Consider the following 232258-nt stretch of genomic DNA (forward strand, 5'->3'; position numbering starts at 1 on the left):
TTCTATCCTTACTTCTTGCCATTCTCAACCTTCGTAGTGTGTGGAAGATAGCCAGTTCTTCGTAAGCTCCTCAAGAGGCAGCCACCTGGTCCACCCTCCTCTGCTGTTTAGTCCACCAAACTAGACTTACTCTTAAGTGCACAGAAAAGATGTTGGGAAGTGGGTGACCAACCAGCCCACCCCTTTCTACAGAAGTGAAACACAAATTGCTTCATTGGGTTCTCTTGTTCCTTCTGTTTGGCAAGTTTGCCTCCTAGTTTACTGATAAGTCACAGAGGCAGGTGCATTTTGTTAACTCCAGCAAGAGTAGAAGCGGGGTGAGACCCTCTCTCTCTAAGCCTAAGGCAAGTAGAAGCAAAGACAGAAGATCCTGCAGGATAACCCTCAGCGCGTCCAAGTTTGGGGCAAAAGCTTAGGCTGAAGTTTGTTCTATTATTGTTATTTGAATCACTGAAAATCAAAGCCCAGGAAGGGGTAATTTTGAACTATATCCAGTGAGTATACCCCCTTCAGAGAAGGCTAGGACTCCACCTGCTTTCAAAGATGCTTATTCAGACTAGGAGCAACCACCAAGCTCTCATGTTCTCCGTATCAATTGTGGTCAACAGGTACATATACAAAAATTCTATCCTGTGCCAGAGTGTGATGATGGTTGGGGAAGTATGTGGTCTTGCTGTGGTCACTGGGTCAAGGGCTCTCACTGGGTATACTGCACTTGTGCAGCTAGAAAAGAGGATGGTATCCAGTCTAATGGTTTCAGGTATGGCCAAACATTAGTGTGGGAGGGCTTCGTCAGAGATGATTTACTGAATGGGTTCTGATGACTAAAGTTGACTTGTGTCCAATGGAAAACAAATGAAGGGGTCAGTTGAATTGGGAAGAGGGGTACTTTTCTAATTCCACTGACTAGATAATCTCAGAAGTATTCTGCCAATGGGTTTTTTTATTCATATAAGACCTTTGCATTTTCTCCCCTTTGGTAGGAACTTTCCCACTTGTGGTAATATTTTCAAATTAAATGCTCATCAAAAACTGTTTAAGAATGAAGTCAAGTCATTCTTATCCCCTTTCTCAGTGAAGACAATGATATCTTCAGTATCACTCTACTGTGTAAATTCAAGTGTACTCCACTTTAGATTCTAAGTTTTGTTGTGGTTCTGAATCTGGTAACGTGATCTTTCCATTCTAGCTATTCTGTGGGTTTAATCAAACAGTTTTGTGCAGGGATGAAATCAGGTTCAAAATTAGTCAACTTCTGACCCAGTAATGCAACAAAAGTAAAGAATCACATAAAATGTTGCTTTCTTTTAACACTAAAGGAGGAACTTTAGTAGAATAAAGAGTAACAATATTACTTGTAAAGTTTCTCTCTTTGTGTGTCAGAATAGTATTTCAGCCTAGAACGTTCTTGAGATCTCTTTCTGCCTGGACTCCTACTAGAATTTTAAAGAAACACTACAAATCTTTACAATGAGAGTCTCATTATTTGGTAAGCTGGATAAAGCCCAAGTAAATATATAATGAGGAATAATCATGTTAAGAGGGACTAAAAGTTCAAACAGTCCCTTTTCAGCTCTAACTCCTATCTATGACTCTTTAATTTTAGTTAGAAACAAAGCCCCAGCACTTTATATTTCTAAATGTATCATATGAAAAAAAAGAATTGCATTATGAAAAAAATACAAATAATACTATCAGAATTTGAGTGAATAATTGGAACTGCCTCTCCCCTCCCCAGTAAATTAGGATAAAATAGTCAGTTAGGGCCATATCCTACATTTCTGGCTTGCTCAAAACTCTCATTAAAGCCATTTGAAGCTTTGGGTGCACAAGGAAATCAGGAAAAAGACCAAAAATTGGTTCCCGCTACTGCAAGCCCTAATATTTTTGGCCCCAATAGTGTAGTCCTTTTGCATGCAAAACTCCCATTGATATTGAGGGTCTTTTAGAAACTGCAAGATCAGACTTTTTCTTTGTATGGGTTTAGCTTGATATTATATTGATTATGAAGAATATTGGCAGAAAGTGTTTTGAGCTAATTACCTAACTCCAGTATCTCTCTTTCTCAAATGAAATAATGGGATTATATTAGTCTGTAAATTTTGCCATCCTAACTCCTGACACAAAATATGGAACTGATCAATAATTGTGGCCTAATATTTCTGTTTATAAGCTACAGAATGACAGACTATCTGAATCAAAACTTAAACATGTAATAGTGACCACTTCAAGGTTTATGAAAGTTCACAAGTTTGAAGACATTCTTAGTTTGATAAAGATGTTTCTGCCTCATGAGTTCCTAAGTCACTTCACTGGAGAATTTGATTCTGACCATCTCCAAAGCTATTAAAAACAGACAGTTTAGTTTAGGATGCCTATAGGATTTTAAAAACAAGACCCTATAGATTCTGTGCAGGCTAGTGAGAAACATAACTTAGACACCATATCGTTGGTAATATATTTGGTTACTCACAAGACACTGATCTCTGTGGTTTCTAACAACCAGCTAAACATCTCCATTTAGATGGATGCTACTTCATTCTAGAACAGCAAACTACTGTTGGTATAAATAATTATCTGGATGAAGAAAATATGATGGATTTTAATTGGCGACAACACAGGGCCTTCCCAGGTTCTCCCTAACACTAATGAATCAGTTCAGGAAGAAAGAATCAAAATCTCCTCTAAACACTGAATTTTCAGCTATGGCTCCTTGTATAACACAGTAGTGCTGGGAAAAAAGTCACATTTGACAGAAGAATTCTCAACTCCAATACTTGAAGCAGCACTTAATAGACTTAAAGGACAAATGCTCCAATCCTGGCAGCTGCTCCATGCCCACCTGGCACCTCATTGAAGTCAGCTTGTGTACTGGAGGCCCAGTGTTTTAAAAAAGGAGTTCCAAGGTGTATGCACAGGAAATTCCAGGCAATTATGTGACTTTGGTTGTGTAATTTTGCCTAAATGAGCAATTATATATTCAAGGGGCAGCTCCTCAGCTGGTATAAGTTGTCATAGCATCATAGGGCTATGACAGTTTAGAGCTGTTGAGGGTTTGCCCCCAAATGTCTAGGTAAGCCTCTCAGTCTTTTACAGGTTCAGTCCTCATGTGTACAAATAAAGGCTTGCTAGTTTGCATATAATGTTACACATGAATTATAGGCCTTTTAAAAATAACTTTTAATGGACTGAACCATTTTATTTATTTTTGAAGTAAATAAAGAAAAACACAGGAGATACTATGTAATCTGGAGTAAAGTGTCTAGGAATACAAACCAGATGAGAGCGCTTAGGTTCAACCTCTGACTAGAGTGTATCTTTTTCAGTGTTTCTGAAGCATGCTGTAAGGAATCAACATGGGGGATACTGATCTCTGTCTATTCCCCATTTGTCATGTCTCTGCCTCAGTGGTTACATTTCCCTGTTCCTTAACCTCTCCCTGATGACTTACTTTGAGCCCCAAGGAGATGATACACCACAACGTTTATGCTCTGTTGTTTGAACAAGTTTCCAAAAGTATTTTAACTTGACCTTTAAACCATCTAAAATAAAGACCCAGAGTATGTGTTGACAATTGTGATTCACAGAATTAAATGAAGGTTTCAGTGTGAGGCTTAAATCCTTAGGACTATTGTAAAAAACAAAAATTATCACTGAACCAGAAGAATTCCATTAGGAATATAGAGACAAGGTGGGTGAGGTAATATCTTTCATTGGACCGACTGCTGTGAAAGAGACAGGCTTTTGAGCTTCCACAGAGCCAGTGGCGTTGGAACAATTTTTTAGAGTGGGGGTGTTTAAAGCCACTGAACAAAATTGTAAACCCAGTATATGATGGAACCCACTTCAAGCCAGGGCGAGTTGCTGCACCCCCAGCACTCCTAGTTCCAGCACCCCTGCACAGAGCTCCTCTTCTTAGGAATAAATTCATTTGGTCACTAGGTGTCAGCCTTTTCCATACCTGTGGGAAACAGGCTGGGCAAGCAGAAATCTGATTCTCTTTAATTCATATGAGTGCCCTGAGCCATGTGCCTTTGTTTGTTTGTTTGTTTTTGCATCAGATGGTTACATAAATGACTGTGGAGCTGTCTGCACTGAATTTGCACTGCGTAATGTAAAATTTGCAAAACTCAGCTTGGAATCTCTATTACTTAAAACAAAACTTAGGGACTGCATTTTCCTGTCACGGTGGGGAATTAGAAGTGAAAAGTTGAGACTGATCAGAAGTTACATTTCTGAAACAATGAAATAGGGAGTAACAGCCAGAAAAATCAGAGGATATTACCAGTGTGCGATTATTGTCAACCTTCTGAATTTTATTATGACTTACAGTATTTGGTGTTTTTCCTAAAGCCTCAGCTCCTGGAGACATGCCATCATGCGAGAATCTTCGCTTTTGCTTTTTTTAAAAAGTAATTTTCTAGCCCTCTGGGTTGTGGAGAAAAGCTTAGAAATGTGACCCCTGAAGGGTAGAAAACTAGAAGGTAATAAAAAGAACCCAATATTTATTTTTAAAATCTCCTGGCTTTGTGGTCTGAGTCATTATTTTTGAACATTTGTGGTCAGCAATAGTGTAGTAACCAAAAGCAAATGAATAATTTTAAAATAAAGCAGACCTAGAGAACTATTGTCTAAAATTGTTCATATATTTAGTTTTTGAAAATTTTCTTTAAAGAGATCCTATTGCTTATGTTCTTAACACTATCTGTATGTATATCCCACTAAAAACAAAGTTTCATCATCCAGTTACTTTGTGCATTGTGACAGGTTTCAGAGTAGCAGCCGTGTTAGTCTGTATCCGCAAAAATAACAGGAGTACTTGTGGCACCTTAGAGACTAACAAATTTATTAGAGCATAAGCTTTCGTGGGCTACAACCCACTTCTTCGGATGCATAAGCTTATGCTCTAATAAATTTGTTAGTCTCTAAGGTGCCACAAGTACTCCTGTTATTTTTGTGCATTGTGTTCCTAAAGGTGACTGTAGAAGAAAGACTCACCAACTGGCACCCCCCTCTTGTGGCTGGGTGTGGCATTGCAGGAGCCTTCTCAGTAACCTCTGCCAAATGCCTGTCAGGCTGACTGACAGTCCACTTCTTGTGACTTGGGCCTCCAGCCTGGTCACGTTCTGTCCCACCCTTCTGGAATAGGAGTGTCCCAAATGAATAATGGACTGTACACACTAATCATCAATAGGATGTCTTCTGCCTCTCAAGGGCTTCCTCTTTCCATTCCATGCTTCTGTCAGACTGTTGACTGCAGGGCTTCTCCCAGGCATCTCAATCAAATTCAAAAGCAATTGGTGCCCCCTCATGCCTGGGCTTGGGCATTTAATCCATCCTGGAGCCTCCCCAGTTCTCCCTTCCTCTGCAGAACACCGATTACACTGGTCTACAATTTTTGAGAAGTCGTCTGCTTCAGAGATAAAATGTGCTATTTATTATGTATTTTGATGTGCTGAATTCAAATATGACAATTAAAACAACTGATTGGCTACTGTTTCTAAGATATTTAAGTTTTTATATTTTATGTCTGTGTATATTGTGTAGATAGTAGAGTTTTAATCATAAATTGTAAACCTAGGTCTTTTCATGTGTTTATGGTTGCTTTACATGATAATATTTCACCTGTCCTGTTTATGTAACACTTTAAAAATCAGCAAAAGGGTTATATAAATAAAAATTATGAAACAAAAGGCAAAAAACTATTATGTACATAGTTTAGTCCTATTCAGTGTCTACTCGGCGTTTCTTGGCTTGTCTCTTGTATTCATTAAATGGAGCATCTCTTGTCACTGTCCAGCAATAGTCTGCAAGCATTGATGGGCTCCATTTGCCCTGATAGCGTTTCTCCATTGTTGCAATGTCCTGGTGAAATCGCTCGCCGTGCTCGTCGCTCACTGCTCCGCAGTTCGGTGGAAAAAAATCTAGATGAGAGTGCAAAAAATGTATCTTTAGTGACATGTTGCAACCAAGGCTTTTGTATGCCTTGAGGAAGTTTTCCACCAACAACCTGTAGTTGTCTGCCTTGTTGTTTCCGAGAAAATTTATTGCCACTAACTGGAAGGCTTTCCATGCCGTCTTTTCCTTGCCACGCAGTGCATGGTCAAATGCATCATCTCGAAGAAGTTCACAAATCTGAGGACCAACAAAGACACCTTCCTTTATCTTAGCTTCACTTAACCTTGGAAATTTTCCACGGAGGTACTTGAAAGCTGCTTGTGTTTTGTAAATGGCCTTGACAAAGTTCTTCATCAGACCCAGCTTGATGTGTATGGGTGGTAAAAAAAATCTTCCTTGATTCAACAAGTGGTGGATGCTGAACACTTTTCCTCCCAGGCTCCAATGACTGTCGGAGTGGCCAATCTTTCTTGATGTAGTGGGAATCTCTTGCACGACTATCCCATTCGCAGAGAAAACAGCATTACTTTGTGTATCCACTCTGCAGACCAAGCAAGAGAGCAACAACCTTCAAATCGCCACAAAGCTGCCACTGATGTTGGTCATAGTTTATGCACCTCAAAAGTTGTTTCATGTTGTCATAGGTTTCCTTCATATGGACTGCATGACCAACTGGAATTGATGGCAAAACATTGCCATTATGCAGTAAAACAGCTTGAAGACTCGTCTTCGATGAATCAATGAACAGTCTCCACTCATCTGGATCGTGAACAATGTTGAGGGCTGCCATCACACCATCGATGTTGTTGCAGGCTACAAGATCACCTTCCATGAAGAAGAATGGGACAAGATCCTTTTGACGGTCACGGAACATGGAAACTCTAACATCACCTGCCAGGAGATTCCTCTGCTGTAGTCTGGAGCCCAACAGCTCTGCCTTACTCTTGGGTAGTTCCAAATCCCTGACAAGGTCATTCAGTTCACCTTGTGTTATGAGGTGTGGTTCAGAGGAGGAGGATGGGAGAAAATGTGGGTCCTGTGACATTGATGGTTCAGGACCAGAAGTTTCATCCTCTTCCTCTTCCTCGTCTGTAGTGAGAATGATTCTGGTGCATCAGGAACCGGCAGTCCTTCTCAGTGGGGTACTGGGCGTATAGCTGATGGAATGTTTGGATAATGCACAGTCCACTTTTTCTTCTTTGACACACCTTTCCCAAGTGGAGGCACCATGCAGAAGTAACAATTGCTGGTATGATCTGTTGGCTCTCTCCAAATCATTGGCACTGCAAAAGGCATAGATTTCCTTTTCCTGTTCAACCACTGGCGAAGATTTGTTGCACAAGTGTTGCAGCATATGTGTGGGGCCCACCTCTTGTCCTGATCTCCAATTTTGCAGCCAATATAAAGGTGATAGGCTTTCTTAACCATAGTGGTTATACTGCGCTTTTGTGATGCAAAAGTCACTTCACCACAAACATAGCAGAAGTTATCTGCACTGTTCACACAAGTAGGAGGCATCTCTGCTCACTTTGGCTAAACAGAAATGTGTCCCTTTGCAAAATCAAACACTGACAAATAAGAGAGCACGACACTGTATGATTTCTATAGGGCAATTTGTTCAGCAGAGTGATGTAAGCTTCGTTATGATTGCATCATCCATGACTTCTAGGAATAACATGATGCAATTCATATCATGTATGATGCAATACCAGCTTCAGATTGCATCATTCATTGTTTTGCCTAAAAAGCAAGTACTGTCCAAACCCAGTCATAGATTTATTCATAGATCCAGTCAAAGATGTATTTTAGTCATTTCTGGTTTAAATTGAGATCCCTTCCCTTTATAACTCACTTATCCTCTGCCATTCCCAAGTCAAGGGTCGTATATACTGACCCAATAGCATATCTTGAAAACTAGAGCCAATCAACAATTTTAAGCATCATTTTCGTTCTCAGTGACCCAGAATTAGTAAAGTTTGACTACATTTATTTCAGAAGCATTTTGGCTGTAGAGCAGTGTTATCAGTCATCTCCCTGGAGTCTTACCCCTATTTCATAGCCCACCCCGAGAGCTAACTCCACTCCTGCAGCTTCTCTGTGGTTTCTCCCTCTCAGAAGAGAGAGCACCAGACCCCTTCTCTCCTGGGTCTCCACCTGCCTGCATCTCTCTTCACTGTTCTGAACTCATTCCTTCATGAAAAAAACACAGCTATTCCACAGCTGGATCTGATAGCATATGTAGTCTACACACCCACCAGGTGTAACCTGATGAATTAATTAAGCCCGTTGACTCTTTTTAACCCTTTCTCTGCCAGTGTGGGGTGTATACCCCATCACAGTGACATGTATGCTATCTAATGAGAGGTAAGCACCTAGGCCTAGCTCCTCAAAATAGTATTTAGATGCCTAATTTCCATTCATTTCAATGAGAGGTGGGTACCTACATACCTTTGAGGAGCTGGGCCCTAATCCCTTGTTAACAGAAGATCTTGGAGGTTCTACAACCTCATTGTTTGACTTGTGTTCTTTTAAAAAAATCCTATTATATTATTGTAGTTATCCACTATGTGCTATCCTTTTAAAGCTCAACAGAATTGTACTGCGCAATCTTGGCTTTTGCTGTGTATCTCAGATGGTGCTGAACAATGCTAATAGCTATTTTTAAAAGTGCTTTGAGGTATTATTTTTCCTAATTTCTATTTAAGTATTTTTTTCCAAGCAGTATTTGTGTAAAGCATTATTGGCATTCAGTGGCTTGCTGGGTTAATACAAACCATTTATTCAAGTAATGTAAAAGGAATCTTATCGTGTCCCTGCCAGAATCCTGCAGGGTTGGAGTGGGTGGACAATGCCATAGAGCTGCTCATTTCCCTGACTTTGCCCCCTCCCACAGCACACAGCCCAGTGATCACAGACACCTCTCTGTCATCCATTGGAGTCATGTGCAGTTCTGAGGGCTCTGGTTTTCCCCCTCTCCACTTACTGAACTATATAATCCAGACTAGTAGTCACTGCTAAATACAGAAAAGTGCACGTTAGCCACACCTTTCCCTGAAATGTTGTTGATGCTGAGGAAGTCTGCCTGGGAAATAAAGGAAAACAGATTACTATAATATAATGTTAACTTAGTTTCTTTTTGTGTTTCTTCACTTTTTTTTTTAAATCCCATTCATTCTCCTTCCATCTCAGACTCATTTGATGCTTCCCTCCCCACCCCCTTCCCCTATTAAATAGAACACTGGACTGGGATTCAGGAGACCTGGGTTCCCAAGCATTGCCACTGCCCTGCTAGGTGACACTGGGAAAGTGACTTTGCCTCTGTTTCCTCTCTGCAAAATGGGGATAATGATACCGACTTCCTTTGTAAAACACTTTGAGATCTGCTTATGAAAAGCACTAGAAGAGCTAGGTATTATTCTCTCACAAATTCCTGGATAGTAACATCTTTCTTCTTCATTCTTTGCCTCTTTCATCCTTCATAGTCATCCTCATTCTATTTCCACCCTCTTGTTTCTCTCCCCACCACTCCATGATCCCTTTGTTCTGTTCTCATGCTGCCTTGCCATGTTCTATAATCCCTCTTTTCCGTTCTCTCAGTTGGACTCCCTCTTGGCCCAATTCTCGTTCTCCCTCTACTGGTGCAAAACTACATTCTTCCTCTTTGCCTTATATGGCCAACTATAGCTGCCAGAGGATGGGTGTCATATTTCTCTTCTTCCCCACTAGAGAGATGCTGTTGCAACTGTTCAGAGTGGTGGTGATGATGACGGCAAGGAGAAACGAGAAGATGCCATCCTGCACCTAGTGCTGGAGGCTGAACTGGCAGCTCACAGAAGAAAGTTGCTCAGCTTCGGACAACCAGATGATGGGAGACTAGGTGCATCCAGCCAAATACAGCTCAGTCACTGGACCCCTCAACATTCCAAGACCTGTGACTATGGGGTTTGAGAGCTCAAAAAGGCCATTTACAAGGGCAGGAGCCTTTCATGAAAAAGGTCAAGTTTAGCAGTTACTTAGCAGTGCTAAAAGTCATGGACAGCAGCAGTTTTCCTCCTAGGCCAGCTAAGCCTCACCTAAAACCAGCAGGGAACCATTCATGACTGACCAGAGCAGTCTCAATTCCAATAGAAGACCTGAACTCAGACTACATAATATGGTGATTGGTGCTGTTTAAATATCACCAAAGAAAGATGGATAAATAATTGCTTCACTTATTGCACCACTTATATTAAGCCACCAAGATGAATAAGGTGGTGGGATTCAAGGGTCCCAGAATACTAAGGAGCACCTAAAAACAGGCTGAACTCAGCCAAATGAGGGAGATGTGGAACTGGAAGCCTGTGGTCAGCTCTGAGTTGAAAAGCCTAGAGAGATCAGCCCAGAACTGCTCTTATCCATAGTGCACAAGCTTATCACAGCAATTAAAGGAAGCAACTACTCAGGAGACATGAGGAAGTTTGAATTAATTGGACAATACATTACCCAAGAGAGTTCAATGAGAGTTTCTTATGGTGCCTAACGTAAAGGACAGAGGAACAAATTAACATTTTTTTCAGAAGAAGTGACTGAGGTAATCACATGAACATTTTTACTGAAGATGATCATACTCCAGAGCAGTACTCCAGATATTTGCTATCCAGTCTGTGATGTGCTTTAACTCTCTGTCCAGTAGAACGTAAGGAAGTTGTGAACCTCCTAACAGTTGAAAATAGCCATGAGCTAATTGACACCCTTGTTGGATGAGATCATAGACTCTACAGCACCAACGAGGAAACTAGAATGAATCTTAGATCTTTGGTTTCCAAGGTCGTAAGGGTTGGTTGGTTGGTGGTATGTCATCCCCTTGCAGAATGCTGAGGTAGGCCAGCTCCTGGTGGTGGTGTTCCATTCATTACTCAGTATTCAAAACTCCAACATCTGAAAACCAGGAAATGCACAACCCAAGCAACCTTAACTCTGCCCTCTTTCAGCATGCCCCAATGCACCCCATTAATGCACACACCTTTACTCTGCCAACCCCACAGGCGCTGACATCTATACGTTCTTCACCTACCTTTACAATCCATTCACCTCACCCAAAGGATTCCATCAAATACTATGGGGGGAGGGGGAAGTTGCCCACACCATCTTCCCTCTGTTCCCCTGGAGCTAACAGTAACCCATGGGAATTATTTGCATAGTCAGTCAATGTGTTAGGTGTTCCTATACTCAATGGTGAAGTCAGTGGTTGGGCCTGCTTAGGAAAAATGTGTTTGCAAGCTCATGTGTGGCTAAGTCTGAGGTGCGTGACAGAACTAATATGAGATCTATATTTTGCACCCCAAGATGTGTGTGAGCAAAGGGAAGATGCATGTGTACCTTTATAGCCAATATACATCATTATTTCAATGCAGAATTGTTTGTTATATATTTAGCAAGGCACAGAGGTTTTATCATCTGCACGTTCTCCAGGTAAAATGAGTGGTATGGGTCAGGTGTAGCTGGTCCTGAACGGTGGAGGTAGAGTTGGCTGTGTGTGGTAGGTGTGTTTGCAAAATCTGTGGATTACTTTGGGGTGTGTGACAGAGTTGTGATTATTATTAGGGCTATAAATTAATCGCAGTTAACTCATGCAATTTAACTAAAAAAAATTAAACTGCAATTTAAAAAGTTAATCACACTGTTAAACAATAGAATACCAATTGAAATTTATTAAATATTTTTGGATGTTTTCTACATTTTCAAATATATTGATTTCAATTACAACACAGAATACAAAGTGTACAGTGGTCACTTTATATTTTTTTATTACAAATATTTGCACTGTAAAAAACAATAGTATTTTTTAATTCACCTAATACAAGTACAAGCAATCTCTTTATCATGAAAGTTGAACTTACAAATGTAGGATTATGTAAAAAAAACAAAAAAAACCTACATTCATAAATAAAACAATGTAAAATGTTAGAGCCTACAAGTCCACTCAACCCTACTTCAGCCAATCGCTCAGACAAACAAGTTTGGTTACAATTTACAGGAGATAATGCTGCCTACTTCTTGTTTACAATGTCACCTGAAAGTGAGAAAAGGCATTCACATGGCACCTTTGTAGCCGGCATTGCAAGGTATTTGTGTGTCATATGCTAAGCATGCATATGCCTCTTCATTCTTCGGCCACCATTCTAGAGGACATGCTTCCATGCTGCTGATGCTCGTTTTAAAAAAAAAAAAAAAAAAAGTGTTAACATTCGTGACTGAACTGTATGTCTCCTGCTCTATTTTACCTGCATTCTGCCATATATTTCATGTCATAGCAGTCTTGGATGATGACCCAGCACACGTTCGTTTTAAGACCACTTTCACAGCAAAGAAGGTACCAATGTGACATTTCTAAAAATGGCTACAGCACTCGACCCAAAGTTTAAGAATCTGAAGTGCCATCCAAAATCTGAGCAGGATGAGGTAGGGAGCATGCTTTCAGAAGACTTAAAAGAGCAACACTCAGATGTGGAAACTACAGAACCCGAACCACCAAAAAGGAAAATCAAACTTATGCTGGTGACATCTGACTCAGATGATGAAAATGAACATGCGTCGATCCGCTCTGCTTTGGATCGTTATCGAGCAGAACCCGTCATCAGCATGGACGCATGTCCCCTGGAATGGAGGTTGAAGCATGAAGTGACATATGAATCTTTAGTGCCTCTGGCACGTAAATATCTTGCAGCGCCGGCTACAAGAGTGCCATGTGAACGCCTGTTCTCACTTTCAGGTGACATTGTAAACAAGACATGAGCAGCATTATCTCCTGCAAATTGTAACCAAACTTGTTTGTCTTAGTGATTGGCTGAAGTAGGACTGAGTGGACTTGCAGGCTCTAAAATTTTACATTTTTATTTTTAATGCAGTTTAAATACATAATTCTATATTTGTAAGTTCAACTTTCATAATAAAAAGAGATTGCTTGTACTTGTATTAGGTGAATTAAAAAATACTATTTCTTTTGTTTGTTTTTTTCAATGTAAATACTTGTAATCAAAAAATATAAAGTGAGCACTGTACACTTTGTATTGTGTTGTAATTGAAATCAATATATTTGAAAATGTAGAAAATATCCAAAAATATTTAAATAAATGGTATATTAACAGTGCAATTAATTGCACAATTAATTTTTTTAATCTCATGATTAATCACAATTTTTTTAATCGCTTGACAGCCCTAATTATTATGAGAGATCAGCACCCTCTTTTGTGTGAGGAAAGGGAAGAGGTGCATGTGTACCTTTAGGACAGACTCAGATTTTAAGAAAAACAATGAGGAGTCCGGTGGCACTTTAAAGACTAACAGATTTATTTGGGCATCTGTTTCCATGCATCTGAAGAAGTGGGTTTTTTACCCACGAAAGCTTATGCCCAAATAAATCCGTTAGTCTTTAAGGTGCCACCAGACTCTTTGTGGTTTTTGTGGATACAGACTAACACGGCTACCCCTCTCATACTCAGATTTTAAGGCCAGGAGGACCATCATGATCATCTAGTGACCTCCTGCACAGTGCAGGACAGAGAACCACACCCACCCACTCCTGTAATAGACTCATAACATCTGGCTGAGTTACGGAAGTCCTCAAATCATGATTTAAAGACTTCAAGTTACAGAGAATCCACCGTTTACACTAGTTTAAACCTACAAGTGACCCATGCTGCAGAGGAAGGCGAATTCCCCTCCAGGATCTATGCCAATCTGACCCAGGGAAATTTCCTTCCCAATGTATCATTTCTTTGCAGAATTGTATGGGTTATGGCCGTAGCAGAGTATAGGGCTTTACTACAAATGCTACTGTCACAGTGAGGTGGAACATGAGAGGATTCTAATGCTTTAATGATGGTTAAGTGAAAGCGCAGGGTGATATGGTATCCTGTGAGCAAGTATAAGGGAGTTGTAAAAGGTGAAGTGGTTCTTAAATTCCCCATGTGGTATTATTTCTGGGGAGCTGGCTGTGTGAGCATCTACCAGGATCTGGAACCGCCTGCATTTTGTAGTGTCAAGTGCCAGTGTGAATATGCCCTAAGTGCATATTGAAGCACTGCTCACAGAGGATAGAGGGAAGGTGGCATGAGCAGCTTTTTTTTTTTTTTAAATCACCCTTTAATAGTGTTTGATGGAATCTTGTGGGTGAAGTGAATAGAATGTAAAAAGAGGTGAGGAACTTGTACATTTCAGCACCTGGGGGGTTAGCAGAGCAAGTGTGTGTGTTAATGGAACGTATTAGGGCAGTGTTGAAAGAGGGCAGAGTTAAGGATGCAAGGATTGTGCATTTCATGGTTTTCAGAAGTTTGAGTTTTGCTCAGCTTAGTGTTCTCCCCACTACTGTATCAGCCCTGGTCCCCCAAACAGTGATGCATCTCTCATAAGTCTTCACTCCCTGGTACACAAATGTTTCTTCCCCACCCCACTTCTATAACTCGATTCACATGCAGGACCCAGAGTGAAGGACTACTGTGTTACAATAGAATGCTGTTCCTGGTCATGGTTCAGAATGGTTGGAGTGTGGAGTTTCTGGCAGGGCCAGCAAGAGAAATCAGACTGGGTTTCTGTTCCAAAATACTGACAGTTGTATTTTGACAGAAGGATCTCCGACCCTTGTCAAATAGGTATAAGCCATCTCTGAGAAACAGTGAAGTGTCACTGTTTGTGTACTGTATTGTATAGAAACATTACATTTTCTGGTCAGCCACAAACCCTCCAATTTCCTGATTAACAATCTAACACTTAAATTAGCTTCCATATTGTGGCTGTAGCAATTATTCAGACATTCAGCTAATCAGGGAAAATTGCCACAGCTCTTGGACACACATCTCTGATGCCATCCAAAGCTGCTCTCATACATTGTGTGAGGTGTACACCAAGAATAAAGCCCATACCATTACTGCCCAAGTGAATCGCTATATCATCCAGTAGATAACAGGCTCTTAAGTCACCGGTTAGATGCTGATGAGTGGGCAAACATGATGCCAATGCAGCCAACCTCTCTCCACCTGAATCAGCCCATAGTCAGCAATCCCCATGTCAGGGTGTACTGTAACTGTACTCCATGCTCTACTGCAAATTTCTGCAAGCTTGTGATCCAGGAATTGCCCAGAATCCACACGTGTGGCAAGCAGGCATTAATTTTCCCTCAGAGGTCAAGGTACCTGCGCTGTCTGATCCAAACCTCTGCACTATATTTCTTTAGAAACACCACATCTACACACCCCAAGATCAGGAAGTAGCCACTTGTCTGCCTTCTCTCTGGGCTAGTAACATATACAGATTTTCTGAAACAATTAATCCAAGATTTGCCTACCACTGGTCCTCATGTTTTGTCTCTTCCACAGCCACAACCTCCTCTCCCGGTCTCCCCACTGACTGACCCACCCACCCAAAGTCCTGTCTCTAGCTCCCCCCTAAACAATATAACAAATTTTGGTTAGATCAGCTGTTGACTATTCTGCTGTGTTCCCAGTAAATAGCTTTATAAAATAAAAACACATTGTATTAAAACAGACAACTTACTACAAGCATTATGAGTTATTAAATCTTTATTGCACAGATGTACAAAAGTCTGGGCTAGAAGTGTCAGGGGGAGTGGGGTTTCACAAGGGCAATGGCATCAGCACATTGTCCTGAGCTACCCAGACAAGCATGAAGTGGCTGCATGGAACTCCTCTCATGGTTTTATTCTTTATTGGTTCATGCACACTGTAATCCTTCCACACTGCACGTCTACACAAGCAAAGAAGTGAACATGTTCTTAAATACTACTTACTCACAGTTTGGGTTCCCTAAAGACTCAGTGGGTGTCATGTACTACCTTGGGTAAAAATAGAGGCCATTTTGACCCACGTCACAGCCATAGTTTGATCTCTACTTCTGTGCAAAAAACACACACCCAGAAACTTTTTTAAAAGTTGCTATTTGGTGGGGGGAGAGGGAAAAGCTTATATCCAGTGGTGGATTAATGCACAGGTGTAAGCATGTGAACTCACCCGGCAGCGCCTCCTGCTGGTCATCTCAGGGAATTAGCTCTCCAGCCTCCGGAGTGCCCTCTGCAGGCCGGTGTCCCACTGCCGCTTGGCCCCCCATGTCCCTCCCAGGACTCAGGTGCCCCGTTATCTGGGATGCTGCCCCCTGGCAGTACACCCCTCAGTCTCAGGGTCTCCCCTTCCTGGGGAACCTCCACCCACTATCCCCACCTCGCCTCAGTCGTAGGCTACTGCCAGTCACCAACTAGCCCCCACTCCCTGGGGCAGACTGCAGTATAAGCCACTCATCACAGGCAAGGGGGTTTTGGACCTGCTGCCTTTCTCTACAACCCAGTACCTCTATGGGGCCTTAGACAAGACCCTGCAGCCTGGGGAGCTCCCCAGCCCCTCTGGTCTTTCCCCAGCCCTGCCTTACTCTAGGTACCCTGAGCTTCCCAGCAGCCAGGCCCCTCTCTCTGAAAGCAGAGAGAGACTGTGTCAGCACCTGGCTTCACGGGCCTTTATAGGGCCATCTGGACCCTGATTGGGGCGTGGCCCCCAGCTCAGGCTGCTTACCCCAATCAGCCCAGCTTTTCCCCTGCCACAGCCCTCTCCCAGGGCTGTTGTTAACCCTTTCAGGCCAGGAGCGGGTGACTACTCTGCTACAACGGGCCCCCTGGGCTCATGCCCAGGGGCCCCAGCAAGAGCACTGGAACCTGGATAGAAGTGGGGGGAGGGAGGCTGCTACTGGTGCTGGAACTGTGGCCCTGCCACCTGTTCGTCCTCTTCCCCCTGAGGCTCCATGCCCTGGCCAGCCCGAAAGCCAGGGCCGGGCCATGATAAGAGCCGTCCAGGGAGCCGAGGCTGCTTTGAGGAGCCCCAGAACCTCCGCCTGCTCTGGGCAGGGACCAGGGTGCCTGAGAGCATCCCCTAGCCTGCATCCCCACTTCCCGGGGCAAACCACTGCTCCGGTCTGGCCTCCTGTCCCCTCTCCAGGGCCTGCAGTCACGCTCTGTGGGGAGAGGAGGCCCTGCCCCAGCTGAGAGGCTGTGGGGAGCCCCAGGAAGATCACAAGCAGCGAGGAGCCAAGCAGGAAAGACTCCTCCGGAGTAGCTCCCGCTGCTGCTGGCCTGGCCTCAGCAGCTGCCCCGGCCTCAGCAGCTGCCCCACTCCACCCAGGCTCACTCAATGCCTGCACCTGGCTCCCGCTGCCAGGCTGTTCCCACTGGGTCCCTCCTGTACCCGATAACCTGCCTGAGGCAGCAACCATGTGCAGCACTGCTCCTCCTGTTGCCTTTGGCCCAAGGCCTGTAGTTTGGGGGGGAAATGCCTCCCCCACCCCATCCAAATTATGCCCAGGCCGTCGCTCCATGCCTGCCCACAGCTACTATACCCATGTTAAAAAGTGGGGGGCCATGTGCCCCTTGACTCCCCCGTTATGGTACCCCTAGGCACCCAGGCTGTGGGCACCCAAATGTTATTTGTGCTCAGACCACCAATAAATCTTAATCAGCCATTGCTTATATCTCTGCAACATCTAGCTCAAATGATTCCTTTGAAATTTGGGTCACTAACCTTATCCCACACAACCTCTTCAGACATACAAAATTACAACTAAGCATGTCAGTTTTGGAAGACTTACAAAGGTCAACTTTTAAACAGAAATCTTGGCTGAACCTTAACTATACAAACCAGATGCAAAAATTATCATGTCAAGTCTTATGATCACCCCTCTAGAGCTCCCCTTGATCCTCAGTAAACCCAAAGCCCATTACCCTGTGATTCCATTATCCAAGCAGATGTCGGCATGCACCCTGAAATCCACAAGAATAATAATAACTAGAAGACTTACCAGCAATACAGAACCCACCCCAAACAACTCAGTCATGAAAAACATAACCATATATTTATCTATGAATAGCTGGAACTTGTACCTGCCCCAGAGGCACATCAAACAGCCAGATGCACAAATAACCTTGTCTCCAGTTGGCAACCTTGTCAATGCATGCAGGATATTTAAAAACACACACAACTACCACCAGCACCACACACTTTGGCATGAAGATGCTCCAAAAAACACAACCACTACTAGAGAGGTAAGGAAGATACTCCTGAATGGGCAGCTACAGCACAGAGGGTTGCACTGTCAGGCAGACATTGTCCTCCGGGTGGTAACCTGAGTTTTAGGGCTACCCTAAAAGTCAATGCAGCCACCCAGAATATATTTAAGGATTCCCTATTCAGAGGGGAAAACTTGAAAGGTCTATGGATTATTGCACAAGGGTCAGCTCTGAAGCCCCTACTTGGGCACTAGCGCCAGGAGCTAATGGAGTTTAGAAAGTTTAGAGTCTCTATGGAAGACAGCAACTGGGGCAAGAAACCTTTAACACTGGGCAAGGATCAAGGAATTGTGTAAAGAATATAGCTCTATATTAAACACAACAGGGTAAATTAAAATGAGAGATTAGTATTAATGCAACATTAAGTGATATTTCAACCTTGGGACAAATGCTAAAGCTGGGTCTGGAACACAAAGGTTAGCCATTTCACACACAGCACTTTGTTTTTTCTTAAATGTAAATGTTTAATATATTAATGCTGTTAAATGTCCGATACATACAGGATGCATAACATCTCCAATTTAACATTGCGGGGACAACCTTAATATATGAGATATCCCAACTTTTGAGCACTTGATAGTTCAGACTTCACTTTGCATTAGCACTTTCTTTGATCTATAATTTTGCATATTTAAGTTTTAACTATGGCAAAGAAAATTAAGTAGCAATGGGAAATTATGATCTTAACTGATCACTTTTGTATAACTTCCTGTAGCTCGAATATCAATTGACAATATTGGCATATGGCCAGTGAAGATTCAGGATTAATCTATTCATTTACACATCTATACCCACTTCTTAAAAGCACTGCATACCAATTGAATTTTTTGTTGCAAAGCATAAGGATTGCGCAATCAAACCAATAAAGCCTCGTGAACACCCTTCTTAGTCTGAAGCAATTATCTTAATTGTACAAATGCACAAAAGAGGAAGAGGCACCTTTGAGTTACAGCTTCACTTAAAGTCCACAGTAGGTATAGTACTAATTGACTAATGTTAACAACAAAGTGAAGTCCATCTTATCTCACAAGAGCCAGATGCTTCAGAAGTGGAAAGTGAGTACATATTTGTTCAGAAGTCATTTTGATTTCAGTATTTTGTCAGAGACTAGCTTTTTCAAGGAAGTATACAGGAATAAAATGTTACCCTCAACACTTCATGGCACAAATTAAATTGTTTTAATCTGGGGCTACCTGATAAATGCCTTTCCTGTTAAGGCAGAGTCAATACACTTGCCGTGCAAAACATTGTTGCATATGAAAAAGCCTAACAAAACAGGAAACCCAATGCAATCATTTATCTTATGAATGTAAAAACACGTGCACATTCTTAACATAAGTAAATATAATGGCCATACATGCCAATGCTGGTTTTCTCCACGTGCAAGAGAACTTGATCAGCATATTGAAGACATTCCATTGCGGAGCAGTTTGTTACTGATTTATTTATTTGTTGATAACTCACTTGTGCTTTTGATAAGTCTATACTATGTTGCCAGGAGACTTGTGCTTCTGATGAGATAAAATTACGAATGGGAATTCCTTTATAGCCTTGTCACTCTTTAGTTAGTAAATAAAATAGGAACCACTGCTATTAAATACTAGCTACTGAAAACAGAAAAAGACAAGCAGAGCATATTTTAAATAAGGCAATTTACAGCCCTCTCTGCCCCCTCCAAGTGTAAGTGGATAGAAGATCACCTTTATAAGTTAGAATGACCGGATTTTGTGGAACGTGGCTGTTTTGGCTCCAAGGTATTTGCAGCATTATAATATCAAGACCAGGATACAGCTGCCTTGTGACTAAGACGATGTTCACTGAATAAGTGCTATCCAATCACTATACGTCACCAGACATCTGTTTCCTGTTTTCATTCTTTCCCTGTTATCATTTTATCCAAGTTACCCCTTCACCTGAAGGCCATTTAGAAATCTGCTACAATTGAAGTATGTGTGTCTATATCAGACAGTGAGTTAAAAAATAAAAATAAAATAAATCACTTACCAGGAACATCTTGTTCATCTTATTACAAAAAGCTAAAGTTAAAATAAAGTCACTTTTAAAATACACAATGATACATAAACACTGGTCTTCACTAAAATGACTAACTTCCTTCTTTGCTTCCAGTTAAGTAGCTTTCCTGTTGAGTACCACCACCTCCACAAAGTACAATTGTGAATTGATTCATAAAAACAGAAACATTATGGCACAAATAAGGGAAGGCAATAAATATTCTCTCCCCGTTGTGCCTTCCCTCCCCAAAAATGGAGCAACTAGTATTGTAGTAACAATAAAAAAGGTGTCACTTGTCATTTAAGTTTCCAAACCAACAATCATCAGGATGCAGAACAGGATACCTCTCAAATGAGAAATTTATTTACTTCACATTCAAGTTAACACCAGAAGCTATGTTTTTTGGAACAAGGGATTACTTTTAAGATCATGCCAAAAAAGTTGTGCACCTTATAAAAATGCTCACTTTAACGGCATTGAGACCCAATTCCTGCTATTCATGTTCCAGTTTTACATCAGTGTATTGGAATATTCCAGCTTCTTTTAACAATTGCCCCCACCCCCAGTTTGCAATCAGTTATTTCTTAGCATCTAGTGCACATTGAGCAGGGACAATGGAAACCTGCAGGTTAGTTTGGTAATGTCAACTTGATTCCACCAGAGATTTTGTCAAAATCAGTGAGATTTCACTGGGAGTGGGGGGAAGATGTGAAAAAGGTTTCTCTCATTTAGTTTGTGACTTGACCTGATCCTATTAATTGAGCAGCCCAAAAAGCTGGATTGATAAACACCAAGTTTCATCCAGCTCTCCACTCTGAAAAAAAAGGGGATGGGGGGGGGGGGGGGAGAAGAGGAAGGTGAGAAAAGAACCTTTTTAAAGCATACAGCAGGGGCTTGGAACCTACGGGATTGGTCTGGGGGAGCAAAGGAGGGTTTTGGCAATCAGAAGCTTGTCCTAGGATAAGGGATGGTTTGATAGCTAAAGGAGACTATACTGAGGATTCCCACAGGCACCTGAAAATTAGATTGGGAAAGAGGGATGTTGTTCATATATCTCTTGGCATAGGTGCTGGAACTAGGGGTGCTGCCACACCCCCTGGCTTGAAGTTGTTTCCATCATATACAGAGTTTACAGTTTGGTTCAATGGCTCTCAGCACCCCCACTATAAAAATTGTTCCAGCACCCCTGTCTCTTGGTCTTCCGGACTTTCTTTCTGGCATGTTTCCTTTTAGTCTCTGCAGAGATATCCAACAGTCTTTGTCGTCCCAATTCAGGACAAGAGAGAGTGATAAAATATGGGTTTCCCCATCGGATGAAAATTCCATTTCTTAACTAGCTAATTAGCGTCAGTTTTAATTATAATTTTCAGCTACCCCATGTTGGGGGGATGTAAAAATCACCAAGTGAAATAGTGAATCTTCAGAACAAAGTAGGAAGACAAATATTTCATGCTATCTGTTCAACACTTGAATTTCTTCAACTTCCGATACCATCTCTCGCTCTTCTATTTTAGGTCCTTATGGCCCTCATCACCCTAGTATCCAAGTGTCTCAGAATCATTACGGGTGTTTATTCTAACACTACCCTTGGGAAATGGGGAAGAATTATTCCCATTTTAGATATGGGGAATTGCGGCACAGGGCAGATTAACTGGTTTGCCCAGAGTTGTATATTATGTTTGTGGCTGAGCTAGAAATGGAGCCCTACTTCAGTGTCCCATCTGCTATACCATCCTTCCTATCCTTAAACTCCTAATTGTAATACATATGCAGCTGATCTACAGTCAATGGCTATAATAGCAACATTTGCTGATATTGGTTTTTGTATATATTTTTACTTGTGCCTGGATTTTCTATTTATAGTATTTGTTTAATTCAGAAAATCCTGATTAGACACAAATGTGTGTCTAAATTGGTTTTACATATCTGATTAAATCAATAGTCAATAGCTCATGTTCTAATCCCATATCTGCCACTGACCAATTAAGTCACCACTATGGCCTTGGGAAAGTTAGTTAATCTCTCAGTGCTTCAGAAACACTAGCTGTACAATGGGAATAATACTGATCTTTCTCACAAAGGTGTTAAGGATTCAGTTTTGTATTACACACTGATTAAAACACTAAGAATTCTGAAATGTCTGTACAGCAAGATGCATTTCGCTTACCCCCCCCCCCCCTTTTTTTTTTTTAGAAGCCTTAAAATGTTAGTTGAAAGTCAAGGTTAAAAATTGGGCTTGAGGAATAAGTGAAAGCTAAAATTATTGGTACAACCTATTCCTTTGACTAGCATTCTCTAGAATAAGATCAGCATCAGAATATTTGTAATCAACGAAACAAATGGCAAATGACAGCAAGAGAAAAATGTGTATTTTATTCTTGAAAGACTATTCTCTTCACTACACGGTATTATGACTCTATATAGAAAAGAGATGTACCTGTAGCATTACACAGTCACAAATGTATATTAATGTTTTGACTAGTACAATAAGAATGTGTTTTAAAAAACAAACCTCACTTCTAATCCATTATTTCATATCCAGATGTTTCCTGTACATCTGCAGTTGTCTCAGAATTCATGAGCTGTAGTATCTTAGCAACCTCTCGTCTGTTGGTTTCAGGATTTTCTTTTCACTCATGTTTACCACCCAACCTGGAGCAAGACCAAAGAAAATCTGTCTAGGGTCCTTACGTGTGCTTAGCATTTGGAAAAGTTCATCTTTACTTATGTCTGGCAAAACATAACCATATTTCTTGGCGAGTTCAAGCCTGGCTTCTGGAATATTTGATGGATCGGCTAGATACCCACGATTCTTGGCATCTGTGTAGTAACGGACCAGATCTTCAGGTGGAAGCATTCGCTTTGGAATAGGCTGGCCACGCAGAAAGAAAGGTACTGGCTTGCACAAAATCTCTACAGGCAAGCATAGGAGAGAAAGAATTAGGTAATAGTACTTCATAATCAAGGTTCAAAAGCATTAGATGATGCCTCCTTTCCTCAAAAGACAAGTACACCATATGCCTGAAGTCTCTTGCTAGATTATTTACCTGCCACAAACTCATGCAGAGGAAAGGAGGAAAACTGGAGACAAATCTCTCCATATTTTCTTGTTCTGGGATACCAGACATCAATTAAGTTGTACAAATGCAATAAACCAAATGAATCAGTTAAAAATATTGTTTAAGAGGAAATACTGATTTATATTCCCGATTTATAACCATCTGCATCAACCACTGTTTTAAGAAAAAAATGTTTTAAATATGTACAGTAACGCCTCGCTTAACGTTGTAGTTATGTTCCTGAAAAATGTGACTTTAAGCGAAACGACGTTAAGCAAATCCAATTTCCCCATAAGAATTAATGTAAATGGGGGGGTTAGGTTCCAGGGAATTTTTTTTCACCATACAAAAAACTATATATTATATAGATATACACACAGTATACGTTTTAAACAAACAATTTAATACTGTTCACAGCTATGATGATTGTGAAGCTTGGTTGAGGTGGTGAAGTTAGAGGGTGGAAGAGGGAGGGATATTTCCCAGGGAATGCCTTGCTGCTATATGATGAACTAGCACTTGGCTGAGCCCTCAAGGGTTAGTTAACACATTGTTAATGTAGCCTCTCACACAAGGCAGCTCGAACACGGCTGCCAAACGACATTAGAAGGGAGCATTGCGCAACTTTAAATGAGCATGTTCCCTAATTGATCAGCAACATAACAAAACAACGTTAACCGGGACGACTTTAAGTGAGGAGTTACTGTATAGCATGCCTGCTTTGGAAAGAAAGATATGGTACAGTAATGTAAACTGTAAGATTACCATGTACTTAAAGGCCTTGCTTGTAGGTTAGGATTGTTATATCAGGGCTAGAGAGACATGGTGGATGATCAACAGAAGTTGGTCCAATAAAAGCTATTACCTCCCCACCTTGTCTTTCTAATATCCACAATTTAAAAAATACATTTCAAATCCGTATTTTGCTTTAAATTAGCTCTTTTGCCCCCCCGCCCCCCCAATGGATTGTTTTCCTAGAAGAGGAGTGCCAGGAATATAAGCCCACTTTTGCATTTTGTTATGAATGTAAAAAAAAAAAAAAAAAAAGTTCAAGCGCTTCAACTTTCACTGTCAATATTTTCCCTACATCTAATATGGACATAATGTTCATCAGATACAATTGTAAAAATAAACAAATAAACAAACCTGCAGAACTCAGCTAGTTTAACATGTTCCTCCCGACCCCCACCTAAAAAGCAACCTTGCACCCCAAATCTGCAAACTCCTTAAATGTAGTTTTTTCCCTAAACAGAATAATTTATATAGCATCATTGACTGGGTAGGGCTGATAAGCAAAGAGTAAATAATGGAAAAATGAGCAAGTACTGCTTTTGAGGGAGGATAATTGTCTAGCAGATCTCAGACTGCACTGATTTAACAGAGCTCCTACTGGATCTTCAAAAAGAACGAATGATTGACTCTTTCCAATGCTGTCTACATTTAGGATTTAGATTTAAAAAAAAACAACAACTCCATTCCATCAAAGAAAAGAAGTGGGGAGATGAGGCGGAATTCTTACCCAAACTCCGTGGATCATAGAAGCCTGTCGTAATAACACCACCATTTTTTTCAATTGCAGCAATGGCTAGCTCAGATGCCATCTGTACTTCAATATTTACTTTTGCTGAAAAGTTATCGGCACCCTGCAAGTTACAGCATGTGCTTAGTTTAGTTAAAGGTAAATAGAATATTTTGGTAGCTATATTTATCCATCTCTACTGAGTATCAAATATGAAATACAAAAACTAAGTTGGGTCACAATTCTACAATATTCCATTACATGATTTAACAATGTTAAATACTCTTCCAAGTGAAAAAATAACATCTTGCAAATCATAACACATTGTCCAGCTTTTCATGAATATATAGTGCCCTCTAGTGGATTTAGCATTAGCATTTGGAAACATAAAACTGCGGCTTAGAAAAGTAGTCATGCTTCCAGGAGAAAGGGAGGGAGGGGAAACCAAACAAAAAAAAAAAACAAAAAAACAAAAAAAAAAAAATGGAGGCTTTACACTACCAGTAGACTAATAATGTATTTCAGACATACCTTCTCCACTAGTTGGACACCATAATCCCTTTTGAGTGGCTGTATTGTCACACCTCTGGCATTGGTGAGCTGGGTTAAATCGATCGGTTGAGTGGGGTCCACTCTACCCAAGTCAATAAGGTATTGCAGCTTTTGAAGACTGAGGGGGTGATATTGGCGCCTGTGGCTGGAGAAAAGGCAAAGAAGAGCAAAGAAGTTTAGGATTTCAAAATATGAAGCTGAAATTCAGTTTAGTTAGCAGAGTGAAACAAGCTTCCAGGTTTAGTGGGTTAAGAGACAAATGAATGATACAATACTTTTTTCTGTTTTCCATCCTTTCCTAAATGTTCCAAGTAATTTTGTTTAAAAATAGGCCCATCCATAAGTACATTTTATTCCCATTTTATAAAATAGGAAACCAACACTATTACTGGCTATCACTGGGTTCAAGTCACATCAAAGTAACATCCCCAGCAGCTGGTCAGCTTAATTTGCACAGACGGTCTGGGTTCTAGAGGGAGAGGCTAAGTGTTATTCTGAAGAGGAAATCAGAAAGTTTGAATGCTCTTTGGCAAGTCAAGAAGATTTTAGACAACCACTTCTCCTATGAGTCTAACTCAGCAGCCTTGTTGACACATGAGAATCTGACTCCATGACATACAAGCATATGCAAAGAATCCTCAGTATTCTACTCCAATGTGAGCTCTTTCTCGGCTTATGTCTAGTTGACAATTTGTATTTAATTGCTTTTCTATTGTGCTTATTGTAAGCAAGCACCTCACAAATATTAATGATTTATCCCTCATATCACCCTGCAAGGTAAGGAAATATTGAGTAAATATCCACTCCCCCATATGGTTGGGCATTTGATTGGTCAAATAATATCAAAAATGGTCAAATATTTTAAAACACTAATTTACCATAACAACAGTAACAAAGGAGTAAGACTTTATGGTCTCCAATAAGCTTAGCCTTAGATAAATACATATGCCTAATTGCAAAAAAAAACCAAGTTACTTAACTCAGTTATTTTTATTCAGAAAAATGTGAAGCACATTGTAATGACATTCAAAAAAGTTGACACACCATGACACAATCAAAAAGGTAGGCCAGCCACTACATCAGGGCATTCTTGCTGGAATATTTGACAAGTCAAATAATAGGTAGTCAGTTAATCAGACCACTGACATTATACAACTAATCAACTGACCAGCTTGCCAAGTCTACTCCCCCACACACTCGAGGGGAGCAGGAAGATTGCAGCCAAGAGCCATCAGCTTAAAAAAGGAATGGGGCTAAAAGGGAAAGAAAAGTATAAGCAGGCTGGCTGAATCACAGGTGAAAAATCAAGTTTTCAAATAGTTTATTCAAATACTTGTCTCTGTTATCCAGTGAGTTGTATAATTAGTCAGATAATGGAATGGATGTATTTAAATACCTGTGAAATTCATTAAATAATATATTCAAGATTTTGGCTATTTGATCAGTCATAGTAGAGAGTTATATTTCTAACAACCAAATGAAATAGAAAGCTCAGTATTAAATGAAGCAAAGTATTTAAAATATACAACTCTTTTATTCCTGTAACCTACAGGCAGTATAGTGGCACAAATATTTTTCACTATGGCTGGTAGGCTGTGACTTCCGCTAACCGGCATACATTTTTCAAACCCTGGAAGTATTTTCACTCGTTTTTATACAAGGGGACCGAGACAGAGATTAAGAATAGGAAAAATACTGTAAATATGGGATGGAAATTTTGTTTGATTACATATGCACAGTAAGTATATCACCCATAAACACATACAAACACTTAACTGTGTTTGGTCTTTGTTATCATGTAAGAATAAACTGGAAAGACATTTTCCAATAGTTTGGGCTTGGATTAAGGCAAATATCAACATTTACACAAGATTACAAAATACCTTTTGGTTAGAGAATATTCACAGATAACAGGTTTCAGAGTAGCAGCCGTGTTAGTCTGTATCCGCAAAAATAACAGGGTTGTAGCCCACGAAAGCTTATGCTCTAATAAATTTGTTAGTCTCTAAGGTGCCACAAGTACTCCTGTTATTCACAGATAACATACATTTACCTTAACCACAAGCTACAAAGAGACCATTTACCTGTATTTTGGCAAAAATTATATTTCTAAGTACAGGATATGTTTCTTGGAACAGTTGTAGAGTTACAAGAACAGGCTCTTTTACCACATTGCTAATTTACTTTGCTATTGTTTTACTGTACAACACAAGTTACTGTGAAACTTCTGTCACTGTAGAAGATTGGATCATTTTTCATAAAAAAGGCAGTTTACTAGATACATTTAACATTAATGAGAAACTCCTAGTTTTTAGACGTTCTTCAGCATTCCCTGTTTTGGATTGCTGATTCAGGAAGTCCCTGTCTAACCACCTGTGGAAAGTGCTGCTCATCTACTTTCATGGTAAGGTAAGTTAAGGGGAGGGAGATGACTATTTGGAAATAAAGATTAAGAAAGCAACTTGCTTAAAAAAAGAAGTTTTCATAATGCTAATCAAATGTCACTACTAACCACATATTAAATTCACTTAATTATTAGGCATATACACAGAAAACCTTTAGTAATGAAAACAAATCTGCTACCTATACTTCATTCCACAGAATAGAAACATACACATGAATATTCACCGAAGTCAGTATTAATACCATTAAAAAAAAATTTAAAAAAATAAAAAATCAAACTACATATTTAGTAAGACTTTATACACAAGCATAGATTAGAAACAGCTCAAGGGTGAAGGAATTAAACACATGCAATATATCACATGGCCCTTAATGGCGAAAACAGTGGTATATGTTTGCCACTGTTACGAATATTAGTGCCATAAATTTGCATTACCCTTTACAGAATTAAAAGAAAGTCACGGACCCAAACAGCGTGCACACTAAATTACACAAGAAATGAAGACAGACAAGGAGAAACATGGGTTTCATGTTGCACATGAAACCTGTAAATTCTGATTTATTTTTAATTGGAGCAATAAAGTAAGGCAAAAAATAGCAGTGATGTGTAGCTCAATGACTGACAGAAGTGGATTATGAGAAAGTATCTGTAGAGTTTGAGGACAATTGCCCCACTGGAAGAGGAAAGGTGTTCCAAAAGCAAGGACAGTCATGGAAAAAGCACACAAATTCCAATGGGAGAAGGAAGCAAAGCAGGATGCATAGGCAGAGCATAGGGTGCAAGATGAAATGAAAAAAGTATGGAGTAGGATACTTCAGCTGAATCCAGTGAATTTTGCTGTTAAGGAAGTTAGCAAGACTATGGGCAGTCAGAAGGGTGCAGAAGTCGACAAGGACAACGGTTTTGAACATTGCTAAGGATGAGTAAAAAAGAATAGTGCAAGTGTGAATGGACAAAATCAGAAAGGCTAAGGCTACACTACAGACCTTACAGCAGCACATCTGAAGCTATGCCGCTGCAAGGTTTCCCATGAAGCTACTCTGTCAACAGGAGAGAGATTTCCTGTCAGCATAATTTAATATGGAGATATACCTATCTCATAGAACTGGAAGGGACCTTGAAAGGTCATTGAGTCCAGTCCCCTGCCTTCACAGCAGGACCAAGTGCTGTCCCTGACAGATTTTTGCCCCAGATCCCTAAATATCCCCTCAAGGATTGAACTCACAACCCTGGGTTTAGCAGGCCAATGCTCAAACCACTTGAGCTATCCCTTCCCCCCCAATTAAACCACCCCCTTATGAGCAGTGGTAGCTATGGGCATGGCTACACTTGTTGATATAGAGCGCTGAGAGTTAAACCCACCTTCGTAGAGCGCAGTAGGGAAAGCGCTGCAGTCTGTCCACACTGACAGCTTCAAGCACACTGGCGTGGCCACTTTTGCGGCACTTGCAGCAGCATTGGGAGCGGTGCATTATGGGCAGTTATCCCAGCATGCAAGTGACTGCAACGTGCTTTTCAAATGGGGGGAGGGGGGGTGGAGTGTGACCGGGAGTGTGTTGTGTGTATATGGGAGGGAGAGAGAGAGAATGGGTTTTTGGGGTGCTAAGAGTGTGTCAGCATGCTGTCTTGTAAGTTCAGATCCCCCTCCCCCCACCTCTCTCTCTCTCTCTCTCTCTCTCTCTGAAAGCAAAGCGTAAATGTTTGCTTTTTCTCAGAGCTGATAAGCAGCCGGCTTCTCCGAAATGGAGCTTTGAAAGGGCATTTCCGCATTCCTGCAGCCAATTTCACAACAATGGCAAGAGTGGCCACTTGATTTAAGGGGATTATGGGACATTTCTGGAGGCTGATCACAGTGCAGTAAGGCAACACCTCATTCACACTGGTGCCGCGGCGGGGCACAGCAAACGTTATTCCACTCGCCGAGGTGGAGTACCAGCAGCGCTGTAGCTGCGGTGTCAGAGCACTCTACGTGCCTTGCCAGTGTGGGCGAGGAGCGAGCTAGGGCGCCCGGGGCTGCTTTATTGCGCTGTAACTCGCAAGTGTAGCCAAGGCCTTTGTCAGCAGGAGAGTGTCTCTCGCTAACATAGCGCTGTCCACACTGGTGCTTTTGTTAACGAAACTTATGTTGGCTGGGGGGTGTTTTTTTCACACTACTGACCGACAGAAGTTTTATTGACAAAAGTGCTAGTGTAGACATAGCCCAAGACAAAGTGAGTTACACCAAGCCAAGGACATAAAAGGCAATAAAAAGTTTTATCAATTCATTAGGAGCAAGACAAACACAAAGGAACGAGTAGGTCCACTACTTAACAGGCAAGGAGAGCTAACAACAGAGGACATCAAGAAGGCTGAGGAGTTTAATGCCTATTTTGCTTCAGTCTTCATTGAAAAGGTCAATGGTGATCAGATACTCAACACAATATTAACAAGGGGGAAGGAGGACAAGCTAAAGTAGATAAAGAATAGGTTAAAGAATATTTAGGTAAATTAGATGTATTCAAGTCAGCAGGGCCTGATGAAATTCATCCTCAGTACTTAAGGAACTAACTGAAGGAACCTCAGAACCATTACCAATTATCTTTGAGAACTCATGAGGTCCCCGAGGGCTGGAAAAGGGCAAACATAGTACATATCTTTAAAAAAAGGAGAGGAATGAAAAAAGAGGAGCTGGGGAATTATAGATCAGTCAGCCTAACTTTGATACCTGGAAAGATACTGGAATCAATTATTAAACAACGTGTAGGTACCTATAGGATAACAGGGTTATAAATAATAGCCATCAGGGATCTTTTAAGAACAAACCATGCCAAACCAACCAAATTTTCTTCTTTGAGAGGGTTACTGGCATATCAGATAGGGAGGAAGCTACAGATGTGATTTATCTAGATTTCAGTAAAGCTTTTGATACAGTCTCACATGACATTCTTATAAGCAAATTAAGGAAATGTGGTGTAGATTAAGTTACAATAAGGTGGGTGCAAGTGGTTGCAAGACTGTACTCAAAGAGTAGTTATCAATAGTTCACTGTGAAACTGGGGGAAAGTGGGGGTGTTTATTTAGTGGGTCTCACAGGGTCTGTCCTGGGTCAAGTACTGTTCGATATTTTAACTAATGACTTGAACAATGGAGTGGAGAGTACGTTTATAAAATCTTCAGATGACACAAAGCTGGGAGGGGTTGCAAGCACTTTGGAGGACAGGACTAGAATTCAAAAGGACCTTGTTAAGTTGGAGAATTGGTCTGAAAGCAACAAAATGAAATTCAATAAAGACAAGTCCAAAGTTCTGTACTTCAGAACTAAAAAACAAATGCATGAACTGCAAAATGGGGAATAACCGGCTAGGTGGAAGTACTGCTGAAAAGGCTCTGGGGGCTAGAGCGAATCACAAGTTGAATATGAGCCAACAATGAGATGCAGTTGCGAAAAAACTTAATATCACTCTGGGGTGTATTAATAGGCGTGTACTATGTAAGACACGTGAGGTAATTGTTCCGTTCTACTTGGCTCTGGTGTGGCCTCACCTGCAGTAGTGCGTGTAGGTTTGGATGCCACACTTCAAGAAAGATGTGAACAAACTGGACAGAGCCCTTAGGAGAGCTATAAAAATGAAAAAAGATTTAGACAACCTGAACCTATGGGGAAAAGTTAAAAAAAAAAAAAAAAAAAAAAGCCAACACTTTGGCATGTTTAGTCTTGAGACTAGAAGAACGAGGGGGTACCAGATAACAGTTCTCAAATACGTTAAGGGCTGTTATAAAGAGGATGATGATCAATTGTCCTCCATGTCTTCTGATAGTACGACAAGAAGTAACGGGCTTAATCTGTAGCAAGGGAGATTTAGGTTAGCTACTCATAAAAGCTTTTCCAACTGTAAGGATAGTTAAGCACTAAAACAGGGTTCCTAGGGAAGTTGTAAAATCACCATCACTGGAGGTGATTTAAGAACAGACTGGACAAACACCTGTCAAGTATGATCTAGGTATACTTGATCTTGCCTCAGCACAGGGCTTGACTAGATGATCTCTCAAGGTCCCTGGAACCACTATACGCCTTTGAGTTTATCAAAAATGGAAAAAAGTTACCATGATTAGAGGTGTGGAAGTGAGTAAGTAGGATTGGTTGGCCAAGAGCTGAAGGAAGAGATGTTGAACCCAATGGGGTTGATCCAAAGCCCACAAGGGTCCCTGGGAGTCTTTCAATAGGCTTCAGATTAAGGCAAGTGAGTGCATGAGTGGAGATAATAAAGGTGGAGAGAGAGCAAGAGCTGAGCAGGAGGAGTGGTGGGGCAGATACAGATGAAAGAGAGAAACAGACAAAGCAGTCAAGTGTGGAAAAGAGGGTAGAAGGCTGTAACTAGGGAGTCATCAATATGGAGAGTAGAAAATGAAGGGAAGAGCGGTTCAGAAGGTGGCAGAGAAGTGAGGGAGACTAATGGATTGAAAGTTACAGAAAGTGACAAGGGGGAGGGTGGAGAAATTTGGGGGGAAAACAGATGACTAACTGAAAGGGGAGACTGTCTCACATGTTCGGGCTGCGTTCACAAAATTAGATTTCGACTGCCACTTCAGAAGAAAGATAAAAACAAATGACATTCCACTTGAAATAAATCTAGAAAGCAAACTTACCTGTGTCCTTCATTATACCCATATTTTGGAATAATCAAGTAAAATGGAGTCTGGCCACCCTCAAAGCCCAATCGGGGGCGATTTCCTCTTTGTCTTTGTCCTTTATGACCTCGACCACTTTTCTTACCTCCATGTCTTCCACGGCCACGTCTTCTTTCCTTGAAAGCAATAATTCCTAAATTCAGTTAATTACACTATGGATACATAAACTCTGGCAATGTACATTCTGAGGAAATATAAGACTGTTCTCCAATGAACTGGGTGAGACTGGTGAGAAAAGTTAAGCATTTCCACTCCTCTAACTAAAGGAGAGAATATTAAACAAAATGTGATTCTAGATAGTTACCTAATCAAATGGTTTGAAAGTCTACATGGATATGTGCAAAGCGAGAGTAAGAATATGTACACACTACAGCTTACATTGGTATAAGTTATGTCATCCAGGGGTATAAATAAGCCACACACACACTCCCCACAAGCAACGTAAGTTACACCAGCCAAAGTGCCAGTGTGGATAGCACTATGTAGGTGGGAGAGCTGAAGTAATTAAGTTGATGGAAGACCTCTCACCCATCAGCTTAGAGTGTCTGCACTAGCAGCGCTGTAAGTTCTGTAGTGTAGCCATATAGTACTATATTTTCCTCTCACCTCTAACATTTTGTTAGCAAGCAAGGATGGTTAAGTGGTTACAGCACTAGTCTAGGACTTGGGAGACCCAACTTCAATTCCTTGCTCCACCACAGACTTCCTGTGTGACCTTAGGAAAATCACTTAGCCTTTCTGTGTCTCAGTTTCCCTCTCTGTAAAATGAGGATAATAGTACTTCCCTACCTCTCAGAGGTATTATGAGGATAAATACATTCAAAAGATTGCAAAGCATTTTGAAATCAACAAATGAAAAGTGCTATATAAAAAGAGATTAGGTATTATTGTAGGTCTGAGAGTCAGATACTTTCTCCTGAATGATAAACTACTGAGATTTCCTGCCCACTTAGGGCATGTCTACACTACAATCTTAAATCGACCTATGTTAGGTCAACTTGAAGCCACCGCAGTAATTACTGCAATGGCTGATGTCCACCCTACCCTCCTCCTGTCGGTGGTGCATGTCCTCACCAAGACCATTTCCACCAACTGAAGAGGGACAGTGTGGGGGGATGAGAGCCGGGGCTCTCAGCTTTGCACAACTCCCCTCTGGGAAGGGAGGGGATAACCACCCAGGACTTCTCGCCTCCAGCAGGGTGATCTGCGCCCGGAGTCTGGTTGGCTACCATTCTCCCGGAGGAGAGTGGGGAGCCAGGACCCTGAGGGTGCAGCAGGGAACCCAGGCAACAGCCTGGCTTGGAGTGGAGACCCAGCAGCAGCCCAGCTGGGGGAGCTGGTTTTCTTGTCAATTTCATCCTGCCTTGTACACCTAACTCTGTAGTGTAGACCAAGCCTCAGTGAGGATTCTACTTGGAAGTTGAGCAGGAGAAGATTCCATCTCACAATAAAATAAGAGGTTAAAGAAAAGAAAATAATTTTGTATATATTTATTAGCATGAATGTGACTGGACGGAATCAGACTGGTTCAAGAGTTTGTAGTTTTCACTGCTGTTTGGGTGAAAGAACTTTTAGTGTGCAGCAGCAGGTTCTACAAAGACAGTTAGTGCACAGAAGGGTGGAGGGCTGTACACTTACCCCACAGTTTGCCATGAACTGGCTTGTTGTACAGACATGCCCTGATTGACTTTGTAGGATTATTTTAAAAGCAAGGTTTTTATATATAGTGTAAAAGAATAATTACCCTATACTTCACAGAATAATCTGATTAACTGCAAATCATAAGAAGGAATGTCACTCATTTTAAACCTTATTTTCCCTTGTGTCACTGACTTGCTGTTCACTGTTTATTAATATTGGAGTTATTTACACCAGAAATGCTATTTATAAAATAGAAGCTCATTTACCATAGGTATTGGTCATTCATTTCACATTCTCTTACTACCTTTCATTGTGTTCTCAGTTTGCATCTGTTACATGGGGAACCACGTAAAACCTCTTTATTTTAACATTTGGCTATTTTTATTTGGTGTCTGTTAGTTAATTCAGGCTATTTTAATGTATTAAATGTGAATAGTAGTCAGGATAGTAGCAATTTAAATAAGACACCATTAAATGATGCAGTTGGTATTTTCACATTAATTTTATTCAATAAGTTTAGCTGGCATAACATTAGGTACTGTAAAAATCAGCTACTCTGCATAGTTGGACTCCTGAACAGAACACTCTGCAGGGTTGGGGCTTTAGATCTGTTTCATATTCCTCGATCCCTAACCATTTGAGAATTGTGAATCTGACATTTTCAAAGACATGAACTACCAACATTTTACACTTCCTACTTTAGCTTCTTGTAAGTCATCCCCCCATACACACAATTAAGGAGCACTAATAGAAGAGGTGGGAAGACAAGAGGGAACAGTCAAGTTAATAGTGCAGCTCTTCTTATAAATTTTATTTTAAAGCGCTTGACTCAAACCCTCCAATTGGATCCAAACAAATGGATCCCTGGGCACAACCCCATAAAAGTCAAAGGGGTTCACCCACAAAGATCCAATTTCAGGATTGAGGCTTTTGTGCCCAGCCTCATTAGGAACGGTTTCAAAAGTCTGCACCAATGCAACTACATTGAGGTAGTTCACTCAATCCAAACCCTCTGATGTGGACATACTGCAGTCGAGGAAAATATCTACATTAAGAGTTTGCACTGGTGATGCAACAAAGAGCCCTGCAATTGGTGATGCAGTTTCAAGTGGGCAATTTTCTCAAACTGAGACAGATGGTTACATCTACATTACAGACGTCTGTTGGCATAACTATATTGGTCAGGGGTGTGAAGCTGTACCAGCAGAAGTCTTTAGCATTTTTAACATTTATCTGTTAGCATTCTACAGCCTGGAGTCAAGCCAATACAGGAGAATTTCAGCTTTCTCTGGGGCGAATACACAGTCTCATCGCTGGGGAGAGGACCCAAAAAAGCACGAACGCTAAAGGCCAAATTTCAGAGTAGCAGCCGTGTTAGTCTGTATCTGCAAAAATAACAGGAGTACTTGTGGCACCTTAGAGACTAACAAATTTATTAGAGCATAAGCTTTCGTGGGCTACAACCCACTTCTTCGGATGCATATATTCTATATGCATCCGAAGAAGTGGGTTGTAGCCCACGAAAGCTTATGCTCTAATAAATTTGTTAGTCTCTAAGGTGCCACAAGTACTCCTGTTTTTTTAAAGGCCAAAAGAAGTCATAATTTTCTAAACCAGCTTCGTGGTTTTTGAACGCCAAGGCCCCACAGCACCGAAAGGGCTTCGGGACCAGCCGGCAAACGCAAGAGACGGTCGGTCTCGGGGCTAAGGAGCCGGCCCGGGCTGGCGCGGATCCTGCAACAACCGGGGGTCAGCGCTGAGCAGCTGAGGCCGCCCAGCAGCCTGGGTACCTGGGGGGAGCGGGCCCAGCCTCGTTATCGGAGAGGCAAGGCCCGGGCCGAGCCCGCTCCGCGTCTCCTGCGCCCGACACTCACCGATTTCTTGGCGCCGGGGTTGGGTCTCAGGTTAACCAGGCTGACCCTGGGCAGGGCCCGGAGTAGCTCCAGCGCCTTGGGCCCGCCGCCACCGCCCCGCGACGCGGCTGCCATGGCCGCTCGCTGCCACTCCCGCACGCCCGCGGCCTGCAAGGGCAAAAGCGGCCGCCACCTGCCAGCAGCGTGCGACGCTAGACAGTGCGCGTCACTTTACGGCAGCCGGAACCCCCTCCCCCTCCCAACTGTCGCGACGCGGCTGTGTCGGGGAGGGAGGGGCGGAGGAGGACAGGCGGGCGGGGACGGAGCGGAAGCGGGATCGGTGAGACAACGTGGGTGGGGACCAGGGGAGGGGTGGCCGGTTTACACGCCGCGCAGTGTAGGGCGTGTCCATGGATTATGTGGTTTGTGACTGCGCCCGTTTCCTGGGATAATACAGATAAAACAGTGAACCCAACGGAGTTTACCCACTGCCTGGCATGCTGGCAGATATGGTTTCCTTGCACTCCCCCATCTGTCTGTACCCATCTGTTGTCTCTTGTCTTATACTTGGATTGTAAGCTCTTGGGGGGCAGGGGCTGTCTTCTTGATTTGTATTTGTGCAGCACCTAACAGAATGGGTTGCTGGTCCATGACGGGCTCCTAGGCACCACCGTGATACAAATAATAAGTAACAATAATGATAATTTGCTTCAATATACGAAACAGATGTCAACATAAACTCACCCCTGCACCAGAAGCTTATGCTGTGTACAGGATGGGCTTGTTTATACCACCAGCATAAACTACGGTGTAAATGTAAATGGGATATAGTTGTACTGGTATAACTCTCCGCATGTGGATGAGTTTATTATAAGAGTGCCTTGTTTTGGTTTAGTTTATGTCACTTTGGAAGGGGTTAAAGTGAAACCAAAAATAGCCATTCTCATTCCAGAATAAGTGTGTCCAAACAGGGAGTTATATCTGCATAACTAAGTTTATTCAACTATACCCAGTGCTTAATTTGTGCCAGGGCTTAGCGTCAACACCTCTAGGTTGGCAGCCCATAGCCCCGGCAGGGGCACTTCTGGCTCCCAGCCAGCAGCCACCATTCTCTGGCCATCCAGCTCTGAAGGAGCGCAGCCCCAGCAGCAGCACAGAAGTAAGGGTAGCAATACCATACTCTAATGGCACCTTTACTTCTGTGTTTCTGCTGGTGGCTGTGCTGCCTTCAGAACTGGGTGCCCAGCCAGCAGCTGCTGCTTTCTGGCCAACCAACTTGAGCTCCGGCACCTCTTTCATTATCAATTAAGCACTGATTATACTGGTATAACGGGTAAAACTTTCCATGGTAGACAAGCCCATGAATCACAATTACACAAAAAAGTGAGTGTTATACACACTAAAAAATGGTTATCACTACTTCCCTCCATTATGATTATATTATATATTTTTCATGTATGTGTATTATTCAGATATTATCTCTGGTGATCCCAGCTCTGAACAATAGTTGAAATATATGCAAACAAGTCTTTGCCCTAAATAACTTACAGTCTGAAAGGACTGATGCAATAGGGTACAAAACAAAGACAAGTGGTATAAGGTTTGTCAAGGCTGCTTCCCCACTCTGAACTTTAGGGTATAGATGTGGGGGCCTGCATGAAAACTTCTAAGCTTAACTACCAGCTTAGATCTGGTCCGCTGCCACCACTCTCAATGTGTTAATTCCCTTCCCTGGGTAGCCTTGAGAGACTCTTCACCAATTCCCTGGTGAATACAGATCCAAACCCCTTGGATCTTAAAACAAGGAGAAATTAACCATCCCCCTCCTTTCTCCCACCAACTCCTGGTGGATCAAGATCCAAACCCCTTGGATCTTAAAACAAGGAGAAATTAACCATCCCCCCTCCTTTTTCCCACCAACTCCTGGTGGATCAGGATCCAACCCCCTTGGATCTAAAACAAAGAAAAATCAATCAGGTTCTTAAAAAGAAGGCTTTTAATTAAAGAAAAAGGTAAAAATCATCTCTGTAAAATCAGGATGGAAAATAACTTTACAGGGTAATCAAACTTAAAGAGCCCAGAGGACTCTCCTCTAGCCTTAGGCATGGTCTACACTAGGAGTTTATGTCGAATTTAGCGCCGTTACATCGAATTAACCCTGCACCCATCCACACCACGAAGCTATTTAGTTCGACATAGAGCTCTCTTAAATTCGACTTCTGTACTCCTCGAAAACTAGAGGAGTAGCGCTAAATTCGAAATGGCAATATCGAATTAGGCTAGGTGTGGATGGAAATCGACGGTAATAGCTCCGGGAGCTATCCCACAGTGCACCACTCTGTTGACGCTCTGGACAGCAGTTCGAGCTCGGATGCTCTGACCAGCCACACAGGAAAAGCCCCGGGAAAATTTGAATTCCTTTTCCTGTCTGGGCAGTTTGAATCTCATTTTCTGTTTGGACAGCGTGGAGAGCTCCACAGCACTGGCAACGATGCAGAGCTCTCCAGCAGAGATGGCCGTGCAATCTAATAGAAAGAGGGCCCCAGCATGGACTGATCGGGAAGTCTTGGATCTCATCGCTGTGTGGGGCGATGAGTCCGTGCTTTCAGAGCTGCGCTCCAAAAGAAGGAATGCAAAGATCTACGAGAAGATCTCTAAAGCCATGGCAGAGAGAGGATACAGCCGGGATGCAACGCAGTGCCGCGTGAAAATCAAGGAGCTGAGACAAGGCTACCAAAAAACCAAAGAGGCAAACGGACGCTCCGGATCCCAGCCCCACACATCCCGTTTCTACGAGGCACTGCATTCCATCCTAGGTGCGGCCGCCACCACTACCCCACCACTGACCGTGGACTCTGAGGATGGGATATTGTCCACGGCCGGTTCCTCGTCGGAAATGTTAGCGGACGGGGAAGATGAGGAAGGAGATGAGGAGGACGAGGCAGTCGACAGCGCTTGCACTGCTGATTTCAACGACAGCCAGGAGCTCTTCATCACCCTTACCGAGATCCCCTACCAACCGTCCCCAGCCGTTACCCCGGACACCGAATCAGGGGAAGGATCAAGCAGTGAGTGCTTTAAACATCTAAACATTTAATTTTAACATAACTGGAATATTTATATTGTTAAGAATGGGCTTTTCATTCACTCATTTAAACATAGAAACTTTTATTTATAACAAAACAGGAATATTAACTATATCAGCAATTGGGTGTTCATGATTTCTTTGCCTTAGGCAACTATTTAGTCCCAACTATGTATAAAAAATCAAATAATGTCCGGATTTTCATGATTAGGCAACCACAGGACGCTCCACTCTGTAGTCCCTTCCAGTACAGTTACACGAAAAGACGGTCAATATGTCCGGGAATTGACAGAGAGTCCTCCTGGGAGAGCTCAGCATAGCTCTCCTGGAGGTACCGCACAAGCATGCGCATCAGGTTCCGTGGCAGGGCGATCTTGTTCGGTCCACCGTGGTAAGACACGTTCCCACGCCATGACTCTATTAAGTAATCCGGGATCATCGCACGGCAGAGCATGGCGGCATACGGCCCTGGCTTCTGCATGCTCTCCCGAAGCATCCGTCCCCTCTCGCTCTCCGAGATCCTCAACAGCGTTATGTCGCACATGACGCCCTGCTTTAAATTAGGGAGGGGAATGTTAGTATTGGGACTGCTTTACAGCCACGCGGTGGAGGCGGCAGAGGGGCAGCATACAGGGATCTTTCCCTGGGACAGCCACGAGGTGGTGGGACAGGGGCAGAGCTCATGCTTCCCTGATTGCTGCCAGCAGAGAGTGGCCTTGCTTTCAGTGCGAAAGGAGCCCAGTGCTACTATTAAATTTTTAAGCTGCCACAAGTCTACGGCTTACCATGTTTTCCTGCAACAAAAGTAGAGGTGTCCTGCCACGCTTCTCTGATCGCAACTGCAAGACCCCAGGCACTGAAGGCGAGGGCCGAAAATTCGACCTTGTCCTGAGTGCGCATGTGAAAGGTGCAGTGCATGGTGTTGTTCACAGAGAAAGACTATGTTCTTTGTTAGCAACTTCATTTATCTGTCTCAGGAATTCACTCCCTTTTTCCCATTCCCACAGACACATCTGCGACTGTCTCCCAACCCAGCCTGGCATCACACTCCCAGAGGCTAGCGCAGATTAGGAGGAGGAAGAAGAAGACGCGTGAGGACATGTTCTATGAACTTATGGACTGCTCACGAGAGCAGGCAGCCCAGACGACACAGTGGAGGGAGAACTTGTCACAAATGCACCGAGCAGTCATGGAACGGGAGGAGAGGTGGCGCCAGGAAGACCAGCAGGCTACTCAAACCCTGCTTGGACTAATGAGGGAGCAAACGGAGACGCTCCGGCGCCTAGTGGATGTTCTGCAAGACCGGAGGCAGGAGGACAGAGCCCTGCTGCTGTCTATCTCTAACCGCCCTCCCCCGCCACCAAGTCCCACACCCCCCTCACCAAAAGTCCAAAGAAGGAGGGGCGGCAAGGGCCGTTAAAACTTTCATTCAGCCCCTGCAGACTGCTGCAGCAATAGAAGGCTCTCGTTCCACAAAGTTTGAAAAGTCCTTTCCTACCCATCTCACACAAGCCACCGTCCAAGTTTCCTCCACCCCCTTTTCATGTGCGGTTCATAATAAAACATCTGTTTCTGTTAAGTACTGTTTCCGAGAGTGTCTTTTAGAGGGGATTCTGTCTGAAGGGGGGGAAGGGGTTTGTTACTTGGACAGGACAGTCACCTTTAGCAGGCTACAGAGGCGGGGGCAGGTCCAGCATCAGGACACATACACAGTGCAGTCACCAGTTACCCTGGTCAGTCTGGGAGGTGGTTTTCATGTTCTGGGGGGCGGGGGGGTTGATCTGTGACTTTGTGGCGGGGGAGGGCAGTTAGAGATCTTATGACGCGGCCCTTATCCTGGATCACAGAGCCACGCAGCACGGGGGTCTGTAACCCTCCGCCCCCTGCCAGAAAGTCACTTGGCCGACACATACACGCAGTCCCGCCCAGGACTGCTGGCAGGCTCCGTTGAAACAACCAATCCAGCACTGCGGAGCCTGTCATTCCCGGAGTTTAGAAGCATCATTTGCATCAAAACACTAACCCCGCCCCCCGCCACAGTCTGCGTCCCCGGTTTAAAACATTCCCGCGAAAACAGTAAGAAAGAGAACCTTGTTCATTAACAAAACGGAACAGATTTTATTTGTTGGGAAGGTGGTGAAGGGGGTATGTAACTTGGAAGGATAGTCAACAGTAACTGGGTAAAGAAACGGGGGCAGGTTCAGCATCTGTGTCCACAAACTAAACAGTCACTGGAGACCCTGCTCAGTCAGGAACCTGGCTTTCAAAGCCTCCCTGATGCACAGCGCGTCCCGCTGGGATCTTCTAATCGCCCGGCTGTCTGGCTGGGCGTAATCAGAAGCCAGGCTATTTGCCTCAACCTCCCACCCCGCCATAAAGGTCTCCCCCTTGCTCTCACACAGATTGTGGAGCACACAGCAAGCAGCTATCACAATGGGGATATTGGTTTCGCTGAGATCACAGCGAGTGAGTAAGCTTCTCCATCTCCCCTTGAGACGGCCAAAAGCACACTCCACCACCATTCTGCACTTGCTGAGCCGGTAGTTGAAGAGTTCTTTCCCTGAGTCCAGTGCGCCAGTGTAGGGCTTCATGAGCCAGGGCATTAGCGGGTATGCAGGGTCCCCGAGGATCACAGTAGGCATCTCCACATCCCCAAGACTTATTTTGTGGTCCGGGAAGTAAAGACCTTCCTGCAGCCGTCTAAACAGACCAGAGTTCCTGAAAACCCGAGCGTCATGAACCTTGCCAGGCCATCCAACGTTGATATTTGTAAAACGTCCCCTGTGGTCCACCAGTGCTTGCAGCACCATAGAAAAGTATCCCTTTCTGTTTATGTACTGGCTGGCCTGGTGGTCCGGTCCCAGGATAGGGATGTGAGTCCCATCTATAGCCCCACCGCAGTTTGGGAATCCCATCTCGGCAAAGCCATCTATGATGAGCTCCACGTTTCCCAGGGTCACTACCTTTGATAGCAGTACCTTGACGATTGCCTTGGCTACTTGCATGACAGCAACCCCCACGGTAGACTTGCCCACACCAAAGTGGTTCGCGACTGACCGGTAGCTGTCTGGCGTTGCAAGCTTCCAGAGGGCTATGGCCACTCGCTTCTGGACAGTCAGGGCTGCTCGCATCCGGGTGTCCTTTCGCTTCAGGGCAGGGGACAGCAAGTCACACAGTTCGAGGAAAGTCCCCTTCCGCATGCGAAAGTTTCGCAGCCACTGTGATTCATCCCAGACCTGCAGCACTATGCGGTCCCACCAGTCAGTGCTTCTTTCCAGGGCCCAGAATCGCCGTTCCACAGTATCCACAAGACCCAGTGACACCGAGATGTCCTGGGCGCTGGGTCTCCTGTTTTCTGAGAGGTCGGAGCTACTCTCCGACTTCATGCCCTCACGGTGGTGCCGTAGCCTCCTCTCCTGATTTATCTGCAGCTGCCTCTGGTAAAGGTGGATGAGAAGCTGCGAGGCGTTGAGAACTGCCACAACTGCAGCGATGGTCGCAGCGGGATCCATGCTCGCACTGCTGTGGCGTCCGCGCTGTCAGTAATCAGAAAAGTGCGAGAACTGATTTCCCGCCGGCGCTTTCAGGGAGGGAGGGAGGGCGTTAGTGACGGACGGATGACGACAATTACCCAAAAGCACCCTCTACCCTTTTTTTTTACCCAGAAGGCATTGGCGGCTCGACCCAGAATTCCAATGGGCAGCGGGGACTGCGGGAACTGTGGGATAGCTGCCCACAGTGCACCGCTTCCAATGTCGACGCTTGCCCCGTTAGTGTGGACTCACAAAGTCTCACAAAGTCGAATTACTGTCCTTAGTGTGGACACACACGTTCGACTTTGTAATATCGATTCCACATATTCGAATTAACTAAAATCGAAGTACTCTCGTAGTGTAGACATACCCTTAGGTTCAAAGTTACAGCAAACAGAGGTAAACACCCTAGTAAAAGGTACATTTACAAGTTGAGAAAACAAAGATAAAACTAACACGCCTTGCCTGGCTGTTTACTTACAAGTTTGAAATATGAGAGACTTGTTTAGAAAGATTTTGAGAGCCTGGATTGATGTCTGGTCCCTCTTAGTCCCAAGAGCGAACCCCCCAAAACAAAGAGCACAAACAAAAACCTTCCCCCCACCAAGATTTGAAAGTATCATGTCCCCTTATTGGTCCTTTGGGTCAGGTGTCCGCCAGGTTACCTGAGCTTCTTAACCCTTTACAGGTAAAAAGGATTTTGGAGTCTCTGGCCAGGAGGGATTTTATAGTATTGTACACAGGAGGGCTGTTACCCTTCCCTTTATAGTTATGACAAGGTTAAACAGAACAAACTGAAGAGTAAACAAACAAGAAAACAAGAAAAGGATGGTGCATGATGTCTCTATCAGTGGAACACTTCAGGGATGCAAAGCCCCAGGATATACAAAGTGTGAAAGGAATGTGAAATAAAGGACACAGCACTTTTAAATACATATGTAAGGACAATATATTTAAATAAACTTCACTGAGAAGATTAAGAGAGCCTAAATTCCCTTTTCCCCACTTCTGTGTACCATGCTACATATATAATTCTGATCTACTCTATATAGGTTCTTATACCACCATCATCACTGTAGCATATGAGTATTTTCCAGTAGTGCATCAAGCCATGTGATTAACATCTGTCACTTGTAGTTTGTTCTTTCTCATTGTGTCTCCTGTGGGAGAGAATTATGTGTGCAACTGATAGATTGAGGGTTGCCCCCCAACTCTCAGTTTCCGTCTCCCACCCCCATGGCTGGGAGAAGAAAAGGTAATCAAAATGAGCCTTGCACTTAGAGCGTAAGGGGATGGGCTGTGATGGTCCTTAGTTCTTGTGGGAATTTATTCCACAGTCTTGGATGAGTCCCCTGGCCTAGAAAGCTCTGTCTCCTGTACCGGCAAAACCCTTTACCCTTATGATAGAAAATTCCATTGTGCCTTGAGGAGCAATATTGTCTACCACAGTTCTCAACTTGGAGCTCAGACAATCTTGTAATCCAGGCCATTGAGCACCTTAAGATAAAGACCAAGGTCTTGAATTTAACTCAGTATTCTTTGGGATGCCAGTGTAGAGAGTGGAGAGATGTGCTTGCAATAGCCTGTGTTGCTGAGGAAATGCACTGTGGCATTTTGTGGTAACTGGAATTTCCTATGAACTGAAATCATCATGCCAACGTATACTGCATTGCTGTAGTTCAGATGGGAAGTGATGAAGGTATGTATAATTGAGGACAGAATATCATCTACCAGGTTGGAATGGAGTGTCTAAGTCAATTGGCTATATGATATAAAATGGAATGGTCTGCAAACTGCTTCTCAGATAGAAGCAGTTTGCATCTGAAGAAGTGAGGTTCTTACCCATGAAAGCTTATGCTCCCAATACTTCTGTTAGTCTTAAAGGTGCCACAGGACCCTCTGTTGCTTTTTACAAATGCAGTGGCAATTGAGAAACCAAAATGAGAAGTTTGAAGAAGAATGCCCTTTTCCCTTGTTCTACTATTCTTATGGAAATTTTGTGCATTATTATTACAATACTTTCCTTATGCTGTTGTGCTCCTTGATCATGTAATTTACTTTACCTAATGAAATTGTGCCTACTCTATAACCAGAGAATAGAATTACAGCCAGCATGATGGGTCAACTGGAAATTATTTTCTTCCAGAAGAGAAGCACTGTGTAGGATTAATTGAGGGAAGATAAGGTGGTTGTTACAGAGGCTACCACTGAGAAATTACATACTGGCTAATAGCTCTGCCTATTGCCAAGGTTACCCCAAACTTCCCATTACAAGACCCTGTTTTCACTTGCTTAGAACTTTGCAAAACTTAACTATTTGGGCTGAAATTTTCCATACTGGATATCTGCCTTAGGCAGGTCCACACTACCCCCCCACTTCAGACTAAGGTACGCAAATTCAGCTACGTTAATAACGTAGCTGAATTTGAAGTACCTTAGTCCGAACTTACCGCGGGTCCAGACGCTGCAGGCAGGCTCCCCTGTCGATGCCGCGTACTCCTCTCGCCGAGCTGGAGTACCGGCGTCGACGGCGAGCACTTCCGGGATCGATCCGGGATCGATTTATCGCGTCTAGACAAGACGCGATAAATCGATCCCAGAACATCGATTGCCTGCCGTCGGACCCGGAGGTAAGTGTAGACGTACCCTTAGACTGATTTTTGGGGGGGGGGGGAGGCGGGGGAGGAGGGGGTTTCAGCCAAAATGGATCATCTGTTTCTGAGAACTAATCTAGGAGAAAATATGTTTGTATTGCCCCTGTTAAAAATTCTGACCACCTTATCTTTGAAAAGCTCTAGCATCCCCATGTTTGGAGCGGGGGCTTGAAATTTGGCAGGGGGATGGCCTTTGTGTCAGGGATGCACCTTTTGCTGTCCCTGTGAAAATCTGCCCAAATTTGGCACAGTTACCTTTGAAAAATAACAATTCCTACTTTTTCAGTAGAGACTTAGGCCTGGTCTACACTAGGAGATTATGTCGAATTTAGCAGCGTTAAATCGAATTAACCCTGCACCCGTCCACACAACGAAGCTATTTAGTTCGACATAGAGGTCTCTTTAAATCGATTTCTGTACTCCTCCCCGACGAGGGGAGTAGCGCTAAATTCGACATGGCCATGTCGAATTTGGGTAGGTGTGGATGGAATTCGACGCTAATAGCTCTGGGAGCTATCCCACAGTGCACCACTCTGTTGACGCTCTGGACAGCAGTCCGAGCTCGGATGCTCTGACCAGCCACACAGGAAATGCCCCGGGAAAATTTGAATTCCTTTTCCTGTCTGGCCAGTTTGAATCTCACTTCCTGTTTGGACATCGTGGCGAGCTCAGCAGCACTGGCAACGATGCAGAGCTATCCAGCAGATGTGACCATGCAATCGCAGAATAGAAAGAGGGCCCCAGCATGGACTGATCGGGAAGTCTTGGATCTGATCGCTGTGTGGGGCGATGAGTCCGTGCTTTCAGAGCTGCGATCGAAAAAACGGAATGCGAAGATCTACGAGAAGATCTCCAAAGCCATGACGGAGAGAGGATACAGCCAGGATGCAACGCAGTGCCGCGTGAAAATCAAGGACCTGAGACAAGGCTACCAGAAGACCAAAGCGGCAAACGGACGCTAATAATAATAATTATTATTATTATTACGCTCTGGATCCCAGCCCCAGACATGCCGTTTCTACGAGGCACTGCATTGCATTCTAGGTGCGACCACCACCACTACCCCACCAGTGACCGTGGACTCTGACGATGGGGTATTGTCGACGGCCGCTTCCTCGGAGATGTTCGCGGATGGGGAAGATGAGGAAGGAGATGAGGAGGACGAGGCAGTCGACAGCGCTTACAACGCTGATTTCCCCGACAGTCAGGATCTCTTCATCACCCTCATGGAGATCCCCTACCAACCCTCCCAAGGCGTTAACCGTGACCCTGAATCAGGGGAAGGATCAGTCGGTAAGTGTTTTAAACATGTAAACATTTATTTGGAACAGAACAGGAATGGAATATTAACAATGGGTTTTTCATGATTACTTTGCCCTAGGCACTTAACTTTTTAGTCCTTGCCAGTGCAAGTACTGCAAAAGTATCTCACAATGTCCGGTTTCTCATGATTAGTTTGCCCTAGGCGCTCTACTTTTTAGTCCTTGCCAGTGCAGCTACTGGAAAATTAGGTCAATATGTCCGGGGATAGAACTGAAATCCTCCTGGGACATCTCCACAAAGCTCTCCTGGAGGTAATTTGAAAGCCTTTGCATCAGGTTCCTGGGGAGAGCGGCCTTATTGCGTCCTCCATGGTAGGAAACTTTTCCGTGCCAGGCTATCAGCAGGAACTCTGGGATCAGTGCCTCGCACAGCATGGCTGCATACGGCCCTGGTTTTTGCTGGCATTCACACAGCATGCGGTCTTTCTCAGTGTCCGAAATCCTCATCAGAGTGATATCACTCATGGTGACCTGCTTTAAATTAGGGGAATGTTAGTATTGGGACTGATTGCCTGTTCCTTTACATAAGTGTAACCGGCGGTTTACAGCCACGCGGTGGAGGCGGGACAGGGGCAGCATACAGGGATCTTTCCCAGGGACAGCCGCGAGGGGGGTGGGACAGGGGCAGAGTTCATGCTGGCCGGATTGCTGGCAGCAGGAACTGGCCAACGCTAGGGGCATTGCTTTGAACGTGAAAGGAGGGCACTGCTATAAATTGAGCTTTCAGCAGCCAAAAGTCTACGGCTTACCATGTCCGCCTGCTACCCGAATTCCGCTGTCCTGCCCCACTTCTGTGATCTGTACTCCAAGACCCCAGGCAGTGAATGGGAAGGCCGAAAATTCGACCTTGTCCTGAGTGCGCATGTGATAGGTGCTGTGCATGGTCTTGTTCACAGAGCAAGACTATGTTCATTGTTCACAAAAATGTATCTTTGTGAGGAATTCACTCCCTTTTTCCCATCCCACAGCTGCGAGTGTCTCCCGACCTACCCCGGCATCCCCCTCCCAGAGGCTGGTGCAGATTAGGCGCCGTAAGAGAAGGACACGGGACGAGATGTTCTCCGAACTTATGGGCTGCTCCCGAGCCGAGGCGGCACAGCAGACCCAGTGGAGGGAGAGCATGTCGCAATACCAGCGATCACACAGCGAACGGGAGGACAGGTGGCGGCAGGAAGACCAGCAGGCGACTCAAACGCTGCTTGGACTAATGAGGGAGCAAATGGACACGCTCCGGCGCCTTGTAGATGTTCTGCAGGACCGGAGGCAGGAGGACAGAGCCCCGCTGCAGTCTATCTCTAACCGCCCTCCCCCGCCACAAAGTCCCATCCCCCCCTCACCCAAAGTCCCAAGAAGGAGGGGCGGCAGGGGCCGTGAAAACAGTCACTCCACCCCTGCAGACTGCTCAAGTACCAGACGGCTCTCACTCCCAAAGTTTTGATAAGTCCTTTCCTTCACTCCAAAAGCACCTCACCCAAGCCCCCGTCCCAGTGTCATCCCCTAACTGTGTAGTTGTTAATAAAAAATACGTTTCTGTTAATTATTGTTTCCGTCAGGTTCTTTTAGAGGAGAGTGTGTCTGAAGGGTGGAAAGGGGGTTGGTAATTGGAGAGGACAGTCACCTTTACCAGGGTACAGACACGGGGGCAGGTTCAGCAGCAGGTCACACACACATTGCAGTCACTAGGCACCCTGGTCAGTCTGGGAGGTGGTTTTCATGTTCTGTGTGGGGGGGCTATGTGAGTTTGTGGCGGGGGAGGGCGGTTACAGATCTTATGCACCGGTCCTTAGCCTGGATGACAGAGCCACGCAGCAGGGGATCTGTAACCGTCCTCCCCCGCCACAAAGTCACATAGCCCCCACACACAGAGTCCCGAAAAGGAGGGGTGGCAGGCTCCGTTGGAACAACCAGTCCACCACTGCAGAACGCTCTAGGAGCAGGAGCCTGTCATTCCTCGAGTTTAGAAGCGTCCTTTCCATCACTACACCCGCTCCCCACCACAGTCTGCATCCCAGTTTCAACCCTTTACCACGAAACCCTTAATAAAGAAAACGGTCTTAATGAACAAAGTTCCATTTATTTTATTTTTTAAGGTGTGTTGGAAGGGGGGAAACGGGGTGAAGGGGGTATGTAACTGGAGAGGATAGTCAACATTAACTGGGTAAAGAAACGGTGGCAGGTTCAGCTTCTCTTTAAACAAAATTAATAGTCACAGGTTACCCTGCTCACTGTGGAACCTAGCTTTCAAAGCCTCCCGGATGCACAGCGCATCCCGCTGGGCTCTTCAAATCGCCCGGCTGTCTGGCTGGGCGTAATCAGCAGCCAGGCGATGTGCCTCAACCTCCCACCCCGCCACAAACGTCTCCCCCTTGCTCTCACAGAGATTGTGGAGCACACAGCAAGCTGCAATAACAATGGGGATATTGGTTTCGCTGAGATCAGAGCGAGTCAGTAAGCTTCTCCATCTCCCCTTGAGACGTCCAAAAGCACACTCCACCACCATTCTGCATTTGCTCAGCCGGTAGTTGAAGAGTTCTTTTTCACTGTCCAGGGCGCCTGTATAGGGCTTCATGAGTCAGGGCATTAGCGGGTAGGCTGGGTTCCCGAGGATCACTATAGGCATCTCCACATCCCCAACAGTTATTTTGTGGTCCGGGAAGTAAATACCTTCCTGCAGCCGTCTAAACAGACCAGAGTTCCTGAAAACACGAGCGTCATGAACCTTGCCCGGCCATCCAACATTGATGTTGGTAAAACGTCCCCTATGGTCCACCAGTGCTTGCAGCACCATTGAAAAGTAGCCCTTTCTGTTAATGTACTGGCTGGCCTGGTGCTCTGGTCCCAGGATAGGGATGTGAGTTCCATCTATAGCCCTACCGCAGTTTGGGAATCCCATCGCGGCGAAGCCATCTATGATGACCTGCACGTTTCCCAGGGTCACTACCTTTGAGAGCAGTAGCTCAACGATTGCGTTGGCTACTTGCATCACATCACAGCAACCCCCACGGCAGATTTGCCCACGCCAAAGTGATTCGCGACTGACCGGTAGCTGTCTGGCGTTTCAAGCTTCCAGAGGGCTATGGCCACTCGTTTCTGGACAGTCAGGGCTGCTCGCATCCGGGTGTCCTTGCGCTTCAGGGCAGGGTACAGCAACTCACAAAGTTCAAGGAAAGTTCCCTCACGCATGCGAAAGTTTCGCAGCCACTGGGATTCATCCCAGACCTGCAGCACTATGCGGTCCCACCAGTCAGTGCTTGTTTCCCGGGCCCAGAATCACCGTTCCACAGCATCAACATGACCCATTGCCACCATGATATCCACGGGGCGGGGTCCCGTGCTTTGCGAGAGGTCTGTGCCACTCTCAGACTTAATGTCCTCACCGCGCTGCTGTAGCCTCCTTGCCCGATTTCTCAGCATCTGCCTCTGAAAAAGGTGGATGATAAGGTGCGAGGTGTTGACAACGGCCATAATTGCAGCGATGGTTGTAGCGGGCTCCATGCTCGCAGTGTCCACGCTGTCACTCACCAGAAAAGTGCGCGAACTGATTGCCCGCCGGCGCTTTCAGGGAGGGAGGGCGGGAGTGACGGTTGAATGACGACAGTTACCCAAAACCACCCTCGACACATTTTTTTCCCCAGCAGGCATTGGGAGCTCGACCCACAATTCCAATGGGCAGCGGGGACTGCGGGAACTGTGGGATAGCTGCCCACAGTGCACTGCTTCCAATGTCGACGCTTGCCCTGTTAGTGTGGACTCACAAAGTCGAATTACTGTTCGTAGTGTGGATGCACACGTTCGACTTTGTAATATCGGTTCCACTAATTCGATTTAAGTAAAATCGAACTACTCTCGTAGTGTAGACATACCCTTAGACTGTAGCAGCTAACTTCCCTAAACATTCCGACCACACTGGGCATATTCCATCCTGGATCTGTGCAGGGCTTTCACTGCAATTGCAGCTGTGGGCTGCTCCCAGCCAGGATGGTGGGAGAAGGAAACTGAGAGTTGGGGTGCAAAGAGACTGGCTTTGGCTGGGCAAGAAGACTGGGACTGGTTGGACACGGAGATTGGGAACAAGTAGCTGGAAATGGGAATGGCTAGGCAAAGAGACTCGCTCTGGGAGCTGGGTAGAGAGTGGAACTGGCTGGGGAAAGAGGCTAGCGGAGCAGCGGAGGAGAGTGTAACTGGGACCCAGAGGCAGGAAGGATGATACTAGGACTTTCTGGGCAAGGAAATAAAGTCTGGAATGAGAAGCTACAGGAGTGAAGAATGGGACTGGTTAGGTGAGGAGAATGGAACTGAGATGAGGAACAGAGTGAGGATTAGGACAGGAACAAACTGGAGAGGATGGGGCAGAAGGGAGAGGTCAGGCTTGGGAAGAAATGGACAGAAAGGTCTGTGCCCACTACAGCACACTCCCCTCCAGAGCCTAAAAGGGATCCCAAGATTCCTGAGTCTAACCATTCCTCTGTTGTCAGCAAATATCTGTGAAACCTATTGGCAAAAGTGTCCCACCCCCTTCTAATGCTGGTTCACACAGAGGAAAACAGGCTGACATCAGCTACTCAGTTAGCTCAAGGTGTGGTCTATACTCAAAAGTTAAGTTGACCCAGCTACATCGCTCAGGGGTGTGAAAAATCCACATGGCTGACATAGCTAACTCAACCTAACCCCCAGTGTAGATAGTGCTAGGTCAATGGAAGAATTCTTCTGTCGACCTACCTACTGCCTCTGGAGGTTAGGTTAGGTTGGATGGATTAACTACGCTGACGGAAGAACCCCTCTCGTTACTGTAGCAAGTGTCTATGCTGAAGTGCTACAGCAGCTGTGCCTCTGTTGTGTTTCTAAAGTACACAAGCCACAAGTGGCATAAATCTATGTGGTGGATCTAAAGGTTTCAACCCGACTACTGATGACCCATATGGGTGTCAATATGATACCACATGATGCTTTTTTGGGGGGGAGGTGAGTGAAGGAGAATCAGTTTCCTTTTTAAAAATCTAGGAAATTACACACAACAAACTTTGCTAAAAGAACATTATGGTTGGAGAATCAAGCACTCCAAAGTTAGGAAATGCCACAATTAAGGCTGCCTGTGCAACATTAATTTGCCCCCAGCCCTGTGCATCTGCATTATGACACATTCTTTAATTACATGATCACATACTATTTTTTCCAAATGTATTGATCAGAAGAAAAAAGAACAAACTGTTTCACATTGATAGTAATGTTTGCCATATTTATACAGAGCTAGTACAAATGTTCAGAATGGTCTGGAATGCTCTAGTACAGTGGTTCTCAAACTGTGAGTCAGGACCCCAAAGAGGGTCGCAACCCCCTTTGAATGGAGTCGCCAGGGCTGGCTTAGACTTGCTGCAACCCGGGGCTGAAGCCCGAGCCCCACTGCCCAGGGCCGAAGCCAAAGCCCGAGGGCTTCAGCCTTGGGCAGCAGGGCTCAGGTTGCAGGCCCCCTGCCTGGGGCAGAAGTCCTTGAGCTTCAGCTGTGCCCCCTCCCCCCCCCCGCCCAAAGCAGTGAGGCTTGAGCTTTGGCCCTCCCACCTGGAGCGGTGGACTCGGGTGGGCTCAGGCTTCAGTCCCCCCTCCTGGGGTTATGAAGTAATTTTTGTTGTCAGAAGGGGGTCACGGTGCAGCGAAGTTTGAGAACCCCTGCTCTAGTAATTTCAGAATAAAGAGCCTGAATGGCATAACAGATATCAAGATGAATAGGGAGCATTAATTTTTTGAGTCTGTGCCAAAGGATTTCTTTAATTCAGCCAAGAAGGCTACAAGGGACATCTGAATATCATTACAGAGAACAAATAGATTGAATAATATCTTAATAAGATTGCGGCTTTTATTGATTTTTTTTGTTAAGTTCTCCATTTCCCATGCTGTTTACCGTTTAGTATCTACCCATTTAGAAATTCTATGGTTATTTTTTATAATTTAAAACAAGCTATAAATAATTCTAATAAAATAAGTTTACTGGGAGCTTTATCAAAACATTCAAAACACAAACATGTCTAGGTTTTAGAATAAGAGTGTGAGATATCAAATGGAACTGATATGCTTTTCAATTCTTTGCTCCCTATTTGGAATGCAGTTGCTACACTTTTTCCATTTTTAAAGGTCAAGGTGTGCGGAGCCACCCCAAGTCACAGGAAACCTATTGACTTAACAATTCTGCAGCATGTGCCATTTAACAGGAAAATACAGCAGCACTGAAGATATATAGGGAGTGTGTGTCTGTTTCTATTCCTTAATACATTGATTCCCAACCTGTCTTCATTAGGCTAAAAGGTATGTTCATACTACGTTAGCTTGCATATGGTAACTAACACCAGGTAAAATTCTAGTGAAAACCATGGCAGTTTGTAGTTTTCATGTTACTGGTCCAAGTAAACCTTAGGCTCCCTTTATCTCAACCTGTTAATGTGTGAAAATTACATACTGCCTTGTCTTCACTAGGATTTTACATCCTGTTAGTTACCGTTTGTTATTGAACAGGTGGAAAGAACACATCTTTTTTTAATAGTTCAGATGCCCTCCACACGGAAAAACGCAAAAGAAATTTGTGGGGGGGACACGCGTCTCTTCCCTGCCAGCCCAGGCAGCGCATCTGTTACAGCTAGGGTACCAGATGTCCCGATTTTATAGGGACAGTCAATATTTGGGGCTTTTTTTATATGGGCTCCTATTACCCCCCACCCCCGTCCCGTTTTTCACATTTGCTATCTGGTCACCCTAGTTCCAGCGTGCCTGAAGCAGCCTCAGAGATGCAAAACACTGTGGGTGGGAGGAGAGGGCAGGGCTGGGCATGCATGCCTGTGGTGGAGATGTTGATCACCATCAGGGAATTGAGCTGGCCAACAAGCAAGAGAGACTCTGTCCCTCTTGCTTGATACTGTGGCTCCAGGGGTGTGGAGGAGGGTAGGTCTTTTTGTTATGCAGGAGGAAGGCTCTGTCCCCGAGGCAGAAATGTAGCAGCCTGCCTGCCTAGTAAAATGTCTGTAACTTCTTGAGAATTGAAGAAACACAATTAAATATTAGTATCGTGTTAATGAAAATTATTTGTTTTTAAATTAAAGAAAATAGATTTTGTAGAAAAACCACATTTTGTTAATGTTGCTGTGGATGGTTAATTGATCTCATTCTCTGAGGCAGAAATGTAGCAGCCTATCTGCATAGTAATATTGTCAATGATCCTGTTGTTAAGTTAACTATTCCCATTCTCAGTCAATTTGCCCAAGAACATAAAACCTGTAAAAGTTTTAAGGCCTCTGCTTTGCCAGAGTGATGTAAAGCCTTATAAATGACAATAAGGGAATCAGCTAGGAAGATGTATGCGCTTTCTCACTTTTTTTCCTGTGCCAAAGTGGCACAATGGGGTTAGATTTTTACTTACCATTTAAAAAAAAAAAAAAAAAGATGTTGAGGGCAAATAAAGCATTTACCAAGCAGTCAATAAAATGTCAGGACAATCAGAACAAAGCACTTCCCAAAGTACCCAGCCAGGTCCAGGACAATGATTAGCAAAACTGTATGACTTTCATGCATGGGTGGAGGGGTTGCATAGGCTGGGGGAGGCTTTGCCTCCCCAAACAGTCAGGTGTGACCTCACCCTCTCCCGTGACCACTTGCTGTGTGCGGCTCCAGTCCTCTGGCTCCAGTCCCGCAATACTCCGCTGGGGCTGGGGCTGCTAACCGCCCGCCTTCCCGTGCTCCAGAGCTGGGCAGGCTGCAGCCTGTGGCCACCTTCCCCCCTGAGCTGGGGAGGCTGGGGCCGCCTGCCTTCCCGTGCTCTGGAGCTGGGGCCACATGTCACCTGCCCTCCTGGCGCTCCTTTGGGGTTGAGGGGCTCTAGCTATGGGACTAGGCCAGTGGCTGCGTGGGGGGGAGGGGCAGCTCTGGACTCCGGTGAAAGGCGGGGCTTGGCTCCGGCAGGGGGTGGGGTGGGGTGGAAGAGGTGGGGCCTCAGGTGGAAGGGGTGGGGCTGAGGACTAGCCTCCCCCAGCCAGCAGTTCAGGCGCTGCCCATGCTTTCATGTGTAAAAGTCTGAGCAATTTAAAATGACATTCTACTTTTTTTTTGCTGTTTGGTGTTCTGTAATGTAATTTAAATGAAAATCCAGGATTAGGACTGGAATGCAGGGTATTAGTTAGTGTTTGTAACTTAACTTTCATGTGTTTAGGAAATTCTGAATAGTTAATGCGTCTTTTTTCTGTATTGTAGTTTAAATAACTTACCAAAACAAGTGATTATATTGCATTATTTTGACAAATAAAATTTGCAGAATTTTTATTTTTTAGGCTCAGAATCTCTCCCCCCTCCCTCCTAGACAGAGGCCAGGGCTTGAGGGGGGCTCCAGTGACCCCGACGGGCACCCTCAGGCCCCTGAGGCAGTCACTTCCCACCTGTCACCAGAACAACTCCTTTGCGCACGCGTCTTGGCATGAACCTCATTATACCCCCCCTCCCGTCGTCAGGGAACTAAATGACAAGAGTAGAGTCCAATCGGAGATGGAGGATCCTCTGCGCCTCAGAGCCAATAGGGGTAGAGAGCAGTGATGGGCGTGTCTTGAAGGGAATACTGTTGCCTGCCCCGCGCCGTCTAACGTCCGCTGTTTAGCCACTCCATGCGCGTCCCCGCGCATGGGGGTTAGGGGGGAAGGGGTTGGTGACACAAGCCCGACCCCTCCGACTCCTACTCGCCGCGTTTTGCTCCCTGCTGCCGCCCCTCACGCCTCTCCCCTCCCCTTGGCCCGGTGCCTGCCCCTCCTCCCGGCCAGTGTGTCCCGTTGGCCGCCCCGGAGCCCAGTGTATGTGCGGCAACAACATGTCCGCGCCGCTCCCCGCCATCGTCCCGGCCGCCAGGAAAGCAACCGCTGCGGTGAGTCCGGGCCTGGCGGCCCGGGGGAGCAGGGGTTGAGCGGCTCTGTCCTGGGGGTGAGGCGCGCGCGGTGTACGCTCTGGCCTGCGGGCCGTGCCCCGCTGTAACCGCCCGGTCCCCTGTCCCTGCCCGCCTCGGGAAGCCCGGGCCGCGCCCCTGACTCGCTTCTGCCCCGGGAGAGCGGCGGAGATCCGCTGGCAAACTGCACCGTCCTGGCCGCGGCAGCTGGCAGGCGCGTGAAGAGGTGCGCTTGGTGTGATGTGTCCGCACGGCCCTGCTGCTGCCTCGTCCTGCTTGTCTTCTGCGGCGGGGTGCGGGGAAGTTCGACCCACGTGCAATGATATTAGGGGCTCTCTCCCTGCCGCCTTCTGTCTTACCTTGCGAGCTGTGCGAAGTTACACTGTTTTTTTTTTTTTTTTAATGTTTCATTTAGTGGAATTAACTTCAGATGTTGGATGAGATGAAGGTCGTTGATGTCATTTGACTGACAAGTGTCCCTAGTTGGCGTCTCTTAATAAATTGTATGTTTTGCAAGAAATTAAATATAACAAATTGCCAGACAATATCTGGAGTTACCCCTTTTAGTGAAAAGAAGGAGCAAGCAATCAAGATCTGTTGCAAACCTTACCTCCAAAATGAGAGAGAGATGACTAGAAGAAGCAAAATGATTTCTTTGGTCTAACTTGGTTATTATGGCAGTGACCTAATAAACTAAGTTGCAGGGAGATGCTTTTAGGGAAGGAAATATGGGATAAAAATGCAGTGAGGGATTTTATTAGGGCTTGGAGAAACTTTTACCCAAAATAATGCTTGCGCTTGGTATTGCAAAGATTTTATAGTATATAGTTTTGTAATAATTTACCAACGGTCATGGTGGCACTGCCCATTTAAAAATCAGGATTGGATGTTTTTCTAGACAAATATGCTCTAGGAATTATTTTGGGGAAGTTCTGTGGCCTGTGCTGTACAGGTGACCAGACTCATAATGGTCTCTTCTGGCCTTAGAATCTATGAATGTGTCACAGCTGTTTTTTTCCTTAAAGAAAAAACAAACAAGGGAATTAGGCATGAAACAACTACTTTAACTCTTGCATTTTTTTATTTTTTTAAAAAATTTTAGGTCATATTTCTTCATGGATTGGGAGATACTGGGTAGGTATAATTGTTTACTGATGTGTATCTAACTTATCTTACAGTTTGAAATTTCTGGGTTGTAAGACATGAGTGGTTGTAACTCAGTTGCTGTTTCTCACAAATTAATTACACTGGCACTAGTTGCAGAGTTTATGACAAATGCTGAAGAGGTGGTCATGCTAGTTTTTAAAAACTCCCACAAAAACTACAAGCCAAAATACCTTTCTGTCTCTTTATTTAAGTGGTTTTGATGTAATACAAAAACTAAATCAGTTAAACCCTATTAAAAAATATTACCTACATCTGGGAGTAATCATTGAGTTGAACTAGCTGTCGTGTCCCCATTCTTCCCTAAAAGTTTGTGTGGGGGAAGCAGGAAAGCCCATTTGTAATTATTCTAAATTCAACTTGATAGTCACTTGTAAGCCTCATTCATGCAAAAATTTAAGCATATGCTTAGTCACCCAGCTCTGAAGACATAGTTGAGAGCGGCGGTGGCTGGCGGGGCACACAGCTCTAAAGGCAGCGCCACTGCCAGTAGCAGCACAGAAGTAAGGGTAACAATACACATCTGAAAAACTTGCTATATATGCTGTGACCAACCGGCAAAAAAATGTGATTTATCTGTGATTTAAGTAGACCCCTATTTATAGTGAGTATGGTCGTATGGTTAATGTTTTATGGTAAATGTTATAGTTCGTGTTACCTGTTAATTGTCTGGTTCTGCCACTCCTTTTCTTGACACTAAATATTTAAGGAAGGATAGTAGGATTTGAAATGGGTCATTGAAAGAAACTGGGTGGTTTTATGGTCCTGGGGAAGAAAAAGATTGAGTTACTCTTCTAAAGACGACATACTTTTCAAACAAACCTGTTATTACCTTTTAGTTATCAAGTGAATATACGTTTAGTTAATTAGTACCCATTATGCCTCTGGCGTTTAGGGCAGCGACGAAGCTCCTCCACTCCTGTCTGTTTCTGGCAAGTCTTTCAATGGTCCCCCAGCTGTGCCCCAGGTTTTTCAGCTTCCACAGCTCTTCACCATGTTGTTTTCGAGTGGCCTCATTTTCGCTTGCCTTCAGGTGTCCATCTTAGTGCTATTCTGGTGATGGAATCAGTTTCCATCCAAAGCACATGGCCAATCCATCTCCAAGGCCTCCTGATAATGATGGTACTCATATTTTCTTGGCTGCATTGTATGAATAGGTTTTGGTTTGAGATTGTTCTGGGTCAAAAGATACGGAGGATTTTTCTGAGGCAGGTTGTATGGAATGAATACAGTTTGGACATGTCATACTTCGTCATTCCCCAGGATTAGAGCCCTGCGCGGATACAAATTTATATCTGCGGATGCAAGTCAGTATACGCGGAACCGCAGGACTCTCCTGGGAACTACTGTGGCGAAAGGAGCAGAACATGGGGCTGCCGCTCCCTGGAGCCAGCACTCCACGCTGGCAGCTCCTCCGGCGTGGCTATACCGCCCCCAGCCCTGTCTACTGGGGCAGGCACCCAGCTCACTGGCAGCTGTCCCTGGTCACACTCTTGTGTTCAAGGGGCATGCATGCCCCCAGACAGGAGACACAGACAGCTGTGTGGAAGGGACGGGGGTGGGGCTCTGGGCAGTACAACCACGCTAGAGGAGCTACCGATGCGGGGCGCTGGCTCCTGGGAATGGTGGCCCCATGTTCTGCTCCTTTTGCCACTGCGGTTCCTGGGAGAGCCCTGCGGTTCCACGGATCACGATTTATATCCATGAATATCTGCATTCGCGGATATAAATTTGTGTCTGTGCAGGGCTCTACCCAGCATTATGTACTATAAAGTAGTGTTGAAAGTATGCAGCTCTGATCAATCTTAAATTTGGTTTTGGTGTTGTATTTTGATGATTTCCAGACTGTATTAAAGCTACATTAGACTATGTTCAATACATCCTTGCTTGTTTCCAAAATGTCTCATAGGTTTCAGATTGGAGTTTTTCTGGGGACTTGCAGCTCTTTTATTTTTGTTATATGTTTGTCACAGGCAGTCAGAGTAGTCAGGTTCCTGTTTGTCATCATTGGAGCAAAAGAAATATATACAGCTGCTATAAAGATTTCAGTATACACTTGTATATTTATGCAATGTTTCTTTTTCAACTTGGCAGTTCTGATGCCCAGTTGGAAAGAATCTCAAAATCCTTGCTTAATTAGTTCTCCTCAGACACAGTTTCTTTTTGACTTGTTAGTACTGCTAGTTTCCAAAATAAGGGGTTCAATACAGTAAGGAGAAAGTAGTAACTAAATGTTAATTCAAGTTTAAGTAGACTTAGACTTTGGAGCCTATAGTATGGAATCTGATTAGGTGGAAGGAATAGAGGAGACTTGAGGCTTTTATATATGTGATCTTCCATCAAATGTTCAGTTCCTCAAGGGAACATGTGCACAGCCCTAATGGATTAGGGCTTTTGAGAGGGTTAAGACTTCAGAACATAAGAATGGCTATACTGGGTCAGACCAAAGGTCCATCAAGCCCAGTATCCTGTCTACCGACAGTGGCCAATGCCAGGAGCCCCAGAGGGAGTGAACCTAATAGGTAATGATCAAGTGATCTCTCTCCTGCCATTCATCTCCACCCTCTGACAAACAGAGGCTAGGGACACCATTCCTTACCCATCCTGGCTAATAGCCATTAATGGACTTAACCTCCATGAATTTATCTAGTTCTCTTTTAAACCCTGTTATAGTCCTAGCTTTCACAACCTCCTCAGGCAAGGAGTTCCACAGGTTGACTGTGCACTGTGTGAAGAACTTCCTTTTATTTGTTTTAAACCTGCTGCCCATTAATTTCATTTGGTGGCCCCTAGTTCTTATATTATGGGAACAAGTAATTAACTTTTCCTTACGCACTTCCTCTACACCACTCATGATTTTATATACCTCTATCATATCCCCCCTTAGTCTCCTTTTTTCCAATATGAATTTTTATTTAGATCATTTCAATAAAGCTTTTTCTTCCAGTTAGAAGTACCATTGTGTATTCTATAGGCCTGATACAAAGCCCGATGAAGTCAGTGGGAATCTATCAATTTACGTAGCCTTCTGATCAGGCCCTACATTAATAACTCATTTTTTTACTTGTTTTAAAAATAAAAGTAATCATGGTGTTTTTAATATTTTTCCTATCCCAGCCAATTTAACAAACTTGTACTCATCTGCTTAAAAGTTAAGATCTTTCAGGGAAAATTGATTGCTGATTTAAAAAAAAAAATCTTTTTAGTAGTCATAGATTTAATATATACATTATAGTATGAGCACCATATTTAATTAATTAATGGAGATATCCTATCTCCTAGAACTGGAAGGGACCTTGAAAGGTCATCGAGTCCAGCCCCCTGCCTTCACTAGCAGGATCAAGTACTGATTTTGCCCCAGATCCCTAAATGGCCCCCTCAAGGATTGAACTCACAACCCTGGGTTTAGCAGGCCAATGCTCAAACCACTGAGCTCTATGACAACTTTACAATTTCCCTCATGCATGAAAAAGCTGCTTCCAGCAATGACTGGTTTCTTTTATATATAACAGGGTCACTTATTCAGTATGTTAAGCATGCTCTGAAACATTGCTCCATTTAAAAAAAAAAAAAGTAATTAGGCATTTGAAAACAAATTGCCTTAAGAGTTGAGCAGAATTTGTTCATCTTTGTTATACAGACTTTTACGTACTGATTAGAAATCTCTTGTAACTGGATAATAACTTTGCAATGGTTGTAGTCAATTAAATTTCTCTCTAACTTCTGTGCCTAGTGTAGGTCATAGGAACCTTGAAAAAAAATCTTCGCATTGAAGCTGGATGGGATTTTTTTTTTTTTAATTGAAACTGACCTTTGAAATTTAAGTGTTAATAAACAGCACTCCTAGCTTTGGTTACTACCTCCAACAACAAAAATATACTTTCTGCTTCAAAAAACCTTTTCACCACCACCATGTTACTTGATTTTTACCTTGTAAATTACTGTGAATGTTAACAAATCAGAAAATAATAGTGGTGGAACATACATGTTTTGATGCATATGGGATGATGCATTTTAAGATGGTGACCTGTTTAGGCTAGGTTAGTTCAAAGGAAGCCTTAAGTGCTGCCTTTAGCACTTAGACTTAAGTGCTGAGGTGGTATGTACACCTCAAAGAATTAGTTACGGGTAAATAATACTACTTTTTGCCTCCTTTGCCACCAAGAATCCAGTCATGCAAAGCCATACTCAGACATGTTATTCTGACTTCACTAAGACTACTACTTGCATGAATAAGTCTTTGTAGACTCAGCTCTTAAATCTTGTGTTCAGTTTTGCAAGCAGCCAGGCCAGCGTTCTGCAGTTTCCTGACTGACCAAGTCACCAATGGAGAATGATTGATTGATTGATAAGAGGTTTTATCTGTCAAATTACAAAATAAACCACACTGCTTCATAGAGGGACTTTACTTTCTTCCCTTATCAAAACCTTTCCATTGTTTAATTATTTTTACTTTCACAGGTATTGAGCTTCTATCTGATTATATTTTCACCTCCCTTGGGGTTAGTTTTATTAAATTTAACATTGCAGGACTTGTGCTAATGAGCTCTGGGCTTACTAAATGAGCCCACAACATCCATGCCATCCTCTGGGTTTGTGATAGCTGGAGGAATAAGAAAGCTCTGAAACTCAGTGCTGTGTTCAGTATGCTGAACAACATGCAGCTCATCAAAAACTGAATTTTGTATTTTATATGCCAATTTTAAATGTAGAATTACTCTAATTTTTCACTGACCCTCATTGTGTTGAGGGGAAAGATATTTGGATTACTTGAATGCAAGGAAATTAATCTTTAATCTACTTGTTTTTGTTTTGAGTTACTGCAACCTTAGGTGTGTAGAATCATCCACTGTATGTAGACATATACATCTAGAGAGACAACAGTAGGTAGTTGGGAAATCTTGGGAAACAGTAGGAGTTTCAAATCTCCTAGCTACTTCAAGTTACTGTTCATGTGGCTTCCATATATGATGTGATTGTGTCCTTTGCACAGGAGTTCAGGAACTTCAATAGCAATGTCCAGCAGAGGTTGTGCATGCACCTTTCATAAAAGGCAGCGTATCCCTGCTCCCCCTCAGCTCCTTCTAACTGCCCTTTGGCAGAGAGTCAAAACAGAGTAGCATCCGCTTTAGCTAGTTACTGTGTTTCTTAGTGTATGGTAATTTAGTTTCCTTGTTTGTTACTAATTTAGCTAATTACATTAGTCAGACAATTTCATTTGTTAGTCTGTTCCTGATAGGAGGCTGGCAGATTAAATTGACTGAGGATAGTCAGTTTCATTTGTTAGCTAGTTTTTTTTAAAAAGCATTTTAGATAGGGTTCCAGTACAGACTTATGCCAGATCCCCATTTACCAGGATTTAAGTCAATGCGGGTCAGAGAATTGTTCTTCACAGGTATACATGACCTCTGCCTATTTTGCTTAGGAGAAGCTCATTTTCCATCAAAGTGCACTATTTATAGGACTTTTAAAAACACACTCATAAATCTAGGGAATATAGACTGAGGCTGTTCCTCATGGAGAAATCAATAAGGCCTCAGTCTGACTCTGAACTGCAGCAGCTTCAGGGATCCTTGGGTGCACTATCTGGGACCCAGCCTGTAAGCACCCCCCAAACTAGGGAGGTAACTGATCTCCATACCCCCTAGCAGGCACTGCTCTTTTAAGTGCTCTCGGGCTTGTCTGTTGGAGCAGTGAGTAATCCCTGCTGCTCATGGAGTTAAAGACCACTCTAAGATCTCCCACAAGGAAGCTGTCATCTTCCCTGGTACAACAAAAGAGGAGGAGAGAATTCCATGCATCAAAGGAGCTGCTGAATGTGGCAGGGAGAAAATCCTCTCACAGGAAGAGCATGGTACCAAAAGGATCTGCCTCTCCTTCAGCCCAAAATCTTAAGGGGTCACTGAAAACTTCTTTGATGTGGGCTTCCATGGTAATGTGGAAGATATCTAAACCTACCCCAGCATGGTCAGATGCTCCTGCACCAGGGCACCAGAACACCAGCAGCCTGCTTCCTCAGTCTTCAGACAGCATCAGCAAGCTCAGTCTTGGTGGCATTGAGAGCACTTCCTTCTGAGCAGGGGGATGGACTAGATGAGCTCCTGAGGTGCCTTCCAACCCTGATATTCTATGATTCTATAAGGGGCAGAGGGCAGTTACAGTACTGAGCAAGCCTTCCCCTCTTACAAGTGAGGCTCTGGGAACCTCTCCAGCACTCTTTTTAAGAAAAGCAGCAGACATCAGGATAACTCCTGCGCTTCAGTCTCCTTACTGCACTATTGTCCTTTTTCAGCTAAATCTAAATCACCATTAGAGCAACCCAGGATGCCAGTCATAAACATTTCACTGGGCTCCCCTATACAAAAACATGATGGGCAGTCTGCTTCACAAATGTCAGTACAGCTGTCAGTCTCTGTCATTCCTTCTGAGGATTCTTCATTCTCATCAGGATCATCTTCTCAGGTAACTAGCAGGGGTCAGTCACCAGACCTTTGGTCACTCTTGCCTACTCCATCTTGATTCAAAAGTCACACTAAAAAGGACTATGCTAAGGATGTCACTTTCAGGGCTTTATCTCAAGACCTAAGTTTTTTTTCCTTGGGGACAACCACCATCCGTATGGATTTCAGGCTTGGATGTATTGGCCCCTCTGGTTTCAGCATTCAGAACCGACCAACCATTTTTCTGCTTTCATCAGAGATTCCATTCGGACTCCTCAGATGGAACTGTCAGGGTGTAACAAAGTCATCCTGATATCAGAACCTCAACACAGCGTCTCTGGGGGAGAGGATGAAGAGGTGTAAGATGAACTTTCATCCAGTGCTTTCTCTCCTCCTTCCCCAGAAGAAACTTCCGCACCCTTAACGAGGGATGACTTTTAAAGCATATCAGGAACTTTTCAAAAGAATGGCAAACTTTCTACACATTCTACTCCTGGGGGGATTCTGCGGGACTGTGTGCCCACAGAAAAAAAGCCCCCCCTGCAGATTTCCTGCTTTTCCCTGCAGAAAACGGCAGGGAAGCCGCGCTGGGGGTGGGGTTGGACCTTGTGTGCAGTTTTGGGGAGGGATTGCCCCCCAAACAGAGGCGAGGCATGGGGGGGGCACACAGGGTTATGTGCCACTGCTCTCCCCCCTCCCCCATTTCTGCAAACACAGAGCTGCCCAGCTCAGAGGTCTTGGGCTCCCCGACTCTGCAGCTGAATGCAGCATCCTGGGTCCTAGTTCCAGTTGTGTTCTCCTTTTGTGTGTTGGGAGCCTTACTATTTTCTGTGGAACAGTAAGCGCCCGTGGTGGGGCTGGGGGATGGAGGAAATGAGGGAAGGGGGGGTGGAATAGGGCAGGGGGAGGGGAGGGGGATGAAGAAGAAAAGGGGATAGAGGAATCGCAGGGGGAAGCAGCGCCGCATTTCAGGCTCCCCCCCGGGCAGCAGCTGGGGTTCCCCTGTTAAGCAGGCCTATTGAACCTGCACCCTGACAGGCCCATCTCCCCTATACCTGGACGCTTCTGACCAGACCCCCACTCCAATGAGCCCCAACCAGCTGCACCTGGATCCCCACCCCATCAAGCCCCAGCACGCAGACCCCTTCACTGAGCCCCCAGTCACCCTCTAAGCCCCATCTCCCCACACCCAGACCCCCCCTGCTGAACCCAACCACCATCACCTGGATCCCCTGCAGAGTCCCATTGCTCCTGCACCCGGAACCCCCCAACGAGCCCCTGTGTATCCAGATCTCCCACTGAGCTGCCTGTATCCAGATTGCCCCATACAGAAACCTCTCACCCCACACCTGGACCCCCCAACCATAAGCTCCTCCACACTTGGATCCTGCTGGGTTGAGCTTGCCCAGCCACAACTGGTGTGCCTGGCACAGAAGGGCAGGGCCCTGAGGTGTTTCTGGGTTACTCCCAGACCTTGCACTGTGTCAGGGTCAGGTGCAGCCTCACAGCCGAGTCCCTGTACTGGAGGAGGTGGGGCCTTCAGAATGATCTCCCAGTGCAACCAGTGACCTGTGCTCCCCACTGCCATGCTGGAGTGACGTTTATTTATTGACAAATAAAATTTACAGAATTTTAAAACGTGCGCAGAATTTTTAATTTTTTTGGCGTAGAATTCCCTCAGGAATAATATTCCATTGGAAATGGTTCAAAACAAGGCAGATAAATTATTTGATATTTTGCAACCTGACACTCAAGACAGAATAGCCCTTCCTATTAATGAGGGAATTCTGTAACCTGCAAAGGAATTATGGACTACTCCACAATCTGTGTCAGCAACCTCAAAGAGCTGAACGAAAGTATCAAGTTTCCCCTAAAGAGTTTGAATATTTGTATTCACATCTGCCACCATCGTCACTGATATTGATTTATCAGAGCTGCGTACTTTCAATACTACTTCATAGTGCAGAATGCTGGGGAATGAGAAAGTTTGACATGTCCAAACTGTCTTCATTCCATACAACCTGCCTCAGAAATGTGCTTTAGTAGGATACCAATTGTGGAAAATTGCAGAACAACAACTTGCATATGTATGCTAATCATTACTTCTTGGTATCCGCTTCCAGAGCGGATACACAAGAGGAAGATGAGTCCTACAGTCTATTCAGATGAGCTCCTAGCTCCCACCCCCTTGATCACTGAATTGCTTGTTTAAAATCATGAGTGGAAGCCACGTGCATAGGAACTCAAAGAAAGAATTGTTACTTAACTAATAGAAACTGTGATTCTTCTAGATGTTCTGTGTATGTGAATCCCTTGATCCATCCTCCATTCCTGCAGCTCAGACACCTTGTGAAACTCTGGGTGGTGAGAAAGACCTTAGGGGGTGACCGGAGTCATGGTGCCCTTTATGTCCTTGGAAGAGGGGGTGCAAGGACATGAAGGGCACATACATGACTCCTGCTTTGATGCTGCTTTTGAAGTTTTGGAATTCTTCTGCAAGAGATTCAGCCACACCATGCGTGAGAGCCACAAGCACAAAACATCTTGAAGAACCACAATTGTTATAAGTGTGTTTTAGTGTTGTTTTTATGCAGCATAGATTTTTTTTTTTTTTTAGCAATATTCAAAAAAGTTTGAAAACAATTGAATTTGTGGCCTTGTCTATGTGTCTTTGAATAGATTGACACAGTAAATGTATCATTGACAGGCTTATAGCAAATGCTTTCTTAAAGAAACTACTGTTGGACAAGAAACTAATTTTCTTTAGATGGGTTTGCTACTTGTTATAAAGGAAGGACTTCTCTTTTAACATTGATAATGCATTTTGTTTTAGGTTCTTTTAGAAATGTCACCTGTAATGACATGACACTCCCTCTTATTTTAGCATTATTATGGCAACAGTGCTTAACTATTAAAGTTAACAGAATTAAACTAGCACATGAAAATGCTATTTAACATACTTTTCTCCAACAGACATGGCTGGGCAGAAGCATTTGCAGGTATCAGAAGTCCACACATAAAATATATTTGTCCACATGCGTAAGTATATAACTTCTTTTTTCATCTTTTTCACTCTTTTTATTTAGGAAGTTTTACAAATTTACAGTTCCTTGCCATGTAAATATCAAAAACAAAACAATCATTACAACAGTTGGCTTTTGTTTCAAGACATTATACAGGAATAATATATATTAATCAGATATTCCTGTTTAAGACAGTGTTACCATATTATAGAGTGAGCATCATGAAAATACCTATGTTGTTTCTGGTTTTTCACTATTTTCTAATGCAAGGCTACTATGTAGATTATATTTTGTAAGGCCATTAGACAAATGTGAGAAGATGAAGTCAGTGAGATTTATGGGTACTCGTCACTTCGGTTAACTACTGGCTATCTGCTTACTGAAAAAGTGCAGATATATGCTTATTTAAAAAAAAAAGTTTTAAGTATTGATATGAATTACTTAAGCACCCCAAGTTTTGATTCATATTTTGCTTTGTTGCAAATAACTTAATCTGAGTGAATAAATAGAAAATTGGAAAATTGCTCAAATTCAACAACTAACTTCAATTTGACTATTTGTGTAAGTCTCTGCTTTCTGCAAGCTTTCAAATTGCCAAGTTTTACTCAGCATGAATATTTATGAGAAGCTAATTTTAAGAATTGATATTTACTTATCTCTGAATTGTATGCACTCCTTTGTAATACAAAATGCACACTGTTGGTTATTCATGTAGTTAGTATAAAGGTTCTCAAACTTTGGTCTGTGGGCCACTGCTGTGTTCTGCAAAACCCTTTTTGGGGAGTCTGGAGAGATGGCAATCATACAAAGCTGACCCTCCTGCTTATTTCCAGCAGCTAACTTGCATTAAAAGACAACTAAAATACTTGATAACAAGCATCGGGTACTCCTGGGGGGATTTTGTGCCAAAAAATTCAAAATTCTGCACCAAAGAAGTCTGCAAAATTCTGCATATTTTATTGTCAAAATAATGCAATATAATCAAACCAGTTTCAATTGTTTTGGTAATTTACTTAAACTACAGTACAGAAAAAAAAGTCACAATAACTATTCAGCATTTCCTAAACACACACAAGTTAAGTTACAAACACTTGGTAACTAATATCCTGCATTCCAGTTCTAATCCTGGATTTTCATTTAAATTACATTACAGAACACCAAACAGCCAAAAAAAACCAAACAAAAAAAACATGGAATGTCATTTTAAATTGCTCAGACTTTCACACATGAGTCATACAGTTTTGTTAATCCAGGGGTGGGCAAACTACGGGCCCGCCAGCCGTTTTAATCCGGCCCTCAAACTCCCGCTGGGGAGCGGGTTCTGGGGCTTGCCCCGCTCCAGCCGGGGAGCAGGGTCGGGGTCTGCTCTGCATGTCTCCCAGAAGCAGTGGCATATCCCCCCTCCGGGTCCTACATGTAGGGGCAGCCTGGGGGCTCCGTATGCTGCCCTGCCCCAAGTGCCACCCCCGCAGCTCCCATTGCCCGGGAAGCACCAGGGGCGGTGCCTGTGGATGGGCAGTGCGCAGCAGAGCCACCTGGCCGTGCCTCTGCATAGGAGCTGGAGTGGGGACATGCCGCTGCTTCTGGGAGCCGCTTGAGGTAAGCGCCACCGGAGCCTGCACCTCTGAGCCACTCGCCCATGCCCCAACCCCCTGCCCCAGCCCTGATCCCCCTCCAAACCCCTCTGTCCCAGCCAGGAGCACCCTCCTGCACCCCAAACCCCTCATCCCCAGTCCCACCCCGAGCCCACACCTCCAGCCAGAGCCCTCTGCCCCAGCCTGGAGCCCTCTCCCGCACCCTGAACTCCTCATTTCTGGCCCCACCCCAGAGCCCACACCCCCAGCCAGACCCTTACCCCCTCCCACACTCCAACCCCAATTTTGTGAGCATTCATGGCCTGCCATACTATTTCCATACTCAGATGTGGTCCTTGGACCAAAAAGTTTGCTCACTCCTGTACTAATCATTGTCCTTGACGTGGCTGGGTACTTTAGGAAGTGCCTGGTTCTGATTGTCCTGACATTTTATTGACTGCTTGGTAAATGTTTTATTTGCCTTTAAAATCTTTTTTTTTAATAGGTAAGTAAAATAAATCCTGAGCTGTAATCTAACCCTATTGTGCCACTTTGGCACAGGAAAAAAGTGAGAAAGCACATAGATATTCCTATCTGAGGATTCCCTCACTGTCATTTATAATAAGGCTCCTTTACATCACTCTGGTAACGTAGGGGCCTTAAAACTTTCACAGGTTTTATGCTCATGGGGGAATTGACTGAGGATGGGAACAGTTAACTAACAATAGGAACATTAACAACGTTACTACACAGTCAGGCTGCTACATTTGTGCTTCAGAGAATGAGATCAATTAACTAACAGGCAGGCTGCTACATTTCTGCCTCTAGCCTGCCTCGTGTATAATAAAAAGCCATACCCTTCCACGCCAGTGAGCTACAGTGGCAAGCGAGAGACACTCTCTCTCTCTCTCTCTCTCTCTCTCTCTCTCTCTGTCCCTTGTTGGCACGCACGCCCAGCCCCCTCCCCCGCCCGACGGTGATCGACCACACAGGCACGCACGCCCAGCCTCTCTCCCCCATCTCTGAGACTGCTCCAGATGTGCTGCCTGGGCTGCCAGGGAACAGGCGCGTGTCCCCTGGCAGATTTTTTTTTTTTTTTTGCGTTTTTCTGTGGGAGGCACAGAAAAAAAAAATGCAGGTCATATGAATTTTGCGCAGAATTCGCTTAGGAGTAATAGGACTCTACCTAGTAAACAATAGGTAACTATTAAACTATAGCTGGCATCTCTTTAACACTTAAAATCAGGGTGAGTAAAAGACCAATCTTGGTCTATTTTAAGAGAAACTCAGATTGTCTGTCCATCCTATGACTTAACTGTTCTTTCTGGGAAGAAGAGCATCTTGCCTCATTAGGGCAAAAGTAGTAGAGAGGCATCCCATGTTGCAATAAGCAGCAGCAGTCTTGAGAGATCTGTAGCAGGGTTGGTGGGGCAAGGGTGAATACTGTTGTTGAGTTCAGCATCTGGTTTCTATATAATAAAGCCAACCCCTTGAACTACTCTGCAGACCCATCTGAATGATAGCCCAGCACTCTCTGGACTCTTTCCTGCTGGCCCTTTGCTCTTTTATTTTAAAATGTGATAGCTGTGTTTCCTGGTCCACATTCAGCACCTCTTGCAAACAGTTCATCTCCTACTTTCAGTGCGGTAGAGAGAGAAACCTGTGGATTGAAGTAAAGATGTTTCCGTTTCTCACCTGGCAAAGCAGAGTATAGCATGGAAGTGATCAGAGGCAGGGGGGCACCTAAGGGTACATCTGCACCTACAGTGGCAAACTTAGAACCCATAGTTCATCATGGTTTCACTGTCAGTGGTGTTGGAAATAGTGGAAGCTGTAGCATAGGCAAGATCTAAGTGTTTTTGCCACTGTCATAGACCACATGGTGGTCTCAGCCATGCTTCTTTGCCTTTCCCATTCTTTAGTGGCTAGCTATTTTTTTTTCCCCCCAGAGGAGGGGAAAGAATGGGAGGTACTTATCTCTTTATCTTCCCATGCTCTCAGAATTTTAGCAGGTGGTGGGGTGAGGTGCAGCACGGCACAGAAGAGCAAAATTGGATGAGGGGGAATCAATTTACCCAAAATTACAATAAAACATATGGCAGTTTTTATTATCAGATCATTGGGCTATCTATAATAGCCTCCTCTGTCTGACAGTTGCCACTACCACATTATTCAGAGGAATGTGGAAGAAACCACATAATGGACAATTAAGATGTAATCTGCACACTGGAAGTTTCTTCTTAAATTGTTAGCAGCTGGCTTATTTCCTGAGACATAGGTGTCTATGTCCTTTGCAAACACTTGTATAATCTGTCTGAAACAACTATTTTCTCATGCATATAAATGCCTAATTCAGCACTTGGCCTTGACACATTGTGACAATTAAGTCCACTGCTAAATTATGCAGTGCGTGGTTTTAAAAAAAAAAAATCTGACCAGTATCATCCTCATCAGTTTTAAATTTGATGCCTTTCAATTTCATCAGTGTCCCTGGTCGTTTTTGAGGTGGCCTCTACATATTGCCAATGGGATGCTCCTATTGTGGTTCCGAGCTTTGGAAACTTTATGGAAACCAGTACATCATAAGTACTTCGTGTGAAATTGAACTTTTGGACCCAAGTTTGTAAAAGCATGTGTCCCTAATTTCTTGCTTTATTTGGACAGTTTGAGATGTGAGGACATTATTTTCCATGCCCAGAGTGACTTTTGGGTTTCAGATCCAAGACTCTCTTCATTTCTAGGTTAGTGTTGTATTATAGTTAGTTTTTTCTTCTGGGCACTTTGCTGTTAGCCAAACAGGCTTCCAGGGGGTTGATAAAGAATGGGATTTAAACTTTGTGCATTGTGCTTCTCCATGTAAACGAAGGTGGATATATACACCAGCTCTCTTTTAGGCTGGGCAAGCCCACTCCTCATACTACTGTTTGGAAGTAGGACCTTCACACATAATTCCTGCACCAATTGGCAGCAGAGGCCCTGGGCCTTAGCTGATGAGTCCTGAGTATCCAATCCTTGGATCTGATCTATGATTGGCTATCTACCCTTGCACTGGAAGAGAGTATGCTGCCAGGCAAGTCAGATGGAGAATTCTGTACCAGATGGGAGTTGGTGGCTTGCTTACTCTTACAGACAACAAGATTTCATTGAGTCCAAGAATTGAGCTTTTTGGTGCTAGAATTTCATTAATAGTTATGCTGATTTTGGCTTCTAAGGAACTCTTTGGTCTATGTTTTTGTTCAATGGCTGGAGATTGCTAGGTGTCTAAAAAACCTGATACTAATCAAGCATCTATTGACCTATTGAGGCTGGAGAATTTCTTGGCACCAAAAAGGTTTGTATTCTTGGAACAGACTTTTGCAGCTGCTCCCTTGCTATTGCTGAAGTTTTCGCTTGGAGGAGGGCCATCAGTTTGTGTTCAAGTAAGTGAATCCACCTGCCATCTCAGCTTGTCTCTCAGGTGCTGCACTATTGCAGCCCAGACTTTTCAGGTATCCTAACTTCTTCCTGTGGGTCAGAGAACCAGTTCCTTGATGGAATCTTAATTTGTTATTAACAAGGCTGATGGACTCATGTTTGAGCCCTTAAAATGGGACTCTTCTTTTTACAAAAGACAGCATGACTACCTCTATGAGAAGAGAGTTGCACAAGTTTTAATAATTTATCCTATTTTCACCATATTCTTCAGAGATAGTCTTCTTACAAATTCATTTCAAATATATAGAAAAAATTGAGATTTCTGTGTGAATCAGACAATCTCATAGTTCTTTCCAAAACTTCATTATTTTCTGGAGGAAACAAGGCTCCACACCCCCCATGTACAGGGGGTTTTGAGTTTTTTTTTTTATATAGTTAGAACCGAAGACTTTAAGAAGTTAGCAAGACTTCTTGTAGCATAAAGAAAATGCCATTTCCACTTTAGGAGTTGCAAAGTGGAACAGGTTGTACAATGAGACCTGTTATGACTCAGCTAGGGTGAGAGTGCCTCAGGGTCTTAAAACTCAATCTGTTACGACAAAAGTATCAATGATGTGCCTTCATAATGTTTCCATCGTAAACTACTAGCAGGGCTACTATGTGGATTTCTGTACATCCATTTATACATCACTGCTCTCAAATTGGTATCTAGATCTGATGTTTGCTTTGGGAGACTGAATCTGTAGAGCCCTGCACGGATACAAAATTTGTATCCGCATCCAATCCGCAAAAATGATCCGTGGATATCCGCATTTGCAAGGCTCTATGAATATTTTTATTAGAACTCTTAAATTACTTTTCTGGGGGTTCTGCTGTTTGCTAGACTCCCATAAGTCTGAATGAGCAGAGGCCAATTGAAGAATAGTTACTTGTGCTAATACACCTCTACCCCGATATAACGCGACCCGATATAACACGAATTCGGATATAACACGGTAAAGCAGTGTTCCGGGGGGGCGGGGCTGCGCACTCCAGTGGATCAAAGCAAGTACAATATAACGCGGTTTCACCTATAACGCGGTAAGATTTTTTTGGCTCCCGAGGACAGCGTTATATCGAGGTAGAGGTGTAATTGTGGTTCTTTGACATTGTTGCCTCTGAATATCTGCTCTACGTGGCCATTCTTTTCATGAGAGCATATAGCCAATTTTTCTTCTCTGTACCATTCGTATGCTTCTATTGTCTGTGCTTTTCATAGTCTCTCAGGGTTTTCATTCTGTTCTTAAGGAAATCAACTAATTATTTTAATCTGTTCCCTCAAAACCTGTTGTAGTTCTGCTAAAAGACCAAAATTGGTCTAACTCATGTAAAAATGAGAGAGCTAACACTGGTCATGCTTTAAAAATGGGATGAAAATATAGGAAACATCTAGCTTTACAACTTAACCTGAAATCTTGCAGCGATGCAGAAATAGTTATCTGATGTGTGGTGTTATGTCAACAAACCTTTGTATTAAATTATACCAATATTAATTTTCAATTTCTAGGCCAGTTATGCCAGTTTCTCTGAACATGAATATGGCCATGCCATCTTGGTAAGTACTTTCTGAATTAGAAATGATCATATATAAAGTCATAAGTGTTTATATTGATTGGACTTAACTCAAGGATGAGCTTGAATTGCTAGTTTTAATCAACTGTAAATGCAGAACAAACGTTCTAACAAAGGTTTCTCGTTAATAGTGTCAAACTGTCTCATCAGAAGCAAAAAAGAAATACTAGCTCTGAGAAGAAAGAAAAGTCATCAGACAGGGAAAAAGCAACTTTTAAAATTGAAAACATCAAATGTATAATATACATAATAGTCTTCAATCTGCTTGAAAGTTTGTATTCTTTGTGTGCTTGTTTACTTATGTTCCACTTCTGGTGTGCATGTGCCTCATGTGCTGTAGCTGGGAATGCTTTAGTCAGCTATATCTTTTGGTCATACCTGTTCCTTTGATGACCTTGAGCCCTGCTCCCCGAGGGTAGAAAGGGGGTGGAACAACCAACTGACATTGATTTCCTTTCAGCTGCTCCTGGCTATGAGGTGGACCCAAATAGCAGTGTCCCCACTCCCTTTTTCAGTCACCTATTTTATTAGGATTGTGTAAATAGTTATTTAGACTAGGTATTTAGTGTAGTGTTTTTAGTAATTTTAGCTTTGTTTAGATTTATTTTCTTCCCTTTAAAGGGAGGGTCTGATATTTTGTCAGGACAGAAACCCCGGGCTTTACATTTTGAGTCCTGTGGGGCTGGTACGCCCATGTATGACACACATTTAAGTTGTCTTTACTTTTTAGGTTCCGGATATGTAAAAGAAAAACATAAGGATTGTAATACCCTCGCCAAGAGGGCAGCTACATCTAGGACAACAGGATGAAGTTATTCCTTTTTGAGAAAAATATGAGGCCGGTCTCTGAAGCAGGTGGAATATAGAATCCCCCAGTCTGGGACAATCCTCAGTGAAAAATGTCCTGGTAACTGCCTTAACCTCCAGGGGTCTGGCTGCTTTTGTGTCGGCAGCTGCGAGCAGTAACAGGTATCACTCTTCTCAGGAGTGCAAAGGAAGATCTCACAAAGAAAGAGGTTTGGCTCACTCCCTGCTGTCTCTGGGATGAAGGCATCTCTGAAAGCAGCTCCTCATACATCAGTTTGGCAGGAGGCAGCTGAGAAAGCCTCACCGGTGTCTGTTAGCACTGGAGCAGAGCTTTCTGCTGGCTGCTGTCAGTCTGCTGCTGGCACCATCTGCTTTGGGTGCTGGGTCAGCTCTTTCATCTGTCTTCAGCACCAGTCCATTCTGAGCATGTTTCTCCAGTGCAGGACAACTCTCTTGGCTGTCTGCAGCATGGGCTCGTTCTGAGCATGCTGCTCTGGCACTGATTCAGTTACAGGCCCTTGCAGTGCTGACTTCCTCAGGTGGCCTGAGAGAAGCAGCTGTCTGTGCCTGTTCATTCGGAGCCTGACTGCCCCTTAGTAAATGTTTTGTCAATTGGGATGCTTTCTAAGTCACCTGGGGGTTATTGTGGTGAGCCCCATCAGTGGGTATTTCTCCAAATCCCTCATGAGCAGCACCCCATCCTCTTCTTCTAAGAGGATGGGTATTCCTTTTCTGATAATGGGGATGTTTTACCCTCTTACCCTTTGGGAGTAACTTTTTATGACTCATATGTTTGAGAGTCAGGTCATACATAGGGTAAATATACAGGCATGTTAGTTCAAAAGCCTCTAGGTAGTACCCCCTGCCCTGGCCACATTCACTTCATCCATGTGGACCAACTGCTTCACTTCACTGGTGCCATATCCTAAATCAAAACTTTCCTCAGCTTCGATTTCCAGGGTTAGATATCTTTTACCCAAGGATCCACCCGTCATGCAAAAGCAATCACAGTGATCTTGTACATATTGTTGAACCAGACTCTTCTCCACATCAGACTCTAAGGGTATGTCTACACTACAGGATTAATCCGAATTTATATAATTCGAATTTAGGAAACCGATTTTATAAATTCGAATGTATTCGGCCACACTAGTCACCATTAATTCGGTGGTGTGCGTCCAAGCTACCGTAGTAGCATCGATTTCCAGAGCGTTGCATTGTGGGTAGCTTTTACATAGCTATCCCATAGTTCCCGCAGTCTCCACCCCCCTTGGAATTCTGGGTTGAGACCCCAGTGCATGATGGGGCAAAAAACATTGTCGCAGGTAGTTCTGGGTACAGCCTCCCCCTCCCTCCCTGAAAGCAACGGCAGACAACCATTTCGCGCCTTTTTTCCTGAGTGAACTCTGCAGACTCCATTCCGCAGCAAGCATGGATCCCGTTGTGCTCCAGAACGCAGTCTTGAACATTATAAACACCTCGCGCTTTCTCGTGGAGTTTATGCTTACACAGGACCAGAAAAAAGAGGCGAGGAGGAGGAGGCGGCGATTGCAGCGCAGCGACCACCGTGATGAGGACATGGACACGGACACAGAATTCTCTGAGACCGCGGGCCCCGGTGCTTTGGAGATTATGATGTTAATGGGCCAGGTTATAGGCTTGGAACGCCGATTCTGGGCCCGGGAAACAAGCACAGACTGGTGGGACTGCATAGTGTTGCAGGTGTGGGACGATTCCCAGTGGCTGAGAAACTTTCGCATGCGTAAGGGCACTTTCATGGAACTTTGTGACTTGCTTTCCCCTGCCCTGAAGCGCCAGAATACCAAGATGAGAGCAGCCCTCACAGTTGAGAAGCGAGTGGCAATAGCCCTGTGGAAGCTTGCAACGCCAGACAGCTACCGGTCAGTCGGGAATCAATTTGGAGTGGGCAAATCTACTGTGGGGGCTGCTGTGATGCAAGTAGCCAAAGCAATCACGGAGGTGCTGCTACGAAAGGTAGTGACTCTGGGAAATGTGCAGGTCATAGTGGATGGCTTTGCTGCAATGGGATTCCCTAACTGTGGTGGGGCAATAGATGGAACCCATATTCCTATCTTGGCACCGGAGCACCAGGGTACCCAGTACATAAACCGCAAGGGGTACTTCTCAATGGTGCTGCAAGCACTTGTGGATCACAAGGGACGTTTCACCAACATCCATGTGGGCTGGCCGGGAAGGGTTCATGACGCTCGCGTCTTCAGGAACACCAATCTGTTTAAACGGCTGCAGCAAGGGACTTACTTTCCGGACCAGAAAATAACCGTGGGGGATGTTGAAATGCCAATTGTTATTCTTGGGGACCCAGCCTACCCCTTAATGCCATGGCTCATGAAGCCATACACAGGAAGCCTGGACAGGAGTCAGGAGTTGTTCAACTACAGGCTGAGCAAGTGCAGAATGGTGGTAGAATGTGCATTTGGCCGTTTAAAAGGTCGCTGGCGATCCTTATTGACTCGCTCAGACCTCAGCCAAACCAATATCCCCATTGTTATTACTGCTTGCTGTGTGCTTCACAATCTCTGTGAGAGCAAGGGGGAGACCTTTATGGCAGGGTGGGAGGCTGAGGCAAATCGCCTGGCTGCTGATTACTCGCAGCCAGACACCAGGGCGATTAGAAGAGCACACGATGAAGCGCTGCGCATTAGGGAAGCTTTGAAAACCAGTTTCATGACTGGCCAGGCTACAGTGTGAAATTTATGTTTGTTTATCCTTCCTGAAAACCCGCCCCCTTTATTGACTCATTCTCTGTAAGGAACCCACCCTCCCCCTTCCCCCAGCTTGCTTTCAAAGGAAATAAAGTCACCATTGTTTAAAAATCATTTATTCTTTATTAATTGATTATAAAAAGAGGGAGAGAACCTGAGTGGGGTTTGGGAGGAGGATCAGCGGGAAGGAAAAGCCCAGTAAAAAAAGGTTAAAAAAATGGCAGCCTTTTGCTTGGGCTGTCCACTGGGGTGGAATGGGAGGGTGTACGGAGCCTCCCCCCCCCCCCGTGTTCTTACACGTCTGGGTGAGGAGGCTATGGAACATGGTGAGGAGGTAGGGGGGTTATACAGGGGCTGTAGCGGCACAGAACCTGAGTGGGGTTTGGGAGGAGGATGTGCGGGAAGGAAAAGCCCAGTAAAAAAAAGGTTAAAAAAATGGCAGCCTTTTGCTTGGGCTGTCCACTGGGGTGGAATGGGAGGGTGTACGGAGCCTCCCCCCCCGTGTTCTTACACGTCTGGGTGAGGAGGCTATGGAACATGGTGAGGAGGTAGGGGGGTTATACAGGGGCTGTAGCGGCACTCTGTTCTCCAGCAGCCGTTCCTGAAGCTCCACCAGACGCCGGAGCATGTCTGTTTGCTCACGCAGCAGCCCCAGCGTTGCTTCCCGACTCCTCTGATCTTCCTGCCGCCACCTCTCATCTCGAGCGTCTCTCCTCTCCTCACGTTGGTCCCTCATGTCCTCACGTTGGTCCCTCATGTCCTCACGTTGGTCCCTCATGTCCTCACGTTGGTCCCTCCTGTCCTCACGGTCACTGGCTTCTTTCCTATACTTGCAAACCGTCTCCTTCCACTCATTCAGATGAGCTCTTTCATTCCTGGTGGATTGCATGATTTCGGCAAACATCTCTTCTCTTGTCTTTTTTTTACGACGCCTTATCTGGGATAGCCTTCGGGAAGGAGGAGGGAGGCTTGAAACATTTGCACCTGCTGGAGGGAGTGAAAAAAGGAGAGAATTTTTTTAAAGGATACATTTTTCAGAACAATGCTTATACTCTTTCACGGTGTACACTATTCACATTACATAGCACATGTGATTTCTGTGCAAGGTCGCATTTTGCCTCTTAATATTGAGTGCCTGTGGCTTTGCTGCTAGAGATCACAGACGCAGGTCCGGGCAACAGAATTCACCTTGCATGCTGCCATGGTAAGCCACTGTCTTTAGGCTTCTGCGCCCTGCTTTCCCACATACCAAGCAAAGCCCGTTGTGCTGCAGTTTTCCTGTTAGCTTGTTTTCTGCTGCTGAAGGTTAACACCCCCCCCCATCCAATTCTCTGGGATGAGTGCTTTCTCCCTCCCCCCACCGCGTGGCTGGTATCAGGGAAGATCCCTGCAGGAACCAAACTAACAACACCCCCCCCCACCCGCCATGAATTCTCTGGGATGAGTGCTTTCTCCCTCCCCCCACCGCCTGGCTGGTATCAGGGAAGATCCCTGCAGGAACCAAACTAACAACACCCCCCCCCCCCCACCCGCCATGAATTCTCTGGGATGAGTGCTTTCTCCCTCCCCCCACCGCGTGGCTGGTATCAGGGAAGATCCCTGCAGGAACCAAACTAACACCCCCCCCACACCCGCCATGAATTCTCTGGGATGAGTGCTTTCTCCCTCCCCCCACCGCGTGGCTGGTATCAGGGAAGATCCCTGCTAGCAAAACGCGAAAAGCTCTGAACCAATCCTCCCCCCCCCCTTTGCACTTGGCTAAATGCAGGGAAGGATTTCTTTTCAGCCACAGGCAAACAGCCCAGTAGGAACAGCCACCTCTGTCCCCTTAATTAAATTCCCTTATTTCAACCAGGTTACCCTAAGCGATATCACTCTCCTGAGGATTACACAGCAAGATAAAGAACGGATGTTGCTTGAATGCCAGCAAACACCGGGACCATACGCTGCCAGGCTCTGTCAGGCAATGATACCAGATTACTTGCTACTAGCATGGCGTGGTCAAGTGTCCTACCATGGAGGACGGAATAAGGCTGCACTGCCCAGAAACCTTGTGGCAAGGCTTTTGGAATACCTCCAGGAGAGCTTCATGGAGATGTCCCTGGAGGATTTCCGCTCCATCCCCAGACATGTTAACAGACTTTTCCAGTAGTTGTACTGGCTGCGAATGCATCCCAAGTGCTCAGGGCAAATTAATCATTAAAAATGCTTGCTTTTAAACCATGTTTTATATTTTAAAAGGTAAACTCACCTGAGGTCCCTTCCATGGGGTCATGGTCTTGGGTGCTGGCTTGGGAGGCTTGGGAGGGTACTTCAGTCAGGGTGAGAAACAGATCCTGGCTGTTGGGGAGAACGGAGAGCTGGGTGCTCTCTGCCAGCTCGTCGTCCTCCTCCTCCTCTTCCCCTTCCACGGAATCATCAGGTGTACCTGATGAGATTATCCCCATCTCGGAATCCACAGTCAGAGGTGGGGTAGTGGTGGCGGCCCCCCCTAGAAATGCATTTAGCTCAGCGTAGAAGCGGCATGTCCGCGGCTCTGACCCAGAGCGACCGTTTGCCTCCTTTGCTTTTTGATAGGCTTGTCTGAGCTCCTTGACTTTCACGCGGCACTGATCTGTGTCCCTATTGTGGCCTCTCTCCATCATGCCCTTGGAAATTTTTTCATAAGTTTTGGCATTTCGTCTTTTCGAACGCAGTTCTGCTAGCACTGAATCCTCTCCCCATATAGAGATCAAATCCAGTACCTCCTGTACGGTCCATGCTGGTGCTCTTTTTCGATTATCAGCCTGCATGGTTACCTGTGCTGATGAGCTCTCTGTGGTCACCTGTGCTCTCCACGCTGTGCAAACAGGAAATGAAATTCAAATGTTCCCGGGGCTTTTCCTGTCCACCTGGCCAGTGCATGCGAGTTCAGATTGCTGGCCAGAGCGGTCACAATGGTGCACTGTGGGATAGCTCCTGGAGGCCAATAACCTCGAATTGCGGCCACACTAACCTTAATTCGGATTAACAATACCGATTTTGACGCTACTCCTCTCGTCGAGGAGGAGTACAGAAATCGAATTAAAGGGCCCTTTAATTCGAATTAAATGGCTTCGTTGTGTGGACGGGTCAAGCGTTAATTCGAATTAAGGCAGCTAAATCCGAATTAAAGTCGTAGTGTAGACCAGGCCCAAATGAACATGTACTTCTGCAACAAGTTTCTGAAACTATCCTAGAGCATATTCCATCCACGTCTTCACAGCGTGAACATATGGCTCCTCTTGAGGCATCGTCATTATATAAGTCATTTCAGGAATTGGTCCACAGAATGACAGAAACTTTGGCGATCCCAGCTCAGACTGTTCAACAAAATGGACATCTATTGGACATTTTGCATATCTCTCTACAGGATATACACTTGCCTTACCTTTAAATGAAGGCTTGTTAGAACCAATCTAGCTATTGTGGCAGACTAGCATCTATCGCCAACCTGTAAGATAGCTGAAAAAAGGTGTTAAGTCCCTTTGATAGGGTTTGAATATTTCTAAATGCATCTTGTTCAGGGTCTTTGGCACAGCTCAAGAGAAGTTGAAACATCAGTCTTTTAGAACTACTCCAAAGGAGAACAGGAAAAGAGTGGACCTCTTAGTAAAGAAGAGTTATTTGTTAGCTAGTCTTCAACTTCTCATAGTGAATTATCAGGTCCTTCTATCATGTTATGATTACCTTATGTAGAGCAAAGTTGCTGAAGATTTTGATAAACCTTTGTTAGACATCAGAGAGAAATTTAAATCTCTGTCTATGGAGGGTCAATTAATAGTTAAAACCCTCTTCACAAGCTTCCAGTCATGCTGCTAATGCAGCATCAAAGTCCATGGCAGCAGCAATTAGGCAGCGTGTCATGGCTGCAGCATTCTGGGTTTCCAAACAAGATTCAGATTACACTGGAAGACCCTCCTTTGAAGGGAATCATCTGTTCCGTTCTAAAACTGACAAGTTGTTACATTGAAGGACTGTCTCGTACCATGTCACACATTAGGCAGCTATGCTTCCCGTTACAAGAAGCAGTCTTGATATCATACTCAAGCGAAACAGACTGTCACTACTCTATCATCTTTATCCGAGAACATCAGATTTCTCTAAGAAGAAACCATATATACATAGGAGGAGACCTTCATCGACTTCAAATGCTGCGAAGGCTGGCTCAATAGTAATTTTGATGTGTATATCGAGAGCTGCCAACCAATCTTAGAGGATCTTTATACCTTCCCTACCCTCTTTGGGTACCGTTTACATTATTTTAGAGAACATGGAACAGTATCACCAGCGACAGGTGGAGTACTGGAAATAATTCCAAAGATTACTCTATTCAATTCCAAGACATTTCCACCCCCAACTCATCTTCCCCATCTCTTTTTAGGGACTCCACTCATGAGAGTCTTCTTCAACAACAGGGTCCGTTTCTTTTGGCTCTTTGTGATATAAAGGAGATTTCGACCCACAGTTGGGGGGAAAAGGGTTCTATTTGTGATATTTTTCTAGTCCCCCCCCAAATTGGGAGATTGGTGTCCAACATTGGATCTGAGATCTGCATTTCTTTGTTTGCCAGTTCAAATTCCTAATGGTAACACTGTCCTTCTCACTTCCTTCCCTAGATCTTCTAGATTGGTTTGCAGCTCCAGATCTACAAAATGCGTATTTCCATACAGCACATAGGAAATACCTGTGCTTTGTAGTGGGCAACACATTACCAGTACAAAATGCTGCCTTTTGGTTTGTTTATGGCCCCAAGAACTTTCACTAAATTGTCTGGCCATGGTAGCAGCACATTGCAGAAAGAGAAATATGTTTTTACCCATATCTTAGTGATTGTTTGGCGAGAGGATTGTTTTCAGACAGGTGATAAACAGCGTTCGGTATGTCATACATCTGTGCACAGTGGAGTTGAGTGTGAACGTGAAAGTCTCATTTAATCCAACACAAAAGGTAGACTTTATTGGGGCGCTAATCGATTCCATGACGGTTTACGCATACCTGCTGCAGACCAAGTTTGACACCATACTAGAGAGGATAAATCAAGTGGGGAAACAATCCATGTACCACAGCAAGGACATGTCTTCGGCTTTTAGGTCACACAGCTTCATGTATTCTGACTCCATTCAGCAGACTGCATCCTTATTGTCGTCAGGGGTGGTTATGGATAGCTTATTGCCTGGCTGTTCACAAAATAGATATAGGCGTATGCATCCCTCAAGAAGTTTTGAACTCCCTTATTGAAAGATCCACATCAGGTCTGCAAAGGAATTCTGTTCTCCCTAGCGCTTCCCACAAAGTCAACAGTGACCGATGCTTTGTTGTTCGGTTGAGGAGCCCATCTTGACAACTTGACAGTACAGGGTCAGTGGTGTCAGAGAGGGTTGGCTTCATATAAGTGTCCTACAGCTCAGACTGACACAGCTTCTCTGCATGTCCTTTCTATTTCATAACAAAGTTCAGAGTTGACAAAAAGAACATGGTGTTATTGTCAGTTCTTACATAAACAAGGAGGAACCAGATCAATGCTCTCATGCAGGAAAGCAATCCTTCTATGGAATCTGAAGGCAAAATATACAGCTATCTGCACCTTTATCTTCCAGTCCTACACAACACACCAACAGACATCTAAATAGGCATTTTTCTCAGAATCACTTATGGTTCATAAAGGATTCTGTCATCAATGGGGTGCTCCCCTTATGGATCTGTTTGCAACTGAACAGAACAAGAAATGTGAAGGCAGTACTGGTTCACGGTAATAAGAAATCTCTTGGTAACACCTTCAGTACCTCTGTCTCTTCTACCAGACTTAATTACCCAGAACAATGGGACAACTATTCATTCAGATGTGTCATCACTACACTTCATAAAATGGAAACTGTCGGGTAACAGAGTTGAATAATTGTTCTTAATTGCCATACAGCTTGTTCATCCTTCAGTTTAAAAGTTTTTGTGAAAGGTTTAAGGGGATTTCTTTTTATTAAAACAGTTCCCTCCATGTTGGAAATTTAATGTGTTATTTACCAGCTTGATGGGGACATCCATTTGAACCATTAGCCTTGTGCTCATTATTCCATTTGTCTGAAGACTGAATTCCTGTTTGCAATCACATTGACACTCAGGGTCTGAATTGCAAGCTGTCATGCCAGGACCGCAGTATATGACTTTTCACAGGGATAAAGTTACACGTTAGCCTCACCCTACATCTGTACTCAGAGTAATCCCTTAATTTTCATTTAAATAAATCCATTCATTTAAGTGTGTTTCTCCCTCCCCCCCCACCCCCCGCCTCATTCATCCAAGGGCAAGGCTGTGTTTCAGTTTTTGGATGTCCTCTATGCTTCCTCCTTTTATTTAACTCCAACAAGACCATTAAGGCACTCCCATAGTCTGTCTGTCTGTTGTCAAGAGCTCCAGGGGTCAGGCAGTCTCAACTCAGAGAACCTCTAATTGGGTGTGACACTGAATAAGTTACTTTATGGGGTGGTCCATTTAGAACTCAGGTCATGTTAGCTCATATTCTACCACAGACCACTTCTGGAGCCTCTTTTAGGGAGAATACCCATAGCTGATATATGTAGAGCTTCTATTTGGAGTATTATACATACATTCCCTAGTGATTACTCTTTCATTCAGGTACCTTGTTCAGATGCCCCATTTGAGAGGGCTATGTTGCGGTCTTTATTTTATTAGAGGAGAGCACTAGAGTTTATTTATTATATACTGTTTGGGAGTCACCAGAAGTAGAACACACACAAACAAGCAGTCAAACTAGAAAGGAAAGTTACTTACCTTTAGTAACAGGAGTTCTTTGAGATACGTTTACATGTGTTCCATGATCCACCTTCCTTTCCCCACTACTGCCGAGTCTAATAGACTGGGCTTGAGAGTGGCATGGGAAGTGAGGTTTGGTTGTTTGCCCCCTTTCTGTACTGGGGGGAGGAGACAGGGCTTGAGGTCATCAAAAGAGTAGATGCCGCCAATGGACCTTGCTGATTAAAATGTTCCAATCTCCAGCACATGGAGTGCATACACATCAGAAATGGAACACATGTAAACACCACAGCTCATACTCCAGTTACTAAAAGTAAGTAATTTTCCTTTAATTATTTGTTGTGAAAACAGGAACAAAAATTCCTGGAATTATTATTTACTACTAGTAATGGGTGGTATTGTTTTGTGGACAATTAACTATTTAAACTTTACAAAAAAGTGGTCTCTGATTTCTTTTAGAATGGAAGCGCCAATAGAAAATCGTGTTGAAATCCATATTTTTTTACTTTAAAGTGAGGATGTGAAATGTTATGTAAATCTTCCCTCTCTTGATTTTTTTTCTTCAATTTTTTTTTTTAGCTTTTCTATATTAGCTGAAAGAATTGTTTAATTCTCAGCATATGCCTGCTAATATTTGGACAAAAATATTACAAAGAATATATTGCCTGCCTCTTAAATATCAAAATACTGAACTGTTTTATTTTGACAAGGTAGAAGAGGGCAAAATTCTTAGAGATTATAGTTCGTTGAGAAGTTGAAGTTTTTTTTTAATTCCCACTAAAAGATTTCTCAATGTGTTTAGTATAGCTGACCGGTGCAGCTACTATATAGTGCAGCAACTGAAATAAAAATTATATAGTTGAGCATCTAATTCCTTGTGCCATAAACCATTAGATTAAATAAAAGAAATATGCTTAAACTCTTAAAGATCAGTCATTTCTGAGCTCTCATATGTGAGTACTTGCATAACTACTGTTTACAAGGTGTAAACTGATTGAGCCTATAGCTTAACACAAGGTTGAGCCTATTCTTAATAATGATCTGTAGGATAATAAAACATCAAAGTGTGGAAAAAGTGATCATTAATAGATCTTCTCATTACTGTTTGTATGGTTATGTCAGTGTACAAAGGTGTGTTAGTTCCCTAGTGAATAAATGTTATCTAATTGTGTTCTTTTTCTTTTAAGGTTTGATATTATTGGACTCTCTCCAGACGCACAGGAAGATGAAGCTGGGATCAAGCAGGCAGCAGAGCATGGTACATTTATGAGTATTTTTAATGTATCTTCCAATTTTTTTTAAATGAGTGTTTCCCAGATGATGTATAAAATATGTGTATGTATATGAAACGGCTCCTTCATTTTCAGCTGTTTTCTCATTAGCCAAGTTAGAAACTGACATTAAAATGACTATTTAAAATGGTAAAGTCTCTGATAGTATATTGTCTGTTTGTTAACTAAATGATTTTAAGTTTCTTACATTGTGTGGGTGAATTTAGTGGCTCATTGATCAGTCTTTGTATTCCCACATGTCAGATGCATTCCTATCACCCACTAAATTAGAAACCTTCTAGAAAATACAGCCCACTGAAGCCACACAAGCATGCTTATGACACCAAATGCTCAAAAGTCACCACCCATTCTGCACTGGGACTTTTGTGTGACCCTGACCCAACAGTTTCTATTTTGGTACCAGCACTTCTGGCCTTGCATGAACTGCTGGTGTCTATAGCACCAGAATTCTTGACCCTAGTCTCAGAACTTTTGGTCCAGAGTGTTTTGCTTGGGCAATACTCCATCAACTTCCCATCTGCCAGCTTTCCCTTGACACAGGGGAGATTAATACTGCCTTTTACCTCCTATACCGCCTCCTCTTCTGAACTCCCCTCGGAAATGCTACATATTAACTAATGGACTTCATTTGACTTGCAGTTAAAGTACTGATAGATCAGGAAGTGAAGAATGGAATTCCTTCTAACAGAATAATTTTGGGAGGCTTTTCTCAGGTAAGGTACTTGTCAGGAAGGGAGTTTGTTTCTTTGTTGGAGGGAAGTTGAAGTTATTTCCTTGGAACTGGGAAATCCTGTTAACGAGCAGATGATGCTAGTCATTTCTGAAAATAAGGCCTTTAGTTTCGACTTACTTCCAAAAGGCCACAAAAGTAATTCTTTTCCGACTCTAAAAATCGACTTAGTGAAAAATGAGTTTACATACTACAAAACTGCTATAAAGTAATATTAAAATAATTTAAGTTTAAGATGAATAGTAACTTCAGGGGTTAGTTCTAAAATTTCCATGTCATTTTGATTCTGTAAGGCATCTGCTTTTTGTATTCCAAAATGCAGAAATAATCTGAGTCTGAATTTTATGTAGTTAATAGAAGATCTGAACTTCAGAAGGAAGGAATTATTATTTTCTGAATGAGTTGTCAAAGGTCTGCGGTAGACGTTTTGTTGTCTTGTGATAAACTGGTTAATAAGAATATACAAAAACTAATGGGGGGGAGGGATAGCTCAGTGGTTTGAGCATTGGCCTGCTAAACCCAGGGTTGTGAGTTCAATCCTTGAGGGGGCCACTTGGGGATCTGGGGCAAAATCAGTACTTGGTCCTGCTAGTGAAGGCAGGGGGCTGGACTCGATGACCTTTCAAGGTCCCTTCCAGTTCTAGGAGATGGGATATCTCCATTAATTATTATTATTTATTATTATTAATGTGAACAAAGCTACTATTCTGCTTTTCCTTTTCATTTGCCTTCAGATGCTAACAGGTAGAGGAATGAAAGTGTTAACTACTGTCATGTACCTTATTGCATTATATGGTTTTAAAGTGGCTGTTGTCAGATAAATGACTAGGAAAGAGAGAACTGTCATTATGGGAAGTGAAATTTTCTTTTGGCTTGCGTATCATCAAGGGAATTAAACAAATTTGTTCTGTAGTCTCCTTTTAAAACAACAACAAAAATGATGTTACCACGAGTCTGGAAGAATACAAGATTTTAGATTTAGTTTGCAATTATCAGTTAGAACAGTGCTGTCATTTTACTTGTAAACTGAACAAATTTGATCTAGAATAATTGAAACACAATAAGGATGGAGTCACCTGATATTTTTAGAAGTACTTTTCAGATCCATCAGTTGAAATTGGAAAATATTGTTTGTAAATATAAGGGGCCACAAATCCTGAAGTAATGGTGATAACTGTTTAATTTAAATGTTTAACTTCACCATTGTAATAGTTTTTATATTTCTTGATTAGGGAGGTGCCTTGTCATTGTATACAGCTCTTACATCACATCAGAAATTAGCAGGAGTCCTAGCACTCAGTAGTTGGCTTCCACTACGAACCTCTTTTCCACAGGTATTTGTACTACTTTCTTAAACATAACTCAGTCTTCAGTGAGCTAATTGAAGCTGAACATTTGAACATATTTTTTCACTTTCATTACACTGCATCCACAGACTAACACCTCCCCCCCATCCCCCACTAGATAGAAATTGCGTACGTTAATTAGGTAAACAATTCTTTAAATATGTCCATAAATTAAGGCTTTGTCTACACCAGCACTTCAGTTGGCAAAACTTTTGTCGCTCAGGGGTGTGAAAAAACGTACCCGTGACTGATGTAAGTTTTAAAGATAAAAGTGCCAGTGTGGACAATGCTATGTCTGCAGGAGAGCTCTCCCGCCGGCATATAGCAGCTACTTACAGCGGTGCAGCAGCAGTACAGCTGTGCCACTGTAAGGTCTATAGTACAGTAACTCCTCACTTAGTCGTCCCGGTTAACGTTGTTTCGTTGTTACGTCGTTGATCTATTAGGGAACAAGCTTGTTTAAAGTTGCGCTATGCTCCCTTATAACATCGTTTGGCAGCTGCCTGCTTTGTCCACTGCTTGCAAGATTCTCTGGAAGAGCAGCCCCTCCTTGTGGGGATTAGAACCGGGGTGTGGGGACCAGCAGCTCCCCTCCCATTCAGCTCCCATAAATTCCCTGTAAGGTATGTGGCTCAGCAACTGCCCAGCAGCAGTTCAGCTGTCCCTCACCCCACTGCCGTGCTGCTCCTGCCCTGCCCTCTGTCTTGGAGCTGCTCCCTGGAGCTTCCTGCTTGCTGGGGGAGGAGGGGAGAGGGGTGCTGATATCAGGATGTCCCTCTGCCCCCCACTCCTAACCCCTCTCCAGAAAGCGGAGGAGGGGGACAGGCTCAGGGAAAGAAAGGAAGGAGCTTGCTGGAAGCTGTTGCTTCCCGTCTGAACTGGCTGATCTGCTTAAAAGAGCAACGTACTTGAAGTGGGGTCAGCGTACTTACAGGGGCAATGCACGTCTCTCTCTCTCTCTCTCTCTCACTCACTCACTCATGCACACACACCCCAGCACTTTGGAAAGTCAGCACCTGTGCAGCCCTGCATGTGCTGTCAGGAGAAGGCAGTGGTGCACTCCAGCTGGATAGCATGGGGTGCTAATCATGTTCAGGGAAGTGTTTGCAGCTACTGCCCTGCATCTGTTGTGTTTCCGCCCTCCTGCCTCAGTCCATTCTGCCTTGTCGAGTGTGAGGCTACATTAACAACAGCGTATTAACCCTTGAGGGCTCAGCCGAGTGCTAGTTCATCATTTAGCAGCAAGGCATTCCTTGGGAAATATTCCACCCTCTTACTCCACCACCTCAACCAAGCTTCACAATCGTTCATTGCTGTGTACAATATTAAACTGTTTAAAATTGTTTAAAACTTATACTCTATATGTATATAATGTCTTTTGTCTGGCGAAAAAAATTTCCCTGGAACCTAACCTCCCCCCCATTTACATTAATTCTTATGGGGAAATTGTATTCGCTTAACATCGTTTTGCATAAAGTCGCATTTTTCAGGAACATAACTACAACGTTAAATGAGGAATCATAGGGTTGGAAGGGACCTCAGGAGGTCATCTAGTCCAACCCCATGCTCAAAAGCAGGACCTAATCCCCAACAAAATCATCCCAGCCAGGGCTTTGTCAAGCCTGACCTTAAAAACCTCTAAGGAAGGAGATTCCACCACCTCCCTAGGTAACCCATGCCAGTGCTTCACCACCCTCCTAGTGAAAAAGTTTTTCCTAATATCCAACCTAAACCTCCCCCACTGCAACTTGAGACCATTACTCCTTGTTCTATCATCTGGTACCACTGAGAACAGTCTAGATCCATCCTCTTTGGAACCCCCTTTCAGGTAGTTGAAAGCAGCTATCAAATCCCCCCTCATTCTTCTTTTCTGCAGACTAAACAATCCCAGTTCCCTCAGCCTCTCCTCATAAGTCATATGCTCCAGCCCCCTAATCATTTTTGTTGCCCTCTGCTGGACTCTTTCCAATTTTTCCACATCCTTCTTGTAGTGTGGGGCCCAAAACTGGACACAGTACTCCAGATGAGGCCTCACCAATGCTGAATAGAGGGGAATGATCACGTCCCTCGATCCTACTTATACAGCCCAAAATGTCGTTAGCTTTCTTGGCAACAAGGGCACACTGTTGAGTCATATCCAGCTTCTCATCCACTTTAACCCCTAGGTCCTTTTCTGCAGAACTGCAGAACTCGGTCCCTAGTCTGTAGCAGTGCCTGGGATTCTTCCTTCCTAAGTTCAGGACTCTGCACTTGTTGAACCTCATCAGATTTCTTTTGGCCCAATCTTCTAATTTGTCTCTGTATCCTATCCCTACCGTCCAGCGTATCTACCATTCCTCCCAGTTTAGTGTCATCTGCAAACTTGCTGAGGGTGCAATCCACACCATCCTCCAGATCATTAATAAAGATATTGAACAAAACCAGCTCCAGGACTGATCCTTGGGGCCCTCCGCTTGATACCGGCTGCCAACTAGACATGGGGCCATTGATCACTACCCATTGAGCCCAACGATCTAGCCAGCTTTCTATCCACTTTATAGTCCATTCATCCAGCCCATAACTCTGTAACTTGCTGGCAAGAATACTGTGGGAGACTTTATCAAAAGCTTTGCTAAGGTCAAGGAATAACACGTCCACTGCTTTCCCCTCCTCCACAGAGTCAGTTATCTCATCATAGAAGGCAATTAGGTTAGTCAGGCATGTCTTGCCCTTGGTGAATCCATGCTGAGTTACTGTATAGACATAGCTAAAGAAAGTGGTGCTGTCAAACAACTGAGGCATCATGTGAAGTCTAGTCCTTTGTCAAAGCTATTGTTAGGCGTTGGTGCCTTTGCTCTGTTATTGAAGCTAACAAGTAAGTGCTCATCTGCTCCAGTCCTCCAGATGGCTGTGGAGCCGATATATGGGAGATTCCATTTCCCTGAAGTTGTTGGTAGATCAAACATGCTAACCCAACATTCATTCCAGCAGAGGGTTAAATTTTACATGCTTCCTCAGGGATCCTTTTGTTTAGCAGCAGCCCTTTCCTTTACTCCGTCCTTAATTTTTTGTCTGTTTGCTGGCTGACTTATCTGGTCACCTCCCCTAACTCTTGCAACTTTCTGGGATTCAAAATACCACTACCACCTCCTGTCACCTCAGTAGCAGTCTTGGAATAGAGGAATGGGGGCAGGGAGGAGAGGAGAGATTCTCTTTAGTATGCTTCTAGTCTATAAAAATTGAATGGCATGTGTATGTTTAAATAACCTTTACCAGATGAGGTGGCTACTAGTTTAAGCTTCAAGAGCCAAAATTGCATTGGTAATGAGTAATAAGACGTCAGATATATTGGTATCAATCCAGAAGATGCTTACCCTATGTCAGCATTTGAGAACAATTTAGTTTTGCTTATGTTAAACATTTTTGCTAAATATTCTTTTTAAAGTTGTTACTTAATTTACATTTGAAATAACAGTATTTATAGCCTAAAATAGTTTTGTACAAACATTTCAAGTGGTATGTATTTTGCCTGAATTCCTTCTAGTACAGAATATTTTGGGGGCATGGAGGAAGCAGTGTGTAAATGGAATACATTATCCCTGTTGTAATTACATTAATTCAAAGATATACTGGGAAGTTCAGTGTTATCATAGTGTTATCAGTGTGAGCGCATACAATACCCATCTTAAACAATAGGATAGGGGGAAGCTGAGCACTCAGTAGTTTCCATTATCTCCCGGTAGTATCGGAGTGCCTCATAAATATATCTTAATTCCTTTGTGAGATACAGTATTATCCCCATTTTACAGATGGGAAACTGCGACAGGAAGATGCTCACTGTGTGTGGTCTTGCATAAGTGGCTAATCAGCAGATTCAGAATCACAACTCAGGACCTCCTGACTCCCAACTCCGTGTTCATTCCTCCAGACAATACTACGTTGCTGCTAGAGTTGCTGAGCATCCTCAGTGGCTGTCGATTTCAGTGGCAGTTGACTACTCTATAATTCTAAAAATTGGTCCTTGGTTGTCTCTAAGTGGGCACTCGGGAAATAAGGAATGCACAGTTAGTGCCACCTTCAAAAATTCTGATTTTAAATGACTTTCCCAGTGTCATAAGACAAGCCTGTAGGATAGAACCTAGTTCTTCTAGGAAATGAACTGCCTTACCACCCGTTCTCTTCCTGCAGTCCACTACCTTAATCTGTACACAATTTCTGCCTTTGAGTTGTAGAAGATGATTTACTTTCCCAGAAATTGTGCTTTAAAAGAATTCTAATTCTGTAATCAATTAAATGATTATTTAAAAATAGTACTAATATATTTCTAATTATTCTATTTTATTACATAGTAGATAATTAGATATAAAATTTAGAATAACATGAACTTGCAAACCATTGTGTTTCTTTTTCTGTCCAAACTCTGCTCACTATCATTATATTGTTTGTTCTATAGCCTAATTTTACCTTGAATGAACTAATCTTATGCAATTTCATTTCCCCCCCCCCCTTTTTTTTTTTTTTGGACAGGGTGCTATCAGTGGTGTAAACAAAGATATTCCTATTCTTCAGTGCCATGGGGACTGTGACCCTTTGGTTCCTCTGATGTTTGGTTCCCTCACTTTTGAGAAGCTAAAGAGTCTGATAAATCCAGTCACTGTAACCTTCAAGACTTATTCGGGCATGATGCATAGTTCATGTATTGAGGTAATCTTCTAAATGAAAACAGGAATTGTTTTCAGAGAATTCTTCCTTTAAATGTTCCCTCAAAGCAGGAAAAAAAGGTGAACCTCAACGTTAATTTTCAAGGAAAACAAATGTTTTTGAGTGACTAATTATTTGAGGATGCTGCTTCAATTAATAATTACCCTGGGCTGAACAAATCATGAGGCCAGGATTGTTTATTAGCTAACATAAATTTCTTTCAAAAATATTGTCCACACTAGTCAGTTGTTATAATGAATTTTTAAAATACTCTTGTTTTTCATTTAATGGAAAAAATGAAAACTACAGGAAACAAAATGAGTTGTTAAATTCCATACAATCAAGTTTTTTTTAAAAACCTCATGGGCCTTTTTTCTTCTACCTCCCTCTCCTTTCCTGCAGGTGAGCAGGATTTTTCTTCCCAGAATGATTGCAGAATATTTGTTTACATTGTTTCAAGTGAATTGGAAGAGGGGTTTGAATTCTCACAATGTAAACACTATGTATTAATTATTCTGGGAGAAAAAACCTTGCTGGCCTCCATTCAGGGAGTTGGCATAGGAGGGATAGAAGGAATTAAGAGTAATAAATCAAAGGATGTTAACTACAAAACAAAAATGAAAAAAGCAGAAAAGAGGCAGTCTTTCTAAAGGCTTCACTGCTCTGCTCACGCTACTACTAATTCTTCTTTTATTCAGTGGCAGAAGCAGAGCTGCCACAAGGCCACAGAGTCTGCCCTATTTCCCAGCAACAGAAACTTACTCAGCCAGTTATTAATATGGCCTTAACCCTGTTCCAGGGCCATATTGAGTACCAGTGTGGTGATGTGCTCCCCAACAGGCCAGTGGGGAGCGCAATATTAATTATTTCAGCTCTCGATGATGGAAACTTTCACTAATCGAGATCCTCTTTGTTATGGTAGATTAATTAATGAGTAACAGTGTGTGGCATTCTTCAGGTCACATGGCTCTCTATAACCACACTGGATAGCTAGATTCTCTCAGCACTTTATGGAGAGAGGAGCTTTCTTTCGTCCTTGACTCTTTATTTACCTCCTCTGAGTAAAGTAATTCAAAGAGTATTATGCTCTTGATGAACTAATCTGTCTCAGTTAGTTGAATTCTGCAGACGGATAAGTATTACATTGAGATATAAGGAATCTAATTATAAGCTCAATTTGTAGCTCAGTTGCTTGTAGTAACTGCAGTATTGAAATACTAATTTAGTGAGATAGCTAACTGCTGAAAAATATCTTAGTTGAACACTGGTCTAATGCATAATTTTATTCTTGAACAGGAGATGATGGATGTAAAGCAGTTTGTTGACAAACACCTACCACCAGTTGATTGACAAGATTTGAGATGCCTTCTGTATAAAAACACCAGCATCAACTTTGGTAGAATGTGTTAATCATTTCACATGTCCCATTCAAAAGCATTATTTCTACACCTGCTGTGTTGCAAATGTATACCAAGAACAAGGACTAAGTAGTATATTTCACAAGAAATGGTAATCTTTCAAGTAAATCATAAATTGGTGGGATTATAGGGAATGAGACAGCTAGATAGCATGTCAGAATGTAACTGAGAATACAATTGTAAGATGTTTCTGATTTTTTTGATTGCACCATTTTTAAAGCAGTCATATGGCTAATTAAACTCATTTTGGTTAAATGAGCTGTTTAAACATGACTAGATTGGTATGCTTGGGATATGATGTATTCCTAATACTCGTTGAAAGTATATTAAGATATCCTGATATATATCTTGTACATAAAATATGCAACATGTAAAACTCAAGAGGCATGTGATGGTGGAATGAATATTAGTGAGGATAAAGCTTCAAATATTAATGGTTTAAACATTGCTACTGCATGTGAAGAGGACTGTTCTCTTACCTACAAATGAATACATACCAATGATTCTAATTCTAGCATTTATTCCAGTCTACTTTTTAACCTTAAAAACAGTGTCAGGAAAGAAAACACTTGCTATCTCATACATCCTCTCCCCCGAAAAATGGGTTGACATCACAGAAACTAAGGGGACTCAGCTGTTTGTCACTAGACCTGTGTTTACAATTTGGTGATAGCTCAAATTTATTAGTGTAAATTGATCTCAGATGCTGACTCATGAAACTGAGGTTTAAAAAAAAATACATAAAACATTTCCATTTTAAGATTCTTGTTTTCATGTTGCATATTTTTCCCACACTGGAACCCTCATGGGTTTTGTCTTGTGTAGCTTACTAATTTTTTTTAGAAATATTGACAATGTATTTTACATTTGCAATTCAAGTGTCTTGTTTTATTTTTTGCTTTGCTCCAAAATAATCAACTGGAAAAGCAATGCAAATGTTGCACACAAATTATGGGTATTGTTGAACAGACTCATCTACAACACTGGTATTAACTACTTTTTATTTCCTAAGTGCTGCAGTATGAATGTAATAACTTAGTCATTATAGTGAGAAACTGCCAGCTGTTTTTTCTTTACTTTGATTGCATGTTCACCATGGGACGTCGTCATATTTTCTTTTTAGACAAAAGCTATGTATGACTTTCCACACGTAGGTGTGCTCCATTTTCATCCAATGCCCTAAAATATTCTAGGAATATGAAAATGGGTCCTGTCAAACCTTTGAAACAGAAGAAATTCTATATCTCATGGAAGTTACAATTTTGAGAATTCATGGTATAATAGAAACTGATGATACAAGTTCAGCAATAGATTAACTGTGTTGAAATGGTGTCCTGCTAATAAAAAACTAGAGATGAAAGTGATCTGTTTGGCAGAAAGATGAAATGGATGATCAATATAGGATTCCTTCCTAGCTTACTTTATAGTATTTTGTTCAATCAAGTTTTAAGTGTCTGATGTTGCAGGGTACCTAGTACATCTTATTTTGGGAAATTATTTCCAGATGGGATGAAATTAAAAGGAAAATTCAGGCTATTACCCCAGTAACTACATACATCTCAGCATATCAAACTAAATAGGATATTTCTCCATTTGATGTTTGCTCACTTCAGCTATTTGGAGACTCTCATGCCCCCTTCTTAGCCAATATATACATATTTTAACTTTAATGCTTGCTCATAAGTCACTCCTCCTGCCCCTGACTATTCTTCTCTAGACATCCTCCAATTCATCTTTCCGGTAGTGTGGTGCCCAGAAGAGTACAATATTCCCGTTTTGATCACCCCAAAATTGTACTGAGAAGTATTGTTCTTCCTAGCTAAGAAACAGGATCCCAAAACTGCATTGGCTCCTTTTGCAATCATTTCACATTGCAAACTCATATTTAGCTTGCTTACCACTGTAATCCCTAGTTCTTCCATTATTACTGCTTCTTGGCTCTTTTTCTGTCGTGTGTGTTGAATGATTTCTTCTCTGTATAAACTTGTCACTTCCAAAATTATCTGGGCACATTTCTAATCTCCAAATCCTTTCCTGTTATTTCCTGTACCACTTGCAGTGCCTTCAGTTTAGTATCCGTTAACTTCATTAACAAAGATATTAAAATTAGACTAGTTTTAGCTCTGTTCCCTGTTGTATCCCACAGTGTTTTCCCCAACTTTATACATTACAGTCCACTGTTAACTTTTGTTTACAATGTGTAGCCAGTTTGTTGTCCTCAAGTGTTCCTGTACAAGTCAGCTTGAATTAATTTTCCATTAAAACGCATTGTCACTATCAAATGCTCTACTAAAAATGAATACTAATACTGGATCTACTGCATTATGTGCTAAGTTTGTCCAAATATCAAGTCATATCTTACTAGATTTATCATTATACAGTAATGCTGTGCTGCTGCTTGTTACCCTTTAGGGCGGTGGTCACCAACCCGTAGATCACAATCAACTGGTCGATCCTGGAGAATCTCCCAGTCGATCGCGATCTCCGGCCACTAAAAGTCCAGTGGGGCTGCCGCTAAGGCAGGCTCCACGCCGCTCCCGGAAGCAGCCAGCTTGCCCCCGCGGTTGAGGGGAGGGCAGGGGTCTCTGTGCGCTGCTCCTGCCTGTAAGCACCACTCCCGCAGCTCCCATTGTCCGGGAACAGGGAACTGCGGCCAATGGGAGCTGCAATGGCGGTGCCTGCAGAGAGGGGCAGTGCGTGGAGCCATGTGCCTCCCCTCCTCCAGGGGCCGTAGGGGCACATTCCGGGAGCAGTGTGGGGCAGGGGCATTCAGGAAGCCTGCCTTAGCCCCACTGCACCACCAACCAGGAGCCACCCGAGGTAAGTGCCGCCTGTTGGGAGCCCACACCCCAGCTGTAAGCGACCTTCCGGAGTCAGCACCCCATACCCCATCCTGCATCCGAAGCTCCTGCCCCAGCCCTGATCCCCCTCCTGGAGCCAGCACCCCATACCCCCTTCTGCACCCTGAACCCCTCCTGCACCCCAAGCTCTTACCCCAGACCTGAGCCCCCTCCCAGGGCCAGCACCCCAGACCCCCTCTTGAACCCCAACCCCCCTCCAGCAACCCTGCCCCAGCCCTGAGCTCTCTCCCGGAGCCAGCACCCCATATTCCCTCCTGCACTCCTCACCCCCTCCTGCACCCCAACCCCCTGCCCCAGGCTCAGCCCAAAGCCCCCTTCTACACTCTGAACCCCTCAGGCCCAGCCCAGAGTCACACCCCCTCCCGAACCCCAACCCCCTGCCCCAACCTGGTGAAAGTAAGTGAGGGTGCAGGAGAGCAAGCGACGGAGGGAGGGGGGATGGAATGAGAGGGACTTTGGGAAAGGGACGGGATAGATCCTGGGTTGCACTTAAATTCAAAAAGTGATCTTGTGCATAAAAAGTTTGGAGACCACTGCTTTAGGGGCTAGATTCACCAAAACTGGTGCAAATAAATGTGAACTACTACACTTTGCATCAGTCTGGCCCACTGTGTTCCAGGAAGAGAACCTTCCTTCAGGTTTTTCCACCAAGGAGGACTGCTAAATTGCAATGGGGTACAATAGGAGCTTGATGCTTGAAATTACTTCAAGGATACCTTTGAATCAACACATCTCCCCAGTTTGTGCAACATGCTTCTTGGGCTGTGCCGGACCTTTGTACCCTCTCAGATTGAAGGGAGGTTGTGTGGATGCTTTTGCAGCCAGAGCCTCTTCACTGGCAGACATGGCTACTGAGAATTCCTGCCAGGATTAGCATATGTGCTAGGTTGAATATGAGCCCAGACACGTGATTTTTCTCAATATCTGTTCCATTATTTTACTACGGGATAGAAGTTAGACCTATGGGATAGTAAATATCAAGATTGCACATTTGAAATCCTTACTGCATGTTCCTAGAATTCATTTTGTTTACTTAGATTTTATTTTTCTCACCCAGACAGAGGAAAGACATCTACAAACACTATTAAGCTACTGAAAACAAAATTTGTTTTTTCTTGTCTGCATTATACCCCCAAGAAATAGAGACCTACATTTTTGCTGTGACTTTAGTTATGTAGTTTCCAGACACGAATTAATTTCAAACACATGACTAATTTTTTGTTCAAACCAAAAAATTTGATTGGTATTAAATGTTTTGTTCAATTGGAAGCCTTGGACCTGCTATTTGAATACATTCAGTTTGTTCATAAACACAAATTGGGTTGTGGCACCTTAGATACTAACAAATTTATTTGGGCATAAGCTTTCGTGGGCTACAGAGAACATGAAAAGGTGGAAGTAGCAGAAGAAAAAAAACTTTTGAAGTGATAACGTTTTTTTTCCCTCCTGCTGCTGATAGCTCATCTCGATTGGCCTCTTACAGTTGGTATGGCTACTTCCACCTTTTCATGTTCTCTGTATGTATAAATATCTTCTTGCTGTATGTTCCATTCTATGCATCCGATGAAGTGGGCTGTAGCCCACGAAAGCTTATGCTCAAATAAATTTGTTAGTCTCTAAGGTGCCACAAGTACTCCTGTTCTTTTTGCGGATACAGACTAACACGGCTGCTACTCTGAAACAAATTGGGTTGTGCATTTTTGGCCAAATCCTACATCCATTACTGAGGCAAAATTATTGATGTCACTGGGAACATTGCCATAGTGAGGGCTGGAAGATTTGGTCTTTACCTCCCACCTTGTAAGTATTATTATATAATTACAACACAGTGGGTTGCTGAAAAATACTATATACTGTAACTACTATATTAGAGTTGTTAAATGTGTTCTCTCTATGAAGTGTATTGCACTTCATTAAACTGTTAAAGTGCATCTGTTATATATATAGGCGCTACTTGATGCATAATGGATATAATTTTAAGAATGTACTGTATAGGATGTTGATAATGAAGCCATATGTTTAAGGCCTGGGTATCTTAAATTTTATAAAGCAACAGAGAGTCCTGTGGCACCTTTAAGACTAACAGAAGTATTGGGAGCATAAGTTTTCGTGGGTAAGAACCTCACTTCTTCAGATGCACTTCTTGCATCTGAAGAAGTGAGGTTCTTACCCACGAAAGCTTATGCTCCCAATACTTCTGTTAGTCTTAAAGGTGCCACAGGACCCTCTGTTGCTTTTTACAGATTCAGACTAACACGGCTACCCCTCTGATACTTAAATTTTATAAACAATCATTTTAACGCTTCGCTTTCCTTTATGTTGAAGAATATGAGCGGATGTTATTTAATATAAAAATCAAGATGTCATTTTAGTTTATTCATTTATTTATGGTAATAAACCTTGAGCTTTGTTGAAATGATTTCTATAGTAGGAAAGTGTAAAAATCTTTTTTTCTATAATTGTGAAATAAACTTCAAACAATCAGTGTTTGGAAAAAGTACTTTCAGATAAGTTGTGTGGTAATAGTCTTTAGAAAGCCAGCTTTCATTAACAGTGTGTAACAGCAGTCACTTCAAGGATGTGGGGGATTTTTTTTTTAATTTTTATTTTTTTTAAGTATAATTTGCACTCCCCATCAGACAAAGGATTTGCTGTTTCCCTCTACTTGGAAGGAAAAACTGTCAGTCAGTAACAACTTGTATATTTCTGTCACCTTAGTTCTGAGGTATAATCTAACTTTTTCATCTTGACACTCCCAGGAAGGAAACTGAAAGAAAATGAAACAAAGTAATTTTTTTAAATGCCATGAGAATTATGTTGCTTATCTGCCTGGTTTTTGACTAGCAAACAAGAACTTCAGTCTTCCTCAACCTGCTGCATTGGCACAGCTTTCTCCAGGCACTTCTCTGCTTTAGGGCAGGCATTTTTTCAGTAATACAGTTTTCAACATCCTTAAAGTTACAATTAGTATTTTCACTTTAAAAAAAAAAAAATAGAAAACTGCAAAGTAAGAGGTGGTATGTGATCCTAGCAGCTGGCTCCATTCTTTGACTGTTCAGTGATGTACGTACCATATTACTATATCGTGAGACATTACATGAAGGAAAGTCGGGTAGTCATAGGGAGGGAGGCTGTGATGAGACAAACTGAAAAAAGGAAAAGAAAAAAAAAAAAAAGAAAGTTCAAAATGTATGGAATTTTTTTGTTTTGTTTGGAGCATTCAGCATTAGGATGTGACAAATCTGCCTTTTTGGACTCAGATACCCAGTAGAAGCTATGAGTATAGGAATAGCTAACAGTGACAATACAGTAGTATGTGTGTTTAAACATTTTTTAACTTTAAAAAAAAGTGTGTGTAAGCAATCTATACTCAAATTACAACACTTAGATATAAGTGCTGATCTCTATTGTATTGAATGCAAATACTGTGCTTAAAGCACTACTCGGGTATGCAATGGATGTTACACCCCTTTCTAGCATTCAGTACTAAATTGCTGCTTAAAACAAAGTCGCTCAGCTTCCTGTTTAAGGATAAATCTAAAAAAGGTATTGAATGAGACCCAAAATCTTCTCTATCCCTAAAGGCAATACTGCCTTGGGTGACATTCAAAGGCAAGGCTAATCCCTGAAGATGATCTCCGACATGAAATTATTTTTTTTTAAGCCTTCAAATGTTAGCTGTCAGCTAATTTTAGAGTACTTAATTATCAAAAAAATGGTTGAGATACGTCATTCAGTTACAAAAGGAAAAAGTAAAGTTTTTAAAAAGCTTTGAAAATCTCATGGACCCAAGTGCTCAGCTGTCTTCAACTTGCCACAGTGCTGGCTTCCTGTTTTTCTGTTGTATTTGATACTTAAAGTTTAGTGATGTATTAAGTGTTGTGCGTCTGAGTTAATGACTCAAGATTGTTGAAATAACAGGCTCAATTGGAATTATTTAATCTAAGATTATCAATCAGATTAGTACAGCATTATACAGAAAGTAAGAGATACATTACCACCCTTCGTTGTCAGACTAAGAGCTGGATAGGTGTTTTCCTGCATCTGGAAGGGCTGCGCAGTTTTCATGCCCTCAGCTAAGTTCCCATATCAGTATCATTGTATAGGATTTCAGACAAAGGAAACCTTGTTGCCAAGAATATTCACCCAGAAACACATGTTATGATGTCATTTCTATACATTCTCAGTTTATCTGATTTATGTGTGAGGGTATGAGTATTTACAGCTGGGAGAACAAACAATTCAATATAGTATCTCTCAATGAGTCCTTACCCCACCATCATTCTTCCATGGTGATTCCCCAACAGGAAACATCTGCTATAACAATCATCCCTTATTAGTCTATATATACTTATGTCAGCATTATATGTTTATGTATGTATATGTGTATGTAAGTTAAGGAGATGATTTCCGAGAGTATCTGGAGTTGTATAGACATGAAGGTGTCCAACATTGTTAAAATATAGATCAATTCCTGAATAGGGTTAGTTATCGTTCAAGACCAGTGGTCTGAGCCCTAGAATTCAGACATACTCTTTGTTGAGGATAAAGATTCTAAAGAATAGTTTATTTATATATATAAATATAAAATCAAATACAGAAAGAAAACTAAGAGTATTAATATTTACTAACCGGTACTAACATAAGTATACTGTAATTCTTGACTACACTGATATTTCATTGCAGGTTTTCATTAAACTTTAACATTGGCCTTCTATCAAATTTAAATAATATAACTGTTTGCAGCTATTTTCTTAAATCTTTCATAAAACATATTGTTTCCACCATACTTGCTTATTTATTGTGCTCAGTTCTTAACCTCTTTAGAATGGGCATAAAATAATCTTTAAAATAAATAATCATAGAATATCAGGTTGGAAGGGACTTCAGGAGGTCATCTAGCCCAACCCCCTGGTCAAAGCAGGACCAATCCCCAACTGAATCATCCCAGTCAGGGCTTTGTCAAGCCTGACCTTAAAAACCTCTAAGGAAGGAGATTCCACCACCTCCCTAGGTAACCCATTCCAGTGCTTCACCACCCTCCTAGTGAAAAAGTTTTTTTCCTAATATCTAACCTAAACCTCCCCCGCTGCAACTTGAGACCATTACTCCTTGTTCTGTCATCTGGTACCACTGAGAACAGTCTAGATCCATCCTCTTTGGAACCCCCTTTCAGGTAGTTGAAAGCAGCTATCAAATCCCCCCTCATTCTTCTCTTCTGCAGACTAAACAATCCCAGTTCCCTCAGCCTCTCCTCATAAGTCATGTGCTCCAGCCCCCTAATCATTTTTGTTGACCTCCGCTGGACTCTTTCCAGTTTTTCCACATCCTCCTTGTAGTGTGGGGCCCGAAACTGGACACAGTACGCCAGATGAGGCCTCACCAATGTCGAATAGAGGGGAATGAGCACGTCTCTCGATCTGCTGGCAATATCCCTACTTATACAGCCCAAAAGCCGTTAGCCTTCTTGGCAACAAGGGCGCACTGTTGACTCCTATCCAATATATAGTAACGGCATATGAAGCCAATATTTCAAAATAAAGAGGGAGACAGATACTCTGGAACAAAGCTACATGACCAGGTAACTTGCCCAGTATTTCAGCTTTACAAGTGAATCTGCTGTGTCATTTACTAGCATATCAAAGCAAATAGTAAGGCTTCATTTATTATTTTATATAATTGCCAAGAAGATTATACACATATTCCCTGTTTAAATTTAAACCAGCTTTCAAATGCTAAAGCAGCTGCATCACACACACAGGCTTTATTGCAATGGAGAATCTATGACATTAGCTGCTGCAGTAGGGAAGGGTGGGACACATGATCATGGCGTGACAAGTAATGATTAAATTGTTGCCCTTCTAAAGCTATTTATATATTTTCTATTAAAAATTAGGAGATTTCAAAGGAAAATATATCAATTAGTAGCACTTTTACAGATTACAAAGTGGTATAGTAAAAACAGAACCTAAATTCTGTTGAATGAACTAGCTAACCTAGTATAAACAGATTGAAAGTGACACGTGCCCTGCAGAACCCTCCCTTGTATGGTGTGTTTGAGTTACATAAAACTGGAAGTGCCTCTCCTGAGGTATAATAGATATGGCCACTAACAAACAGCATACTACTTCAGAATTTACTGAGAAAGTGCAGCAGGTTAAAAATTAGCAAACTACACCTCTACTCCAATATAACATGACCCGATATAACACGAATTTGGATATAACGCGTTAAACCGTTGTCCCGGGGGGGGGGGGAGGTGGGGCCGTGCACTCCGGCGGATCAAAGCAAGTTCAATATAACGGGGTTTCACCTATAATGCGGTAAGATTTTTTGGCTCCCGAGGACAGTGTTATATCGGGGTAGAGGTGTACCTACTCACCCCACCTTCCCCCATGGGAGGATTGTGGCTACTGGGAGGAACAAAGAACCCAGAGTTGATTCAGGGTAGACGGTTACAGTCTTTGGTTTGATGAACCTAAATTGCTATTTCTGAGATTTAAAGGTGGTCTCTGTCCTGCCCCCTCTGTAGGTGAACAAGAGAAGGTTATCTGGTTCTGACTAGCCCTATGTTCCCAGATCATGGAATTTACCACCATGCAAACTTTGTTTTCTTTTTCTTGGACAAGATTAAGATTTACGGTCTTGCAAAGTCCCTTTTTACATGTGTGAGGGGTTCCTCCTGGCATTCCACCTGGAACTGGGGCACCCCTGAGCCCTCCAACTCACCAGTGTGGGTTTCCTCTCACACTGTGTTGCTGTGACAAACTGCAGACTGCTCCCTGTTTTACACTCTGAGGGATACACCCAGCTGCACTTGCATGCAGGCTCTGGTCAGCCACTGCATGAACCAACAAGAGAGAGGCTACAGCCAAAATAACCCCCAGTTCCCCAGCCTAAGATCCCAGAGCTGTACCGTCCTGCCCTGTTCAAAACAGCAACCTGGATGAATTTATTACTTAGTTCACCCCACCCTTGATGTGGAGAGGAATATGCAACGACCTTTGCTCACAGAGTTGAGGTTTTCCCCCAGACACTTCACACAAAGGCACACTGGTTTAGAGCTTCGTCACCCAAGGCTGAAGCCCTTGGGCTTCTGCTTCAGCCTCAGGCAGTGGAGCTTGGGTGTCAGCCCTGTGCCCTAGCAAGTCTAAGTCAGCCCACTTTAGGGTCCTGATCCCCCTTTGGTGTCCTGACCCACAGTTTGAGAACCACTACCCTAGATGATTTCACACCCTACCTTATATAGTTTTAACATAGGGCAGGGACCCTTTGTTCCAAAAACAGTTCCCAGCCCAATTTGTGAAAAAATACAGGTACCCAAAATGGAGTTCAGTATTATGTGGTCTGGTCATATGCTCTTGCTGAGTCATAGCAGCCATTACTTACAGACTGGTTGAATTGTTTACAGGAAGGCTAAACACTTCCATAGCCCATTGTCTTTGCTGATGGGCCATCAACACTGTCCAGCGTCTTCATTGTTGTACCTGAAAGGCTACCTGTGGGTGTTACTCAGAGTAAGCACACTTGAAATACAGATACAGTAACTCCTCACTTAACGTTGTAGTCATGTTCCTGAAAAATGCGACTTTAAGCGAAATGATGTTAAGCGAATCCAATTTCCCCATAAGAATTAATGTAAATGAGGGGGTTAGGTTCCAGGGAATTTTTTTTCACCAGACAAAAGAATATATATATATACACACATACATACACACACACAGAGAGAGAGTATAAGTTTTAAACAGACAATTTATTACTGGTACACAGTGATGATGATTGTGAAGCTTGGTTGAGGTGGAGGAGTCAGAGGGTGGGATATTTCCCAGGGAATGCCTTACTGCTAAATGATGAACTAGCAATTGGCTGAGCCCTCAAGGGTTAACTCTCACACTGGACAAGACAGCAGCAATGGAGGGAGGGAAGACAACATCACGGACAGAGAGTGTGTGAGAGAGAGATGCGCATTTCCCCTTTAAGCACACTGCCTTGTTAATTAGATCAGCTTGCTGAGACTGCAGCTGCTGCCAGCAAGCTCCCTCCGTCCTGAGCCCTGTCGTGTGTCCCCCCTGCTCTATGGAAGATGGGGTAAGTGGGGTGCAGGAGCAGGGGGGAGGGGGACACCCTGACATTAGCCCCTCTCTTCCTCTCCTCCCCCCCCCCCCAGCACAGCAAGCAGGAGTCTCGGGAAGCAGCTCCAAGGCAGAGGGCAATAGCAGCACATGGCAGTGGGGGGAGGGACAGCTGCAATTGCTAGCCTGCTGGGCAGCTGCTGCACAGGGAACTTAGGGGAGCGGGGAGCTGATAGGGGGAGCTGATGGGGGGCTGCCGGTCCACCATGGTTCCAAGTCCCCACCAGCTAGCTGCAACGGGCTGCTCTTCCTGCAAGCAGTGGACAAAGCAGGCGGCTGCCAAACGATGTTAGAAGTTTAAACGAGCATGTTCCCTAATTGATCAGCAACGTAACAACGAAACAACGTTAACCGGGACGACTTTAAGTGAGGCATTACTGTACGTACATATAGTCAATATTCATAACTTCAGATACAAAAATGATACATGCCCATGAATAGGACAATCATATTCAGCAAATCAACTTTTCCAATGATACCTCACATGGCTCATCATAATCATATTGTATCATAATTATACCCCCATGATGAATATGGGGTGTAATGTCATAATATTTTCTCCACTGATTTCTTTTTAAAATATAAAGCTTTATAGGAAAAGCTGTTTGTAAAAATCTTGTGTTACACACTGAAGTGCTCAGAAGTCAGAAAGTGCCAAAATTGCATGTAACCATAACTAGACCACCTTCTGTATATAAATTGATATAGTCTTTCATTACAAAGCCACATACTACTCCTTTAATACAAAACATTATTGTATACAATGTAGATACCATTTGTTGTACTATGTATTTCTCTGTATGTCAGATTCTGTGATGCTCAGATGAAAAGTATACAGTAAATCATATATACCAACATTTGACAGACTAAGGCTTGATCTTGCAAAGAGCTCTCTGTCTTTGCAGGTATTTACCTTTGCAGGTATTTACCTGTGCAGAGTAAGTGGTGGGAGCAGACTTTTAGCTTTGTATTTAAGTTTCTCATCCCATTAATTGTATCCAACAAAATCTGTTCTGCTGGGGAGAAAAAGATAATGTAATTTCTTTAAAAAAATACAGAGTGATTAATAGTAAGAAGAGAGCTTATATCAAGGCCAGATCAATAAGCATAAAGTGGACAATTGACAGTTAAATTGTTATATGAAAAAAAAAAAACTAGATTGTTGGGAAAATGGCATAGGATAATTCTGAGATATGATCATGCAATTAGACTTATTAACATAGATGCACATGGGAGGAGAATTAGAGTTTCATGTGCAACCAAATTTTGGAGTTTGCCTTCAGTGCTGAACAGTTGTCCTATTAAAGCAGTTTTTCATACATACAGTCAGTCAGTCCTGAGGAAAGTGAAACTAATGGATTTAGCCATATCCATGACCAATCTTAAAGCATCTTCTGTTAGAAATCCCTAGAATCAAATCTTTTACATACTGAGATGAAACTGCACTAATTCTTCAGTATGCTGTCTTTGTAGCAGCAGGGACAATTCATTGGAAGTTGGTCATAGAGTTTAAGACTAAAAATGACCACCAGATCATCTAGTCCAGGGGTGGCCAACCTGTGGCTCTGGAGCCACATGTGGCTCTTCAGGAGTTAATATGCGGCTACTTGTATAGGCACCGACTCTGGGGCTGGAACTACAGGCACCAACTTTCCAATGTGCCGGGGGGTGCTCGCTGCTCAACCCCTGGCTCTGCCACAGACCCTGCCCCCACTCCACCCCTTCCCGCCCCGAGCCTGCCATGCCCTCGCTCCTCCTCCTCCCCCCAGAGCCTCCTGCATGCCATGAACCAGCTGATAGGGAGGGAGGGGGAGGCACTGGGAGTGGGGGGATGGTGCTGATGGGGGGCTGCTGATGTATTACTGTGACTCTTTGGCAATGTACATTGGTAAATTCTGGCTCCTTCTCAGGCTCAGGTTGGCCACCCCTGATCTAGTCTAACCTCCTACAGGCTATTAAATGACACCCAGACCTGGAATTTTACCCTACTTGATCCTTAGTAAGTCTTCTCCTATCGGCGAGATTTGGATCTGCTAAGTCAGGAAGTTTGTCTACACTGCACTTCAAAAAACACCCTCCTGAACAACAAAAGTTTTACCAACGAAAAATGCTGGTGTGAACAGCGCTTTGTCGGCAGGAGTGCTCTCCTGCCGACACAGCCACTGCCGCTCATGGGGGTGGAAGTTTTTTGTTGGCAGGACAGCTCTCTCCTGCCGACAAACAGCAGCTACACTGCGTGCCTTTTAGCGGCATGGCTGTAGCGACACAGCTGTGTCGCTAAAAGCCTTGTAGTGTAGCCATAACCTTAGTAACGCCTCTGCCTCTTGTCTTTATTTTCTTCTCTCACCCTGTTGATGCGTTATCTTAAGGTGGCATCTTGTGTCTTTCTAGAAAAACAAAAATATGTGAAAAATGTGCTTGCTGTTGTATGCAAAACCTGTTGTCACTTCAGCTGTGTTCCTTGGCAGCTTGTTCTACCTTAGGACTCAGATGCTGGTGCAAAACAACAGCCTGTTCCAACAGCAGCTGAAAAAGACTAAAAAAATTAGTGTTGGACACATGTTTGTCAGCAACACAAAGTTACAGGCTAAATACAAAGCAGATAATAGCCAATCCACAACAAACATTGATTTAGCAGTTGTACAGATACATGAATATCATCCAGAAATCTTTGCAGCAGATTGCACAAGTAATGGGAGTTGTGACTATGCTGGGCTTGTCTAGATTATTCTTTGCTTTCATCTTCTGAAAAGGGGATGCATATAGGCAGGAGCACTGCTACAGCAATCAGCATTCTGGTCACTAGTCACTCTTCCCATTGTCTTTTGAATTATTTTCTGGAATTTTCTTCAGTCCACCAGTCTGGTTGTAAGGTGTATGCATGTAATACTCCAAAGCAGCTGGCTTTTCAATGGCACTGGGTAGCATTTAAGTTACCTTGCTATCATTTCCTTACCTATTACAGGATGGACATTAGTAAGGTTGCATTTGCAGCTGCTGAGGCATGCAGGGTGGGTTTGTTTTTTTGGGGTGGGGGTGAGGGGGGATGTGGGACCAGGGCAGCACATTTCCAATAAGCAAAAACTATTTGGAAATGGTTCACTAGGACTGAAGACTTTCATTTCATTCTATTCACATTTTAAACTTGTTCAGGCTAACTCCGATTAAACACGATGGCTATGTTTACACTAGTTTTATTTTTTGTTTCTCACTAGTGCTGCCATTGGTAGCCCCGGCATAGACTGGCTGCCAACATTTTAACTGTCTCATCTAATGCTGGTTGGGAAAATGGCAGCAGCTGCCAGCAGTCTGTCTACACTAGAGCTGCTGCTGGTGGAACTGCAGTGGGGGGTAAAAATGAGACATTTTAAGTAGTAAGTCTAGAATAGACACAGCTCATTAAGACAGCAAGTGGTTTCTACCTAGACTAGGTCATAGTTTCCCAAAAGGTTTGGCCCCATCCACATTCAAAGTTGAGTTAAACCTGAATCAGTCCAAAACAATGTTTTAAAGGGTTTCAGCAAACATGGTGTAAGCCTCAGCCATGCTTGCTTACTTTTCAAAATCTGGCCCCTTTCTCAGACAGGCCACTCGACTGTTTTTCTTAAAAATTCCCACCTTTGCTACCACTGGTGGAAAAACAAAGTCAACTATAGGCACAGCCTCAAAACTATTTCCTATTCCTGTAACTGCACAAGCAGTAGCCCCACTGTAGCCTAGCTGCTGTCATTTGAACCAATGTATCATTTCACCTGTCTTAGGCCATGTCTACACTACAAACTTATGTCAACTCAAGTTACGTCTCAGTACATTGCTTGTGTGCGTGAATATTTGGCTCCTTGCATCAGTGGTGCGTGCACTCACCAGGAGTGCTTGTATCAGCGTAGTGCTATGCCCCAGGGATAGGTATCCCACTGCGTATGTTGTGACCTAATAAAAATGAATTATGTTCCAAATAATAGAATTTTATTCTGCAACAAAATCAGTGCAAAAAAAGGGGCAATTTGAAAACAGATATTAAAAACTTAATTTAGTAAATTTTATTAAGAAAAGAGAAATTACAACAGGGAAAACATTCATATCTATTTCAGCTATACATACGCTAACCTGTGAAAGCCACGGTTGCTGTATCTGAAGCTCTGTTTGTCTTTAATTTCCCCTGGGGTGGAGGGTTAGGGGTAATGCAACAATCTCTGATGCCCCACAAAATGTGTGTGTGGGGGGGGATGTAGGGAGGTCCCGATATTGAGTTCTCAATGGGCTGCAGAAGGAAGCAAGCCCAGGATCTATAGCATTTGTGTTTGCTGCCTGAGAAGCCCCATTATGTCTTGGTGCATCTCCCTCTGCTTTTCTTGCTGGGACTCCTGAGCCTCTTTCTTTCTCCTGTCCACTCTTTCCTTCTCCAAGCTGCCTGCAATGTTCATCCTGCAGGCCCTGTGCTCACGGTCCAATGTTGCACTGGCTTTCAAGATCTCACTGAACTTGTCATCCCAAGTCCTCTTCTTTCTCCTCCTTATTTGACTTGGGTGATCTGTGGGTGTGAAGGGGGAGACCTTACATGCTGCAATGGCAGCTGCTGAAGATAAAACACACAGAGGTACCATTGTCAGTGTATACACTAAAGAAAGCAAAACTTAAGATGCTGATCTCACTCTTCTTGCTCCCCTAAAGTTTTAAGCACTACATTCTCACTTCTTCTTGGGATTGTTTGTGCACTGTTTCAGTCACAGCTCCAGCCACAGTGTCTGTGGCCTGCCTGGAGTTGGGGAAATGAGAGGGGAATTTCTCAGTTGCATGATTCTAATAGTAAAGGGAAATGGGACTGAAAATTGGCACTGTTTTCCACAGGTAGTGGTGATTTATCTCACACCTGAGGGTAATAAAGGCAGAGAGAGCACAGACCTGTATGCTGTTAGTCTGTGTACTGCAGTGGTGCCTGCTGAATTTATTGCTGAATGGTGTGGGAAAGCATCTTACCACAGAGGAAGAAATAAGGCAGCCTTCCCTACAAACTTTTGGCAGAGGATTGCAGAGTACCTCTATGAACGTTTCACTGAGACCTCTCGGGAGGATTCAAGGGCATCCTGTGCCCTGTGTATGTAAACAAACTGCTCCGCATGGCCACCCCCTGCTGAAACCTACAAGGGAATGAGAAGCAGATAGCAACTCTACCTCTCTTGATTGTACCACTACCTTTTCTAGCAAAATGAAAGGTCAAAAGATGTATCCTGCTACTTTGGGAATGCCATCTCTGTAGCTGAAAATCTATCTATATATTTACCCAGGGCCGGCTTTAGCAAGAGCGGGGCCCGATTCCTGGGGGCGGGGCTTGCTGCAAGCCCCGCCCCCAGGAATCGAGCCACGCTCCGGCCGGGGTTGCCGGGCTTGGGTCTGGCCCGGAGCCGCGCCGCGCCGCGGGGGCCGCGCCGGGCCGGAGCCGCGCCGCAGGGGCCGGGCCGGAGCCGCGCCGCGGGGGCCGCGCTGGGCCGGAGCCGCGCCGGACCCGAGCCGCGCCGCAGGGGCCGGGCTGGAGCCAAGCCGGGCTAGAGCCGCTGGGGCCTGCGTGCTTGGCCGGAACCGGGGCCGGACTGGGCCGCGCCTCCCCGGAGCCCTTCTCGCGCCCCCCGCCACCCCAGCTTACCTGGTGCTGCCTGCCCGCCCCCGGCTTCTTTTCAGACTTCCCGCGAACCTCTGATTCGCGGGAAGCAGGGGAGGGGGAGGAGCAGGGGGCGGAGCGTTCAGGGGAGGAGGGGGAAGTGAGCTGAGGGCGGGGTGGAGAGCTGCGGCGCGGGGCCCTCTTAGCGCGGGGCCCAATTCAGCCGAATCGGCTGAATCGGCCTAAAGCCGGCCCTGTATTTACCCTTCCCTTACATTGGGCTTGACTGGTGAACTGGCTAGACTGCAGTGGGGTCAAAAACAGGTCCTGGCTTGCTGTGTACCAGGATCCCCTGGTCACCTGTCTCCCATTCTCCTCCTCCCTGTTCACAGCAGGCATCTGTGACTCCGGCTCCTTGAAGGTATCCATGCTGCTGTGAGGGTTGGGGGTGATGTCTCTGCTGAGTATAGCATGCAGCATGACACACGTAGTAAAAGTGGCAGGTCTGCGGCTTGGTATCACATCCATTTGTTGTCCTCCCTGGCCTTCTGATATGCCTGCTGCAGCTCCTTAGCGACGCTGCTGCTAGTCCCTGTTGTACCCCTTTTCCTGCATCTGCTGAACAATCCGCTCATAGATGTTGTTGGTTTGGAACTGTGCCTTCATAGCCTCCTCTCCCCACAGGCCCAGAAAATCCAATATCGCATGTCTACTCCAGACATGAGTGTGGCTAGAGTATGTAGCCAGCATAATCAGCTGGGCAGTTGCACTCAACAATGGAGAGCTGCTAGGTGTGCTTGCCAAGCTGGGCAATCAGGAAAAAGGAGTTTCAAAAATTTGTGGGGCTTTAAAGAGGCAGGGGTAATTCTGGTCTCCATGACCCCTGAGCAATGGAATTCACATTGATGACCAGAGCAGTTCATGAGAGGCACTGTGGGACAGCTGTAGAGGACAGTTAGGGTCAAAATAAATAATGCAGTGTCTATGCTTGCATTGCATCCACCTAAGTACGTTGATTGTGTCTTTATGCTGCTTGGGGAGATGGTGTTACTATGTTGGAGTAAGGGGGCACTTACATGGGTGGGAGACCAATTTAAGTGTACATGTACAACTAGGTTGACGTAAGATGCCTTGTGTCGACCTAACTTTGTAGTGTAGAGCAGGCCTCTGTGCAGCTATGGACAAGAGGAGAGTTAAAACACCATGTGGCCAGTCTACACAAGAGCTAAGGTTGGCAATTTCCAGACTAGTGTGGACACAAGCTCCAGTCTCAGGTTTGATCAATACTACAGAATTAGGTCAATGTAAGGCAGCTTACATCAACCTAATTATGTCAGTGTCTACACTACAGCCTTGCTCCCACTGATGTAAGTGCCCTACTACACCACCAAAATGACAAAATAACTCTACCTCCACGAGAGGCATAGGGTTTACGCTGCTGTAGTTAGGGCAAGGCAGTGTCCATGTATACACTAAGGGTTACTTACATCAGCTCTTGGCTGTCATTCTTGTGAATTTCAGATCTCCAGCAGGGAGCCATGAAATTGACAAAAACAAACAAACAAACAAACAAACAAACAAACAAAAAACACAGGTTCCCAGCTCTGGTGTCACCCTGAGGTGACTGGGGGCTCCAGCTAGAGCCCTGCTGCTCCCAGCTCCCCACTCCGAGCCAGGCTGCTGCCCAAGCTCCCCGCTCTCCACACTACCCTTTTTAAGTCAGTGAAAGCACTCCTGGCAAGGACGGGCACCAGGGACAGAAGGAGTGTAGGGTGGACACGACCGCAATTACTGCGGTGGCTGTAGCTGGACTTAAGTTTGTAGTGTAGAGATGCCCTCAGTGAAGTGAAACCAACAAGGGGAGCAGAACAAGGGACTTGTTGGGAATCCTGCTCCCGACCAATCAAGAAGCAAGGCGGCGTGGGGCTTCGGGGGGAGCCTCCTTCCCCTCCCCTCCCGGCAGTAACAGCGCTTCAGGGAGAGACGCGGAGCAGCCGCTCGTCGTTACAAGCGATCGTTGTGACGAGCCGTCAGGGATCCACGGTCTGGAGACTGCAGCCCCCGCACCTGTCCGGGCCCAGCAATTAGCGCACCGCAGGGGCGGGGGAACTGGCTCCCCACCGCCCTGAGGAGCGGGGTGCTGAGCTGCCGCGGTGTAGCGCGGGCCGCACTGCCTGAGCGGACCTCCGGGCGCGGCGCCGCCCGGCGGGCGCACCTAGCGAGCCGGCGGCAGTCCCAGCCCCAGCTCGCTGCTTCCGGAGTCCCGGGCACCTCCCGCCCGTGGGGGCAGAGCCCGCGCCGCTAACCCCGCCTTCCCCAGCCCCCCCGCGCGGGTGGATGCTCTCGGGCTGCCTCAGTGAGGTCTGTCTCCCCTGGCTGGTGCTTGATGAGCGCTGCCTGGCGCCGGCGCCGCCGCTCGGGCTGCTGGGTTCATTTGTTATCCGGCGGCCTGGCTCCATTGCTGCACTGAGGGCCCTGAGCGGCTGCGTCCGCGGCCGGTCCCCTCTCGTCTCTATTGTGTGTCCCGCAGGCCCAGCCCTCGCCCGCTCGGGCCTCAGCAGCCATGAGCACAGAAGACGAGATCATCCGCATCGCCAAGAAGATGGACAAGATGGTGCAGAAGAAGAACGCGGTGAGCGGCCGGGCGGGGGGAACTGCGCCCCACTCTCCTCCCGCGCGGGGCCAGCTGGGGCCTCCGCCCTGTTTCCTGTCAGCGCTCGGGGTCCCGGCGCTCGTCGCGCGCCACTCTCTGCCCCTCCCCCCTCGCAGGGTGCCTCGCGCCCAGTTGTGAGGTCCCGGGCTCGCGCACGCCCCCAACCGTTCCCCGAAGGTGCCTGGCGCTCGGCGGGGCGCGCTCTTTTCCCCAGTCGCCTGTCTGGGCGAACTCCGCCTGCTCCCGGTGCCCCTTCGGCCAGCGGAGAGCCGGGTTGGTCCGTGAGCCGGGGCGCTGCAGCGCTCCGGCACCGGTCTCCTCTTGTCCTGAGTGGGCTTGTTCCAGTGAGTGCGCGCCGGGGACTCTTCTCCTCTCCCAGAGAAACCCCCTGCCCCGCGTGGGCTGTGCCCGGGCCGTGCCCCCGGGCGCTGCTGGGCTCGGGGAATACGAGCCCCTCGCTAGGTCCCCAGCAGCGAGCGAGTCGCCGACGTGACCGGAGCGGGATCGAAGCAGCAGGCTCGATGGGCTTGGGGAGGGGACGCTCAGCAAGTGGCGGGTTGGCCGGGGAGCCCCGGTAACGCCCCGCAGCCCGGGCTGGCAGACAGGTCCGATTACACACGTTGCCTTCAATCACTAGCATGAAGCTGTGTCACGTGAGATGTTAAAACCCGAACTGAACAATGGAGGGTAGCTCCGGCGCTGGGGATTAGCTGTACCAACCCTCTGAAACGGCCCCCAGCACCGCATAGGCTGGCAGCTGAGACAGTTCATAGTTGTTACTCTAGGCAAATGATCAAGCCAGACGTATTTACTATGTTGATAAATACAAGTAGCAGCTGGTGCCATATGAATGGAGGTGGAGTTTTACAGAACACTTGGATCCTGATGGTTGGTTAGTTCAAATAGAAAGCAAGGTTCTCTAGTGTTAAAGACCTCAATTTGTTCATGTGAAGCAACACATAACTTGGGCAGTTAATACAGAATGCTTATCCCATCCTCTGCGTATCCCCTCCTTACAAATATGTCACTGCAAGAGTCCAGGGACAGTCTGTTAACCTGTTCAGGTGAATTATGAACCAATGAAGCTTTGAGAAACAATACCATCATTGCTATTTCATTTATTGGTATTTTCTGTATGGACTAGTAATTCAGACAACTGTATTTAAAGTTAGATTTTTGTGTTTAATGTTTTTTGTTAAAACCTAAATCTCATTGAGTCTTCAGGAATGAGCTGACTGGGAATCCACTCTAGAGCATTTTTCTTAACTAGATGCAGTGCGGAAAATTTTGTTTTCTGTCTAAGGTGTAATCTTTCTATGGCTGCTCTTCCTAGACTTGTCTGTTAGAAAAAATTACTTATTGCAGGTAATGTGTTATGGTTTGGCTGGTGCTGAACCCAGTCTAATTGTGATTGTAGACCAGGACAAACTATATTGAGCACTGTTTCAGAAACCTTGGTACATCTTAATCAGCCCTATCAGTTAAACCAGGTTCAGCACCAGTGTAGCTCAATCTGTAGCTGACACCCATTGGTGGCAACAGGTAGCTTTCCTACTCTACATAAGGTTCTTGGGTCTGACTGACATTTTTCTAAGAGGATGAATATTCTCAGTTTTTCTCTCTTCCCCCTTGTTTATTCATTTGATGTTTTCTTTTTTTCTGCTCCCTGCTTATTTCATTCTACACGCACATGTGAGTACCAAGGATAGTAAGCACAGATAGTTACAATACTACCCTCAATTACAGGAAGAGCACCTGAATTCAACTCAGTGGGTTTTTCTTTTCTGTGTTTTCCTTAATAATTTTTTGCAAATTGTAAGGTACAGTAAAACCTGCCTTAGAGACCACCTCTGAAGAGAGATCACCTGTCACGAGTGACTACTTGCAGAATCCACAGAAAACCACCACGCTCTAATGTAAAAACCTTTGAAGAGAGCCCACCTCTTAGAAGAGGCCACTTTTACTAACTCCCATGAGTGGTTGCTCTTGGCTGGTATTACTATATTTCTTTTCAAATCTTGCAGTACATTCTCACTTGACCCTGCAATATAATCAGAATACTAAATTAATGACATACTATACAGACCATTCCTGAAATTTACCAAGCTATCACACACAAGATTATAATTTTATTGGAGGATGAAGCTGAATTGATAAGTGATCTCTCTCTCACACAAATAACAAAGTTTCTGACAGCAACTTCATATTTACCTAGTTTTCCACAGTATGAACTGCTCCTTTTGGAAAATCTTTTAGTCAGTTTTTGTTTTTTATGCTGACAAATACCCCTTTTAAAAAAACACTGCCTTGGAGCATTTGAATAAAATCTTGATGCATTGCTGCAACTGAAAATGATTTGACTGATGTATATGTCTATGTGCAAACATTTCCAAGGACACTTTTTGAGCTCTAATTTGTCAAAGAACAGATGGGAAGGGATGATTTTATTTAACCTACCATTGAAAATCTTTCTCCATGGCTCATAACAGAACATTGAGCTGTAGTATCTCAGTTGTCTGGAATTTGACTTGTGATGAATTGAAAAGTATAACATCAACATGGACATCCATTTTTTTCATGGGTAGACTATTGGTGCTCTGTAAATAATAAATTGGCTTGTTAAATTGCTGCTGTGCTGAACTAATATACTGAGCTTAATCAAAAGTAATAATACGTAGTTTTGTTTCAACTGGCAGCGATCACACAAGATTGTATTGAAATAACTACACTTTATAACATACAACACTTGACACATGTCTCAGATACGTTATATTGTTCCTCCAATAAGATTGTAATTAAATTGAAATGTACTATTCATTATTCAGTTGCACCTTACTTGTAGCCTTAGTTAAAAATGTGTACCATTTATTTTTATTTTATATTTTCATCAGTGTAATGAATGTCCTTATTGAAATGCGTAGGAGCATGTGGGCAGAGGTAATGTTGCACATATGAATTTTCAGAAACCAAGGACAGTTCAGTAAGTTTAGAGAAGAAAAGGTAAGAGGAAGTATTTAATCTTACTAGATTTAAATTGTAGCTCCCCTTAATAGAACAGACCATTACTGTGTAACTAACTTTACATTTCAAGTATCAGAGGGGTAGCCGTGTTAGTCTGGATCTGTAAAAAGCAACAGAGAGTCCTGTGGCACCTTTAAGACTAACAGATATATTGGAGCATAAGCTTTCGTGGGTGAATACCCACTTCGTCAGACGCATGCCATTACATAGGTATTACTTTAAAAAGTTACTTTGTTTTATAACCTATAACTTCTAAATTAGTCAATGCAGACATTTTCCCTCAGATTGTGATTTGATTAATCTGGGTGAGTTGTGTGGGGATATTTTTTTGTTTTGTTTGTAAACTGCACTAGCTAGATATTGAGACTTGTTTCTCAGTTATTGAGGGTGTCAACAAATCAATTGTGAAAAGGGAGTATGGTTTTTAAGGATTTTATATAGGAATAAAGTTACTTTAAAAGTTTATTTGCTGTTTCAAGTGGATGGCTGTACATGTCTGAGATGAGATTGTAAGTGTAGGTCCTTTCACCAGTTATCAGAGCCAACTGAAATATTGAACTACTGCTTTTTTTGGTGCAGAAAATTGTGTGACTACTTCACAAAATCGTTGCTGTGACAAAGCGGTTTTCGACCTCTTTCGTACATTAGCTCTATGTTAAAACAGAAATAGTGTTGGGTTTTTCCTGTCACGGAGTCCCCGGGGTGTAACCTGGACTGTAGGACCTCTGAGCCCTCCAAACCCAACAACCTGGGGTGTCCCTATCACACTGTGATGCTGTGACAAGCTACAACAGGTACTGCACTTACATAGCCATCCACAGCAGGGACACACCCAACTGAGTTATATGAATGATCTCCCAGCCACTCATGAACCATCAGTAGAGAGGCTTCAGCCAATTTCCCCCCAGCTCCAGCCCCACCCCAGAACTGAACAGTCTTTCACTGCTCAAAAGCCTGACCAATGTAAACTCATTACTTAGTTCACCACTTCTTCATAGGAAAGTGGACCTGCACCAGCCATTGTAATTTGAGCTGAGATTCCCAAAACACTTCAACCAAAAGCACGCTGTTTTAGGTAAAATACAAAACAGATTTATTAACTACAGATAGATTTGAAGTGTTTATAAGTAGCAGGCATAGAGATTAAAGTTGGTTACCTAAGAAATAAAAATAGAAATGCAATCTAAATTCTGACTTTAGCAGACTAAGCAAGATTTGAATCCTAACAGATGTTACAGGCACTTTACAGTTCCTTAATACTCAGACTAGACTTCCTTCCAGACGATCTTCGAGGTGTTGAGATGGGGTCGAGGGGAAGAGAGGCCAAGTGATTATGTCACTGTCACTCTTTTATACTTTCTTCTAGCTGCTAGAAAGATCCTTGCTGTGACATGGGTTAGTCCACCCCCGTGGCATATGAGCAGGGCCAGATTAACTCTCCTGTGGGCCCGGGGCTATTAGATTTTGTGGGGCCCCTATATACAAGTCTTTTTCCTAATTTAAAACAAAATGATCACAATTATGGCATCGAGGCTATTAATGCTATACTAAACTTGCCTTTTAATTAAAGTAAAGATGTTCTGTGGTTACATTTCAGTCTTAAAACATGTAGATTATAGTTAATTCAAAATAGCCAACTACTTACCTTAGAACAGCTGTTATGTTAGTTTCTGTCTGGGAGGGAGTTTGGGTGGAGGAGGGGGTGCGAGGTACAGGCTTCGTCCAGGAGGTGCTTACCACAGGCGGCTCCCGGCTGGTGGCGCAGCAGGGCTCAGGCAGGCTGCATGCCGTGGCCCCACGCTACTCCCGGAAGCAGCCGGCTGCTGGCATGTCTCTGCGCGCCCCTGGGGGGAGGGGGACAGCGTGTCTCCGTGTGCTGCCCACAAGCGCCACCCCCGCAGTTTACGTTGGCCAGATCCCGGCCAATGGGAGCTGCGGGGATGGTGCTGGGGCTGGGGGCAGTGCATGGAGCCCGCCAGGGCCACAGAAACGTGCCAGCAGCTGGCCACTTCCGGGAGTGGCATGGGGCCATGGCATGCAGGCAGACTGCCTGAGCCCTGCTGCGCTGGGGCTCCCCTTAGCCTGGGGCCCTGGGTTGCAGCCCCTAAAGCCCCTGCATTAATCCGGCCCTGCGTATGTCCCTTCTCTGAGAAACCTCTGGGATACTGGATTCTTTTTGATGGGCTGCCAAGGTCTTTCTGGCCCTCCTTTGTTACAACTGAAAGGCTTGCTGTGGGTATCTCCCAACCTCACAACATTTCAGCAGCATGTATAGCAATACTTCATAAATTCATATACAGTGGTAGTACATACAGTCAACAGAATATTAATGTTCAAGTGATCAAGACTTAAAATGATACCTCAGAAGGTATACTTTGTACAAAACATATCATAATGATCTGACAGTGGTGAATATGAGGGGTCCACAGTGCTACTTTGAGGTACAGTGTTACAATCCCCTCTTTCCCCCACCTCCAGTCTAGCCATAAAGAAAGGAAGGGTTGTAGTGACTTCATGCTACAATAATTTCAAAGAAATTGTTGAATAACTCTAACAGTACAGCACTAACATACATCTTAATACCAGAAGAAGATGCTGATGACTCTTACTCAGAGTTTTGCCTCAAGTATAATTCAACAAATTACATTATTTTTGTGAAAACGTGTATGAAGCTAGACCTTTCAGTGATATCTGAAATACCAACAGTCCAGTGTAGAACTTCACCTCCAATTTTGCTCATCCCCAGCCTATGAAAAATGTCTAAAGTTGGCCGGAGGTTTTCCAGGTGACATACCTTTGCGGGGGGGCAGGGGGAGATGGAATTGAGTTGTGACCCTCCGTTGTGCTTCCAATCAGAAAAAAGAAGGCCTGTAAAGATTTAAAACAAAAAACAAAACAAAAAAAACCTAAAAGTTCAAGGATTTATACTCTACCCTGTATTTCTTGGAAGACCAGTCCTATGGGTGACTGAGCAGCCAGCTCTGTTATAGAACAGATACCAAGGCAGTGAAACCTGACAAGAATGTTTTTATTCAATTCTCAAAAGACTTTGATTTTTGTTTTCTTTTGTTAACACTTAATACTAATCAAAGAGTTGGGGGGGGGGATTCAACATCCCTGCCCTTTCAAGCCCGGGTCTGAGAAAGCTCTCAATTGATATTTGTGGGCCTTTCAACTGAGACCTTCAGCAAAAAAACAGGCCCTGGCCCTGAGCCTCCCCACACCCAAACTCCTGCTGGGGGGGGACGGAGACTGAGACTGCCCCAGCAGCGGCTGGTGCGCCTGGCCAAGGGACTGCCCGAGCTGCTCAGGTGACCCCCAGGCCAGGTGCACTGGCCACTGCAGAAGTCACGGAGGTCACGGAAAGTCACAGAATCTGTGACCTCTGTGACAAACACGAAGCCTTAATCATCATCACTAAATGAATCGGCAGTCAGAACTTAGCTGACCATTTTGTTGATAATGGGTAGATGCAAAATAAAACCCAACTTACTCTTCTATAGTTATATTGGTTTTGCTGCACTAAGAAGTAAACTTTTACTTTTGTAAGCAAAGAGATGGTGTAAAAAGTTAAATGTTCAGTTAAAAACGTCAATATTATTTTTGCAGGCATCACTGTAATAAAAGTAAACAAACTCAAAGTGGGAAAGGGAGATTCGGGCTGAGAGAAGAGTGGGATTGTGCTAATGAGCTAGGAGGAGAGCATGCTGTGGGATACAGCTCTGGATGGCTATGGTCTGGGAGCAGTGGGAAGGTGATGTACTTGGCCTTGTAGAACAGCCACTGTCTAACCACACCACACAGGAGCAGAGTAAGCTATGCTTGATAAAGGTTTGCTTAAATGCAGGGAGGTGATCTAAACAGTCTAAGGCCTACACTACAAACTTACATCAGTACAACTACGGTGCTCAGGGGTGTGAAAAATGCACACTCCCTGAGCGACATAGTTATACCGACCTAACCCCAGGTGTAGAAACTACAACTACACTGACAGGAGAAGCTCTTCCATTGATATAGTGGTGTCTTCGCTACAGCACTGTACAGGTAGACAACCCCTTCTTTATTTCTTGGTGTCTAGAAAGGAGGAGACTTGCAGAAGTATATAAGATCAAAATAAATGGCCCATAATCCAAAGGGGATGAGAAATAACGAGGGTATAATGTAAAAAGTGAATTGTTATAGGGACTGGGTAGCTGTACATCCAGGTTATTAGTGACAGTTGTTAGAATCTAATAACTGTTCAGTCTTTGAAATTAATTGATCTGTCTAGTACCTAGTGTACAGGTGTCTACATCACAGACTACAAATTGCACTAATTGGCTGTTTGTCTTAGCCAAAAACAAAACTGAATAGACCCTGAACTCAGGGCCGGCTCTGGCTTTTTTGCCGCCCAAAGCAAAAAACGCCCAGCCGGCCGGAGCAGCAAGGTGGGAGGGGAGGGGAGGAGGAAAACAAACCTGCCCCCGGTCGGAGCGGCGAAAGGGGGGGGTGGGAGAACAAACCAGCCGGCCGGAGCAGCAAAGGGGTGGGGGGTGGGAAACAAACCTGCCCCCAGCCGGAGGGGGGGGGGAGACAACAAACCGGCCGGCCGGAGCAGCAAAGGGGGGGGGAACAAACCTGCCCCCGGCCGGAGCGGCAGGCGGAGGGGACGACAAACTGGCCCGCCTGCCGGACCGGTGAAGGAAAGGAAAAATAAAAACAAACAAAAAATACCTGCGGGGCGGTGGGAGCGTGGGTGCAGGGGGACTCCCGGCCCTGCAGACCCCAGGCAGCAGAGTGCGCACCCCGGCTGGGGGGAGGGAGAGAGAGAGAAGGGGGGCGGCCAGGGCTTCCTTAAGCGGGGCGCTTGCCACGCGGCCCCTCCCGCTGCGCCGCCTGCTGGGAGGGCTCTGCGCCGCTCCGTTCGGCAGGCAGGGAAGGACGCGGGCTGCCCTACTGGGCTTGATGCAGGGCGCTCCCCTCCTCCGCCCCCTACAGGGCGGCGGGAGCAGTAAACCAAAAAGAGAAAACCTTCAGGGGCGGCCAAAGCGGTGAAGCGCAAAACAAAACAAAACCAAAAAAAAAAAAAAAGGATTAGATGGAATGCCGCCCTTTGAAATCTGCCGCCCCAAGCACGAGCTTGCTCGGCTGGTGCCTGGAGCCGGCCCTGCCTAAACTACATAGGAAAACTCAAGTACACTTAAATTCCTGGAGATCTTTCAGGTTCAGGAAGGAGGTACAATGAGAGGGCATGGGAAACAGACTGCACTTTGCTACCTCTGCTGTGTTGTAGCCACAGAAAAAGTCTTTTGGCCTCCAAGCCAGCCAATCTGGCATTTCTTAGCAGCAAAGAGTTCATTTTAAAACACTGAATTGCTTAGAGATGGTGGTTAAGTGTATAGGTGGACAGAATCAGAAGGCTGCTTCTTTAAAGCTTCTGAATCATGAGTATAGAGGTGAGATACAGTCTGGCCTTCTCTCCTTTCCCTGTGCTCCCTTCCCCCCTCAAAAAAATGAAACACATGGAATTTAGGATAATTAGTAATAAATATAAAATCTGTATCACAAGAAGTTTGTTAGAGGATTTGTTAATGAATGTTGGCGGCTGATTATCATACTTTACATGTAAGAACAGGGGTAGGCAACCTATGGCACGCGTGCCGAAGGCAGCACGCGAGCTGATTTTCAGTGACACTCACACTGCCTGGGTTCTGGCCACCGGTCTGGGGGGCTCTGCATTTTAATTTAATTTTAAATGAAGCTTCTTAAACATTTTAAAAACCTTATTTACTTTACATACAACAATAGTTTAGTTATATATTATAAACTTATAGAAAGAGACCTTCTAAAAACGTTAAAATGTATTACTGGCACACGAAACCTTAAATCGGAGTGAATAAATTAAGACTCGGCACACCACTTCTGAAAGGTTGCCGACCCCTGTGTAAGAACATAAGAACGGCCATACTGGGACAGACCAAAGGTTCATCAAGCCCAGTATCCTGTCCTCTGACAGTGGCCAATGGCAGGTGCCCCAAAGGAAATGAACAGACAGGTTATCATCAAGTGATCCACGCCTTGTCACCCAATCCCAGCTTCTGGCAAACCGAGGCTAGGGACACCATTCCTGCCCATCCTGGCTAATAGCCATTGATGGCCCTATCTTACATGAATCTATCTAGCTCCCTTTTGAACCCTGTTATAGTATTGGCCTTCACAACACCCTTTGGCAAGGAGTTTCAGAGGTTGACAGTACATTGCGTGAAAAAATACTTCCTTGTGTTTGTTTTAAACCTGCTACCTATTAATTTCATTTGGTGGCCCCTTGTTCTTGTATTATGAGGATTAAATAACACTTCCTTATTTACTTTCTCTATACCACTCATGATTTTATAGACCTCTATCATATCCCCCCTTAGTTGCCTCTTTTCCAAGCTGAAAAGTCCCAGTCTTATTAATCTCTCCTCATATGGAAGCCGTTCTATACCCCCCAATCATTTTTGTTGCCCTTTTCTGAACCTTTTCCAATTCCAATATATCTTTTGTGAGATGGGTCGACCACATCTGCATGCAGTATTCAAGGTGTGGGCGTACCATGGATTTATATAGAGGCAATATGATATTTTCTGTCTTATTATCTATCCCTTTCTTGATGATTCCCAACATTCTGTTCGCTTTTTTGACTGCTGCTGCACATTGAGTGAATGATTTCAGAGAACTATCCACAATGACGCCAAGATCTCTACAGCTAATTTAGACCCCATCGTTGTATATGTATAGTTAGGATTATGTTTTCCAATGTGCATTACTTTGCATTTATCAACATTAAATTTCATCTGCCATTTTGTTGCCCAGTCACCCAGTTTTGTGAGATCCTTTTGTAGCTCTTCGCAGTCTACCTGGGACTTAACTACCTTGAGTAGTTTTGTGTCATCTGCAAATTTTGCCACCTCACTGTTTACCCCTTTTTCCAGATTGTTTATGAATATGTTAAATAGGACTGGGCCCTGGGGGACACCACTGTTTACCTCTCTCCATTCTGAAACCTGCCCGTTTATTCCTACCCTTTGTTTCCTATCTTTTAACCAGTTACCAATCCATGAGAGAACCTTCCCTCTTATCCCATGACTGCTTATTTTGCTTAAGAGCCTTTGGTGAGGGACCTTGTCAAAGGTTTTCTGAAAATCTAAATACACTATATCCACTGGATCTCCTTTGTCTGCATGCTTGTTGACCCCCCTCAAACAATTCTAGTAGATTGGTGAGGCATGTACATAGCCTTTTTCATCCTGAGGAAAACACAAGACTTTATGGAAACATTCAGGTATTTGGGGGGTTGTATCACTGGGAGATCCATTTCTGTGAAGCTTCTTTTCAACAATACAGAGCTTCTAAACTTCACAGGACAGGCGTTCTCCTTTGTTAGGAACCAGGAGAGACTAGGCAGAGATACTTGCTCAGGATTCACCTTGCATGCTTTTCCTTTGCAGCGCCAATTAAGGGCTCATAAGCATACAGGGTATCGCTGGATAAAATAAATGACTTTGGTTAACCACAATTTTGGTAGCTGAAGTTTGCTTGTATATAGAATACTAGTCAAACGCAGCCATTCTGGGATGGGAGCCACCAGCACAGTGCACAGTACACTGCATTAGGGTGAGGGGGGAAGATTTTGTCCAAGATGTGTGGGCAAACACACAACCTTGATAAAACTGCAATGGGATCCTTAATGTCCATGCATTTCAGAGAGAACTTTTTTTTTTCTTCTCTTCCCTGGAGTGCGACTAAAAGTGACCCCTTATTCAGCCAATCTTGCTTCCTGAGTGTATTCAGAATAATATCTGTTTACAGTATTGACTAAAGTTTAGTTTTTTTTTTAAACTGTTGTTAGTTGGCCTAACCTCAGTGCAGCTTAGTTGAGTGATTCTGTTCTGGATCATGCATCAACTACAAAATTAACTAGGTGATGAAACAGGGCTTTGGAGCTGTGTTCCGACTCCGGAGCAAACTCCAGGCAAAAAACCTGCAGCTCTACTACTCCGGAGCTGCTCTGCCCTTCAGCTCTGGGCTCTGCTCCAAAGCCCTGGAATCTACATCAGTGATACATGAACCAGAAAGAACTCAGATTCCAGGTTGAGTTTGCAGTGTTGTCCATTAGAGAGAGAGTTTTCACATGTAAACTGATTAGATTTGATTTAGTGGGATTAAGACAAGTATGGATCCATGCTCTGCAATTTATAACTTTTAGGTGCAGAACCTCATTTTAAGGTCTCATATGAAAGATCCACTTGCAGTACATGCTTGGGATTCTGTGTATTAGATGGAGATGAATGTAGTGATAAGAGTGGTTGCAGATAGATATAGCTTGAAAGGAAGCCTTCATTCAACTTTTTTCACTTGCAGAACTTTTGAGTGATTTAGAAAAATAAACACCATCCCAAGGGGAAAACTACACCTGTGTCTAGTAAAATACTGTAATCTGGCTACCTGTGTATGATACCTTTAAAGAAATGTATATAATTTCATGTTCTACCCATGCCAACATAAATCCAGTTAAAAATATTTCTGGTAGAGGAACTGGTTATCTAAGGATTGGTAATGGGATATATAGAGCCTTTCATCTTCAGGTTTCTTATTCTAATCTAGCCCAGGACATTACGGACTGAAACATGCTGCTGTGTGATGTCTGTCTGGTGAACTGGAGTGAAATGAGTCTGCTGTAAATCCACTTTCCAAGGTATAGGTATTGATGTGACTGTAACCACCCCCACAAATGGCATTACTTGGCAATCTTAATAGAGAGACCAAAAACTAAATGATGTGGGACTAAACTGCTCTTATCCCCAAGATAGTACCTCCAGATTGAGGCCGAGGCACATTGATTTTAAGAGTCTGGAAAAACTTGCAGTGTCACTTCTTGTGCTAAGCTTGTTCTGTGGATAAACAGTATTTAAGTCTTCAGAGTTATCAATCTGGAACCTTTCACCTTTCAAACTTATACTATGGGGTTTTAAAGAGATATCACTTGTTTTCTGCTAAATGTTCTAAAAGTTAACTGTGTAGGAAATAAAATATATTTTGAATAATACTTTTATGCATGTTTTACAGGCTGGGGCACTGGATTTGCTAAAGGAGCTTAAGAATATACCTATGACCCTTGAGTTGTTACAGGTAAATTTTTTACATTGCTGTTATATTTTAAATATGAGCTTTTAAAAGGCAAAAATAAAACCTAAGAGATTCTTAGATGCAGATCTGAGGTCCACCAGACTATTCTCTGTTCCTTCATCGGAGTACAGTGGAAAAGGTTTCATTTAGATTACAAAATCTTTGGGGTAGGGAACTGCCTCTTTGCCTGTCAAGTACTGTACACCTGTGCTGCTTTGCAAATAATAAACCAAAATATATTGTCCATTTACCTAGACTGAGTCTTTCTGTCAGTTTGCATGCACCACCATAACTGGAATACACACAGACAAGCCATCTCAAAGAACCACAGTTACTGTGCGGTAAATAACCAGTCTTTTCCTCCACACAAACTTATGGCAACTCTTTTAGATTAGCTCTTGTCCAGGAGCAAGCCCTTGCAGATGCTTTTAAAACTTTTCTGTTTTATATATGGGCTAGAAAGATTGTGCATTGAGGCACAGCCTGAGAAAAAGGTAGCTTATCAACTATGTCGGCCTATTAGGGTGTCTCAGAGACGTATGTTAGAGGCACAAATCTGCTGTGCTCTTGCACTGAGGAAGGAGAGAAACCTATTACAACCCTTTACAGGTGTAGCATGCTCTCTCCGTCTTGGATCTAGTCAACTCCACTGATCAGATCATAAGTGAGTGGAGCCATAGTTTAGTTCTGCCCTGCCCCGTCTACTTGTTCACAGGGGGGATATGTTGGGTATGCAGCTCCTTTCTGCTTTCCCTGTATCTTAGTTGGTGAATAGGGTAGGTCTTATACAGTCATGCAGGTAAGTATAGGGGAGCCTAATATTCCCTTGCTCCCCCTTGCATTTGGTGAAGTGAGAGTGGTGTACAATCTAGCTCTCTTTTTGAGCTTTACCTATATCCAGGTATGCCTTTAATTGAAAACTAGGCTTTAATTGGGCCACAAGTAATCTTGCATTGAGAGGGGGGAAAAAATCTATGATGATGAAATTTTCCCGAATCTGCAAAGCTCTTGGCATTGTCCCATGAGGAAACGCTTTGAAAGTAATGGTATTGTACTTAATAATTGTAACGCTTGGTAGCAAGTGCTATAATTAAGGTTGGAGGATACTTTCAAATATTACTCTGTTTTTACTTGCTTATAACTTTAATAGAATGCTTTCGATAATCTAGTTTCGGCCAAAAAAATGAATTTTTGGTGGTTGCGAGTTTAAAGGAAACCCTTCTAGCTGTGTCTGAGTTATGAAGCTGAATGGTTTTTTCCCACTCTGTTAGAAGAATTTCCACACTTTATTTGTATGATTAAAAGCAGATGGACTATGAAACTTGCATGTTACTCAGCAGTGAGTAAGCTCTTGGGCTAAAGTAATCGGATGTATAATTATTGTGAAAAACTCAATAGACAGCTAAGATTTTTACCAGAGTCTAATGAAGGCCTTTCTTCTTTGTGACATTGCAATACACACGGCCGCTGTGACAATTTGAATTAGAGGCATTGTACGTAAAATGCAGTCTTCCCAAATGACACTTTAACCGTAAGGCTGCACAGATAATACTTGCATTTCCTGATTAATTTTAAGGTTTCAGTGGCAGTGCTAGCCTTGCCACATTGTACGTCCTGTATATTTTGTGGAGTACACTTATAAATTATATTGTTACTCTTCCAGAGAAAAGACTACATGTATCCAGTGTGGTTGAGTTGACATTGCAGGAAAAATACCATCAATTTTTAAAAAGTTTTATATTTGCCACTTACCATACTAAATGCAAAGAATTTTATTAGCTATGGAAGTCTATGAAGGATCCAAAAGTGCTTTACAAATTATGTATAAATTCCTCTACTGCCAAAGTCCAGCCATCTATGAGGTGGGAAGATGGCGGCCATGTAGCTAAATTGGTGCACAGCGCCATGAATGAAAGCCTGAGGTGGGATGGAGAAACTTTGACCAAAAACAGCAGGACAAATTCCACTCTTATTGCGTGTGACCTTCAAGGTCCATGTGGATTAAGCATGGTCTTTGTTTTAACTGCATCCAAATTGATGACTGGAATTCCAATTCATAGTTCCAAAGAAATATAGATTTCATACCTGATACGTACATTGCTAACCTATCTTCTTTACCTCTCTATTGCTGTACATTAAATTATCAAAGAAGGAAATGCCATACTTTAAGACCAAAAATGCCAATCTGTTGTGCCAAAACATAATTTATAATTCTCAGTTTCTTGTTGCTTGTAACTTTATATTAAGCTAATGTTTCAGGTTTGACTTAATCATGGATTTTTCTTATGGTTTACATATAAGGTTAAGATACTGGAAAAACCCACCAAACAAAATAACAATGTGTTCTTTGCTCTCTGAGCTGATAGTGCCATCCTTCCCTAAGAGGGAGCTACCTGTCCAATGTCCAATGGATTCCGCCTCTCCTGTCTTGCCTGATGCTTGTAGCAGTGTCCTGAGACAGTTATGGGATCTATAAAAGAAAGAAGCGCCTCCTTACCACATTTTTCCCCTGCCCCCCAAAAGAACTATAAAGATTGGAATATCTTTGTAAAAGGGCATGGTGGATAGTTTACTTCATTGGTTAAGTAATAAAGTGCTTAATTTGTTAAGACTTCGAGGAAACAAGCCAGATAGATTAAGATTTTCATCACTGTTCTGTATAAGCCATATCACGCTACATTTTGACCAACACATTTCTCTGCCACGCACGCCTCTCATCTCATTTAGTTTAAAATTTAATAATCACACATTTTTTTAAGTCGGAGATTTCCCAGTTCTGAGGCCTGAGGTTATTTGATGGGTTTCCTTTACTAAAACCTTGCAAGAATCACCTGCTTAGAAACTTGAGCAGTTGTCATATTCCTTGTTGCTCACAAAAATGTGGTACTGGGGTTTTGATTGGGTGGAGGGCATGGGGTAGAGGAACAAATGTGTAACACTGCCAATATAAATAAAAAAACCCTCTTAATTTTCTCTTTAAAGAAGAAAAATAGTAATACCAGGCCATTACAAAGTAAAATAGAATAAACAGTCATAGCAGCTAGATCCTAAGATGTTTGAAGGACTCTTTTCTTTTACAAAAATACAAAAAGGAATGCAAAAAAAGTGAGCCTATTAAAAGCAATATGAGAAATACACATTGCATTAATGGCTTAAATGACTTGAAATAAGAGTAACTCAACCTTTGTTAAAATTTGGCAGTAAAGACAGGCTAGCGTTATATAAGCAAGATTGCTTTTTTTTTTTTAGCAGAAAGTAATCTGAAATCAAATTAGAAAACTGTATTAAATTTTTTTTGGCAGATGTTTCAGTTTTGGAGCAGGAGGAAGAGGGGAAATTGGAAAAATATCCCTGTACATGGATAGACCCCTGAATAACTTGGGAGTATATTAAAGTAAGAAATAACAAATTATTGTGCTAAATTGAGATTATATCCCACCTGCTAAGTTATAAAAGGAATGGATTGTAGAAGAATCTCTTCCTAACACTGTCGGTGGCAGTTGCACTTGGAGTTTTAATTGCTGCTACTAACAGGCAGGTATCCTCAAAGTAGTAAATGAGTTTATCGTGTATACAATATATAAGACAAAAAGGATAGAATGTTAGTAAAATTCTTGCTAGTCATGTTCTATGATACTCTCCATCAATATTTTAGCTTTTCTCCGAGCTATTTGCCGAAGGGTGGGATTTTCTAAGGCAGTGGTTTTCAACCCTTTTTCATTTGCAGACCCCTACAAAATTTCAAATGGAGGTGCAGACCCCTTTGGAAATTCGACGTGTGGTCTGCAGACCCCTACCATAGAAGTCTTAGACTGAAAAGTGACTGAACAGAATTCAGCTATAAATGTTGCATGTCCTTGGCACGGCATTTGATGCAGCGTGAGAAAGGACACTAAACTGGGCATATGTGGTAATGACAACACGTCTGGGCTTTGACCTGTAGGTGGGGGTATTGACATACTCTTGGTTGATCAGAAAAATGGAATGCCTTTTCTGGGGCATGAAACTTTATTTTCATTAGTCACCTTTCACGGACCCCTTAGACATAGTCTGCAGACCCCCTGCGTCCACGGACCACAGGTTGAAAGCAACTGGTCTAGGGAGTTTAAGTGAATTAGGAGCACATCTCATGGGAAGTAAATGGGATTTGTTCTTTGAAGTCACTTAAGTGCTTGTGAAAATCCCACCTAAGATCTACTGAACTAAATTGATCATAATTATGAAATTCAAAATTTCTAACACTATGCAAACATCTATAAATCATTTTAATATTTTAAAGTTTTGGCAAGCCATTGCTGTAATTTAGGTTGCATAATAGCTTTCATTGTAAACACTCTGAAATTTTTTTAACTTTCCTCTTTTGAGGCTGAAATACTCAGTAGTCTGTCTGAAGATAAATTGTTCTGGGAAATTTGAGCAGTAGTTCTTAAGCTGTCTTTAAGGGCTAGGAAACAGACAATAAACATGGCCTTTTAAAAACAGTTTTCCAGTCAAAATGGAAAACAGTGAGAATTATCTGTTGGCAGCTACAATATGCCGTTGATTGCTAACAAGTATAAATATTGAACCTTGGGGACATTATTGACATTTTAAATGTACGTTTCTTAAATTACTTGTTCCTGAGAAGTTTCTTGGCTCACTAAAATGAGAACAGCAGTCATCAGGCAGCCTCATAGAAAAGGTGGATTTCTTTATGTTCATAGATATATCTATGCATGTTGTCCCATCTCTCGTACTCTGCCTTTACCAGTCTTCTGAATAATAAGGGGGACTGAAATATTATAGGATCCTGTGCTGAGAGAGTGGACTTCTAATACATGAACATTGCCTCAAAGGAGCTTTAAATCTATCAGGCAACATGGCTGTTTTTTTTTTTTTTTTTTTTTAAAGTCATGCTATAGGATAACATCAAGTGATGCAATTTCTTTTTTCCTTTTGTAGAATGGACCTCTATCTAATATATTGAATGACCCCCACTTAAACCAAAAAACATGTATTTTGTTCCAAGTGAAGCTTTTTTTTGATTGCATGCTCCTATCAATAAAATGTGTTTTATCTTATCGGTATAAATGTGCAGGATGTCTTGTGAAAATCAATTCAGTAAGGATTTGCAACTTCATAAAGTAATTTTAGTCAACTTCATAAGGATACAACTGACTGGATGTTTACCTTGCATTGTCAAAATGCAGCTTAGCTTTTTGTATCTGTTAAATGTCTTTCACAAATTGTAATGTATATCTTTTTCTGTTGCAGTCCACAAGAATTGGAATGTCAGTGAATGCAATACGCAAGCAAAGCACAGATGAAGAGGTTACATCTTTAGCAAAATCTCTCATCAAGTCTTGGAAGAAGCTATTAGGTATGACTGCAAAAAGCTTTTTAACAATCTTCCTTCTCCCTCAGGCATTTAATTATTTGTATTGTGGGCATTATAAACTACTGCCACCATTTTTATTCTTGGCTCACCAGTTCTCCCATTCAATATTGAAGCTTTTTCTGCATCATCTGTACCATTTTAATTTTCCCTGTGCCCTCTATCAATGCATTACTCATGGGTCCCCTTAAGGGCCATAGTCATTGTAGCTTCATTGGGATAATGAGTTGCTAAGAACAGAGCAGCGTGAAGCATGTCTCTGTGACATGACTAATATCTATTGGACAGTCTCACTGCTTGCTACTGAACTTAATTCCCAAGTGGACTTATTGCAGCATTCAAACCTACTGACCTTTTGTTTGTCTGGATCAACTATTCTCTGCCTCCAAAGTCTTTACACTACCTTTACATCAAGGTGTTAAAGGGTTTTAATCTTAATTGTCAGTGGATCATAAACTATAGGAAAAGAAAATACAAAATTCAAAAGTTGATTTAATGCTATTAGTATTATGACTAGTACGTAGCTCCAGTCTTATAGTAAGAAAACTAAAGTCTAACTAGTTCTGTGTGCCTCTTGCTCACTCTCTGAAACCTCAGTATTCATTAAAGGCACATGAATAAAGTGGATGGAACTTAAATAGTATTTCTTTAAATATTATGTACTAATTATTAACACATCTGAGGAAATTATTCTTGCAGCATTTTTTATGCCAGGACAAATCACATCACTGTAATCTTAGTGCAGTTTTAAACACCTGATTCTGAAACTCATGAACAGTGTTTATTTGGAACATTGCTGATTACTCATATGTGGCTTCATCTCACATTCACATAAACTTAAATGTAGGGAGTTTCTTCTGGTAGCTTAATCTTTAAAATGTGAGGTCTGCTTTTGTTTTACAGAAATTACAAGAGCTGCTGGATTAATAGAAGTCTTTTCAGTTTTAGACAAGTGTGCTATGCCAGCTGTCATCCAAGTTAGCTAGCTATACATTTCAAGGCAATCTAATTTCATCACTTTCACTCTTTTCTAAATGCTTGCAGGAATGGTTTGGCATCCATTTTAGAAAAGTGTTTCAATAAAAAATGACAAATTATGGGAGTGTTCTTAATGGGGGTGTTTCTAAAGTAAAGGCTTGTAAATGCTGAATTAAAGCATGAAACAATATATAGGACTCTAATACCTGGTTGAGCAGGCATTTTCTGAAGGCAGAAGTGCAGCAAGTGTACTGGTGAACAAGCTTCTAAAATCATGTCCTGTTTTGTTATTACCAAGAGATGTACTTTACCAATAATTTGATCTGATGTCTCTGGTAAATGTAACCTAATAAACTCAAATGCATACATTTTTGTATGCCTTTATGTCAATATGAAACTTAGTGAAGTCTTCCATGTACTTTGTCTACCTGTTATGTAAAACTGGAATTTGATTCCATATAAAAACAACTGAGCAAAATGCTGATAAATGCTAAGAGAACATTACAAAATGTTTTTTTCTTATTCAAAATGTAAATTCCTGCTGTTCTGATGTAAATAAATTAAAAATATACCCTTCTTTCCAAAACTTGTTATAAATTATCAGTAAATTATCCCAATCACTAAGGCAACAAATGATATTTTCTTTATCATTTTCAGTGCAAACCTACAGAATGTGCTAATATTTTTTTAATTTCAACCATCTTAACTTTAATCTACTTTTTCCAGTGACATGTTTCTCCTTTTTCAACAATCTCAAAATATCCTGGAAAGCCAAACTTTTTTGAGGAGAGAAACATTTTCCAATTATTGTGAAGATTTTTTCCCCCATCTAATACAAATAATTAATTTGAAAATATTCTGAAAGAACTGCAGATGGCTTTCACTGGGATTTTCCTCAGGATCATAAAGCTGGAGAACTATTTTTAAAAACAAACCATGGATAAGCAAGAGTTGTCCATATGTCTCCTGAATTTTAAATTACGTTGAGATTTTTAATTACTAGAGATCAAAATGACTACTCCAGAAGTATATAGTCAAATATCCACTAGCAAGTAGGTGTAGCAGATCTCTCTTGTTAGTGAGGTTTTTGAAGAAATGGAAAGGTCTTGGACATACTTTAGAAATTGGGGGAAGATCTTGGATAGATATTAAAAATGCTGATTAATCACCAGTTCATGGTCTGATGAATATAGCTTTAAAAATAAACTAATACATTGCAATTCTGACAGTGAAGGAAAGATTTTAACAGTAAATAGGATGAGATTTCAAATTTCAATGCAGTAAGTGATGATAAAATGTATCTGAATTTCAAATTTTGTCCACCAAACTTCTCATTCCCCTGGCCTTGTCTGAATGTATACCTTACATTTTTGTCCCATATACTTAAGAGGACCTCTAAGATAGATAAATAGTTCAGAGGACATCTATATTGTCATTTCTTGGTGTGACAAAAGACATAAATGGAAGATTACAAATCCTCATAAATTGAAGAAAAGATTCAAAAATAGTAGCAATAAGGATAAAAAGAGCTCAACTGACTGGAACATTGCTTACTATGGAGAGGCTGCAATTACCAAACATTGCAACTTTTGGCATTTACTTTGTAGCTGTGAGACTAGCTACTTTTGCCTAAATCTGACACTGGATCAAAATCACTTATTTGAGAAGCAGTCAAAGACCCACAAAAAGACTGAGTAGTGTAGATTTCAGAGTAACGACATGCCAGGCTTTAAAGTTTGGCAAAGAGCTTCTTGATTAAATCAAAGCAGAAATAATTTCCAAAACATAACAAATGTTCCTTTGGATTCAGTGTATTTGTTCTGCTTGTCTTTACCAATCCTTACCTTGACGGTGACTGATTTTTAAACATTAGAATATATTGAGACATATGAAAGTGTTTCTCTTTAGAGGAAGAATTAACCTATTTCTATGTGCACTTTGAATACAGTAGAATCTCAGAGTTACGAATACCAGAGTTACGAACTGACCAGTCAACCACGCCCCTCATTTGGAACTGGAAGTATGCAATCAGGCAGCAGCAGAGACCAAAAAAAAAAAGCAAATGCAGTACCAGTACTGTGTTAAATGTAAACTACTAAAAAAAGGGAAAAGTTTAAAAAAAAAAAAAAAAAAAAATTTGATAAGGTAAGGAAACTGTTTCTGTGCTTGTTTCATTTAAATTAAGATGGTTAAAAGCAGCATTTTTCTTCTGCATAGTAAAGTTTCAAAGCTGTATTAAGTCAATGTTCAGTTGTAAACTTTTGAAAGAACAACCATAACGTTTTGTTCAGAGTTACGAACAACTTCCATTCCCAAGGTGTTCATAACTCTGAGGTTCTACTGTAAGTTCAATAAAAGATCATTCTTCCTCCCATTAAAAATGCTGGTTGGCTAGAATTCTGGCATGTAACTGTACTGATATCAAGTGGCACTAAAGTTTTGAAGAATTGGAAAACTGGTAGCAAGAGTTTGTGTTGGTGGTAATTAAAACTGAATCTTTTTTCTGAGACAGAGAGATGTGATGACACTGTATCCAGAACCCCAATTATTATTATTTCAGGAGAAATGTGTGTAATTGCATCTGTGTATCCTGTCGGGTCTATTAAAATCACTGCCATACATGAAAACATAGCATTGATCATGCACAGAACTGACTCAATCACCGATTTCCTTGGTCACCGTTTAAATCTGTTTCTCATGCATACCAGGGTGAATGTTGGTTCACTGCTATAAACTCCAACACATTATTGGAATTTAAAATGAATTACGTTGTAGTGCACTGTAGAGTTGTGCAACTGGGCCAAGAGGGTGGAAAAGTTAGGGGCTTTATTTTGTTTTGTCATTGGTTTTGACTTTCACAGAAGAATTTGGAATACTGTATGTCTGGCTGCTGTACAAATCATTTCAATTATGCTGTTTGTAGTGCTTGTAAAACAGGGTATGGATCAAAGATGGCAACAGAGGCGGACAGCTGTTAACTGATCTGAGCTCTGAAGCCTTTTGTGAGTTGTTTATAACTGAATTTTTGAACTTGACATCTTTTTACTTGCCAGGTTGTGTATACTTTGTAAATTAAACATTTTGTTGAACTTTTAAGAATGAAGAGAGAACCTAAAAGAAATCAGGTGAGGTTTTGAACCTCAGAGAATAATCAAAATTTCTCTTGATGAGAACCACATGAAGTGAGAAAACAAAGACTGGTTACAATATTTTTGAAGCTGAGCTAGTAGGCTCTCAAGTGGTGGCTTCCGAGCATCTTCTGAAAGGAGACTTGGTGAGAGCTATAGGACAAGATCACTTTTTACAAAGTGCAGATAATGCTTGGAAGACCTTAGAAGCTACACAGGCCAAGGGGATACAGTTCAGATGAACATGCAAACTGTATTACTGGAGGTCATAAAAAAATCTTTCAGCCATGTGATGAGAGGAGAAAAATCTTTGCAAGTAGCGACACTTACTTGATATAAAGTAATATCAATTAAGTTGGAGCATATAGGAAATACTATGAAGTATCCTAACCTGCAAATGTCAGGTTAGGATACTTCTGAAAAGCTTCTGAATTCCCATAGAAAGTTTGACCTTTGGAGGGAAGGGCCTGTTGTGACTATTGCTCAAGTGAATAATTATGTAACAAATAGACAAGGTGGGTGAGGTAATATCTTTTCTTGCACCAATTTCTGTGGGTGAGAGACACAACCTTTTGAGCTTACAGAGAGTTGGTTAGGTCTGGGAAACTTAATCAGAGTGTCACAAGCTAATGTTTGAACAGATTGTTAACTACTTATGCTAAACAAACATTTCAAGTGACCATTCAAGTTGAAGTGGCCGGCTAACACCTCTCCACTCATAGGGAGGAAAGGAAGAAGGGGGAAATCGCTGAGGGGTTGTGGTTGTTAGTGGATTAGAGATTGTTGTAATAAGTCATAAATTCAGTCCATGATTTTTAGCGTCTAGCAAAGTTATGAATTTAAGCTCCCAGGCTCGTCTTTTAAAAGGGTTGTGCAGGTTTCCTTTGAGGAAGAGGGCTGAGAGGTCAGATACAGAGTGTTCATTTTGTGAAAAACATTTACCGACAGGTGATAGGGTGTTTTTGTCGTCTATCATTTTCCTGTATAAGTTCATTCAAGTATATCTGAAAACTACCCTATGTAAATTAAAACGTCTAATTAGAAAAAGAATCATTCAATAATACGGCCTGGATTTCCAATGAGGAAACATACTTTATATTCCTGGAGACAATGGGTATGTCTACACAGCAAAGAAAAACCTGCAGCTGGCCCATGCCAGCCAATTCAGGCTCATGGGGCTGTGGTGGCGGGGTTGTTTCATTGCTGTGTAGATTTCTGGCCTCAGACTGGAGTCTGAGCTGTGGGACCTTCCCACACTGCAGATGTTTTTTTTGCTGTGTAGACATACCCAATGTAGCTACTGATATCTGCACCACAAAAAAAGGGAGGTAATATGTACGATGAAAACCAGTCCTTTTACTCTTGTGTCAAAACATCTCTCCTGGTTTGTCTTTTTATAAGGAAATCTTATAAACCATACCAGACAGACTTTCCTGACTCTCATACTTAATAATCTGGAGTTTCTTGCTCTACTCCTGCTTCTCTGTGAAACTCTTCTCTCATAGTGTTGTTTCTCAAAGTGCCACTACAGTATCTTTCCTCCTTGGATGTAAATTGCTGACAAGTGGAATTACCTGTATATTCTCTGTTTCAAGATTATTTTGTTAGTGCTTGCAGGAATATTAAAATATGGAGGGCATTTTTAAAATTGTCAGCCACCACTCTCACCTCCACCCACCTTCCTTATGTAAAGTGACTGTTAAGAAAGTTTCCCAGTCTGCTGCTGATGTATCAGAGAATTATGTGTGAATCAGCAGCCTGTGATATTCTAGAACTATAGCATTAGAAGGAACTGTAAGGGTTGTCTAGTCTAGTCCCCGGCCAAGGAGCAGGATTTGTTGTGTCTAAACCATCCAAGACAGATGGCTATCCAACCTCTTCTTGAAAACCTGCAGTGAAGGAGCTTCCACAACTTCCCTAGGCAGTTTGTTCCATATCAGTATAACATGAGATTCATCAAGTGAAATTGTAGGCCAGTTGGTGGAAAAAGATGACAAAGTGCTAATACAACTCTAAAATTCCTGGTGAAAATATTCATGCAGTTGACGATAGAGAATGTAAGAATGGGTGAGGTTGTCTGCATATATAGAATATTTCCTGTATTATACATCAGATAAGTGTTCTTTAGTTTCTATGGTGATTACTTATCTGTTCATACATAAAAAAGGGGAGGGGTCAGTTTTCCTTCTATATGAGAAATGCAAATGTTTTTGTGTCTTAACGGTGTACTTGTTGAACTAGTCATTCTTCTTACGGTTTTAGTTTTCTTAATACATAAATATATATTGTGGGTTTTCTTTTATTTTAATCTTCAGGACTTTTAAAATACCACTTCCATTTTAATGCAGCATCTATTGTATTTGGATAATTTTATGTTTTCTTTTCTGTTGTCTTCATTCAGGGTGATGAGTTTTAACTAAGTAATTCATTTTTTTATTTGATAGTCTCTTAAACCTTTGATCCCCTAGTTTTTTGTTTGGTCTTGTCTGTGTGGACTTAACTATAGAACTATATGGTGCTTTTTAAATAAGCACTGAATATGTGGTAGTTTCATCTTAATCATCAGGGCAGAGTTTTCAAACTTGGATGCCTCAATAAGTGGCTTGATTTTCACAGGTATTGAGCACTCTCAAATTCCCATGCGAATTGTGGGTACTCAACCCTTATGGAAATGAACTACATTGCATTTAACTTATACTTAGCTGCCATTTCTGTCCTATAAGAGGCAATGCTTATTTCATGGTTTGTACATTTCCAGATGGACCATCAACTGATAAAGACTCTGAAGACAAGAAAAAGGAACCTGCATCATCTTCACAAAACAGTCCTGAAGCAAGAGAAGAAAGGTATTTGAACCTGTGTGTGTGTGTGTGTGTGTGTGTAATATAAAATGAACTAGGAAAACAGATGAATTATTAATGTGAAGAATCAGTTTTTTCATAGGTGCTTCCCTAAATATTTAATTTTTGTACAAGTATATCTGGGACTAGAGGGCTGCCACGTTCTTGTATCAAACACACAATCAATGTCTAAAAAGTGGTGATGCCTGCACTGTCATCAAGGTTGGACAATCATTATAGAACAAAATAGTCATCCAGGTCTTTTGTGGTGGGGATGAAGGTAAGTCAATCCTGCTGTTAATAATATGAAAAAATGGCAGGTGACTAGCTACAATATGGGTCAGGTAGTCAAAATATCCATCCTGCCTGCTGAAGTCATCTATTTAACATTCTTACTCTACAATACTAGGAGTCTTAACAATAACCAGCCTATTTTAATCAGTATCTTTCATTTTAGGTAGAAACTAGGGCTGACAAGTGATTAAAAAAATTAATCGCACAATGAATCGTGCGATTAATCGCACTGTTCAACAATAATAGAATACCATTTATTTAAATATTTTTGGATGTTTTCTACATTTTCAAATATATTGATTTCAATTACAACACAATACAAAGTGTACAGTGCTCACTTTATATTTATTTTTTATTACAAATATTTGCATTGTAAAAATGATAAAAAGAAATAGTATTTTTCAATTCATGTCATACAAGTACTATAGTGCAATCTCTTTATCATAGAAGTGCACACCCTGTTTGGGTATTGGACTATGCCCTGGACTCCGGGCTTCAAATTTTGTGGTTCCTGCCTGTATTCCTTCTTGGTCAGTGATAACCACCTATGCTGCTTATACTATCTCAGGGAAAGCCCACATTGTAGCAAGGTGCAATACCTGCCCTTTCTTCCCCTGCCATACCCGGGAAGGGTGGGAACTTCTCTTTAGGAAGCACCTAATGGAAGACTGCAATTGGACCCAGGCCCGGGGAACCTACGCCCCATAGATCAGCCTTACTCAGCAAGGAGTGCGTCTCCTGCCACAAGGTCCAATTCAAGAGTGAGGGAGTCTTCTTTCCTCTCTCTCTCCCCTCCTCCCCCCAAAATCCGTCAATGGGCCTTGTCAGGAGAGCAAGGAGCATTCTCGTAAACATGAGGTTGTCTTCCTCCAAATCCACTTTGAAGACATCTGATTCAGCCCTTCCTAAACCAGGCAAGTCTATAAGCTTCAACTCAAGAGAACATAGAATATCTTAATCAGAGGCATGTGACAAATCTAGGGCTCCATCAGCACCAGATTGTGATCCGGCGGCACTGGGGCCTCTGGTAGTCCCAAACACAACCCTGTGGTGCACCGGCACCGATGAAAACTGATCACTGAGAGCATTGATTACCTTTGGTATTGTCTTTGCCTTAAACTGCTGTGGCATAGACTCTTTACTGCGGCTTTGTTGGTTTGGGAAAGAGTTGAGATCTATGCTCCTCCTGTGGATATCTTTGCTTTCCAGACTCAGTGACCCACTCCATTAAGTCCTTCCTTGAGAGAATATATAACTCGGCCAGGGGAGCTGGCCTTTGGGAGGAGTGTCTCCCATTCCATCTTTGGGCTTTGACTTCGAGTGCCATGGTTGGTACTGCTGTTGAAACCAGAAATGGCTTTCTTCCCATCGGGAGAGTCTGAGCTGTCCAATGAACTGTTATTCCCTCTTCCACAACACACCTTCCTGGTCAGAGGACCTTGACCAACTTGGCACCAACTTCCACCTCATCACCTTTCTCGGAGCCTTTGGTACACCATGCCATGGGGACCTTTGCAATCCTCATTCAACCCATCCTTCTGAGGATCCAACTGAGGAGGAGTGCGCACTGAATCTGGCAGTTCCACCAGAACCAACAAGATTGCTGTCACCTTGTCCAGATGAGGCAGTGACTCCAGTGTGTCTGTTCCTGGAATTGCTTATAGTTATCGGGGGGGGGGAACCCCACAGAATTACAGGGCAGCTGCAGATTTATTTTGAGGAGGTTCAGGATCCTCAACACAAGCTTCTGGACGTTCTTCGGTCCTCTGGCTCCATCAAAAAGTGTTCCCTGTTAAGAAAACCATCCTGAAGCCAGGTAGAGCATACCCCAGCTACCTGCACCCCTACCTCCAGAGGACAGAAACAGAGAAATCCCACCCCTCAGTCAGAGAGGTGGGATTTCTGTTCTCTCACCCTGCTCCCAAGTCTTTAGTGGTCCAGGCCACCACAAAGAGATTTAGGCAATAATATGCCCCGATTTATCCCAACTGATAAGGAGGGCAAGTGTCTCAACTTTCTGAAAGGAAGGTCTTTTCTTCTTCTAGACTCCAGTTCAGGATAGCCAAGTACTAGTGGCTAAGTACAACTTTGTGAACTGTTCAAAATTCACAGAATTTCACAGACTCCCACAGGAGGACAGAGCTTGTTTCCAGGCTCTCGTGGCAGAACACAAAATGGTTGCCAGGACTGCTCTCCACTCAGCAGTAGATGTCACTGATGTATCTTCCAGGGCGATGACTACTACCATGGTAATGCACAGGGAGTCGTGGCTCCGTGCTTTAGGGTTTCCCAGGGAGGGCCAGAACACCATAGAGGACCAAGCTTTCAAGGAGACTATCTATATAATCAGAGGATGGATGAGTCCTTACACACTTTGAAGAACTCCAGGGCCACCCTCCACTCCCTGAGAATATATATGCACCTGCCCCAAATAGAAAATTTCACTGGTAGTCCTAGAAACCTAGACTGATGATTCAACAGTTCTTCCACCAAAGACCTTATGAGCCACTCCATAAGAGGCAGAGGGTTCAAAAGGCCTGCTTCCCCACACCTTCCTCCGCAGGTTTCTCATCCCAGTCTCAGCCCTCAGCTAAATATTGTTTTTGACAGGAACTTGAGAGCTGCAAACCACTAAGGGTATGTCTACATAGCACCTGGATTCTCGCGGCTGGCCCATGTCAGCCGGCCTGGGCTGCAGGGTTGTTTCATTGCAGTGTAGACTTCAAGCCTAGAAGTCTACAGTGCAATGAAACAGCTCTGCAGTCTGAGCTCTGTGAGCCTGAGTCAGCTGGCACAGACCAGATGTGGGTTTTTCATTGCACTGTAGACATATCTTAAGTCTAATGCCTCCAGACTCCCATGCATCCTTTGAGGATCATCTAGCACTGTTTTTCAACACCTGGAGTGCAAAAACAATGGACAAATGGGTGCAGAACGTCATCCATTCTAGCTATTCAACAGAGTTTGCATCCCTACTTGCTTCCCCAGCACCCTTTCAGGGGCCACTCTCATGAGAACATTTTCAAACAAGAAGTGAAATCCCTCTTACAGTGAGGTGCGACAACACAGGTTCCTCTTCAGTACCAAGGGAGAAGTTTTTACTTGACATACTTCCTAGTACCTAAAAAGAAGAGCTGTTAGAGATCCATTATCGACCTCTGCCATCTGAACTTTTTTATTCGCGAACTCAAGTTTCACATGGCCATGTTGGTATCTATAATTCCATCCCTGAAAAAGGGTATGTGGTTTACAGCTCTCAACATGGACACCTGCTTTCACCTGGGCATCCACCCCGCTCACAGACGCTTTCTCAGATTCCTGGGCTCTGACCATTTTCAATACAGAATATTCACTTTTGACATTGCTCCTACTATCTCCAGTGCCTTTACCAAGGTGTGCTCCACAGTAGCGGTTTATATCAGATGTTGTGGTTTCACAGTCTTCCCCTGTGTCAACAATTGGCTCCTTGTCACCAGGTTACACTAAAAGGACCATGTGTCGACTTTGACAATGCTGCAACTTCTCTCCTCTTTGGGTATCAGTATAAATGCTGAAAAATCCATCCTTGGCCCTATGCAGACTTTAGACTTCATTGGGGGCGTTGTTAAATTCAATCATGGCAAGGGCTTCCCTGCGAAGGGACAGGTTTCAAGCTATGAACAATATCGTAGACCAGGTCATAAGCAACCCCCAAGTGCCTGTCAAGATCTCTGTCTCTCTCCTAGGCCATGTGGCCTCATGTACTTATGTCATGTCATTTGCAAGGCTCCACCTTTGTTGCCTATAAGCATGGCTTCAAACAGTGTACTCTCCATATTTACAGTCCTTGAGCATCATAGTGACTGTTCCCACCAAAGTGATAATACCACTATTATTGTGGAAGAATCCCTCCCAGGTATGCATGAGCATTCCCTTCCTTGCCTCTGCACTTGACAGGACGATTGTTACTGACACATCCCTGTTGGGTTGAGGAGCCCATGTGACAACCATACAGTACAAGGCACCTGGATATAACAAGAATTCAGGATGCACGTTAATTTTCTAGAGCTGTAAGCAGTTTGAAGGGCTTGCAAAGTCTTTCTCCTGTTCATTCAAAGTCACTATGCCCTCGTAATGTTGGACAACATCACAACTGTCTTTTGCATCAATAGACAGGCAGGAGCGAGATCCTTCCCCTTGTGTGCAGAAGCAGTCAGCTTGTGGAACTGATGGTGTCAGCCATCGGATTACCCTGTTGGCAGTCTACCTCCCACAAAACCAGAATGTACTAACAGATTCAGCAGACTCTTGGCTGTCAGTGTGGAGCAGGGTGTCGTGGGGTGTATGTACCCCACCTTGGCCCGGCAACAAAAGGGGTAATACAGGCATTGCTGGCCACTGCTGATTGGTATCCTCACAGCAGCTGGGAGGATAAAAAGGCTGGGAAGCAGAGGGGCATGGCAACTACCAGGAGAGTGAACAGGCCGTAGAAAGGAACTTCTGTCAGTAAAGTGCTAAAGAGCCGCCCAGGGACAACACCTCAAAAAGGGATGAATGGACCAACAGACTGAAGAGCCTGCAGAGTCCCAGGGGAAGGTAGGAAGCAGCTCAGGGCACTGTCAAAATTGGCGAACCCTGATCCTGCTTGTCTATCTTGAGGGCCATGAGCTGGAACCCAGTTGAGTGAGTGGGCCAGGATTTCCCTACCAATCACTTGACGGACCTGAAATCCGAGAGGATTTTCCAGATTCTGGAGTACCAGGAATAGACTGACAGCCACGCTGAGCTGAGTGAGCCAGTGACCACACCCTGCTTGGCCAGGAGGGGCACCATTGCATTGACATACCGCCTCACCGAGGGTCTCCCTTGGCCCCCCAAGTTGGGCTGTAGCTGGGCTTGGGACCCTGGGGGAGACCCCATACCCTATAGACTGGGCCCACTCCCTGTGCTATGCTGGACTTGGACATGCTGAGAGGCCATCACTTCGGGGCAGGGGAAAACATCCTGGTGGGGGCTAGTGCCCTTACAATGCAAATACTGTGGGGGACTGATCTGTATTTCTGCCCCTACATGTCATTCCTTGTAAACTGCATATGTTTGGGGGCTGGAGGCGTAAGTGGGGGCTGGAGTGGCTACTACAGCACAAGGGAGCCCAGAGGATCATTTGACCTGGGCACCCTCTTAGTAAAAGTCTTGTTGTACCCCATATCACATAGAAGCAAGTATTTCAAAGATCCTTTTTACTGAAGTTTAACAATGTCTATAGCTCTAAATAATTGCATAAATGTTATCTTTGTTCTGTTATGGGAATCTTGTTAATGAGATATAAAGATCAAACAAAAAGTTTGTTTTGATCTAGGGTGAAACACGTTGGAGAAAAGACATTTCATACCACTTTTCTGTTTTTACCTACGTTAGCAGTTCCAGTAGCAACTCCAGCATCAGGAAAGAGGAGGCTAATGCTTCGTCAGATTCCTTCATCCCTTCTTTTCCTCGGGCTCCAAGTACTTCAGATTCTGTACGAGTGAAATGTAGAGAAATGCTGGCTGCTGCTCTCAAAACAGGAGGTGAGCTTTGTAGAACTTATTTACAGTATTGGATTTTGTTCTGTTTCTTCTTCCCATGTATCCTAGCACTGATTGTCAGACCAGTCTGAATTCTGTACAACCAGGCCGGCTAGTCAGGTATAGGTTCATCCAGATTAGCATAACCCTGGCAACCTGGAAACATGCTGAGGTGCATTTCCTGCTCCAGCCCATCTGACTACTACTTTCCAACAGCAGAGAATCCTCTTCATGATACTTGCTAGCCATTACCTCCTTGTATCATCAATTTAATCTGTTTCCATGAAAGGTATTGTTTCAGTGGGTTTTTTTTTGGGGGGGGGGGGTGTGCAGGGCGGGGGCGGGTGTACCACAGTGTCCCCCAGGGTCCTGTGACCTTTCAAATTCTGGTAGCCAGAAGCTCCGTTTCCATTTCAGTTGCAACTTAATTTTGTTACAGTACATCTGGCACTGGTGTTTTGATAATTTTAAATATGTCAAATTCTTTAAGTATCCAATCCATGACTGCTGTATTCTCTTCTCGTCCAGTTTTAGGGGTGTTAGCGTCTATGTCTTTTGAGAGTTATAAAATTTGGAGGTGGACAAGACCTATGAATTGATCTATTCCATCTTGGTTTTAGTGCCAGGAGTTTTCTTACACCTTGGTGTTTTATACTGAAAAATAAGATTTTCACTAGTTCCTTTGGGAGATTATTCTGTAATCCAGTAGATCTCTCTGTCAAGGCTTTTGTTTTCCTGCGGTTCCTACATTTACCCTTAACTTCACCCTATTGCTCCTTTTTATTTATTATTTTGAAAATACAGAAATAACCTATACATTTTGTGCACATTAATCTGTACATCTCCATGAGATCCTCACAAAAAAGCTTCTCCTATTACTGCTCATATTTACACCCTTCAAATAACTGTACAGTTTCATGCTCCCATCCTTCTAAAGCTATCCTTTAGCCAAATTATATATATTTAACTCTCAGTTTTAAACTAAATTCAAAACTTATTCCAGAAATGTACATAGTCCCTTATCAGTGGGAACCAAATCTGTTCATCATTAACCTTCTCTTTGGTTCAAACTGGCTTGTGTAGTGAAAAGGACAATAAACAATTTTTTTTTTTTTTTTTTTTTTAGGGATTTTTGAGCATGACAGTTTTTGTATGACGTTTGTTACTAAGGCACTACAAAGTGTAAGTGAGTGAAAATAGCAAATGGGATGATAATGGGAATATGTACAAAAAGATCAGTGTGCTCAAAGCAACATACATATAGGTAGCCTGGATCCTTCCTGCTACTTTCTCTCTCCCTTCAGAAAATGGAGCCTGGGTCCCCTTTTCTTTGAGCCCTAGAGCAATGTTATATGTAGGCCGAAGTCCTGCCCTCAGGTTAACACTGTCTCTCCCATAGTAGGGCTCACTTTTCTAAATACCAAGTCATCCACTTTTTATACAGACTTACTTGCAGAAAGCAGCCAGAAGCAGTTAGACAAGGAGTAATGTTTTTCAGAAGTGTCTAAGTCCAGCTGGCAGTTAATGAAAGTTAAGATGCCTAACTGATTTAAATGCTTAGGTAAATGTAATTTAGTCTCCTAAATCACTTAGGTAACTTTGCAAATTTTATGCAATGTCAATTTAAATCTCACTTGTCTTTGGAAACTTACCTAAAATTATTGCTACACTAATAGACTAGTGAGTTATTTCTTCTCTTCAGTTTTCTTATGTTGAGCATTCAAAAAGGGAGAAATGTTTTTTTTTAAAAGTAGGAATATGTGATTGTAAAACACAAAAATTGACATGGGCATTTGATAGATGTGGTACCTGAAACTATTTTTTTTAACTTATTTTATGAAATTGACTTAATTTCTAGTTGATGGTGTTCTTTGATCTTTTTAAAATGCAAATGAAAGTGAGGGGAAGGAAGGTGGAAAATGTTGATAGTGTGCTTGCACTGTCTAGCCTGTCCTCTGTCAAATTGGGAAGTAAATGTTTCTTTTACTTTTTCTCTCAAATCTCTACTCAGAGATTTCTAAGATTGGGCATTTCAGGCTAAACTTTTCATGCTGTCTTTAGAGTTTAAGTATTTTACCTATTTTATTTACCACTTTAAATTTCCTGTTTTATTGCACTTCAGTTTGTCTGCTTTCCTTATATTTTTAATGTCCATTAAGCAAATTTCTACAACTTAATTACTGATTCTGCTGTCGTTAACACTAATTGAATGTACCCATGCTATCTTGAGAGTGAATTTTATCACAGACGTTGAAGTGATAGTTCAGTCTTTTCTTTCAGAGCAGAGATTGGCAGTTGTCAAACTGAGTAGAATCTTCAAGACTTAACTGATAACACAAAAGCTCTTTGTACAATACCTACATCTACAGTTTAGCTCCTGATTAAATAAGATTTTAGGCCATTGCTTTTCTATCAATCTTGTCTTCTACCATTTGTGTACTGTGCAAAATAATGAGCTAACAGGGTTTTGCTACCATAAAAGTATATAGTGCACTATTTTCTGAAAATGCATACTATGGTTGTGGCATAACTTATGCTTTCCAGGATTCCCAATGGGTACTTGAGCTGCTAAGGAAATCTGATGTCCACTTAATGTTAATAATCAAACTTTTCTTTTGTTCAGATGACTACATTGCTATTGGTGCTGATGAGGAAGAGCTGGGATCTCAGATTGAAGAAGATATCCTTTGTGGTATATCTAATTGCTCTAGAATTAGTATTTGCTGATGGATTTATATTGTTGTTTAAATTAAAAAAAAAAAATGGTTTGGTCCATATAATGAACATTGATTTTTATTCAGTAGGAAAATACTCATTTTGTTCAATACAGCAGTGTGAAAGTTTTTAGTGTGAGAAGCGATTCTCACAATTTATGAACATTAAATTACACACAGAACTCTTTTTAATACAAGCACTGGCAGCCGTTGCTAAGAAAGGTATTGATCAACAGCATAAAGAGTAGGTTTAGCAGAATTTTATTTCTATTTTTTGTAATTTTGGTAGATAGTATAGATGTTTGCTTGTAAGTATTTTTATCTATTTAAATTTTCACAGTTGTGGGAAATTGGGGAAGGTAAGACAATTATTTAATGACCATAGACATTGAGATTCAAACTCTAGTTTTATAACGATTAAAACACAAATTGTCAACATCACATGTTAAAATATACAAAGTAAATATCTTTAAATAAAACTAATACATTCTCAAGCGGTATTTTTTATCACTGTGCTGATCTGTACATTTCTGTTATTATTGATGGAAATATTTTTCGTCTGTCTGTGTGTATATGGTAAAATCGACGTTTACTGACAAAAATCTAATCCTGCCAAGCCTGTGTAAACCTGGGCAAACATTTGCAAAGCAATGAAGTACTATATTGTGTTCTGCATATTACTTGTTGATGATGTGTTCCTTAAGTCCTAAGCACCTATATATCAAGAATTGAAAAACACTGACATGAAATACAAAAATAGGGTACGAAGTAGAATAGCAAATCTCAAGGACACAAAGAACCCTAATCTAAGAAAAAATGTATTATGTGGGAACATACCTCCAGACAGGTTTGCCAAAATGACAGCAGAGGTAAGTAAATATTAGGTCTTGTAACTTTTATTACTCTGTTTGACTTAACTATACAAACCATCAACATTCTTATACTTTGTATCTTCACATTCTCATAAGCATAGGCACTTAAGACAAACCACAATTATCAGCAGTATGGCGGCTTGCAGATTCAGAGATAGTGGGGTAATTCTAAAAGTTGTGATGCCTGAATAAGGCAAGAGGCAGGTAGAATGTCCCTGAGGGTGCTTCAGGGAGAAAGCTTAGAAATAGAATGTACTGCATTTAAAAAAAAATGCAGCCTGTACCAGCAACAACCTTCAAATTGGCGGAGGTGGACTGGGGTTCTGCCAGTGACCCCAGGCTAACAAGTTGTGGCCCTTTTGGGTGTACTGTATCATCAGTATTAAACAGCACTGCCTTTGTATTTGGCAAGTGCTAGCTTTAGCATTTTGACTACTTCTAAGCTAGGTATATCATCCCGATTTTTACAGGTCAGTCTCCTTTCTTTGTGGCAGTGAGACCCTTTGGAGATATTTTTAGTACTATTTAAAATTTCTGTTAATTTTAAAATTTGTGGTTAGTTTATCATACTGCAAACACTTTGTAGTACCCAAGTATATTTATTTTTTTAACAAAAAGACAAAATAAGAGGGAAAGAATAAGCTAGGTAAATGGACTAATTAAGATAATAAAATGAGATCCTGCTATTAAAGAAAAGCAAACTAAATTTAAACTATAACAATGGATATTTAAAACGAGGATTAAGCACTGATGACTGTTTTTAAATGTTTTTATAAATGCCTTTGAAAGAAACTTGACTAGGTATGCTCTGTGTTTTACTACAAAGAAGGAGGAACGCAGGATGTACAGATCACTAAAATGTCACTGGCACAATATTTAGGGAAAAGTTTTAAAACTGACTAAATTCATACTTGTATTTGACAAAACACTAAAAATCTTATTAGAAAAAGGAATTGGGATGGCTTACCATCCGAAGACAGAAAGTTAAAACTTGGTAAAAGTGGAATTTACTGCAGAATTGTTAATAGGAAGGACAGAACCTCTCTAGCTAACTTCCCAAGTTAACTTTTGATACTGAAAGGCTTAAAAAGGGAAACGTGCATTGGAAATTTGACTGAAAACAGACAGAAAACAAAGTGTACCCCTGTCCAGTCTAATAACTGCTAAGTGCAGTAGCTTAAACAATCCTACTTAACAACCCTATTTTGTGTCTTTTTTAATAAGGTTCAGGGAAATGACCATAGAAGTTGATGCAACAATTTATGCTGACTTAAAATGTTTGAGTTACAAAGCACAGGGTTTTATGAAAAATGTTGGTGATCCAAAGTAGATTTAGGAAGTGAATATGAAAATAATTGGAGAGGAGAATATGGGACTTGTGCCTGAGGAAGATTAAATGAAATTTCCTAGGGTCAGTGCCTTTGTGTAGTTTCTACAGAGGCAGCAACAATGAACTTGATTACATAAAATTAGAGGTTACGATAAAAACAAAAACAGAATTAATAAGAGCTTAGACCTGCTTTGTAATTGTGTCGGCATTTTTAAATTCTTGTTGTGCTCAAACAGGCAAAGAAAAAAAAAAAAGATTGGAACTAGATCAGAAGCTAAGCTATTTATACAGGTCATAAGTAATGGTGAGCTTTGTTCTTCAAGAGAAAAATGGTCTGGGCATATAGACAAGTATACTTGGGGTGGCAGACCAGTTCATGTGTATAAAGAGAATCAGATGGCATTTTGATTCTATGGGGTTCTATTTTGTTCTGATAATTGTATTTATATAAAAGTAACGCTTCAGGGTCAATCATTATTTGGATTTTAAATTCATTTCAGACTAAAAAGATTTTGAGTGGCTAAATATCTGTAAAGAGAGCTGATGTAGAGGAGATAGGTATTTAATCTGGAGCAGTGTTAATTGAACTGCTAAATCCCATGCAGATACTGGGACAGTGGAAAAATTAGGAATGCTCATTCCTGCATACAAAACATTAAGAAAGTATGGAGCACCCAACTGATCAAGTAAACTGAAGTGAAAACAATTAACTGGTATCCAGAGTAGAATATTTTTAAAGAAACAGCATAAATTACGTGCTTAAAATTTTTAACATCTCATCTTTTAAAGCTTGAGCTAACAAGTGTGAAGTTTTGGACTTATTTTACGAAATGCTTTATATAAAGGGCAGTTTGTATAAAACAGGAACATACATAATTAAAACTGATTTTGAAGCCCTATTGTGCAATATCTGGCGAGAGCTTCCTTAGAGAGAGCTGCCTCGCTTAGGCCCTGTTACAGTTTAAAAACCCTGTCTGGTGTCTAGAACCCCGAAAAAGCTTTTAAAAAATTAACAGAAGTTAGAAATGAAAGCCAATGAACAAGCATCAGATAATTTTTGATCATTACAATACTAAGCTAAATTTGAATCATGAACTGGAGGCAGAAGGTTTCAGTTCTCATTATCAAACAATGCTATGTTATAAGAGTAATTATGCAGATATTCATTTATTGTTAAGAGAGGACAGCTGTGCAAAACTGTTTGCACTGTGAGTGTTTTCATGGTGGAAATAAACTTTTGGTTATGCAAAAACAAAAATAGTGAGTTTAAATTTTTCACAACCAGAAAATTGCACAAGGTTACATTCCTGGGGACCTTTCTCTACTGCCTTTTCTTCTTTACCCCGACACTAACTAGTGTCTTCACTTACCCTTTCTGATAGTCACTGGTCAGACATGTTTTGCATGCAAACATTTTTGCAAGTTTGGTAGTTATGTAACTTCTGACGTTTCACCAGCAGTATAAAGGAATGAAGAAATGTTTTAACTTTAGGTAGCATCTTTGGCAAACTTAGTGGAATTTGTGCTAACTAAAGTTGAAGCTTATTCAGTGTGAGTTTAGCAAAGATAAAAGATCCAAGATTCATAGAATGATTTTGCTGCTTGATAGGATAGGTATTCCTGGATTTAAAAACAAAACCCTATCTTCAATACGATTATATACGTTTTCAAAATGAAATTTGCTAGGTTGATATATACAGTGTTCATACTAGCAATAGTGTATCAAAACTGTAAGAAGAGACATCCCAACGGCAAATTGAGAATGTTATGGTAGACAGTCTCTTTGTCCATAACAGGAGATGGCAAGTGATGAGCTGAAAGAGATGCGCAAAAATCTGACCAAAGAAGCTATCAGAGAGCATCAGATGGCTAAGACAGGAGGCACCCAGACTGACCTGTTTACATGTGGCAAATGTAAAAAGAAGAATTGCACTTACACACAGGTACATAATAATTCTTGTTGTTCCCTTTTGTCTTGTCAAGACTGAATCTCAATTTTAAGGAAATTTTCTCTTTTTTTAAAGAATTTTTGTTTCAGCATTTTGTAACTTGATAGTTGAAGAAAATTGTCATTTATAATATAGCAGTATTTGAGTTGCTTTTAAATATTGGTTCATTAACCTAAAGCAAATTAATATTCTGCTCTTAGAGAAATAGCGGTTAAACATTGGCACAAAAAAAAGCCTCTTTTTACAACCAATTATGAACAGTGAATTTGTATTTCCAAATATTCTTATTTCTGTTGGTATTTCATAGATTTGTATATGCTTCTATGGAGAAAATACTCATCTTATTACTTTGATACTCTTTCCTCTATCCTTCAACTTGATGTAACTAGAAGTACTCTTCCTAGAAATCAGTAGTTAAGCCCAACATTAATTAAACTCTTTCCAAGGATGTATTAGAAATTCCTTAACATTGACAAGTATTTTTTTCCCCATTTCAGCAATTCTTTGCTAGACTTTCTTTTCTAGCTATTTTTAAAATTGTGATGTGTGGGAGATTAACTGATATAACTAGTGTTTCAGTATGTTTGAAATATCTGTGTATTTGGGTGACGATGGCAAATGTAATATGTTGAAAACCTCTGAATATTAACATGAACGTTAACATTAATTACGATTTTATTAAAATAGGGTCTGATTTACAAGCCTTCTGTTCATGCAACTCCCACTAATCTAATTAGGAGTTGTGTGCAAAAAGCTTGCAAATCAAGTCCATATTGATTTCAGTAATGCTGCAGTGCATACCTTTGAGCTTAATAAGCTAAGTTTATGCTTCTAGTATCTAAAATGTTTTGATGTAAACACTTGCAGTCAAAATCTGTCTGAATCTTTATGCTTTTAGGCCACCTCATCATAAGTATATTTATGTAAATCTGTGCAGAATGTGCAATTGCTACTTCCATAAAAACAAAACTCAAAAATATTTGCACAGTTCTACATTGATCTTCATTATTGAAATGGATACTTTTAGTACTTAAATCAGCCAAACAAAGGGGTTTCCCTATGGATGTGTTGGCACAGACGTTTTATTACCTTTTTTCTGTAACTGCAAAATGAAATAGTCATGATTATTTTGTAAAAAATCTGGTAATTCCAATGTGTTAGCTGTTTGCCTAGTTTGTACTCTCGCGTATTCACAATTGACTTGGTGCTCAGATTTTAACTCATCTAGGTTCATTTCACATGTGAGGGTGTAACCATTTTGTGGGCTGGAGTAGGTTGTGGGGGCTGAGAATCTGCATTCTTAAGCTTTATAAAGACACTTAAAATGGAATGTTGAAGCACTCTTATACAATGGATTTCAAATAAGGTAACTTCTTAAATCACATATTTGGATAGATCTTGTGGTAATTTTATTTAGGATATACAGATTTTATTTTAGCATTGAGTAACTTTACATTGAACAGAAGTGAAATAATTGAACAGGGTCATGGTGATAACACTTTTCTTTCCTTTCCTCCCCATTCCCTTTACTGTAGGTTCAAACCCGCAGTGCTGATGAACCTATGACAACATTTGTTGTCTGTAACGAATGTGGAAACAGATGGAAGGTAAAGCTTTTGTTCTCTTCTGTATATTTTGTAGCAGATGGTCAAATTTCAAGTTTACTTTTTTGATTACAGAAAACCTATTTGAGTTGTTAATCTTTTATTTTTCTTCTCAAACCAGTTTGATAAATTGTAAATATTGCCAAATACTTCTAAGTGAGAAATATATTTGGAGGAGAAACTTTTATAGTTTGCAATTTTCAAGCCATCCCGTTACCTATGTCCATTAAATCAGTTTTAATATTTCCCTGTAGTCTTGTTTTGTCTTTCAGGTTTTGTTAAGGCTTACTGTAGTGTAAAATGAAGTGTACAGGATTTGTAAGCACTTAGAACAGCTAGAATTTTAATCCAGAAGGATGTGGAGGAAAGCAAGATGAAACTATTTGATCTAGACAGTCATTTGTGTAACTCAGGATAGATTCTCAAATAGGATTCAGTAATATCACTTCTAAACCAGAAGTTCAGATAGAGTGCAAAATGTTGCTGTACTGTGCAATGAATACTGTTATTAATTTATTTTATTTTTTTTATATTTATATTTAATATAAAAAATCACAGTGGACCAAGCTCTGCAATTTACTATAATGTCCTGGATCAGTGCCAAAAAAGCACTGCTGGTCTTAGGAGCCGGTGACTGTTTGGGTCAAACACGTTATGAACAAATAGGATTAGAAATAAATACACTGGAAAGCAAAGGTCCCAAGCTTTCCAACAGTGTGTAGCATTCATTTTTCAAGTATGTGTCAGTGTGGATCCCGCTCTAGGTGTGCATGAACCTCTGCACATTAGACTAGATTTTTTTGAATATCCATGTCCCTCAGGGTTGCACATGCACTCTGTGGCTCCTCATGTTCCTGTATGAGGGCATAAAAGGTGAGGTGTCTGCGTCCCTCCTTCAATTGCTTATTGCCACCTGTGGCAACAAGATGGAATCTAGCTGGTGTTCAACCTGCTAGACTTCTTAAAACACTCCTTCAGATCTTCTGAGATTCTTCAGAACCATCTTCATTCTTCATTTTCTTACGCTAGTCTGTTTTTAGTGCTTGTCAAATAGAAAGCTGCTTGCAGCCCCTTTCCCCCCACCTGCACTTGTGAACGCACACTCCCTGGCCCCCACTGAACAGTAACTTGGTATAGTGGACTCAAACCCTACAGTCTTCAAGCCTGGTCCATTCTTTGACGGTCTAATTCCTCTGAAAGTTTGACCAAGCAGATGTGTGTTCTACTTGGGAGAGTTTTGCTGTCTACGCAGGTGCTCAGTCTGCCTCCCCTCTGAAAGAACCCACAAATCAAGGGGTGCAAGGCTGAAGCTTCATATTCCAGACCAATCTGTGAAAGTGCCATTAGACACAGAAGAGCTGAATTTGAAGATCCCTTTAATGGTCAAGCCTACATCCAACTGACAGGCAGGTGATGCTGAAGACCTCAGCAGAGAAAGTGGTGCCAAAGCCAGGCCTGGCATCAACATCAGCACTAGTACCATGTCTAGCACTGAAGCCTATCAGCAGGCCCAACATCAAAGTTGACACCTCAGAGGTTGAAATGGTGCTGAAAGAGACCATTCTGAATGGTGGGGAATGAGCTCTGTGCTCTCTCATAAAGAGGGATACAAGAAGATGTCAGAAGGCAAGTCACACCTTGCATCAAAGATGCGCAGAAAGGAGCTGACTGTGGTGCAGTATGGGTCTGGTACCGGACATACACCCCCATGATATTCATTCTAGCATCGATAATACAGACTTAGAGCACACCCGAGCCTTGAGAGAGACATTTGCACTGACATAGTCCTCAGAGCAGATAACTCTGAATCAGTGCTGCCTGTGGAAGTGTACTCCTCACCATCCCCAGGCCTTGCCTTTTCTCTGACATCCAGCAGAGATGATTTGTTGCTGAGGTCTATGAGCAGTATCATCATTTAGAAACCAGAGGCTCTCTACAGACTCCAATCATAGGCATGCTGGGATTGGTACTAGCACAACCAGCCAGCCCTCCGTGCACATACAGAATATTACTGTGGCCCTATTGGGGCTTTTGGGGCCCACCTTCTCAGGCCTGTAAGAGTCAGTTACTGTCTTTGCAGAAGAAGGAGGAGGTGCCTTTCTCCTGCAGCTTCACTAGCAAGACCCCGGTCACTGGAATGCAGAGACATGACAGCGGGAGGCCAGATGACCCCTTTTGCTATCTAACAGCGCCTTATCGTTGTCCCGAGAAAGACAGTAGCTTTGGTGCTGATACAGGCACTGGACAACTTCAAGAGTTGGGTGCAGGTCATGGACACTTTGGAGATTGAGATGCTTGATCATCCCCACTCTGCCTAGAGGTGGTTGAGTCCTGGGAATGGTGCCATCACCACCAAGTGACTCCTACTACCAAGAAAATGCCTACTAGAGGTCAGGAACAACCTGGTAGACTTCTAAGCAAGAAGATGGTAACCAGTCACAAGTGGTCAATGGAAATCCATCCTAGACCCAATATTTCACCAGTGTGTTATTCTCATCTATTTGCCATGACAGACTGTGTCAAATGAGGACATCTGGTCTAAGGGAGGTACAGGCCCCAGTTCCCTTCTGGACACCTTTCTGCTTGGTCGTTCTCAAGTACTTTTGCGTGTCTTTGCACCAATCCCCAGGATCATATCCAAGATTAGACAAGACAAAACTACATTCACTGTTATTTCCCCTACTGGCCAAGGCAATTTTGGCCATCTGATCTGCAGATGTCCAGTCAGCCACCCCCGCTCCCCATTTTCCTTCTCCCCACGCACACATACACATCTTCCCATGGGTTTGGACATGCTATCACAGAACCAGGGTCAAACTTAGACCCACAGTCACTGCATCAGATGGTCTGGATGTAGGCTGTTTGAACAAGGACTGACAGACTGCTTCCTGCAGGCCCAGGAGATCCTTTTACAGGGTCAGAAACTCTCCAATAGGAAGACTTACTCCTTGATGTGGAAAAGATTTTTCTTATGGGCAGTTGAGGCCTTAAGACCAAGGATTCTAGTCTTAGTGCTCCTCCTGAAGAAAGCATGACTAGCAAGTAGCTCCTTCAAAGTCCATCTTGTAGCAATATCAGTATGCCGCACTCAGATATAGGCACGCTTGGTCTTTTCACATCCTTTGGAATTGAGATCACTCAAGAACCTTCTCCATACTTGCCCTCCAGTTAGAGACCCTGCTCCCATGTGGAAGCTTAATGAGGTTCTCTTATAGCTGGGGCTCTATCAAATTCACAGCTATGAAAAACACATCATGGACCATGAAATCTGGTCTCCCCCCATGAAATCTGGTGTTTTGTGTGCTTTTACCCTATATTATACAGATTTCATAGGGGAGACCAGCGTTTCTTAAATTGGGGGCCCTGACCGAAAAGGGAGTTTCAGGGTGGTCAGAAAGTTATTTGGGGGGGGGGGTCAACCGTATTGCCACCCTTACTTCTGTGCTGCCTTCAGAGCTGAGCAGCCGGAGAGCGGCGGCTATTGGCCGGGCGCCCAGTTCTGAAGGCACTGCCCTGCCAGCAGCAGCGCAGACGTAAGGGTGGCAATACTGTACCATTCCACCCTTACTTCTGCGCTGATGCCTTCAGAACTGGGTGGCCAGATAGTGGCAGCTGCTGCCTGAGGACTCAGCTCTGCAGGCAACAGCACAGAAGTAAGGGTGGCAATACCATACTATGCCATATTTACTTCTGCGCTGCTGCTGGCAGCAGCTCTGCCTTCAGAGCTGGGCTCCTGGCCAGCAGCCACCACTGGCCTGCTTCAGAAATATACTGATCTCTGAGATCTGTAAGACAGCCTTGTGGAGCAAGCCCGCTGACCTTTTTTGAAACATATGCACTTGACATGGCTGCCAGGGCAGATGCCAAGTTCAGAAGAGCAGTACGCCAATACCTGTTTGACTGATACAGCCGAGTTTCTTCACTTCCAAAATCTGGAGAAAATACTGCTCCCAGTCACCTACAGTGGGATCCACATTGACACATACTCAAAGAAGAAAGCAAGTTTACTGTCCCTACAGTAACTGTAGTTCTTTGAGAAGGTGTAGCCAGTGTGGATCCCACATCCCACCCTTTATCACCAATTTTTCAGAGTCCTCGGCTACACAAACTTTGAATTGTGAGGGGAATGAAGGAGGGTCACCGCCTCCCTGTTCTGTATGTCCTCCTATGGGAGCCCAAGGAAGCCAAGGGTGCATACGTGACCCTGATGGACACTGCTATTCCAAAAAACTCTAGTCTTACGTACATGAGACACATGCACACTTAGAGTGGGATCCACACTGACTACAAAATTGCAAAACTGAAGTTGATCTGTAGGAGTTGAGAGTGTGGGGGAGCACAACTCCTCTTCCTCTGCTTAGTATCCTCTAAATGGCTTGTGGGAGCCCCATGCCCATACACTTTCCCCTCCTCCTTTTCTGGCCATGTGAGGGCTTGCACCAGGTAGTGCAAGAAAAAAGATGCTCCAGAGTTTAGGGCATTATCTTGGGACTCTGGAGACCAAGGTTCAATACTTCCCTCGGCCACAGACTTCCTGTGTGATCTTTGGCAAGTCACTTAGTCTGTCTGTGCCTCAGTTCCCCTTCTGCAAAATGGGGATAACACCAGTTCCCTACCTCGCAAGGGGTGTTGTGAAGATAAATTCATTAAAGATTGTGAGACAGTCAGATACTACAGTAATGAGGGCCATAAAAGTACCTTACCTAAGCTGATGGATATGAAATGGGAACAGAGGAGGAGCTGGTGCCCACCAGTGGGGAGTTCTGCGAAGCTCCCAAACTTCCTAGCAGCAGGTGTAGCCGCTGAAGGAGGAAGAGGAGAGACATAGCCAGGAGCTCCCTTTAATTGCACTCCTGTGAAGAGACCTGATCACCTTTCAGATTTTTCTCCATTTCAGTGGAGAGGGAAAGAAGACCTGTTGCTGCCAGATCACTGGTGGGTAGTGGGGGAAGGGTTGGTGAGAGAGCTCTGGAATTGACTTACACAAATTCTTGTATTTTGGAAGATTATTTCAAAAATTTCTGGTGAGCTACAATGGCCCAGTATAGTGAAGACAGTACTATAATTAGGAGAAAAAAAGAGCTTTCTTTACATAATTGGGCCATTGTACAGTGAATTGTGAATATCAGACTTCTGTTTTCCCCCTAATTCTTATATTTTCTTCACCCTATTAGGCTGTTGTAGTACCCCAGAAGCGTATATTGTTTCCATGCTAAAAATGTCAGCAGAAGAAAATTGGGAAAATGCCAGGGAAAAGCTTCCTTTGTTTTGTGCACCTTTCTGAAGTTTTATAAAGTTAACATATATTTTTGCCCTTTTATTTAATGTTAGGTCAAACCCACACTTCAAGGTATTTAATAACCTGTCACGTCTAGAAATTCTTTCATACCAATACAAATGGCTTCAAGACCAAATACACTTTTCTCTGCACTCACTGTGGGCAAGTGAACAGAAAAAAGATTTTCAAACCCTGTAAAGATTCTTGAATGTAAGCAAATGCTGTGACTAGTAATTACCACATCTTAGAGCAGTGCCTTCTTCTCTTCCTTCTTGCAAAGAACTAGAAATAAGCTGTATGCAGATACCTCATAAAATATTTCTTTTCTTTTGACAGTTCTGTTAGAAGAAACAACTGTCAAGACACCTGGACCAGTATGAAAGAGGATTTTGTAATTAGCTTTAAGAACTAGGCCAGGCATGTAGGTTCCTGCAAACAAGAAACTTCTTCTTTTTTTTTTAAAGCGGCATACATCCCTGGAGTTAACCTTTGGTTTTTGGCACAACTTTCTTAAATGCTTTCCTATAGTTAATAGTCAGTAGGGCCCGGATGCTCAATTGTACGGTGTATGTTTAAAATATTTTTTCATTTTTATAAGTAAGTTGACATTAAACTTTTATCAATAAACTTTTGGTAACTGAATTGTTTTTCTTAACTATGTGAACAATGTACTGTATATTTTTTTACAGTCTCAAACATACCCACCAGACATATTTTACCTCTCAACTATGTTAAAAATGTATGACTGAAATTTGTATTTGTTTCTTATTGGCATATTCCCACTAATTTTGTGGGGAGGAAGGACAACTAACTTCATTTTAATTATACCAAATCTGCTGTGGTATCTAAATTGCAACTTGTTGGCTCTGTCTGGTTTGTACATACCATTTATGAATTAATGCTTAAATTCTGATCATGAAGTTTGGAACTTTGTTAATGGATCTATTGACCTCTTCTGTTACAATGCTTGGATAAGTTTGCTTATGTAACCAGCATTGATCAGTCCGATTTATTGTATTGCCCTAAAGCCTGTATATTACTACCACTAGATTTTATTTCTGGAGAAATGACTTAAATAGTTTGTTTAAATTTGATCTAATTGGTTTGTTTTGCTTATGTGTTTGATACCAGAGTTTATTTTAGACTTTGTAAATGAGCAAAGACATTTTGTGGCAGGCTGTTTAAATGGCGGTCAGTAAACCAGTTGATAAAAAGATAAACTGGTTGGGGAAGTAATATTACTTTACATCAATTCATATAAATGGCATTAGTTTCCCGTGAACTGCTAATGAACTTTATTTTGATATGTAGAATCATTGATGCCAATGATCAAACCAGAGACCAGAATAAATCATTAAAATTATGGTCTTTCACCATCTAGGATGATAGAAAGATTTGTTTTATTAGAATCTGTTTTTTGACAGGGCACCTTTTAAAACACTTTGCAAATGCTATTTAGCAAAGAGCCAGCATGGTTAGAGGACTTAAGATTCTTGCATTTTTGGCAACCTCTATATTTATATTTATCTAAGCTCTGGGGTGGGGAAGGTCTGTCCAATCAGTTCGTGAGGAATTTGTGGGTAGCCGTAGTATGTAAATCCATTTAGTTTCTGGAGAATAAACTTAACTGGAATGGTCAGACAGAATTTTTCTTTTGCTGATTTGCTCTGTAATGGTAGAGACATGGTTTCAAATGAGGCAGGGTTAAATTCTGAAAACACTTAAGCTGTGAGACCCAAAAAAGAGTTTGCTAAATACTTTAATTTTGCATTACAAATCAAACTATTTCCTATTGAAAGAGAAAAATAGTCTATTCTTTTGGAAGGGAAAATAAATGTGGATAAGAATTTAGCTTGTTATAGACACATCTGCTTTTTAAAAAGGAGGAAATTATTCAAATGTTTCAAAGGTTATTGCATAATTTTATGGAAAGAATTTGGATTCTGCTTGTTTGATATTTCTGCTCTAATTCAGAAAGATATTTTTAAAATTAAACTGACTTGAAAAGTGAACAGAATAATCTACAATTAAAACTTAGCAGGACTGTTTTAATTATGTATCTGAAAATATCTTGAAAATTTTAAGTTGCCTCAGACAACAGCAAAATGACTTTAATTATAGATGTTTAGTGTCCGTGTGTCTGTCCTTTGTTTTTGGGCACTTCTGAAAGGACAAGTCTAACAAATTTATTAACCAAATGTAGTCCTTGTGACTTCGGTGCCAGCTGGACTTTGACAGCAGTGGAAATCTCAGTTAGTTACAGAACAGGCACAGCGTGGTGTGTACGAAGTTCCTCACGTTCTGTCTACCCTCAACCTATCTCTACCCTTACATGAAAGGATAGCTTTCCTTGATAAGAAGATACAATAATAATTCACTTTCCATGCCTGCTCATTTTTGTGAGATTTCCCACAGGAAATCCGCAAATCACTAAAGCCTGTATCACAGTTCAGACTCTTGTGAGAACTGGAATGAGATATTCTTCATCTAAAGCCACAGCCAGTAGGTAGTAACAGTTTCCGGTACTAGATCCTACAGCTACTTGGGCAAAACTCCCATTGGCCACAATGGGACAAGTTAAGGGCCTTAGTCCCTACTGACTGAGCTAGGTTGCTGAATTAAATTGAGTCATCCAGTCCCCATAAAGTTATTGTAGTGTGTTTTAGTATAAAAAGTGTTCTCTTTAACAAGTTTGAGACTGATGCTCACTAATAGTTTAAAACTTGGCTATGTCTTTAGATGAAGAAGTTAAACACAATTTCTCAGGGTGAATTATTAGTTTTTAAATTTCATATTAAGAAGGCTTTAATGGTCATTCTTTGTGTCTCAAAGTGCCCTCTCTTATTAGAAAGGACACCTAGATATACCATGCTACTGGAACAAATTTTTATGTGATTTAAAATGTGTAACCTACTGACGTTTGCTATATTGTACTTCATTATATTGTACTAATGAATTTGGAATTTAAAGTTCAGTCTAAAGCACAATGTGGATTGCATCAATTGATGTGTTGGCTGAAGGGGTCCATGCAATTTTAATATTGCTTAGCAGGTTCATGAAAAGAACACTCTTTAACAGTATGAATGTTCTGTGGGAGTTATTGGTATATAAAGTGCAGACATTTAAAAGCTAGTACCAGTGGAATAGAAGGTTAGTGCAGCTTAATGATGTCCTGCTGCTAGATAAATGCCAACGCAAACCAACAATGTTTATTTTCAAGCCAGGATATATTGATCCTGTGATAATGGTTTTGACTTCATTTGTTCTGTATAACTTGTGTAGATATGATCACTTTTTCCTCATATTTCTGTAACAATCTAATTAGTATTTCCTAACTCAATGGGACCTAAACTTGGCCCTTGGAAAAGGTTAGTATATTTCACCTGAGATGAGTTTATGCATAGTTACGAATAGTGAAACAAAATGCAGGGAATAAGCTGTCTTTTATGTGTGATTTAGCTAAATTTATTTAATCATATATAAAATTCAGTTAAAATGAAGAAATGCTAAAATGTAATACTTAAGGGATGCTGTCAAGAGGCTTAGGTCCAATATCTTGAAATTGTGTGACAGGAGGGTATGTTTTAACCACACCGGAAACGAATGGAAAGTTTGTTTAACTTTTAATTTCCCAAGAAATTGACCAGTCTAGCTTAATTGTCCAAGTGAAGTGAAATGCAGAAAGTAAAAACGAGTAGTAGAAATGAGCAAATTAGATTTTTAAAATACTTTCACTGTTAATAGTCTGATAAATTTTTAAAAAATTCTGGACAGTATCTCTCTAATTTCAGTAAGTCTCTTCCATTGAGTATAATAGGCTAGAACCCATTGCATTTCATATGATGCACATTTGCTCTGTTTGTCTCCTAGCTCTCAATGAGGCATCTTTAAAAAGATGGGGGAAACATTGAACAAAACTAAATTGTCAGTTTCATGACATGACACAGCTTTGAACTTTTCTGATGAATATATCTGATCTCTCTAGCAAGCTGAAAGTGACCTAGTTTAACTTCTTTTGTCAGCTTGGTGCTTCTGAAAGGCCTGACACAACCAAATTAATATGTAAGTACAGCATAGTCAGTGATAGTTCAAGTTCTCCCAGTGCTACCTCACCAACATGCCTATTTTGATCTTTGGCTAGCGCTGAGAGTACTAGCCAGCATGCCAGTTAATATGCGGTGTAAACTGAAACTATTAATTTGAATATTGTCTTATGCTGTGGATATGTCAATGAATTGGACTGAGATCTCTAATTTGGCGTAACCAACTGCCAAATGTATTCTAGTAACAACTGGCAGTCACTACTGACTTGGACCAGATTTTAACCAGTGACCTAGAAGAGCTCTTTTCTTTTTAACTGAGTCATCCAACCCCGCAAGGCAGCTGGCAGCACTGTTTTGCAGTGTTACTTGTTAAATGTTGCTTAAATCATTTTTTTCAAACTGATATGTTAAATGTTGTGTTTTTTTAATAGAAATAGATGATGGAAACTATTTGGCCACAGCTGTTGCTTACAACTTACCTTGTATCAGGTCTTCTCCCTTGATATTGTGTGGTGACAAAGCTCATTATTTTTTTTTAATGGGATTAACACTGAAAGAGCAAAACATATCTCCTGCATGGTGCATTGAACAAGCAAGGAAATTGGCACATGCCTGAATTTTCCCCCAGTGAGAAGGAGTTTAGTGTTTGTATCATAGTGTACAGATGGGAGAACTGCTGATAGGCTGGAGAAAGATTGCAGTAGCTTCCTAGAAAAAGCAATGCAAAACTACCTGTATGAATCCCTTTTAAAGTGATGATTTTTCAGTCTCCACCCTTCTCTCCACGTACCTTCTGCTTCACATCTCACTGCATTCATTCCAATCAATATACAGGAAACTACCACTGAAGGGAATTCTACAGTAAACTAAAATGTATGTAGTGGAATTACATTAAACTACAGTGTATTTTGGCTTAATTACTATAGATTAAGCAACTCTGTAAAAAATGGATCTATAAATTGGTACTTAAAGGCAGTTTGTTTAACTTCTTCCTAGATTTAGCTATGATAACTAATTCTGGGGTGTGTTGAAATGCCATCTGGTAATAGGTATGAGGCTTGGCAAAAAGCACTAATCTGCATATACAAGTGCAATATATTAGAGATACCAGAAATACAAGTAGGAAGCTTGTGGAAGAATACTGCTTTGCTTTGAGATCTTCTGAGCCTGAATTAATGCCATATCCCTGGAAGCTTGATTTAACTTGCTTTTGTATGAAGTATATGAATATCACCTCTGAAGTAAGCAACCCCCAAACAATCTGGCCTGTAATTTAGGATTTTCAACGTCTGTGAACACATCAAATGGCTGCTACTGCAGAGCTCTAGGGACTAAATACTAAAATATTAATTACCATTTTTTGCATCTGCCTTTTGAAGTGAGGAGAACAACACATGAGAATTCTTGTGCTTTATTTGATTATAAATGCCCAGGTTCTTCCTTCTCCTAAATTCTTCAGCTTTTATAAACATTAACAGTTTGAACTTACAAATGTTTTCAGCAGACTCTGATAGTAAAATAACACTTTTCAATAAGAGAATTTTATAGGCAGTATTATTCCAAACCACTAGCTTCCATAAACTTGAGGTTGTTCAGTTTCATTGCCATGAGCACATTGCTTATATGTATCAGGTAGCCACTCCAAGACACGTACCATCTCCACTTCATAAGTAGTGACCAGGTTGTACTATTATAAAATGTGAGGCTTCAGTCTAGTGTAGCCCAAGTATCAACAGCGCAAGTATTTTTACTGTGGCTGCACAATGGTGGGGGGGAAGGGTGAGAGCAGTCATAACTAACAGTTTAAAAAAATAAATTGGAGAGTTATTTCTTTCCAGAGTGGTAATTTTAACTTCTCCTATTAGTTCATGTCCAAGTACATTCTGCTATTGTAAAAATACAACTTTTTTAACATCTAACTATCTCTACATTCTCCTTTGCAAAGTGTCACTTAAGTTGATCAGAGGCTGCAGTTAGCTTGTGGTGTCAGAGCCCTCTGCAGGTTAAAACATTGACAGTCCATATTAAAATATGCCTGAGTTTATTTTCAGGTAGATATCCTATTAACTCTAAATTCCCTGTTGGTTGATGTAGCCCAGAGTTCCATTTCTGTTTTTTTAATAAATACATTAATAAAAAATATTATGCTTTGATGGATTTCTCAGATAAGGACTGAAGCAAGTCCTTATAAATAGCAGAGTTCATAAACCGTGGGTAGGAGTCTCTATGCATTAAGGTGTAAATCTGAAGCTGTGCATCATCAAAAGTATGTTGTGATGGTTCCAGCATATTTCGGTTGATAACTTCCCTTACTCTGGAGTCCAGGCTGACCTGTGAATTAAAAAAAAGCATTCGTTGACATTGGTAATAGCGCACATACTTTTCCAGCTCTACCCACTTAAAGTTCCCCCCCCCCCATTTCAATCTTCACCCCTGAAAAAGTGTAAAGGGTCTCAGATATACATAGAGAGAATTATCACGTCCAACTTCGGATGCAATTATCTCCTCAAGTAGTGGAATCCTCTCAAAGACAGCCTTATTTTAAACACTGCTGTCTGGAATCCTATTTGTGCTAAATTCTGACGATACAGCTGGATTTTTTGCTCTTTCTGCTTAATAGTGCAGTGAATTTTTAATTTTGTGTGACTCGCTTTCATTTCCTTGGGAATAAGTGTTGTCTGAGGCTGAATTCATAGCAGCAGAATTAACCAGAAAGAAGCTGCAACCGGTAGAAATGTTATTTAAGCAAATCCTTTTACTAAAGAGCAGGCAGAGTTAGACATGAATTGCAAATAGTTATATCATGGTTCCATGAAAGCGATATTGTGAAAATTTAAATTTCAGTGAGGTGGCAGTCTCAAAGATATTGTGTTAACAGCTACTAGATTTCAGTAGTGCTTGTATCTGTACACAAGTAGTGCTTTTTCCACCACTGTGGCTAATAAGCTTTTGACTGATATTTGAGTTTATAGTCCTTCAGAACGAGAAACCAACTAAACAAACTCAACCTTGTTGTAGTGTAATGTTCAGTGTATAAAATATTTGCCAATATCAGACTGGTAGATAGCTTTGTATATCTGCTAATTTTGAGATAAACTTTTATTTATGGTTAACTTTTGCTGTATAGCAGGAGTTCTCAAAACAGATTATATTTGAGCAATTCCTTTATATTTTATAGCAAATTACGTTAAAGGTTTTAAACATTTTAAGATCTCCCATTTCATTTTTAACTGCTAAGAAAAAAACCTGGCCTGTTTGGTTATTTAAGCGAGGACAGTGCTCTTTGCCCTGTTATGCCTAGAAATTACAGGTGTCTAACATCAGTGCTTTATAGTACCACATCTGCTGCTTTGTCTGTTAACTGGGAAGATGGAGGATAGTTTCAACCATGGCACCCTTATGCCTTCACTTTCTAAGTCTCCATTATTAGTAGGCTTGAAAGGATTAGATTTTTATCAGTAAATGTAGGGAAGCATCAATTTCACTGTTTACACAAACCAAAATTTCCATCTGATCAAAATTTACAGATAGGCAAAGTAAGAAAAATGCTGCTTGAGAACTTAGTTGGATTTAAGGAAATGTACTTTGTATATTTTGATATGCATCTTGATATTGTGTGTTTCAATAGTTATAAAGCATTAGCTTTTTGAACCCCAGGGTCTGTTGTCATTAAATAATTGTCTGACCCTGACATAATTTCCTGCAAATGTGAAAATGTAAATGGATAAAGATTGAAAAATGCTTAAAACCCATAATATTGCAGAAATGTGAAAATGTAAATAAAAATTAAGCTTAAAATAGATATTATCTCAGTTATAAACAAACAAGAATCAAATTCTGCCAAGCCTAATTATTAGCCATAAACTTCATAAGACCTGTATCCCTTGGTTTAGCTGTCTTTGCCTTTATTCATGTTACAACCACCACTGTGCAATGCAGAATTAAAGAATGACCTGTGGAGGGACACACACCTCTTTTGGAGAAAGGATAGAAATATAATCTTCATAGATTAACCTTGCTTTTTCTTCTATGACACTCTTGTTGGATTCCTGCTTTAACTCCTCACAGGCCATCCAGAAAAGCATGTTCTCTTCACTGAATTCTGTTCGGAGGAACTCCCGGAAAGCATTTCTGCCCGCTGGAGTGATCATTAACTTGTCAAATGACTGAGCCCAGGCATTTACTTCTTCAAGAGTAGGAGTGGGACTTGAATGAGAGAATAGAAAAGAAGATATTGATGCTAGTTACTCAAAATTCAGTCACTAGACAAGGCATTTGCTCTCACTGAAAGAAAAAAGTGAGCTTTACATGAGTCTAATGCATGGTAGTTTGGACTGTTAACTGATACTCAGTACTCTCACCCTGCTGTGAAGCTCTAGTAAACTTAAGGATCGGAGGATTGTGGCAGATAAAATGTGATCAAATGTTCCGATGACGTACACTAGCTTTATTTTAAAGCAATGCCTGAAGTTAATGTACAACAAAAAACCTTTATGCAACCCCTGAACATGTTTTCTAGGCTTCAAATGCACAGTTGTCTTTTTGGTTAGTCAGTGTCGCCATTACGGTATAAATATGCGTACAGTGAAGGCCAAGATATTAATATGTTTATAGCTGTTACCACAAAAGCTATACTCCTATCTTGGTTTGTATAGGCCCCCATCATAGCATCTGAGCACCCAGGAAAGGATAGCAAAAGTTAGTTACCTGACTAATGATAGGATCTATGTTCTCCCTTGTTTATTATTCCTTATTGAAAGCTGGGCACTACCAGTTGGATTGGTTAAGTTTTTCACAAAAGTTATGGAAATGAGGGAGGAAAAAATTAGACTTGTAGGAGAATAGGAGATTCCATCTTTACTATGTTGTTGCTATTGTACCACCATACAATGTAAGCTATCCCAATACAGAATTTTTTTAAAGTATGGGCTTTGGATCAGGCCATGAATTAATGAAAGGTTCGAGTGGGAATGTTAGTAACATTCAGCTAGAGATGGCTGAGAATTGAATTTAAATAGATGGTGCATGGATGGCAGCAGGGGAGTAATTTGTGCATTTCAAACCATTTGCCTTGCAGATTTAGCTGTTTTATATATATAAATGCTCAAAGAAAGAAAGGATACCTCTCCTCACAGTTTGGAATACTCTCTGCTCTGAGTTCATGGGATGTCCTCCTTGCTCTCTCTTCATCTTGATTCCTAACAGTAAGACTGCAAGGTAGCAAACAGATAACTCAGTCAAGTTTATATAAGGAAGAGCTTGAAACTACATCAAATTGTTGATATTTAATATTTTACACACATTTGGTTTACCTTACCTAAAAGGGATAGAAATTACCTGTACCCTTTTATTTCATGATTCTCCTCGTGCACTAGTTTTACATCAGTGTAAATCCAGCAACCTTAACAAAGCTACTCCAGTTGCCAGGAGAATTTGGTTATCCAGTGTAGTTTCTCAGTGCAATCTAGAGGGAGTTTGGTATGTGCTTCAAAATGTAAGGTGCAATCCAGAAAACACTAGCATTCTGGACTAGCTCTCTGAGTGGGGCTACTTATGGTAATAAGTACTATGCTTAATAGTATATGTCTTGACATAGTGTGGCCAGCATTGTAACTGGGACTGTTCATGGTAATAAGCATTAAACTCAGTATTTGCAGGATTAATATGAGGCTTACATACATGCCAAAGTCTCCCCACCGAGGGTCATTGAAAGCTCTCTCAGCACTCTTCAATGGAAGCAGGTGTCAAGTCCTCTTCCTGGTCAAATTCCAGTGTATTAGTAGTAATTTTCTAGCTCACTTAAATTCCCCAGCGCTTTCAGTTAGAGAACCTATCCTTGTTTCTAGACCTAAAACTTCCAAAGCTTGTGTATTTTCCTTTCACAGAGTGGGTGCTATATTCTGTCTTATAGGGGAGGGGAATAAACTGATCTTATTCTCCCTCTCCCTCTGTAAAGCACTTTTGACTTTGTCAGGAGAAAAAGGCACCAAGTAAATTATAAGGCACTATCCATAGTGTAACTGGATTTCCAGGCTCTTACCACACTTGACAACCCAGGGAGCTTGATAGAATTTCTGGGGAATAATTTGAAATCAATTTCTTGGTTTATCTTTAGCATTATTACATGAAAGAAAGGTATGGTTATCACTTAGGTTTACCTATTTCATTTGCTCACCTCTTTTTAAACTTATGGCTTATATCTTACCTCCAACTTCGCTACCTGAATTAGTTCTAACCTTTTCCTTCCTCAAGCATTTGTCTATAGTCTGCGGAGACCTCCCCGCAGGTCTGTAGAATTTAAAAATGTTAAGGACCGAGCAGTGCAGTTGAAGATTGGGAAGGAGGAGAGATGCGTTGTCTCCTACAAAGTAGTCCACACAGTGGAAAGGTGGAGAACCTTTGCTGGAACTAAGTCGAGTACGGGGGTCACACTACTCACTGCAGCTCATTTTATGTAATGCCTTCAAATCACTGAGCTACCTTAATTCACTTTCTCTGTAAAGGGAGAAGCAGCATAATTGTAAAAGAACTATAATATCACCGTATCCCCTGGGTCTCATGATTTAAGGGGGGGGGGGAGGGAAGGACCTAATAGTGACCATTGATCCTGGTTTGTTTGTTTTTAAAGTTGTGTTTTCCATAAACAGCAAGAATATGCTTCTGCATGACATATGTTAGACTGAAGGAGACAAAAGAACAAATGTCTCCATAGGATAGCATTCTGCCTCCTTTGGAATACGCAATATTTACTGTGCCTTACAAAATGGTAGCTACTCCTTCAGAGAGGAAGACTCCCTAAAAGTGTAAAAGTGCAGAGCAGAGAGAACAAACTATTTACATAGCTACATCTATCTCAGGCTCCAAAAGGATAACAAGTATGTGACTTAAGTTATAACTGCAGCACAGACTTTGGGCATCCAGGCATTGGGACTCATTTCCTAGTCCCATAATGGTTCATTCTAATTCTAGTATTGAAAGGGCTGTGAATAGTGAAGTCTCTGCTTCTCAGCCACATGACTCATGTGGACTGTTATTTTTGTTTCTATTCATAATTTTTCAGTGGAAAGCACTTGAGCTATTTTGAGGAAAGACATTCTGTGAATAGGGATTATAAATAGAACATTTAATTGCAGTTTGTTTCGCATTCCTTGCTACTATAAAACAGTTGTTCTCAGAAAATTAGAAGTGATTTTAAGGCAGAGAAAAGCTGCTTTGTTTGTAGCCTGCACCCAGTTCCCAGGCTATTCTTAAATGGCAATAGGAATTTTAAGCGCCATCAAAATTGAGTAATTTCAACACCCCATTGAGTAAATAGCTTGCTTTGTACCATTTCAACATTTATGCTGCTTTTTCTGTGCCTGACAGAGAGTATAAGATAAAAGAGCGGAGGAGTAGTTATCAACAATTCAAAGGAAATAGTGGGAAGTGAAGTTTATATTAATCCATTAAGTCAGTGTACATGAAGTGCTTTTATTTCCTTTTCTTGGGCAATCTATAGATATGGGTGTATCTTATACGTATACACCTATGGGCTAAAACCATCCTTGACTCTTTGATCTTACCAGTGTTACACAGTTGTCAATACACTGGAACTTGGAGGCTCATTTACTCAGTGGGGTGTGGAAATTATTCAGTTGGTGGTGTTTTCTTAGGACCAGATCCAAATGTCTTTCAATCAGTCCTTTCTTGTGAAATTGTCTACACTGGCAAGTTACTGCGCAGTCAAGCAGCTTTCTGCGGTGTAACTAGGGCTACCATATGTCCGGATTTCCCCGGACATGTCCGGCTTTTCGGTCTATAAATAGCCGTCCGGGGGGGATTTTAAAAAATCTAAAAATGTCTGGGATTTCCCCCCAGTCAGCTATTTATAGATAGAAAAGCGGCGGCCAAGCGCCGCTGGGCACCCAAAGCCCCTTCCCGGCTCCCCCCATCCCCGGCAGCCTTACCATGCTGTCCGGCCCACAGCTGTCTTCCCCCTCCTCCCCTCCCCTGAACGCTCCGCCCCCCTGCTCCTCCCCCTCCCCTGCTTCCTGCGAATCAGATCTCCGGGGAGGCGCGGCCCTGTCCAAGCGGCTCCCTCCGGCCCGGGCCGAGCGGCGCCCGGCTGCCCCAGCGGCTCCGGCCCGGCTCGGGCCCCAGCACCCCCGGCCTGGACCCGGCCCGGCTTGGGCCCCAGCACCTCCGGCCCGGCTCGGGCCCCAGCAGCACCGGCCGAGCACCTCCGGCCCGGCCCCAAGCCCCGCAACCCCGACCGGAGCGCAGCCCGATTCCTGGGCTCTTTAAAGCCGGCCCTGGTCAGGGGACAGGGAGGGGGGGTTGGATGGGTCTGGAGTTTGGGGGGGGGGCTGTCAGGGGGGCAAGGGTGTGGAGAGGGGTTGGGACAGTCAGGGACAGGGAGCGGGGGGTTAGATGGGTCTGGGGGGCTGTCAGGGGGGCAGGGGTGTGGAGAGGGGTTGGGACAGTCAGGGACAGGGAGCAGGGGGGGTTGGGGGGGTTAGATGGGTCTGGGGTTCTGGGGGGGCTGTCAGGGGGCAGGGGTGTGGAGAGGGGTTGAGGCAGGCAGGTAGCAGAGGGGCTTGGATGGGTCAGGAGTTCTGGGGGTCATGTCGGGGGCGGGGAGCAGTTGGATAGGGCATGGGAGTCCCCGGGGGTCTGTCTGGGGGCGGGGGTGTGAATATGGGGTGGGGGTGTGGATAAGGGTCGGGGCAGTCAGGGGACAGGTAGGGTCGTAGGGCGTTCTCAGGAGGGGGCAGTCAGGGGACAAGAAGCAGGGCGGCTTAGATAAGCGGTGGGGTCCTAGGGGGCAGTTAGTGGCAGGGGTCCCAGGAGGGGGCAGTCAGGGGACAAGGAGCGGGGGGGGGTTGGGGGTTCTGAGGGGGGCAATCAGGGGATGGGAAGTGGGAGGGAGTGGATGGGGGTGGGGCAGGGGCGGGGCTAGAGCGGGGCTCCTCCCCCCCCAGTGTCCTCTTTTTTGCTTGTGGAAATATGGTAACCCTAGTGTAACTCCTGAGTTGTACACACTGCCAAGCCACTTTGTGCGCAGAAACTCCTCAGTTGCAGCATTCCAAAAAACCCACCTCGACAAGAGTCGTGAGCCTTCCAGTGCAGAGGCTCCAGCGCTGCATTGGCAGGGTAAACAAATTACAGCACAGAAAGCAATCAGTTAGTCTCCCGAAGTGTCCCATAATCCCTCAAGTGGCTGCTGTGCTCATTGTTGTGAATTCGGCTGGCTGCCCTGAAGGCATGTACCCCTCCCCTTTCAAAGCTCCGTTTCTGACAGCCCTTGTGTGCTGTGCTGATCTGCTCCGGGACAGAAAGCAAACCATTAATGTGGAATGCTTGTGCTGTTGAACACGGAGGGGGTGGGGTGTGTGTGTGTGAGAGAGATTGATTGCTGGGCAGAGAGCTGGGGAGGGAGGCAGGGCCGGCTCCAGGCACCAGCCCAGCAAGCAGGTGCTTGGGGCGGCCAATGGAGCGGGGCGGCACGTCTGGCTCTTTGGCGGCAATTCGGCAGCAGGTCCCTCACTCCCTCTCGGAGCAAAGGACCCTGGAGCCGGCCCTGGGCAGGGACTGATGTTGGGGTTTCCCCCTCCCCCTGCCTCAGGACTGGTTGCTTCCTGTTGCTGTCTGTCTTACAAGACAGCATTCTGACACACTCTGTCCCCTAAAACACACTGTCTCTCTTCCCCGCCCCCCATACACACACACTCTCCTGTCACACATTCTGCCCCCCCCATTCAGTTGAAAAGCAGCTGGCAATGTAGTAGGATGCCCATGGAATAATGGGATTGGGAAACCTGCATCATGTGACGCTGTGCCTGCCCCATGAGGCATTGCAAACCCTTCCCAAAGCACCCTGTGGCCAGTTGCACAGTGGGATAGCTACCACAATGCACTGCTCTCTTTGCCGTTGCAAGAACTGCTAATGTGGATGTGCTCCACCATCACAAGGAGCACAGTGTGGACACGCAACAGCGGTTTAATTCCAGCGCTTTAATAAGTGGTATAACTTGTTGCACAGAAACTTGCCAGTGTAGACATACCCAAAATGTGTTCCTTTTGCTGTCATTTATTATACTATGCTATGCAGGACCTCGCACACTGGAACCCCAACCTGGTTGGCCTCTAGGCACTACCACAGTGTAAATGTTTTAAAAATATTCAATATAAAAAGTAAGTGTTAAAATATTTCCATATTCTCTGATAACTATTGACATAATAACTGGACTTGTTTTTGTTGATTGCAGGGTGATTAATTTGATAGCCAGTATGCTTATGTTCTGAAGTCAGGTGCTGTGCAAGCACAAAAAATGATTTTTATAGGATATTTTCTCAGTCTGACATATAAAATGTTAACAGCACAATTCCCATTTATAATAATTGGAGTTGCTCAGTTACTGCTTTATACATGCACCAAAGTTCTTTTGTAGGTTGAGGTAAACTGGTGCAACAGAGAATTACTTCTTCCAGTAGATGCAACCATGTATTCCGGGCGGGGTGTGTGTGTGTGTGTGTGTGTGTGTGTGTGTGTGTGTGTGTGTGTGTGTGTGTCCAGAACACTGGAGCCAGAGCATTTTGTCTAGCAGTACCTGTAGTGAAGCGGTGCTTGCGCCTCGTGGCCATAGCCCCTTCTCTGGCTATATGAGGTGGCACTGCCTTGACCCCCCTCAGTTCCTTCTTACTGCCCATGGCTGGAGTCAGAGTTCTGTGTGGTTTTCACCTCACAATCCCTTTATTTTTAGTGACTTTTCTAGTTGTATATAGTTAATTAGTACCCTTACGGCAGTGTTAGTTAGATTTAGTGTTAGTTAGCTGTAGTTTAAATATTTCCCTGGTGATGCCCCCACCAGGGTTTAAACATTCTGTCATGTGGGGGAGCGATCGCCAATAATGATCCCCCGACATGGTGCTTGTTGTGCCTAGGTGAAGCCCACATCAAGGAGTGGTGGTCGATTTGCAGATTGTTCACCAAATGGACTTGGGTGGTGAGGGATCTTCGTCTGAAGTAGCACTTGCTTGAACAGACCATGCGGCCTCCTTTGGCACTGAGGCCCATGTCAAATTGGAGGTCACCCTTGAGTTCTGAGAGAGCTACCACTTTGTGTCCTGGATCTGGCAACTCATCCGAAAAGATGGAGTCATTCCCTGTCGAGTGCCCTGAGGCAAAGGTTTCATAGGACTGACGTAAGCCACTTCAGGTCACATGGGGACTTATCTCCCTCCTCCAGAAGGAGCACGGATCAGCATGGGTCGAATGCTGGTGCATGGGACAGAGCAGTCTTGTCAATTGCTCCCCAACTGCTCTGTGCAAGGAGGTCAAAGACACCATATTGTTGACTCTGGTTCCAGCCCTGGGGCATCCACTGAGTCCAGGACCAACAAGGGCAATGCCGGCACTGGGTGTTTCTGCATCAGCGGCATAGCAGCCAGCAACAGACCTCTACCTTTCTGTCCTAACCTTGCCCTTGGTCCAGGACTTTGCCAGGGCTGCATCCTTTATAGCTCCATTGGCTGGGCGGGCTGTTGACCGTGTGGGACTGTCTACACCATACCCTGCTGTTTCCCTTTCACAGTCAGTGGAAGTGGGGCTGTTGCTGAGCTCAGCACAATGGACCTCCCTGGCACCAGGACCATCTTTGGCACCACTTGGTTGCATCCCTGGAATTCAAGTGGAGTTCCTGCAGGAGAACAGGTTAGTGGATATCCTGCAGCCATCTTTCCCTGGGAGAGTAGCCCTCCCTATTAATGATGCAGTCCTTGCAGACCTGCTAAGGTCCTCTGGAGCACACCAGCTTTGGCACCACCTGCAGCAAAGCACATGGAGAAACGCTACTTCATTCCGGTGCAGGGGTGTGAAAGTTTTTACTCACATCCGTCCCCAGATTCTGGGGTCATAACCATGGTGAATAACAGCCCAGCAGGGCAGCTTTAAGACCCCTCCCAAGGATAAGGTCTCTGAATGAGTGGACCTGATGGGCAAGAATATTTACACCTCCTCTTCCTTGCGGATTGCTAACCAGCAGACATTGTTGTCCCAGTACAACTTTGTGAACTGGGTGGCTATGTCTAAGTTTGCAGACCAGCTGCACAAAGCCATGACTGAGGAATTTCAGTCATTTGTCACCAAAGGCTGCTTGGTGGCTAAGACTTTGTTGCAGTCCATGCTGGACATTGCAGATACTTTTGGCCCGAGTGATGGCCTCGGTGATGACCATGAGAAGGATTTCCTGGCTGCAGAATTCAGGCATTGTTCCCCATGTGCAACAGGCCATAGAGAATTTGCCCTTCGATGACCAAGCACTGTTTTCAGCCAAGATGGATAAGACTCTAGGACTACCTTCTAGTCCTTTGGGGTGTACACATCAGCAGTGCAGAGGTACCACTATGGTGATCAACAGTAGCAGCAGCAGTATTGTCCATGGTGCACATTTGGGCAGCTTTTCCTTCCCCCCCAAGACAGTGGAACTATCCCAGAAAAGGGCATAGATCCCATAGGAGGAGAAAGTCAGGTCTGGGATTTGGTCAGTCCACACATGTCCCCCAAGTACCCATTTTGACTCCTTGGTTCAGAGCAGTGTTCCAGTCATTGCTCCGTTCTCCCCGTTCCCTCCATTTGGGGACAGGCTGACCCATTTCTACAATGCTTGGAGCTTGATCATGGCAGCTGGGTCCTAAGCACTGTCAGATTAGGCTATGCAATCCAGTTCCCCGCCATCCCTTCCCGCCCCTCTTCAGGGACCCTTCTCACAAGGTATTGCTCCTCAAGCAGGTTTGCGGTCCACCGGTTTTGGGAGCGGGGGAGGAGTTCTGCTAGAACACTGGGGTCATAGGTGCTATTCCTGATAGTTTCTGGTGCACAAATCCAGGGGAGGGTTAAGACCCATTCTCAACCTTCACAGTGTCAACAAAAATATCAGATGCATGAGGTTCAAAATGGTCACTCTATTTACTATCCTTCCCGTGTTGTCTCAGAATGATTGGTTTGTTGCTCTGGACCTTCAGGATGCCTACTTTCATATGGTGATTTTGCCAGGTCACAGAAAATTCCTTCGATTTGTCATAGCAGAGCACCATTTTCAGTATATGATGCTTCCATTTGGATTCTCTTCTGTCCAAATGCATGGTCATCTCAGAAAGAAAGAAATCCCCATCTTCTCATACCTGCATGACTGGTTACTGAGGGACAGGTCCAGAGAGGAAGTTGTTTCTCACTTCAACATTACACTGCACTTCATCAGCCGTCTGGGCAGGGATGGCTCTACCATTTTTGCCGCCCCAAGCAAAAAAAAAAAAAGCTTCTCAGACTGTGCCACCCCAAGAATGGCCGGAATGCCGCGCTCAGGCACGTGCTTCCTCTGCTGGTGCCTGGAGCCGGTCCTGCATCTGGGTGTCATTCTAAACACTGGGAAATCAAATATGGTTCCCACTCAGAAAATAGAGTTCACTGGGGCCCTAGTACACTCTATGAGTTTGAGAATGTTTCTGCCAACTGGCCATTTTCAGGTAATTCACCATCTTTACCTCAGTCTCAGCTTTCCATGGCAGTTTAGATGTGCCTGAGGCTTTTGGGCCACATGTCCACTTGCATGCAGATGGTCCAGTTTGCAAGGTTGCACCTTCACTCTCTCCAAATGTGACTTGGGACTATTTACCATCCGACTCTTTACCCCCATCTTTCTCAACTGGTCCTGGACTCCTTGCAGTGGTGGATGTGTTCAGAGAAGGTTTGCCAGGGCGTCCAGTCCTTACTAACCAGGTCTCTTGTCATTGATGCTTCTCTGATGGATTGGGGGGCACATGTGGGGTTGCTGAAAGTTGAAGGTCTGTGGTCAGAGCAGGAGTGCTCACAGCATATCAACATGCTGGAGCATTCAGGGAAGATCTGTCTTTTCCATTGCCATGGTAGCAAGATTCTTAAAAGGGCTTCTTCATCCTCCAGTCTGACAGCTGGTTCCTCTGTGGGACCTTAACACAGTCCTAGCAGCTTTAATGGGACCTCCATTTGAGCCTCTGGCATTGGGTCCCTTTCCGCTGTTGTGGAAAGCGGAGTAATAACATCTGCAAGAAGAGTGTAAGAGTTGCAGGCTCTGATGGCGGAGCCTCCTTGTACACAATTGTCTGAAGACAAAGTGACTTTATGATCACGCTCAAAATTTTTGTTTAAAGTGGTCTCTCAGTTTCATTTGAACCAGGCAGTGTATTTACCTGTTATTTCCTAAGCCACACTCATCTCATTAGATGTCAAGCGATGTCTAGCCTTCTATCTGGATAGGACCAAGCTGTTTCGGGCTTTGCCTTGCCTGTTTGTGCATATGCAAATCATATGAAGAAGCAAGCTGTCTCTTCACAGACTCTTTAAATGGATAAGATCCTGTACCAAGACTGCATATGAAATAACTTCAGCTATGCCTCCTCAATAGGTATGAGCTCATTCTAAGAGAGCACAAGCTACGTCAATAGTGTTCCTGAGTGACATCTCAATATTGGACAGGGCTGTCATATGGTTGTCCATATAATGGTTCATAAATGTATGTGTCATCACTGCATCTTCCAGAGTAGATGCAGGTTTTGGTAGGGAGGTCTTGCAAGCCTTGTAGACTGAGCCCAGCCTCCCAGGGTTCTGCCTGTGAGTCACCTAAGTGAAATACACAGCTGAATCTACTCAAAGAAGAAATGGCTACCTACTGTAACTATGGTTCTTCAAGATGTGGTGCAGATGTGTATTCCATGACCCACCCTCCATGCCCTCTGCATCAGAGTCTAGTCTCTGGGCATTTGAAGTGAAGAAACTGAGGGGGGGGGGGCTGTGCCACCTCATATAGCTAAGGGAGGGGCTATGGCCATGAGGCACAAGCATCGCTCCTCTATGGGTATTGCTAGGCAAAATTATCTGAGCATGCACACACCTAAGTGGAATACACGTCTGCATGACATCTCAAAGAATCACAGTTGCAGTAAGTAACCATTTCATATACAGGTTGGCCACTTTATTTTTGGACCCAGAAGTTTGCCTACTTTTATCTGAATGTGAGGTAAAGAAGCTTCAAGGACAAAGTCTTCAGTCTTGCAAATCTGAACAGCAAGAGAGATTTATTCTGTCCACAAATAGTGGATCTTAAAAGTGAATGGGTGGAGTGGGGTCATGGCCACATGCAGTTCCATTGACTTGGTACAGTGTTGCAGATTCACTCAGGAAAAACTATTCTCATCACTAAAAGTACCGTAAGATACCACTATAGTGTGACAAGTGACTTATCAAGGAAAAGGGATGGCTATTTTAGTTTGTGATAAGACTGACTGACACGCTACTAAAATATGAATTCCTGGAATAAATAAGGGGATGGCAATCTCATATTTAGTCAAGAAAGCAAAAGCCTGTAGTAAGAGAAAAACTAAGTATAGGTAGTGCTGTCTTCTGCCTGCTAGGTGCTGAATGCCCTCAACTCCCACTGGGAGTTCTCCATCTTGCAGGAACTGTCCCTGTACAAGTTAATTTTTAACCTATTCTTATGACATCTTCCAGGAACCAAATGTCCCAAAGCTCTGTAGTGATCCTCTCTATATAGTTATTCTATTTTAGTGGGCCTGGACCTTAAATGCAAAACTGGATATTCTGTCAGGTCACTAACAGCCAATGAGATTTCTCATAGTAAATAAGAACCTCATTGACTGATAGATTTGAACCCACCTTACACTCTTTCATTGTACCTCTTTCTGTCCGCTCTATTCTAGAGGAATAATTTTAATTTGGCCGTTCCTAGCAACCCAGAAAGCCATGGGTGAAAGTAGCCCAATGTTACAACTACCTGCAGTTGCTTATTACTGTTGTTTAGCATTAGTATGTAATGCCTTTCATGGGCAAAGCATATAAAGATCTGGTGGCTTAAAAAGCTTTCTGCAGTTGCCAGAATCTCAATCTTTACGATACTACTAAACATGGCCATAATCATTCTCATAGAAAGAGACCCTGCACTAATTCACATCTATCTCTACTCCTTATGAACAATTTCCTTTTTTGTTTCTCGAGGTTAAAGCACAAAATCAGGAGCCAGGAGATCTGGGTTCTAAATTCCTACCTCTATCCTAACTTGCTTTGTGTGACACTGGCCATGTCACTCAATGTCTCTGTGTCTCAGTTTCTCTGTCGTAAAATTGGGATAATAATACTTCCATGTCTGAGCCATGTTTTTCTACATTTGAGTGAGAATGGATTTTTAATGCAAGGAAGCAAAATTAGGAACTTAACATTGCAGACTAATTTCATTTAAATTTGCCTTACTGGGCCAAAATGTATAGATTTAATCTGACTCCAGTATAACCTAGGCCATAGAACCCAGCCAGTAATTTCTGTATCAAGATCATAACATCTGTTGGAGCTAGAGCATCTCTTAGGGTGTACACATACCCTATGGCTAGGGCCCTACCAAATTAATGGCCATGAAAAATGCGTCACGGACCGTGAAATCTGGTCTCCTCCTGTGAAATCTGGTCTTTTGAGTGCTTTTATCCTATACCATACAGATATTGGGGGTCCTGACCCAAATGGGAGTTGCAAGAGGGTTGGATGGTTATTTTAGAGGGGTCCCAGTGTTACCATCCTTCTGCGCTGCCTTCAGAGGTGGGCTGCCGCAGAGTGTCGGCTGTTGGCCAGGCGCCCAGTTCTGAAGGTACTGCCCCACCAGCAGCAACCCAGAAGTAAATACCATTCCACCCTTACTTCTGTGCTGCTGCCTTCAGAACTGGGTGGCTGGAGAGTGGCGGCTGCTGACTGAGGGTCCAGCTCTGCAGGCAGCAGCACAGAAGTAAGGGTGGCAATACCACACCATGCCATCCTTACTTCTGCGCTGCTGGTGGTTGCGGTTCTGCCTTCAGAGCTGGGATCCCAGCCAGCAGCTGCCGCTTTTCAGCTGCCCAGCTCTGAAGGCAGCGCCACCATCTGCAGCAGCGCAGAAGTAAGGGTAGCAGTTCTGCAACACCCCCTACAATAATCTTGTGACCCCCCCCCCCACAACTCCTTTTTGGGTCAGGACCCCTACAACTACAACACCGTGAAATTTTAGATTTAAATAGGTGAAATCATTAAATTTATGATTTTTAAAATCCTATGACCATGAAATTGACCAAAATGGACCATGAATTTGGTAGGGCCCTACCTATGGTGCTGCAGCTGTGGCACTGTAATGCCGCAGCATAGGCACTTCCTACATGGATGGAAGAGGTTTTTCCATTGATATAGTTAATCCACCTTTCCAAGAGGTGGTAGCTAAGTCAACAGAAAAATTCTTCCAGCAACCTTAGGAATCTTCTTGCTTCACCAGTGATGCCAACCTAAATGTTCCATTTTCCCCACAACCATCTCCAAGCCTTTTCAGTATAGCTCCTCATGCATAGAGGCCAGTATTTTCAGACTTGGATGCCTGAAGTTGATCCATAGACTAACCAGGAACTGCAGGTGCGTAGTACCTCTGAAAAATCAATGTCCTCTTCGTTTTGTTCCAGTCCAAATCCCTCCTAAAGACTCACTTTTTCTGCAGTGCCCAGAAGACATGACTTAGCAATAATAATTTTTAAATGCTTGTCGGTCCCTCTTCTGTGCCTCCCAGTGTGTCTTGTCTTCTCTGTCTTATTTAGGGCTTGTCTACACTTACCGGGGGATCAACGAGCGGCGATTGATGCATCAGCAGTCGATTTAGCAGGTCTAGTGAAGACCCGCTAAATATAACACAGATCGCTCTCCCATCAACTCCTGTACTCCACTGTATCGAGAAGAATAAGGGGAGTTGACGGGACAGTGTCTCCCATCGACATTGTGTAGTGTGGACCCTGCAGTAAGTAGACCTCAGCTATGTCGATTTGAGTTCCTCTATTCACGTAACTCAAATTGCGTAGCTTAGATTGACTTTTCCCATTAGTGTAGACAAGGGCAAGGCCTTAGAATGTAAGTTTTGGTGCTGGGACTGGACTGTTCTGTCTTGTACAACATCAAGCACATGAGTGGTGCTTTAGTAACAAGGAAATTGTTACCAGGATGTGCATGCAGCCTAAAGCAGTGCTAAGAAAAGAATTATATACCTTTTTTATTTAAAGTCCCATCTTAGGCCCTCCCGTCACACACACACAGCTGATGCTGGTATATAGAACTCTTTTTACATCCTTAATTATTTCAATGGAAAACCCACAAGAATTGGAGCTGAAAACTGTATTCAGAATTGCAACAAAGCCATCTTTTTCCTATTGTTCTAGACTTGTATTATTACCCCAAGTGCTGTGCTGTTTATGTTGTCCTGATCACTGGCCATCACTCACCCCTGTAAGTTTGAGTTGAGACACCAAAAGACATACCATGAGCAGCTGCAACAACAGCACCAACAAAAGCAGCAGGCATTGGAAGCTCGATTCCCAATGCCATGCTGTGCCTGTGTGGAACTTGGTGTCTCCTGGGCCACAGACATCTGCCGTTTGCGCATTTCCATCCGCTCCGATCCCATGGGCTGAAAAAACCAAAATAAGGGGAAAAAATTAACCTCTGCACAAAAGACTCACTAGGTATCATTAAGGCCAGATTTTCAAAAGAACTCGGAATCTGATGGCTCCCGCTGTTCTCTTTGGAAGCTGCTGGGAAAATTCGCCGCTTCGTTGAGGTTCTGTGACAAGGTGTAAAGTCCCTTCAAAATGTAAGGGGTTAATAGATTCCTCCCTATAACAAGACTGATTTGGGTGGAAAGTGGAAGTGGGTTCAAAGAAGGTTATCATGGGGGTCGTTTAGGTTCTCTCTTCTCTCAGCTAGCTATAGTTGGAAAGCTCCCAGTGGTTATTTTCCAGTGTTGCTAATTTGTTGTGCTTTTGAATTTTGTTTTTGGAAATAAAGCCACCTCTAAGGAAAAAGGGGTGAAGTGACCTATAGCTTGGGCTTTGATTCTTCCTCCTTTCTTTCCCCAGCTGGTGAGTCTGTGCACTGGCTTAGAGGTGTGTAAATGGGAGATGAATTTTTTTAAGAATTTGGGCTCCATTGTCGGTGTTGAAAAATTTAGAAAATCTGTTCCTTAGGCCACCGTAAAGGGGAAAGGCTAGGATCTGATTGACTATCATGAGTCTGACTCTGTGTTCCTTTAACATAGATTTTCTTTCAAGCAAGATTCAGAGTCTTCATGGTTTGGGGAGGAAATTACTTTCCTGCTGAGGAGATACAGACATGGGCCAGGCAACATTAAGATTTAAGCAGTCTATTCCCATCATAACTATAGACTACATGGGATAGTTCATAGTGGGGACAGCATGGGATGCCTCTAGATTGTTCTAGGAAAACTGTTTGGTTCCCTAAGCCTGCAAACATGTCTGTACATGAGCAATTTTAAACATGTGACTAATCCGTCTGGAGTCACTGCAATTTCTCATGTAAGTATGTAACTTTCTGTGAGCCCTTTCTGTGAGCTTGAACTTACGGTTGGCAGAATTTGGTGTGTGTGCTCCCTGTGAATGACTTGCTGCCTATTGACCTATACCCTACATGTTGACTTCGTTACATTGATGAAATATCAAATCCTAAAGGGACAAGTGCACCTTACTTCGTTATGATTTTAGATGAATTTTGGATACTTAGCTATTCTTCTTCCTGTGAAAAGTGATACTTTTTGGTATTGTTCATTGTAGGTTGCTAAACCTCCTTGAGTCCATCAAAATTGCAAAGGAGTTTAAATACCATTAACAATGGCAGATTTTGGGGAGTTGATCATTGTGATTCAATAACTGGTATGAGATGTTATCTGATGAGCTGGAGAGCATCATGTTAAAATCATCTCTCTCTCCCCGTGTTCAGATATATTTATGCAGGACTATGGTGGCAAGAAAGGTGCTCAATCCATATGCAGCAGGCATTGCTACAAAAACTACAAAATCATGTATATAAAAGAGTGCAGGTTATTCCAACTCAACGCAGCATTAATTCACGATCAATGCTTTTTCTGATGTTCCTTTTACTGATGGTATTATATAGGTTAGTATTATTTTTGTTTTGTTTTTTGGCTAGAATCATCCCCTTGTCCAAGGGAAAATGTGTATGTCATGCACAGCAGCAGAGGCACCTAGTTTGTAGGATAACATCAGACCAGCATAGCTAGTAGATAATGTTTTCACCCCTCAGCTCACAGAGAGCCGAGAAGCGATAGGGAGAAAACACACAAAATGATGCCCCATTATGGATCTGCTCCCTTTGACAACCAGTCCCTAAATGACCAAAAATCTAAAACATAAGCAAGAACATTACTTCCCAAAATGCCAGCTTGATCATTTTAAAGTATGAAAGAATAAATATGAAAAGGAAAATACATCTGTACATTCTTATTTCTTTATTGCTTAGATTTCAAGTTCATTACAGTAGAAGGAAATACTGAATATTTTCAGCTTTCTTCTCAGTACCCATTTTTGAAAAACAAAGCATGTTTGTGCTTACAATAAAAAGTAATTATAAACAAAACATTACAGGAGACAATAGTATATCTGACATATTCCCAGCTCCTGGTAGGGAGTAAACATTTTCTTATTATCAATTAGAAAAGTTTAATTTATAATTGGAATCAAATGAGTGCTATTTATATAATTCATCCAGCTTTGTTTAGTAGATGTTTTATGTGGCTTCTGTGCACATAAATACCTCTAACCCACTTTACAACTGAATTGATATATGATCTGATTAGGAGAGCTAGTCTTCTGTTTTGTTTTTTGTGTTTGGAGGGGGAAGGGCATAGGAGAAAGAGGTGAATAAGTCAATGTACCTATTCACCCACCCCAAACATCTCCTATTTCAAAGAATCCTTATTTGGATCTATTATTATATTTATAAAATTATAATTTTAGATTTTTACTATTTTAGATTTATTATCCTTTCAGATTAATTTCTTTTGCAAGATATTCTCTGGTATACTTCAGTGTGAGGGAGGAGCATGTAAGCATCTCTGTAGCAAATTCCTCCTCGCACCCCCCCCTCCCAATAGTGTTTTGTTTATAATGTAGCTTGTGAAGTGCTCACTCTAACAAAGGATATTTGGGAGCTGTAGAGCTTTATGAATGTAAAGCCAATATTCATCCTATGTGATTTATATCCCAGTTTATAGTTTATTGAAGGGTTGAGGAGGAAAAAAATAAAGGTACAATTTGGCATCTCTTTTAAGCTCTACGCTTCATTAGCAGATGTACACATTGAAACATTAGCTTCCCCTTTAAATATGGAGTAATTTTCTTGCTCAGAGTTAAACAATGATTTTTGTAAATATTTCTAAATGACAACACACCTTTTTAAGATGTCACAAAAGTGTTTAAAAAGTATGTGGAGACCAAAAGTAGAAGTTCCTGCAAGAATGTATCTATTGGTTTAAAGATGACTAGTCCAAAGCAGTTACTTTGTTTTAAGGAAAGTCCAATGAATAGTGCATCTGCAGCTCTTTTGGGAATCAACAGCAGTTGTGTGCATGCAAATGACAAGATGATTGGGTCTCTTAATATTTTTAACACCACTTTGGTTTTAGAAATGAACTGAACTATAATAAAGCAGGTGGCATTATACATCACTTCATTCACGCTTACTTTGGTCACTAAAGCATTCTAAATACACGCAGGGAGCAGATCTCTTAAATTAAAGCTGTTTTTCATAGTCACACCTCTGAGCAGATCCTCACTGTAAAACAAAATGCCTACCTCTCCATTATCACAATATTATTATTAGTCTGTGTTATAGTAGTGCTCAGAGGCTTAAACTGAGATTGGGCCCCATTGTGTTCAGGGCTATACAAACACAGTAAAAGACCGTCCCTGCCCCCCAAAGAGCTTACAATCTATGGTCGGGGGAGGGAGGCTGAAGGGGAAACTGAGGCAGAGAGAGATGATGTGACTTGTCCAAAGAGACACGGCAAGTAAATGGGAGAGCTAGGAATAGACTCCAGGGAGGAAATCCTGGCTCCACTAGTCAATGGAAGCTTTATGATTGATTTCAATGGAGCCAGGATTTCACCTTATTTTCTGGACCATGCTGATTCTGACTACTATCCCAGTGACAATCTGACCCTTTTGAGATAGAGCAACAGTTATGATTCCAAGCCACATCAACCTCAGAATGCCTGGATCAGGTCTGTGGCCATTTGCTGTATTGTTTTCAGAGAAAAGTTGATTTTATATAGGGTCTCAGTTACCATGGTGTTAGGGCCAAGATAGATATATCAGTTGTTCCACCAAGTATTGTATGTAGGAATCTACAAAAGAAAGTCAAACTTTCTATTCTATGTGTAAATGTCAATGTTAGCAATGGGCCAGAGACACAATCTTACATATGGACACCTTACATTTTGAAGAACTTTGACTCTGAATCTGAATGCAGAAGCTCAAACCTATATTTAATCTGATTTAGTAGCATTTTACACCCAGTTTGCACTGGAGTAAATGACCACACAAAGTGCAAGGCATAGGAGAATTAGGTCCGTCATTTCTTCTTCAAACTCCTCTGCTCTGCTGATTCAAAAGAGCAGGTATCTCACTTTAGGGAGGGGAAAAAATGTGTGCCCCACTATACTCCTTCTTCAAAGCTCAATCAGCCATATAAAATGTATAAGTCTTTCAGGTCAAACAAATGCTGTTAGCTCCTCAGCTGACTCTGGTGGAGCTGTTCTGACTTACACCAACTGAGAATCTGACTCACTCGTGCTAAAGCATCACTAATGTGATTACTGAGAGATGTGGTATCTATTACTGAGAGGGCAGTCTTAGGGCTAGTCTACACTTACCGGGTAGTTCGACGGCTGCGGATCGAAGTTCCGAGTTCGATTTATCACGTCTGGTGTGGACGCGATAAATCGAACCAGGAAGTGATCCCCGTCGACTGCGGTACTCCAGCTAGACGAGAGGAGTACCGCGAAGTCGACGGGGGAGCCTGCCTGCCGCGTGTGGACCGCGTCTGAACCGCGGTAAGTTCGAAGTAAGGTATGTCGAATTCAGCTACGTTATTCACGTAGCTGAATTTGCGTACCTTACTTCGACTTGGGGGGTAAGTGTAGACCAAGCCTTAGTGAATGACCTTATTTACAAGCAGTTATCACTTTTTGAAAGAGTTACGCTTTGGGTTGAAATTCATGCCAAAAGTGCAGAGGCAGCTGGAATGTTGTTTTAAAATTCCCTTTGGTCTTTTTTAGTTTATTCAAGGGGTGGGGTAGCTCTCTTGTGCTCCTACTGTTCAAAAATGCTTATGTAATGCCAACATCATGTTTTCTGTGGCCTTAGTCATCACTGAGCATAACAGTCTCTGACATATTTGAAGTTCTTTTGACAAATAAGATAATAAGGGGGCAATTCTCAGTTCCAGCCTGGCTTTTTGGCAGGATAAAACATAAATGGGGTAAAATAATCCCTGGTGATGTGATGTAGAGCTTCCCCCTCCCTCATCCTCAGCATGGCCAGGGGAGAGGGTGTGTAGCAAGAGTTCACTGCATTCCACCTATTTTCTGTTGCAGCAGTCTAAATTAGAGCAGCCCTGAGGCTGCTCTAGCCTATGCTGGGGACAGAATCACTCCCTGGATAGCCCTCAATACAGATTCTAAGGTGAGAAGGGACAGTTATGCTCATTTAGTGTAATGGAAGCCATGGAATTTCACTCAATCATTCCTACATCCTACATCTAACTTGTAATTAAACTAGAGCATTGTTGAAGCCACAGCTGATTGTCCAAGTTTCTGCACTGAGCAGAACTCCTACAGAATGGAGAGCTGGGCTCAAGTGTTTGAAAATCGCATAGTGTGCCTACACAGAACAATCTTTTCTAATTTTGTAACAAGGTATGGTGATATGCTATATTGCTGGGTGAATGTACCTCTATCAAGTTTAGCAGCTGAGATTAATTAAAACTGTGATTGAGAACAGCTGAATTTAAGAAAGGAACAACAAAATAAATGCAATATTGTGGTTGATATTTTCCACAACCATAAATTAGGAAATAAAAAGTTTTCAAAGGAATGTCCGTTCAAATACTGTTCTGAGATATTTTCCTTTACTGCTGATGCAACAGTTGTCTTCAATTGCTCCAACAACTTTTCAAGCGACCAAGTTAATCAATTCTTCTAATTCACATATCTAAGGATGTGGCTGGTAGATTTTCACCATTCAAAGTTGTGACATGACTCCTGGTGATTACCACAGGGACTTTACAGGTAGGGTGACCAGACAGCAAGTGTGAAAAATCAGGATGGGGTGGGGGGTAAAAGGTGCCTATATAAGAAAAAGCCCCCCAAATCAGGACTGTCCCTATAAAATTGTGACATCTGGTCACCCTATTTACAGGGAGGGTACGGTGGAGGGTTTTTTACGCTGCAGTTCATATACTATGGCACTTGATTAGGCTTTCGTCACAGTTATGTAGGGTGAAAGCCTGGTCACAGCGAACTCAATGGCAAAATTCCTACTGACTTTAATTGAGTCAGGGGGTCACGTCTAGACTGAAAATACATCTTGTGTGTGCAAGAGAAAGTTACCATGTACCTACAGGATCAACAAGAGGGAAGCTTCCCTGAAGATGACCTGCGAAAGCTGCGGCCTAAGGACCAACAGTACTACATTCACGATGGTGCTGTTCTGATCACATACACAATCATTTCAACCAGGAGATGGGGGTCCTAACTACTTGGAACACACTCCTTTGGCCTTGATGTTTCTCTGGCAGTTTGTTGGGAGACATATCAGTACCCAGCGACAGTGTGTCTAACTTTAATTTAAAAAATAAATTATCACCTTTTATCCAGCCAATGCAAGGACAGTATTACCTTTCCTAGGGCCCCACATCTGCGGTAGGGAAAAATCCTTTAAAGGAAGTTTCAGGAAGGCTGGGGAATCCCTGGTAGTATGGCTCCTAATGGGGATGAGAGGGGACACTGCTTTTGTACTGGCTCTGGAATGCCAAAGTGCTGCTACATGGATGGTCTGCATTAGATCCCTTAAGATCCATGCAGAACCCATAGGCTCTGGGGACCCACAGCTACAGCCACAGCTACCTACAGAGGAACAATTAAACAATCTGGGAGTGCCTCAGCACAGAGAATTTCAGTGTTTTCCTCCCCATAACCCCACTCTGTTGGCTTCACCAACAGAATGGGTGATTTGACCCAGGCCTATAAAAACAGTTTCTATGATAGAATGCCTGGACAGAATGCCTGGCTGGAGGAAGATTTTTGAACACTGTCTAGAATTAATGTCTATATTCTTCGGTTTTTGATATATTTTCATTATATGTTCCGATTACAAGTTACACATCTACCACTTTGAACCAGTTCATATTTTAACTTCAGTAAACTGAGATGGTCTAGACAATATGGAAAGTTTGTGTTTCCTGCTGTTAAATCATGCAGTTTTGTTATATTTGTGTGTAATGCTGCAGCTGCTAATTAGGGTATGAGTGAGATAATGTTGACTGAATTATGCAGTTGGTGTGAAACGGTTTAAGCTTATCAGCAGATAAGCTACTGTATATGATCTTTTAATCAGTGATGAGACTAGCAGTAGATATTAATCAGGAGGAATTATTCATTTGTGATCCTGTTGCTACAGTACACAGAATCAATGGCTGGTATTTTGTAAAGGTTATTTTTCCACAAGGGTATTCGGGGGGGGGGGGGGGGGAATAGTTTGGGCGATGGGCCCAATTCTGCTGTCATTGAAGTCAATGGAAACTTTGCCACTAATACTTATTTTCCAACCTCAGATCTTCTGAACAATGAAAAATTAGAAATTGCATTTTGTGGAAATTGTTGTCTTTGAATAGTTTATGAAAAATTGACAATACATACAAGTAGCAACATATGCAACTTCAAAATGATCTAAAATAATCTAGAGATGAAAGGGGAATGCTGTGGAATAGAGAATTCATAGTGTTTTACATTGTTCAGAAAGTGTTTCCAATATAGCAGTGTGTGACTCTACCCTGAGAATTTCATACACAACTGTAACACCTAAGTGGGGAAAGCAGCAGGAAACATCACCTCTACACCCATAACAGTTTCAAGAGTCTGCCCAATGTCTTTCTTGCCCCTGCAGCACTGTGGAAATGCCAATTTTCTCTGTGTAAAAGTGTTTACAGCAAAGCTAAAAATGTTTTAAAATGAAAGTCTATGAAAATTCTGCACCATGACCAAGATTGTTAAGAGCTTGTGACGCTTGATGGACTTTGAAAACTTTATAGCTCTCAGAGGGAAAGCACACATTTGTTTGCTAGAGGTGTAAAGAGTTAAACCCTGGTGATCAGCATACAAACCAAGTGAATGGATTATATGCCAAGGAAAATTACCATGTGCATAAGAAGTGCAGAGTAGAGAGACTGAATTCTCACTCCTGACTTCCAGTAGTGAAGTAACCTGGGCTCATCTCAGAAACAACTGCTCTTGTGGGCGATCGGGAGGAGTAGGGGTGCCCCCTCCCTCCCTTCCTTCACAGGGTCTGAGACTTATGGACTAGCACTCTACATAGACACGCTGGATATGTCCCTATCCCTGTCTCCAAATTGCTCGTTACTCCCTTCATATTGTAGCACTCCAAGCGAGAGCTCTGTTTTGCAGTGTGCAGTGGAGGTTTGGAAACTCACACAAACTATCACTTGCTATAGAAGGCGTCTCAGCATTTGGTCTCTTAGCAATAGGCTTTGGAGCCTGTCACCTGAAGATCACCTGTTCAAATTCAGATCAGGTGAGTGACCAAAACTAGATACTGAGTGCAATCCATTGATCAGTAAGTGATCTATATGAAATGAGTTGGCCTCCATTCATTTCCTGGTTAGGGGGAGAACACATCACAGAAACTGACATCAGGTTTGGTGATAGGCTTGCTGACAAGGGTGCAAATTAGGAGAGATGCTAAAGCCAGAATGGCCTTGAAATTAGAACCCTTCTCCCTGAAGACAATGGAGAACATGCTGCTGCTCCTGCCACCAATGCAGTGCTTGTGCTGTAGCTCAAATGAACTTCAGCCTTCAAAGTGTGTCAATCCAGCACCACTTTCAAACATCACATTCCCATACAAACATTCCGCAAACAGCCCCTTCTGTACACAGCAGATTTGGATTTACCATAGACATTGCTGTAGCACTCAATTATCACTGGATTGGAAAACTTTGTTTGACCAGCTCTTGTTTTTATGCTCAGTGAAACTGAGCATAAACTGTTTTTAGCCCTATGGCCTGATCCAGCAAAGTGCTCAAGCACATGCTGAAGTTGAAGAATGTGAATAATCCCACTCATGGTCTTAAATTTAAACATATGCTTAAGAGCCTTGTTGTATATGGGTCTAAATATGTAGCTCTCAGTAATGATATTAAATTTCATTTGCCTTGGTTTATTCCCTTCCCACTATCCCCAGGGCCAGAGTAACTCTCCTGTGGGCCCAGAGCTATTACATTTTGTGAGGCCCCTGTAGACAAGTCTTTTTCCTGGGAGGGAGTTTGGTTCAGGGGGGGGGGGGTTGGGGTACAGAAGTGGGTGCAGGGTCTGGGAGGGAGTTTGGGTGCAGGAGGAGGATTCTGATCTGGGGCAGCGGGTTGGGGTGGAGGAGGGGGTATGAGGTACAGGCTCGGGCCGGGAGGCGCTTACCGCAGGCGGCTCTCAACCCGCAGCACAGCAGGGCGCTCAGGCAGGCTGCCTACATGCCATGGCCCCAAGCTGCTCCCAGAAGCGTCTGCGGCCTGCTGCTGGCATGTCTCTGCATGCCCCCTGGGGGGAGGGGGACAGCGTGTCTCCATGTGCTGCCCATGCCCACAAGCGATACCCCCGTAGCTCCCATTGGCTGGGAACCGGCCCATGGGAGCTGTGGGGATGGTCCTGGGGGCGGAGACAGCGCACGGAGCTGCCTCCCCCCCAGCCAGGGGCCGCAGAGACATGCTAGCAGCCGGCCACTTCCGGGAGCAGCGTGGGGCCATGGCATGCAGGCAGTCTGTCTGAGCGCCCTGCTGCGCCACGGGACTTTTAGTGGCCCAGAGATGGAGATCGCTGCCTGTGATTTATTTTTGCAGGGCCCCCCTTGAGCCGGGGTCCTGGGATGCAGCCCCTAAAGCCCCTGCCTTAATCCAGCCCTGACTATCCCAAACAAATCCTAATAAAAATACCTCACAACCTCATGCCAGGTTTTTGCTGTTAGATAATGTATGAACAGTACCAGTAAAACAAATGGTATAAGTGCCCTCCATGGAACAGAATGATCAAAGTGCCTTCCATTGAGCAACAAGCATGGAAATCAATTGTATTATTAAGATCCTGAACTACAACTAAATGAAAGGTCATGGACAAAGTTCAACCCCCTAAGTGATACCTGTGCAGCTAGTGTTCATTAGTGTTGACAGGGCCTGTATTCAAAAGTGGGCACACAACCTTTGCGTAAGTCTCCTGTGGCTATTACTGCTACTGCAGAGATGACGAATCCTAACAAGGCAAGGATCATTAACATGCACTAATACTGCTCCCCTCCAGCCCAGCTCAGCTCAGCATGACCTCTCCAGCACTCTGGCTACCGAGAATGTGTAGATTCCACAGGTGGCAAAAGGGGGAGAGAGGGAGCCAGGCACAAATCTTGCTCCCCTCCTGGCTGCCTCTCTTCATACATCTGCACAAATAATGGCTTAAATTTGGCCCCCACAGCCCAGCCAGCCTGGTTGCTATACTCTGCGTTATGTGGCAGATCCAGGTTTGAGTTATGATCTCTGATTCATTGAACCAGCTGGAATTGAGGTGCTGCAGGCAAGTGCTCAGCCCTCTGAGTGCAGGGGGGTCAGTAATGGAGTTGCACTGCTGAACAGTCCATTTGGAAACTTTGAAGACTTCCTCATTTTAAGCAGGAATGGCCTTGAGCTTTGGGACATGAGAGAGAGAGAATGTAAGGGTGGTGGAGGGCTTCTTAAATGCTGCAGCTTGGATACATAGGGCACGTTCCTGAGAAAATAACATTCACATACATCCTTATGCACCTGGTGCTGTCAAAGGATGGATCACACATAACCTGACAGAAGACTGCATTTCTTAGTCAGTTTTCTATTGAAATTGGAAAGAATCAGTAATCAACACTTGCTGGATTCTTGCTCACACAAAAGTCATACAATGAAGTAAGCAGATGAATAAACCACATTCATGCTTCCTTAAATATTAGTGCAAATGTGACTCCCTCAGCTAAAATATTCTGGCTACTTCTTCCCAGGTGCACGCTCTGAAAATAGCAATCAGTAAATACAGCTTTCTGTGACATAAACACACCAAGAATAATCATTCATTTGAGAATCAGACACTTGTTAGAGCTAAAAGGTGAGATGTTCATCTACAAGGCTTACACCTGATGCTACTTATTATATATTAATACTGCTTTTACATGGATCTAGTCCTGGTTAATAGCAATGTTGTCTTTTTTTTTTGTTTTTCTGACCGATGAAGTACAACGTGTCCATCAACAAGAAAAAAGGTGTTTTTCTTCATGAATATTTGTATCCTGCGTGATTAGAGAAAAACCCACCCTATGTTTCATACATGAAATATTAACAATGATTACACTTGCTTGTGGGCCAAATCTTCAGCTGGTGGCAAGCAATGTAGCTTCACTGAAAGTCAGTGACGCTATGGGGATTTACACCTCCTAAGGATCTGACCCAATGCCTGTGTTAACGCTGCAAATAAAAGTGAATCTCTTTCATAGGCCAGACTTAATACAAAAAGCTGTTAAACTGAGGAATTATGGATTCTTTCTTGTCTTATTGCGTCTTGTGATCCACAGACTTGGACTCTTTCTTTGAAATTCATTTAGCCGTTTTATAAAATTCCCTTATTTTGTCTGAACATTTTCCTTGTTATCTGGACACAGTCATCTCAAAGGAGGTTCTGTGGGGAAAGTAATAGAATCCCAATTTCTATAATTTTCCTCAGGTAATCTCCACAGAGTAACGTGGCGATATTGCCTCACTCCCCTGTTCCCATTCTGCCTAGTCCCTGCCCTATTCTCCCCCACAGATCTCCAAACCAGTGGAGAGCTGTCAGAAAATTCTGAAAGAAGGAGGGAATGGTGTAGCAAAGATGGATGCGACTTCCTTCCATAGGAGAGGGGGCCATCCATACCCTGCACTTGGATCTGTGGGGCAGTATTCCTCACTCCAGAGTTTGTTCATGTTTTAAAGTGAACAGATTTGGTGAGGATGGACAGATGACAGGGATGATGTCACAAAGTCAATGGGAGTATTGTGTAAGACCTACAGGGTAAAATGTAAACAAGCCCTACAGAACTATTCCCGGAATCCACCAAATCTTTCCTTGCATATAATCCCTTTGGGGAATACTGCAAATAACAGAATGATGTTCTGTGCTAGTAAATTACAGAATGAAATGCAACACAACAGCAGCACTCTCTTCACAGTGACATTGAACACAATGGGCCAGATTTACTGGTACACCATTACTGCTTTGTGATACTCCTGCAACACCAAACAGCTGTAAACCCATATTAACTGGCCAGTTAAACTGGCTTTACAGTTGCTTTGTATCAACAAAGCAATGCAGAACAGCTAGAGAGTGCCTGTGAATCTGGGCCCACTTCTAAAAAATATGGAAAACAACCAAACACTATATTAACACTTTTCTTTTGAGGATGGAAGGATGATTACTACACAATCAGTATGGAATAGTCCTCAAAATGAGTTTCAAGGTAATAAGACCTGTAAGACTTTCTTTGAAAGAAAGTAAAGTAACCTGAAAAGAATAGATCTTCTCACTCTGCAATTTAAGGGCAACAGGAAACTCAGCAGCTCTCTGAGGGCATTGGTTACTGTTTGACAAAGTAGGTTTTCTCTTCAAATAGATACAACCCAACAAAATAAATCTGAAAAGAAAAAGGGAAAACTAGTCTATTTCATATAGGTTCTCATGCCATGCTCATCACCATAATGTCTGAGTGCCTTCCAGCAGTGCATTAAGAGATGTGACTAACAACTGTCACATGTTGTTTGCTCTCTCATCCGCTCCCCAGGGGAAGAAGTGTGTGCAGTGGAGTGTCTTGTTTTGGAAGTGGTGTTTTTTCCCCTAAATATACATGTTGCTATGTATTTATGGTAGAGAAGGCAAGGTCAAAGAAATGTGCCTTGCATTGGAGCGGAAGGTGATGAGGTTTGGGGTGGTCCTTAGTTCCTTGGGGAGTTCATTCCACAGTCTCGAACTGTCCCCCCACCTCCCAAGAAAGCCTTGTCTCCTACACAGATGAGCTTTATCCTTACTGCAGAGAGTTATCCTTACTCCTCTGGCACAGTGTAAGATGTCAACCACAGTCTTCATCCTGGAGTTTTCGGCAGTCTTTGAGGTATCCTGGGCCCAGTTCATGGAATGTCTTGAGGATAAGGACCAAGACCTTGAACTTGATTTGACACTTTCTGGGAAACCGGTGTAGAGAATGGAGGACAGGCCTGGAGTGCTTGTGGTAGCATGTGCTGTTAAGAAGATGTGCTGTGGTATTTTGTACTAGTTGGAGTTTCCTAAATGCTTAAGGCTTCCTGCCCAGATATATCACATTGCTGTAGTCCAGCTGAGAAGTGACAAAGGTGTGGGACCAGATCATCATCCGCCAGGATGGGACAAAGGCTCCTGGACCGCTGAAGAGAATAGAAAGCCCTACTCACTGATGATGCCACGTGAAAGCTTAGCATCAGCAAGAAATCCAATAGTATTCCTAAACAATGGACCAAATTGACCAATTGTGAAGATATACCTTTCTGCAAAGGAGACTGCATCATGGCTGCAAACTCTTCAAAATGCTTTCCTCTGCCCACCAGCATCACCTTTGTCTTTCTTGGGTTCATCTTCAGCCAGCTGTTCTTCATCCAAACAATCAGCTTTGAAATGTCAAGGCAAATACTCTAAACATCTTGATTTCTAAGCTCAATAACAAAACAAATATCTATATTCAATTTTACCAATATAAACAATCAAAATAGTTATCATTTAATCCAGCATGTTATGTTTGCTTGGAGGGATTGGATCACTCAGGCAATTGATAATGGGCTCATTATCCATTTACCTTCTAGCTTTCTAGTTCAAATCCAATATAGGTTAGTCATGACCAAAAATGTTTACTATTTGACTGCTGTTCAATAGCCAATGGGAAATGAATTTGGTAATCCAGTTCATTCTGGTAGAGAAGTGTCCACATCACAAACCCTAACCTCTAATTAGCCAGTCTTTGCCCTGAGAGGTCAGAGCTCAGGTTGGGGCTGAGGTAGATTGACTGGCAGAATGGAGAAGTTTGTGCTTCCAATGCCATGGACCAAGATTTTCAAAAGCAAGAGCCCAATGTTAGGCTCCTAAAATCCATATTTAGGCAAGGAAGTAAATGGCTGGATTTGCTGAAGTGTATGGCACCAATTCCTAATGCTTCCCTTTCTGGATGCTCAGTACTGTTGAAAAATCAGGCCACTTTGGATCTGAACCAAAGCCCATGGAAAGACTTCAATTGATTTCAATTGGCTTGAAAACATGCTTTTGGTACCTAAATAATGATTTTGGAATCTAGCTATTTTTGAAAATCTTGGGGATAGTGTGCTTGCTTTGTAGAAAAGTGGAAGATTTTAGTTTCCAGTCCTGTTAACCTGGCACTTTCCCAAGCACCGATTTTTAAAAAAGGCCTACTCAATTATGAAAAAATGTCCCCAAAAAACAATGAACCAGATACAACAGATGCTCGTTAGTAGCAACATATTGGTGCCCTTTTGTTATGTTGCTCCTAAGCGGCTGTTGCTGTTATGGGAAGTGTCATCTGACCAAAGGCATATGAAGAGCTAATGGTGTTTTGGAAGGTGTGGGGCAGCCATGTTGGGGGGGGGAGTTGAGGGGTGTGGGAACCCCAAGTCTGGGGGGAGTGGGGCAGGGGAGCCCCCCAGTCAGCAAAACGGCTGAGCAAGCCCAGCTGCTGGGGACAGGCTGAGGATGTTCCTGCTGGCAGCTTCATGCTCCACCTTGGTGAGGGATGGCTGGCTGGGGAGGACACCATGCGCAGTCTGCAATGGAGCGAGAGTGGCTCCTAACATGGACAGCGGAGACAGGAGGGGGGAAGGAGACAGGTCAGTGCCCTGGAGAGGGGGGTTCCCCATCCCCCCACTGCAAAACAGCACACCCACACCCCACCACCGGCTACCAAGACAGATGGGATAGCTCAGTGCATGGAGGGGGGTCCCCAATACTCTGTATTGCAAAATAGCAAACCCCCCCCCGCTGCTGCCTGAAAGCCAGATGCTGAGGAAGGGAGGAGGAGACCTTGCACCTGCGCCTTTGCTGCTCCCCCGACACCAGCTTCCCCCTCCCCAAAAATCCCTCTCTTCTAGACCCTCCCCCCAACACATGCTCTCCACCCAGGCTCCATCAGGCAGGGCAAGTGGATGGGGCAGTGTGCCCTTGAGCTGCGCTAAAGGGCCGGGATCAGGTGCGGAGTGGAAAGATGTAGTTTGGTGGGGCAATGCCCCTACATGCCCCCTCCCCAATCTCCACCCCTGGATGTGATGTCACAATGCCACAAATGTTGCGCTTAAGTGATGGTTATGTTGTTGTTATCAAGTGGACAATGCACAGTAGGGAAGGTGTTCCCAAAGGAAATGTTGCTTATATGTGATGGTTGCTCTTATAAGGTGTTCTGCAAACAAGCGTCTACTGTATAAAGAAACATCATCCGATATATCCGTGTTTCCTATCAAGATAGGTAGTGTGTGTAACATGTATAAATGCAACTAACAATAATCAACTGCTGGCTGCTCATTGCTACTAAAAATCAGTCAAGGATTAGAATGAGCCAAATACATATCTGAAAATAATGGAAAGCTTAAATGTATGCCCTAGCACTAATGCTGAGATATTGGATATGAACCTCTCTCCACCCCAATGCATGCCTGTATGACACTCAGATTATGTGGCATTTCTATGTTTAACCTTTTGGACATAAATGAGTACAAAGATCAGGGATGAAAGTTGTATCTTTGGTTAAAAGCTGCTTAAATGATGTTTGGTTGAGAGAGTTATTACATGTATAGTATTTACTAATCTCTGTAGCAGGAATGTGAGCTCCCTACACCACCCAAAGGAGGAATACATGCAGTATAAATAGTCAGAGGTCAGATTTTTAAAATCAAAATTGCACTGAAAAAAAATGATTGAGGCTTTTATATTACATAATCCTTTCCTTGTTTCATATTGCAACAAAATGGAATTTTCTCAGCTAGCCATAATGCAAAGATGTACAGTTACTGAAGCATAAGTACAATATTCCTCCCCCGCTCCTTCCCTAATTATGCAGTTCCTTGAACTCTGATTGGTTCTGGGGATCTGATTTGCATTATTGTATGATTGTTTTATAATAATTATACAGTATGTGACTTCTCTGCATTCTGTGTGTCTAATAATGGCTGACAGCCAATCAGAGTGCATAGATTTCCATAATCACAGTACAATCACTTTTCAATCATTATACTGGGCCTGATCCAAAGCCTATCAAGACAATGAAAAACCTCCCATTGACTTCAATGGGCTTTGGATCAGGCCCACTATGAATATTATGTAAATCTCTTTATTGTCATTCACTATTTTTATTCATAGTCTTTTCTATGGTACCCATCAATAAGTTAGAAGAAAGTGATTCTGTGATTCTTTACCATTGTCACAAGAAAGTTATGAGTGGGTGTAGGTTCAAGGTAAATCTTGCTTTCAAAAGCCTTGTTTTATATACTTGCAATGTGGGAGTGTTTAAGGCTGGAACATATTCTCACTGAAGTCAGTGTAAGATTGTAATTGATCATAATGGGACTGGGCCCTTAGAAAGCTTGACGTTGACTCCACTTCCTCTCCATTGATTAATGTGACAAATAAGCTTTCTGCATCAAAAAGGGCAATGTTTTAAATTGAGAGTAGTTATCATTTATGTTAATAAACACACACACACACACCTTGAGTCACTTTGATGAACTAGAGTTGGGAAAAACTTGGGACTTCTGTTCTTGTACAACGAATTATGGCGCACGGCAGTGAAAATTAGGTGCCTTGAGGTGGTGGGAATGGAAGAAAACAAGATCAGCTTTCTGTATAGGTGATATTAGCAGCCACCTAGGATGCTGCATCGAAGAGGGTGTTGGAATAGAATTGGATAAGTGACCAATAGAAGATCAGTGAGTGTGATTACAAAAGAAAGTAGTTTCCCCCTATGTGGTATTCAGGGGAAACTCAGAAGTATTATATAAAATGATTTATAGATGGAGAGAAACTAGGTTGGTTGCCTTCATCTGTGGCTTATATTTTCAGAGTAGCAGCCCCTATGAAGAGCTCTGTTCATCTATACAGATTAAAGCATTGCTTTACATTTCAAAGAGAACATTTAGAAATGTAACACACCCACACAGTAACAGGGAACTGTACACAGCTCATTTCACTTACAGTTTAGGGTCTGATCTTGCAAGGGTCTGAGTGTGATATGCTTTCATTACTCAGCACCTTGCACAATCAGCCTGATATCCTCATAACAATCCTCTCGCTGAAACTGTCCTCTACATAAAACCTGCCATTCTTTCTAAGAAACATGTTATCCTATGTAGACCAGGTTTTTCTCCATGTCTCAGTGTTTCTTTTTTGAGAGGATGCCCCACACATTGCATGAGACCTCAGTGAAAGTATGTAATTCTAACACACATAACCTTGGCATCTATGTGCCAGTTCAGCTAGAATGAATAGAAATTATGATAGCCTTTGGAGATAGAATCTTAAATATATTGTGCATATAGAAAAAATAACATACACAGATATACCCATGGATAAGGTAGGTGATAAATACCTATGGCCTGATTCTCATTTAACATTAAGGCTACTTTAGACTTTTCTGGCAGTGCAAAGGAGCTTTAGAGTAATTTCATAATTTACTCCCACTTCAATGCCCCTTCACAATACCAGAGCAGTGTCAGTCATAGTCAGATCCCTATTTTACACCCCAGGGCAGATCCTCAGCTGGTATAAATTGTCATAGCTCCATTGACTTATCTCATGTGACAACTGGAGTTGACTTTAATGGAGCTCTGACAATTTACAGTAGCTGAGGATCTACCACGTGACATGTAAAACAGCAAGGAACCAATAACCCCAAATACAGAGAATATAGAAATTTGCCAATTCTACTACTTCTGGCTTTCATATCCAATGAAAACATTTGCCTCAATTTTTTTTTAATACAGTTGGCTAAAAAATGTTCATTCAGCTTGATATTTTACAAGCCACTTTACTATACAAACGATGGAACTCTTGCACACAGTAGATTACTATTCAACCTGATATACTCTGCTGACTTCCATCATACCATATCCTACTGAGCGCTCAGTCACATCATGCTTAATTATGAATGGCCTCCAAAAAATCCCATTCTACTGTACTATGAACTGACTCATTTCACACAGAAGCTTTGACAGCTCATACTGGGTATTGGAATCACATGGTGCTGTTTTAGTCTGTGAGTCATATATTATACTAGGTGCTTGGATCTGACTCATTGAACTGTGTTAGGAACTGACTGACACTGTACTGGTCTGAAAGCTGGTTTGCATCACGGTGACTCATCTTGTAGTGCATTAAATACTGATTCACACAGCATTCCCTATTGGATCCGATCATTGCAATCCACTTCAGATCGTACCATACTGGAATCTGACCATACTGTAAAATCCCTGCATATATATAGCTACATTGGACACAGAAAGCCTGAGTCTAAGCTTGCTTGCACTGGTGAAACACAGGAGTAACATCACTGAAGTCCACTAAGTTACCAGTGTAAACCTGATGTGAGATCAGAATTGCTGTTTGTGTAATATAAGAAAATAAATCAAGTGATAGCTTGTAGACTTCATACAAATAAATGGCTGGTAACTCTTCAAAGAGTTCAAAATCCAGCCCCTAAATAGAAATTTAGGGTCCACCAATCCTTGCATAGAGTATTTTGATAACTGTGACTTTGCTTATCCACTAGTACTACCATATTTCAGCCATAATTTTCAGAAGCACTGCTTCCAGAGGATAAAATTTCCTTAGTGCCTGAAAGATTGGCATGAATTTTCAGAAGCATCTAGTGATTTTTCAGCTGTTTCAATTTTTGGCTGTCCATCTTGAGCTATCTTAAAGAGGCTTGATTTTCAGATGTGCTGAGCATTCCATGCTCTGAAAATTAGACTCCATTTAATGTGTTTCAAGTTGGGCAGCCAAAAACGGAGGCACTCAAAATCACTAGTTATTTCTGAAAATTTAGACCATTTGCTTCAAGAGTATGTGTGTGTGAAATAACATTTCTGAAGTGAAACCACACACTTAGGAAAAAGCAGTGCTTCCATGCAAATGATTTAAATGCAGGTGGTAATATGCACATAGATATTGATATGGGTAAGTAGAATGAAGGATAAATAAGATTGTCCATATCTTATTTCTGTAGTATGTTATAATATTTGAGGGTAGTATAGCTATATGGTTTTCATCAAACTATCCAGGATGCTTGAACATACTTTTCAGTTGGGATTTCATTCTGAGTTTAGAAACACAACCTCATTCTTAATTTTAAATTGACTCCCATCATAACATAGTGGTGGGGCGTTGTACTGGGTACTGGCTTCCATCATACTGTATAGTAATAATGTAGTGTATTGACACTAGCAGCATTTAGCCCTATTGATTCCTGAAGCCAGTGGTAGCGTGTTGTGGATACAATGGGTACAGAAAAGTGAGTGATATGCAAGTAGCCTAAATGTCTTTGAGTTGTACAAATGACCATCTAGCATACACTTTTGTCATGCATTTTTTGCAACAACAAAAATGAAATAATGGAGTGACTATAGATGAAATTACCTCTATATTAAATTACTGTAATTTCTACTGGCATGTGCAAAGATAATCATATTTAACTTCTGCAGTTGTCTAATTTTCATTACCCGTTCCCCTCTATTTAATGCCATAGAAATGACCGATCTCAGGAAATGTATACCTCATTTAAAGGGTCTGTGGTGGTGGAAACATGGAAACACTTGTTCGCCCTGGAACAAATGTTTACTTTATTACTAGATTGTTTTGTGACATTCCTAGTAAGAACGTCTTTAGTCTGGGGCTCGGGCAGTGGGTGGGCACGTAGGTAATGGGCCAGTCCTGCTGTCCTTCCGGGGCAGAGATCCTAGTGACTTTCACTGAACTCCATCGGACTGTTGCTGGAGAGAGGAGGCTAAGGACGCTCTGGGCTCTGTAGGACTCTCTAGGTGTAATTCAACCAGTTCCCTCATTCCTAGAAAACTCAAAGAAAAACAGCACCGTGGGGGGTGACCCCCGCCCCCCTTACCTCAGCTACAGACACGGGGTTTAGTGGATCGTCCGGGAGCCTCCTTCCCTGGCTGCTTTGCAGAGCCAAACGGCGCCGCCTGGCGCTCGGCACCAAGAGGAGCGCGTCGGCAGGCAAAGGCTGCGTTAGGTGGCGCGGGGCTGCCCCGGCTCGGCGGCTTCCAGCTCCGCGCCGGAACGGTGGGCGGGCAAAGCGCCAGACAGAGCGCGCGGCGCACCGCTCCCGCCGCGGGGCTCGCCTCCCTCCTAGAGCGCGCCGGGGGCGCAGCCCCTCCCTGCGGGCGGGTGGGGCCCCGGCCCAAGGCACCCGGCGGGGCTCGCTCCGGCGCCTCTTATGGGCACCGCGGCTGCGCTCTCGGAGTCCCCTTCGCCGCGCTCTGGGTCCCGCCTGGGGCACCCCCGCCTCCCGCAACCGGAGGGACCATCCCCTCTCCCGGGCTGCGCCAGGGGGGAGTTTCCCTGCACTCCCGGCGCTGGGAGCAGCCGAGGCGGCCCCTGGACGGGCAGCGCCTGCACTAGGCGGGAGCCTTCCTAGGTGCCGCTGCTCTCTCAGCAAGCGGGCTCCGGGGTGCAGTGGGCTCCTGCTCCCCAGCGGCTCCCTCCCCCGCCGCCGAGGGAGGGCTGCCCAAAGGAGGCGCCTTGCGCCCCTCGCCTGTGGAAAGCGGCCGGGTGACCCCCGCCCGCCTCCCCGCAGCGAACTTGCAGCCCGCCGCCCTGGGCACGGCGCTACTGGCTCCGCGCCCCAGGCCAGCCCGGCGGGGGGCGGACACGGCCCCTGGCCCTCACACCCCGGCCAGTGCAGCCACCCACCGCCACCTGCAGAGGCTGAAGCGAGCTCCCCTTGCCCGCTAGGTCTAGCCCCTGGAACCAGGGCAGCCCTTGCTTCCATGCCGGCCGCCAACCCCCTTCGCCCGGCCCTCGTCGCCGCGTGAGATCACACCTGAGCCAGCGCCGCACCTGTGCTCTGCGTGTAAACACCCCCGGATCCCCCTCTGCCTGCCAGGGACAATGCAACGATCTGCCGCAGCGAGGGATCCTGCTCTTTAACCGAAGGAGGCTTCCCAAGGCACACAATGGAAGAAACGCGTGGAAACCCCCCAAACTACAATGGGGGGGGGAGTAATCCAAAGAAACACTCTCCCTCCCCCGGGTTTAGGGACAGCGAGTGCCATCCAGAAGCGCCTCTCGGTCCCCCAGACCAGGAAACAGCTGACTGTTATTCTCATGCCCCAAAATACACTTTACAAATCCAGCCAGGCAAAGGCAAAGCCCCGGGCGCTTCCCCACGTGCGGAGCCGCTGGGCCGTCCAGGATCAGCACTGTAGGGCTGGAGAGTACTTACAATTTCACCATCAGTCCCGGGAGCCAGATGGAAATCTTTGCCTTGATCACATCCGTTAGCAGTGGGCTCCTCACCCAGGGACGGCGGCTCGCCAGCCATGCGCATGCGTCCCGAGCTTTTATAGGATGCTTATTTTACTGTATATTCCACTGGCTTGATTCCCCCCCCCCCCTTCAGCCACCACCAGAATGCCCGGGATATGCGTCCAGCCGGCCTTCCCGTGCTCCTGTTATGGGTGGGGAAGAGCAACAGCCCAGGACAGGAAAGGGGAAGGGACTAGACCGAAGTAAATGAGAAATGAACCGTGAATGCCAGAGGCTGACAGCAGGCGCCTCTGGAAACAGCTTCTCTACCTCGCTCAGTTCCCGCACAACACCTTGCCTTGGCAGGCGACCTTCCCCTTCCCCTAAACCCAATCAGTTCCCATATGGTGACACACGCGTGTTTGTGTGAATCTCGGGCAGTCTACATCTGGGGCCACATCTACAACAAACACATTGTGTCAACAGACTGGGGAGGGGAAGGGGGTGGAGAGTTCCATGGATCCAACTTCTGTTCCTCCCCGGGGAGGAGATATTCTGGGATAAAGAAGCGGGTGTATTGGGGGCAGGAGGGAGGGGCTGCACAGGGAGGAGAAGGTTGTGTGTTCGATATTTGGGTTTCATTTTAATAGGCTCCCTTAAATCTGGATCGTCTTTATACGGATAGGGATTGGCGCTTTTAGGTAATTGCAGGGACGTGTTTCCCCCTTATCTGGTTTCCTTGTTTTGTTGTATGTCAAAACGCCTCTACTCGAATAAATTACGGCGTAGCAGGAAGCTTGAAATAAATCGGATCTAAAGGAAGGTTTATGCCTGAATGTGCAAAAGTGTTGTGCATAAATGGCAACCGGTAAACCATGCACCAATGTGGAGATCAATGGATCTTTCCTGCTCTATACTGTATTTATCTCAGGGAAACATAGGTACATACACATTGCATTCAGACACCGTTCCGAAGGAAACCACACTCCCGTCAACAGGACACAGATTTAAAGGCACTCCGTGGAGAGCCTTCTGCAACGGGCTGCTCAGGACTTGCAAATTTGTTGCTACTTTGTGACCACTCTGTCGGGGCAGGAGTTAGGAGGACGACGCAACATTTCCCTGGAACTGAAATTGATCTGATACATAAATAACATCCACGTCACTTCCTCCGACTTCTCAGGAGCTGGAATCAGGGCTCCCTGGTTACAGAGAGAGAAAGAGAGAGATCACAAACAGCCCTGCTAATTATGACAGCTCTCTTTCCGTTTTCATTGGCACAGGAAGCAAGATACTGACAGGAAAGCACCATCGTAAACAGCTTCATGTCTGTACTCGCCAACACAGACCTATGGGGAACGCTGCCTACGCCAGCCCCATAGATCAGAACAGCCCTGCTTCTGCCATTCGCCAGTAAGGGGCGTTGAAGGATTTAAGCTGTCATCGCTCTTACCCTTGAATATTTATGCCATTCCCTCTCCACACACCCCCACACCTCAATCTACCAATTACAGCCAGGATCGTAGTGTTAAATCTCGTTAAAATTAGCTGCCAGCCAGGGGTTTCTCTAGATGTAGACAAAGGTCTCCCTATTCAATAAGGCATCCCGAGGAGGAGGAGGAGGAAGAGAGGGAGGGGAGCCTGTCTGAGGAAGTGGTACTCACAGCACTGAACGGATTTGGGAAAGTTCCGTGTTTCCTGAACGCGGCTTCTTTGCATTTTTGGCACCTCAGGTGTTCCCAGAAGACGCAGCTGTGTAACGCGGGCCCGGCCAAGCGGCCTTCTAGTAACGCACACAGCTGGCCGGGGGCTGCGGCCTGCCCCCAGGAGACCAGAGTCCCTATTGGGAAGGGGGACAGAGGGGCAGCTGGCAGAGCTGGAAGAAGGGTGGTAGCAAAGTTAGGGCAGAGCCTGGGAGCTGAAAGCCAAGGGCGAAAGAAGGAGTTAGGGAAGAGAGAAAAGCCTGGAAGCAGAGAGAGGGGCCTGGAAGCCTTTGCAGGCTAGAGCAGGGTGGGAGGGGGGGGAGAGAGAGAGAGAGAGAGAGAGAGAAACAAAACAAACATTACTAAGGGGGTCAACCAGCCGCATCCGAACAGACAAGCTCCAAATCAGACGATTTCGGTTTAATTCTGCCCCCACCCCCAAGGCAGTTTACTTATTTGAAGGGGCAAACACCCCGCTTCTCCACTTTGTTACTTCACTGCACCCTCACATCTCCAACGCTGAGACACTGGAGGGCGCTGGATCGTTGGTATCTTAACTCCCACACTTGTAGAATTTCAGGCGGCTCAGTCCTCAGCCTCCGCTGCCTTTCCCCCGACTCCAAGTGTCCGGCTTTTGGGGGAGAATTCTAGGTGAGATAGGACACACGGCTGTGCTTCGGATGGTGCCACAAGCTGCTACAACCCTCCAGGAACAGTCCGAGGAATTGCAAGCAGAGGAGGTTTCCTTCCTTTGGTTTTCATTGTATTTACGGCTAAATGAAGGAGTTTCATGTCCTTTACATGTCTGGCACTTTGAAATATGGCCTCGCCTTTTTCTTAAGTTTGATTCTAGTTATTAATTACCATTGTTTTCTTTGCGCTACAGGCCCCCTTCAGCATCCGTCCCCTGTGCTAGGCACTGGACAAACACACAGGAGCAGACATAGAGCTTACAATATAATTAATGCTGCATTTTCCTGACTGAAGTTTTGTAAGATACCTCCCCCCGATAGCTAAAGATATCAAGAAATGATCAACTTTGCACAATAATAAACTTTGCAAAACCATCCGAAGAAGTCAGCCTCATTCCTGTTCTAGAATTGAGTGTACTAAGACACCCACACTTATACCTCATGGGCGGCCAACACTGGTACAATATTTCCCTGACGCTATACAACCGATGCTAAGCAGCAGTGATAAGGAAAGAGAAATGGGGAATAATGCCACGAAAAGGAAACAAGTGAAAGGCGAATACACAGGCCGGGGGGAGCAGCCAGAGTAAAGGAATCTAGGCAGCTCGGAATGGTGCTAGCAATAGCAGAACTGCTATCCAGGGTCCTGAAGCTTACGCGTGGCAAATTGTGTTTGCTCTTTGCTGAAAACTGCTACCTATGCTATTGCTTCAGGGTTAAAACTTTAACAAACACACATTAGTTATATCCTGCTGTTGGGAACCTTGACATGGCACTGGATCACCAAGCTAACTGAGCTCCATGCTGTAGGGCAGAGGATGGGGCTTTTCTATAATGACTTATTTTTGTGCAGCTGCATCGCCAGGTGACATCAGAGCTTCTCCGCTTTTCCTAACAGAGAGTTCTTGTATTTCCCCAGTCCAAGCTCCAAGTTTGTTCAGGCCCAGGAGCGTCCAGGAAACCCCCCATCAATCCCGATCCCCATTTTCCCGCATTCTGCTGGAGACGGAGAAACTTGCTTCCCTAGGGTGTGAAGTCAGCACTTTAAGCTCCCCGCAAACCCCGATATGTTCTGAGCGTGACACTCTTTCAGAACTCGGGCAACATCGAAAGCCTCGCCAGTCATTAATGAGGTAGGAGAACACGGCTACGGCGTTGTTATTACAAGGTTAAGCTGCTTGTCAGATTTGAGAACTGTAGGGAAAGCTGCTATTCCTTACACTCACAGGAACCCTGTGGTTGCTTAGCAGCAAAGCTTTTCTTCTAGGTATGATCAATGGGAAAGGCTAAGATTGAAAAAAAAAAAACCACCACCACACATACTGGTGAATCAGCCATAATCAGCCCCGTCTCGAGGAGCCCAGAGGAGGCCGAAAACTAATTAGCCTTATGGGGAAGAACTCCAAATGGGCAAGATAAGTGGCCCACGCACTGTCCGAGAACAGGAAGCAGCCTGCAGAAGCTGCAGCAGGTTAAGCCATTGATTTCTACCCAGCCCCGCCAATCTGTTAGCAAAGGAGAGGAACTCTCCGTAGGGACTCCTGCGCTGGTGAAAGGCAGAGACCTTCTAATATTCCTAAATCTGCAAACTCCTGTTGATTATTGTAGTGAATCTCTTTTTGGCGGGCTGGAGTAGTTAGGAAAAGGCAGGAACAGAAGAGGGTTGGTTGGTGAACTCATCTGTGTCAAGGCCCAAAATGCTGTTTCATCTGCTAGGACTTCTCCAGAGGTGCTGCCCTGCATGTCTTGTAAAGAAACTAAAGGAGCTCTGAGTTCTCTCTGTGTGAGAGAATGGTGGTAGGGTTGCATCACTGTATTGGCCATACCTTTCTGGTTGGGCGTTACAGTGAACAATCCCAAACATATTTTATCAAAGGGTGTGAGAGAATGGGCTGGACTATATTCCCAGGAGAAAATAATATAGCTTAGTTTTTACCATGTTAATATTTCTCCTTCATGAACCCAAAGAAACACTGCTGTCTATGAAGCTCCCCTGTAAAACCCCTCCAGAGTGTCCACTTCATATGGACCACAGCTCACCATTGTGATGTTAATTAATCCACTCTGCATAGTTATTAAATCCTACTTGCCACCTAGGTGATCCTACACGCAGAGTTTTCAGTGGTACTGAGGTATGCTTGACAACAATGATAATAGAACTTGATAAGTTTATGGTGGCTATAGTATGATAAGATTGCTTACAGTGGCATGTGGCCCATCTGTGACTGCTAGTAGCAAATATCCCCAACAGTTGGAGAGGGATGCTAGATGGGGAGGGCTCTGTTACTATAGTGAATTCTTTCCCAGGTGTCTAGCAGATGGATCTCACTAACATGCTCAGGGTCTAACTGATCACTATATTTGGGCTGGGGAAGGAATTTTCCCCCAGGTCAGATTGTCAGGGACCTGTTTTTTTGGTTTTGTTTTGTTTTTTTGCATTCCTCTGCAGCATGGGGGCACAGATCATGTGCTAGTTTGAACTAGAGTAAATGGCAGAGTCTCTGTACTTTTAAGTCTTTAAATTGTGATTTAAGGTCTTCAGTAAGTCATCCAGAGGTTATGGGTCTATTACAGGTGTGGGTGGGTGAGAATCTGTGGCCTGCGATGTGCAGGAGGTCAGACTAGAATGATCACAATAGTCCCTTCTGGCCTTAAAATCTATGATTAAATGACACTGTCTCTATGATGAGAGGGTGGGAAAAAATAGGGAAAGGTTTAGCAATTATGCCCTAGAGATTATTCTGTGGTGAATCTTCAAGTCAATGGAAAGATTCCCACTGACATCATCACTGGACTCTGAATCAGAGCCGACACAGCCTACGGGGACCATTCATGGACAGTGGCATTTAGGACTTAGCTGAAGTGTTTCACTTAAAGCCTATCCAGACTAAGAAACTAGGTTATGTTTTTAAATGTTAGCTAACCTGCCTTTACTTATACTTGTAGAGAGACTTTAACACCTTTTAAATGTGTTTGCTGGTCACACTTCATCCTAGGCTTCCCCCAAGGGTGGACCATCACCAGCTAACACATTTTGAAACAGGACTATATTTATCAATATTATATCTACTACATAAAAATATGTTAGTTAATATGTCCTGAAAGGCTACCCATTCTCCTATTGCAGACAGACCCTTACTGTCTTCAGGTTTGAGCTGTTCAGTGAAGCAATGGTGGGTCTTTGGTGGCACTCTACATGTACTGCAATATCTAGTAACCCACTGCAAACATTTGCATTATTAGATTGTTAAGATTTAGGAACGGAGTCATCACACATGGATTGTATTTTGAATGAAACATCATCAAAATCCAATATTGACAGTTCCCTGCGCACCATTCAAGGTAAATATTAGATCAGGACTCAATTTCAGCATGAGTATTAATGAATAATAAAGAACAGCTCTATTAGAGTATTAGAAAATCTCTCTGTAAAACTTTGCTGAACATTAGCAACTAAATCCATACAAAGCTAGTGACAACACACTTAGAAAATAACTTGGAATTTCATTTCATTTTAGGATACAGCCGTTTTCTTCCATTCTGGAATAGGTAGGAATGGACATTACTGACAGCCACACCAGTATATAATATTGTCATTTTATGTTTTCCTTATACTCGCCTAGCTGGCTCAGTCTCCAAAGGGTGGAACTGTCAATATATTTTCATCATTAGGTCCTCCTGGGTTTGAAAATTCCAGTAATTGTTATTATTCCAAGGTATAAATGCAATCCCTTGGATGTTTCTAGCTGAAAATCTTAAGATCAAGAGGATCATAAATAGGGTAATATAGAAGTTGAATCTATAATTTTAATTACTGTGTTACTTTCTGATGTATTTTAATGTTCAGTCTATCACACTTCAAGACACAGCACAGCAGCCATTTTTAATAGTGTTAGTATAGCTATCTGGGGTTCATACAGTACCTGACTTCTCCCTTGCATAAACACATTCCTATTAGCCTGTGCCTGAGTGAAGAGTGCAAGACTGGGTCTTTGCAGGAACTAGCCAGTGCTCAATATTTCTTATTTGGTTAGATTAGTTAATTTAAGATGATTCATAGTGAATTTATGTAACTATTTTGACATAAACTAAGGAAGCCATTATTTTGTCCATTTATGTAGACATTAAAGTGCCCTTAATACAAATCACTGTAACGATTGACATGAGCTTTCAAATGGGAAATGAAAGCTTTCAGAATTAAAATCTATTTCAAAGGTATTTTAATGGCTAAGTGCCAGCAATTCTTTCTTATATGTGTTACTTCGTTCATGAGTGAAATCATAAATACATAAAATGTGTACATTTTAAAGAGTGTATTTTAAGTTACCATAATTGCATGAGATATTACAAGAAACACTTTGAGCACATTTAACATTTGTATTACATCAAAGCTAGTAACATTCAGAGTGTCCAGTCTTTCCTTAATGAACCTATTGTTAACTGATTTTACATGGAAGGCACTTGGATACAATACTGATGGGTGGCAGCACAAAACCCTGAGTCAGGGATCTGTATTGTATTAGAGTGGAACGCCAAAGTTCCCATTAAAATCAACAGGAATCTTGTAAATGGGCTGAATGATCCAGACTATACAGTCTAACAGCAGAGCTATGTGAGGTCGCCTGCACGTCAAGGGATTGCATTGCACTATGTCTGAGGACTGCCTGTTGGTACTTTATTTTCATAAAAACAACAAGGAGACCAGTGGCACCTTAAAGACTAACAGATTTATTTGGGCATAAGCTTTTGTGGGTAAAAAATCTCACTTCTTTAGATGCAACTAATATGTTGCATCTGAAGAAGTGAGGTTTTTTACCAACAAAAGCTTATGCCCAAATAAATCTGTTAGTCTTTAAGGTGCCACCGGACTCCTTGTTGTTTTTGTGGATAAAGACTAACACGGCTACTCCCTGATACTTTATTTTCATAAGCATTGTAATGACATAGAAAAAGAACCAGAACCAATGCCTTACTTCTGGAATAAGGACTTATTTCGAACAAAGTCCTTTTGTTTTCAAAGGGTGAAATTCACCCTTGTGCCGAAGTCCAGTGCAAGGCCAACTGGTTGCCAAAACAAGGCTTAAGTGGGACTAATGTGATGCATTGTCCTTGTGTTAGGCCTTTGCCCGGATAAATTTCACCCTAAGGGCTTGTCTGCACTGGGAAATTACATTGTGTTAGCACTTGAGCAGTCATGGTAATAATATGGTGTTAAACATGATTTAGCATTCAATGTAGACAGGGGCTTTCTGCCATTAGCTTCGATGGGGCCAAGATTTAACCTGAGTGTTTAACACTGGATTAGTTGTCATGACTTCTCCAGGTTGTGTTCTAGCATGAGGTAGTTTTCAAGTGTAGACAATCACCAAATGAACATTCTGCCAAAGTTAATGAGCTCTGTTATGCTTACCAGATGTCTTTTTACATAGTATTTTGCCTTTGCTGAAATTGAGAAATCAGTATGGGAAGATGCAACTCTGGACACATCATACATTCTACACAGTAATTATAATAGTGCATCTTCAATCATCTTTAACTGTCACCTGTAAAACAAATTTCTTAAGATACATCAAAAACACGAGCCCTCACTAAATACTAAATGCGGATCCACAGCTGGTGTAAAATCTCAATGGATCTCTGACAATTTACATCAACTGGGGACCTGGCCCAGAGTCTATGGCAAGTGCGAAGTTTGACAAGTAACCTCTTCAGTCACAAAACAGTGCCTTTGCCACTTCTGCATAACACAAATGGATTACAAAATTTACAGAACAAAACTTTGAGCAACAACTAACTTTAGAAATATCACCTCAAAAGACAAATGTTTCAGAATGTTATGGGTAGTGAATGTTGGGTTTTAGAATGGAAGAGTGAATTCGATTTATGATGATGATTGTTGTGCTACTTATTCTGGCCCCAGTCCAGAGCAATTAAGCATGCAGATAACTTAAAGCCTGTGAATAGTCCTACTCAGGTTAATGGGACTGCTCATGTGCTTAATACATTGTTGAATCCAGGCATCTGGCAGACTGACAGAAGAATCCTGAAGTCTGCAGCTTAGATTATGCAGGAGACAATTGTCTACTGAGAAATTGCACCCAGAGACTTTTTAAAAAATTGAATCTTTGACTAGGTACAATGGCATAAAAATTACTTATTCCTTTCACTGCATTTCCTATATTTGTAAAATAGAAGCCCTGATAGATTTAGTAGGAGTCTATATGACATTCTTTTCATATTCATTTCAATAAATACATATTTTAAAAATATGTAATGCAGTTACATTTAAAAAAAGCATTATATTCATGTGTGGCCCCAATCTTTTTTATTTTCCTTTTTGGATTTTTTGGGGGGACCATTTAAAAAACCTTGTAGATTAAGTCAAGATTCTTTAAAACACATTCTCCTATCATTGCAAAGTTTTGTTAGCATGCTCATATGGCTTCAAATATTATAGTAAAGACTTGACAAAAATGGTCAGAAAATGCCTATTTTACTTTAAAACCCCACAATTAACTGTTAGAAGACTGTTAGAGAATGGATTGTGGAATATTATGCTAGTAATTTAAATAACCCTTATTACAAGCTTCCAGCAGGTGTCACTATTGGTCTACAATTTAAATTCTAAAGAAAAATCAGTTGAGGATTAATGACATTACACACCATGGAACTATTCCTCCTTGTGCTGCTAGGGGGCCTCTTTTCCTCTGCATACCATGGGTGTTATATCTACTAAGTGAGGGGAGAACAGAGCACTCTCTGTTTTAATCGCTAATTGGAAAAAAATTAAAATATATTCATATAGTCAAATCTGAACAAGTAGACACATAGGATATATCCTATCATGTTCTACTGGGCATACCTTCAATGATTAGTCTCAACCAAACATCAATTTGTATGGGTATAATCTGCATAGGTGAGAGAGTAGAGGCAGAAACATTTCAAAACTATTTATAGTGACAATGGGAACAAAGAGCATGGTGGTGAAATTCATTGGTAGAGCATACAAGGAATGAGAAACAAAAAAATAATAATAGGTATCTGCTTAAGATCACCAAGAGAGGAGGAGAAGGAGGAGAAATTTTCTAGACCAATTCTCTGGGCTCTCTAGGCCATAATAAACTACTTTAACTACACAGAGAGCTGGTAAGTAATAAATACAGCCAAGCATGTTATTAAATAAGGTTCCTAAATTAATGTGATGGTAATTTATGGATCCAGAAAGTACAGACTCCAACCAAAGCAGAAGCTGGCCCACCTCTACTCCTGATCGTGAGGAACTTATTCGGAAAATGAAAATAATAGAGAAATTTGGAACTAGTGCTCTTGAGCAACTTGAAGTTAGCACAGTAGAGAATCAGTTGAAGACACGATTGCAGAACTTGGCAATACAGGGTATTACAGAAGCCAGTGGCAGTTTTGCCAATGACTTAAATGAGAGCAAAAACAGGCCCATTTCCCAACATTTCTGAAATCAATCAGTTTAGCAAGGTGGGTGCAATGGGAGGAAGTATAATTCACTCATGTAGGAGGTGGCCGTAGAGCAGTAAAAGACCATAACTACAGTGAAATATACTAGTTGACTTGAAAAAGAAGATTGACAGGATGAGCAGCAGCCAATGAGGGCGTGCTTAAAGATTTGAGGTTAAAAAATGGTACCAGAAAGTAAAAAGTAGAAGGCAAACAAACAGGAATACTCGGAATTGGTAAAGTGTGGCAGGAAGAGCAAAGTCAAGCAATACCACTCTTCCTCCAGCCCCACAAAGCACAACAAACGCACAAAGTGCAGGATGATTCTGAACTCTGCCTTGCAATGTGTCATTAACATGTTTAAGAGAGAAGTTGGAATGATTCCTGCAGGAAGTAAAGATCAGGATAATGATAAAGAGCAGCTAAAATACTACTGGGAAAAGTGAGCATTGCAGATAAGTCTCCTGGGGTAGAAAGAGTAGGACTGTACCGAACAACACCAAGGATTAAGGGCCAAGTTCTCCCCTTTGTGGGTTACTCCTACCTAGGAGAGGGGAAGCTCCTTGAGTTTCTGTTAGCAGGGTTTCCTGATATTTTTTCTGTTAGAGATAGGTTGGCAGTGCATGTCTCCCCCACCCCTCCCGATGCACACTCAGAGAAGCTGGGAGTTCATTGCATTTAAACCATGTTTGCGTTATGCAGAAGTAGAAAAGAGGCAGCACAGGTTAGTTTTGTACTTGTCATTGACTTTGGGGGAGATCCTCAGATGTTATAAATAGCCAGGGCTCCACTGATGTCAACAGAGCTATGACAAGTTTCGCCAGCTGAGGAACTTCTCTTAGTTTTCAATGAGGGGCTGTGTGTTTGATGTCTATGTCTCCATGTGTATTTTAAGGAATCCTTTGGATTCAAGAGGTCACCTTGCTTCCCCATGGCTGCTCAGACACACACATCTTTGAACAGGCTAGAACATGCTGCTATCTCCGTGGCTGCCACTGGAATACCCTTGAATATTTCCCTAACCACGAAGGAACAAACAACGTACATGTTCTAGGCCAAACTCTGGGTGGCTCTTGAAAGACGCAGGACAGAAGCACCGACGGTCGGGAAGTGGGAGCAAAGGTAGCTTTACTTCACCTGGGTTCTGGGCTGCGGTAGGAGCTGAAATATGTCCAACGTGAGCTAACTTCTGGTCTCCTTTCCTGAGCTGCACTGGAGCCCCAAATCTCCATAACACTGGGCACTAAGTATGGTTACTGCCTCACCTGTACCAGGGCTTGTGTGTGTGCATGTGTCTGTGTGGGGGTGGGATGGGGAGGGTCACTTACATTGGCCCTATGCTTTCCTGAACTAGGGGAATTCTCCCCGTGTGGTTCATTTTAGCCCCAATATTCTGTCAGAATAGTGTAAAGGAGCCAGGTTGAGTCTAGAATCAACCTATTTGCAGTAGCTTATACTTACTTCCCCCAAGGGGCTGGAAAGGATGGGGAGAACCCAGTAAAGTTTGGCTTTTGTTTAAATGTAGCTGTTTACAACCAAGTATTGTATTTAAACCAGGCATTGAGAGACCCTAGTCATTGAGCAAATGTGATGATTTGAGGGTTTGGGGTTGTAAGATTTTGATGGCTCAGTGTACTACATAAGCACTCTGGTGCTGATCAGGTGAAGCACTGAAGCATGTGCTACTCATGGACTTAATATTAAGCACATGCTCATGTGATTTATTTAATCAGGACCTCTGGGAAGGGTAGTCAGTTATAACAGCTGACAAGCAATTTGCAGAATCAAATATTCCAACTAACAGGTGGAAACTTCCGTTTGAAGAAACGTCCTTGGCATTCAGGACCATGAGTCACATATTGATTTTTCAACTGGAGAATGAGCCAGCCTAATCCATGCTCAGAGATTCTGGATATAAACTGAGATACACTTTTTGCCCTCTTGTTTAGGGCCCAAGTCACATGCTACAGAAACCCTGTTTATTGAGTTGAGAGCTTTTAAGCAACTAGTTTTAACTGTTTAACACAACAGGAGTTGGTGGGTAGAAAAAGGAAAGAGGAGCATGACAGAGTCATCTATATTGACCTTTTCCCTGGCTTAAAACACTGATATCATTGGAACTAAAAATCTGCCAGGATTGGGGGCGAGTCTGTGATGGGATGTACAAACCTCACACTGGAGAACAAGGGGTTAAGGAGCAGCTCTGGGCCCAGGCAACCCTGCCTGGCCACACCTGCAGAGCTTGCGCAAGCTGGAGGTAGAGCTTAAAACAGAGAGCAGAGCAGGTCAGAAGGGAAGCAGTAGAAGGGAACAGAAACTGGTCTGAGGAAATCATCGCTCCAGTGCTCCTGTTGCTTGAGACCTGACCAAGCTTGCAAAGGAGAGACTGGTGACTGTTTGGGAAGGTTGGAAACTTTATTTTTAATTCAGTTCTTTAATTTACTAAGTGGGTTGAAAAAGGGACTCAGCTAGGGAGTGATCCAGGGAGGCAGCTATTTAGCACCCAAAGGTGCAGAACTTGGCTTTCCATCATCGGGCCCTAGATTGGAGCTGGTGTAGAGTGTGGGCCTGGGCTCCCCTATCCACCCCTAGAGGTGGGGAAACAGTAGAAGTCTACCCCTCAGCGGGGAATCCAGATGGGGAAGGCCCTGTGCCCGAAGCTAAGGAGAAAGCCTGGAAGCCCTTGTGGGCACCAAAAAACTTTTCTATTATTGGACTTTCTTTGGTATACCCTAAAATGAGTGGATTGGAATGTGGGACCCAGCCAGAGGGCTGAGCTGCAAAAGAAGGGACAGAGTTGTAGCAGAAAGGGTAGATATCAGGGAGGGGGACCACTTGACACTCCCCATGGCACTAACGGTGAGGATCACTCTTCACAGAGGCCCACAGCCTATTCCTTGGGAGGTCTGAAAGGCATAAAAGCCATCCTCTTATCTGTACCCTTATGGAGGAACTCCATAAGAGAATCCACAGAGATTCCCTCTCCCAGAGGTCCCTCTTGTGGGTTCTTCCATAGCAAAAATATGATCTGGGCTCTTGTTTAAAAAAATCAGTTAAGGTTAATAAGAGACAAGAACCTATCACGTCATGTACAAAAACCAAGCACTTGTTTTTGTACAACCAAGTACAACAAGTAAATGAATAGTTAAGGATATTATAAACGTGACACTGATCACAGTAAATGTCTACATGTTATTCACATATAAGAAAAGTTATTTTTCCTCACAGCACAACAACATAACTCTTAACTCACAACGCAACAACCTAACTCAACCAAAAACAAAGATTTTTGTTCTTGATTTTGATATCTAAATATTTTTTCTTTAAAGAATACAATTAGGTAGAATATATCACTGTGTGAGCAAGTGACTTCCCCACCTTGCTCCAAAACACAATGCACGCAGGTTATAGCAGGCCAAAACTTGGGGATTTGTTTTATTTACAGAAGGAATTGAAAAGTAAATGAGACAAAATCCAACCCAACCCTTCCCCTTAAATTTGGTTGGACCTAACATTCCTTCATGTGAACTCGTCAGCCCACACCCTAGATTTTCAGTCTCTGGAGAGGCACTCCCACTCCTAAGATGTAGATGGGATAATGAACCACTTACATTTGTTTTGCTCACTCACTGTTGCAACATTTTCCAGCCAGATCATCACCTGTTAACTGGGTAGAGTTGTTAGGCAAGCTTTGCCTGTCTGTTGCAGTCAGTTAATATATTTCTCAATTGACAGTGGAAATGTTGTACTGTACTTATAATGGTTCTTTCTGTAGGATAATATTTTATATGTATAATATTAGTGAAATTTGATAGGTATCTATACTTGCAGCTGAGGCTGATCATTGTGAAAATTGTCATATTTCTTTAATAGTTTTTCTTTGTTTAGAAACGTTCCATGCTGTATTTGTTTTTTGTGGTTATTGATGAAAGGATAGTATTCAGTTTGACTCAGGAGTTAAGGTTCTTCAATTGTGAAGACATATGCATTTCCATATACTTGATCTAAATAATGTGTTTTCACTTAGTGTGGGATTTATGATGGCCGTAACTTTTCATGTCCTGACTCTCTAGGGCTCTGACCTTGTACATGATGTGATAGGTACATATGTAGCTGTCCCTAAGTGTAATGGGGCAGGACTCACTACCTCGGCACCTCCTGCTGGCAGTGCTGGGAATTAGCTCTTGGTTGTCAGTGCACCTTCCACTAGTGGTGTCTCACTGCCATCACTTCTGCTCCACCTCTAAGACCTGTGTCACATTCTTCTGGGCATGGCCCTCCAGCTATGCCCCACTCCACTTTCTCCCCCCTTCTGGGGGAAGTGGCAATCTCTAGTCCATCCACTTGCCGCTGTGGCCTGCTGCAGCCTTGAGTCTAGCCCCTCACCTCAAGGTCCAAATATTGGCCACCTCCTCTTTGGCAAGTGTGGGGAAACGGGGAGCAGGCCCACCCACTACTCCAGGCCCCTACGCAGGGACCCCATAGCTGGCAGCCACATGCGGCCGCTCCTCCAACTCCCACCACCTATTTTCCTAGGCCACTTCCCTGGAGCCCTAGTCCCTTCCTAGCCCTTTGTATCAGGGCCCTCAGTCTGGCAGTCCTCAGGATGGAACTCCCTATTGCTCCCCTGACCCTGTCCAGAACTGCTCTATCCAAGATATTCCTCTAAGGCAGCCAGTCCTCCCTTACATTCCAGGGAGAGGCTGCCCCCATCTTTGTTGAGCGGCCCTCTTATATGGCCCTCCCTGGGCCTGATTGGCTGCTCCAACAAACCTTCTCCTGATTGGCTCTCTACAAGCCCTCCTCCCATTGGTTGGATTTTGCGCAGCCTCCCTGAGGGCTGCTTTAACCCATCATGTACCTGTGTGGGGCAGCTGCCCCACCACACTAAGCAACCTTTAACAGTTTTTGAAATTAAGATTTTTGTTGTTAGAATTTCTTGTCTCTCATTGCATCTTTTCTTTTGAGTAAGCAAATGGAGATGCATTTTTTAAGCTACTGTAAATAAATGGGGTGGAAGGGCCACCCTATTATTAAACTAAATGAGTGAGCAGTGCTGAGCTGTGCTGATAAAGCTTATAATGGCTTGAACTCTACAGTTATATTCCCCTAGTTGCTGTGGAAAGAATCTGCCAATGAAATGCAATCCATGACTACAGGATATTTGTAAGGCTCATGGAAAGCACTTATCAAGCAAAGGGTGTTGCTTACAAGCAATATATTGCCTGGTATCTTTGCTTTGGCTATTGAAAGGATTCATTAAGTAGAGCAGGATGGCCCATATCTTTGGTCCCTACTCTGCTATGGCACTGCATTGGCAGTGCAAAGGACCTGAAAAGCTACCCTGCCAAGGCAGATAGGAATTTCCCTGGCACTGAGAAATTCCTGGTTGGTGTACAGCTGACATGACCAGCTTTATGCCTCCTGTTCCTGGTCCCAAGAGAAGTGTTGGGGATGGAATGGGGCATGACTGAAGCACACTGTGCTCTGGTGAGCCCTGACAGCATGCTGGCACCATAAGTTAGAGAAGCTCTGAAGATGCTCTGGCTGTAGCTTTAGGACTGAGGATACACAAAGGTACTACATTTTAATTCAATATTTTTCTTGATTGCCACTTGCTTCCATGTAGTCATCTACCCAGACCTGAGGAGCATGCCCCACAGTGTGGCTTATCCTCTGGCTTGCCCTGGACTCAACCCAGGCAGACTTAGGTAGGAGGGACTTCAATGGTTCCAGGGGGAAGATGGGAGAAGTAGCAGAGCTGCTGATTTCCCACCCCCTGTACCATCAATTCTGTGTTGCTGGCTCCTGCTTCCCTCTGCCTATGTGAGTGAAGAGTGTTTAGATTTTCCATATCCCCATGGTTAGTCTGTTTAGAATTCAGGGTGAATGAAGAATTTAGTAACTGACATGATATTTTGTTTCACTTAAATAGGTCTGCTTATAGTCATGAAAACATAAACCCCTTTGATACAGGACAGTCTAGGATTGGTTTGCTGAACAATTTATGGAACCATGTTCAGGAGTCTGAATTAGCGTGAGAGAGGGTTATATTTTTTGCATTCTTTGACAGTATTATCCTAATTAACTCAGGATTTAGCATATTTACATTTCAAAGTACATGGCAAGAGGAGAGAATTTGGGGGCTATTTCAAAGATAAAGTACATCAATCACACAACTGTGAAAATAGCAAGACTGCAAATTTGTATAAAATGGTCCTGATGACTGGATAGCTTACACTTAATTAATATGCAAGTAATCTGCCATTAATGTGCATAAGTTATTACTGTGACTATTTATGCAGAGATTGCCCTTTAATTATAGCCTGTAGAATTATTACAGGCTCTCGGGCAACACTGAACAGTACATATAATCATAAATTCTCTCAAAGCAGTTTTTCTTGATGCTAAAGTAAAAGCCTTTGTGAATCAAAATGTCTCTTGTTTATTTTTTTTATGTTCTTGCAATTGCAGAATAGCTTTGAAAAAAAGAAGCTGTGATGAGCTCTATCTTTGTTTCTGCCTAACAGAATCATTCCTGTACAAAGCTAAACCTCAGCTCTTGAATTCAGATGGAAGTACGAAAGATCAAAGCACCTCATCCCTCTTAAAGGAGCTAAAATTAAACGGTTTCACTTGACGGGAATACATTGTGATACAGAGCACAGTGAGACAAGCTGTGTGTTGGAAAACTATCTGTATAGGGATTGCAACCAAGTGGTTAGAGCTGAGGTCAAAACGCTTGGGTTTCATAGTTATTGAGCTGGTATGTCACCTTGCACAAATCATGTAGCTAACCTGAGGCACAGTTATCTCATAAGGATTTTATAAAGTTTAATTTAGGTCCTCATCATTCACGTATTCAGAAAAAGGCTCCAACTGAAGTCAATGAGAGCTTGGCCTGAGTAAGACATTGTGCCCCAATGTTTATAAAGTGTTTTGAGAATGAAAAGGGGTGATATGTATATATGCTAGAATTAAGCAAATGGCCTGATTGGTCCCTTTAAGAGGGGCCAGGGGTGTCCAGTCCACCTGTGACTGATTATCTACCTGCTGCCCAGTTGGGCTTAAGGGAGGCACCTGGGCCTTTCAAAGGGAGAGACAGCAGTAGGGAGGGGCTGCCACCTGTGGTCCTCTCTCAGCTCAGGGAGGCTAGGGAAGAGAGAGAAGAGTTGCTGCTGAAAGGCCGAGGAAGGAAGCAGCTGGAGGAGCAGACTGAAAATCCAGCAAAGGCCCAAAATGGGGGACTGTGCAACCCCCTGACCTCCAGGGGACAGACTAAATCAGCAGAGCCTGGGAAGGGCTAATAACTGTACCTAGTGGAGAGACTGGGAGCCAGACAGACCTTAGGGAGTAGAGGCTGTGCCCAGTGTGAGACTGGGGTGGAAGAAACTTTTCTTTGGGTTTATTTTATGTTGATAAACCAGTTCCCCAAAAGAGGGGTTAATATTGGACATAAGCCTCTGTGGATTATTCCTGGGAACTTGTGAAGGAGAAATTGAGGCAGGGCACCTTAGAGCCATGTTCCCCCAGCAGGGGGCGCTACATGCTAAACACACACTTTTACACTTTCTCACTTCACCTGAGAATCCTGAAATGTGCGAGCTGACCCCAAATGGAATGTTAGAGTGTTATTACACCACATGTGGTCCTTGTAACTATCAAAGGTCATGTCATGAATTAATATTGCTTCACACTTTATGGAAAGGTGTTTCCTCTGAGGATCTCAAAGAACTTTAGAACAGTAATTAATTAAGCCTCCAACAACAAGTGTGTTACAGCTTTCAGGAAATCTTGGGCCCCTAATGTTGCATCAGCCACTGCTTGATTCACCCTTGTTCATTCCTAGTGTGTTGACATTCCTCTGTCCTCCTGGCATTTCAAGCAATTGCAAATAAAGTCTAGAAATAAACAGCTCACAGAGTTAATTGAAGTGTCACCATGAGTATTTTAAATGGTGCCTAGCACTTTTCAAATACATTTCCCCTCTCATTTAAATGATTTTTGGAAGCATGGTCAAGAATATATAAAAATCTAATTTGCTCAAGAGTCACTTAGAATGATTTTTTAAGTCCCATTTGTTAAATGCTTTAACTTGGTGCTCTTAGGCTTGGCATATCATATGGCAGTTTAGCATTAGAAGCAGTGCTCACATTAGGAAGAATAAAGTTTGAGAACTCATTGAAGGCTGAAATACATGTCTCGGCAAAGGGAGGAAGAAGAGCAGGAATTAGCACTGCAGAATAGCACTGATCAAACTCCAAATTCCTATCATCCTTTTCAAACAATAGCAAACCAGATCCATAGAACTAAAGAAAATATTTGTAGTTAGTGATCAGTGTCATATATAGCAACTTTTTACCAGAGAGAAAACCTCTGAGTTTCTTATAGACTTCAGTGTCACTGTAAAAAAACAAACAAAGAAACCTGACTTTGCCTATCCTTAGGGTGGGAGGGTTGGTCTTGAATCTTATAAAATCTAGGTTCGCACCCCAGCCCAGCCACAGGCTGTGTGACCTTTGGCAAGTCATTTAATGTCTCTTTGCCTCAGTTTCCCATCTGTGGTGATGGGGGTCATATATATTTATAGATTGGATTCCTAAGTTATATCACTGAAGAAATCCAATCTTGCAGTTCCTGAACAGACAGAACTCCTTTTGACATCAGTGTTAGCTGCAGGCTAAAGATGCCTAACATGAAAAACATATTTTAACTAACGGTAATACTTCTGTTATCACGTATGAAGACTTAAACCTAAAACTCTGTGCCCTGCTAGAGTACATCGGCTTAGTACAGGGGTTTTCTGTAGGCTTACAGAGAAGGGCATAAAATGCTTTGGAATGGCTTTGATTGCTAGTGTGGTCTCCAAGCTTCAGTAGCTCCCAAGCATGCTTTATTTTCCTTATGTGACATGGTACCAGAATGCATAAGGGAGTCTTGGTCCATGACTGGGGCTCTTGGGCACTACAATAAAAATCAATAGATTGTGGTATGTGGGCATATGACTGGGAATAATGACATGAAATTATGAAAGGAAAGTTTTATTCTGAGTAAATAAATTCTGAGGAAAAGTTTCCTCCCATAGGCTGTGGAATAGCCTCCTCAGGAAAGTGGTGGAAGCGCTGCCATTTGGGATGTTTAGTTACTAGACGTTTGTACTGTAGGTAAATGAAATTGCTGACAGCACAAGTCATCTTCTTACATAACCAGTAATAGCGAGGGCCTCAATTTTACAAGAAAATACAGAAGCAGAATTGGGGCTGTGTAGGTCTTGGGTCATGGTCTGGATAACAGGAAAATGTACACTAGGGAACAACCCTGCCCTGGCCCCAAGGAGATGGAATGGATAATCTAATAGCCATTTCCATCTCTAACTTCTATGATTCTATGACATGTATTGGTTCCAGAAACAGCTAGTTCATCCATGCTGTATTGGCTCCACCCCCTTACAGCTTGTCTCCAAACGCTCTCCCTCCTGCCTCACTGGTGCTTAGTGAGTCCAATGGAGCTGGACTTTGCAGTGCAGAGAAGATATAGAACCCCTGCATGTGTTCCAGGAATCAAGTTGTCTGCCCCACAACACAGTGGAGCTGCACCAATTCTGAAAAATCCAGAGCTCTAGAAGGATTTGACCTCTTTCCTTTGCAACTGCACTCACACCCACACTCCACATGGACAATGTTGTTTCACACCCTCAGTCAGCTTTCAGACCTATGGCAGACAGTTATCACCTCTGGGAATTGGTTTTTAACTAAAGAAAAATACTTTAGCTCTGCAGTTTTACAAAAGGGTGGTTAATGTTGCATCCGAGTGATTTCTGTATTGCCCTATATCTGAACACATCCCACATGCCAGGTTGCCTTCATACATTCTCTCCAGAGTATATTCTTGACACGTATGAACAGAACACATCTGGGGGTAATGTCAGTAAAAATCTGGATCTCTTCATCTTACTATATATTCTCCTAGACCACCATGCAACCGTCTTATTCCCCTCAATTGATTACTATAAATTAGCTCCTGAAAGTGTAATCCCTTTTTCTGAATTAAACTGTTTTGTTTAATTTGTTTGAAAGCAACCCCGGAAAGTTTGGGGGGAAACTCATCAGTTCCATTTTCATTGCAATTACAACATATCCTGGAGATGAGATTGCAGCTGACTAGACTCAGTAATAAGGGAATGCTAAATGAATAGAACATTAGAGAATTATAAGTGACAAGTCCAATTATTGGTGTGAATATATCAGTGCTTTCTTATTCTTTTCAGACACCCCCTTTTCCTATTCTACCAAGACATTTGGATAACTTTGTGCTTGTTCTTACCTTAAAAAGCTGCCGAGCTTCCTTGGAGTCTTCTTCATTTTCATTCTGTAGGGTTTCCTTTGCCTTGTAACTGTCTGCATTATTGCTGTGTGCCTGGAAGGGGAGCAAATATTGTCTCCACATTGACTGTATAAGGGGCAGTCACTGGATCTGATTCCACAACGAGCGCTCTTGGAAAAGCACTATCCTTTAACTAGGAAACAAAACCAAATCCAAACATTGGGCTGAATGGCAACAGCATTGGAAGAGTTAACTTCTTCCCTTACACACATGGGCAAATGTCTGCACCTCTTGCAGTTTGCTGGGTCCTTACTGCAGTATTGACAGTTGTGCAGACAGACATGCTAATCTGCTCTAAGATTCAGTGCCTTATCCACAGAGCATTAACTCATGGTTCCTTCCAGCTTAGAGATTAGATTTATTATTATGTATGTCTTGGTATGTTGAGGCAGGATTCAAAAGGAAGAAGTGCATACAGAGTACCTTTCAGGAGATGCAGGCCTTCTTCATAAACCTGGAATACAACTGCATTGTACAAGTAATGGGTTTGATTTTATGAAGAAAGAAGGCATTAAACATGGAGTGACACAGTTCTGCTTTGCATGCCCCATTAAATGGGAGAGTTCAATTTAGGTCAATTATATTTATCAGTCACATGGCGCCCAATTTACTGAACAGATGGTCTAGTGTTAATCCTTCCAGTCTCAATGAAAATACCATATTAGCAGAAGCTATGTTTGCAGATAAAGACTTAAACTAAATTTAAAGACTGAAACTTCAGGCAGATTATTAATAGACCCAGATCTTGTCTTTATACAGTGTGACCAGGGTGTATGCGGATGAACAGAACACATTCATTCATTAGCTGTGTAAGAACTGGCATTCAGAGTGTATGATTTATTTATTTGTTCTGAAATAAAGTTTCTGAAATAAAGGTGGGAGCAGAGTGGAGAAGGGAGAAAGGAATATTACACAGTTGCTAACATTCCATTCAAATTGTGTAAATGTGACTTAAACATCAGTCTGTTAGTAATACTCTTATATTGTTATCAGTGAGAAATAACTGCTCCTTGGTTGCCTTCTCACCTTCGTTAGGAGACACCCAGGGACTGCTGAGAGAAAAGCCTTTCTCAGTCTTGAGTTTGCCTGGGTGAGATCAGTTACACTGGAAATCATTACCACATGCTGTAGTCCAGTATATTAAACTATTTACTAAGCTGGTGAGGCTTAACCAATAGGTTAGTATTGCATCCTCTGGGCCAGACATAGTCTCTGTGAGGCTGGATAGTGTAGTTTTTCCCTTTTCCCCCCAGCAGGGGAAGCTAATGCTCTGGACATCTCCTTCTTCTAGAAGAGAGGATGAGGATAGAGGACTTCCAGATGGGAGGTCTCTTTCTCCCACCAGGTGCTGCAGCTGCTCCACTGTCTGGCAGAAAAGCAGTGATCCTCAGTTAAGAACCAGCTCCTCCTACTGCTTCCACTTCAGATACCCCTGTCTGGTGAAATCTTACTTCACAAGCCAGTGAAGAAGCAGAAGGAAGGGGAACAGGGCTTCTCTAAGACAGGGAGAGCGGGTGGAGAGCGCAACCCCCCTCCTGCTTTCAGTGGAGGAGAGAGACCACTACTCCCCATTATTTTAGCTCCCACCTCCACTTATTTCTCAAGGTTTTAAGAATTATTAATTTTGTTCTGCTTCTGCAATTTCACAGTCTCTCTCTCCAGCTCTCATTTCTATACAGCCAGTTCTTTCTGTATAGTACCTTACAGGACAAGATGATTTGATCCTGCTGAATATCTGGGGAGAAAATGGGAGATTGATTTATTCTAATCAAAAGCAAATTTATTTTTCTGTAATCAATACATCTTTCTTTTATCCAGAGTAATTTATGTTGGTCTCGTTAAATGATAATCCAGAATTCAGTTACAAAGAAGTTAGAGTAATGAGCAGATTTTTCTTGCATGAAATTCACAAAATGTATTAAATTGGCTTTAGCAGATCTTTTCAGGCCAGGGACTGATTTATTTAGGAGTTAATGAGGCAACTGGTAAGTCCTAGTATCTGAGGAGTCTGTGTGGGTGGTGGGCAAGGAATCCTCTCTCCCAGGCTGCAGAGCAATAGTGGAGACACTCTGTGGTTGCTACTGTAGCCGTTAGTTTGTCATACACCCTGAGTACCCCAATGAACGGTATAGAGCAGTGATTCTCAAACTTGTGTACTGGTGACCCCTTTCACATAGCAAGCCTCTGAGTGTTACCCCCCTTATACATTAAAAACACTTTTTAATATATTTAACACCATTATAAATGCTGGAAGCAAAGTGGGGTTTGGGGTGGAGGCTGACAGCTCGTGACCCCCCGCATAATAACCTCATGACCCCCTAAGAGGTCCTAACCTCCAGTTTGAAAACCCCTGGGTATAGAGGGAATGGTCACAGATTTACCTTCCCTGGCCCATTGGTCCTCTTCACCCACAAAACCTAAACCACCCTACACAGTGGGATGCAGCAAGCCACCGTGGAGCCCAATTCCATTATACGGAGGGGTTAGGGGTTCCACCACAAAGCCCTTGTGTCTTTTCCCTTTGCACACAGGAACTGGAGTGGTTTCACTGTAGCCAGGGCCTTCTGCACGGTGCAGAGTGGGGCAGGGTTTATTCTGTTGGTTAAAAAATGATCACAGAATAATGACCTCCCAGAGCTACATAAACATTGAGGTGAAAGCAAACTATGTAGAGCAATAGACTGAGGTGGTTCAAGCAGTAAGAAACCTGCTCACTATGGATCAGTTCTTGTTTTGTCTGAGCAATGACAGCATCCCCTGAAGCCTCCCACATATGGTCACAATGAAAGTTATTTGTGATCTGAGAAGAGATCCCTTTGCTGAGCCCTAGGCAGGAGGAACGGGGGATTACAAAGCTGCCAACTGCTGCACCTCAACCCTTGTCTTCCCACATGCACAGCCCACCGCTCCTGGGAAAAGGAGAATAGCTCTTGCTGCCTAGGATCTTAAGATCCTGCAATGGGGCAAATATGAAATCAAGAGGAACATTTAGATTAAATGGAAAAATCAGAGGCAGAAAATAGGGACTAATTGAGAACAGTGGGATGATGTAGCGCTTTGGGACTCACCCCTGCAGCGCCTCCTGCTAGCTGTCTGGGAATTGGCTCACTTTCCAACTCCGGAGCACCCTCTGCAGGCTGGTGTTGTCACCGCTCGCTGGCCCCCATGTTCCTCCCAGATCCCGGTGCCCCTTTATCTGGGGGTTCTGCCCCATCAGTATCCCCTCAGTCTCTGGGTCTCCCCTCCCCAGGGAACCCCCAACCCCCTGATCCCACCTTGCCTCAGTGCCTACAGCAAGTCATCATTTAGCCCCCGCTCACTGGGGCAGCCTGCAGCCTGTAATGGCCACTCATCATTGGCAAAGGGGAGTAGGACCTGCTGCCACTGCCTAGTCCTGGGCTGCCCCTTTGCAACTCCAGTACCTGGTTTAGGCCCTGCAGCCTGGGGGGTTGTCAGGCTGGAGCTCCCAAGCCCCTCTTGCCTTTCCCCCAGCGCTGCCGTACCTCAGGTCCCTGCTCAGCTCCCAGGCAGCTAGGTCCTTCCATCTCAAAAGCTAGAGAGGCAGTCTCCTAAGCTCTGCATTCACTGGCTGCTTCTCACAGCCCCAGCCCTCTCCCAGGGCTGGCTTTAACCCTTTCTGGGCCGGAGCGGGTGACCACCCCGCTACAGATGAGCTAGGTGCTCAAGCATCCCCAACTACTCAACGTGGCACCGCAGCTCCACCTCATGAGAAATTTTGGTCATGGTTCAGTGGGTCAAATCTAGTGTGTGGAGGAGTTTTGGTGGAGTGTCCTTGAATCCTCGGGTAGTCAGCTTGGATCTGACTTTAAAGGCATTTAGGCACCTAAAGATGCAGATAGGCACTTGGGGGATTTTCAAAAGCCTTCTTGCTCCCTCATTGCATAAATTATCGCATAACACTGACCAAAACAAAAAAACAAACAAACAAACAAAAAAGAAGCCCAGAAAGGAATCTCAGATGTTAGATTATTTAGCAAAAATCTCTAAAAATACTTAAAGCAAATAAACCTGTCATTTGCTCATCTGTAGATGAAATGTGTGTGTGTGTTTTCTTAAAGCTAATTCTATTCATTTTGTCTTTAGAGGGACAATCCTAACGTGCTGAGTGCACTTATGAGTGGGAACTTTTCAGGTTCAGGCCCTTAAACATCTGTGATAGGCACATTCCCATGAGTTCTCATTCAGCATACATTAGAGACAGATTCTTACAGGGTTTTTTTCTTTTTCAGAAGGTGCTTCCGGAAAAGGATGATCTTGTACGTGACGCACAGAACTCCAAAATGTATATTTTAATTTCAATTCGCCACAGGCTTCCTGGGTGACCGCGAGTGACTTAATATCTCTGTGCCTTATTTCCCCCCCCAATGGGGAAATCATATTTTGATGGTATGTTCATTAATGCTAATAAAGCACTCCTCTTTCAGTGCCTGATCCAAAGGCTGTTTAAGTCAATGGGAATTATCAGGCCCTTAATGAATCACCCTAGGGCAGGAGTGATGTTTCGATACAGGTTTTAGATGCAGCAGAGCCTGAAGGAAATTATGCTCTGTGTGCTTTTCCAGTGCACAGGCACCACTTTGAAAGTGTAATCCTTTTTAATATTGGGAAATGGTTTCCTCTAGGAAATAAGAAAAATGTTCTATCCAACCTCCCAGATGGGTTAGGATAAGATTTCATTAGGAGGGAAGCAGGTTTGTTTTGCACTGCTCCTCAATTCCTCCTAGTGGACAAATGGATTAAAGCTTTGCCATTTTTGGTTTCTTTTTTTAATGTCAAGTACACTTTGTGAACTGTAGAGGTGTGCCCTATTATCCTGACCTTTTAAGTCTACTTTATTTTGATAGGCCTTCCAAATTATTTCTTCTACACAGGCTAAAAACTGCTGCAGACATGTAATGGAAAGCCAGGCAAGTTATACAATTCTGAAAAGGTCAAATGGCACAAGTACAGTATGCTTTTGCAATTCACCAAATATATATAGAGAACAGGGATACATCGTTTTTATTACAAGAAAGGGAGGAGAACAGAAAAAAGCCTTGTGATCTGCCAAGACTCTTATTGCAGATGATGAATCATCAATCTTCATTTAGTCTAGGGTTATGCTTAAACTAGCTTACATTTTTACTCTTTACGATCAAGTAGTTTGCAACTTTTATTCTTGTTCTCTGATAGTGCTTCATCTTTTTCTTTGTTTTTCTCATGGCAGCAAAGTCATCTATACATTGTGATTCCACACAAGTTGTGCTGTCAGTGGTTACTAGGCAAACAATGATCTGACCTTGATTATTTGAATGGTAACCTGAGTGGAAAATGCAGTGATGTATCTGGAGTCAGGATCTAATCCTTCTGATGGTAACCTTTGTCAAGGTACTCTTCTGAGAGTTATGTAGCACAATGAAAGCACTGTGTCATAGCCTCCAGAGATGGTGAAATATGATAGCTTTGTTTATTTTCCATATTTTGGCTGAGGAGAATTGCCTTTTGTCATCTTGTGCTTTGAGGGCTACTATGGCTGTAGTTACACACGGGATAAATTCCTGTAACTGCTCAATACAGTCTTGCTTTCTCAGGGTATGTCTACACTACCCGCTGGATCGGTGGGCAGCGATCGATCCCCGAGCGCTCTCCCGTCGACTCCTGTACTCCACCGCCACGAGAAGCGCAGGCAGAGTCGACCAGGGAACGGCAGCAGTCGATTCACCGCAGTGAAGACACTGCGGTGAGTAGGTCTAAGTACGTCGACTTCAGCTACATTATTCACATATCTGAAGTTGCGTAACTTACATCGATTCCCCCTCCCAGTGTAGACCAGGCCTCAGGCTTGGTCTATACTATAGAGTTAGGTCGACATAAGGCAGCTTACATTGACCTATCTCTGTAAGTGTCTACACTACAACATTGCTCCTGCTGATGTAAGTCGTCCACTACACTGACCTAATAACTCCACCTCCCCGAGAGGCATAGCACTTAGGTTGATGTAGTTAGGGCGACAAAGTGTCTGTGTAGACACTGTGTTACTTACATCACCTTGCCTTGGGCTGTCAGCCCTGGGGCACCCGGGCTCCAGCTGTGAGTCCTAGGGCTAGGGGAGGGGGGAAGCTCTGGTTGTCAGTGCCCCACAATGCTCCATGCAGTTAAGGTGGTGGAAGTGCTCCTAGTGAGGACGTACACCGCTGACAGAGGGGGCATAGTCTGGACATAAACCACAGTAGTAATTTCTGTGGTGACTGTACGTCGACCTAACTTAGGTCGACTTAATTTGGTAGTGTAAACAAGCCCTTAGTCTCCAACCTCGCAAAGTGTTTAAGCACATGCATAACTTTGAGTTGAGTGAGTGCTTTGCAGGAGTCTCATGGCAGACACATTTATGCATGTGCTTAACTGCTTTGCAGGGCTGGGGTCTAAGACAGCAACACATTATTGAGAAATTACAGGAACCTATCACATGGGTAACTGTAGTTATAATAGTGCTCAAAGTACAAGAAAACAAGAGGCAAGTCTCATCAGCCAAATGTGGGAAGATAGTTATGCATGTGTGTAAGTGCTTTACAGGATCAGGAGCTAAGCTTTTTGTAATGGCTTCAACTAGTTTTTTGACACGAAAGGGAACTTTTCATTGTTCTTAGGCTACAACATGACTGTCTCTCATCTATGTAAATGCAACTGGTAGCACTTTACTGTACCCAGATCATGAAATGTGGTGCCTTACCCTGCAAATAGATGTTTAGTATTGACATCCATTGTTGTAATTGAATTTTAATGCATATTTGCTGAATTTTAGCCTATGTTTAGTCTAGTAAGGGAAAAAGTTGTTGACCTTCTGACTTTTGAAACTCCTACAAAACCAGTGACTTTGTTTCTGCATTTCAGTGTACTTTCCGTTTTTTTCTTTCTCTTTATTTTATTTATTTGTTTATTTATTGGCACTTGTTCTAATCTAATTATATCAATAGAGTGAATCACTATAGTTTTTGCCACGTAACAAAAACACAAAGATTAAGGTCTTGACTCTGTCATAAGCATTCTATTATGACTCTCCAGAAAGTATACAATGTAATGAGAGTCAGGAGCTGATAGCAGCTCCAACTCTTCCTTTTCTATCTTTAAGGGTATGGCTCCCCAGATTTGCATATTCACGGGGTTTGAGCTGGTAGAGTCTTTAACAGAGAGGATTATTCCCCCTTCCCCCATTTTTTATTAAAGGAACATTATACTCTTGGTACTAAGAGTAATAGTGATCTCTTTAGGAAGCATACACCTTGACTGTGACTCTTTCCTGTAGCTGGTGTCTGTGACAGGGTGCATCTGTAGTGATCAGGGTGCTAAAGTGGCTCCAGTACTGTGAAGACTGTGGGTTGGCAGAGTTCTGTGGGTGGGCGAGCGTAAAAGGCAGATCTAGAATAAAGACGATTCCCATCAAAGTAGACTGGAGAACCAGAAGGGGTGTGGTGGTTTCGGCAGTTGTGTGTTCCCTTGTACGGAGCACCTTGGTTAGACTGCAGTGACGATAGAAGGGGGAGAGGGTGCTAGTCCACTGTATACATGGAGGAAAAGCATGCTTACCCCATAGCAGTCATTCCATTGAAAGTAAGGAAAATTTGTGTCAGAGCGTGGGTGTGGTAAAGTTGTTGCCCTGTGCAGTGATGATAGGAACTGACTGGACTCAGTTTCCCTTATGTACAAAGAACTGAGGACAGAGAGGGAGACCTCAACTGTGGGGTCTGTGCAAAGAAATATTGATGGTAGACCCTTCAGGTAACCCTCCAGATGCACTGTTCAATGATATCATAGCAAGCTCAGAGAATTGATACACTGGAGGACTTGGGGGGGAGGGGAAGAGGGAGAGAAGTACTCAAGAAGGGAGCATGGATCCAGGAGTGATAGATCAGAATCACCTAGCAGAGAGGGAGGGCAAAGGCACAGTCTGCTCCCAGGAGGAGCTAGCTGTGGGCAAGGCCCGGAATGAAAGACACACCAAGGCGGGAGCTCGGAGGGTGAACAGGATGGAGGAAAGAAAGCTGTGTGAAAGGCTCCAACTGCTGTGTTCCCTGTCCTCAGGGCCGGCTCCAGGCACCAGCTTAACAAGCAGGTGCTTGGGGCGGCCAAGGGAGAGGGGCGGCACCTGCGGCAATTCGGGGGCGGCAGGTCCCTCACTCCCTCTAGGAGCGAAGGACCTGCCGCTGAACTGCCGCCGCCGTTCGCGGCTTTTTTTTTTTTTTTTTTTTTTCCAATTGCCGCCGCCGATCGAGATTGCGATCGCGGCTTTTTTGTTGTTGTTGTTGTTGCTTGGGGCGGCAGAAATGCTGGAGCCGGCCCTGCCTGTCCTACGTCCTGCCATGTTTGGAAAGTGAGGATTAAAGGTACATGTGGTGAGAAGAAACAGACTGGGTGTGTTTGTGAATAAGAAATTATAAAAACAGGCGAGGCTGCGCTGCTCATAGAGTAGCTGAAGTAGCATCCTGTGACAGTGTCTGGCTGTGTCTTTGTTCATTTTTCTCTTGCACTATATGGGTTTGTCAGCAACATCAGCCATTGGGTTGGGAGAGAATAGAGCGTGCATACATGTAAGGCAGATGACAGACAATCAAAAAACACAACTATTATTAAATGATGGTGAACAATAGCATATAACTGAAACCTGGTGGGATGATTTTTAAATTACTTTACCACAACACAGTTATAACATATACTTAAGAGGCAGCTAGAGACTGCAATGGAGATGGGTGCACCATTTTGCTAGGTGTTGTTCATAGACATATAAGAGAACAGGGAATTGGCGACAGATGACACTAAGCATCCTAGAAAGAACAGGAACCAACACAGGCTAGATCACGACACATCCCAGATTAAGGGGCAGTTTGGAGTCTCCTTGATTGAATTCCCTGGAACAAGAGGAGTGTCTCTCATACACAACATCCTTTGTGGGATGCACATTACTCCCATGCTGATCGGCTCCACAGGCTGGTGTGGAGGGAGTGACACCAGACAGTTGGGGCAGAGCAGTTTGTGAAAATAATCCATTTTAACCTTTTGGGTTGTAAAGATTGAATATTTTTTTCACCAGAAATGACTTGCGTTTTGTGTCTTTCTATTCATTTTTCTAAATATTACATGACAGCCACCTCTGGGGCTAGAACCCAGGGTCATCAAAAACTAGACACTTGTCTCTGCAGCTTGAATTAAACAGACAGGCTCTGCAGCGGCTACAGACTCACCTTGTCTGTGGACTGGACACAGATGGGGACACAACACATGCAAGCCAATGGGTTACAATTATATTTGAGTAAATGCTGGCAGAATTCCTAAAAGCTGTGGTTCTGATAGCAGGTATATTTTACAGCACCTAAGTGCTGTGCCTTAAATTCAAACCAAAACAAAGATGGTTTTCAGCTCCTAGTGAGTGAGTGCGCCAGAAGCTAGGGCAGAAGCCTTGGCATGAGGAAATGGATCCTACTTCTGGCTCTGCCACTTGCTTGCTGTGTGCCTTGGAAAAATCACATAACTCCTTCATGCCTCAGTTTTCCCATTTGTAAAATGGGGCTAGTGATACTTATCATCCTTTCTAAAGTGACTTGAGACTTAGGGGAGACAAAGCGAATATCTTTTATTACAGATGACTGTAGCCAGGAGCCCTCGCAGAAGCACTGAAGTACTGTGCTAAAGACCTGAGCCGAAGCAGGGATTACCATAAATTTCATGAGAAAGCAGGATACAAACACTTACAAAAGCACGAGACTAGATCTAAGTGGACCACTCAGTGCCAGAAACCAAAACCTACCTGCAAGTATGTTTTCCTAGCAACAGATTTCTATTCAGAATGAGCGGAGTCTTTTCCACTAGCAACCAGAACTGTGTAAACTATCTATACATGGTTGCCCAAAACAAACACTGTGAAAAGGGCCTTGAAACTTTTTATATGGCGGAAACATTAATATATGTAGCAATTTGCAAGAGCACGCAGATGTGTTAGTTAAACCTTGAAATGTGTTAATTAATCCACAGCATCAGATGAATGAATCTGTTAATGATATCTTTGTTCACATAGAAATAAGCATGCTGCCCACCGTGTGATGAAAATCCCATGGCACAAAGTCTCAGAGAGAGCTCACCTGAGTCGGGCTCATGGGGATCAGTCTGCAGGGCTAAAAATTGCAGTGTAGATGTTCAGGCTTGGTGCAAGGGGACAGGGTCTCAGAGTCCGGGTTCCAGCCTGAGCCTGAATACTGCAATTTTATAGCCTTGTGAGCATTCGTGTGAGCCTGAGTCAGCTGACCCAGGCCAGCTATGGCTGTACTATGGGTCTTTAATCGCAATGTAGACATATCCACAAAGATATTGTTATGAGCTAGGTGAAACCTCATTATAGGTTGAATTAAAACCCAGTTCAGATTGATAGGTATGAACTCACCTTTCCATTAGCATTAGTGTAAGCATAAGCCCCCACCTAAAACAAAAGGTGTGTGTGAGAGAGAGGGAGAGAGAATGAACTGAGATGAGACAAGAAGGGAGAGCCATGCTTCCATGCTGATGACCCTCATTAAAAAAAAGTGTTAATTAAATTTGTGACTGAACTCCCTAGGGGAAAATTGTATGTCTCCTGCTCCGTGGTTTTACCTGCATTCTGCCATATATTTCGTGTTATGGCAATCTCGGATGATGACCTAGCATATGTTGTTCGATTTAAGAACACTTTCACTGCAGATTTGACAAAACACAAAGATGGTACCGTTATGAGATTTCTAAAGATAGTTACAGCACTCAACCGAAGGTTTAAGAATCTGAAGTGTCTTCCAAAATCTGAGAGGGATGAGATGTGGAGCATGCTTTCAGAAGTCTTAAAAGAGTAACACGCTGATGCAGAGACTACAGAACCTGAACCACCAAAAAAGAAAATCAACCTTCTCTTGGTGGCATCTGACTCAGATGATGAAAATGAATGTGCATCGATCCGCACTGCTTTGGATCGTTATCGAGCAGAACCAGTCATCAGCATGGAAGCATGTCCTTTGGAATGGTGGTCAAAGCATGAAGGGGCATAGAAATGTTTAGCATATTTGGCACTTAAATACCTTGCAACGCCAGCTACAACAGTGCCGTGCGAACGCCCTTTTTCACTTTCAGGTGACATTGTGAATAAGAAGCGGGCAGCATTATCTCCCATAAATGTAAACAAACTTGTTTGTCTTAGCGATTAGCTGAACAAGAAGAAGGACTGAGTGGACTTGTAGGCTGTAAAGTTTTACATTGTTTTGTTTTTGAGTGCAGTTATGTAAAAAATAATAATTAATTCTACATTTGTAAGTTGCACTTTCTCCATAAAGAGATTGCACTACAGTACTTGTATAAGGTGAATTGAAAAATACTATTTATTTTATTTATCTTTTTTACAGTGCACATATTTGTAATAAAAAATAATAATATAATCACTGTACACATTGTAATCTGTGTTGTAATTGAAAGCAATGTTTGAAAATGTAGAAAACATTTAAAAATATTTATAAAAACTTTAAATTGGTATTCTATTATTGTTTAACAGTGCGATTAAAACTGCGATTAATCATGCCTAGTTTTTTTAATCTAGTTAATTTGTTTTGCATTAGTTGCTTCAGTTAACTGCAATTAATTGAGAGCTCTAGTATAAACACTGAGGTAGTCATTCAGCTGGAGACAGAAGGAGAGAGAAAGCACAGGTTGCTGACTCTATTGCCTGGTGGTTAGAACACTCAGCTGGGAGGTGAGCAACCCAGGATCCAGGTGTCCGGCTTCAATGACACAAGGAAAACAGAGAAAATACAACTTAATTAATTTTGCAGATGAAACCTTAACTTTTGGAATTTCCCTAGCTTTAAATATTCCATTTCTCATTTAAAAACAATTTTTTTCTAAAAAAAAAGGAAGTTAGCTTTCAGTTAAATCACTTGAAACCCACGTGGCTACTGTGACAGATGTGAGATCTTGGAAGTGTCGAATCTTCAAAAGACTGTTATACTGAGGTGCGCCAGATGCTATGGACACAGAGATTATTCAAAAACGTGTGTATATTTAAACATTATACGTATCTGCGTGAGCCAGGGATTGTATTCTGGCTCCATGGTGGAGGTTTGCTGAACTTCATCCAGGAATTTAAATCAGTGAGGGGTAATTACTGCAAATTCTGGGAATGGTAAATAACTCAAGGGAAGTATCTCCCCTTGTGGAGAACTATATATACTGCTTCAGATGGGGTTCAGGATCCCCAGCTGACAAAGAAAAAGGCTTTTGGTACAAAGTCTCAGGCTGAATGACTTAGAGGTCCTCATTTTGACCCTAAAACTAACATGAAACTGTAACTGAGAGAAGTCAAAACCCTGCTGGAAGGGTTTGAAGGACTGGAACCTGCTGGGGTCTCCATGTGGAAGATGGGTGGCAGCTGGCAAGCTCAGTTTGCATGTAGATGTTTTCTCTGTAATGCTTTTGCCCTAAACTAACTGTACTGGGCTGCGTCATTATTCCTGACACAGAGTGAGCAGCAGGTGCTGCACTAAGGGCAGAGCGACACGAATGATCACAGTGAATTGCAAGGGGGCTGTAACCCCCAGTCTGGAGGGAGAGGGACGCAGGTCCCTGCTTATGGCCAGGTGCTGGCTGGAGGCCTAAGACCCATGGAAGCTCCCTTGAGCAGGCACTGGT

At 43.0% G+C, this 232258-nt stretch overlaps 3 protein-coding genes across 7 annotated transcripts; 1 reads left to right on the top strand and 2 right to left on the bottom strand.

The window, feature by feature from the left end:
• Positions 1–22365: 22365 nt before the first annotated feature.
• On the bottom strand, positions 22366–35842 carry MRPL15 (mitochondrial ribosomal protein L15). The gene is made up of 5 exons (XM_065399146.1): positions 35729–35842; positions 32172–32329; positions 25121–25286; positions 24590–24713; positions 22366–22924 (listed from the first exon to the last, which is right to left on the bottom strand). The coding sequence occupies exons 1-5, from the start codon at positions 35840–35842 to the stop codon at positions 22587–22589; spliced, it is 900 nt and encodes a 299-aa protein (XP_065255218.1). The 3' UTR covers positions 22366–22586.
• A 19217-nt stretch (positions 35843–55059) lies between these two features.
• On the top strand, positions 55060–156646 carry LOC135874958 (transcription elongation factor A protein 1). Of its 5 annotated transcripts, XM_065399917.1 has the most exons (17): positions 55083–55188; positions 56309–56340; positions 65784–65849; positions 72368–72415; positions 83960–84030; positions 84704–84777; positions 86027–86128; positions 90647–90823; positions 123589–123651; positions 128902–129007; positions 135887–135974; positions 141660–141808; positions 144429–144497; positions 145246–145388; positions 148518–148664; positions 150206–150277; positions 155889–156646. In XM_065399917.1, the coding sequence occupies exons 1-17, from the start codon at positions 55120–55122 to the stop codon at positions 155895–155897; spliced, it is 1485 nt and encodes a 494-aa protein (XP_065255989.1). In that variant the 5' UTR covers positions 55083–55119; the 3' UTR covers positions 155898–156646. The 5 variants fall into 5 exon arrangements, with proteins under 5 accessions (XP_065255985.1, XP_065255989.1, XP_065255988.1 ...); XM_065399915.1 differs by lacking the exons at positions 55083–55188; positions 56309–56340; positions 65784–65849; ... (3 more) ...; positions 86027–86128; positions 90647–90823 and adding exons at positions 111203–111459; positions 123127–123217; XM_065399912.1 differs by lacking the exons at positions 55083–55188; positions 56309–56340; positions 65784–65849; ... (3 more) ...; positions 86027–86128; positions 90647–90823 and adding an exon at positions 111203–111459.
• Positions 156647–161737: 5091 nt separating this feature from the next.
• On the bottom strand, positions 161738–199402 carry RGS20 (regulator of G protein signaling 20). The gene is made up of 5 exons (XM_065399381.1): positions 199298–199402; positions 177938–178086; positions 164719–164805; positions 163567–163801; positions 161738–161926 (listed from the first exon to the last, which is right to left on the bottom strand). The coding sequence occupies exons 1-5, from the start codon at positions 199400–199402 to the stop codon at positions 161738–161740; spliced, it is 765 nt and encodes a 254-aa protein (XP_065255453.1).
• Between the last annotated feature and the right edge of the window lie 32856 nt (positions 199403–232258).

The sequence above is a fragment of the Emys orbicularis genome, chromosome 2 (assembly GCF_028017835.1).
Source record: "Emys orbicularis isolate rEmyOrb1 chromosome 2, rEmyOrb1.hap1, whole genome shotgun sequence".
In the NCBI taxonomy this organism is placed as follows: domain Eukaryota; kingdom Metazoa; phylum Chordata; order Testudines; family Emydidae; genus Emys; species Emys orbicularis.

Bases quoted from the DNA above. Each gene is read 5' to 3' on its own strand.
- MRPL15 (XM_065399146.1), bottom strand. From the start codon at position 35,842: ATGGCAGCCGCGTCGCGGGGCGGTGGCGGCGGGCCCAAGGCGCTGGAG. The intron at 32,330-35,728 runs GTGAGTGTCGGG...ATTGCTTTCAAG, and splicing joins ACCCCGGCGCCAAGAAATCG to GAAAGAAGACGTGGCCGTGG. The intron at 25,287-32,171 runs GTAAGTTTGCTT...CCTTTTCTCCAG, and splicing joins GGGTATAATGAAGGACACAG to CCACAGGCGCCAATATCACC.
- LOC135874958 (XM_065399917.1), top strand. From the start codon at position 55,120: ATGTGCGGCAACAACATGTCCGCGCCGCTCCCCGCCATCGTCCCGGCC. The intron at 72,416-83,959 runs GTAAGTACTTTC...TTTTCTTTTAAG, and splicing joins AATATGGCCATGCCATCTTG to GTTTGATATTATTGGACTCT. The intron at 84,778-86,026 runs GTAAGGTACTTG...TTTCTTGATTAG, and splicing joins TTTTGGGAGGCTTTTCTCAG to GGAGGTGCCTTGTCATTGTA.
- RGS20 (XM_065399381.1), bottom strand. From the start codon at position 199,402: ATGCGCATGGCTGGCGAGCCGCCGTCCCTGGGTGAGGAGCCCACTGCT. The intron at 178,087-199,297 runs GTAAGTACTCTC...TGGTTTTTTCAG, and splicing joins CCGGGACTGATGGTGAAATT to CCCATGGGATCGGAGCGGAT. The intron at 164,806-177,937 runs GTATGTCTTTTG...GCTACCTTGCAG, and splicing joins TGTTGTTGCAGCTGCTCATG to TCTTACTGTTAGGAATCAAG.